The sequence below is a fragment of the Bos taurus genome, chromosome 7, assembly GCF_002263795.3.
Source record: "Bos taurus isolate L1 Dominette 01449 registration number 42190680 breed Hereford chromosome 7, ARS-UCD2.0, whole genome shotgun sequence".
Classification (NCBI taxonomy): domain Eukaryota; kingdom Metazoa; phylum Chordata; class Mammalia; order Artiodactyla; family Bovidae; genus Bos; species Bos taurus.
In genome coordinates this window covers 59,538,705-59,762,348 of record NC_037334.1, presented here as the reverse complement: position 1 = coordinate 59,762,348, position 223,644 = coordinate 59,538,705, and the positions used below count along the sequence as shown (strand labels likewise).

The 223,644-nt window shown below is 38.4% G+C and overlaps 8 protein-coding genes, 1 long non-coding RNA gene and 1 pseudogene across 21 annotated transcripts; 1 reads left to right on the top strand and 9 right to left on the bottom strand.

Annotated features, from left to right (window-relative positions):
* Positions 1-2,178: 2,178 nt before the first annotated feature.
* LOC100138568 (mortality factor 4-like protein 2) lies at positions 2,179-3,393 on the bottom strand (annotated as a pseudogene).
* Positions 3,394-8,917: 5,524 nt separating this feature from the next.
* On the bottom strand, positions 8,918-32,029 carry SPINK9 (serine peptidase inhibitor Kazal type 9). 7 transcript variants are annotated; one of them, XR_003035649.2, is made up of 9 exons: positions 31,883-32,029; positions 23,733-24,008; positions 23,418-23,611; positions 22,641-22,669; positions 18,133-18,408; positions 17,818-18,011; positions 17,041-17,069; positions 10,126-10,250; positions 8,918-9,089 (listed from the first exon to the last, which is right to left on the bottom strand). XR_003035649.2 is itself a non-coding variant. In XM_024995252.2 (8 exons), the coding sequence occupies exons 4-8, from the start codon at positions 22,646-22,648 to the stop codon at positions 9,044-9,046; spliced, it is 402 nt and encodes a 133-aa protein (XP_024851020.1). In that variant the 5' UTR covers positions 22,649-22,669; positions 23,418-23,611; positions 23,733-24,008; positions 31,883-32,029; the 3' UTR covers positions 8,918-9,043. The 7 variants fall into 7 exon arrangements, 4 of the variants coding, with proteins under 4 accessions (XP_024851020.1, XP_059744768.1, XP_059744769.1 ...); XR_009495290.1 differs by having other exon boundaries at positions 23,733-23,810; XR_009495291.1 differs by having other exon boundaries at positions 18,133-18,210; positions 31,883-32,028.
* A 59-nt stretch (positions 32,030-32,088) lies between these two features.
* Positions 32,089-122,282, top strand: LOC777593 (uncharacterized). Of its 3 annotated transcripts, NM_001078140.2 has the most exon segments (6): positions 32,089-32,144; positions 116,589-116,652; positions 117,001-117,077; positions 118,005-118,051; positions 119,038-119,153; positions 120,081-120,355. In NM_001078140.2, coding segments are annotated over 4 exon segments (273 nt in total). In that variant the 5' UTR covers positions 32,089-32,144; positions 116,589-116,652; positions 117,001-117,010; the 3' UTR covers positions 120,124-120,355.
* On the bottom strand, positions 38,585-42,779 carry SPINK7 (serine peptidase inhibitor Kazal type 7). Its single transcript, XM_002689283.6, has 4 exons — positions 42,644-42,779; positions 41,257-41,282; positions 40,359-40,483; positions 38,585-38,905 (listed from the first exon to the last, which is right to left on the bottom strand). Exons 1-4 carry the CDS (start codon positions 42,762-42,764, stop codon positions 38,860-38,862), a joined length of 318 nt encoding a protein of 105 aa, XP_002689329.2. The 5' UTR covers positions 42,765-42,779; the 3' UTR covers positions 38,585-38,859.
* LOC132345766 (uncharacterized) lies at positions 53,573-62,625 on the bottom strand. Its single transcript, XR_009495292.1, has 3 exons — positions 62,062-62,625; positions 56,844-57,100; positions 53,573-53,976 (listed from the first exon to the last, which is right to left on the bottom strand). It is a non-coding gene; the product is annotated as an uncharacterized lncRNA (long non-coding RNA).
* On the bottom strand, positions 68,838-84,605 carry SPINK13 (serine peptidase inhibitor Kazal type 13). The gene is made up of 5 exons (XM_010807504.4): positions 83,993-84,605; positions 82,858-82,959; positions 80,922-80,959; positions 79,949-80,076; positions 68,838-69,626 (listed from the first exon to the last, which is right to left on the bottom strand). The coding sequence occupies exons 2-5, from the start codon at positions 82,925-82,927 to the stop codon at positions 69,578-69,580; spliced, it is 285 nt and encodes a 94-aa protein (XP_010805806.1). The 5' UTR covers positions 82,928-82,959; positions 83,993-84,605; the 3' UTR covers positions 68,838-69,577.
* Positions 122,283-127,883: 5,601 nt separating the features above from the next.
* On the bottom strand, positions 127,884-158,208 carry LOC112447449 (ovomucoid). Of its 2 annotated transcripts, none has more exons than XM_024995250.2 (6): positions 158,122-158,195; positions 156,999-157,135; positions 131,211-131,305; positions 130,209-130,249; positions 129,603-129,715; positions 127,884-127,971 (listed from the first exon to the last, which is right to left on the bottom strand). In XM_024995250.2, exons 3-6 carry the CDS (start codon positions 131,272-131,274, stop codon positions 127,926-127,928), a joined length of 264 nt encoding a protein of 87 aa, XP_024851018.1. In that variant the 5' UTR covers positions 131,275-131,305; positions 156,999-157,135; positions 158,122-158,195; the 3' UTR covers positions 127,884-127,925. The 2 variants fall into 2 exon arrangements, with proteins under 2 accessions (XP_024851018.1, XP_024851017.1); XM_024995249.2 differs by lacking the exon at positions 127,884-127,971 and adding an exon at positions 128,062-128,173 and having other exon boundaries at positions 158,122-158,208.
* A 7,115-nt stretch (positions 158,209-165,323) lies between these two features.
* Positions 165,324-169,021, bottom strand: LOC104972858 (sperm-associated acrosin inhibitor). Of its 2 annotated transcripts, none has more exons than XM_024995248.2 (5): positions 168,588-169,021; positions 168,295-168,432; positions 167,289-167,320; positions 166,880-166,995; positions 165,324-165,868 (listed from the first exon to the last, which is right to left on the bottom strand). In XM_024995248.2, the coding sequence occupies exons 2-5, from the start codon at positions 168,359-168,361 to the stop codon at positions 165,823-165,825; spliced, it is 261 nt and encodes an 86-aa protein (XP_024851016.1). In that variant the 5' UTR covers positions 168,362-168,432; positions 168,588-169,021; the 3' UTR covers positions 165,324-165,822. The 2 variants fall into 2 exon arrangements, with proteins under 2 accessions (XP_024851016.1, XP_024851015.1); XM_024995247.2 differs by having other exon boundaries at positions 167,289-167,323; positions 168,588-169,019.
* An 8,562-nt stretch (positions 169,022-177,583) lies between these two features.
* LOC100295995 (uncharacterized) lies at positions 177,584-184,007 on the bottom strand. Of its 3 annotated transcripts, XM_059888783.1 has the most exons (6): positions 183,944-184,007; positions 181,776-181,902; positions 181,203-181,292; positions 180,230-180,267; positions 179,158-179,269; positions 177,584-177,716 (listed from the first exon to the last, which is right to left on the bottom strand). In XM_059888783.1, coding segments are annotated over exons 2-6 (258 nt in total). In that variant the 5' UTR covers positions 181,792-181,902; positions 183,944-184,007; the 3' UTR covers positions 177,584-177,714. The 3 variants fall into 3 exon arrangements, 2 of the variants coding, with proteins under 2 accessions (XP_059744766.1, XP_059744765.1); XM_059888782.1 differs by lacking the exon at positions 183,944-184,007 and having other exon boundaries at positions 181,776-182,032; XR_009495289.1 differs by lacking the exons at positions 177,584-177,716; positions 179,158-179,269; positions 183,944-184,007 and having other exon boundaries at positions 181,714-181,798.
* Positions 184,008-211,209: 27,202 nt separating this feature from the next.
* LOC101903018 (acrosin inhibitor 1) lies at positions 211,210-216,191 on the bottom strand. The gene is made up of 5 exons (XM_024995238.2): positions 216,131-216,191; positions 215,818-215,894; positions 214,859-214,890; positions 213,040-213,146; positions 211,210-211,510 (listed from the first exon to the last, which is right to left on the bottom strand). The coding sequence occupies exons 2-5, from the start codon at positions 215,882-215,884 to the stop codon at positions 211,459-211,461; spliced, it is 258 nt and encodes an 85-aa protein (XP_024851006.1). The 5' UTR covers positions 215,885-215,894; positions 216,131-216,191; the 3' UTR covers positions 211,210-211,458.
* Positions 216,192-223,644: the final 7,453 nt, after the last annotated feature.

Here is a 223,644-nt window from a genome sequence, read left to right as displayed (position 1 = left end):
GAGCCACAAGGAAAGCCCAAAATTACTGGAGTGGGTAGCCTATCCCTTCTCCAGTGGATCTTCCTGACCCAGGAATCAAACTGGGGTCTCCTGCATTGCAGGAAGGATTCTTTACCAACTGAGCTATCAGGGAACCTGTAAGGGAAAAGAATCTAAAATATATGTGTGTGTGTGTGTGTGTGTGTGTGTATGTGTACACATAACTGAATTGCTGTGCTGTATACCTGAAACTGACACAACATTGTAAGTCAACTGTACTTCAATATAGATAAATAAAAGGCAAATGTATCAGAATTGACGTCAGAGTAGAGGATTCCAAATCACTGGGCCGGCTTTTTCTTTACCGCACTGTTCAGGCCATGCCAGGGACTTCCAAGAGTTCCTTAGAATGATGTTTGAGGACCCTTGGTTTTCATGAGTGGTTCTTAAATGCTAGTACCTGATTCATAGGAGACTTTTGGCCATTCCAAGGCAAAATGAGAAAAAAATAAGAACCAGTAAGTAATAAAAAGAATGCAAAATTACAACTATTATTTGATATTAAGAAACAGTTATGAAAGTACATTGTAATTTTTATCAATGTCTTTATAGAACAAAATTGGCAATGCTACATTAGATTACCCATTTTTTTTCCCAGTTATATATTTTTTTTAAGTTACTGTTTATACTGGTTATTTTAGGAAGTTAGGAAAGAAAAAAGAAACAAGAAAAATTAAAAAAATATTCTTATGATATAACATTAAGCAAAATAGAATACAAACAAAACTGTATTTATGATATTATTACTGATATAGGAAACTCTATATCCAGATAAGTGATAAAAATGATGTTTTCTAAATATTGTGGGTGATTTTTTTGTCTTAGATTTATATTGTGCTTTTTACTTTAATTTGCAATAAATAATTATGAAAAAAAAATTTAACTGGTCTGTGAAACCCAGAAATCTCTGTATCACTGGATCAATATTTGAGGTCCTTTTTTTGACCAACAATTTCTGTCACAAAATGTCCTTAATTCTTTGCTTTGCTTTTCATGGGAACTTTCATAGAGATATTCAGGCCATTGCATAATGTAATGCACTATTACATTAGTGCATTACTAGTGTAATGCACTGTGCCAGTCTGCATCCCTTTCTCCATAAAGTGGGCCTCTGTATTGGGTTAGTTTCCTAGTCTACTTAGGACTATTTTTGGAAAGGAGTAAGTCTCTGTCCTTGAGGAAAAAGGTGTCAAAGAGACCTGTGGATATTGGAGAAGACAGGATGCCTTAAAAGTAAACATACTGATGCTTTGCACTTAGCAAATCCTCTCAAATTCAGGGCCAATTTATACCTGAGAGCATCTACTTTTTTTTCCCACTTTTTCCTCCTTGTCTTTTCTCTATTTCATCATGTATAGTACATGCAAGAGTATATTTATTAATAATACACAGGTACAGTTTAAACAATAATCATAATATCAATAACCACAGCACAAATGCTCATATACCTATCACACAATATAAGAAATAGCACAAGCTGTATCTTTGATATCTTTTATGTCTTATATAAAATCATATAAATTTTATATGCCCCTTCCCTAATTCCCATTCTTTTTTTAATTGCTTTGAAATTTAGAGACAGATTTTGTTTAAAATCTGAAATACAATTCCTAAAATATCAACTTCTCCAGAAAACTGTGGCTATACAATAGTGCATCGCCTCTCTCATGTTAGAACGTGCATTAGACTCAGATGCAAAAACTATGGACCAAACTACCATCCTTCAACAATTTGAATGATATTAGCAGAATGTTCAAGCAACACAAATGAACTTTCAGAGGATGGGCTCTTTTACTTCAAGCACTATTAAAAAAAGCACAAATGCTTGGGTTTTCAGGTATATATATATTAAGTTGAACCTTTGGAACTGGGAATCAGGGCATTTTTTGCACACAGTTTTAACACAGAAAATTGTGTAGTGTCAAAGAGGTAGAACCACAAGCATTCAAGCAATGTTGTCAAGTAGGCAATAAAATGTTCTAGTCAGTGTTTCTTCTTTGTCTAATTACTGCCTGCACTGGTAGGAACTTTGAAATGAGAAAAGGAGCCTGTACTGCTTTTATTTTCTGTTTAGAACAAAACAGAAAACTAACTGAAGCATAAGCCCTGTTATACATTAGCAATTTTAAAGAACATCAGTTATGCAAGAGAAAGACTAAGAACAAAAAGAGTGTTTACAGATACCAGACATAGCAGTGAGTATTCAGTAGACCCTCTCAGGGCTTTGTGGTGGTTCTCAGCAGAAGCCACTTTGTAACCACTGGCAGTAAACAGAGACAGCATCTTTCACCAGGTATTTTAGGAAACCATGCAAACAGCCCAGAGATCATGCAAGACTCTTCTCATCAAAGGGCGTATGTGCCAACATTGCTGCAGTTCTTACAAATAATCTCAGTAGGTGTGGTGCTGCCTAAACCTGGGACACTGGCACATCAGGGTAAGCCAAGAGGATTTTGGCATACTGGAGTCTCTAAAATGTGGAGAGCAGCTGAGTGCCCAGTATCACATTGAAATACTCTTCTATTCCTGTCACAACTTTATTAACCACATACTCCTTATCACCAACATTTCCCAGCAATTTCTTGCAATTTTAATACTCTTTATAGCTTTTGTAAATGCTGTGTAGAATACCATCTACATTTTTCTTAGCAGAGAGTTGAAACAGCTGCTTCTGCCTAGTAACTTTTGGAAGGAATGATGCTAAAGCTGAAACTCCAGTACTTTGGCCACCTCATGCGAAGAGTTGACTCATTGGAAAAGACTCTGATACTGGGAGGGATTGGGGGCAGGAGGAGAAGGGGACGCCAGAGGATGAGATGGCTGGATGGCATCACTGACTCAATGGATGTGAGTCTCAGTGAATTCCGGGAGTTGGTGATGGACACGGAGGCCTGGCGTGCTGCGATTCATGGGGTCACAAAGAGTCGGACACGACTGAGCGACTGAACTGAACTGAACTGAGTCCTCAACAAGCCATGATTTTAATTCTTCTGGAATCTTTATTTTCCGTTCTACTGTTAAATGCCTCCTAACTTTCAACAGTGAGCCCTTTTCTTCCAAGGTGGTTGAAGTGCTTCACTAGTGTTGCCACCATCTCCATTTCCACAAGGCTTCTGTTTGTTCATTCTTGTCTTCTTCATGGATCTTGAAGGGGGGTTCTCTGCAGAGCAACAACGCCCCCACCCCCATCTGCCTGGGAGTGCTTCTTCAGATTCTTCTTCTGGGGACCAGCTGTCTTCTTTCCTGAAAAGACCCCTCTCATCTTCTATGCCTGTTGCTTCTAGTTGATTTTTGAAAGTTATGTTTTGCATATTGTCATCCACAGGTTTAAACACCCTGCTTTCCCAAGCTCATTCCACCCTGTTTTCATTCTATCCAGTAATCCTCTTCCTTCCTTCCCTTCTAAGAACTCCTGGTGTTTTCACAGGTAGAATCTTACAGATCTTCTGGTGTGGTCTGGAGAGATGAGGTGGGAGACACAACCCAAGACACAACCCATCCCTATAATCAGGGATATTCTGCAATTAGGATCAGACCTTCTGATCATCACTGTACAGCTAACTTAGCTTTTCTGGTGGTAGTCTTTTTGTCCTGACCTCCAAGCAGAGTGTTCTTCAGGCAAGTATTCAGTCAGTTAATTTTCTAGAAAGTTGTCTGAGTGAGGTTTTTACCTTTTGAGTTTGCCACTGCTGCTGCTGCTAAGTCGCTTCAGTTGTGTCCAACTCTGTGCGACCCCATAGGTGGCAGCCCACCAGGCCCCGCCATCCCTGGGATTCTCCAGGCAAGAACACTGGAGTGGGCTGCCATTTCCTCCTCCAATGCATGAAAGTGAAAAGTGCAAGTGAAGTTGCTCAGTCGTGTCCGACTCTTAGCAACCCCATGGACCGCAGCCTATCAGGCTCCTCCATCCATGGGATTTTCCAGGCAAGAGTACTAGAAGCCCCTAATTCTCATTCTTTACTGCATCTCCTGCTGCCAGCTCCCACCTAATTCAACCAGTCTTCCTCTCCTCCGGCAAAGACACTTATGCAACCACAGACTCTGGAAATGTTTTTCTGTCTGTGGAGGAATTCAGTTCTCTTGTTCTCTGCCCTTTGCTAAATATTGGTTTCTTTTGTTATTTTCTGGCAATGCAGAATTTAGTGTGGGACCCCTGATGCCATTAGGATGTTGAAAACATGGCCTTGATTATATTCACCCTGTTTATTCTGATGTTTTCTTTTTTGACAGTTAAAAAATTATATATATGATGTTTGTCAGGCATTGCCTACTATTTTTCAGGCAGTGCAGAAACAGATAGACCAATACCCATTTTAGATACAAATATAAACAGGACCAAAGTTCTTGCTCTTGAGCCTCAAAACCAGAAGATATATATACAGATATAGATATATATATATAGGTATAGATATATATAGATATAGATATATATTTTTTAAACCAAACGTGAGGACCATCTTTTCAGAAGTCTTTGTAAAGTTCCTGATAGAAACTGTGTGTTTTTATTTCATTGCAGTCAAACTACTCTGCTGACTTCTGTGGCTCTGCTCTGACAGGAGGTTCATAGTTCTGTCTCTTAGGGTGGGGTCAGACATGGGTAACAGGGTGGGGCTGGAAAGAAGACAGGGAGGGGCCAGAACCTGAAATAGAACCATCCATTGTGTTTAGGATACAAATTTAGGGCAACCACAAGTTTTTGTTCTGTTATTTTTAAATCATTTATTAATTTTTTGGCTAATTATATGCCAGGCACAATAGTATATGCTGTATGTATAGTGGTTCATACCAGTTCATGAGCAGCTGCTTTTGCCCCCATTTTGAAATGCAAGAACTGAAACTCAGAGGTTAAATCACTAACTCAAGGTTTCTCAGAAGTAGCAAATGTAAATTTGACCCCAAAGTTCTCTTTCTTCAAAATCCCTCGTCTTTTTTTTCAGCTTTCTTAGAGTTTTTTAATCTGTGTTTTCTTTAAAATTGAGATGTAATTGATGTATAATATTAGTTAATGTATACAACATAATGATTAGACATGTATATATACCATTTTGCAAAATGACCACCACCTTATCCATTGTATCACAGATAATTTCAGTCTGACTGGGGGACATGTTCATATCTAAAGAGCGGCAGCAAGCAGATGGTAGTCCAGGCAATGTGTAGGCCTCATAGATAAACTGGAGCCCAGACAAGCAGTCTAAAAACAGGCAGACAAGGGAGGTGAGCACCACAGCAGAAGTCTGCCAATATATTGGGGGTGTCAGCCACTGGGCTTCATTTCTAGGAGCAGTAAAGCAGAGAGGAAGAGAGAAACAGGGAGCACAACGTGGAAGGGCAGAGAGCCAAACGGTCTGGCTGCTGGGCCAGTTATAGAGGTGGGGCTTCAGGTGGGATCTCCCACATGAAGAATGAGATTCAGGAACTGGGATTAGGGAGCGTGAAACCCCAAAACTGGGCTTGTTGATGGATGAGCCATGGAGGACTTGGCTGGGCCTGGCCGTAGTTCTTTTAACCTCAGAACCTATTTTTGAGTGTTAAATGCCTTACATCCCAGGAAGGAAGTGCCTAGGAGTCTGGCAACTGGTAAGGATCCAGTAGCTTTCAGATCTCTCCAGAAGCATTTTTCAATACTCTAGTAGTTCGTTTGTAGAGTTTTATTAGGCACTCTTAAAAAGCTTAATTTTCTGTGAACTCAAAGTTTCTTTTCTTCAGAAATTCTGAAAAGTTTTCAGTGTGTGTCCATGTAGATGTTTTGTTGAGGTGTGTTTTTCTGGCTCTGGCTTACATTTCCTTGATCTGTACTATTATTGTTAATTAAAATTCCAAAGTCAAAGTCAGTGCTTCCACTTAGCTTAGTTTTCGGAGAGAGACAGGAGTTACTTGTTCCAGGAGGACAGGTTTATTGGATGTAGTAATACCTGCTTTGCTTAAATATGAGGAAGAAAAAGAAGCAGAATGAGATTTCTTAGAATTTGAATAGGGAACATGTTTTGACAATGTATTTAATTTTTACTTTATTTTATTTGGTAATCTTTAAAATTTGATGGCAGTTTTCACGCTATAAATCATAAAGATTGACTTACAAGACAGTGTTGCAAGATATGAATATAGAGAACAGGAACATAATGGAGAGTTTTAGGCTGTGGGTGCGCAAGGTAACCACCATCTCTGTCTTTATGTGGCAGTCTCTAGGAAAACAGTCATTTGCTATTATTTGTGTGTCTGTGGATTCTGTTTGTAGGTACTTGACTAACCATTCAGAGCTTCGGTTGATATAGAATGCAAACAGATGCAAAAATTTCAGGTGAATCAGGAAGTGACATCTGACTTCAGGGTTATCTGGGATAAGACACCATGGTTTGCTTCCTTACTTGTTGATAGAAGTAAAATTCAATTAATTTTAGTTTAATTAAATTAATTTATAAAGCATTATTTGAACACCTGCAGTGTGCCAGCTGTGAGCTCACAATGTAACAAAAGAGATAGATATTTATTAAGCTAATGAGAATATAATGTGAAACATGCTGATCTAGCAGGACTGAATACATAGGAGGAGATTTTTAGAGAAGATAACCCTGGGGCTGAATCTTTAATGAGTGAAATTGGTATTGGAAATTGAGAAAGAGAAGTACTGGAAGAGGGAGCAGCATGTAGAAAATTGCAGAGTTCACGCAAGGTTCTAAGAGTGGTAAGCAGTTCATATCAAAATGTGGAGTGGAGAGGAATGCAGATGGAGAGCGAGGTGGCCAGTACTAATGGAGGATTAGGCAGTGATACTCACTAAAACAGTTTTTGCAGGAAGATGACAAGATGAGATCGGTGTTTCAGAAATACCACTTTGGAAGTAATTGGAAAATAGATTGTGGGGAGTGGATTATAGAAGGGGCTTGGGAGGAAGAGTGGTTTAAAAATATGAACTCACCAATTGTTGGTGTTAGTTACTTTGTTCTCTCTGCTTGTAGTGATGCTTCTTGCTTCTTAGCACCATGACTATTGCCTCCCACTCTACCCTCAACTCCACTCCTGCACCAGAGATCATTTTCTGCTTAACTAGTCTCAAGATTCGCCATATACTCAAACACACACATATTTGATTGGTATCTTATTAATATTATTATTCCTATGTAATCTTAAAGCTTCAAAAAAAAGAATGAATTTTTATATTTGCTTATTGATGCATTTCTAGCATCTAACAAAATGTGGATATTTAATCAGTATTTGGTGAAAAGATAAATGACATTCAAGTCAGTATTTTCAATTTCTTTAAAGAGTTTCTCTAAGGAGTGTTTTTTTCAAAACACTCAGGAAAACCAGAAAATAACCACTACAACAAACAGTATCCTACTTGAGTTCCTACTTCATGCCATCGTGGTGGACAGTCTCAGTCCCTAAATTTCGGATGGATCTGTGAAATCAGACCACAGTTCAAAAGAGTTTAACTTTTTCTCCCTCTTTGCAGAGATTTCTCCTTTTCCCTCTTTGCAGAGATCACATAGTTAGATTTTCATATGTTATATACTTATATAATGTGACTCTGTTATAATACAATTGAAATGTTGCTTAATTTTGATTCAGTGTTACTAAACATATTTGTATAATATCACTTTTGTACAGGATGCTGTACTAAGCATGGAAAATAATTTTTCCACAGAATGTAAGCTCCAAGAGGATAAGACCAAATCAATTCTATTCACTATTATATGCTACCAAGTCTAACACAGACTCAAAGTATAATAGATAGGCATTAATAGATATGTGTTCATTGAATAGATGTACAGATAGATTTAAAAGTTTTGCAAGGCACACTCTGTTTTGGGGAACAAATAATATGATCTTTGAAATAAATAATAATATAATTTTGGGGATACATAATGTATTAGTAGGATTTCAAGTTTCAGGTCCTGGGCCTGAGATCAGACTTTAAAGAAAGAAAAACATGGGAGACATCAACTAATTCATGGGAACTTGCACAACTTTCCTGGATGTGTTTACTTGAAATGTTTTACAGACATATTCTCTGGGAAGAAGTAGCAGTCTCAACCCAGGGTTGCTTTCAGTGTCTTAAACACAAGAGACATATAGCAAAACAGTATTTCCTGATTGTTGTGCTTGAAGTCTTCCTCTTTATGTGTTAAGGAATTTTTCAGGAATAGGCCAGAACTAAGTTATGCACAGAGAATGTTTTCCTGGCCTGGGCAAGAGAAGGCACCAGCTTTAGCTCCTTTGATTTTTCTGGTTCCTACTTTGTTGTTGTTCAGTCTGACATGACTGAGCAACAGAGCAAAATAACAGCATGCTGATTTTAATTTAATATTGTTGTTATGCTTAGTTGTGGGGGGCAGTGCGGACTGGCATTCTTTATTTTTATTTTATTCTTTAATTTTTATTGGAGTATTTGTTGCCATTCAGTCTCCCAGTCATGTCTGACTCTTTGCGATCCCATGGATTGCAGCATGCCAGACTTCCCTGTCCTTAACCGTCTCCCAGCGTTTGCTCAAACTCATGTCCATCGACTCAGGATGCCATCCAACCATCTCATCCTCTGTCATCCCCTTCTCCTCCTGCCTTCAATCTTTCCCAGCATCAGGGTCTTTTCCAGTGAGTCAGCTCTTCGCATCAGGTGGCCAAAATATCGGAGCTTCACTGCTGCTGTTGCTGCTGCTAAGTTGCTTCAGTCGTGTCTGACTCTGTGCGACCCCATAGACAGTAGCCCACCAGGCTTCCCCGTCCCTGGGATTCTCCAGGCAAGCACACTGGAGTGGGTACTACTAGTCTTAATTGGCCCCTTTCCCCCAGGATGTGGCCCTAAAGTTGTCTTATAGAGATTACACAAAAGTGAAACAAATCTAGAAGATTCAACTCCTAAACAAAAAGTCAGACATATATTTATTTCACTTTCTTTATTTTACAAGCAAATCAAGACATAATAGTGACAAGATGAGGTAATATGGTATAGATTATATGGGAGAAGAAATGTGTCTCTTGTGTTTGTAATCATAAGACTGATTCAACATTTTCCAAAGTGTACAAATTTAAGTTTGTTGTTAGTTTTCCTGTGGAGACAAAAATAGCAACAAATGAGAAATGCTGAGGCCATAGGCATTTCATTAGCATCCGCATTTCACCAGTGAGCCCCTCAAAATGTAGCCAAGTCTCTCCATTTATTGATGCTTTTAAAAGGAGTGACAGCAGTTTAGGGATTTTTTAGCAGCTGGTGCTGATTACATAAGGATGAGGCTCATAATACATCATAGTCAGTTTATGTCCCTAAAAATATATTTTAATGGATTTTTTATTTAAAGAAGATACATGTAAGCCTTTTTTATAAGAGTTCGTAATTTTTTCTTAATAAAACAGAATCAGAACAATATGCCATATATACTAGATGCTAGTTTTCATTCATGTTTGGTTTAAAAGTACTTAAAGGGAACTGTAAGTTTCTAAATACACTCTAGTATATTAGTCATCATTTCGTGCTTTTTGAGCTGATACTAATATATCTTTTGGATGATTACTTTGTAATCTTTAAACTGCTTTTGGTTATGTGATTTTCTAAATTTAAGTTTATTATACTTCCAGCATACAATTTTTTTTTTTTTTTTAGAAATCATACTCAGAACAAGTTCTTTAGGTTTTTCTTGTTAAGGAGCTCTAACATATCCAGACTTAGTTGTTGAAGCTGAACAATAAATACAGCTCATCCTAGCAGTTGTGGACTGGCATGCCTAGATGGAGGGATATTTCTTTTTCCCTGAAAATAAACAAAGCATTGGCTGAGAGCCAAACTGGTGAATTTTTCATGGGAAGAGTTTAAGCAATAGATTAATAGGTGGAAGTTGAACTGGATGACCTTTAAATTTCTTTCCAAGATTCCTTCTGTCTAAGGTTCTCTGCTCTTACTGCCAATATGTAGTGACACAGTAATACCAGTGACGCCCAAATCCTGTAAATTATGAGAATTCTATTCATCAGAGTCAGCATGGATGACTCACATATTCTATACCATAAACAACTCCTTCTGTTTCAAGTACATTGGTCTTAACACGTAATTATTAACCCTTAAATGTAGGAAACTATTTCAATACTTACTCAACTTCATAACAAAAGTAGCAATCATTGTCATAAGTTTTGCCATCAGATCCACAAATTGGTGCATATATTTCATAACAAAATCTTTCTTCTGATGGTAACATTTTATATTTACTACAGTCAATCTGGAAATACATATAAAAAGCCTTGAATTCCTTAAGCAAAATTTTTATTCTCAGGATTTAGGATTTTCCAAGCAAGTTCAGAAAGCTCTCAGTGCATTTGTATCTTATTCCAATTGTCTTTTCTCATCTAACCCCAAGATACAGTAAGTAAAAAAAAAAAAAAATTATATCGTATATATAATCACTCATGATAAACTTCTTTATAATAACTGGTAACTGAATCGTTATTTATTTTAAAATAGAATCTTTTCCACCATACTGGTTGATGCATCTGTTCTCAACACATGTAGCATATTCACAAGTACAACCATTCCCATGGGATCAGTTTTCTACATGTCTCATGTAGTACAGTTTGCTACTTCTTTCTTTCACTTCAAAAGTTCTGCCTGAATGTAAGTATGAGATATATTATGATAACTACTATAGTTATAAGAACTACTGTATCATAGCAACATTTGCCATTAATTATTGGTAGCAAGGTACTTGATATACACTTCACTAGCGCATAGGCAAACAGATGTATTTTAACATTGTAGTTGAGATCCACTAATCTCAGTTTCTGGAGCCAAAGCCAAGGTGATCAGTTGCCTGCAGGAGCAAGTAGGCAATTACCAAGAAAGAATTTTCTAGGTTTTTAATCTTTGAGCAAATTGTGGAGTGTGGACATTAAAGTCAAACATGTTGGAATTCAGATCCTGACTATATAACCCTGGGACAATTATTTTCCCTCTCTAAGCTTTAATTTATTTATCTGCAAAATGAAGGCAATAATAACTGTATTGTAATATTAAAGTAAAACATACATAACTGAGAAGATATATATGAAATACTTAGCAGTACATGGCATGGTAAATAGTGAATACATGATAGCTATTAATTTTGTTCTGTGGCTTTACTTCTAATTCTACACTAACTCCAGTTCTTTACCAAAGACTCTACATTTCCAGCTCCTTCTGTCCCAGAGTTTCAGACATCATATTTTTCTTTTTTTTTTAATTTATTTTTATTGAAGTATAGCTGATTTACAATTTGCAATGTTGTGTTAGTTTCTGGTATACAGCAAACTTTAAGTTATATAGACATTGAATATAGTTCGCTGTAGTGTACAGTAAGACCTTATTGTATACTCATTCTGTATATATTAGTTTGTATCTAGTAATCTGCCCCCCACCCCTGGAAACCTGTCTGTTCTCTATGTCTGTGACTCTTATTTGGTTTCAAAAATAAGTTCACTTGCAGACATGATATTTTTCTAATGTTTGAATATCTCCACTTGGATAACTCAAAATATGCTTAAGTTCATGTTCCCCTTCAGATATGTTTCATTAATTCATCCACTCCTTCAGTTACTATACTTTATGAACCTTCTAAATTTAGAGCTGAGGTGAGAGCTGCCAATACAAAGATTACTAAGCATGACATGATGGGAGAGGACTTCAGGGGCTAGTACAGCTTGGTGGAAAATGGAACTGCAGTGTCCCATGTCAGGTATGGCTGCCCTGTGGTTTGTCCTGGGACAAAAACAAATTTCCTTTTCATTACAAGGGACTGGAATGCAAAAGTAGGAAGTCAAGATATACCTGGAGTAATAGGAAAATTTGGCCTTGGAGTACAAAATTAAGCAGGGAAAGGCTAACAGTTTTGCCAAGAGAACGCACTGGTCATAGCCAACACCCTCTTCCAACAACACAAGAAATGACTCTACACATGGACATCACTAGATTGTCAATACCAAAATCAGATTGATTATATTCTTTGCAGCCAAAGATGGAGAAGTTCTATATAGTCAGCAAAAACAAGAGCAGGAGCTGACTGTGGCTCAGATCCTGAACTCCTTATTGCCAAATTCAGACTTAAATTGAAGAAAGTAGAGAAGACCACTAGAACATTCAGGTATGACCTGAATCAAATCCCTCACACTTATACGGTGGAAGTGACAAATAGATTTAAGGGATTAGATCTGATAAACAGTGCCTGAAAAACTATTGACAGAGGTTCATGACATTGTACAGGAGGCAGGGATCAAGACTATCCCCAAGAAAAAGAAATGCAAAAAGGCAAATGGTTGTCTGAGCACAAACAGCTGAGAAAAGAAGAGACATGAAAGGCAAAGGAGAAAAGGAAAGATATAGCCATTTGAATGCAGAGTTCCAAAGAATGGGAAGGAGAGATAAGAAAGCCTTCCTCAGTGAACAGTACAAAGAAATAGAGGAAAACAATAGAATGGGAAAGACTAGAGATCTCTTCAAGAAAATCAGAGATACCGAGGGAACATTTCATGCAAAGATGGGCACAATAAAAGACAGAAATGGTATGGACCTAAGAGAAGCAGAAGATGTTAAGAAGAGGTGGCAAGAATACACAGAAGAACTGTACAAAAAAGATCTTCATGACCCAGATAATCATGATGGTATGATCACTGACCTAGAGCCAGACATCCTGGAATGCGAAGTCAAATGGGCCTTACGAAGCATCACTATGAACAAAGCTAGTGGAGGTGATAGAATTCCCGTTGAGCTATTTCAAATCCTGAAAGATGATGCTGTGAAAGAGCTGCACTCAATATGCCAGCAAATTTGGAAAACTCAGCAGTGGCCACAGGACTGGAAAAGGTTAGTTTTCATTCCAATCCCAAAGAAAGGCAATGCCAAAGAATGCTCAAACTACCACACAATTGTACTCATCTCACATGCTAGAAAAGCAATGCTCAAAATTCTCCAAGCCAGGCTTCAGCAGTATGTGAGCTGTGAAATTCCAGATGTTCCAGCTGGTTTTAGAAAAGGTAGAGGAACCAGAGATCAAATTGCCAACATCTGCTGGATCATTGAAAAAGCAAGAGAGTTCCAAAAAAATCTACTTCTGCTTTACTGACTATGCCAAAGCCTTTGACTGTGTGGACCACAACAAACTCGAGAAAATTCTTCAAGAGATGGGAATACCTGACCACCTGACCTGCCTCCTGAGAAATCTATGCAGGTCAGGAAACAACAGTTAAAACTGTACATGAAACAACAGACTGGTTCCAAATTGGGAAAGGAGTGAATCAAGGCTGTATATTGTCACCCTGCTTATTTAACTTACATGCAGAGTACATCATGAGAAATGCTGAGCTGGATGAAGCACAAGCTGGAATCAAGATTGCTGGGAGAAATATCAGTACCTTCAGATATGCAGATGACACCACCTTATGACAGAAAGTGAAGAAGAACTAAAGAGCCTCTTGATGAACATGAAAGAGGAGAGTGAAAAAGTTGGCTTAAAGCTCAACATTCAGAAAACTAAGATCGTGGCATTCAATCCCAGCACTTCATGGCAAATAGACGGGGAAACAGTGGAAACAGTGACAGACTTTATTTTTCTGAGCTCCAGAATCACTGCAGATGATGACTGCAGCCATGAAATTAAAAGACACTTGCTCCTTGGAAGAAAAGCTATGACCAACCTAGACAGCATATTAAAAAGGACAGAGATTATTTTGCCGACAAAGGTTCATCTAGTCAACACTATGGTTTTTCCAGTAGTCATGTATGGATGTGAGAGTTGGACTATAAAGAAAGCTGAGTGCCAAAAAATTGATGCTTTTGAACTGTGGTGTTGGAGAAGACTCTTGAGAGTCCATTGGACTGCAAGGTGATCCAACCAGTGTATCCTAAAGGAAATCAGTCCTGAATATTAATTGGAAGAACTGATACTGAAGCTGAAACTCTAATACTTTGGCTACCTGTTGTGAAGAACTGACTCATTTGAAAAGACCCTGATGCTGGGAAAGATTGAAGGCAGGAGGAGAAGAAGGTAACAGAGGATGAGATGGTTGGATTGTATCACTAACTCAATGGACATGAGTTTGCATAAGCTCTGAGAGTTGGTGATGGACAAGGAGGCCTGGCATGCTGCAGTCCATGGGGTCACAAAGAGTTGGACACGACTGAGTGACTGAACTGAACTGAACTGATGTCAAGTATATGCCAGCATGATTTCACTTCTTGCCTGTTCAAACCACAGTGCCAGAATTTATATCATATGTAGTGTAAGCAGGAAACTCCTAAGGTTTAATATTAATTAACCTTTAGTGCCTGATGAACTATGGACTGAGGTTCATGACATTGTAAGGGAGACAGGGATCAAGACCATCCCCATGGAAAAGAAACACAAAAAAGCAAAATGGCTGTCTGAGGAGGTCTTACAAATAGCTGTGAAAAGAAGAGAAGCGAAAAGCAAAGGAGAAAAGGAAAGATATAAGCATCTGAATGCAGAGTTCCAAGGAATAGCGCGGAGAGAAAAGAAAGCCTTCCTCAGCGATCAATGCGAAGAAATAGAGGAAAACAACAGAATGGGAAAGACTAGAGATCTCTTCAAGAAAATTAGAGATACCAAGGGAACATTTCATGCAAAGATGGGCTCAATAAAAGACAGAAATGGTATGGACCTAAGAGAAGCAGAAGATATTAAGAAGAGGTGGGGTGGCAAGAATACACAGAAGAACTGTACAAAAAAGATTTTCACAACTCAGATAATCACAATGGTGTGATCACTCACCTAGAGCCATACATCCTGGAATGTGAAGTCAAGTGGGCCTTAGAAAGCATCACTACGAACAAAGCTAGTGGAGGTGATAGAATTCCAGTTGAGCTATGTCAAATCCTGAAAGATGATGCTGTGAAAGTGCTGCACTCAATATGCCAGCAAATTTGGAAAACTCAGCAGTGGCCACAGGACTGGAAAAGGTCAGTTTTCATTCCAATCCCAAAGAACGGCAATGCCAAAGAATGCTCAAACTACCGCACAATTGCAGTCATCTCACACGCTAGTAAAGTAATGCTCAAAATTCTCCAAGCCAGGCTTCAGCAATACGTGAACCGTGAACTTCCAGATGTTCAAGCTGGTTTTAGAAAAGGCAGAGGAACCAGAGACCAAATTGCCAACATCCGCTGGATCATCAAAAAAGCAAGAGAGTGCCAGAAAAACATCTATTTCTGCTTTAGTGACTATGCCAAAGCCTTTAACTTTATGGATCACAATAAACTGGGAAAATTCTGAAAGAGATGGGAATACCAGAACACCTCATCTGCCTCTTGAGAAACCTATATGCAGGTCAAGAAACAACAGTTAGAACTGGACATGGAACAACAGGCTGGTTCCAAATAGGAAAAGAAGTACGTCAAGGCTGTATATTGTCACCCTGCTTATTTAACTTCTATGCAGAGTACATCATGAGAAACGCTGGGCTGGAAGAAACACAAGCTGGAATCAAGATTGCTGGGAGAAATATCAATAACCTCAGATATGCAGATGACACCACCCTTATGGCAGAAAGTGAAGAGGAACTCAAAAGCCTCTTAATGAAAGTGAAAGAGGAGAGTGAAAAAGTTGGCTTAAAACTCAACATTCAGAAAACGAAGATCAAGGTATCTGGTCCCGTCACTTCATGGGAAATAGATGGGGAAACAGTGGAAACAGTGTCAGACTTTATTTTTGGGGGCTGCAAAATCACTGTAGATGGTGATTTCAGCCATGGAATTAAAAGACACTTACCTCTTGGAAGAAAAGTTGTGACCAACCTAGATAGCACATTAAAAAGCAGAGACATTACTTTGCCAACAAAGGTCCATCTAGTCAAGGCTATGGTTTTTCCAGTGGTCATATATGGATGTGAGAGTTGGACTGTGAAGAAAGCTGAGTGCTGAAGAATTGATGCTTTTGAACTATGGTGTTGGAGGAGACTCTTGAGAGTCCCTTGGACTGCAAGGACATCCAACCAGTCCATTCTAAAGGAGATTAGTCCTGGGTGTTCATTGGAAGGACTGATGCTAAAGCTGAAACTCCAATACTTTGGCCACCTGATGCGAAGAGCTGAGTCATTGGAAAAGACTCTGATGCTGGGACGATTGGGGGCAGGAGGAGAAGGGGACGACAGAGGATGAGATGGCTGGATGGCATCACTGACTCGATGGACATGAGTTTGAGAGAACTCCGGGAGTTGGTGATGGACAGGGAGGCCTGGCATGCTGCAATTCATGGGGTTGCAAAGATTCGGACACGACTGAGCAACTGAACTGAAGTGAACTGAACCTTTTCATTCTCACACATCTAAAAAATCATGAAGGATGGCTTGAACTCAATCCTGACTCCAAAATTTACAGTCTTAATGTCTTATTTTCTTTAACAGGGAAACCAAAATTTTTGACTCAAAGAAGTGGAAGGGACTGCCTGGGCCAAAGGGTCATGCAGCTAGAAAGCAGTAAAGCTAGTCTAAAACCCAAATTGCCTGGTAGCTAGCTTAAGTTTTTACTACCACACCTAGATTTTCTCAACAGTAGTCATTATTTAATGAGTAATGAAAAAAAGGTTAAGTTAAAATCTTCATTCTTTAAGATAGAGAACAAAGATGTATGTGACCCATTTAAACATTTTAAGTCATGACTTGTCCTTCCTGAGCTTTACTATGTGTCAGGTACTGTGCTAAGCCCTTTTTAAATATTACAGCTTTAAATTTCACACTATTGTGAAATATGAGGCAAGTATTGTTTCGCATGGGCACACTATCAAACAGCTAGAATTTAATCAGCACCTATTCATTCTCATGCTAGGTGTCTAACCACTCTGTTCTGCCCCTTCCATTTTAGAAAGGTCTACCTACAGTTTTTAAAAGAAACAATTTTTGAAACTTAAAAAATAAACCTTTAAACATGTAGAAATTTAATTAATATATAGTGTTGAGTATTTCTTTACTGATACTGGCCTTTAAAATTATACAAAAGTAGTACTTTCATGTCAAGATGAGCATACAGACCTGTTCATGGTGTTTGACGCAGTCTACATCTGTAAGATACAGACAAAGAAATTTAAATTCTGGAAGCATTAATCTTATTAGAAAACTAATCTTTGATTTGTTTCAGCTCTCAGACTGTCATCAAAATATAAGATTCACTTCAAAGCTGTATAGCATAATATTAAAGGTTGAAGCTCTTCACACAGAACTTTTCATTTTCTTTTTTGAAGTAGGTTTAGAGTGTAGCCCAAAAGATGATATAACTATTATAATAATGAGTTTGTGCTGTTCTTTCCTACTTCATAATCTGAATTTAGGAAAAAAAATCCACAAGTTTTATATTTTGAAAGTGTCTGCTGTTATGTAACAAGCCTAGAGGCAGAAATTGGACTAGCAGTGGAAAATTCTAGGGAGGCAGATTTCAGCTCAATAATGGAAGAAGAAGTAAAGCAGTTCATGCTGCCAAACTATAGATTGCCAGTCATGGATTGAATTGTTTTATGATTAAATGAGATCCCAATAAAAAGTGATATTAAGTCCAAGGATACATTGGATAGACATTTCCCAAAGAAGTTATACTAAATGTTTATATGGATAGCAATTTGGCCTTGGTTGACCATTTAGGTCCACTTGCACCCTGATGATATAATTTGGTCATTTATTGGTACAAAGAAAAAAGTGCATTTCAGAAATTTTCCTTTATTATGTGTGTTGTATATATTTCAGAATTATATGGATAGAAGATAACATGAACTCTCAATATCAGGGCAGGGGCAGGGTTATGAGGGAGATACTCACTGAGGATGGTTGCAAGCATCAGGGCTGAGAGCAGGACAAAGGCTGTTGTTCTCATACTGCTGAGGTGGTCAAGGGCAGTCCAGTGGAGGAAAAAGAAGTGACTTTCTGGTGTCTGCACAGCCCGAATGGGTTCTGCCTTATATATTGTCAAGAGTTCTGTCTCAGTTGTGAAATAGCTATTTCCAGAAACAAGCCTGGGAAGAGGGCAGAAACATCTGCTAAAGAGGAATGTTTTTTTTGTTGTGAAAGACAGATGATTATATATGACATTTTAATAGATGATAGGACCCAATAAAGTTGGCATTGTTTCCTCACCTCTTTAAGTTTGTGTGCTTTTACACCTGTTACACAGTCTGATCTTCATAACAGATAGTAACTACCGTTTTCTTTGTTCTACAGATAAGGGAATGAAGTCACAAGGAAGTTAAGTAATTTCACTGGGTTTACTACATATTCTTTGGTGTACTGCTTTTTCTAGGAAGAGTCATCAGTATGGCAGCTTTATAGGTTTTAACATTTTCTCAGGTTCCCCTCTTTCCTCTTCTCTCCTCTAGAACCAAAGGGGGAAATGTTGGCAGTTGAGACCCTGGACTGGGAACAGAGAAAAGGTATCAGCATCCAAGTCTTGATTCAGCACAGACAGGCAATAATTCCTGACTTTTAGGAAGAGGGTAATTTCCCCCCAAATCCCATTTTGGGGAGATGGTATAATGGGTGGAGCTGGTGAGCACTCACACTTCATTTACCCATCAGATCTCTGGTGAAAGCTTCTTTATCAAGAGCCCTTAGGAGGAGGATTTCCCCAGAGCCGATAATAAAGAGGTATATAACGATCGTAGCAAAGAACAGAGCTAGTGGATGCAGTAGCTAGACTTTCCCTGAAACTCTGGCCATGATTATCCGGTCCCCAAATGCAGGCTGATGGTTCAAAAATGACATGTTAACTTGCCCTGGCATGTAGTTACACAGTGATGGTGGTTTAGTTGCTAAGTCATGTCCAACTCTTGCGAACTCATGAACTGTAGACTTCCAGATTCCTCTGTCTATGGGATTCTCCAGGCAAGAATACTGAAGTAGGTTGCCATTTCCTTCTCCATGGGATCTTCCTGACCCAGGAATTGAACCTGGGTCTCCTGGTGATTGCAGGCTGATTCTTTACCAATTGAACTGTGAGGGAAGCCCTGCTAATAAAATAACTTTCAATAGATAAGCCACCAGCCATTTAATCATGATTTAAATAAGCTTAATTGTGCTTTCATCAAACCATGCTTCACTTGAAGTCTTTGATAAAGCCTACAAGAACACTTTTTGGAATGTGCCATTTTTGAATAAAGTGCCCCTGTGAGAAGACCTCAGAAGCAATTCTTGCAGTTTTGGTAGATAAGTGTTGGAAGACATGGTCTATACCACTAATGGAGGTAGTGCCAAAGGCTGAGAGACTAAAATTCATATTTGTTTCCCTTCAGAAGGATAAAACAACTGGAAACTGTGCTGAGATGGTTTGGAGGGCAGGCATCATAATGTTATATGAATTCATTGCCACCTCCACCATTCCTGACTTTCCTGGTGGCTCAGACGGTAAAGTGTCTGCCTACAATGCCGGAGACCCGGGTTCTGTCCCTCGGTTGGGAAGATCCCCTGGAGAAGGAAATGGGAACCCACTCCAGTATTCTTGCGCCTGGAAAATCCCATGGACGGAGGAGCCTGGTAGGCTACAGTCCATGGGGTCCCAAAGAGTCGGACACGACTGAGTGACTTCACTTTCACTTTCACTTTCCACCATTCCCTGTGTGACCTTGTGCAAATTATTGAACTCGTAGAAGCCTTAGTTTCTTTATTTTCATTTGCTTACTAAGTGACTATTAATGACGATTCACTCTGTCTTAGAGACTATAATACAACTTGGGTATACCATGAATAATGAGAAACTATTGCCAGTGTCTTCATTGTAGCTTGACAAAGATTCTCTTCTTTATCAATCTTGAGTTAGGCTTCTCTGAGTTCTCTTGTCAAATGGACCTTGACTTCCCTACACCTCCCTTCTCTCGGCCTCCCCTCTACTTCATGTCTTTGGCCTTTCCAGGCATGTCTTAGCATAGAATTCTGCTAAGTCATCTCCCTACTTTTGATATCTGATCACTGTTTATATTTGATCAAGTTTTTCATACCCCACTTTTAATATATAAGTCCTTGGCCTGACTTTAACAAGAATCCCCTTAGTATCTCTTATTAGTAATTTTCCATCTACTGAGTACTTAACCCAGCTCCTTGGCTAAAATATCCATTTGTTGTATTTAGAGTTAAGCCCAATCTTTTCCCCATTGCCATAGGCGTATTACAGTAAGGATATTCAAGACTATACCTTGAATAATGCTTTCCTTACCATTTTGACAAGTGTCAAATAACTTTTCTTTAACAAGCTTTCAGAATACAGTTAATCATGGCACCATAGCACAAGCTGATTATGATTTTCAAATGAGATTGTAAAAGCACGTATATACATCCTGTTAATGAGGGTGAAAGAGAAGAGTGATGTGCATCCAGTTTCTTAAACTTACTCTGCTTCTGATGAAGGCTGTCACCAGTTTGGAGCCTATTAGTGTGCGCATATGTGTTAAGTGTTCACCTCTGAAAAGAATAATGTTGCAGAATCTGGGAACCAGGAAATCCTGGACAGAAAGTCCCTTGAATATCTCAGAAATCTCTTTCAAAGCAATGGCAGTCCTTTCTTCTTATGTAAACAAGATCTTTTAGGCAACTCTGATTTATACTGAAAAACGACTTAAAATGTCACTATGAAATTGAGATTTCTGCACAATTGCACTCATCTCACATGCTAGTAAAGTAATGCTCAAAATTCTCCAAACCAGGCTTCAGCAATACATGAACTGTGAACTTCCAGATGTTCAAGCTGGTTTTAGAAAAGGCAGAGGAACCAGAGACCAAATTGCCAACATCCGCTGGATCATCGAAAAAGCAAGAGAGTTTCAGAAAAACATCTATTTCTGCTTTATTGACTATGCTAAAGCCTTTGACTATGTGGATCACAATAAACTGTGGACAATTCTGAAAGAGATGGGAATACCAGACCACCTGACCTGCCTTTTGAGAAATTTGTATGCAGGTCAGGAAGCAACAGTTAGAACTGGACATGGAACAACGGGCTGGTTCCAAATAGGAAAAGGAGTACATCAAGGCTGTATATTGTCACCCTGCTTATTTAACTTCTATGCAGAGTACATCATGAGAAACGCTGGGCTGGAAGAAACACAAGCTGGAATCAAGATTGCTGGGAGAAATATCAATAACCTCAGATATGCAGATGACACCACCCTTATGGCAGAAAGTGAAGAGGAACTCAAAAGCCTCTTGATGAAAGTGAAAGAGGAGAGTGAAAAAGTTGGCTTAAAACTCAACATTCAGAAAACGAAGATCAAGGTATCTGGTCCCGTCACTTCATGGGAAATAGATGGGGAAACAGTGGAAACAGTGTCAGACTTTATTTTTGGGGGCTGCAAAATCACTGTAGATGGTGATTTCAGCCATGGAATTAAAAGACACTTACCTCTTGGAAGAAAAGTTGTGACCAACCTAGATAGCACATTAAAAAGCAGAGACATTACTTTGCCAACAAAGGTCCATCTAGTCAAGGCTATGGTTTTTCCAGTGGTCATATATGGATGTGAGAGTTGGACTGTGAAGAAAGCTGAGTGCTGAAGAATTGATGCTTTTGAACTATGGTGTTGGAGGAGACTCTTGAGAGTCCCTTGGACTGCAAGGACATCCAACCAGTCCATTCTAAAGGAGATTAGTCCTGGGTGTTCATTGGAAGGACTGATGCTAAAGCTGAAACTCCAATACTTTGGCCACCTGATGCGAAGAGCTGAGTCATTGGAAAAGACTCTGATGCTGGGACGATTGGGGGCAGGAGGAGAAGGGGACGACAGAGGATGAGATGGCTGGATGGCATCACTGACTCGATGGACATGAGTTTGAGAGAACTCCGGGAGTTGGTGATGGACAGGGAGGCCTGGCATGCTGCAATTCATGGGGTTGCAAAGATTCGGACACGACTGAGCAACTGAACTGAAGTGAACTGAACCTTTTCATTCTCACACATCTAAAAAATCATGAAGGATGGCTTGAACTCAATCCTGACTCCAAAATTTACAGTCTTAATGTCTTATTTTCTTTAACAGGGAAACCAAAATTTTTGACTCAAAGAAGTGGAAGGGACTGCCTGGGCCAAAGGGTCATGCAGCTAGAAAGCAGTAAAGCTAGTCTAAAACCCAAATTGCCTGGTAGCTAGCTTAAGTTTTTACTACCACACCTAGATTTTCTCAACAGTAGTCATTATTTAATGAGTAATGAAAAAAAGGTTAAGTTAAAATCTTCATTCTTTAAGATAGAGAACAAAGATGTATGTGACCCATTTAAACATTTTAAGTCATGACTTGTCCTTCCTGAGCTTTACTATGTGTCAGGTACTGTGCTAAGCCCTTTTTAAATATTACAGCTTTAAATTTCACACTATTGTGAAATATGAGGCAAGTATTGTTTCGCATGGGCACACTATCAAACAGCTAGAATTTAATCAGCACCTATTCATTCTCATGCTAGGTGTCTAACCACTCTGTTCTGCCCCTTCCATTTTAGAAAGGTCTACCTACAGTTTTTAAAAGAAACAATTTTTGAAACTTAAAAAATAAACCTTTAAACATGTAGAAATTTAATTAATATATAGTGTTGAGTATTTCTTTACTGATACTGGCCTTTAAAATTATACAAAAGTAGTACTTTCATGTCAAGATGAGCATACAGACCTGTTCATGGTGTTTGACGCAGTCTACATCTGTAAGATACAGACAAAGAAATTTAAATTCTGGAAGCATTAATCTTATTAGAAAACTAATCTTTGATTTGTTTCAGCTCTCAGACTGTCATCAAAATATAAGATTCACTTCAAAGCTGTATAGCATAATATTAAAGGTTGAAGCTCTTCACACAGAACTTTTCATTTTCTTTTTTGAAGCAGGTTTAGAGTGTAGCCCAAAAGATGATATAACTATTATAATAATGAGTTTGTGCTGTTCTTTCCTACTTCATAATCTGAATTTAGGAAAAAAAATCCACAAGTTTTATATTTTGAAAGTGTCTGCTGTTATGTAACAAGCCTAGAGGCAGAAATTGGACTAGCAGTGGAAAATTCTAGGGAGGCAGATTTCAGCTCAATAATGGAAGAAGAAGTAAAGCAGTTCATGCTGCCAAACTATAGATTGCCAGTCATGGATTGAATTGTTTTATGATTAAATGAGATCCCAATAAAAAGTGATATTAAGTCCAAGGATACATTGGATAGACATTTCCCAAAGAAGTTATACTAAATGTTTATATGGATAGCAATTTGGCCTTGGTTGACCATTTAGGTCCACTTGCACCCTGATGATATAATTTGGTCATTTATTGGTACAAAGAAAAAAGTGCATTTCAGAAATTTTCCTTTATTATGTGTGTTGTATATATTTCAGAATTATATGGATAGAAGATAACATGAACTCTCAATATCAGGGCAGGGGCAGGGTTATGAGGGAGATACTCACTGAGGATGGTTGCAAGCGTCAGGGCTGAGAGCAGGACAAAGGCTGTTGTTCTCATACTGCTGAGGTGGCCAAGGGCAGTCCAGTGGAGGAAAAAGAAGTTACTTTCTGGTGTCTGCACAGCCCGAATGGGTTCTGCCTTATATATTGTCAAGAGTTCTGTCTCAGTTGTGAAATAGCTGTTTCCAGAAACAAGCCTGGGAAGAGGGCAGAAACATCTGCTAAAGAGGAATGTTTTTTTTGTTGTGAAAGACAGATGATTATATATGACATTTTAATAGATGATAGGACCCAATAAAGTTGGCATTGTTTCCTCACCTCTTTAAGTTTGTGTGCTTTTACACCTGTTACACAGTCTGATCTTCATAACAGATAGTAACTACCGTTTTCTTTGTTCTACAGATAAGGGAATGAAGTCACAAGGAAGTTAAGTAATTTCACTGGGTTTACTACATATTCTTTGGTGTACTGCTTTTTCTAGGAAGAGTCATCAGTATGGCAGCTTTATAGGTTTTAACATTTTCTCAGGTTCCCCTCTTTCCTCTTCTCTCCTCTAGAACCAAAGGGGGAAATGTTGGCAGTTGAGACCCTGGACTGGGAACAGAGAAAAGGTATCAGCATCCAAGTCTTGATTCAGCACAGACAGGCAATAATTCCTGACTTTTAGGAAGAGGGTAATTTCCCCCCAAATCCCATTTTGGGGAGATGGTATAATGGGTGGAGCTGGTGAGCACTCACACTTCATTTACCCATCAGATCTCTGGTGAAAGCTTCTTTATCAAGAGCCCTTAGGAGGAGGATTTCCCCAGAGCCGATAATAAAGAGGTATATAACGATCGTAGCAAAGAACAGAGCTAGTGGATGCAGTAGCTAGACTTTCCCTGAAACTCTGGCCGTGATTATCCGGTCCCCAAATGCAGGCTGATGGTTCAAAAATGACATGTTAACTTGCCCTGGCATGTAGTTACACAGTGATGGTGGTTTAGTTGCTAAGTCATGTCCAACTCTTGCGAACTCATGAACTGTAGACTTCCAGATTCCTCTGTCTATGGGATTCTCCAGGCAAGAATACTGAAGTAGGTTGCCATTTCCTTCTCCATGGGATCTTCCTGACCCAGGAATTGAACCTGGGTCTCCTGGTGATTGCAGGCTGATTCTTTACCAATTGAACTGTGAGGGAAGCCCTGCTAATAAAATAACTTTCAATAGATAAGCCACCAGCCATTTAATCATGATTTAAATAAGCTTAATTGTGCTTTCATCAAACCATGCTTCACTTGAAGTCTTTGATAAAGCCTACAAGAACACTTTTTGGAATGTGCCATTTTTGAATAAAGTGCCCCTGTGAGAAGACCTCAGAAGCAATTCTTGCAGTTTTGGTAGATAAGTGTTGGAAGACATGGTCTATACCACTAATGGAGGTAGTGCCAAAGGCTGAGAGACTAAAATTCATATTTGTTTCCCTTCAGAAGGATAAAACAACTGGAAACTGTGCTGAGATGGTTTGGAGGGCAGGCATCATAATGTTATATGAATTCATTGCCACCTCCACCATTCCTGACTTTCCTGGTGGCTCAGACGGTAAAGTGTCTGCCTACAATGCCGGAGACCCGGGTTCTGTCCCTCGGTTGGGAAGATCCCCTGGAGAAGGAAATGGGAACCCACTCCAGTATTCTTGCGCCTGGAAAATCCCATGGACGGAGGAGCCTGGTAGGCTACAGTCCATGGGGTCCCAAAGAGTCGGACACGACTGAGTGACTTCACTTTCACTTTCACTTTCCACCATTCCCTGTGTGACCTTGTGCAAATTATTGAACTCGTAGAAGCCTTAGTTTCTTTATTTTCATTTGCTTACTAAGTGACTATTAATGACGATTCACTCTGTCTTAGAGACTATAATACAACTTGGGTATACCATGAATAATGAGAAACTATTGCCAGTGTCTTCATTGTAGCTTGACAAAGATTCTCTTCTTTATCAATCTTGAGTTAGGCTTCTCTGAGTTCTCTTGTCAAATGGACCTTGACTTCCCTACACCTCCCTTCTCTCGGCCTCCCCTCTACTTCATGTCTTTGGCCTTTCCAGGCATGTCTTAGCATAGAATTCTGCTAAGTCATCTCCCTACTTTTGATATCTGATCACTGTTTATATTTGATCAAGTTTTTCATACCCCACTTTTAATATATAAGTCCTTGGCCTGACTTTAACAAGAATCCCCTTAGTATCTCTTATTAGTAATTTTCCATCTACTGAGTACTTAACCCAGCTCCTTGGCTAAAATATCCATTTGTTGTATTTAGAGTTAAGCCCAATCTTTTCCCCATTGCCATAGGCGTATTACAGTAAGGATATTCAAGACTATACCTTGAATAATGCTTTCCTTACCATTTTGACAAGTGTCAAATAACTTTTCTTTAACAAGCTTTCAGAATACAGTTAATCATGGCACCATAGCACAAGCTGATTATGATTTTCAAATGAGATTGTAAAAGCACGTATATACATCCTGTTAATGAGGGTGAAAGAGAAGAGTGATGTGCATCCAGTTTCTTAAACTTACTCTGCTTCTGATGAAGGCTGTCACCAGTTTGGAGCCTATTAGTGTGCGCATATGTGTTAAGTGTTCACCTCTGAAAAGAATAATGTTGCAGAATCTGGGAACCAGGAAATCCTGGACAGAAAGTCCCTTGAATATCTCAGAAATCTCTTTCAAAGCAATGGCAGTCCTTTCTTCTTATGTAAACAAGATCTTTTAGGCAACTCTGATTTATACTGAAAAACGACTTAAAATGTCACTATGAAATTGAGATTTCTGCACAATTGCACTCATCTCACATGCTAGTAAAGTAATGCTCAAAATTCTCCAAACCAGGCTTCAGCAATACATGAACTGTGAACTTCCAGATGTTCAAGCTGGTTTTAGAAAAGGCAGAGGAACCAGAGACCAAATTGCCAACATCCGCTGGATCATCGAAAAAGCAAGAGAGTTTCAGAAAAACATCTATTTCTGCTTTATTGACTATGCTAAAGCCTTTGACTATGTGGATCACAATAAACTGTGGACAATTCTGAAAGAGATGGGAATACCAGACCACCTGACCTGCCTTTTGAGAAATTTGTATGCAGGTCAGGAAGCAACAGTTAGAACTGGACATGGAACAACGGGCTGGTTCCAAATAGGAAAAGGAGTACATCAAGGCTGTATATTGTCACCCTGCTTATTTAACTTCTATGCAGAGTACATCATGAGAATTGCTGGGCTGGAAGAAGCACAAGCTGGAACCAAGATTGCTGGGAGAAATATCAGTACCCTCAGATATGCAGATGACACCACCCTTATGGCAGAAAGTGAAGAGGAACTCAAAAGCCTCTTGATGAAAGTGAAAGTGGAGAGTGAAAAAGTTGGCTTAAAACTCAACATTCAGAAAACGAAGATCATGGCATCTGGTCCCATCACTTCATGGGAAATAGATGGGGAAACAGTGGAAACAGTGTCAGACTTTGGGTTTTTTGGGCTCCAAAATCACTGCAGATGGTGACTGCAGCTGTGAAATTAAAAGACACTTACCCCTTGGAAGAAAAGTTATGACCAACCTAGATAGCATATTCAAAAACAGAGACATTACTTTGCCAACAAAGGTCTGTCTAGTCAAGGCTATGGTTTTTCCAGTGGTCATATATGGATGTGAGAGTTGGACTGTGAATAAAGCTGAGCACCAAAGAATTGATGCTTTTGAACTGTGGTGTTGGAGAAGACTCTTGAGAGTCCCTTGGACTGCAAGGAGATCCAACCAGTCCATCCTGAAGGAGATCAGCCCTGGGATTTCTTTGGAAGGAATGATGCTAAAGCTGAAACTCCAGTACTTTGGCCACCTCATGCGAAGAGTTGACTCATTGGAAAAGACTTTGATGCTGGGAAGGATTGGGGGCAGGAGGAGAAGGGGACGACAGAGGATGAGATGGCTGGATGGCATCACTGACTCGATGGACATGAGTCTGAGTGAACTCCAGGAGTTGGTGATGGACAGGGAGGCCTGGTGTGCTGTGATTCACAAAGAGTCAGACACGACTGAGCGACTGAACTGAACTAAACTGAAGGAATTCTAAAATGTTTTTAGCGTATATTAGAGGTGGAGGAGATAGAATCTTATGATTTATTTGAAAATTTACTTAAAAACTCAGCGTAGATAGCATATCCTTTCCATATTCTCTTGATATTTAACATTTTGAAGTCACTACTGTGCTTTGACTTTTAATTCTTGTAAGAACAATTTTATCAGATTACTAGTACCTGCTTTTCATAGCAGTTAGGAAGCACACATTTTTAAATTTTAACTTTTTATTTTGAAATAATTGTTGCAAGAATAGAACAAGTAACTTATTGTGTGCTCTTCACCTCAAGACTCTAATTTAAATTTTACCATCTGTGCCAACAGTGCCTTTGTTGATGATCCAATCAACAAAGATTGGATGATCCAATCAACAAAATGACCCAATCCAACAAGTTTTTATATTGTTAAGATGGCAGTGCTGTCTATCAAGCTGCCCTTTTTGGAAAATGGATGAGATAATCCTAAAATTCTTATGGGAAATACAAGTTAGCTAAAAGAGTCTTCAAAAAGAAAAAAGGTGGAGGGTTCACACTAAACATTTTAAAATTTTACTGTAAGCTTATAGTAATCAAAACAGTGTTTAATAGAATTGGGAATTCAAAAATAACTTCTAATATGTATGCTTAATTGATTTTTGGACTAGAATGACAAAACAATTCAGTGAAGAAAATAATCTTTTAAAAAACTTTGGGACAACTGGATATTCACATACAAAACAAATGAGATTGGACCCCCACCTCATTTCGTGTTAAAAATCATAACATAAATTAACTTTAAATACATAAATGTGAGAGCTAAAACTATAGAATTCTTAGAAGAAAATATAGGTGTTCATCTTTGTGACCTTTGATTAGGTGATGGTTTTTTAGATATGACACTAAATTATAAGAAACAAAAGAGGAAATAGATAATTTGGATATCATAAAAATTAAAGACTTTTGCATTTAAAAGGAGAGACCACAGAATGGGAGAAAATAGTTGAAAATTATATATCTGATAAGGAAATAGTATCTAGAGTATATTTTAAAAAATTACATTTGCAGCTTACAATGACCAAATAATTTATTTAAAAACAAAGCAGAGGGTTTGAATAGATATTTTCCAAAACAAAACATGAAAATATGCTCATTGTCATTAGTTATTAGGTAAAGACAAATCAAAACCAAAAAGAGATACCATTTCCTATCCATTAAGATGACTAAAATTAAGAAAACAGACAGACAAGTTGTTGGTATGGATGTGAAAATGTTGGAACTCTCATACATTGCTGGTGGGAATATATTATAAAATGTTGTAGCTGCTTTGTGAAATAGTTTGGTAATTCCTCAAAAAGTTAAATGTAGAGTTACCATATGACTTAACAGTTCCATTCCTAGGTATTTGCCCAAGAGAATTAAAAACATATATCCACTAAAGACATTAATGTTCATAGCAGCTTTATACATAAAGGCCCCAAATTGGAAATAATCCAACTAGTCATCAACTGATGGATGATTAAATGCACTACATCTGTAGAATATAATATTATTCAGTAAAAAGGATAAGGTCCTGATACATGCTATAGCATGGAATAATCTTATAGACAAAAGGTCACATACTTTATGATTCTATTTTAGTATAATGTCAAGAATAGTGAATTTATAGAGAAAAGTCAGGTTAATGATTGCCAGGGGCTACAAAGATAGAGCTTCCTTCATAGCACCAACAAGATGGCAGAGTAGAAGGATCGTGCGCTCATCTTCTCCTGTGAGAACTCCAAAACTGCAACTCGCTGCTGAACAGCCGTTGATGGGAGACTGTTGGATCCCACCAAAAAAAGATACCCCGTGTCCAAAGGCAAAGGAGAAGCCGCAACAAGATGATAGGAGGGGCGAAATCACATTTAGAATCAAACCCCATACCCATCAGCGTGTTCAGAAGGCTCAAACAAAACATGTGCACCAGGGCCTAGAGACCCCAGAGAGACTGCCTTTGAGTGTTTGAGTGTCTCCTGTGGCAGCACAGGTCAGCAGTGGCCTGTCGCAGGGATGGGACTCTGTGTGCAGCAGACCTGGGTCACCAAGTGTGTGGCATAAGCTCTCTTGGAGGAGGTCGCCATTAGCCCCACCATAGAGCCACAGAGCAGACGACCCACAAACTGCAGAACAATTATACCAAAGAAATTCTTGGACTGTTAAGAAACTTCTAGGACCCACAACAGATCTCCCAACCTGGGGATCTGGCAAAGGGACTGAGAACCCGCAAGGAATTTGACTTTGGAGGACAGTGGGAGACTGAGCCAGACTTGCCTGTGAGTGTCCAGGAGTCTCCAGTGGAGGTATGGGTTGACAGTTTGGCCTCAGGCCAAACAACAGGGAGGGGACACAGCCCATCAATAGAAAATTGGATTAAAATTTTACTGAGCACCCAGTTTCTCCCACAGTCTCTCCCATCAGAAAGCTTCCATAAGCCTCTTATCCTTATTCATCAGAGGGCAGACAGAATGGAAACCACAATCACAGAAAAACAACCAAACTGATCACATGGATCACAGCCTTGTCTAATTCAGTGAAACTATGAGCCATGCTATATGGGGCCACCCAAGATGGACAGGTCAAAGTGGAGAGTTCTGACAAAACGGGGTCCGCTGGAGAAGAGATTGGCAAACTACTTTAGTATTTTTGCCTTGAGAACACCATGAACAGTATGAAAAGGCAAAAGAATAAGCACTGAAAGAAAAGCTTCCAAGATGGAGAAGCCCTATAAAGTCAGCAAAAACAACTGTGGCTCAGATCATGAACTCCTTATTGCAAAATTCAGACTTAAATTGAAGAAAGAAAGGAAAACCACTAGACTATTAAAGTGAAGTTGCTAAGTCGTGTCCTACTCTTTGCGACCCCATGGACTGTAGCACACCAGGGACTGTAGCACACACACACTCCCTCCATGGGATTCTCCAGGCAAGAGTATTGGAGTGGGTTGCCATTTCCTTCTCCAGGGGATCTTCCCGACCCAGGGATCAAACCCGGGTCTCCCACATTCCAGGCAGACACTTTAACCTCTGAGCTACCAGGGAATCCCTCACAGTTATACAGTGGAAGTGACAAACAGATTCAAGGGATTAGATCTGATAGACAGAGTGCCTGAAGATCTATGGACAGAGATTCCTGACATTGTACAGGAGGCAGTGATCAAGACCATCCCCAAGAAAAAGAAATGCAAAAAGGCAAAATGGTTGTCTGAGGAGGCCTTACAAATAGCTGAGAAAAGAAGAGATATGAAAGGCAAAGGAGAAAAGCAAAGATATACCCATTTGAATGCAGAGTCCCAAAGAATAGCAAGGAGAGAAAAGAAAGCCTTCCTCAGTGATCAATGCAAAGAAATAGAGGAAAACAATAGAATGGGAAACACTAGAGATCTCTTGAAGAAAATTAAAGATACCAAGGGAACATTTCATGCAAAGATGGGCACAATAAAGGACAGAAATGGTATGAACCTAAGAGAAGCAGAAGATATTAAGAAGAGGTGGCACAATACACAGAAAAACTATACAAAAAAGATCTTCATGACCCAGATGACCACAATGGTATGATCACTCACCTAGAGCCAGACATCCTGGAGTCCCAAAGTCAAATGGGCCTTAGGAAGCATCTCTATGAACAAAGCTAGTGGAGGCGATGGAATTCCAGCTGACTATTTCAAATCCTAAAAAATGATGCTCTGAAAGTGCTGCAGTCAATATGCCAGCAAATTTGGAAAACTTGGCAGTGGCCACAGGACTGGAAAAGGTCAATTTTCAGTTGCCTTTCAGAAAGGCAATGCCAAAGAGTGCTCAAACTACTGCACAATTGCACTCACCTCTCACGCTAGCAAAGTAATGCTCAAAATTCTCCTATTGAGGCTTCAACCAGTATGTGAACTGAGAATTTCCAGATGTTCAAACTGGATTTCGAAAAGGCAGAGGAATCAGAGATCAAACTGCCAGCATCTATTGGATCATCAAAAAAACAAGAGAGTTCCAGAAAAACATCTCAGTTCAGTCACTCAGGTGTGTCCGACTCTTTGTGACCCCATGAATTGCAGCACGCCAGGCCTCCCTGTCCATCACCAAATCCTGGAGTTCACACAAACTCATGTCCATTGAGTCGGTGATGCCATCCAACCATTTCATCCTCTGTCGTCCCCTTCTCCTCCTGCCCCCAATCCCTCCCAGCAAAAGAGTCTTTTCCAATGAGTCAACTCTTCGCACGAGGTGGCTAAAGTATTGGAGTTTCAGCATCTACTTCCGCTTTATTGACTATACCAAGGCCTTTGACTGTATGGATCACAACAAACTCTGAAAAATTTAAAGAGATGGGAATACCAGACCACCTTACCTGCCTCCTGAGAAATCTGTATGCAGGTCAAGAAACAACAGTTAGAACTGGACATGGAATAATGCACTGGTTCCAAATCAGGAAAAGAGTACATCAAGGCTGTATTTTGTCACCCTGTTTACTTAACTTCTGGCAACCCACTCCAGTATTCTTGCCTGAGAAATCCTGTGTATAGAGTAGCCTAGGGCTACATTCCATGAGGTCACAAAGAGTCAGACTGAGCGACTAACGAGTGAGCGGCTAACAGTACCCTGGTTTTCAAGTATGTTAACTCATAACTATATCTGCTTGTTTTAGCTTGATAGTCATATAGGTTCAGACACATTCTAAAAGATCTGCATTTTTTTCTCCCATCTTCACATTACGATTTTGATGTTCTATTTTACATGTTCTTGTTTATCCTTTTGCTATTGATTATAGTTTTATAATTTAAAATTGCTTTTATAAAATTTTTGATGGTTTCCTAATCTACTGGCTTATGTAATAATCTTCAATCCTTTCATATATTTGCCTCTCCTGTTGTATTTTTTCCTTTCCTATAATTTTTTGTTTCTTCTCCATTTAGAGAAGACCTTTAAATACTTGCTGTTAGGTTTAGTACTGTTGTATTCTTTTAGTTTTTGCTTCTCTAAGAAATTTTTTATCTCTCTTTTGTTATAAATGATAATTTTACTGAATAGAGTATTCTAGGTTACAGATTTTTCCCTTTCAGCACTTCAATTGGTCATACGTCTCCCTTCTGGCCTACATATTTTCTGCAGAGAAATCAGCTGATAACCTTATGAAGCTTCCCTTGTAACTTACTCTTTGTTTCCCTCTTGGTGCCTTTAGAATTATCTCTCTAAGTTTTCCCACTTCAATTATGTTTTGGTGTGGGTCTGTTCATCTTGTTTGGGACCCTCTGATTCTTGTACCTGGATATCTGTTTTCTTTTAGGTTTGGAAAGTTTTCAACCATAATTTCTCCAAATATATTTTTGATACTCTCTTCTCCTTCTTCTGGAATCTTAATTTTACATAGGTTCACACACCTTTATATTATCCCATACATCTCATATGTTGCTTTTATTTTCTTTTTATTTGTTTTTCTGTCTGGTGCTCTGATGAAGTATTTCCATTATTCTGTCTTCCAGATCACTTATTTATTCTTCTATGTTAGTCTGATATTCATTCCTTTTATTTTGGTTTTTATCTTTGCAACTGACTTGTGTAATTATGATTGGTTCCTTTATAGTTTCTAGTTCCTTGTTACACTGATCTGCATTGTTATTGATAATCTTTCTTATTTTTTCATCATTTTTACTACCTCCTTTTTGAACTTGGGGTCTGGTAGACTTGAGAGGTCTGTTTAACCATTTGTTCTTTCAAGGGATTTCTCTATTCTTTTAATTGGAAATAGTTTCTCTACTTTTTCATGTTATTTAACATTCGTTGTCTCCTTGAGTTTATGGGAAACAGTTATCTACTGTGGTCTTCAAGGGATGTTTTAATGTGGGACTATCCCTGTGTAGACTGTGTGAGTCTGGTGTTTTCAGTGCCAGGGCTGTTTTGGTATGGATGCCACCCCCTTCTTTCCTCAGCATGTGCTGGTTTTTATCTCCTTTATAAAAGGTGTGATGGTACAGTAACCAGAACCTGAACTGGATAATGGAAGGGGTCTCCTCTTTGCTCCATGGCTGTCACAGCCCTGTTGATGGTGATATCTCCTCCCCAGTTTTTAGATTAGAAGCCCTGAGGGTCAGGTTCACTAAGGATCTGTTGCCTTTGTGTGTTCTGTCGCCAAGGAGGTGAACACTGAAGCGAGTGAGGCCCACGTGGTCAAAGTGAACTTATGGACTGCATTTGTGGTTCTGTCCAGATGCAACCAAAGTTTGTGTCCCTTTCTCCATTGTGTTTGTCCCAGACTACTGCTCGGCATTGTAGCTCCAGGAATGAAGATGGTTTTGCTTCTTCTTCGGACCTGGCATGCCTTTGTTTAGAGCTCCCCCAGGATCTCTTCACCCTAGATCTGGCTCCAAAATGTGGTATTAGTTGGGTGGAACTTGAGTGCTCCTGCCTAGAAAGGGACCTCTGAGTACTCCTTCCCAGGTGCTGGACACTGGGACCCACCCCTGATGTGCACATACATGATGTTGATTTGCCTCATCACTAACAATGCTAACTTTAATCACTTGAGTAAGCTGGTAATAACTTCCAGGTTATCCACTACTAAGTTACTCTTTTTAGTTTAAAAATTAATAAATATTTTGTAGTGATATTCCTTGAGATTATGCAAATATCATTTTTATTGCGGTTTTGCTCATGCTATTGTTCTAAGTGAGGCCATGTTCAAATGGAGCAAACTATATAAGTAAATGTGTGCAATCTTACATGTTTAAACTACACATTCTCCTTTTCTCTTCCTAGTATCAATTTCTAATGAACAGAAATGTTACCATTTCTCAAACCAAGAAAAATACATGAGCATTTACTGGTCATGAGTATTTAACATGGCAAGCGTATTCCAAAAGAATGTAGTATATATTTTTATGCCTTTGTAAGTGATGGAGAAGAATGGGGATACACATTATAATCATCCATTTTCACTTCTATAAGACTTTATAATTTACAAAACACGTTCACATGCATATCTCATCTGATTCTCACAATATGTGTTAAACAGTAAAGGAAAAGATACTGCACACCTGGAGTACCTACTCACAGCTACACACCTGGTAAAAGTTCACGTTGGGGTAAACACACAGTCTTCTGTTTAAAGTTTCCTTGTGTTCTCCTGAGTTGCTTGGTGGAGTTTTATAATGAAGACAGTGATGATGAGGATGATAAAGACCTCAGTGATGCAAATGTTGACAAGTACAGAGAAGCGAGTAAAACTAAATAAAATCATGTCTTTGCCAAGGCCTAAACTTGGAAATTTTAAATTTTTTAAATAAATTTAAAATAGGAAAAGCAGTATGTCAAGGCTGTATATTGTCACCCTGCTTACTTAACTTATATGCAGACTACATCATGAGAAATGCTGGGCTGGAGGAAGCACAAGCTGGAATCAAGATTGCCGGGAGAAATATCAAGAACCTCAGATATGCAGATGACACCACCCTTATGGCAGAAAGTGAAGAAGAACTAAAGAGCCTCTTGATGAACGTGAAAGAGGAGAGTGAAAAAGTTGGTTTAAAGTTCAACATTCAGAAAGCTAAGATCATGGTATCTGGTCCCATCACTTCATGGCAAATAGATGGGGAAACAATGGAAACAGTGACAAAGTTTATTTTGGGGGGCTGCAAAATCACTGTAGATGTTGATTGCAGCCATGAAATTAAAAGACGCTTATTCCTTGGAAGGACAGTTATGACCAACCTAGACAGCATATTAAAAAGCAGAGACATTACTTTGTCCGCAAAGGTTCGTCTAGGCAAGGCTGTGGTTTTTCCACTGGTCATGTATGGATGTGAGAGTTGGACTATAAAGAAAGCTGAGCACTGAAGAATTGATCCTTTTGAACTGTGGTGTTGGAGAAGACTCTTGAGAGTCCCTTGGACTGCAAGGAGATCTAACCAGTTCATCCTAAAGTAGATCAATCCTGGGTGTTCATTGGAAGGACTGACGCTAAAGCTGAAACTGCAATAATTTGGCCACCTGATGCAAGAGCTGACTCATTTTAAAAGACCCTGATGCTGGGAGGGATTGAGGGCAGGAGGGGAAGGGGATGACAGAGGATGAGATGGTTGGATGGCATCACCAACTCAATGGACATGGGTTTGGGTAGACTCTGGCAGTTGGTGATGGACAGGGAGGCCTGGCGTGCTGCGGTTCATGGGGTCACAGAGTCGGGCACGACTGAGTGACTGAACTGAACTGATTTGACATTTACATTTATGATTGGATGTCTGGCTTTCCTGAACCAGAGATAATCCAGAGCCCCAAGTATGGGGGCAAGACTGATCCATTCTTCCACAAAGTTTCCAAAGAACAAAGAGGTCCAGGTCATTGGCTTAAGGAAGTCAAGTGCATCGTGTCTTCACTGGTACAGGCAGAATAACTGTGGAACATGAAGAACCCATTCGCTTACCCCACCTCTCAGGCAACTCTGTGAGACTGCTTGTAGACATGGTAGGAAACAAATAAGATTGTTAGAAAGGATACTACTGTCAGCTTTATAGCCACAAACTAATAACCAGAAGGAGATCCAGACTGAGACATGCAGTGAGTTGCTGCTGCTGCTAAGTTGCTTCAGTTGTGTCCAACTCTGTGCTGTCCCATAGACAGCAGCCCATCAGACTCCCCCATCCCTGGGATTCTTCAGGCAAGAACACTGGAGTGGGTTGCCATTTCCTTCTCCAGTGCATGAAAGTGAAAAGTGAAAGTGAAGTCACTCAGTCATGTCTGACTAGTAGTGACCCCTTGGACTACATCCCACGAAGCTCCTCTGTCTATGGGATTTTCCAGGCAAGAGTACTGGAGTGGGGTGCCATTGGGCAAACTCAATTAAGCCTCAATAGAAGCAGCTTGTCACAGAGGCACAGAACTGGTTTGAAATCATTTAACTCAAAGCAACTGGATCAAAACAACAGTTCAGGCTGAAAAATTATTTTGTTATAAATGATTATGACAAAACATTTATAACAAGTGTTATAAATTCCTTAGCCATGTTTTATTTTTTCTGTTAGTTTGTGGTTTAGCTTTTTACTTTAATTCAGTTTTAGCCTTTCATTACTTGGGGAAACCAACAACAGGAACTGATTTGTCATAGTGTAAATAGTCAACAATAAGATACTAAATGAAACAATCTACATGTTTATTAACTGAAAATGAGTTAACTCACTATATTTTTGTACATATTGACTTTCAAACACAGTTCTTAAGGTCAGGTTACTGGGGCCACCAGTCATGACCTGGTCATCTATAAAGAGAGTCACATGTGAACATACACCTATGTAGTTACTAGCATACAGTGAGATTGTAGTTTCCCATGACGTAATCACACATACGCAGAGTGCAACATGCATATAAACATAGGCATTTCAGTTCAATCAATGAATAGAAATAAGACCCAGAGACAGCAAAACATTAGGATTACAGTTTTTAAAGTTTAGGACTGAGTTCGGTGTTGGTTCTCAGATTCATTTATATGAAATGAATTGCATGAAGATTAATGTTAAAGATTTGTTTTGAATTTTGATTTAAATGATAGAATAAAGAGTTGGCCTTTGAAGGGAGTGGTTAAGCCTTATGCTATAGAGCAGTTGTGAAAGGTAAAAATTGGGATTTAGATGTAAGGTGAATTTTGGGTTTATATGAAATTAGAATTTATTTTTAAATGTTGAGGTGTAAGCTATCAATTAAGCTATAAGCCTAGATAAGGATTTGACTGTAGAATAATATACGTGGTAGACATTTTGGAAGTGAGTCCCCAGGTCTCTTCATTTTGAGACAAATGTCTAATAACTTAAAATTTCCCCAAGTGTTTATACGGGCATATGTGCTTATCTGACGATTGCTACAAAGGGATGTACAGTCAGACCTTGAGATATGGAGGCTGGAAGGCTTTGAATAAATAAAAGATGCTTATAGAAACTATAGAAAGTGAGGAAAAGGTAATGAATTTAAGGAAAAGTTTGCAATAAGAGATAACAGGGAAGGACTATATAGAAAAAGAAAAAAATAGTATAGAGAAAAGGAAAACTATTTGAGAGAGAGGAAAAGGGAAATGAAAAGAAAGGAGAAACGATGAGGTTTTGTTTTTATTCACTACTCAGCATTTCTGGACCAGGGTTTCTTCTCTTTTGTGCATTTAGACACTGGTTCTTCATGTTTACAATTTGGTTGAGAAGGTGTGTCACGAAGATCAAAGACTGAGAAATATTAGATTTGAATTAAGCACTATGAACTATCTAGGATTATGGATAAATTAGGCATTTAACATTAGAATTAGGGGATTGAGAATCTAAAATCATGGGTCAGGATTTATTCATATGGAATAGCTGATGTTTGTGGCACAATTAGATTGATAATTAAAATGATAAAGATGGTTCAGAGCTGTGTTAAATTTGAAGTAGGATTTGCAACTGTTCCTTCCTCCCTGAGTAGAATCACACAGCATCCTTGTTAAAACAGACTGGTATGTCAAGTAAAGAAGACTCAATTAGGAATTAGAGTTTCATTAGAACAATTAGGAAATTAATTGCCCAAATAGGGTCCCTATTGCAAATTAAAAATTTTTGTCAATTTATTTTAAACATATACTTTTTAAAAACCTTAGGAATAAGTTAGATTGTTTAAGCTATGTCAGAGAGTTCAGTGGTTTATTTTGATAATTTTTGCTATAAAATGTGTTTATGAAATAAATTTGTAGTTGTGAAGCCATGTCATTCCTGAAAATATTTATGACTGTGCTATAGGCATTACAAAGGGCTTCCTTGGTGGCTCAGTGGTAAAGAATCCACCTGCCAGTGCAAGAGATGTGAGGTTGATCCCTGGTCTGGGAAGATCTCCTGGAGAAGGAAATGGCAGCCCACTCCAGTATTCTCGCCTGGGGAACCCCATGGGCAGAGAAGACTGGTGGGGTGTAGTCCATGGGGACACAAAGATTCGGACTTGACTCAGTGACTGAACAACCACAGTAGGCATTGCACATATTTTGCTCCTTATGTTCCATTTAAAGTAGGTTTTTATCTTTTGATCTATTGAAGTTACTAGGTAGATAGTAGTTCTGCAAAGTTTTTAATAAGTGTAATTATTTTGATGCTTAGAACTCAACAATGAGCTGTTACAATTTCGTTGTACTTTTTAGTTTATTTTGACATGTATTTGTCAGTCAGTGAGACAGAAGTCTGAAGGAGAGCACAACTTTCCCCACCCAACAAAGATGACTCTGGGTCTGTCTCTGCCCCCTCCCTACCAGTTCCCCCCTCCTGGAACCAGGAATGATGATGATGGCAATGATGATATCCTTGCTCTGTATCCACGTCTGTAGGGAAGTTAACATACTCCTTCATGAAGAAACTGAACTTTTCCATAACTCTTCCTATGGGAAGACACAATTAAGAGGATCATTAACACAGGAGGAAAATTTACATTATCTTAGAGCTGAAAGGAACTACAGAGATTGCAGCCATAGCCTAATTTTACACATGAGGAAAATGAGTCCTTAAAAAGGAGTGTCCTTGCTACAGGCAGTTTCTGACAGAGCGAGTAGCAGAATGTCCCTAGTCCAGTGATATTTTCATCCCACCTGCTCCCTCTACCGATCCTAGAGCCCAGACTAATCACCCAGTGTCTTAAACCAGCAAAGAAGGAGAACCTCTGACAAGGGAAGTTGGGGTGGCCGGCCCCTCGGGCTTTCCTGGTCCGCAGGGCCCGTGGTGAGGCTGGGCCCTGCACTAGTAAGGGGAACGTCCACCACGCGTCCTCTTCAGTGTCCTTGGATGCAAGCTGTTTTCTAGGTTGAGGGCCCAGTGTCTGTGCACATTAGAGAATCTTCCCTTCTGTGAAATAAAAGCCCCTGAGTAGGAATCAGTGTGTAGACATATCATTCTGGGCTCAGACCCTAATGTGATATTTTAACTTGTTAAGATAATCACAAAGATGGGAAAAAAAAAAAAAGAAAAACAGAAAAACACAAGAGCTAAGTGGCCAAAACCCAGGGGTCTAAAAGAGAGTTAACAGTGAGCAAAGGGAACTGGTTGTTACCACTCCTGAGTTGCCTATTTTGCATGAAAGAAGTGTCTTCTGCCTGATTATATTGCCTTCCAAAACATTGAGTAAGCCAAACAAAATAGTTAAAGCATGTCCATGAGGATTCTAGCCCAAGTCCTGACAGCTTGGACTTTATTGTATTCCTTATTTCAGATTGAAGAAAAAAAAATCTTTGTGGTAGCCTTATCCTCCCTACTGCCTCAGGCTACAGATATTTACAGCCACCAGGAAATTGAGGAGGATAAAGACCTTCTGGTCACAGTTTATCTAAGAATAATCTATTGGCCATTAAGTCTCTGAGAAGTAGGATAAGAGGCTTCTATTCTACATGATAGGATAGTAGTTTTGAATTATTTTTTAGTGTGGGATTCAGAAACATTTCTTCCAATAAGAAATTATGTGGAGCTCCACTACTTAAAAGAGTCCAAAGCTGGTTCGAACTGGAGACCTCCCCAAATGAACTCTGTAACCTCTTGGGTGACTCCTAACTTCCCTCTACAGAACCTCTGGGCTCTAGAGACAGTAATTTGAAGGCTTCTGGTCTTGTTAGACTTTCAGCTGACAGATGGGAATTAAAGGCTCTGTCATGGAGGGACCAGTCCAAGCTGGCAGAGCAGGTGGCTCATCCTTAATCCGACTGTGAGGCAGCAAGTTTTCTCTCTCCCAGACACTCTTGGTGCGTAAGTACAGTTTTTAGAGAACTGAGCATTCTAGTGGAAAGAGGAGAAGATTGCAGTGAAGGACGGTGCCCTAGCTTTTTTTCCTTCCCATGAGATACTCACAAATTCTCAATACACAAGTGGCATTCATTCCCATAGGTGATGTAGTCAGAACCACAAACAGGCAGGTATGTGATGGGGCAGGGGATGGCCACCACTGGGTACTTCTTGTAAATGCTGCAGTTCACCTGCAACATACGCAAGAGAATGTCCTGCTTTTCTCCTCATCCTTAAGCTAGGCTACCCTGGCCTCTATCTGACAGGAAGCACAGTACCATCCGGAAGTTCCAGCTCTTATACTCTGAAACTGGTGTGCTACTTCTATTGATAATATTGTGACCACACTGACAAAAGCTAGTACCACCAGTATCACTTCTATTACTACTAGTACACACAGTTAACAGCTCCTGCGTATTTCCTTGCCAGGCATTAAACTTAAATCTTACATGGATTTTTTGTTTGTTTGTTTAATCTTCAGAAAACTGAAGTGGATAGGTTCTACTATTACCCCTATTTATAGATGAGAGAGATCTGGGCTTAAAAAAAGAGGGAATTTGTATAATATAAAAGCTAGCTAGGGTAGGGCTGGGATTTGAATCCAGAATCTGTGCTGTTAACCAAGGTAACTGTCTTTTGCCTCTCACATGTTGCCTTTTCCATGGAGACATCACCAGCTTCTCAGCTAGAAGTACCCTCTCTCTTTTTTTAAATTCTGGAACATTTTCTTTACACTTAGATTATTTGCTTATATGTATATCACATTTCTACAGCTGCCTTCTGAAAAGTAGAGGCAACTTACCTACAGCTGCCTTGCCTTTCACCTGTCCACTCACCCCACCACAGGCATACTGAATTAACCTTTCATATGTATTTCTCAAGTGTTTGTTGAGTAAATACAGTAAATATAAAATTAAACTAAGTAGGAAATTAAACAAATTAAATTGTGGTTCAGTATACTCACTGTTTTCAAAGGCAGGCTAGCAGCTTCTGAAAGAGAGATTCAGTTGGAAATGTTAAAAATAAAGCAGAGTTGTGAGGTCTCATTAATTAATGTAAAGTCAGTCTGTCGAATAAGACTCTGTGGTTCCTCTGGTAATTAGTTTCAGCACCTACCCTGTCCCTTCACAAAACCCAACTGTATTCTGAAGAAGCCAGATGGCCACTGTGTTAGGTAATCCTTGGTTCAAGTAAGAGAATTATCCAAATTTCCTCCCTTTATATACCACAGGATGTTTTCTGGAGCTCATTGTGTCTCTGATAATGTTTTAAATCAGATAGCAATAAAAGTATTGCACTCACTGTTTCTAAGAGCCTGAAGCACCATCTTTGATAGTCTTCCCCTCCTAATTGATATGAAGAAAAGTAGTAGAATATCTCTAAGGTATTATAATTTTATTTAAGTAATTTTTCACTATATAAAAGTTTAATTGTTGACTCCTGGGTTTTGGATAATTTTTTTTCCTATTTTCCTGGATTAATTTGGAGAGAGATTCAAGTTTTTCTGCATCTTTGTGATGAGAAGTAGTATCTCATAACACCGGCAGTTTCCAGGTCCTAATAAAATGGGCTTCCCCAGTGGCTCACATGGTAAAGAATCTGCCTGCAATGCAGGAGACTCAGGTTCAATCCCTGGGTTGTGAAGATCCCCTGAAGAAGGGAATGGCAACCCACTCCAGTATTCTTGCCTGGAGAATTACATGGTCAGAGGAATGTGGTGGGATACAGTCCACAGGGTCACAAAGAGTCAGATATGACTAAGCGACTAACACACACAATAAGATGGTAGACTTATGAAAAAAGTAATGAGTGTGTGTTTTTGGTTTTGGTCCCATGAATGGAAATAAAAATCCTTGAAAGGGAATGTTCTAGATTCAAACCCTTCAACTCCAAGTGGGACTTAAGATTCTCCCTTTCCAGGCCAGGGCTGTTTCTATTACAAACTGCTGCTGCTGCTGCTGCTAAATCGCTTCAGTCATGTCCGACTCTGTGCGACCCCATAGACAGCAGCCCACCAGGCTCTGCCATCCTTGGGATTCTCCAGGCAAGAACACTGGAGTGGGTTGCCATTGCCTTCTCCATTGTGTGAAAGTGAAAAGTGAAAGTGAAGTCGCTCAGTCGCGACCGACTCGTAGCCACCCCATGGACTGCAGCCCACCAGGCTCCTCCATCCATGGGATTTTCTAGGCAAGAGTACTGGAGTGGCTTGCCATTGCCTTCTCCGCTATTACAAACTAGTATCCTTTAAATCCACATGACCAGACATTTCTCTGAGATGTTCATATCCTAGGAGGGGCTATGTCAGAGAACAAGCTTATGGCTATTAAGGGCACTATCTACCCTTAACTCACCTGAGCAAGAGCAGAGATGGGCCACTACACAGAGCAGAAGGAGACCCCCAGTAGTCTTCATGATGGAGACTGCTGTGATGCAGAGGTTACTCAGGATGGTCACAACAACTGCATCAGCCATACTCTAGGAAAGGGTCATGTTTATAAGGCAATGTTTGATTTCTCCGCCTTTCCTGTGAGGTCATGCAAAGTCAGGGTTGGCTCTGAGAGGCTCTCAAAGCACAATGTCACACCCTGGGTGGTGTTACAGTCCTTGCCACTTAATTGCTACTTCCTGTTTGATCAACAAATTGATTATTCAAGGTGAGAAGTATTTTTCTGCCTGCTCTAGGGGTGGGGAATGTTGTTCCTTTAAATTCTAAAATTCAGAGTAGAAGAGATTAAGTATAGGCTACTTGACACAGTTATAGAATAAATGAAAATATCAAACTTTCTGTATTTCACCAAAATAGAGACTATTACCCTCAGATCAGTCAGATTACACTTTGTACTTGTGCTGTGTTGCTCAGTCATGTCCAACTCTTTGCAACCCCATGGGCTGTAGCACGCCAGGCTCCTCTGTCCATGGGGATTCACCAGGCAAGAATACTGGAGTGGGTTGCCATGCTCTTCTACAGGGGATCTTCCCAACCTGGGGATCAAACCCAGGTCTCCTGCATTGCAGGTGGAATCTTTACCATTTGAGCCACCAAGGAAGCCCAAGAATACTGGAGTGGGTAGCCTGTCCCTTCTGCAGGGGATCTTCCTGACCTAGTAATCAACAGGTTACACTTAGGTTTATATTTTGGCTCCTGGGAAAATGTTGTTTTACTTTCGAGGCAACAAGTCCATGAATCAAAGAAAAATAATAGTGAAAGGAATAGTGACCTTAGCCCTTTTGAGGCTTGGAGAAAGGCATTGACGTTTTCTGACAGAATGTGGTCCACTGGAGAAGGGAATGGCAAACCACTTCAGTTTTTTTGCCTTGAGAACCCCATGAACAGTATGCAAAGGCAAAATGATAGGATACTGAAAGAGGAACTCCCCAAGTCAGTAGGTGCCCAATATGCTACTGGAGATCACTGGAGAAGTAACTCCAGAAAGAATGAAGGGATGGAGCCAAAGCAAAAACAATACCCAGCTGTGGATGTGACTGGTGATAGAAGCAAGGTCTGATGCTGTAAAGAGCAATACTACATAGGAACCTGGAATGTCAGGTCCATGAATGAAGGCAAATTGGAAGTGGTCAAACAGGAGATGGCAAAAGTGAATGTCAACATTCTAGGAATCAGCGAACTCAAATGGACTGGAATGGGTGAAATTAACTCAGATGACCATTATATCTACTACTGCAGACAGGAATCCCTCAGAAGGAATGGAGTAGCCATCATAGTCAACAAAAGAGTCCATAATGCAGTACTTGGATGCAATCTCAAAAACGACAGAATGATCTTTGTTCATTTCCAAGGCAAACCATTCAATATCACAGTAATCCAAGTCTATGCCCCAACCAGTAATGCTGAAGAAGCTGAAGTTGAATGGTTCTATGAAGACCTACAAGACCTTTTAGAACTAACACCCAAAAAAGATGTCCTTTTCATTTTAGGGGACTGGAATGCAAAAGTAGGAAGTCAAGAAACACCTGGAGTAACAGGCAAATTTGGCCTTGGAATATGAAATGAAGCAGTGCAAAGACTAATAGAGTTTTCCCAAGAAAATGCACTGGTCATAACAAACACCTCTTCCAACAACACAAGAGAAGACTCTACACATGGACATCACCAGGTGGTCAACACTGAAATCAGATTGATTATGTTCTTTGCAGCCAAAGATGGAGAAGCTCTATACAGTCAACAAAAACAAGACCAGGAGCTGAGTGTGGCTTAGATCATGAACTCCTTATTGCCAAATTCAGACTGAAATTGAAAAAGTAGGGAAAACCACTAGACCATTCAGGTATGACCTAAATCAAACCCCTTATGATTATACAGTGGAAGTGAAAAATAGATTTAAGAGCCTAGATCTGATAGATAGAGTACCTGATGACTATGGACTGAGGTTTGTGACATTGTACAGGAGACAGGGATCAAGACCATCCTCATGGAAAAGAAACACAAAAAAGCAAAATGGCTGTCTGGGGAGGCCTTACAAATAGCTGTGAAAAGAAGAGAAGCGAAAAGCAAAGGAGAAAAGGAAAGATATAAGCATCTGAATGCAGAGTTCCAAAGAATAGCAAGATAGAGATAAGAAAGCCTTCCTCAGTGATCAATGCAAAGAAACAGAGAAAACAACAGAATGGGAAAGACTAGAGATCTCTTCAAGAAAATTAGAGATACCAAGGGGACATTTCATGCAAAGATAGGCTTGATAAAGGACACAAATGGTATGGACCTAACAGAAGCAGAAGATATTAAGAAGAGATGGCAAGAATACACAGAAGAACTGTACAAAAAAGATCTTAATGACCAAGATAATCACGATGATGTGATCACTGACCTAGAGCCAGACATCCTGGAATGTGAAGTCAAGTGGGCCTTAGAAAGCATCACTATGAACAAAGCTAACGGAGGTGATGGAATTCCAGTTGAGCTATTTCAAATTCTGAAAGATGATGCTGTGAAAGTGTTGCACTCAACATGCCAGCAAATTTGGAAAACTCAGTCCACTCAGCAGTGGAAGAGGTCAGTTTTCATTCCAATCCCAAAGAAAGGCAATGCCAAAGAGTGCTCAAGCTACCGCACCATTGCACTCATCTCACACGCTAGTAAAGTAATACTCAAAATTCTCCAAGCCGGGCTTCAGCAATACGTGAACCGTGAACTTCCAGATGTTCAAGCTGGTTTTAGAAAAGGCAGAGGAACCAGAGACCAAATTGCTGGCATCTATTGGATCATCGAAAAAACAAGAGAGTTCCAGAAAAGCATCTATTTCTGCTTTATTGACTATGCTAAAGCCTTTGACTGTGTGGATCACAATAAACTGTGGAAAATTCTTCAAGAGATTGGAATACCAGAACACCTGACCTGCCTCTTGAGAAATTTGTATGCAGGTCAGGAAGCAACAGTTAGAACTGGACATGGAACAACAGACTTGTTCCAAATAGGAAAAGAGTATGTGAAGGCTGTATATTGTCACCCTGCTTATTTAATTTCTATGCAGAGTACATCATGAGAAACGCTGGACTGGAAGAAGCACAAGCTGGAATCAGGATTGCTGGGAGAAATATCAATACCCTCAGATATGCAAATGACACCACCCTTATGGCAGAAAGTGAAGAGGAACTCAAAAGCCTCTTGATGAAAGTGAAAGAGGAGAGTGAAAAAGTTGGCTTAACGCTCAACATTCAGAAAACGAAGATCATGGCATCCGGTCCCATCACTTCATGGGAAATAGATGGGGAAACAGTGGAAACAGTGTCAGACTTTATTTTTCTGGGCTCCAAAATCACTGCAGATGTTGACTGCAGCCATGAAATTAAAAGACGCTTACTCCTTGGAATAAAAGTTATGACCAACCTAGATAGCATATTCAAAAACAGAGACATTACTTTGCCAACAAAGGTCTGTCTAGTCAAGGCTATGGTTTTTCCAGTCGTCATGTATGGATGTGAGAGTTGGTTGAGCACCGAAGAATTGATGCTTTTGAACTGTGGTGTTGGAGAAGACTCTTGAGAGTCTCTTGGACTGCAAGGAGATCCAACCAGTCCATTCTGAAGGAGATCAGCCCTGGGATTTCTTTGGAAGGAATGATGCTAAAGCTGAAACTCCAGTACTTTGGCCACCTCATGCGAAGAGTTGACTCATTGGAAAAATTCTGATGCTGGGAGGGATTGGGGGCAGGAGGAGAAGGGATGACAGAGGATGAGATGGCTGGATGGCGTCACTGACTTGTTGGACGTGAGTCTGAGTGAACTCCGGGAGTTGGTGATGGACAGGGACGCCTGGCGTGCTGAGATTCATGGGGTCGCGAAGAGTTGGACACGACTGAGCGATTGAACTGACTAACTGACTGACTGAACATACAACCCCAACATTTCTGTGATTTAAAGCAATACATGTTTATTTTTATTAATACATACAAGCTATACATGAATGGTGGTCAGCTGATGGTGCACCATTGCTTCAGTGGGTTCTAAGTATACAGGATAGTCACCATTTGGAATGTTGTTAACTGTCAAGGTGAAGTGAAGTAAAGATGTATTGCTAAGGATTTGCATTTACAGCAATTGAATATTCCAGCTCAGAATTGGCACCTATGTCACTTTGCCTCGCCATCGTTTACCCGTGTGCAACCATAGGCCTGGCGTGCTGCGATTCATGGGTCGCAAAGTGTCGGACACGACTGAGCGACTGATCTGATCTGAACCATAGAGATTACGGAATACAGTGTTACCTTGTCTATTGAAAACCAGAATGGGGAGAACTAGAAATAATTGGCAAATGATGCAGACCCCCACCCTCCCCGAGCATTAGTTTCATGTCAAGTGGGACCTGTTACTAGCCCCAGTAGAGTTCACATAATTGAAGTCTTTTACATGAAAGTCTGTTCTAAAGTGCAGTGCATGTAATTGTTGCTATGAGTCTTATTATTATTGACAGGCCAAGAGAATCTGCTAGGGTTGCTGATGTTAGATTGTAAACCGTATTGTCCAAGTACAGTTGTCCAAATGACCATTGTTTTTGTCTTTTGGGCCTGGAGACATAGGTATGAAAACCCTGGGGGAAGGCAGTAGACTGTTCCACCAGTGCTTTGCTTTCAGATTTATTGTAGTCCATTCCAAAGCATAGCACTTACAAAAGATAATAATAAATGACATTGCATGCCTCTCCAAATATTGACTCATATTTGTTTGGGAAGCAATATAATCTTAGTTAAGAATATGTGCTTTGGGACTTCCCTGGTGGTCTAGTGGCTAAGGCTCCATACTCCCATTACATGGGACATGGGTTTGATCCCTGGTCAAGGGACTAAGATCCCACATACTGCACAGTGCAGCCTAAAAAAATTTTTCTTTAAATTTTAATACAGAACGTATGCATTGAGTCCCATGGATCTTTTGTTTCTAATAAATATTGGTTGTGTGACTTTGAGTGAGTAGATTAAGTTCTGGATATTTAGTTTCCTCATCTGTAACATAGAAACAATATTTACCTCAGAGTGGTTTTGAGTGTGAAATGCAATTATACATATATATATATATATATATGCATACATATAGTCTATATATATATACATGTAAAATCTCTGGTGTGTGTGTGTGTGTGTGTGTATGTATCAGATATCAGTATCATAATTAGAACTTGATATATAGTAACTAATTATAGGGAATATGATATTAATCACAACTCATTGAGGGAGGAATTTTTATTACCCTAATTTTATCAGTGAGTAAGTCGAGGCTCAGAGGATTTAAATGATCTTCCCAAGATTATAATGCCAATTAATTTAGGAAACTATTAAGTTCAGTCATGGAAAAAAGGGGGAGTGAATGTTCTAATAGAGTTAATTATAAGCTTTATTGTTTGCTATGAAAGTTTGAAGAGAATGAATACTAAGAAAAAGCCATTATATTTCAAGAAAGTGTTTTGTTGCAGTTTAAAATGCAATATTAGCTAAAAGGATTGGGAATGGAATCAAAGAGTGATTAGGATGAAGTGGAAAGATAGGGTTATTTTTTTAGATGTTTGATGGTCAAAGGAGGAGAATGGAAGAAGCGAAGGCAGCAAAGTCTCAGATGGACTAAGCATGTTTTAAAGTGAAAAGGAAGATGAAGAAATTTAAGATTACCTGATGAAAAGGGGCTAATTAGAGGAGTCTAGAAAAATAAGAAATAAGACTAAGAGCACAGGTGTAACACCATTCCCTGTGACAGGAAGGCAGAGGAAAGCAGATGAGTGGAAAGACAGATGTTGTGAAAAGAGAGAAAAAAAGATGAAGGGGAACCTATTGTAAGGTTGACTCTGACTGTTATGTTCTGGGATTGCCTTTTGCAGTGGAAGAATCAAGTTTGTCTGAAAGCTGGAGTAGAATGAAGAAGGCTTGGCATAGAAATTGATGGGAGCAAGTCAGAGAATCAACAAAGGATATGAAATTGGTGGCCACTAGACAAAATTAGTACTATTTTTTAGCAGACCCAATCAGTACCATGCTTAATATTTCTCCCAAAATATGACACTGAATCACTGGAAAAAAATGATGTTATGGATAGGGAGTGTGTACATCAGAGACTTGAGGGTGGCCATAAAGACTATAGTAGATTTGCAAGGGAGTCAACTATTTCACAAGGTATTGATGAACTATGCAAGGTATGAGCAGTGTAGGTTTAGAGGTCAAGGTTCAGGCAAAGTTTGCACTCAGTAGGTGTGGCGAATAGGAACAATTGTTTATGGAAGCTGTAGCTGATAAGCAAAGTGTCCTATTTAATTGCTCAGGGCTGGGGCTGAGATAATGACCTTCAAGCTGTGTACAAAGATAAAGTAGATGAAGATCGGGTGGAGGTAAATGTCTGTAGATTCAAAAAGGTCAGGAAAAAGTAAGTTCAGGGGATCAGTGTAGGGTTGCTTTGACTTTTGGTAACTGTATACATGGAGAAGAAAATTTCAAGCTGCACAGTGAGCCACAGATTATGGAGACTTCTTTGGGGGTGAAAGATGAAGGCTCTGAAGGTTAAAAAAAAAAAAAAAAAAGTAGTCAGTGCATTTTAGGCTGAAGGCAGTTTGCTTATTCATCCCCATAGTCCTGGGAGGAGTGGAAACTTGAAGTCTCACAGAGGATCATGATACCCATCCTTCCATTCTAGGGAAGGCAGGATAGAATTAGTGAAGAAAAATATAAAAATGAAATGAGAGAAAAGATTGAGTATCAGGATTCCTTCCCTAGTGGATTTTAGATGTCATAGGGAGGGGAAAGGCAACCTATTAGTAATTTAGAGAAGGGTGAGAGGATTAAATTGGAACTGGGCCTGAGTGAAGAGTTCCTGGGACAGTTGTTGCTGTCACTAGGTCGTCTGACTCTTCGTGACTCATGCACTATAGTGTGCCAGGCTCCTAGTCCTCCACTATCTCCTCGAGTTTGTTCAGATTCATGTCAACTGAATCGCTGATGCTATCTAACCATCTCATCCTCTGTCTCCTCTTTCTTCTTTTGCCTTCAATCTTGCCCAGCATCAGGGGCTTTTCCAATGAGTTGGCTCTTCGGATCACATGGCCAAAGTACTGGAGCTTCAGCTTCAGCATCAGTCCTTCCAATACATATTCAGGGTTGATTTCCTTTAGAACTGACCGGTTTGATCTCCTTGTAGTCCAAGGGACTCTCAAGAGTCTTCTCCAACACCACAGTTCAAAAACACTCAGCCTTCCTAATGGTCCAACTCTCACATCCATATATGACTACTGGAAAAACCGTAGCTTTGACTATATAGACCTTTGTCAGCACAATGATGTCTCGGCTTTTGAATATGCTGTCTAGGTTTGTCATAGCTTTTCTTCCAAGGAGCAAGTGTCTCTTAATTTAATGGCTGCAGTCACTGTCTGCAGTGATTTTGGAGCCCAAGAAAACAAAATCTGTCTCTGTTTCCAGTTTTTCTCCATCTATTTGCCATGAAGAGATGGGACTGGATGTCATGGTCTTAGTTTTTTGAATGTTGAGTTTTAAGCCAGCTTTTTCACTCTCCTCTTTCACCCTCATCAAGAGGTTCTTTGGTTCCTCTTTACTTTCTGCCATTAGCATGGTGTTATCTGCATATCTGAGGTTGTTGATATTTCTCCTGACAATCTTGATTCCAGCTTGTAATTCATATAGCCTGGCATTTTGCATGATGTACTCTGCCTAGAAGTTAATGAGCAGGGTGACAATATACAGCCTTGATGTACTCCTTTCCCAATTTTGAACCAATCATTTGTTCCATGTCTGATTCTAACTGTTGCTTCTTGTCCTGCATACAGGTTTCTCAGGCAACAGGTAAGCTGGTCTGGTACTCCCATCTCTTTAAGAATTTTCCATAGTTTGCTGTGATCCAGTCAAAGGCTTTAACATAGTCAATGAAGCAGAAGTAGAATTTTTTATGGAATTCATTTGCTTTTACTATGATCCAAGGGATGTTAGTAATTTGATCTCTTGTTCCTCTGCCTTTTTGAAATCCAGCTTGTACATTTGGAAGTTTTCAGTTCATATACTGTTGAAGCCTAGCTTGAAGGATTTGGAGGATAACCTTACTAGCATGTGAAATGAGTACAATTGCATGGTAGTTTGAACATTCTTTGGCATTGACTTTCTTTGGGATTGGAATGAAAACTGAACTTTTCCAGTCCTGTGGCCACTGCTGAGTTTTCCAAATTTGCTGGCATGTTGAGTGCAGCATTTTAATAGCATCATCTTTAAGGATTTGAAGCAGCTCAGCTGAAATTCCATCACCTCCACTAGCTTTGTCTGTAGTAATGCTTATTAAGGCCCACTTGACATCCCACTCCAGGATGTATGGCTCTAGGTGAGTGATCACACCATCATGGTTATCTGGGTCATTAAGACCTTTTGTATAGTTCTTTTGTGTATTTTTTTTTCCCCACCTCTTCTTAATCTCTTTTACTTCTATTAGGTCCTTGCCATTTTTTTTTTTTTTTCCATGCCCATCCTTCCATGAACTGTTCCCTTGGTATCTCTAATTTTCTTGAAGAGATTTCTAGTCTTTCCCATTCTGTTGTTTTCCTCTACTTCTTTGCATTGTTCGTTTAAGAAGGTCTTCCTACCTCTTCTTGCTATTTACGGGAATTCTGCATTCAGTTGGGTATATGTTTCCCTTTCTCCCTTGCCGTTTGCTTTTCTTCTTTCCTCAGCTATTTGTAAAGCCTCCTCAGACAACCATTTTGCCTTCTTGCATTTCTCTTTCTTTGGGATGGTTTTGTTCAGTTAGCTGGAGGGAAAGAGGGAAGCCAGTATCTCAGCTGGGCAGTAATTAGGTGTGGAAGATTGGCTGTAGGAAGGGAACCTTAAAATAAGAAAACCCACCAAACACTAAGCACTTACTTGTGCTGGAACTGTGCTATACCTTCTGTGTGCTTGAAATAGTTTAAGACCATCTCATGAGATGGGTGTTGCTATTTGCCCTGTTACTTAGCTGAGGCAACAGGGACTTAGAGAAGTGAGTTTATGGTTAAGGTTAAGAGTCCATGTTTTTAATCACTGGTATATTGCCTTTAAATCTAAGAGGTAGCCTTGAAGACATGTTGGAAATTGGAGTAATAGGAGTAAAACTGGCCAAATCAGACTAGTCAGGAGGGATAGCTGATGTCTCAAGTGAGCAGGCAGAGGGGGCTGAGCACCAGGTCATGGTGCATGGCATTTTCATGTGTGAGGATCATCTGGAAAGGAAGAGGATTCCAGTGGGAGAGGGGATGATTGAGAACCAGGGGACAAAGCCTCCTTCTCTGTCCCCCACCTTCATCTGTCAAACATGCAATGCTGTGACAGTCCTTTCACCATTTGGTACTTTCTGCTTCGGCCACAACTAGAGAGATTAGACTGGTGCTTCAAGTTTTCAGGTTAAAACCCCTCCAAGGAACCCTAATGTTTTCAAGTGATAAATAAGGCTGTGGATTGGGAGTGGCTGGAAGAAGTCAGAAGTCTACTACTTGATTCTATTTTTCTCTCCTAATTACTTCACCAGCTCGCCCTCAACGCCCAGTGCCTTTCTTACTGGCATCCGTCACTTTCAAGGCCTTCTTGTGGAGTTTGCAATCAGTGACCTAGATCTGGCTGAACTAACTGTAACCTTTCATCTGTCCTCTTTTCCCTTCCCTATGTGGCCCCTGCATGCTTCAGCTTTTGTTGTTGTTGTTGTGGCATGTGGGATCCTAGCTCCCTGACTGGGGGATCAAACCTGCATCCCCTACATGGAAGCATGGAATCCTAACCACTGGACTGACTGGGTATTCTGCTCCAACTCTTTTTCCTTTCCCTTCCTTTTTTCCATTGTGATCATGCCTCCATGCACTGGGCACAGTGACCCAGAGATCTGAATATTTGCATTTTGATCTTGCCTCTGATGGGACCTTATACCCTACTTTTCATGGGAACAGGAAGTTAGTATATCTAGTAATTCTATACTTTGGTTCTATTCAGTTTAATTGCATCACCAAGGCTTAATAGTTTCAATCATGGGACAAGATGATGTTAATTAACAGTAAGGACTATTTTGTCTTGTTGGTTCATGTTTCTTCTAAGTAAGCTGACACTATCTGGATCTAGATTATATACACACACATGCACCTCCTGGCTCCTGTTAGTAAAATCACGTCTACTGTGCTCAGTGCTGAAGGGAATATCTGTAACCCCAGAATTAGCCAACATTAGAGAATGTGTTAGTCTGCTAGAGCTGCCATAACAAAATACCAAAGACTGGATGATTTAAACAACAGGAATTCATTTCTCACAGTTTCAGCGACTAGAACAATATCAATGAGCCAGCATGGCTGGTTTCTCCTGAGGCCTTTCTCTTTGGCTTGTAGACAGCCACCTTTGCACTGTGTCTTCACAGGGACTTCACTCCGGGTATATGAGCCCTGGTGACTCTTACTCTTCTAATAAAGGTACAAGTCCTATTAACTAGGGCCACACCTTTATTATACCAGTCATACCTCAATTACTTCTTTGAAAGCACTTTTCCAAATACAGTTACATTAGGGGTTGGGACTTTATCACATGGATTTTGGAAAGGACACCAATCAATCCATAACATTTACCCCTCTGTACCCCCAGCCCCACCAATTCATGCCCTTCTTCGGTAAAGAGAACCATAGACCTTTGATCTTTAAGACACTGGTATCCCATGAAATGTTATCTAGTATTTCTTGAAAAAGGAGCTCTCTGGTCACTTAGATTTGGGAAACCCGAGATACTATTTCATTTGGAGAGATGGAGAGAGTCATAATGCACTTTATTTTATTAAAGGCTCTATTAAATTTTATACAGTACAGATTTTTTTTTTTACTTTAACTTAATTTCCCCCCAAATTAATTTGCCACAGTCTAACTTATTATGTTATAGAATACTTAATAACATTGGAGAAGGCAATGGCAACCCACTCCAGTACTCTTGCCTGGAAAATCCCATGGATGGAGGGGCCTGGTGGGCTGCAGTCCATGGGGTTGCTAGGAGTCGGACACAACTGAGCGACTTCACTTTCACTTTTCACTTGCATGCATTGGAGAAGGAAACGGCAACCCACTCCAGTGTTCTTGCCTGGAGAATCCCAGGGACGGGGGAGCCTGGTGGGCTGCCGTCTATGGGGTCACACAGAGTTGGACATGACTGAAACAACTTAGCAGCAGCAGCAGCAGCAGTGAGATGTTGGTGTTTTCCTGGACATTAAGAAATAAGGATTTACTCCAATTTCACATAAAGTCATAATGATCAGTATCTGGACTAGTTACCAAGGAAGGTCACTGGATTTCTGGTCTGTTTGGACTGCTCAGAAGTTCTTTACCATATTCAATAGAACTGCACCTCTATCTGGCTTTCATACATTCTGGTTCTTTACAGTGGAGATCAAGAGAATGTGTCTGCTCTCTCATTCCAAATGTGCAAAGGCAGCTAGCTCTAAAGTGCCTAGTCAAGGTCTTTTTTCTCCAGATGATACAGATCAGCTTCTTTAATACTTATTGCAGCATATAATCCTGTAAGTCCTCCCTACCCTGACATATCAACATCACTTTACTATTAAAACACAGGTAATAATCAACCTCACCATTTCCTTTATCTGTCCCAGGTAGTGTTATTGTCACAGAGATAAATAAGACAGATGAGGGCTTTACTTCTTGGACTTTACTTTCTTGTAGAAAAAGAATTGATCAAAAATAACATAATATTGAGATGATTTCAGGTTCTGACAAGTATTTAAAAATATATATATCATGGTATTGGGATAGAGAATAACATGGATGTGGGGGCCAGATTTGACTGTTTGATCAAGTTTTATAATGGAGACTCTAAAGGAAGAAGATGAAAAGTGTTAGCATTGTAAAGAGACCCAATCTGGAAGAGCACTGAGGATGAGAGGAGGTTTAGCAGGGGCTAGGAGTGATCAGTAGCCAAAATTTGAGAAGCTATTGGTTTAGAAGGAAAGAGCTAGAAGATAAAAATTAGAAAGTATCAAGTTATGAAGAGGGAAAGTAGAAGGGATACCACTTATTTTTTCTAAGTGACAGTAACTTGAACAGTGAAAGAATTTAAAAGTTTTTTTTTAGTGTAACCCCTATCAAATTACCCATGGCATTTTTCACAGAATTAGAACAAATAATCCTAAAATTTTTAAGGAACCATAAAAGATTCAGAATTACCAAAGAAATCCTGAAGAAAAAGAACAAAGTAATCAAAACAGCATGGTATTGGCACAAAAACAGAAAATACATCAACAAAACTGAATAGAGGGTACAGAAATAAAACCACACACTTAGAGTTAATTAATCTTCAACAAAGGAGGCAAGAATATACAATGGAGAAAAGATGATCTCTTTGGCAAATGGTGTTGGGCAAGCTGGATAGCCACATGGAAATCAGTGAAGTTAGAACACTCCTTTAAACCACACAAAAATAAACTCAAAATGACTTAAAGACTTAAATATAAGATAGGACACCATAAAATTCCTAGAAGAGAACATGGGCAGAACGTTCTCTGACACAAATTGTAGCAATAGTTTCTTGGGCAGTCTCCCAAGGGAATAGAAATGAAAGCAAATATAAACAAATGGGATCTAATCAAACTTAAAAGCTTTTGCACAGCAAAGGAAACAAAAAGACAATGTGAGAACTGGGAGAAAATATTTGCAAATTATGAAACCCACAACAGGTTAATTTCCAAAATATTCAAACATTTCATCAGCTTAATATCAAAAAAAAAAAAAAAACCCAATCAGAAAATGGACAGAACTAAATAGACATTTCTCCAAAGAAGACATACAGATGGCCAACAGGTGCACAAAAAGATGCTCCACATTGTCAATTATTAGATAAATGCAAGTCAAAACTACAGTGAAGTTATCACCTCATACCAGTCAGAGTGCCCATCATTAAAAAAAATCTACGAGAAATAAATACTGGAGAGAGCATGGAGAAAAGGAGCCCTTCTACACCATTGGTGGGACTGTAAATTGGTGCAGCCACTGTGGAGAACACTTAAGGAGGTTCCTTAAAAAACTGAAAATAGAGTTACCATATGATCCTGTAATCCTGCTCTTGGGCATATATCTGAAGGAAACCATAATTTGAAAGATACATGTACCCCAGTGTTCACTGCAGCACTATATACAATAGCCAAGACAGGGAAGCAACCTAAATGTCCATTGACAAATGAATGGATAAAGAAGATATATATATATATAATTATATATAATATATAAATATTAAGATATAAATATATAAAACATAGAATTGTATATATATCTTCCCTGGTGGCTCAAATGGTAAAAAATCTGCCCACAATGTGGGAAACCCAGGTTTGATCCCTGGGTCAGGACGATCCCCTGGAGAAGGAAATGGCAACCCACTCCAGTATTCTTGCCTGGAAAGTCCCATGAACAGAGGAGCCTGGAGGGCTACAGTCCATGGGGTCACAGAGAATTGGACACGACTGAGTAACTAGCACTTCCACTTTTCATACATATATATGTATATATACATATGTATATTCATATATATATGCATGAAATGGAATATTACTCATAAAAACAAATGAAATTATGCCATTTGCAGCAACATGGATAGACCTAGAGATTATCATGTAAGTGAAGTAAGTCAAAGAAAAACAGGTATCATATGATATCACTTACATGTGGAATCTATGGATCTATGATACAAATATACTTATTTACAAAATAGGAACATACATAAAAAAAGACCTGTGGTTATGAAAGGGGAAATGGTTGAGTGGAAGAATAGATTGGTAGCTTGGGATTAGCAAATACAAGCTACTATATATAAAAAAATAGACAAACAGCAAGATTTGACTGTATAGCATAGGCAGATATATTCAATATCTTATAATGACCTGTAGTGAATAAGAATATGAAAGAGTAATTCTAAAATATGAAAAATTCTGATCTACACAAAATTCTGAAACATTACATTGTCAACAGATGTGATCTTAAACTAAGGTTTTGCCTAGTTGTATTTTCTGATACTAAACCTCTAATGCAGAGAAGGCAATGGCACCCCACTCCAATGCTCCTACCTGGAAAATCCCATGGATGGAGGAGCCTGGTAGGCTGTAGTCCATGGAGTCGCTAAGAGTCGGACATGACTGAGCGACTTCACTTTCACTTTTCACTTTCATGCATTGGAGAAGGAAATGGCAACCCACTCCAGTGTTCTTGCCTGGAGAATCCCAGGGACGGGGGAACCTGGTGCGCTTCCATCTATGGGGTCGCACAGAGTCGGACACGACTGAAGTGACTTAGCAGCAGCAGCAGCAGCAGCAGCAGCAAACCTCTAATGACAAGAAAGCATGCTTAATGATTCTATAGATTAAAGAGGTTGAACTAGAATATAAATCGCTCTACCCTTTATGGAGAAAGTTTCACTATGAAAAATACTCTTAGTAGTTGAACTAAATATTCTTAATGACATCGTAAGAAATGTGAATTATATATGGCTAATGCACTACCACTTGGATATTATTGTCTTTTTTTATATGATAATACGGATGTTGATCTTAACCATGGTTGTTCTCTGTGGTTGTCAGAAAGAAATGATCTGTTGAATATTTTACCACAGAATATACTCCCACTGTTTCTGCAAGACCTGAAACCAGTTTGATCTCAAATTTTAAAGATATGAATAAGCCAGACTTATTTGTCTGATATGTTGAGTATTTTTAATGATTTTAATATATCAATTCAAAGAAGGCGTGTAAATTTTTTTTTTTTAATGAGCAAATGTGAAAAACAAAAGTTAGATGTTTGGATGAAAAGAGTATCTACAAATTATTATGACATATATGATGATTTAACAATTATCAATAGCTAGTAAGGTTGGAGAAAGCAATGGCACCCCACTCTGGTACTCTTGCCTGGAAAATCCCATGGATGGAGGAGCCTGGTGGGCTGCAGTCCATGGGGTCGCTAAGAGTCGGACACGACTGAGCGACTTCACTTTCACTTTTCACTTGCATGCATTGGAGAAGGAAATGGCAACCCACTCCAGTGTTCTTGCCTGGAGAATCCCAGGGATGGGGGAGCCTGGTGGGCTGCCGTCTATGGGGTCACGAAGAGTCAGACACGACTGAAGTGACTTAGCAGCAGCAGCAGCAGTAAGGTAGGCTGCAGTCCATGGGGTTGCTAAGAGTCAGGCACGACAGAGCGACTTCACTTTCACTTTTCACTTTCATGCATTGGAGAAGGAAATGGCAACCCACTCCAGTGCTCTTGCCTGGAGAATCCCAGGGACAGGGGAGCCTGGTGGGCTGCCATCTATGGGATCGCACAGAGTCAGACATGACTGAAGCGACTTAGCAGCAGCAGCAGTGATAAATTTGGTGTTGAATGTCTGTGAAAAGTTAACACCAAAATCTTACATATTTGTATCTAATTTAACTTTTCCTTCAAAAGAATATTCATGCATAGGAAATTTTTAAATTAATTAATTTATTTTAATTGGAGGCTAATTATTTTACAGTATTGTAGTGGGTTTTGCCATACATTGACATGAATCAGTCATAGGTGTATATGCGTCCCCCATCCTGAACCCCCATCACCCTCCCTTCCCATCTCATCCCTCAGGATTGTCCCAGTGCATCAGCTTTGAGTGCTCTGTTTCATGCATCAGACTTGGACTGGTGATCTATTTCACATATGGTAATATACATATTTCAATGCTATTCTCTCAAATCATCCTACCCTTGTCTTCTCCCACAGAGTCCAAAAGTCTGTTCTTTATATCTATGACTCTTTCACTGTCTTGCATAAAGGGTCATTATTACCATCTTTCTAAATTCCATATATATGTGCTAGTATACTGTATTGGTGTTTTTCTTTCTGACTTACTTCACTCTGTATAATAGGCTCCAGTTTCATCCACCTCATTAGAACTGATTCAAATGGGTTATTTTTAATAGCTGAGTAGTATTCCATTGTGTATATTTACCACAGCATTCTTATCCATTTATCTACTGATGGACATCTAGGTTGCTTCCATGTCCTAGCTATGGTAAACTGTGCTGTGATGAACACAGCACAGTACATGTGTCTCTTTAAATTCTGATTTCCTTGGTGTATATGCCCAGCACCAGTAATTGCCCAATTACTTCTTTTACCTTACATTTCTATTAACTCCTCTAATGATATACAGACAAATGAATTAGAAAATACAGATCAAAAACAATCCTTATGGACATCATTGGTATCTGAATATACCTGACCAAATATAAATATCAAAATTAATGGTAAAAGATTTTCTGGTCTCCTAGATACTGGATCTGATATCACTATTATTTCCAAACACTTGTGGCCCAAATCTTGGACTATACAAAAAATTTCTTGCCAAATTACAGGAGTTTCTCAAACCAAAATACAAGAAGCCTATCAAAGTATTCAAATTTATCCTTGTGAGAGACCAAAAGGCCAGCCTACAACATTAGAACCTTATGTGATAGATGTACCCCTTAATCTAATAGGAAGGGATTTACTTATGCAATGGTAAACTCAGATATACATTCCACATTTTTCTTAGAGGCCACTGCTCATTTAACAAACAATGCAATTATTAAAATAACTTGGAAAAATGACGAGCCTATTTGGACAGAGCAGTGGCCCCTTACAAAAGAAAAATTACAAACTGCTAAAGAACTTATAGATACACAATTGAAATGAAAACATATTGAGAAATCTTATTCCCTTTGGAACTCTCCCATTTTTGTTATAAAAAAGAAATCTGGCAAATGGCATCCTTCAGTTCAGTTCAGTCGCTCAGTCATGTCCGACTCTTTGCGACCCCATGAATCGCAGCACACCAGGCCTCCCTGTCCATCACCAACTCCCGGAGTTCACTCAAACTCACGTCCATTGAGTCGGTGATGCCATCCAGCCATCTCATCCTCTGTCGTCCCCTTCTCCTCCTGCCCCCAATCCCTCCCAGCATCAGAGTCTTTTCCAATGAGTCAGCTCTTCGCATGAGGTGGCCACAGTACTGGAGTTTCAGCTTTAGCATCATTGCTTCCAAAGAACACCCAGGACTAATCTCTTTTAGAAGGGACTGGTTGGATCTCCTTGCAGTCCAAGAGACTCTCAAGAGTCTTCTCCATCTCTTACCAGACCTTAAAAAAGTTAATGCATCTATAATACCTATGGGTACATTACAGCCAGAAATCCCATCACCTACCATTATTCCTCAAAACTGGCATATTATTATTATAGATTTACAAGATTGTTTTTTAAATATACCTTTGCACCCTCTAGACCGAGAGAGATTTGCTTTCTCTCTTCTTTATCCTAATCACACCGGGCCTCATAAACGGTACCAATAGACTGTACTACCTCAAAAAATGATAAATTCTCCCACCATGTGCCAATACTATATAGCCAAAGCCCTTAAACCTGTAAGAATACAATTTCTTGACTTTCTTGTTATTCATTACATGGATGATATATTGTTTTCAGCTCCATCTGTTTTAGAAACTCAATACATGTTTAATATAGCTCAACAATGCTTGAAAGACTGGATTAATCATTGCCCCTGAAAATATTCAAACCTCTACACCTTACCATTACTTAAGATTTGTTGTTAATAGACAACATATTACTAACACAGATTCGTACTGATAAATTATCAACCTTAAATGATTTTCAATTTTAGATGATATAAATTGGGTTAGATCTTCTTTAGACATTGCTAATTATCAACTGACTAATCTATTTAATACTTTGAAAGGAGATCTCAATTTAAATAGCTCTCGTTTACTTTCACAAGAAACATGAGAAAAACTCTATTTAATACAAAATAAATTGCAAAAGTGATTTCTTACACATATTAGACTTAATTTACCTCTAAAATTATTTATACTCCCCTCTCTTCATTCTCCCACAGGACTTCTTGTCCAACAAAAACACCCAATAAAATGGATCTATACCCATTTTAGAGGGATAAAATCACTTACATCCTATCTTAATTTAATCATTCTAATCATTATCAATAAAAGAAATAAAACTAAAACTTTAATTGGCTCCAATCCTTATAAAATTGTAATACCTATTAATAAATCTTGAGGACACATTACAAACTTCTACTGATTTCCAAATAACTTTTCTGGAATATTTTGGAGAAATTTCGTTTCATTATCCTTCTAACAAGCTCTGGAATTTCTTCAAAAATACTGAGTTTATTATCTCCCACATCGTCAACTCACAGCCTATACCTCAAGCTGATGTTTTCTATATAGATGAGAGTAAAAACGCCAAAGCATCATTCTGGTCTCTCAAAAAATATGAAGTCTTTTATACTAAATTTCATTCTGCTCAACAAAACAAATTATATGGTCTTATTCAAGTTATTCGCCTACATCCTTAATCTATTAATATAGTCTCTGACTCCTTATATTGTTTTTGTATTATAAAATATAGAAACTTCCACTATAAACTCCAATCAACCTATTATTCAATAACTTTTTTTCAAACTACAATCTATTATTAGAAACCACACTCTTTCCATTTATATTACCCATATTTGAACACATTCCTGCCTTCCTGGCCCTATGACTCATGGAATAAACAAGCTGATAAACTTTTTACTTTTTACTTTTGCTACTCCCAAGAAACAATATGCTTTATTACACAATAGTCCTGGGTCCTTACACCAAATTTGAAAAATTCCATACTGCCATACCAAAAAAAAAAAAAATCATTAAAAATTTCTCTACTTGTAGGCCCCTACATCTTTAACCCATTACACAAGGTATCAATCCTTGAGGACTACAACCCAATGAACTATGACAGATGAATGTAACTCACTGCCCTGAACTTTCTCCCTCTTCCTTCCTACATGTCTCAATTGATACAAATTCTTCTTTTATATGGGCCACACCTCTCCGAGGTGAAACTACACAACATATTATAACCCACCTGTTAACTTGCTTTACAGTAATGAAAACTCCTAGTTCTATAAAAACAGACAATGGCCCTGCCTGTATTTCTAGACACTTCAAACAATTTTTACACTCATTTTCTATTAAACATGTTACAGGTATTCCTTATAATCCACAGACACAAAACATAGTCAAACGGACACATCACACACTGAAACTAAAAATAATAATCAAAATTTAAAAAGGGGGAATACACAGGAACACTACTATCTTCCTTATCTAAAGCAGACTTTACTAGATTCCAACATAAGTTATTTTCCTAAAGCTATAACTATTGTTAATACAGCTTTATTTGTTTTAAATTTTTTAAACTTACCACAAGGAGATATTTTGACAACAGCAGAAAAACATTTTGAGACATTGAAAGATACCTCCCTTCCTCTGCCCATTTGGTATCAAGATGGGTTGACTAAACAATGGAAATCTGAAAAATTAATATTACAGAGAAAAAGATATGCTTATATTTCTCCAGATGGATCCAACGAAGTCAGTTGGCTCCTTCTTCGAAAGATCTGCCCCCAGGGAACTACCGGCATTCAAGATAGGAAAAGGCAAAATCCCCAGAAAGAAGAGGTTCCAATACAAGCCATAGTGGCTTTAGAGATTTCCAAAAAACACCGCACTCAGCGTCATCTACCTCATGATCTCCCTGCTTGGAAACAGATTAAAAACCCTTGCTAATCAAGCTGAAAATCTGGTTTCTCAACAGGAAATGCCTCAGAATCCAGAAAATATTTTTGTCGCTATGCTTGCTTTGCTTGCTTTTGCTCCCCCTGCTCAAGCTGAATTAATTAATCATACTTATTGGGCTTATATACCCAACCCCTTTACTGCAGGTTGTAAAATGAAGACAGAAAGAAGGATGCAGGGGACCCAAGTCTCTAGTGGAACAAGGGTATTTCATTAGCAGAAATGCATGCTTATATATCTTCAGTAAAATAATTATTCAGCCATTACAAAGAATGAAATTCCACCAGTTGCAACAAAATCTAATAAACACAAGGTCGCTGAAGAGAGTCACTGAAGGGAGTGACTAAAAGGAATCCAAGCAGGTGCCCTTTCCCATGGTCTCAGTCCTGAGAACTGCATGCAGCTCTACTCGTTCCTGTATTCCAGGAACTGCTAAGGAACACAGAGTCCTTGAGAAATGGCACACAAAGGACAATGCAACATATTGGATCCCTTAAAGTTGAATGTCCCCTGACAGTATGGCAGTTCTATTTCCAGTTTTTAAAGGAATCTCCACACTGTTCTCCATAGTGGCTATACTAGTTTGCATTCTCACCAATGGTGTAAGAGGGTTCCCTTTTTTTCCACACTCTCTCCAGCATTTATTTTTAGTAGACTTTTTGATAGCAGCCATTCTGACTGGCATGAGATAGTACCTCATTGTGGTTTTGATTTTCATTTCTCTGATAATGAGTGATGTTGAGCATCTTTTCATGTGTTTGTTAGCCATTTATATGTCTTCTTTGGAGAAATGTCTGTTTGATTGGGTCACTTATTTTTCTGGTATTGAGCTGCATGGGCTGCTTGTATACTTTTGAGATAAATCTTTGTCAGTTGCTTTGTTTGCTGTTATTTTCTCCCATTCTGAACTCTGTCTTTTCACCTTGCTTATAGTTCCCTTCATTGTGCAAAAGCTTTTAAATTTAATTAGGTCTGTTTATTTTTGCTTTTATAACTACTCTGGGAGGTGGGTCATAGAGGATCCTGATATGATTTTTGTCAGAGAGTGTTTTTCCTATTTTTCCTCAAAGAGTTTTATAGTTTCTGGTCTTACATTTAGATCTTTAATCTGTTTTGAGTTTATTTTTGTGAATGGTGTTAGAAAGTGTTCTAGTTTCATTCTTTTACAGGTGGTTGACCAGTTATCTAAGCACCACTTGTTAAAGAGATTGTCTTTATTCCATTGTATATTCTTGCCTCCTTTGTCAAAGATAAGGTGTCCATAGGTGCATGGATTTATCTCTGGGCTTTCTATTTTGTTCCATTGATCTATATTTCTGTCTTTGTGCCGGTACCATACTGTCTCGATGACTGTAGCTTTGTTAGTAAAGTCTGAAGTCAGGCAGGTTGATTCCTCCAGTTCCACTCTACTTTCTCAAGATTGCTTTGGCTGTTTGAGGGTTTTTGTATTTCCATACAAATTGTGAAATTATTTTTTCTAGTTCTGTGAAAAATACTGTTGGAAGCTTGATAGGACTTGCATTGAATCTATAGATCGCTTTGGGTAGTATACTCATTTTCACTATATTGATTCTTCTGACCCACGAACAGAGTATATTTCTCCATCTATTTGTGCCATCTTTGATTTATTTCATCAATGTTTTCTAGTTTTCTATATATAGGTCTTTTGTTTCCTTAGGTAGATTTATTCCTAAGTATTTTATTCTTTTCCTTGCAATGGTGAATGAAATTGTTTCCTTAATTTCTCTTTCTGTTTTCTCATTGTTAGTGTATAGGAATGCAAGGGATTTCTGTGTGTTAATTTTATATCCTGCAACTTTACTATATTCATTGATTAACTCTAGTATTTTTCTAGTGGTACCTTTAGGGTTTTATATGCAGAGGATCATATCATCTGCAAACAGTGAGAGTTTTACTTCTTCTTTTCCAATCTGGATTTCTCTTATTTCTTTTTCTTCTCTTATTGCTGTGGCTAAAACTTCCAAAACTATGTTGAATAGTAGTGGTGAGAGTGGGCACCCTTGTCTTGTTCCTGAATTTAGGGGAAATGCTTTCAGTTTTTTTCCATTGAGAATAATGTTTGCTGTTTATCATATATGGCTTTTATTATATTGAGGTATGTTCCTTCTTTGCTTGCTTTCTGGAGGGTTTTTATTATAAATAGCTGTTGAATTTTGTCAAAGGCTTTCTCTGCATCTATTGAGATAATTGTATGGTTTTTAATCTTTCAATTTGTTAATGTGGTATATCACATTGATTGATTTGCAAATATTGAAGAATCCTTGCATCCCTGGGATAAAGCCCACTTGGTCATGATGTATGATGATGTATGATCTTTTTAATATGTTGTTGGATTCTGTTTCATGCATAGAATGGATCCAGATCTATTTCTTTCGTGCATAGGAAACTTATGCATGAAATGGATCCAGATCTGTTTCTTTCATCAGATCTAATTTCAATTTAACTGTAATTTTACACAACTCATTTTAGAACTGGTTACTGATGAAAAATTAAATGTCAGTTTTAAAAATACAACATCACTTTCTTTATATCCTATAAAAGTTAAGAGTGAATATCCTGAGCTTTGTTGAAATTGCTTTAAATAGCTTCTTAAGAAACTTAAGTAAATATTGTTTGGGTTGTTTTTTATTTAAATAAAACAACAGAAAAAGTTTTAAACATACATTATCCTCTGAGGCAGCTTTATCCTCTGGAGACAAGATTAGATGAGTTAACCAGCAAGGGGCATATTAAAACCTATAAAACTACAGGAACACAATTCTTTCAAAATAATCAGGTAGGTGTTTCTTACTGGGAATTGTTATTTTACTCAATTATAATTGCAAAAACAATACCTTGTGAGTGAAAAAATAACAATTAACTATATTAATCACCTATTTGCTCAATTTCAATAAACAAGTACAGTTTTCTAATTTTTTCTTTTTTATGTTGTATTTGCATTTACTTAATTTATTAAAATTAATTTTATGAGAAATTTTTATCATTTAATTTTCTAGTAATGCATTTTTCATTTTATAAAATTATTGATCTTTGAAGGGTTGAACATTAAAAAAATAATTGGTCTTTAGATAAAAGTGGTTAAAGAACTCCACTTGAGAGTTTGGTGACTTTATGGCTAAAGGTGGAGTCACTAGGGAGATAAAGGAAGAATAGCATTGTTGAGCCTCATAACAAAATAAATCTCCTTGGACTAAAACTGGGCCATCGGGAAGAGGAGTTGGCTTGTGTGGAGAGGTGCTTGGTTGAATTTGGACCTTTCGATTGTAAGATGATAGAAAATTCAGATACAGGGTCTAGCAGGAGATTGGAGAGAAGGGACTGAAGCTCAGGTCATGGAAAAGCACAAGAAATCATTTGCACAGATGTTGTAGTTGGGTCATGAAAATGACAAGACATTTAAAAGAACGAATATCCTATGAAAACTGAGCATGCAGATTTTATCACAGAGTGACTTTCAATAAAATTGGTTCACACTTTTCACAAATGTTGTTATTTTCCAAACTGATTTAAAGTTTTCTAAAGAGCTGGGCTTAGAAAAGAAAGGAACTAGAGGTCAAAATGCCAACATTCATTGGATCATAGAGAAAGTAAGGAAATTCCAGAAAAACATCTACTTCTGCTTCATTGACTATGCTAAAGTCTTTGACTATGTGGATCACAACAAACTGGAAAATTCTTAAAGATGGAAGTACCAGAATATCTTACTTGTCTCCTAAGAAACCTGTAGGCAGGTAAAGAAGCAACAGTTAGAATTGGACATGGAACAATGGACTGGTTCAAAATTGAGAAAGGAGTCTGACAAGGCTGTATATTGTCACCCTGCTTATTTAATTTCTATGAAGAGTACATCATGTGAAATGTGGGGCTAAATGAACCACAAGCTGGAATCAAGATTGCCAGGAAAAATATCAGCAACCTTAGATATGCAGATGATACTACTCTAATGGCAGAAAGTAGAGAGAAACTTAAGAGCCTCTTGCTGGAGCTGAAAGAAGAGAGTGAAAAACCTGGCTTGAAACTCAGCATGAAAAAAATGAAGATCATGGCATCCAGTCCCATCATTTCATGGCATATAGAAGGGGGAAAAGTTGAAGCAGTGATAGATTTCATTTTCTTAGTCTCCAAAATCACTATGAACAGTGAGTGCAGTCGTTAAAGTAAAAGACACTTGCTCCTTGGAAGGAAAACTATGAAAAACTTCGACAGTGTATTAAAAAGAAGAGACATCACTTTGCTGCCAAAGATCTGTATAGTCAAAGCTATGGTTTTTCCAGTAGTCACGTATGGATGTGAGAGTTGGACCATAAAGAAGTGCTAAGCACTAAAGAATTGATGTTTTTGGATGGTGGTTCTGAAGTCTCCTGAGAGTCCCTTGGACTGCAAGATCAAATCAGTTGATCCTAAGGAAAATAGCCCTGAATATTTATTGGAAGGACTGATGCTGAAGCTGAAGCTCCAATACTTTGGCCACCTGATGCAAAGAGCTGACTCATTGGAAAAGACCCTGATAATGGGAAAGATTGAAAGTGAAAGGAGGAGGGGGTGGCAGAGGATGAGATGGTTAGATAGCATCACCAGCTCATTGGACATGAATTTGCCCAAACTCCAGGAGATAGCGAAGGACAGGGAAGCCTGGCATGCTGCAGTTCATGGATTCACAAAGAGACATGACTGAGCAACTGAACGACTATTCTCCCTCCAGCTCTGTACTCCTGCACAAGGCCATCTGAATGTGAACTCCTTGAGAATAGAGGCTTTATCTGCCTAGTACCTGGAACGGTGTCTGGCATAGTATGCTGCTGCTATGTCGCTTCGTGTCCGACTCTGTGCGACCCCATAGACGGCAGCCAACCAGGCTTCCCATCCCTGGGATTCTCCAGGCAAGAACACCGGAGTGGGTTGCCATTTCCTTCTCCAATGCATGAAAGTGAAAAGTGAAAGTGAAGTCGCTCAGTCGTGTCCGACTCTAGCAACCCCATGGACTGCAGCCTATCAGGCTCCTCTGCCCATGGGATTTTCTAGGCAAAAGTACAGGAGTGGGGTGCCATTGCCTTCTCCTCTGGCATAGTATAGGCACCCAATAAATGTTTGTTATACAAATCAATAGGTTTTATTTGCCTGTGCTCTGAAAAAAAAAAATCTTACTGTTTTATAGACAATAAGTAGATCTGGAGATCAGAAAACAGAGGAATTGCCAGATTATATCTAAAAGGTTGATACAAAGTGAGTATCAGCTAATTTAAACATCTGAAAAAATAAGCAGGAAAATTGGCTCCCATTTGAGGAATCGTTTTCTAATTTTGCAAATAAAATTTTATTTTGATACATTATTTGTCCATGAATGCTTCTAGGCTCTGTTATTTCTAGTCCCTTCTGGGTTTGTAGACAACATAAGGTTGTGGTTAGGAGCAGGGTCATTGAGTCTAAATTGCAACCCTCCTTTGTAAACTACAAGGTTGCATAGTTTACCTTGTCTAAGTTTAATTACCTCATTTGTAAAATGGTGATGACAATGGTAGCAGGCTCATAGGACTGTGGAGAGGATTCACTGAGACTAAATAAAACACAGTACTTGGCATGGAGCATGTCCTCACTGAACACGGGCTAGTTATTGTCAGTACTTACCTCTGCTTATAAGACTGGGCCAAGGTGTAAGTGTTCCCCTTCCTTTTCTGGAATACTTGTATTCTCATCTAAAGCTTCAGATGGGTATTTCCATTCTCAGTTTACTTTTCATATGAGCTTAGGTACCATGTGTTTTTCATGTCCTAGTCAGCCCAGCATTTTCATACTACAGAGAAGCTACTTATAAGTCAGAGATTTCTAACTATTCCTATTTATTTCCCTACTAAACTAGAATAATTGTGGACTCTCTCTTTTTTGAAGAGGGGGAAAATTAAAGAATTTTTCTGGTTCTCTCTTTTTTATTCTATAGCAGCACAAGTTGTACCTTTCACCTCCTTTTTGGGGAAAAGATTCTGCTTTTGTTATTTTTTGTGAGGTAGAGATGGAAAGATGAAATAATGCAGTAGTCTTCAACTATAAAAGATGATAAAAATTAATAAGAGAAGGTCAGTATTTTAAGAGCCTCTTTACTTTGAGGGGCCCAAGAGAGCTGAAACTTTATCACCCCAGCTCCAGAGAGCCACCCAGATGGACCCTACTGACCAGGGCACTGGAGACAGGAGGGAGAAGGGTATAAGAGGATAAAGGTCTCGCCTATTAGCAGAGACGGACTGTGTATATACTGAAACGGTGATGAAGAGACTTGTGTGCTCTTTTCTGAACTTTGCTGACTCAGTTCCTCAGAGTGAGTTAGAACAGTGAGGCTGGCATCTAGTGGAAGCAACAGGTACTAGGAACAGAGCACAAAAGTCTAAGAAGAGAGCTCCTCATTTTTCATTTCTCCAGATTCAATATAGTGATTTCATCTCTCTGTATTAGTTGAGATCTTTCAGCCATAAGTGAGAGATTATAGACCAGGTTAAGTAAAAAAAGAAAAGAGAATTTATTGACCAGTGTAATATGAATGATGGGATGGAGTGAGAATTAGGCATGCCTGAGTTGAGGGTCAAATGATAAGCACTCTTTCCCTTTCTCTCAAAAACATGCTTGTTCCCCAAAGCTCTTAACTCTTTTTCTTTCCTTCTATTAATATTCCCTTCTTTTCTACACTACTGAAGGTGGGCTTCATTCATGAATTTGAGGTAGAAATTCTTAAACAATTGTATTCAAGTGTAGGGGGAATATTTTCTGTTTTGTTCATGTCTTTAAGTGAGATTAGCAGGACAGGGACTGACCTTGCAGATAAACCAGCAATTTTGGATAAATTGACTCAAGGGAGTGTTCATAAACATATTTGATAACAGACCCAAGCAAAATGAAAGGTGACTTGAAACAATCAGTACCCAGAGTTGAATACCTCCCTTTTCAGTATTGTGTTTATTTGTAATAAATGTGATACTCAGTTCTCCATTAGTTTTCTTTTGTTTCCAATTTTGTTCCAAATTTGGATGAAGCATAGAGTTCTGTTACTTAATTAATATACATCTTCAAATTTCAAAAGAAATAATTTTCAGAAGTCATGAAAAGAATAAGCAAGTATAACATTCGGTTATCCATTAATCACATTTTCCATACTTTTCAAATTTAATATGAGGACCAAATTCCCTAAAGGAAAGAGAAAAAAATAGAGATTAGTATCATAAAGAAAGAGGGCTTTGCTTCACATTCCTTTCTCTTCCAAATGAAGTCCTGAGAAGGAAAGCTGCTTCTATAATTCCCTTTACCCCATCTCTTTTCCATTTCTGTTCATGATCACCACAGTTGGCACATTCCCCACCCATGTCTTAATTATTCAAAAAATGTTCTGAAGTTGACGGAGGAGTAGGTGGATGTGGAGTACATCTCTCCCCACAAATACATCAGCAATGCACCTTCAGACACAGAAGTGTATGCAGAACACAAGCTGAGAGTGGACAGGAGTACCTGACCAGTGGAAACAAATATATAGAACCACGCAAAACTCAAGATCAAGCCCTGAGCTTTTGGAATGAGACCACTGACTCAAAGACCCTAGACTACCAGAGAACTAACCCTAGGGAGGATCAAATAGTGAGAACTCACACAAAGGAAACCACTTGAATAAAAGACCCAGCATCACCCAACCACCAGTAGCACCCTGTGCATAATGCCTCATCTAAACAACAAACAAAACAAAAATACAAATCCAGTCATCAGCAGGCAGGATTACCACCTCCCTCAGCCTTGCCCATCAGAGGAAAAACAAACAAACAAACAAACAAAAACTAGTACAAATCTCACCCTATATGAAGCTTACACAAACCATTGGACCAACCTTAGGAGGGCAGAAACCAAAAGGAAGAAAGACTTCTACCTTGAATCCTGGGAAAAGGAGACCTCAAACACAATCACTTAAAAAAAGTGAAAAGGCAGAGAAATACTACACAAATGAAGGAACAAACTAGAAACACAGAAGTCCAAATAAACGAAGAGGAAATAGGTAAACTACCTGAAAAAGAATTCAGAATAATGATAGTAAAGATGATCAAAAACCTTGAAAACAGAATGGAGAAAATGAGAGAATTAATCAACAAAGACCTAGAAGAATTAAAGAATAAACATACAGAGACAAACAACACAATTACTGGAATTAAAAATACTCTGCTGCTGCTGCTGCTAAGTCGCTTCAGTCATGTCCAACTCTATGCGACCCCATAGATGGCAGCCCATCAGGCTCCCCCATCCCTGGGATTCTCCAGGCAAGAACACTGGAGTGGGTTGCCATTTCCTTCTCCAATGCATGAAAGTGAAAAGTGAAAGTGAAGTCGCTCAGTCGTGTCTGACTCTTAGCAACCCCATGGACTGCAGCCTACCAGGCTCCTCCATCCATGGGATTTTCCAGGCAAGAGTACTCTAGAAGGAGTCAAAAGCAGAATATCTGAAGCAGAAGAACAAATCAGTGAGCTGGAAGATAAAATGGTGGAAATAACTTCTGAAGAGCAGAATAAAGTAAAAAGAATGAAAAGAACTGAGGATAGTCTCAGAGACCTCTGGGACAATATCAAATGCACCAACATTCGAATTATAGGGGTTCCAGAAGAAGGGGAGAAAAAGAAAGGGTATGAGAAAAATTTTGAAGAGGTTATAATTGAAAATTTCCCCAACATGGAAAAAGGAATGGTCAATCAAGTCCAAGAGGTGCAGAGAGTCCCATACAGGGTAAACCAAAGGAGAAGCACACCAAGACACCTACTAATCAAAGTAACAATGACTAAACACAAATAAAGAATATTAAAAGCAGCAAGGGAAAAGCAACAAGTAACATACAAGGGAAACCCCATATGTTTAACAGCTGATCTTTCAGCAGAAACTCTGCAGGCCAGAAGGGAATGGCAGGATATATTTAAAATACTGAAAGGGAAAAATCTACAACCAAGATTACTGTACCTGGCAAGGATCTCATTCAAAATTGATGGAGGAATAGAAAGCTTTTCAGACAAGCAAAAGTTAAGAGAAGTCAGTACCACCAAACCAGCTTTACAGCAAATGTTAAAGGGACTTAAATATTCAAGAAATACAAGAGAAGAAAAAGATCTACAAAATCAACCCCAAACAATTAAGAAAATGACAATAGGAACATATATATCAATAATTACTCTAAATATAAGTGGATTAAATGCCCAACCGAAAGACATAGACTGGCTGAATGGATACAAAAAGAAGACCCATATATATGCTATCTACAGGAAACCCACTACAGACCTAAAGACACATATAGACTGAAAGTGAGAGGATGGAAAAATATATCCCATGCAAATGGGAAGCAAAAGAAAGCTGGAGTAACAATCCTCATATCAGACAAAATAGATCTTAAAGTAAAGATTACAAGAGATAAGGAAGAATACTACATAATGATCAAGGAATCAGTCCAAGAGGAAAACATAACAATTGTATATATCTATTCACCCAATATAGGAGCACCTTAATACATAAGGGAAACATTAACAGACATAAAAGGAGAAATTGACAATAACACAATAATAGTAGGAGATTTTAACACCCCACTCACACCAATGGACAGATCATCAAAACAGAATATTAATAAGGAAACACAAGTCTTAAATGATACATTAGATGAAACACAAGTCTTAAATGATACATTAGATGAGATGGATCTCATTGATATCTTCAAAACATTCCATCCAAATGCAGAAGAATACACCTTCTTCTCAAGTTCACATGGAACATTCTCCAGGATAGACCACATCTTGGGTCACAAATCAAACCTCAGTAAATTTAAGAAAATTGAAATCGTATCAAGCATCTTCTCTGAACACAATGCTATGAGATTAGATATCAATTACAAGGAAAAAAAAAACTGTAAGAAACACAAACACATGGAGATTAAACCATATGTTTCTGAATAACCAACAGATTACTGAAGAAATCAAAAGGGAAATTTAAAAAATTTCTAGAAACAAATGACAATGAAAACATGACAACTTGAAACCTATGGGATGCAGCAAAAGCAGTCCCAGAGGGAAGTTAATAGCAATACAGTCCTACCTCAAGAAACAAGAAAAACATCAAATAGACAACCTAACTTTACACCTAAAACAACTGGAAAAAGAACAACAACAACAAAAACCCAAAAAATTAGTAGGAGGGAAGAATTCATAAAAATCAGAGCAGAAATAAATGAAAAAGAAATGAAAGAAACAATAGTAAAGATTAATAAAACTAAAAGCTGGTTCTTTGAGAAGATAAAATTGACAAACCTTTAACCAGACTCATCCAAAAAAAGAGAGAGAAGAATCAAATCAACAAAATTAGAAATTAAAAAGGAGAGGTTACAACAGACAATGCAGAGCTCTTGCCTATCCTTCTAAAACTCTTTCAAAAAATTGCAGAGGAAGGAATACTTCCAAACTCATCACCCTCATACCAAAACTAGACAAAAACAACACACAAAAAAGAAAAGTACAGGCCAACATCACTGATGAACATAGATACAAAAATCTTCAACAATATTTTAGCAAACGGTATTCAGCAACACGTCAAAAAGCTCATACATCATGATCAAGTTGGGTTTATTCCATGGATGCAAGGATTCTTCAATATATGCAAATCAATCAATGAGATACACCATATTAACAAATTGAAAGATAAATACCATATGATCATCTCAATAGATGCAGAAAAAGCCTTTGACAAAATTCAGCACCCATTTATGATTGAAACTCTTCCAAAAATGGGCATAGAAGGAACCTACCTCAACATAGTAAAGGCCATATAAGATAAGCCTACAGCAAACATTATTCTCAGTGGTGAAAAACTGAAAGCATTCCCCCTAAGATCAGGAACAAGACAAGGGTGTCCACTTTCACCACTGTTATTCAATGTAGTTCTGGAAGTTCTAGCTACAGCAATCAGAGAATAAAAAGAAATAAATGGAATCCAGATTGGAAAATAAGTAAAGCTCTCACTGTTTGCAGATGACATGATACTGTACATAGAAAACCCTAAAGATAGTATCAGAAAATTACTAGAGCTCATCAGTGAATTTAGCAAAGTTGCAGAATACAAAATCAATACAAAGAAATCACTTGCATTTCTATATAATAACAATGAAAAAGCAGAAAGAGAAATTAAGTAATCAACCCCATTCACCATTGCAACAAAAAGAATAAAATATCTAGGAATAAACTTAGCTCAGGAGACAAAAGAACTGTACACAGAAAATTATAAGACAATAATCAAAGAAATCAAAGATGACATAAACAGATGGAGAGATATTCCATGTTCCTGGGTAAGAAGAATCAATACTGTGAAAATGACTGTACTATCAAATGCCATCTACAGATTCAATGCAATCCCTATCAAATTAACATAGGCATTTTTCACAGAACTAGAACAAAAAATTTCACAATTCATATGGAAACACAAAATACCCTGAATAGCCAGAGCAGTCTTGAAAAAGACGAATGGAGCTGGAAGAATCAATCTTCCTGACTTCAAATTATACGGCAAAGCTACAGTCATCAAGACAGTACGGTCCTGGCACAAAAACAGAAATATAGACCTATGGAACAAGATATAAACAAGAAATAAACCCATGCACACATAGGTACCTTAATTTTGACAAAGGAGGCAAGAATATAAGTGGGGCAAAGATAGCCTCTTCAATAAATGGTGCTGGAAAAACTGGACAGCTACATGTAAAAGAATGAAATTAGAACATTCTCTAATAACTATATTCAAAAATGGGTTAAAGACCTAAATGTAAGCCCAGATACCATAAAACTACAAAGCTTCTAGAGCAAAATATAGGTAGGACAGTCAATGACATAAATCGTACCAGTATGTTTTTGGATCTGTCTTATAATGGAAAGAAAAACAAAAACAAACAAATGGGACCTAATTAAACTTAAAAGGTTTTACACAGCAAAAGAAACCATAATGAAAACAAAAAGGCAACCTAAAGGCTGGGAGAAAATATTTGCAAACGTTGAGACCAACAAGGGATTAATTTCCAAAATATAAAAACAGCTCATCAGCTTAATATAAAAACAAACAAGGAACCCAATCTGGGCAGAAAATCTAAATAGATATTTCTCCAAAGAAGACATGCAGATAGTCTATATACAGAAGAAAAAATACTCAACATTCCTAGTTAAAATAGAAATACAAATCAAAACTACGAATTATCACCTTACATCAGATAGAATGGCTATTATTAAAAATCTACAAATAATAAATGCTAGAGAGGCTGTGGAGAAAAAGAAACCATTCTACACCATTGGTGGGAAAGTAAATTGGTAGAGCCTCTATGGAGACTAATATAGAGGTTCCTTAAAAAACTAAAAAATAGAGTTACCATATGATCCTACAATCCCACTCCTGGGCATATATCTGGATATAACTAATTTGAAGAGACCCAAATACCCCAAGTTTCACTGCAGCACTATTTACAGTAGCCAAGACATGGAGGTAACCTAAATGTCTATCAACAGATAAGTGGATAAAGAAGATGTCGTGTGTGTATGTACACACGCACACACACACACACACACACAACGGGACTATTACTCAACCATAGCAAATAATGAAATAATGCCATTTGTAGCAACATGGATGGACCTGGAGATGATCATATTAAGTAAATCGGAAAAAGACAAATATCATATGATATCACTTATATGTGGAATCTTAAAAATGATACAAATAAACTTATTTACAAAACAGAAATAGACTCATAGAAGAATAATTGATGCTTTTGAACTGTGGTGTTGGAGAAGACTCTTGAGAGTCCCTTGGACTGCAAGGAGATACAACCAGTCCATCCTAAAGGAGATCAGATCTGGGTTTTCATTGGAAGGACTGAGCTGACTCACTTTAAAAGACCCTGATGCTGGAAAAGATTGAGGGCAGGAGGAGAAGGGGATGACAGAAGATGAGATGGTTGGATGGCATCATTGACTCGATGGACATGGGTTTGGGTGAACTCTGGGAGTTGGTGATGGACAGGGAGGCCTGGTGTGCTGTGGTTCATGGGGTTGCAAAGAGTCGGACACGACTGAGCGACTGAACTGATATGTGGAATCTTAAAAATAATGCAAGTAAATTTATTTACAAAATAGAAATAGACTCACAGACATAGAAAAAGCTTAAGGTTACCAAAAGGGATAGGAGGTTTGGGGAATAAATTAGGAGTTTAGGATTAACATATACATACTAATATATATATAATTATTATTTTATAATACTTTTAATAATATTTATTATAGTATATAATATAATTATATAATAATAATTATTAATTTTGGATTGGTTCCAAATTGGGAAAGGAGTACATCAAGGCTGTATATGGTCACCCTACTTATTTAACTTATATGCTGAGTACATCATGTGAAATGCTGGGCTGATGAAGCACAAGCTGGAATCAAGATTACCGGGAGAAATACAATAACCTCAGATATGCAGATGACACCATCCTTATGGCAGAAAGTGAAGAGGAGCTAAAGAGCCTCTTGATGAAAGTGAAAGAGGAGAGTGAAAAAGCTGGCTTAAAACTCAAGATTCAAAAAAGTAAGATCATGGTATCCGGTTCCATCACTCCATGGCAAATAGATGGGGAAACAATAAAAACAGTGACAGACTATTTTCTTGATCTCCAAAATAACTGCAGATGATGACTACAGCCATGAAATTAAAAGATGCTTGCTCCTTGGAAGAAGAACTATGACCAATCTAGACAGCATATTGAAAAGCAGAGACGTTACTTTGCCAACAGTGGTTTGTCTAGTCAGAGCTATGGTTTTTCCAGTAGTCATGTATGGATGTGAATTGAACTATATAGAAAGCTGAGCAGTGAAGAATTGATTCTTTTGAACTGTGGTGTTGGAGAAGACTCTTGAGAGTCCCTTGGACTGCAAGGAGATCCAATCAGTCCATCCTAAAGGAAATCAGTCCTGAATATTAATTGGAAGAACTGGTGTTGAAGCTGAAACTCCAATACTTTGGGCACCTGATGTGGAGAACTGACTCACTAGAAAGACCCTGATGCTGGGAAAGATAGAAGGCAGGAGGAGAAGGGTACGGCAGAGGATGAGATGGTTGGATGACATCACCGACTCAATGGACATGATTTTGAACAAGCTCTGAGACTTGGTGATGGACAGGGAAGCCTGGTGTGCTGCAGTCCATGGGATCACAAAGAGTCACACACGACTGAGTGACTGAATTGAACTGATATAGAAAATAGATAAACAAGGACCTACTGTTTAGCACTGGTAACTAAACACAGTATCTGGCCTAGAGAATTCCATGGACTGGTATAGTCCATGGGGTCGCATAGAGTTGGACATGACTGAGTGGCTTTCACTTTCACATAATAGAAAGGAATCTGAAAACACACACACACATACACACACACATATGGGGAGTGGGAGGAAGCTGAGAAAGAAAGGAGGGGAGAAAAATATCTGTGGAAAAAAAAAAGAAATTCTATCCTGTAACTGCCTCTTCCATCAAATGACTCTCCATCCTAATCCCCATATTAGGCTTACATTTGATATATATTTGATTTTATCTCCTGGTTCAGGGGTTGCAAACAATTGTTTGTAGGAGCCAAGCTGGTAATATAAGTAAGTGAGTTGGGCCACCTTCCCACAATAGAGAGAGGTGGGACTGTGGCTTTCTGAAATGCCTGGACTCCATTTGGACGGAGAGTTGCTACTAGATAACTGTTGCTTTTCTTGCAAGTGAAGTCCTAGCTTCACTTTGTATTTTTTAAAATAAATTAGAAATCTGTATTTTTCAGTAAAATCTGATTTTAAAAATACTGTCAACCATAAAAATTTAGTGATACACTGTTCCAGTTAAACAGAAGCAATACTGTTTTCTATTGCCATGAATTTTCTTATGCAATATTTTCTTCTTGGCACATAAGACCACAAATTTATGAAGAGTTGGGGATGTGTTTCATACAATTGTGTTTTCTTGGTAGTTATTATTAGGGCCCTACACTGAGTAGGCTTGTATTCTCCAGTTTTCTTTTTTCTTTTCTTTTTCTGAGGGATTTACATTGTTCTTAAATGGTGGATATCTCTCAGGATTATGATTCCAATTTATCAGAATTTTTCTTCAAAACACTAGCTAAGGGCAAAGACAGCCTTAGTGTTTTGACCTCACTCAAAGAACATCAGGACTGTTCTTTTTGCCCTGAATACAGAAATGGCATAAAGGCCAAGTTTATACATGCAAGTCACAGTGAGAATTAAAACAAATACACAGTCTCCTGTACCATCCCTGCCATTGGCATCAATATTCTCTGGCACACTTATAAAATGGAAAAGAAAGAAAAATGAAAAAGAGAGGGGGAAGGAAAGAATGAAAGAAGGGAGGAAACAAAGAGAGAAAGAGCCAGAATAGATCGGAGGCATGATCTTAGAACTTCTAAAACTTTCTCAAGTCTCCTAGTTGAGGCTGAAGAAAATCTCAAAACCATCTTTGAGAAGTCATTAGGTTGTAGCCCACAACCTAATGTAATGTAGTCATTAGAATCAAGCCCACAATGTAATTCTGTGTCAACCTATTCTAATTTCCAAAAGCCCAGGCCATTCTGGGTAGGTCCTTCTTATGCTGGTCATTGTAGTGGTGTGTACCCAAATACCAGCCAGTATGAAAAAAGCTTATGTGTAAGAACTAAGAAGACACTTCCAAGTTTCTTGCCTAATTAGCCCTGCCTGAGAAAGTGACAACCACCACATTATGTAATTTAATCTTCTACATAGTCCGATAATATTCACGAACTCTCATTCTTCTTTCTTAGAAATCAGTGGTAGATACTTGTTTAATTCACATTTTTCAGTTTCCAATTCTTTCCTTTAAAGTCATCCTCTGAGGCTACTACTTGCTGTGAAGATGAGCCAGTATTACTGTTATTGGACTAATTTCTACACCTTGTTTCCTTCAGTGCTCAGAAATAATTCTCTTGGCATGGTAACATGATGCCAGAAATCCATGAAGTTTCTTCTCAAAGAAAGATAGGGATAAAGAAGTTAGCTCAGCAGACTCAAGATGCTCAAATCAAAGGAAAGTGAAGTCACTCAGTCATGTCCGACTCTTTGTGACCCCACAGACTGTAGCCCACTAGGCTTTTCCGTCCATGGGATTTTCCAAGCAAGAATACTGGAGTGGGTTGCCATTTCCTTCTCCAGAGGATCTTCCTGATACAGGGATTGAACCCAGGTCTCCCACACTATAGGCAGATGCTTTGCTGTCTGAGCCACCAGGAAGTCCTATAAACCCTTGGGATATTCTGCCTAAGAATGACTTTGTAACCTAGGGCCGTAGGCCATGCCAGATAGTTTACCCTCAGGTGAATGTTTTTATTTACCTGTGGTGCTAAGTCACTCTGTATCAGTTTAACTCCTGAGGGGAGGGGGCTGGAGACTAGTAGTTGTCAGTCAGGTAGGTGTTGCCTGTCCCCATTAAAAAGCCTAGACACCAAAGCTTTTGTGGGTTTCCTAGGTTGGCATTACTTTATACAAGTTATGACACATCATAGCTGGGAGAATTTAAGCACTACCTTTGTGACTCCCCTGGTAGAGGACAACTGGAAGATGGTGCTTGATCTCCCAGACTCTACCCAATGAGTTTTCTGCCTTTGCTGATTTTACTCCATATCCTTTCATTGTAATAAACTGTTACCATGCATATAATGGCTTTTCTGACTTCTATAAGTCCTACTAGGGAACCATCAAACTTGAGGGTAGTCTTGGAAACTCCCAACAGAGAGGATCTCGTAGGTTATGAAAGAGTTACTTACAAGACACAACAAGACTGATTTGTAAAAACAATTTCAAATAGAGCTAAAACATATTACAAGGAATATTATTTTTAATCTAAATTTCCCATTGAATTTATTTGAAAGGCAAAAAAAGTTTTAAAAGTTGACTGTCAATTTTTATCCATGTAAGACCACATAACCACTTTGTTACTCATGTGTATATCTACACCTGTGTTTTTGTCTATGTCTGTATCTATGTCTGTATCAGTACCTGTATTTATTTCTTCCAAGCTAAGGTATGGGTGCTATTCATAGGTATGTCACTGTAAGTTGTTAAAGAAAATTTGATTTTTTTTAAAATGAATTTCTATTTATGCAATCTATAGACTATCTACTAATATAATCTCTGTACAATTCTGCCAAAACATTGTGTAAGCTTTTTATCTTTTGTTTTTAAATGAGTCAACTTTGAATGCTAACTACATTTTTTTAAAAAGACTTTTCTCTTTACTATATGTGTAGTCTATCTCCAGTATTCCAGTCTTTTGTGAGCCAATGGAGGCTATTAAAGAAGAAAAAATCCATGAATCAGCAAATCCAGTTCCTTGCTAAAATTATTGGAAATTTCTGTGAAGAAATATAGAGAGAAAATAATGGTATCTTATTTTGAACTTACCACTGATCAACACAAAGGAAACACTCATTCTTGTAAGTGAGGCCATTTGTCCCACAAACATACGCTGTCACTTCAGGACAGTCTGCATCATAAAGAGGATCCAGTGGGTAATATATTTTACACGGGGGCTGCAAACATCATAAAATATCATATGAATAACTGATCGATTTTACCTCATCCATTTCTGGCCTGTCACTTCTGCCCCACATAAAAGTAATATCAGATGTTACTTGTTAATGGATCTTTTTCAAGATTTCATCTCCTTTGGGCTTTAGTTAGGCAAGTTCCTTTTCTGACTACAAAGTCCTCACCCATTCATCATCTGTTGAAGCCATAAACAGTGTAATAACTCAGTTTAAACCCCAAATGAAAAGTTTTTCTTTAAACTTGGAGTCCCCATGCCAATAACTCAGAAGTTTGTAAGTAGAGATAGGTATGTGAACTCCTAGAATACAGGGGTTTAAATGTAGTTCTTAAGAGTGAGGGTTCTGTATTGAGACTGGGATTAAATTCTGAACATGTGCTTAGCTTCTCAGTTGTATCCAACTCTTTGCGACCCTTTGTACTGTAGCCAGCCAGATTCTTTTGTCCATGGGATTTCCCAGACAAGAATATTGGAGAGGGTTACCATTTCATTCTCCCGGGGCTCTTCCCAATTCAAGGATCAAACCGCGTCTCCTTTGTCTCCTGCATTGCAGGTAGATTCTTGACCCCCTGAGCTATTGTACCACTGTTAAACTTTTTGGCCTTGGTTAAGTGACAGGGATTATTTCATTTAATATTCAGAGATGCATTTTATTATTATAATGCTTATGCTACATGGGGGTAAATTTAAGCCTGACGAAGTTAAGATACATGCCCAAAGTCACACAGAAAACTTCCATTCTACTTTACCACTATGCAGTTTGAGATCCCTCCAAGAGAGTGATCAGATTAAAATCAAAATTCAAAACTGATAGGAATTTAAATTTACCGCAGGCCATTCAGAGTAATCATGTGGTTTGAAGAATTCTGCAAATAAAGAACAGACACAATAGGTTAGTAGTTCTCCATGGAATTTGATTTCACTCACTGAAGTTACTGATTGAATAAAGAAATCTAATGTAATTACTTATTTGCACAAAGTGTAGAAAATAATTTATGGCAATAAAATTTGTAGGTGGTCTGCCTTTGTTAATTACTTCATCCATTTATTTATTCTCTAATTCTTTTTCACAGTCCTGACTTCATTTATAAATGTGCTATGTCATTGAAGAAAGAGTAAAAACTATTTGGGGTTATATGATCTGAACATTAAAAATAAATATTCAAAGATCAAAATATAACACAACTGAATTGCTCTTTAATCTTAACATAGGAAAGACTTTCTGGTAATGGTTCATTGATCTCTGTCCAATAACAGAAAGAACTGGTACACTTTATGACATTCAAATAAAAATAATTTTTTCATGACAACATATAAACTAAAAAATTCTGATAAACTGGAAAAATATTTGCAACACCTATCATAAAGGGATCGTATATACACAGAAACCCTGAAGATAGGGAAATGACACTTAAATTTGTAAAAGATATTCAAATGCAGTATGATAAGAAAAATGCTATAAAACTATATTGAAATACCATCTATTACTGGTGGGAATGCAGATTGGCACAACTTTTATGAAGTGAAATTTGGCAATGTTGAACAAAACTACTTTGCATTCATATCTGATCATGATTCAGGGAATTTACCCTGAAGATAACCTTCCAACAATAGAAAAATATATATGCATAAGATTATTTATTGCAGCATTGTTTTTATTGCAAAATATCGGACACACACTAATTCCCGTACACCTAAAGACTGACTGAATAAACCTTGGTATATTCATCCAATAAAGTTTTATGCAATTGCATAAAAGAATGAGGAAATCCCTGTAAACTGATATGCACTGGTTTTCAAGACATTCTTAAACTGGGAAAAGCAGGATGCAAGTAGGTACCTATACTATGCTATCTTTTATGTAAGAAAGTAGGAAGAATTATAAAATATACGTATGTATATTTGAGCAAGAAGAAACAGAAAAAATAAACTAGAGACTAATAAGTTTGGTTACATAAAGAATAAGGATGGAATTTCAGTAGAAGCTGAAGGGTTTGAAGGTAATGACACTCTTTGAATCTAAACTTTTGTTCATTTTGTTTCATTTTTCTCATGTTCAAAATAATTTTAAATTGCATTTCGATTTTTCTTGACCCATGGGTTATATATAGAAATGTGTTATTTATTTGATTTCAAAATAATGGAGGATTTTCCATAGTAACCCCTTTTCTAATGTGTGTGTGTGTGCTCAGTCACTCAGTCATGTCTGACTCTGTGACCACCATGGACTGTAGCCTGTCGGGCTCCTCTGTTCATGGGATCATCCAGGCAAGTTGCCATTTGCTACTTTAGAGGATCTTCCCAACACAGGGATTGAACCTGTGTCTCCTGCATCTCCTGCTTTGGCAGCAGATTCTTTTACTGCTGAGCTACCAGGGAAGCTCTCCCTTTCCATAGTGCTGTGCTAAGTCACTCAATCATGTCTGATTCTGTGTGGCCCCATGGACTTTAGCCTGCCAGGCTCCTCTGTCCATAAGGATTCTCCAAGCAAAAATATTGGAATGGGTTGCCATGCCCTTCTTCAGGGGATCTTCCCAACCTAGGAATCGAACCCAGGTCTCCCATATTGCAGGCGGAGTCTTTACCATCTGAGCCACCAGGGAAGCCCCCCTTTCCGATAGTGATACCCAATTGATACCCAATTTGTATTATCAAGCCTAAAGGCCTGTGTTTCAGCAAAACTTTCCCCATCCAGTCACAAATGACTTTTTCTTTTTTACAATGAAAAGAAAAAAACAGGTGTTTCTCTTCTAATTTTGCTTACCTGAAAAAACAATATGTGCCAAAGTAGAGGATTCCAGGAAAAATATGGTCATACAGGGAAAGGCAGTCATTTGATCTCACCTAATGCCCTGCTTGGAGAGGCCTGTGGAAATGCTCAAGACAGTTTATTCATCATTTCTTGCACAGCTGTCTTTCCAAACCTAAGATAACCCACTACTCTGAATTGAACTTGATCATGGTGGTCTCAAACTGGCCTAGTCTCTAAGGATTCAGACCTAAGAAGGCTCTTCTGCCCTGAAGAGGGAAAGAAAACCATTAAAATAACTTTTTCCCCCCAGCCAGCAAGCATTGTGTTATTATAATCTGTTTTGACTTGGAAGAGAAATTAGCCTCAAGGCTATCACCAGGACTGACCCCAGGCATGTTACATATAAATGAATTTATCCTACAACATAAAGTAAGGTTAATGAATATGGATACTTTAAGAATTCTGAGAAAAGAGGTATGATCTGAGGACTATCTTGTACAATCAGGACTATGTCACTTTATAATGCACATTGTTTAATTCCTTCCAGTTTTTCCCACACTGAAATGCTCCGTTTCCTAGCTAAGTTTCTTCATCCAGGCCATTTACATGTGCTCAAATACAAAGAATAGATTGAAAATGGAATTGTTGGTCTGGGGATCATAAAAATTGTGTATACCTTTCCTGATAGATGAATCAAGATAGTTGATATTATCATTTTTTTTGATTCATATATAGGTACACATGATTTTGATGACATCTGTCTATCAGTGAGATCCAAGTTCAAATTCTAGCTTCAGCAGTTTTTAGAAGTGTGAGCCTCAGAAAAAGTGTGAACATCATAGGATATTGAGAATATCAACTGATACTAGTATCAATATACATGGAGTTTCTTTTGTAAGAATGGACATATGTAGCCCAGAGAGAAGATAATTTCCAAGTTATTTACACTCAACTTCCTTATGCCCTACTCTATTCATTCTGTCTCTTCTCCAAATTGCAGTTAGTGGGCACATAGGGAAGTAAGGGAGGTCTATATTAGCCTTACAGAGGAAACAAAAGCGGATGCTGGAGGAAAACAAACATAATGACAGAGAAGAGAGAGAGATACCATCACTGACTTAGACTAGGAATCTGAAGAGCTGTTTACCTGAATGGGCTTGCTGCAAAAGTCTACTGTAGTTACCCTGAGGTTACAGCTAGCCTTGAGCAAAGTTACTGTTCTGTGAGTCCATGGCCAGGGGCATGTTGAGCAGAGGAGGCTGGCTCCCTGCTCAGTTGAGCGACCAATTGTTTGGCAAGAACCACCTCCTCTGATGTTTCAGGCTCCAGCAGGCAGGAACACACATGGATGTTCTGTACTTGTGGTTTTTGATTGTGGATCATGAGGACAAGATGACATTTGCAAAGCAGATTAATTACCTACCTCATTCCAGACAATCTGGTTTACATTTTACTAGATACAAGTCTGGTTCTTTTTCCTGGTGTCTGCCTCCAGAGGTCGCTTAGCCCATCCTGCTTCTCAGAAGGTTTATCTGTTTTGTTCTTTCTAGGACAAGATTTCTGACATCAGCCAGGGAAAGTCCAGTATCACAATTAATAATCTCTGCAAAACCTTAGTCTTCTGATGTTTTCATTTGTTTCCCTCCACTCCACCTTAATGTTGGCAAGCATGAAAGTTTGCCATTATGTGGAAAATTTCTCTCTCACACACTTTAAGCTCTCCTAGAGTAGTCAGTGTACCTTCTGCTGTTTGTCTTCCCTTCTCAGCCTGAGTCCCATAAACTGACATTTATATTAGCCCCTTGGCATGACCATATTTTCTTGACATCCTACTCTTGATATTTCCCTCCTTCTTCCAAGCTGGGATAAATTTAGCATCCTGTTTTCCTGTCCCAGACCTTGGCTGTGGAGCAAGTAGAAAAAATTCCATACAATGAACTCTACAATCCTGCCATCATTATTACTCATCCAGGCCCTCTAAACTCCTAAAGAGGCCTCTTATTTAATGTCAGATTGCTACCTATGCCACCCATATCCATACGATTTCCTTTTTTTATCTAATTTTTTTTCAGCAAAACACACCTCCACATTACTTTGAATAGTAAATTTCACCTCTTCTTTACAGAATAGGGAAAACGCAGGATGAACTAGCTCCACTTCCCCCTACCCCCACCCCCAGCCCCTGCCTTATAATTCTGGTAATTTATCATCTACATTTCTGTATTTATCCTTCTTCCCACATCAGCTTACCTAGGGACTTACACATTCATCCATTCCTTTCTTTTTGCCAGTACCTGGCTATGTGTTTTACATTTTCCATCATATTTATTCCTCACAGTAATCACATGAGGTTTACATAGTTCTGCAACTTATAAGGGAAAAGGAAACTGAGGCTGAAAGGACTAAATTCATGTGCTGAAACTAACTACTAACAGTTATGAATGGACAGAGATGGGATTCAAGCACAGGTACCTTTGACTCCAAAGTCCATGTTCCACTACTTTTAAGTTTTCTTTCATTTTAGAGAATGAATTTCCCCTTTAATTTACTGAGACCAGTACCATGAACATCTTGTGTGACACCCTGTGCCTTTCTTGGCAGTATCTTTGCTTCTAACTTCCTCTTTCCACAGTCAGTACTCTTAATCTCTCCACAATACTATCCGTCCCCAACACCACCCTCCCCAAGTAATTAGTTTGCATGCTCTGGGATGGAAAAATTCTATCTTTACCCAATTTTTACCTTGTAACTGCAGTATATTGCAGGGTTTTATTTTTTAAATCAATTAATAAATACACAGTAATATGTACAGAAGGAAGGAAGAAAGAAATCCATCCATTTTTTTAAACTGTGTTCTTAGATATTCTTGGGAATATCATCACAGATATATTTTAGACACACTGTATCTAGTCCACAAAGACATAATCTTACTGGAATTTTTATTAATCACTTAAATTTGGTAAAAGTAACATCTTTATAATAGTTTTTTTTACACTAATATGTTTTATTACAAAAGGTTCAAACAGACACAAAAATATAGAAAATAACATAATGAGCTCATATATACCTATCATATAGATTCAGTAATTATCAAGATCGGCACTTTTGTTTACCTATTCCATTTTTTAGAAAAATTCTAAAACATTATAAAGTGTTCCAGGCTTTGTCATTTCTTCCCTACAACTTCAACTGGCATCTCTCATACAGAGAATTATTTTCTCAAATAATCTTACTGAGATTCACACATTTAACAATTTTACATTGAGTAATTCTTTCATATCATCTGAAATAATGCCTTTTTGTAATCAAATTGCCCTATTACCTCAAACTTGTTTAGAGTTTGAGTAAAAATCCAAAGGAGGTCCACTTGACACTTGTCCCTTACAACTCTTAATGCAGAGCAGTTTCCTTCTCTTCTTGTTTCTCTGTGCCCTTGACTTGTTTGAACTGAGTCAGTTATTTTCATAGACACACATTTTGCATTTGCCACTTAGCTTCCCTGTGATATTTTTTAACTCTTCCTCTGTATCAAAATACACTTCTGAATTGTCAGTTTTCTACTTGTAAATGCCTTTCTTGAACAAGATGAATAAGTTAGGGAATTTCTTGGGGTGAACATAAGCTTTATTTTTCTCGGATGAGCAGAACTAAAATTTAAAAAACATTATTGGATTTTAGTTGATTTACAATGTTGTGCTAAGTTTCAGATGCATAACAAAGTGATTCAGTTATACATATACATGTATTTATTCTTTTCCAAATTCTTTTCTTATATAGGCTTTTTACAGACTATTGAGTAGACTTCACTGTGCTATACAGTAAGTCCCTGTTGGTTATCCATCTTATATATAGTAGTCTGTATGTGTTAATCCCAACATCCTAATTTATCCCTGTCCATCCATGTTGCCCCTCTGGTAGATATAAGTCTGTTTTGAAATTTGTGAGTCTGTTTCTGGTTTGTAAAGAAGTTCATTTGTATGATTCTTTAAAAATTAGATTTCACATGTGAGTGATATGTCTTTCAGTTCAGCCACTCAGTTGTGTCCGACTCTTTGCGACACCATGAATCGCAGCATGCCAGGCCTCCCTGTCCATCACCATCTCCTGGAGTTCACTCAAACTCACGTCCATTGAGTTGGTAATACCATCCAGCCATCTCATCCTCTGTCGTCCCCTTCTCCTCCTGCCCCCAATCCTTCCCAGCATCAGAGTCTTTACCAATGAGTCAACTCTTCGCATGAGGTGGCCAGAGTATTGGAGTTTCAGCTTTAGCATCAGTCCTTCCAATGAACACCCAGGACTGATCTCCTTTAGAATGGACTGGTTGGATCTCCTTGCAGTCCAAGGGACTCTCAAGAGTCTTCTCCAACACCACAGTTCAAAAGCATCAATTCTTCAGCACTCAGCTTTCTTCACAGTCCAATTCTCACATCCATACATGATGACTGGAAAAACCATAGCCTTGACTAGACGGATCTTTGTTGGCAAAGTAATGTCTCTGCTTTTTAATATGCTATCTAGGTTGGTTTGGAGAAGGCAATGGCACCCCACTCCAGTACTCTTGCCTGGAAAGTCCCATGGATGGAGAAGCCTGGTGGCTTGTGGTGCATGGAGTCACTAGGAGTCGGACATGACTGAGCAACTTCACTTTCACTTTTCAGCTTCATGCATTGGAGAAGGAAATGACAACCCACTCCAGTGTTCTTGCCTGGAGAATCCCAGGAACGGGGGAGCCTGGTGGGCTGCCGTCTATGGGGTTGCACAGAGTCAGACACGACTGAAGTGACTTAGCTAGGTTGGTTATAACTTTTTCGTCCAAGGAGTAAGCGTCTTTTAATTTCATGGCTGCAATCACCATCTGCAGTGATTTTGGAGCCCAGAAAAATAAAGTCTGACACTGTTTCCACTGTTTCCACATCTATTTCCCATGAAGTGGTGGGACCAGATGCCATGATCTTAGTTTTCTGAATGTTGAGCTTTAAGCCAACTTTTTCACTCTCTTCTTTCACTTTCGTCAAGAGGCTTTTCAGTTCCTCTTCACTTTCTGCCATTCATTTAGCTAATAATATGTTGGTCCATCCATGTTGCTGCAAATGGCATTAGTTCATTCTTTTTTATGACTGAGTAATACTCCATAGTATATTTGTAATAGCTTAGCTTACAGTGAATGGTGCCAGTATCTGTAGTCTCTGAAGGAGAAAATTTCACTCCAGTATCCAAAATATGTGGTCTCAGTAACTCAGAGCTTTGTGTAATAAGCTTTTATTAGAGTGAAAAGTTGGAGAAGGCAGTGGCACCCCACTCCAGTACTCTTGCCTGGAAAATCCCATGGGCGGAGGAGCCTGGTAGGCTGCAGTCCATGGGGTCGATAAGAGTCGAACACGACTGAGCGACTTCATTTTCACTTTTCACTTTCATGCATTGGAGAAGGAAATGGCAGCCCACTCTAGGGTTCTTGCCTGGAGAGTCCCAGGGATGGCAGACCCTGGTGGGCTGCCATCTATGGGGTCACACAAAGTCAGACACGACTGAAGTGACTTAGCAGTAGCAGTAGTAGAGTAAAAAGTATAGAGGAAGCCTCCAGCAAAAGACACTGGCAGTGGGTAAGAGAGTACCTACCTCACTAGTTTAAACAGGGCATTATATGCTTTTCAACTGGCTGCTGAGGACAGATAAAAAGAATGCCTCAAGGTTGTTAAAGTTCCACTAGACCCTTTCCCACGGCATACATCCTGAGATAACTTTGACACATATTAGCCAGGGATAACAGGTTCCAGGCAACTTCTCTGGACAAGATGTACTGTTGCTGTGTAATTAGGGGTACAAGTCTTGAGAAACAGATTCCCAGGCAAGATTTGATACAATTATAATCATTAACATAGAGACATAGAGCCTAAGAAAAGCATTCCCACAAGCAAGATATATTATACTTAAAGAAAGGCCAGTTTTCAAATGAAATATATTGTTACAAAATTTACACAGAGCTTTTTTTTTTTCTTTTAAATAAGCATGTCCTTGAGCAAGAGAGTTCCAGAAAAACATCCATTTCTGTTTTATTGACTATGCCAAAGCCTTTGACTGTGTGGATCACAACAAACTGTGGAAAATTCTGAAAGAGATAGGAATACCAGACCACCTGACCTGCCTCTTAAGAAACCTGTATGCAGGTTAGGAAGCAACAGTTAGAACTGGACATGGAACAACATACTGGTTCCAAATAGAAAAAGAGTATGTTAAAGCTGTATATTGTCAGCCTGCTTATTTAACTTCTATGCAGAGTACATCATGAGAAACGCTGGACTGGAAGAAGCACAAGCTGGAATCATGATTGCCGGGAGAAATATCAATAACCTCAGATACGCAGATGATACCATGATTATGGCAGAAAGTGAAGAAGAACTAAAGAGCCTCTTGATGAAAATGAAAGAGGAGAGTGAAAATGTTGACTTAAAGCTCAACATTCAAAAAACTCAGATCATGGCATTTGGTCCTATCAAACAAAGGTAGTGGAGGTGATGGAATTCCATTTGAGCTTTTTCCAGTCCTGAAAGATGATGCTGTGTTGTGAAAGTGCTGCACTCAATATGCAAGCAAATTTGAAAAACTCAGCAGTGGCCACAGGACTGGAAAAGGTCAGTTTTCATTCCAATTCCAAATAAAGGCAATGCCAAAGAATGCTCAAACTATCGCACAATTGCACTCATCTCACATGCTAGCAAAGTAATGCTTAAAATTCTCCAGGCCAGGCTTCAGCAATACGTGAACCATGAACTTCCAGATGTTCAAGCTGGTTTTAGAAAAGGCAGAGGAACCAGAGATTAAATTGCCAACACTGAATCATCAAAAAAGCAAGAGAATTCCAGAAAAACATCTATTTCTGCTTTATTGACTATCCCAAAGCCTTTGACTGTGTGGATCACAATAAACTGTGGAAAATTCTTCAAAGAGATGGGAGTACCAGACCACCTGATGTGCCTCTTGAGAAACTTGTATGCAGGTCAGGAAGCAACAGTTAGAACTGGACATGGAACAACAGAATGGTTCCAAATAGGAAAAGGAGCACATCAAGGCTTTATATTGTCAGCCTGCTTATTTAACTTCTATGCAGAGTACATCATGAGAATTGCTGGGCTGGAAGAAGCACAAGCTGGAATCAAGATTGCCAGGAGAAATATCAATAACCTCAGATATGCAGATGACACCAAGCTTATGGCAGAAAGTGAAGAACTAAGAGCCTCTTGATGAAAGTGAAAGAGGATTGTGAAAAAGTTGGCTTAAAACTCAACATTCAGAAAACTAAGATCATGGCATCCGGTCCCATCACTTCATGGCAAATAGATGGGAAAACAGTGGAAACAGTGGCTGTTTTATTTTTCTGGGCTCCAAATCACTGCAGATGGTGATGCAGCCATGAAATTAAAAGATGCTTACTCCTTGGAAGGAAAGTTATGACCAACCTAGACAGCATATTCAAAAGCAGAGACATTACTTTGCCAACAAAGGTCCGTCTAGTCAAGGCTATGTTTTTCCAGTGGTCATGCATAGATGTGAGAGTTGGACTATAAAGAAAGCTGAGCGCAGAAGTATTGATGCTTTTGAACTGTGGTGTTGGAGAAGACTCTTGAGAGTCCCTTGGACTGCAAGGAGATCCAACCAGTGCATCCTAAAGGAGATCAGTCCTGGGTGTTCATTGGTAGGAGTGATGTTGAAGCTGAAACTCCCAATTCTTTGGCTACCTGATGCGAAGGGCTGACTCATTTGAAAAGATCCTGATGCTGCGTCAGATTGAGGGCAGGGGGAGAAGGGGATGACAGAGAGAGATGGTTGGATGGCATCACCAACTCAATGGACATGGGTTTGGGTGAACTCCTCAGTTGGTGATGGACAGGGAGGTCTGGCGTGCAGTGGTTCATGGGGTCACAAAGAGTCGGGCATGCCTGAGCGACTGAACTGAACTCCTTGGAAGGAAAGTTATGACTAACCTAGACAACATATTAAAAAGCAGAGGCATTACTTTGTCCACAAAGGTCCATCTAGTCAAGGCTATGGTTTTTCCAGTATTCATGTGTAGATGTGAGAGTTGGACTGTAAAGAAAGCTGAGCACAAAAGAATTGATGTTTCTGAACTGTGGTGTTGGAGAAGACTCTTGAGAATCCCTTGGACAGCAAGGAGATTCAACCAGTCCATCCTAAAGGAGATCTCTCCTGGGTGTCATTGGAAGGACTGATGTTGAAGCTGAAACTCCAATATTTTGGCCACCTGATGAGAAGAGCTGACTCATATGAAAAGACCCTGATGTTGGGAAAGATTGAAGGCAGGAAGAGAGGGGAATGACAGAGGATGAAATGGTTGGATGGCATCACAGACTCAATGGACATGAGTTTGGATGATGATGGAGTTGATGATGGACAGGGAGGCCTGGCGTGCTGAGGTTCATGGGTTCGCAAGGATTTGGACACGACTGAGTGACTGAACTGAACTGAGCAATTACAGGGCCTAGGTGACTAAGACAAAAGAAATGAAGAAAAGTGTTTGCCTCCTCTTCCTTCTTGTGGGTCCCTGGACTCCCTACCAAACTGCCTAACTGTAACTTTCTCATATGTACTGGACTTTATTCATTACTCTGTTGATGGATATTTAGGTTGTTTCCATGTCTTGGCTATTGTAAATAGTGCTGCAATGAACATCTTGAACATCTCAGGGTACATTTATCTTTTCAAATTATGGTTTTCTCCAGATGTATGCCCAGGAGTAAGATTGCTGGAGAATTTGGAGTTCTATTTTTAGGTTTTTAAGCAGCCTCTGTTTGTTCTCCACAGTGATTGTACTGATTCACGTTCCCACCAACCGTGCATTTGTTGTTTTGTAGACTTTTTGATGATGGTCATTCTGATTGGTGTGAAGTGATACCTCATTCTAGTTTTGATTTGCATTTCTCTGATAATTAGTGATGTTGAGCTTTTTTTTTTTTATGTCCTATTTTGGCCATTTATATGTCTTCTTTGGAGAAATGTCTGTTTAGACCTTCTGCCCATTAAAAAAATTTTTTTGGAAGGGGAGATATTGAGCTACATAAGCTGTTTGTATATTTTGGACATTAATCCCTTGTTACTTGTTTCATTTGCAAATATTTTCTCCCATTCTGTGATTGTCTTTGCACTTCTGTATGGTTTCATTTGCTGTGCAGAAGCTTTTAGGTTTAATTTGACCCCCTTTGTTAATTTTTGTTTTTATTTTCATTAATCTAGGAGGTAGATCAAAAAAGATATTGCTAAGATTTATATCAAAGAATACCATATGTAAAATAAATAGCCAATGGGAATTTGCTGTATGGCTCAGGAAACTCAAACAGGGACCCTGTATCAACCTAGAAGGGTGGATAGGGAGGGAGATGGGAGGGAGGTTCAAAAGGGAGGGGATATACGTATACCTATGGCTGATTCATGTTGAGGTTTGTCAGAAAACAGCAAAATTCTGTAAAGCAATTATCCTTCAATAAAAAATAAATAAATTTAAAAATAAGAGTGTTCTGCCTATGTTTTTCTGTAAGAGTTTTATAGCATCTGATCTTACATTTTGGTCTTTCATTCTTTTTGAGTTTATTTTTGTGAATGGTGTTAGAAAATTTTCTAGTTTCATTCTTTTACATGTAGCTGTCCAGTTTTCCCAGCACCCCTTATTGAAGAGACTGTTTTTTATATATTGTATATTCTTGCCTCCTTTGTCATAGATTAATTGACCATAAGTGCATGGATTTGTTTCTGGGCTTCCTATCCTGTCCCACTGATCTATATTTCTGTTTGTGTGCCAGTACCATGCTGTTTTATTACTGTAGCTTTGTAGTATATTCTGAAGCCAGGAAGTCAGAGTCTTGTGTCTCCATACAAATTATAGTTTTTTTGTCTTAGTTCACTGAAAAATGTCATTGGTAATTTGATGGAGATTGCACTGAATCTATAGATTGACTTAGGTAGTATAATCATTTTGACAATATTGATTCTTTTAATCCAGGAACATGGTATATCATTCCATCTGTTGAGTCATCTTAGATTTCTTTCATGAGCATTGTATTGTTTTCAGAGTACCAGTCTTTTGTCTCCTTAAGCAGGTCTATTCCTAGGTATTTTATTCTTTTTACTACAACAGTAAATGGACTTATTTCCTTAATTTCTCTTTCTAGTATTTTGATGGGATTATTTCATTAATTTCTTTTTCTAATATTTTGTTGTTAGTGTATAGGACTATGAAAGATTCTTGTACATTAATTTTGCATAGTGCAACTTGACTGAACTCATTGATGAGCTCTGGTAGTTTTCTGTAGCATCTTTAGGGTTTCCTATGTGTACTATCATGTCATCTACAAACAGGAACATTTTTACTTCTTTTCCAGTTTGGATTCTTTTTATTTCTTTTCTTCTGTGATTGCCATGGTGAGGACTTCCAAAACTGTGTTGAGTAAAATTGATGACAGTGAATATACTTGCCTTTTTCCTGGTCTTAGAATGCTTTCGGCTTTCTTTTCACCTTTGAGAATGATAATAACTGTGGGTTTGTCATATATGGCCTTTATTGTGTTGAGGTAAATTCCCTCTGTTTCCACTTTCTGGAGGGTTTTTTTCATATGTGAATGTCAAATTTTATCAAAAGCTTTTTCTGTATTTATTGAGGTGATCATGTGGTTTTTATTCTTCAATTTGTTAGTGTGTTATATCACACTGGTTGATCTGCAGGTATTAAAAAATTCTTGCACCCCTGGGATAAATTCTACTTGATCCTTTTAATGCATTGTGGCTGCAGTTTGTTAATTTTTTTGTTGAGAATTATTTTGCCTGTGTTCATCAGTGATGTGCTGTGCTTATTTGCTCAGTCATGTCCAACTCTTTGCGACCCCATGGACTGTAGCCCGCCAGGCTCCTCTGTCCATGGAATTCTCCAGGCAAGAATACTGGAGTAGGTTGCCATGCCCTCCTCCAGGGGGATTTTCCCAACCCAGGGATTGAACCCAGATCTCCTACATTGCAGATGGATTCTTTACCATCTGAGCCACCAGGGAAGCCCATATCATTAGTGATATTGGCCTATAATTTTCATTTTTTGTGGTAGCTTTGTTTGATTTTCTTATCAGGGTTATGATGGCCTCATAGAATGAGCTTGGGAGTGTTCATTACTCTGTAATTTTTTGAAGGAGTTTCAGAAGAATATTATTAACTCTTTTCTATGTGTTTGATAGAATTTGCCCATAAAGCCATCTGGTCCTGGACTTTAATTTTTTGGAAGTTTTTAAACACTCTTTAAATTCCAGTACTTGTGATTGGTCTGTTCATATTTTCTATTTATTCATGGTTAAGTCTGGGAAGGTTGTATATTTCTAAGAATTTATCCATTTTTTTCTAGGTTGTCCATTTCATTGGCATATAATTTGTAGTAGTCTTATGATTCTTTATATTTCTGTGGTGCCAGTTTAAACTTTTCCTTTTCTATTTCTAATTTTTTTTAATCCTCTCTCTTTTTCTTCATGTTGAATCTGGCTAAGAGTTTATCAATTTTGTTTATCTTTTCAAAGAATCAGCTTTTACTTTCATTGATTTTTTTCTGTTGTTTTCCTCATCTCTCATTTATTTCTGCCCTGGTTTTTCTGATTTTATTCCTTCTACTAACTTCAGGTTTTGTTTGTTCTTCTTTCTCTAGTTGCTTTAGATGTAAGGTTAGACTATTTATTGAGATTTTGTTTGTATCCTGAGGTAAGTTTGTATTGGTACAATCTTCTCTCTTAAAATTGCTTTTGCTACATCCCATAGGTTTTGGATCAATGTTTTTTGTTGTCATTTGGCCTAGATATTTATTTATTTCCTATTTGATTTCTTCAGTGATTCATTGTTTAGCAGCATAGTTTAGCCTCTGTGTGTTTGCATTTTTTTACAATTTTTTCCTGTAATTGATTTGTAATTTCATAACATTGTAGTTGGAAAAGATGTTTGATATGCTTTCCATTTTGTTAAGTTTACCAAGGCTTGATTTGTGGCCCAAGATGTGATCCATTCTGGAGAATGTTCCATGTGCACTTGAGAAAAAGTGATTTCTGCTCCTTTCAGATGCAAATATCAAATTCATTTGGTCTAATGTGTCATTTAAGGCCTGTTTTACATTACTGATCATCTGGATGATCTATCCACTGATTTAAGTGCCCTAGTATTATTGTGCTAGTGTAGACTTCTCCTTTAATGGGTATTAGCATTTGCCTTATATATTGAGGTGTACCTGTGTTGCATGTGTATTTGTAATTGTTATATCTTCTTGGATTAATTCCTTGATCATTGTGTAGTGCCCTTCTTTCACTCCTGTAACATTATTTTAAAGTCTATTTTGTCTTATATGAGTATTATCAATATGCATGTTTTATTGCCATTTGTCTAATTGTTTTGGACTTTTGGGAAGGTCTTTTATTTTCCCTTACTTTTGTGTTCTCTTGTTATCAATGTCTATTGTTAGTGTTGTGTATGGATTACTTTTCTTTTTTTGTGTATCTGCTGTAGATTTTTGGTTTGTGGTTTCTCATGTGGTTTTGATATAACAGTGTATATATGTACAAGATTGTTTTAAGTTGCTGGTCTCTTAATTTCCAGTGCCTTTTCAATTATCATGTACTAGTACTGTCGTCTTCTTGTGATTGCTGGTTTTTGTATCATATTTGGGTGTAGATGATTTCCTACATTTACTTTATGTTTGCCTTTATCAGTGAGCTTTCCTATTCATAATTTTCTTGATTCTAGTTGTGGCCTTTTCTTTTTCTGCATAGAGAAGTTCCCTTAGGATTTGTTATAAGGCTGGTTTGATGGTGCTGAATTTTCTTAGTTTTTGCTTGTCTGCAAAACTTTTGATTTCACCTTTGAATCTGAATGAGAACCTTGCTGAGCAGAGTATTCTTGTTGCAGGGTTTCCCCTTTCATCACTGTAAATATATTGTGCCACTCTCTTCTGGCCTACAGAATTCTGCTGAAAAATCAGCTGATAACATTACAGGGATTCCTTTGCATGTTGTTTGTTGCTTTCCCTTGTTGCTTTTAATATTTTTATTTGTCTTTAATTCTTGTCACGTTGATTTATATGTGTCTCAGTGTGTTCCTCCTTAGGTTTATCTTGTGTAGGATTTTTGTGCTTCCTCTACTTGAGTGTTTCCTTTCTCATATTAGGGAATTTTTAGCTACGATCTGTTCAAATATTTTTTCAGGCTCTTCCTCTGTTTATTATCCTTTTGGGGCCACTATCATGTGAATGTCCATGCATTGAATTATGCCCCAATGAATTGGACATGACTTAGCAACTGAACAACAGCAACAGAGGTCTCTGAGACCGTCCTCATTTCTTTTCATTCTTTTTTCTTTATTCTGTTCCACATTGGTGATTTCCATGATTTTGTCTTCCAGTTCACGTATTTGTTCTTCTACTTCAGTTATTTTGCTATCAGTTCCTTCTAGTGTATTTTTCATTCCATCTATTGTGTTGTTTATGTCTGCTCTTTTGTTCTTTAAACCTTCTAACTCTTCATTAAACATTTCTTGTAACTTCTTAGTCTGTGCCTCCATTCTTTTTATGAGATCTTGGATCATCTTTACAATCATTACTCTAAAGTCATTTTCAGATGGGTTCCCTATCTTCACTTTACTTAGTTGTTTTTGTGGGTTTTTACTTTTTCCTTCATCCAGAACATTTTTCTCTGCACTTTCATTTTGTCTGCCTTTCTGTGTTTGTGGTCTCTCTTCTGTTGGCTGGAGGATCATAGCTCCTGTTGCTTTTGGTTTTTGTCATCTGGTGGGTAAGTTTGGTCCTAAGCCTTATGCAGTTTTCCCAGTAAGAGGAAGTGATGCCTGCCCAATGGTGGGTAGTGCTGGGTCTTGTCCCACTGATGAGCAGGACCATGTCAAGGTATATGTTTAGGGGTAGCTGTGAGCTCAGTATGGCTTTAGGTACCCTGTCTGCTGATGGATGGGGCTGTAGAGCTGAGTTTTAATGTCAGTTTCCCCACTTAGTTGTATACATTCATATTTGTATACATTTTTAAATTTCTCCTAATTAGTTTCATTATCAATAATTTCATAGGTTTGCAGCCAGTCTTCCTATTTATTTTTCTTCTTAAGTGAAGGAATTTCCCATATCAAGTTCTGGCAAGTTTAAAATAACAGTTGAAAAGGTCGAGCAGAGCCTTTGTACATTGAGTAGCAAAAATTCCCAGAGCAGCCACAGGTTGGATATGCTGATGTACCCCTCTCTAATATAGTCCTTTCATAAATGAATGTGATATGCCTTATTTTTGACTTGCAGGGAAATTTATCTATCCTTTCAGATAGATTTCAAGAATACTGTTTCTAAAATACAAATCTATTCTTATTTCCTTACTGAAGTCTTCCATTGACTCTTCTTTGTTTGTATTATGAGGTTATTATTTATAGTAAAACTTGAATATGAAGAAGTATAAGATTTTATTTTGTGAAACTGAAATAATCTTGTTCATGAATATCCATGAGCCAGTCTACCTGATAAGACAAAAAGTATGTTTGGACCTGTGGCTTCTGGGTCAGGAGATGGAGATTGAATTCAGGTATGGGTCACAAGAAAAAGAGAAAAAAGAAAGGTAGATAAGTTTGAAAGTCTTTAAATATGCTCAGCACTATTGTCCACCTTTTCAGTGTCATTAGAGGCACTTTAGAAATTAAATTTATATAAGAAGAAAGCTGCCTGCACCTTCCAACTAAAAAGAGTTTTGTCTATTAAAGATTCAGAGGTCTTTCCCTTCTAATTGCCTGTTGCTTCTCTTGGGCTCCTTTTCCTTTGTTCTCAAGAACCTAAGTGATACTTTGTGTACTAGCATAGTTTTAGTTTTGCCAGGTGGAAAAAAGGCACTAATATTAAGATTAAGATGATTTCCTGATCCCTATTAGAAAGTGACACCTAGTTAAGTCAGATCTTCTCATCCATCTTTCCCCTACTCCCAAATACAGATTAATTTAGAGACCACATAAAATTGCACATGGCCTATGTATGTCTGGAGCATAACTGACAATATTATTGTCACTTTGCATTCCTAAATTGTGTCCTTCAATCATAATAAGAACCACAAGGGCCTGACCCATACAGCACTGGCTCGCTGGGAAAGATGGGGCTGCCACAGTACTTCAGGCCTCAGGTATTCCTAGTCATTCCTAGCAATAGTCATCTGCATCATTAGATTGAGACTGACATATTAAATACACTTAATATTCAAAGATACGCAGCTCCATACAAAAGGTTGGTTGAAGTTCACTGTATTTCTTAGGATATAGGCTAAACTAATATAACAGCCATAAAAGAGTTAGCATCCTCATTCATGACTGTTTTTCTTTCCATGTAATGGTTCCAAAGTTGATGGGTAGATCTGGACTGGAGGAGACCCTAACATACACAACCAAAGTCTTGCAATTTGGGGTAGATGATGGATGGTGATCCATTTTTATCCACCTCTGGACTGATAAGAGTTATGCATAACTGTAAGGCCACATGCTCATTTAAAATTTATGTTTTCTAATGAACCGTAGAATTAATATTTGAAAACAATAATATACCATCGATATAATGTCAGGGTCATGGTAATGACTTTATAAATATTTTTGCAAATGAAAGGGTGATAGCATAATTACTTTTTACTTAACATCTCAAGTGTCTGTTCTTTATTTTATGTATTCATTAGAATGAAAATTTACTGAACAACATTAAGTGAGCCTCTAATAGACTTGCTTTTGTAGGGAAGCAGAATTTGCCACTTCTAAAGGGATCTCTTTGGCATAAGGATTATTTCAGCTTGATTGTATTTAACACACAAAAGACTCAGGAAGAACCTTTGACCTTCCCCCAGTTGCCTAAAAGAATCTAGATTCAGGACCTGTTCTAGGAAGGGAGTTTCACCAGAGATACCTAGAGTATATAATATAAACTTGGTGTGTTAGACAGCTCAGAACCTAGCAAATATCTCTCTGTGAATTGGTGTGTGTGTGTGTGTGTGTGTGTGTATGTGTGTATCATCTTGTCCATCTTTGGAATTTCTCATGTTTGGATTTCCCATGAGAAATTACATAGTTACATAATTAAATTTGATTTTCTCCTGTGAATGTCTCTTCAGTTCAGTTCATTCAGTCACTCAGTCATGTCCGACTCTTTGCAACCCCATGAATTGCAGCACGCCAGGCCTCCCTGTCCATCACCAACTGCCAGAGTCCACTCAGACCCACGTCCATCGAGTCGGTGATGCCAACCAGCCATCTCATCCTCTGTCGTCCCCTTCTCCTCCTGCCCCCAGTCCTTCCCAGCATCAGAGTCTTTTCCAACGAGTCAACTCTTCACATGAGGTGGCCAAAGTATTGGAGTTTCAGCTTTAGCATCAGTCCTTCCAATGAACACCCAGGACTGATCTCCTTCAGGATGCACTGGTTGGATCTCCTTGCAGTCCAAGGGACTCTCAAGAGTCTCTCCAACACTACAGTTCAAAGGCATCAATTCTTCGGTGCTCAGCTTTCTTCACAGTCCAACTCTCACATCCATACATGACCACTGGAAAAACCATAGTCTTGACTAGATGGACCTTTGTTGGCAAAGTAACGTCTCTGCTTTTTAATATGCTGTCTAGATTGGTCATAACTTTCCTTCCAAGGAGTAAGCATCTTTTAATTTCATGGCTGCAATCACCATCTGCAGTGATTTTGGAGCCCCCCAAAATAAAGTCAGCCACTGTTTCCACTATTTCCCCATCTACTTCCCATGAAGTGATGGGACCAGATGCCATGATCTCACTTTTCTGAATGTTGAGCTTTAAGCCAACCTTTTCACTCTCCTCTTTCACTTTCATCAAGAGGCTTTTTAGCTTCTCTTCACTTTCTGCCATAAGGGTGGTGTCATCTGCATATCTAAGATTATTGATATTTCTCTTGGCAATCTTGATTCCACCTAGTGCTTCTTCCATCCCAGCGTTTCTCATGATGTACTCTGCATATAAGTTAAATAAGCAGGGTGACAATATGCAACCTTGACATACTCCTTTTCCTATTTGGAACCAGTCTGTTGTTCCATGTCCAGTTCTAACTGTTGCTTCCTGACCTGCGTACAGGTTTCTCAAGAGGAAGGTCAGGTGGTCTGGTATTCCCATCTCTTTCAGAATTTTCCACAGTTTGTTGTGATCTACACAGTCAAAGGCTTTGGCATAGTCAATAAAGCAGAAATAGATGTTTTTCTGGAACATCCTGTTTTTTCAATGCTCTAACAGATGTTGGCAACTTAATCTCTGATTCCTCTGCCATTTCTAAATCCATATTAAGCATATGGAAGTTCACAGTTCATGTAATGTCGAAGCCTGGCTTGGAGAATTTGGGGCATTACTTTACTAGCGTGTGAGATGAGTGCAATTGTGTGGTAGTTTAAACATTCTTTGGCATTGCCTTTCTTTGGGATTGGAATTAAAACTGATATTTCCAGTCCTGTGGCCACTGCTGAGTTTTCCAAATTTGCTAGCATATTGAGTGCAGCACTTTCACAGCATCATCTTTTAGGATTTGACATAGCTCAACTGGAATTTCTTCGCCTCCACTAGCTTTGTTTGCAGTGTTGCTTCCTAAGGCCCATTTGAATTTGGGACTCCAGGATGCCTGGCTTTAGGTGAGTGATCATACCATTGTGATTATCTGGGTTGTGATGATCTATTTTATATAGTTATTCTGTGTATTCTTGCACCTGTTCTTAATATCTTGTGTTTCTGTTAGGTCCATACCATTTCTGTCCTTTATTGTACCCATTGCATGAAATGTTCCCTTGGTATCTCTAGTCTTTCCTATTCTGTCGTTTTCTACTATTTCTTTGCACTGATCACTGAGGAAGGCTTTCTTATCTCTCCTTGCTATTCTTTGGAACTCTGCATTCATATGGGTATATCTTCCCTTTTCTCCTTTGCCTTTCACTTGTCTTCTTTTCTCAGCTATTTGTAAGACCTCCTCAGACAACCATTTTGCCTTTTTGCATTTCTTTTTCTTGGGTATGGTCTTGATCCCTGCCTCCTGTACAATTTCACGAACCTCTATCCACAGTTCTACAGGCACTCTGTGTATCAGATCTAATCCTTTGAATCTATTTCTCACTTTCACTGTATAATTGTAAGGGATTTGATTTAGGTCATACCTGAATGGTCTAGTGATTTTCCCTACTTTCTCCAATTTAAGTCTGATTTTGTCAATAAGTTCATGATCTGAGCCACAGTCATCTCCCAGTCTTGTTCTTTGCTGACTCTATAGAGCTTGTCCATCTTTGGCTGCAAAGAATATAATTAATCTGATTTCGGTATTGACCATCTGGTGATGTCCATGTGTAGAGTCTTCTCTTGTGTTGTTGGAAGAGGGTGTTTGCTATGACCAGTGCGTTCTCTTGACAAAACTCTATTAGCCTTTGTCCTGCTCCATTCTGTACTCCAAGGGCAATCTTGCCTGTTACTTCAGGTATTTCTTGACTTCCTACTTTTACATTCCAGTCCCCTATAATGAAAAGGATATCTTTTTGGGGGGTTAGTTATAGAAGATCTTGTAGGTCTTCATAGAACCATTCAACCTCAACTCCTTCAGCATTACTGGTCGGAGCATAGATTTGGATTACTGTGATATTGAATGGTTTGCCTTGGAAATGAACAGAGATCATTCTGTCATTTTGAGATTGCATCCAAGTACTGCATTTTGGACTCTTTTGTTGACTATGATGGCTACTCCATTTCTTCTAAGGGATTCTTCCACACAATAGTAGGTATAATGGTCATCTGAGCTAAATTCACCCATTCCAGTCCATTTTAGTTCGCTGATTCCTAAAATGTCGACATTCACTCTTACCATCTCCTGTTTGACCACTTCTAATTTGCCTTGATTCATGGACCTAACATTCCAGGTTCCTATGCAATATTGCTCTTTACAGCATCAGACTTTGCTTCTATCACCAGTCACATCCACAACTGGGTGTTGTTTTTGCTTTGGCTCCATCTCTTCATTCTTTCTGGAGTTATTTCTCCACTGATCTCCAGTAGCATATTGGGTACCTACTGACCTGGGGAGTTCATCTTTCAGTGTCCTATCTTTTGGGCCTTTCATACTCTTCATGGGGTTCTCAGGGCACGAATACTGAAGTGGCTTACCATTCCCTTCTCCAGTGGACCACGTTTTGTCAGAACTCTCCAACATGACCCATCCGTCTTGGATGGCCCTACATGGCATGGCTCATAGTTTCATTGAATTAGACAAGGCTGTGGTCCATGTGATCAGATTGATCTTAGTTTTCTGTGAGATTAAGCAAATGGGAAGGATTAAAAAGTCCCATGGTAGGGACAGAACAGTGTAAGACAGGAGCAACAGGGGTCCTGCTCCTTATGGAAATAGAACACAGCCTTTCTGTCATGTCTCATAGTTCAAATCTCCTCATTTAGGAACATTTTATGTATTGCCAGAGAGTTTAATTTTCTGAGTTCTTTGATCATTTTCCCCCCTTCCTCTCTGATTCTTTTTATAAAAAAAGTTTTGGCAAATTTATGTTGCTCATTATGGTAAATGTTGAGGTTTTGCTGGAGCTACACATTCCTACATCTTTTACTGTGATTCCATTTTGCAGTGGATTCTACAGACATTTAGAGTTGCACACTCAGTGTCTTCCATTCTTAGATGATCAGGTGAACCCTGCAGAATTCAAGTGGAATGTAGGATATTCCAAGTTCTTTCTAACTTTAAGATCCTTTGGTTTCAGCATTGTTACTGTGTTCAGTTCTTCAATGAGAGTTTGAAAAAGTAGTATCTTAGTCATATGTTTGATAATGTACAACCTCATGCAATTTAAAATATTAAATGTTTGCTCCATAAAATGTTGAATGGTGTTATATATATTTTTTAACATGCCCCTTGTTTATTTGGTTGGCTAATTAGTTAAGACAAACATATTTTTCACACCTATAGTCGGAAAGGTATTTTCCAAAGATGACCAAATATTAGATTGAAAGTGAAAGCGAAGTCACTCAGTCGTGTCCGACTCTTTGCGACCTCATGGGCAGTAGCCTGCTCCAGGCTCCTCCATCCATGGGATTTTCTAGGCAAGAGTACTGGAGTGGGTTGGCCATTTCCTTCTCCAGGGAATCTTCCCAATGCAGGGATCGAACCCAGGTCTCCTGCATTGTAGACAGACGCTTTACCATCTGAGCCACCGGGGAAGTCCTAAGGGTGTTTATAAAAAGTACAGATAACATGGATTCTCTCTGTACTAAAGACTTGGAACTTGTAGGAGAGGTGTCTGAATTGAAATCTAAGAAGCAACCCAGATTAACAATGTGGTCATGGATCTTAGTTAATACTGACTCTAAGACCTACATTATGGCTATAACTGCATGAATTTCAAAATCTATAAAGAGATAATAAAAGATTAATGATGCTTGGGAAAAATTTATCATGTTTTTCATTCTTGGTCCCACAAGTCAGTTGAGAGGTAAGTGGGTGCTCCTGACATGGGAGGTAATATGGCCTTTATTGACTTAGTACTTGCTATATTAGGTCTCAGTCAGATGTTTCTCCATTTGTCTCCATCTTCAGCCACAAGAAGTAGGCTTTAGCTATGTGAGAAAGGATTATTCATACCTCGAGTATAATTCATACCTCGAGAGAAATGTAGATTGACTATTGAATGACAACTAGAAATCTATATATACAAATGACAACTAGAAATCTATATATATACTGCTGCTGCTAAGTCACTTCAGTCGTGGCCAACTCTGTGTGACCCCATAGATGGCAGCCCACCAGGCTCCCCCGTCCCTGGGATTCTCTAGGCAAGAACACTGGAGTGGGTTGCCATTTCCTTCTCCAATGCATGAAAGTGAAAAGTAAAAGTGAAGTCGCTCAGTTGTGTCTGACTCTTAGCGACCCCATGGACTGCAGCCTACCAGGCTCCTCTGTCCATAGGATTTCCAGGCAAGAGTACTGGAGTGGGGTGCTATTGCCTTCTCTGATACATATACTAGTATAGTATAATATGCTATACTAGGCATTTTGGTCTTCTTTCTTCTCAATGGATACTTTTAAATTTCAGAGTAATTACTGTGGGAGCTATTAGATCATTTAAATCTATAATATCCCTCTTAAGGAAAGTATACATTAGAATATTACTTTGTAGAGCAACATTAGAAAAATGTTTTTCAGCCAGTTGCATCACTTTTTCTTTGTAGAAGACTTTGTGAAAAAATTATTTAGGAAACATGTATGTTTCATTTATGTATTTTTTAAATTCCATATATATAAAGTTATGTCAGATGTGAGAAATAAGATAATAAGCAAAAGCACAGATGATTATTATGTAGATATTTAAATATATTGATTAAAGTTATTATAGCTGTGAAAAGAAGAGAAACAAAAAGCAAAGGGGAAAAGGAAAGATATAAGCATCTAAATGCAGAGTTCCAAACAATAGCAAGGAGAGATAAGAAAGCCTTCCTCAGTGATCAGTGCAAAGAAATAGAGGAAAAACAGAATGGGAAAGACTAGAAAGACTAGAGATTTCTTGAAGAGAATTAGATATACCAAGGGAACATTTCATGCAAAGATGGGCTCGATAAAGGACAGAAATGGTATGGACCTAATAGAAGCAGAAGATATTAAGAAGAGGTGGCAAGAATACACAGAAGAACTGTACAAAAAAGATCTTCACAATGCAGATAATCACAATGGTGTGATCACTGACCTAGAGCTAGACATCCTGGAATGTGAAGTCAAGTGGGCCTTAGAAAGCATCACTACGAACAAAGCTAGTGGAGGTGATGGAATTCCAGTTGAGCTCTTTCAAATACTGACAGATGATGCTGTGAAAGTGCTGCACTCAATATGCCAGCCAATTTGGAAAACTCAGCAGTGGCCACAGGATTGGAAAAGGTCAGTTTTCATTGCAATCCCAAAGAAAGGCAATGCCAAAGAATGCTCAAACTACCACACAATTACACTCATCTCACACGCTAATAAAGAAATGCTCAAAATTCTCCAAGCCAGGCTTCAGCAATACGTGAACCATGAACTTCCACATGTTCAAGCTGGTTTTAGAGAAGGCAGAGGAACCAGAGATCAAATTGCCAACATCCGCTGGATCATGGAAAAAGGAAGAGAGTTCCAGAAAAACATTATTTCTGCTTTATTGACTACGCCAAAGCCTTTGACTGTGTGGATCACAATAAACTGTGGGAAATTCTGAAAGAGATGGGAATACCAGACCATCTGACCTCCCTCTTGAGAAACCTGTATGCAGGTCAGGAAGCAACAGTTAGAACTGGACATGGAACAACAGACTGGTTCCAAATAGGAAAAGGAGTACGTCAAGGCTGTATATTGTCACCCTGCTTATTTAACTTCTATTCAGAGTACATCATGAGAAACACTGGGCTGGAAGAAGCACTAGCTGGAATCAAGATTGCCGGGAGAAATAGCAATAACCTCAGATATGCAAATGACACCACCCATATGGCAGAAAGTGAAGAGGAACCAAAGAGCCTCTTGATGAAAGTGAAAGAGGAGATGTGAAAAAGTTGGCTTAAAGCTCAACATTCAGAAAACTAAGATCATCGCATCTGGTCCCATCTCTTCATGGCAAATAGATGGGAAAACAGTGGAAACAGTGTCAGACTTTATTTTTTTGGTCTCCAAAATCACTGCAGATGGTGATTGAAGTATTGAAATTAAAAGATGCTTACTCCTTGGAAAGAAAGTTATGACCAACCTAGATAGCATATTAAAAAGCAGAGACATTACTTTGTCCACAAAGGTCTGTCTAGTCAAGGCTATAGTTTTTCCAGTCGTCATGTATGGATATGAGAGTTGGACTGTGAAGAAAGCTGAGCACTGAAGAATTGATGCTTTTGAACTGTGGTGTTGGAGAAGACTCTTGAGAGTCCCTTGGACTGCAAGGAGATCCAACCAATTCATTCTAAAGGAGATCAGTCCTGGATATGCATTGGAAGGAGTGATGCTAAAGCTGAAACTCCAATACTTTGGCCCCCTCATGCAAAGAGTTGACTCATTGGAAAAGACCCTGTTGCTGGGAGGGATTGGAGGCAGGAGGAGAAGGGGATGACAGATGATGAAATGGCTGGATCACATCACCAATTTGATGGATATGAGTTTGAGTGAACTCTGGAAGTTGGTGATGGACAGGGAGGCCTGACGTGCTGTGATTCATGGGGTCACAAAGAGTCGGACACTACTGAGCGACTGAACTGAACTGAAGGAATGGAAATGCATCTTTTTTGTGTGACTGTTCTCAAAAGTTCTGTGAAGCAGTTTTCCACATTTATCCAATTTAGGTCTTTGAAAAATCATGTTATGTGCATATCAGCTCTATATTTTGCACATAATGAAAATGAGATAGAGGAAAAAAATCCCATGGATGGAGGAGCCTAGTAGGCTGCAGTCCATGGGGTTGCTAAGAGTAGGACACGACTGAGCGACTTCACTTCCACTTTTCCACTTTCATGCATTGGAGAAGGAAATGGCAACCCACTCCAGTGTTCTTGCCTGGAGAATCCCAGGGATGGGGAGCCTGATGGGCTTCCGTCTATGGGGTCGCACAGAGTCGGACACGACTGAAGTGACTTAGCAGTATATTTTAAACCTAATATTTTGAAAATGAAAAAGAGTTTGAATACAAAACTTGAAATTTTATCCTTTTTAATAACCAGTTCTTGTTGCTTTTATATACCCTAAATTAATCATTTTTAGACATGATGGAATAGTTAAAATACTTATATGCATGCATACATGTTAAGTCACTTTAATCATGTCCGACTCTTTGTGGCCCTGTGGATTGTAGCCCACCAGGCACTCTATTAATGGGATTCTCTAAGCAAGAATACTGGAGTGGGTTGCCATGTCCTTCTACAGAAGAAAAAGTATACATATATGTGTGTGTGTGTGTGTGTGTGTGTGTATGTGTGTGTGTATATATATATATGTGTGTGTGTGTGTATATATATGTATATAGAGAGAGACACAGGGACAGAGAAAGAGAAAGATAAGCAACCATCACCACAATTCAACGTTAGAGTGTTTACATCACTCCCACAAAATTCTCTCATCCTTTGGAGGTCATGCCTTCTTACTACCCCCAAACCAAGGCAACTACTCATCTACATTGTATTTCTCTTTTTTGCCTTTTCTAGACATTTTATGTAAAGAGAATGAAACAATATGTGGTTTTATTTATGCTTCTTTCACTTAGCATATTTTTGTGGTTCATTCACACTATAGCAGATACATCAGTAGTTCATTACTTTTTAATGTTTAATGGTCTTCCATTTTGTATTCGTATACCATGCTTTGTTTTGTTAACATGTTTATGGACTCTGGAATTGTTACCATTTTGGGGTTATTAAGAAAAGTGGTGCTGTGACCATTACTGTACAAGTCTTTTTCTTCTTGGTTAAACACCTAATAGTGGAATGAATACCTCCTGTGGTAGTTATCTTGCACTTTTCAAGAACTTAACCCTGTATTTTTCACAGTGGTTGTATTTTCTTACAGTTCCACCAGGAATGAATGAGGATCCATTTCCTCCACACCCTCACCAACAATCGTTATTAAATATCTCTTTTTTCTTTTCTAGTTTCGCTGAGGTATAATTTACATACAGCACTGTGATCTGACTTACATATATCATGAAATATTTACAATAAGTTTACTGAACATCCCTCATCCTATAGAATTCAAAATTAGAGAAACAAAAAAAAGTTTTTCCTTCTGATGAGAACTTCTATAGAATTTACTCTCTGAAAATTTTTCACATCTATGTGTTAATAATATTTAACATGTTGTTCATTACAACCATGGTACAATTATTTACCTTGTAATTTGGAAGTTTTAGCTTTCAACTATGCTCATGCACCCACCTCTCCCTGGTAACTGCAAATCTGATCTCTCTTTCTACGACTTTGTTTTTGAAATATAAATGACTACAACAAACAGTATGTTGGTTCCTGGTGAAACCATAGTGATTGAATATTTCTATATATTTTAAAATGATAACCATGATAAATTTAGCTGTTACCTGTCACCATACAAAGATATTGCATGATTATTGACTATATTCTCCACAGTGTACATTTCATACCTGTGATCGTTTTATTTTGTAACTGATAGTTTATACCTCTTAAGCTCCCTCACCTTATTTCTCTTCAGCCCCTAGCCCACTCCCCTCTGACAACTGACAACTACCTATTTGTTCTCTGTACCTGTGACTCTCTTTCTCTTTATATTGTGTTTATTATCATTTGTTTTTGCTTCTCAGATTCCCCATATGTGAAATAATATAGTATTTCTCTGTCTGTTTGATTTATTTCAATTAGCATAATACCCTCTTAGTTTATCCATGTTGCCACAAAAGGCAAGATTTCATTCTTTGATTTTGCTAAGCAATATTTCATTATGTATGTGTGTATATTTTGTATGTAAATATTTTTATCAATATCACATCTTCTTTATCATTCATCTGTTGATTGGGCACTTAAATTCTTTCTGTATATTGGTTACTGTAAATAATGTTTAGTGAACATAGGAGTGAATATATCTTTTGACTTAGTGGATTTTTTCTTTGATAAATACCCAGATGTAGAATTCATGGATCATATGTTAGTTCTATTTTTAATTTTGAGGAATCTCCATAAAGTTTTCCATTGAGCCTTTACCAATTTACATTCTCAGCAACAGTGCATGAGGGTCCTCATTTGTGCACATCCTTGCTAACATTCGTTATTTGTTGTCTTTTTGATAGTAGCCATTTTGACGGATGAGAAGTAGTTTATTATTGTGGTTTTGATTTGTATTTACCTGATGAATAGCAATGCGAAGCATCTTTTCACATGCCTATTAACCATCTGTATGTCTTCTTTGGAAACATGTCTCTTCAGATCCTCTGCCCCTTTTTTTTTGTTCATATTGAGTTCTATGATTTCTTTGTGTATTTTGGACTTTAATCCCTTGTCATGTGTTTTCCCACATTCAGTACACATCCTTTGAGATGTGTTAATAGTTTCCTTCATTCTCCAAAAGCTTTTTAGTTTGATACAGTCCCATTTGGGGTTTTTTTTAATTGTGTTTTCCTTGCCTGAGAGACATATTTAAAAAAATGCTGACACTGATGTCACAGAGTGTACTGTCTTTTAGTTTTCTTCTGAAAGGTTTATGGTTTCAGGCCTTACATGTAAGTCTATTACATGTAAAAAAATCTATTTTGAATTTATTTTTGTGCCTGGTGTATGAGAACAGTTCCTTATGTGTATAGGTGTCCACCTTTCCTAACATTTATTGAAAAAGCTGTCTTTTCTGCATTGTATATTCTTGCCTCTTTTATTGCAGATTAATTTGCCCATGTAAGTGTAGGTTCATTTCTGGGCATTTATTGTGCTCCACTAATCTACATGTCAGTTTTTGTGTCAGAACCATACTATTTTAATCATGATGGCTTTGTAGTATAGTTTGAAATCATAGTGTGTGATACCTCCAAGCCTGTTCCTTTTTCTCAAGACTGTTTTGTTATTAGAGGTCTTTTGTGTTTCCATACAAAATCTAGGATTATTCTAGTTCTGTGAAAAAATGCCATTGGTATTTTGATATAACATTAATTCTTCCAATCCATGAGCATGGTTAATCTTTCTGTCATGGGAAATCTTTCCATCTGTTTTTGTAATGTTCAACTTTTTTCATCCAGTGCCTTATATTTTCTGAGTACATGTCTTTTTATTCTTGGGTATTTTATTGCTTTTAATGAAAAGTTTTTTTAGTTTCTTAATGATATTCATTTCTTAATTTCCTTTTCTGATAGTTCATTGCTAGTATATAGAAATTTATTGATTTCTGTATATTAATTTTGTATCCTACACCATTTGCTGAATTCATTGATGAGCTCTAGTAGTTTTTTTGGTGGCATCTTTGAAGTATTCTATGTGTAATATCCTGTCATCTACAGTTAGTGACACTTTTACTTCTTCCTTTCCAATTTTGACTCCTATTATTTGTTTTCTGATGGCTGGGGCTAGACTTCCAATAATATGTGGAATAAAAGTGGCAGTGTTACTGAATTACAAGTCTGTGTGCCCAACACACAGTGAGGTCAATCAATACTAAAACATTAGATTTACAACAGAGAAAGGTTTACTACAGGTTCATACATGGAGATGGGTGGCTCATGCCCTAAGAACCCCAAAACGATTGAAAGCTTTCAGCAAGCCCCTTTAAAGGCAAAAGGTGAGGGAGGGGTGTGGTTAGTTGTTGCAAACTTCTTGGTGTCAGATCCTTTGTTCTTGAGGTCAGGTCATAGACAGTTAATGATATTCCTGTAAAACTATCAAATGAATGTTATTCTCTGTCCTGACAAGAAAGGGCAAGGTACTAAGGCGCAACTTTCTCCCTCAGAGGTCCCAGTCCTGGCTAAGAGGAGGCAGATCTCAGTTGGCAGCTCCTTCAGAGCCAGGTTCCTACATCCTGCTCAGCTGTGATCCCTGAGGGAGCCAGGGACCCAACCCAACTGGCCCTCAGTCTCCTCAGGCTGTCCAAATCGGGGAGACCAGGTCTTACAGACGCAACCCAGGCAGATGACTACTGCTGTGAGGTCGCAGAGATGGGGATGGAGGAGAGGCTCACCACTGCCTCAAGGCCTGGGCCAAGGCTAGTAGAGGGCCTTACTAAGGCCTCTGGAGCCTGCAGGATGTAGTCCCCAGTCTGTTCCCTGGGTCCTCAGCTCATCCACTGGATCAAGGCTGGGTAAGTTAGTGGGCCTCTAGGAGAAGCCCTGAATCTGCCTCTTATCTCATTCTCCACCTGACTACCACACCACTCACCCCTGGCTGAATCACTTCCCTAATGGTCCCTCATTGGCAGTTACTACTGGGTAGGGCCCACCACAGCTGAGTAGGATAACTAATGGTCACTCATTGACAGTTGGTTGCTTGTGGTTAGGACCCACTGAGGCAGTGACCAATGGCTGGGCAAGATCCATTGCCTAGTAACAGCATATGGAATAATGAGGCACACCAATGGCTGCCTGCTAAGGGCTATGTTCATCCTGCTCTGTTACAACAAGAGTGGGTATCTTTGACTTTTCCCTCATCTTAGAGAAAATGCTTTTTACTTTTGATCATTGAGTATAGTATTAGCTGTGGACTTGTCATAGTGGGCCTTAGGAAGCATCACTACGAACAAAGCTAGTAGAGGTGATGGAATTCCAGTTGAGCTACTTCAAATCCTAAAAGATGATGCTGTGAAAGAGCTGCACTCAATATGCCAGCAAATTTGGAAAACTCAGCAGTGGCCACAGGAATGGAAAATGTCAGTTTTCATTCCAATCCCTAAGAAGGCAATGCCAAAGAATGCTCAAGCTACCACACAATTGCACTCATCTCACATGCTAGTAAAGTAATGCTCAAAATTCTCCAAGCCAGGCTTCAGCAATACGTGAACCATGAACTTCCAGATGTTCAAGCTGGTTTTAGAAAAGGCGGAGGAACCAGAGATCAAATTGACAACATCCACTGGATCATCAAAAAATCAAGAGAGTTCCAGAAAAACATCTATTTCTGCTTTATTGACTACACCAAAGCCTTTGACTATGTAGATCTGAAAGATATGGGAATACCAGAGCACCTGACCTCCCTCTTGAGAAACCTGTATGCAGGTCAGGAAGCAACAGTTAGAACTGGACATGGAACAACAGACTGGTTCCAAATAGGAAAAGAAGTACGTCAAGGCTGTATATTGTCACCCTGCTTATTTAACTTCTATGCAGAGTACATCATGAGAAACGCTGGGCTGGAGGAAGCATTAGCTGGAATCAAGATTGCCAGGAGAAATATCAATAACCTCAGATATGCATATGACACCACCCTTATGGCAGAAAGTGAAGAAGAACTAAAGAGCCTCTTGATGAAAGTGAAAGAGGAGAGTGAAAAAGTTGGCTTAAAGCTCAACATTCAGAAAACGAAGATCATGGCATCCGGTCCCATCACTTCATGGGAAATAGATGGGGAAACAGTGGAAACAGTGTCAGACTTTATTTTTCTGGGCTCCAAAATCACTGCAGATGATGATTGCAGCCATGAAATTAAAAGACACTTACCCCTTGGAAGGAAAGTTATGACCAACCTAGATAGAATATTAAAAAGCAGAGACATTACTTTTTCAACAAAGGTCCGTCTAGTCAAGGCTATGGTTTTTCCAGTAGTCATGTATGTATGTGAGAGTTGGACTCTAAAGAAAGCTGAGTGCTGAAGAATTAATGCTTTTGAACTGTGGTGTTGGAGAAGACTCTTGAGAGTCTCTTGGACTGCAAGGAGATCCAACCAGTCCATTCTGAAGGAGATCAGCCCTGGGATTTCTTTGGAAGGAATGATGCTAAAGCTGAAACTCCAGTACTTTGGCCACCTGATGCGAAGAGCTGACTCATTGGAAAAGACCCTGATGTTGGGAAAGATTGAGGGCAGGAGGAGAAGGGGACAACAGAGGATGAGATGGTTGGATGGTATCACCAACTCGATGGACATGGGTTGGTGATGGACAGGGAGGCCTGGCGTGCTGCGATTCATGGTGTCGCAAAGAGTGGGATACAACTGAGCGGCTGAACTGAACTGAACTGTCATACATTGATTTTATTATGTTGATTGTGTTCCCTGTATAGTCACTTTTGAGAGTTTTTTTTTTTTAATCATAAATGAATGTTGAATGTTGTCAAAAGCTTTTTCTTCATTTATTGATAAAATCATTTATCACTTTTGTTCCTTGATTTCTTACTGTAGTGTATCATACTGATTGATTTGTGGAAATTGAATATATAGTTCATGGAATTCTCCAGGCCAGAATACTGGAGTGGGTAACCTTTCCCTTCTCCAGGGGATCTTCCCAACCCAGGGATCAAACCCAGGTCTCCCACATTGCAGACAGATTCTTTACCAGCTGAGCCATCAGGGAAGCCAAAGAATACTGGAGTGGGTAGCATATCCCTTCTCCAGTGGCTCTTCCCAGACCAGGAATCAAACTGGGGTCTCCTGCATTGTAGGCGGATTCTTTGCCAACTAAGCTACCAGAGAGGCCCTAGTGTATCACATTGATTGATTTGTAGAAATTGCATCATCCTTGTATCCCTGGGATGAATCTCACTTGATCATGTTGTATGATCCTTTTAACATACTGCTGAATTATGTACACTAATATTTGCTGGGGACTGTTTCATCTATGTTCATTAGTGCTTTGCCAAGCTTTACTTTATTGTACTTTGCAGATACTGTGTTTTTTTGATAATTGAAGGTTTGTTGCAGCCCTGTTTTGTCAGTTGATGGTTAGCATTTTTTAGCAATAAAGTATTTTTAAATTAAGGTATGTACATTGTTTTTAAGACGTAATGCTACCGTATACTTTATAGGTTACATGTATATGTGTGTGCTAAATCCCTTCAGTTGTGTCCAACTCTTTAACTGTTGCCTGCCAGGCTCTGTAAACATAACTTTTACATGCATTGGGAAGCCAGTAAATTTGTGTTACTTACTTCATTGCAATATTTACTTCATGCAATAGTCTGGAACCAAATTCTGCCATATCTCCAAAGTAGTCTATTTTGTCATATTCAATAAACCTGGAATATATGCATATATATATATTTCTTCTAGCAGGAATGGGGGGATCTTATGACCATGTAGACAGACTAAACTATCTTGTATTCAGTGAACATCTAACAGGATCTCTTAAGCACCATAAACTTTGGTATATTAGAGAAGAAGCACGTATTTCAGCATTCTCCAGCTAGAGTTAATTCTAAATACACAAAACAGACAGGTATCCAAAGTTCACGCATCACCATTTCACATAAGCTGATACATTTCTGTGTGTTATATATAACATGATTTCACCAAAGATCTCCCAAATTTCTCATTTTTCAGATCATAGATGTGAATTGTGTTAATTAGAGAGGAATAATTAATTTCTTCACATACTCTGGACTTAAATAAATAGGAAGTTAAACCATGTTTGTAGATGAAAATTCTTAAAAATAAAGAAGTGGAAATTATTACTTCATTAACTTAATTAGTAAACAAATTTAATTTATTCCCAAATGGAGAAATTTTGTTCCTAAACAAAATCTTCCAAATATGAACATTTAATACTTGTATATATGTTTAAATGTGTATGTGAAAACATAAATACTTCAGATGGCACTCATTTAATGAGGTACAGAGAAACAGGCATGCTTGTAGTCTGTCTTTTCCATAGAAAGATGATGTAAGAGTTTTGAAGAGAAAATTGGTCTTATCTTTAAAATTTAATCTGCACAGATTATTTGACTCAACAATGCAACTACTGAAATATAGAATTAGGTGAATGAACATGTGGTGACCTGCACAACTTACAAGATTGCTGGCAAAAGTATTTGACAAGAATAACTTAAAAGGAATTTGTATTTGTATATGGTTATGTGAAGATATACTGTTGATTTACAAATTAAAAACTAGTTACAAGGAAGTATCTTGATTTTATTTTTGTCTCTATTCTTATCTATCATCAATCATATTTAAGGCCAGCATCTTCAAATTTCTCTTAGTTCCATCTTCATTTTGACCTTTTTAGTGAGTCTGCATCAAATTTCCTTCAGTCTCCCTTTTTTAAGAATACTTGTGATGACATTTAGGGCTCACTTAGATAACTTATGTTTATATATGTGTGTGTGTGTATATATGTGTATATTTATATACTATGTGTATATAGATGTCTCTGTATCTAATGATAATGCTATTACATATATGTTTTATTATATATATATATATGTTAGTATATTTGTAAATATATAGATGTATATAGAACTATATATACATTTATGAATATATCCATATATACACATGCATATATTTATGTGTGATTTTAGTATGCTGCTGCTGCTGCTAAGTCGCTTGAGTTGTGTCCGACTCTGTGCGACCCCATAGACGGCAGCCCGCCAGGCTCTCCCGTCCCTGGGATTCTCCAGGCAAGAACACTGGAGTGGGTTGCCATTTCCTTCTCCAGTGCATGAAAGTGAAAAGTGAAAGTGAAGTCGCTCAGTCGTGTCCGACTCTTCGCGACCCCGTGGACTGCAGCCCACCAGGCTCCTCCATCCATGGGATTTTCCAGGCAATAGTACTGGAGTGGGGTGCCACCTGTACCTTTATGCATATAAATACACTTATGTATGTAAGCATTTTCAGAAAAGATATGCATCAAATAACCCACATATCTAACACTCCTTTAGTGGATAATTTAGAAAACTTGTGACCTGTTCTGTTTCACAGGCAGTGTCTCCAGCTCTTAATCTCCAATAACAAATGGACATAGAGAAAAAAAGCCAGTACAAGGCCTTTACATTCACTTCAACTCTAAACTTGTTTAATTTCTCCTCTAATGTCATGTGCCAGGATTATCTGCATAGACGTGTCTGATGGTATCTCTGTAATATTTCAAAAATCTAGTGGAAGCATTGTCATAACTTCACTATAATAAAGGAAAAAATTTGTACTTATCAGATTTTTGTACTTAGAAGATTTTGTTCAAAACCCATTAAGTGGGTTTTGAATAGTGGTATTCAAAGGTTCTTTTCTAAGTCTTAGCTTTCTTCAGTGAAAAAAAGTCAGGTTAGAGTAGGGTAACAAATGTAAGCCTAACAACTTCAAGTTCATCCTGTTTTAATATTTTATCACTAATATTTATGACAAATCTTTGAGACAGAAATTATTATTCTCACATTTAAAATTAGCAAATAGTAAATTATAAAGTCTGAGTATTATCTCGAGGTTGCTGAGTGGTAGACGGCATTTGAATTCTGGACTTTCAGGCTGTGAAGCAGATTTCATAGTTTATACTACATCTTTTCCTACTACTTCAAACTCGGTGTGGTTTCCTACTTGACTAAAGATTGTAAACTATATTCATCATATAGTTTAGGGTGTTGTCCCTTGTGATCTCAATTGTATTCCCACGCCTTCTTGCTCTCCTTGGTATTCACATGCTGTCCTCCAGCTCAACTTCCCAAAGCTGGCTACTCTGGCTGTCACCTGGGAGCTTTTTGAACATTCCTGGTCGTGAATTTGTACTATAATCCTACAAGATGTTCTCATTGGGGAAAATTGATTAAAGGAACACAGTACCTCTCTATGTTAGTGCTTACGGCTTTATGAAAATTTCCATTTAACTACAAAAAAAAAAAAAGTATAATGAAAATCAAATCTCCAATTGGGTCTAATGGGCTTCTAGTGTCCTTCAAAATACTAAGGGTGTAGGTATGTATCTAATTATAGCTCCCGAAACTCATTCTTCTCTTTGTGGTTTGATGAGCCTTTGTTTTCAACTCAGGAGCTTGGAAAGCTCTCCATCTCTTCTATGCCTTAGGGTTTCAAAGCATTGTTGTCACCTTCTCCCTTCCTCATACATGTTCATCCGATTAAAATTGCCCCAAACTCCTGCTGAGAGATGATCTGTGTGAGATCTTTACGAGGAAGAACACAAAAAACCTCAGGGTCTTGTCTGCTCAGGGTCATCTGTGTCCCTGCACCGGGCTCCTCACCTACAGTCCATTAAAGGAGACTCCTCAGCTGGGGGAAATTGAGAGGAGATCCTACGGGCGCAGTCCCTGGAGCTGCAGACCTCACACTCTGCCACCTTCTCTGTGTCAGGTAGGTGAGGTGGGGATGCTCTGGAGGCAGCCCTGGCATGTCACGCTGGAGAAGACTGCTCCAGGTCAGTCCTTTCTGAAACAACTATTTATTTTCTGAGGAAAAACTAAACGTCCAAAGTGCATATTTCTTTAAATGTAGCCAGGCTCCTTGTGGGCTGAGCCAAGGGTTTGGAGAGTGAACTTCTCTTTCTTAAAGTGGGCAAAGAGGACCTGTCCTAGTGTTTCTCTCAAGCCTCTGCGAGGCCTTCTGTTCACCTGTATGTCCTGTGGATTGCCGCAAGATTCCCACCATAAATACAAATCTAGGAGAGTGGGTCAGTTCCTTTAGAAGTAAGAAACTTTCATTTGGAAATGGGTAATTTGTTCCTGTGCCGGTGTGTTATGAGCATTCCTATGCATTTCTTCTACAGACTTGATAAAATGTCTTTCTTCTCATCATGGATCAAAGCTATTTTAATCATTGGCTTGGCATTTCCTCTTTATTGTGGTGAGTAAATTTTTCAATCCTAGATGAAGCCGTTCACACATCATAGAAAATGCAGGAAACAACTACCATCATTTAGGAAGGGAGGCGCTTGATGTCCTGGGTGTGTAATACTTAAACTGGCAAAATGAAACAGGATATGTTACAAATATCTTTTCACAAATTGCGTCAGTTGATTGGTTTCTCATTTTCCTCCTTAGAAAGGTAGAGACAGAAAGGGTGGTTAGAATGAACAGTAGAATTTAGATGTTTGTTCATTTAGGACTAAAGATATTTATCTAATTTTCCCCATTTTTGGAGGTTGGATTTCATGGTTGCTAAATGCAGAGTGTGGGAAGTAATACTGTCCTCTAGATCTGGTATTCCTCAACAATCCTACTCATTGCTTGCCAGCTCTGAGTGCACTAAAGTCAAAATTTGTGTTAGGAGAGAACTGATTGATCCATCTGCTGACCAATTATATTTCATAAAGCACAAGGTGACCCATGAATTTCAGAGTAGAGTAGCTGTGAGGTATTAAAGTGATTCATGATACTCGAGCTGAGTTTGAAGAAATTAAGTAGTAAGTAACTTATTCATATTAAGTGACTTCATACAAGCATATTAAGTTGCACTAAGCAAGGTGTTTTTTCTCTGACTAGAATATCTTATTTATAAAAATGAGGAAAAAAGGTATCTCCATAGGAAGTTTTGGTGATTATTAAACCATACTTAAAGTTATTTTTTCACAGAGAGGTGAATTTAGAATTCTGTTTCCAGGTTCGGAGTTATTTTGTGAAATTATTATTCTGATACTGCCACAGTAGCCTCACCTCATTTCTTGCTGTGTTTGTGTAGGTGATGTGTGTAGCTGTGGGTATATCCTATCAAAGACTGTTTTTCCCTCTTCATCATCTTGTTTTTAATCTTCCTTTTGTATGTTGATTGCAGAAACTTCTTTTGCATCTTCAAGAAAAATGCGTGAAATGCGTGAAGCTGTAAGTTTATATTGATTAATGTGGGAATTGAAAAAGGTAAACTTTTCATTATTTAGTTTAAAAGGTAATTTTACAAAAAAAAATACCACATAATAATTCTTCAGAAAGTAAGATAAAGTGTCCTTATTACACTAAGTTCAAGAAACAGAATCTTGCCAGCCAGTCAAACCATCTGTCATTTCAGACAAGGTAAAAATATCCCTTACTCAAAATTTTATTATTGGGCATAAACTTTGTTATATACCATCATCTGAAAGCAGTTAAGTGGTGTTTAAAGTAGAGTTGTTTACCCTAGAAAAGAGAAAGGCTAAAATTAAAGTAGCTAAAAAAATTTCCACTTATAGGAGGAATATAAAATAATAATTTTCATAAAACCTCAGAGTGAAATATTATACAGAGGTGAAGAAAATCAACTACATTTCTGAGCAACTAAACAGATGAATATATTTAAACATGCCTAAAAGTCAGCTCATATAGCAGTAAGTAAGTGAATGAGCATTCCTATGTTCCAATAAGAATTTAGGTATTATATATTAAAAAAAAAAAAGCAGGTTATGTCAGTATACACACACTTCTATTTATTTATGTAAATTACCAACACTGCCATTACTAACCAAATTATATATATATATATATATATATATATATATGGTTAAGTACACATTTATAAACACTAATATATATGAAAGAATACATATACAGTAGTAATCTGGGAGTATCAGATTATCTAATAGTGAAACTATTGAGAAAAACAGGAGGATTATAACAAATTCACTTTTTTATAGTTGGGATAGTTGCATTCCAGTGTTGTGTTGGTTTCTACTGTACAGCATTTTTTATATGTGAGTAACTTGTGTCTATTTTTAAACTTCAATATAGACTATATTTCATTTTGATATATACCATGATGTATTAAGAACAAAGAACATTTTATTCAAGAAATTCGTTACCTGAAAAATATTATGTTGTCTGTTTATGTTTAACAGCCAGAGTGTAGTATATATATTCGTCAATTACATTTTTGTAGCAGAGAAATGGATCCAGTCTGTGCAACAAATGGCAAAACGTACTCCAATAAATGCGTTTTCTGCAGTGAAAAAATGTAAGAACAAAAAACTCACTATTGCCTCTTCAAAAACAATGAAGACAAAATCAGAAAATAATAGGAACATCCATGTTTCTGATAGCCAAGGCACAGTAAACATGGAAAATAACTGTTCTTTCCTGTAAAAGCCACAGAAACACACTGGTATCTTTGCCTGAAGTCTCATTCATAAAAATAGTTTTTATTTGACCTTGAAGTATATTCCTGCTGGATGTTTCCTACATGTATAAACCAACTACATTTACTTGATTTAATTGCTTGACTTAATACTGGCAATCTGATGGCCAGTATAAGGTAATTCTTAACTCCAGAGGTTGAATAATAACCTCTATGATGTAGCTCCAAGCTACAGGGAGCATAACTGAGCAAGAAACTCTACTGCCTTTAGAAATTTAAATCCATTACAATTTATGTCAGAAAGGAACTCCTCTGATGGTTCACTTTGTCCCCTGAACTCCATGACAAGACTCCAAACTTTCCTCAGAGAACAGGGCAATCTAGGACACTTCAACCTAACCTCCCTTCCTGCCTCCTTCCCTCTGCAGGTGTTCCCAGTCTAAAGGTTCAGCCAGCCATCCTACTTCCTGCCTCAGTTTCTCTCACTGGTGTTTCTACTCACTGAATCCCCAGATGGGCTTCTACTTTTAGAGAACCAGGAATACAATCTCTAATCCTCTTCCTGAGGTCTGGGTGGGTTCCAAGGCTGAGTCAGGAGGGAACATGTAGGAAGAGTCAAGTAGCCCCAGGGGGTCAGGAGGACCTGTGCAGAGTAGGGGCCTGGAAGGGGCCCTGCTGCTTACGGAGCACAGCCCTCCTAGCTCTGTCACAGTCAGAGTCTCCTCATGGAGAAGCACTTAGTGCAATAGTCAAGGCAATTTTAAATACTTTTTAAAATAATTTTTCTTTCTCTTTCTTTCTTTACAGAGAAGATGGAAGATTTGATTTTAGTCATTGGGGTCGTTGCTGACTCTGCCTCAGCCACAAATTCCTATGGCTTTTATTGTAATCCTGTTTTTCTATGGATTCTACAACCAATTAGTCTTCTAAAACAGGGCTTTAAATTCCTAGATGACCAGACTAAGCCTTCAGTAATACACAAGACAGAATGTAGATTGTTGGAGAATTTTTCCAACTCTAAGAACCCACCAATGAAAAAGATTCCTTTTTTCTTTCTTCAATTAAACATTGACAGTTGGAAAACCTACCTTAATTGTGTGTTCGATAATAGAAAACCTAATACGGTTTGTAATCATGAATATTTCAGTCAAAAAAATGTTAAGTAATATTATCTTTATTAAAATACCCTTTCTGTTTTTGGTTGATTAGTGGGTTCAGTCAGTCAGTCAGTTCAGTCGCTCAGTTGTGTCTGACTCTTTGCGACCCCCTGAATCACAGCATGCCAGGCCTCCCTGTCCATCACCAACTCCCGGAGTTCACCCAGACTCACGTCCATCGAGTCAGTGATGCCATCCAGCCATCTCATCCTCTGTCGTCCCTTTCTCCTCCTGCCCCCAATCCCTCCCAGCATCAGAGTCTTTTCCAATGAGTCAACTCTTCGCATGAGGTGGCCAAAGTACTGGAGTTTCAGCTTCAGCATCATTCCTTCCAAAGAAATCCCAGGGCTGATCTCCTTCAGAATGGACTGGTTGGATGTCCTTGCAGTCCAAGGGACTCTCAAGAGTCTTCTCCAACACCACAGTTCAAAAGCATCAATTCTTCGGCGCTCAGCCTTCTTCACAGTCCAAGTCTCACATCCATACATGACCACAGGAAAAACCATAGCCTGGACTAGACGGACCTTTGTTGGCAAAGTAATGTCTCTGCTTTTGATTAGGGTGTTAAAACACCTGAATACTTTTGGTAACTATAATTAAAGAAATAATCTCAAAGGTGAATAATCCATCACTTGGAAGTTTATTAAAAGTGCAAACAGTTGGGCTTCTCTTTATTCTAAAAGGTCAAAACCTCAAGAAGAGGAATATGGGAACTTGAATTCTAACAAATATTACACGTCAATCTTCTGATCATAAATGCTAGCCAAGTGGTTCAGTAGCAGACCAGCCAAATTTGCCTTTATTGATTTAGAATATTCATTTGTGCTCCATGTCTGATGCTTGTCTATTTATCTCCCAACCAGCAAGAAATGGCTTTATTTGAGTGGTCAGTTTTCATTTAAAGCTTGGTCCAGACAGAATTGTAGACTGACTACTAGAAAGCAAGTTTCAAGCTGCTACATATGTGATATCAGACCTGCTCAGCTTTTCAGTAAACATTTTTACCTCTAAAAGATAATCTATATGGGAGTTACTTATTCATTTACATTTTTTAATAGTAATTCCTAATGAAAGTATCCATTAAAATACATAAATTTAGAGTCACATTATTAAAATGCATTCAACCACTTCAGTGGTCCTTTTCATTGTAAAAGACATGTATAAGAAATATTAATCAGTGAATTGCTGGTAAATTTATGTGTGTATTCTTTTCCATTATAAAAAATGTTAAAAATTAATTGAAGAACACTTGATTTACAGTATCATAAAACTTAACATGTCCCATTTAAAAACAAACTTTGTTTTTTAAGTATGTATTCACAATGTTGTGCAACCATCACCACTATCTTCTTACAGAACATCATCTCACCCATTCCAAGAAAAAACCAAACAGATAAACCCAGGTACTTCCCAAGACCCCACCTATAATTCTTGGCAACCACTAAACTGCTTCTGGTCTCTCTGCCTCTTCGGGACATTTCACATCAATGGAATCATATAACATGTGAGATTTTCTTATAAATGGAATATATAGGTCTATATCTACAGTAATTCTTTGTTTTACTGCATTTTGCTTTATTGCACTTCATGGACACTACACTTTTTACTGATTGAAGGTATGTGGCAACCTCATATAAAGCAAGTGTATCAGTGCCATTCTTCCAACAGCATTTGCTCCCTTTGAGTCCCTGTGTCACTTTTTGGTAGTTCTTGTAATGGTTCACACTTTTTCATTATTGTTATATTTGCTATAGTGATTTGTGATAAGTAATCTTTGATATTTACTACCATGACTCATTAAGAATCATTTGATGGTCAGCATTTCTTTTGCAATAAAGCATTTTAAAATCAAGGGACGTGTACATGGTTGCTTTAGACATAGTGCTATTGCATGCTTAATAGACTGCAGTATATTGTAGCATTGCTTTTCTGTGCACTGGGAAAGCAAAAAATTCATGTGACTCACTATTGAAATATTTACTTAATTGGTGGTCTGGAACCAAACCCACAAAATCTCCAAGGTATGCCTATATATCAGTATATATGGAAGGTATCTTGTTTCTAGTTTCTTTTACTTAGCAAAATGTTTTCAAGGTTCATCCATGTTGTAGCTTGCTATCATACTTCTTTGCTTTTTATGACAAAATAATAATCCATCTTATAGATAGAACACATTTTTTTATCCATTTATCAGTGGACTGAATATCCTTGATGTGTATAATGACACTGTAGCTATTAACAGTCCTGTACAGGTTTTTGTGTGACCATATATTTTCATGTCTGTGGATATATACCTAGGAGTAGAATTTCATATATACTGAAAGACAAGTACAATTTGCCATTAAAAAGCCATGCTCATTTTATTGGTAAAAATTTTCACATTTTTACTGAAATTTTGTGATTTCATTTTTGTGATCTACATGGTGGATTTTCTTTGTTTAAATTCTCCAATATTAATTCTTAGTGAAATTGTTTAATGGAGTATACAGTTTTGGGGTCACATTGTTTAAAAAAAAAAAAAAGCATTCAGTTTGTTTCATAACCTTTTCCCAACATAGGTTGTGTAGAAAATAACTCTTCAAAGAGTAAATCAAAATCAAAGTGAGGTACTACCTCACACCCATTAGAAAGTCTGCTATTAAAAAAGCAGAAAAAAACCCCAGATGTTGGCAAAGATGCAGAAAAATTGGAATTCTTGTGCACTGTTGGAAGAGTGTAAAATGGTGCAGCTACTATAGAAAACAGTTTGGCAATTCCTTTAAAATTTAAAAATAGAATTACTGTATAATCCAGTAATTCTACTCCTGGACATATACTCAAAAGACTTGAAACCAAGATCTTGAAGAAATATTTCTATGCCAATATTCCTAACAGCAGAGTAGCCAAGAAATGGAAGTAACACCTATGACCATCATCAAATAAACAGATAAGTAAAATACAGTATATACATACAATAGGATATTATTCAGCATTGAAAGAAAAAATTCTGACATATTTTAACAAAAGGCAAATACTCTATAATTCCACTTATATGAAGTACTACTAGAGTAGTAGCAAAGCCATAGACACATAAAGTAGAATGGTGGTTTCCTGGGCTCAGGGGGAGGGAGAAGGGTAATTGGGTAGTTGTTTAACGTGTAGAGAATTTTAGTTCTGTGAGATGGAAAGAATTTTAAAGATTGATTGTTCAACAGTGTCAATATATTTAATGCTAATAAACTGTATGCTTAGAAATTGTTAAGACAATAAAATTTATATGTATTTTACCACAATTAAAATTCCGAAAGTTATTCCGTTAACCCTGATGTATTCATATATGTATTCTTTTTATTTTTATTAAAAATATTGTATAAAAACCTATTATGTATCAAGCCCTAAGTAATATTATAGGGAAAAGCTGTTAAGCAAAAATAGATATAATACTATTTTCTCAGAACTTTCAGTATACTATTTAAAATTATTGTCCACTAAGAGTGGAAACCATTTCTTATTGAGTCACTATTGTCTACCAAAGCTCTATGAAGCAGCTTCCCATATGTAATCTAACTTAGTTCTTAAAAGAATCTTGTATTTTACTCAATAATGAAAATAAAAAACTTGGGATTTGATAATAGTTAAAACTTGAAACTTTGGTAATAAAAGGCACTTTTAATATGCAACTTGTATTTTATTACTTTTAAACATGTTTATTTTTATATTTATGTACTAAAAACATAGTCATTTTTAGGTATACTGCAATGATTATTGTAAATATACCTAGATATATAACCATCACAACAATTTAAGAACATTTACAGCATCCAGTGACTTCAGTCTGAGCCACGGACGGTAAAGCGTGTGCCTACAATGCGGGAGACCCGGGTTCGATCCCTGGGTCGGCAAGATCCCCTGGAGAAGGAAATGGCAACCCACTCCAGTAGTCTTGCCTGGAAAATCCCATGGACGGAGAAGCGTGGTAGGCTACAGTCCATGGGGTTGCAAAGAGTCGGACACGACTGAGCCACTTCACTTTCCTTTCCTTTCAGATCATCCAGTATAATCTTTCTTATATTTTAGATGTCACTCCCACTTCCAACCCTCAGCACCAGGCAACCACCAATCTCCATCTTATTTGATTGCTTTGCCTTTTCTGGAAGTTTTATATAAATACAATGAAACACTATGTTGTCCCTTGTGTCTACTCCTTTGACTTCTTTTACTTTGTATAATGTATTTACAAAGATGCCCTATCCAACAAAATCATTCAATTGAATAATTAGGTTGAACAAGTGAAGCATGTTTTGTAGTAACAAGAAATACAGTGACCTCTCTTTGCTATGGAATGATGTCACTTGCTTGTTTCAATAATTTTCAGACTGGCATGGAAGTGAAACCCATCAGGTTGAAGACCAACTGGAATATAGTTGATCCTGCTGACAGAGGTACTATCCTGTGGGCAGCCATTGTCATTCATTGGGATTTGTCCCTGGTGAGAGCATGGAAACTCATGGTTAGGCATTTGAGGCTCTGGAAGATCCCTTGGAGAAGAGAAAGGCAATGCACTCCAGTATTTTTTTCCTGGAGAATCCCATGGACAGAGGAGCCTGGTGGGCTATTATAGTTTTTGGGGTCTTAAAGAGTCGAACACGACTGAGCAACTAAGCACACACAAGGCTCAGATATCAAGGCAGGACTTAATATGATTTTTTTTAATGACATCTTTTTTGTTTATAGATTTTTTTTAAAGTTTATTTATTTATTTGGTTGTACTGGGTCTTTGTTGCTTGGCGCAGGCCTTCGGGCAAGCTACGGCATGGGCTTCTTTGCTGTGGTGCATGGGCTTCTCATTGCAGTGGCTTCTCTTCCTGCGGAGCACAGTTTTCAGTAGTTGTAGCACATGGGCTCAGTAGCTGTGGCGCATGGGCTTTGTGGAATCTTCCTGGGCCAGGGATTGAACCCGTGTCTCCTGCATAGGCAGGTGGATTCTCATCCACTGTTCCACCAGGAAAGTCCAATATGGTATCTTAATTTAGGCTTTATACCAGGTATAAATATATAAAAAATCATTTGAAGTAAGAGAAAGGTAGAAAACTGATAATCCTGAATATTAGGATGTTTATCTAGATCTTATTCTGTCGTACCTGTCATTCAGGCAAGTTCTTCTCTGTGGCTTTCATTTAACCTTGCTTATACAATAAGACATTGGATTAAAGCAGGGATTAGTTGTCTGCAAGCATTTTTGATATTATACCCTCACAGGTAAAATGTTTTATAATATATATTTAATTATATATGTCATTACTATAATGTATTTTTTAAAATTATATTAAAGTATAGTTGATTTACACTGTTATATTTCTACTGTACAGAAAGTGACTCAGTTATACATATATATTTATTCTTTTTCATATTCTTACATACATTGACAGGAATGTCTTTTGATCAGTATAGAACATAACCAAAAACAGAAATTAAAAAGAATGTAAAAATTCATATTGGAACATCTCCAGGCATCCAACTTTAGAAACCACACAACATGATCAGTGTTTAAAAAAAAAATGTACAGTGAATTTGTACTAAGGAAGCTTCAGTCTCTCACTTGCCATCCCTGTACACACATACTCAGGTCATCTCTGTAATATTTCTACCATATAAGATAGGAAAAGTAATAGACTAAATATCTATAACTTTTCTTTTCTTTCTGTAACTCTTTAATACAGTAAAATTTTTTGCTATATTACTCCCTAAAAGGTACAGCACAGGAGGATGAAACTCAGGAATCCAACAAGGCCATCTATTGGCCTAAGGAAGGAAGATAAGAACACTTCCTGAAAAGTTAGAGTCAGTATGTGTGACATCTAAAGGCAGGTTTGGTGATTATGCTTCTGGTATGTATGGAACTGTCAGCATTCTGAAGAAAAAAATCCCTTGCCAGGTTAAGATAGGACAGATATAAATGAACCTTGCCATGGCTATGGCTATAAAGAGGAAGAAATCATTGATGCATTTATCCAAATAATGAAAATTCAAAATGATTTCAATAGAACTACTTATTCATGAGACCCTTCAGGGCTATTTCTGATTCTTCTATCCAACTGGACATTGAGGTTGTATGTACACTGATTCATATCTCCCTATTTAGGCAAAGGTATTCAACTCATCATCACAGAAACTCATCTGGGGCAACCTCTTCCTGACTTAATAAAAGAGTAATGCAGTTTAGTAAAATTTATCTTTATTACCATAATAGCATATTTTAGTATATTTTAAATCATACATCTTAGTTCCTTATTGTCAAAAAATGGACTTCGTTACAGCTAACTCACTTTTCCATGAAGACTAAGAAATGTGCAGAGCCTTAACATACTTCTTGAAATACCAAATAAATGGGAAGTTCTCATCTTCTGTTAAAAAAAATCTTTAATGAAATGTCAACAATCCTTTTTCATACTGCCCCAACCTGAAAGCAAAATATATAAGGCTACAACAAAGGTAATGTTTAAATAAGCTGAGGTAAGATGGTTCATGGGCTTTCCTTTCATGATTTAAGACAGAACTTCAAAATCTATAATTTTAGATAATTAATTACACCTATCTCTGGAGAAGGGAATGGCAACCTATTCCAGTATTCTTGCCTGGAGAATTCCATGGACAGAGAAGCCTGACGGGCTACGGTCCATGGGTTCTCAAAGAGTCGGACACGACTGAGCAACTCCCACCACACTTGAACCACGTATCTGTGAGGACTAAAGCAAGTAAGTCTGTGAAGCCTTACCACAGTTTTGATAATAGAACATCTCTATTAGTATCAGATTCCTTCCTTGGTTAAAGAAACACACACACACACACACACACACACACAAACTTTAAGAGCATTTCAAACTATTTTTTTCTATCAACCTTTTTAAAGCAATAGAATAGAATAGAACAAAGGTAAGGCTTCAGTAGATTGAGATAGTGACTCAGTGGCATTTATTTCAATGATTTGGAATAAGATGGAACTTAAATAGTCCACAGGAGTAGATCGATACTACAAACTCAATTATATAACTTTCTGAACCACTGTTATGTTCCTAGAAATATAAATAATTTTCTAATACCAATTTTCTCAAAAGAGATTTACACGGGATTGTTTCTCATTTAATTGTGAATAAATCTTTTAAGTATCCACTGTGTTCTTTCAACCACTTAGGGATATGAGAGTGACAGAGAACAAGAACCCACAAGAGATGTTATATTTTTTGCATGGTTAATCTTTTTTATTTAGGCAATCATGATTGTCATAGGAAATTATGTATGCCTTATGTTTTCTAAAACAGGAAAGTCATTAAATCATATAGAGTCAGAAATACTGAATTCAAGAATTTTCAAACTTTATTATGAAAAAGAATGTATAGATCAATCATATAGAATATGTCCTGAGTTTCCTTACTCTTTGTAAAAACCATGGAAATCCCCTTCAGTAAAACAGAAAGGATAAGAGGAATCATTTCATATAGAAAGTTACATCAAGGAATCAGCATTGAAAATAACTAATAAATTTAAGTTGATCACCACGTTTCCTAAAAAGAAAAAGAAAACATAATTACGTTATAAATTCTGTATGAGACTCACTGTGTTTCCCCTGAGTTAGGACTTTTGACTAAAGGACTCAGCATTGGTTGAATCTATTTTCTGAAGGGCCAGGAGCTGTCTACTGACCATAGCCAAACTCTGTAGCCATCCTTTGTCTTCTCTATGCCAGTGAAACCACGCTTACTTGCTCTATAAAAGTATGCAAAGAGTGTTTTAAGAATGAGAATCAGCCTTCTCTGCTTCAGAATAAATTGACATCATTGCCTGTTTAATTTCTGAAGAGAATGAGAGTTTTCTCTTATGGACTGGCCTGGCTCTCTGTGCAGATTCCAATGGCTTTGTTAATTCCAATTTGCACTGAAAAACTGCACCTTGGGGCAGATCCTATTGAGGCACATCTCAGAGGCTGGCTTATCATCTAACCAGGTTTTGAATGTTTTCTGACCCTCAATTCCCTATGTAGATGTCCCTCTTGCCTCTTCTCCCTCCTGTGGAAAAGGAGGATGGACATACTGCTTGCTAGGCTGACTGTTTATCTACTGATGCTTCTCCAGTTGTGATAATCCTCCTGCTGAACTTAACTTTCCTGAGGCTTCTCTCTAGTGTTGTCTTCCTTCTTACCCATCTCTCCATCCCTGAGCAACAAAAGCATGTTGACCCAACCTCTGAAAGCCACACTATTTTGATCTATCTTCATAGGAAGGAAAATTTGTGTTTTCTTCTATTTCTTCTTCTATTGTTTTCTATTGCTTGATTGTTTAGTAGCTTCTCTCTTTAAGACATAATCAAATACTTACATTGTGATCAAGTAAGTGCATTAAAATCTAGCCTAATTAAAAGTTAAGTGAATAACAGAATTTTGGAAATTTAGTTCAAAGAACAGTATTTAAGATACAGTCCCTTCTTTATACTGTTTCATTCTATAAAGGGTCACTTCATTGTTCCTGCATGGTTTGTAATTATAAATGAACTAAAGTGTAGGGAAAAGCTAAAAAATCTACAATGCAGATAATGAAAATATATCTTTATAATGAATATATTATCTCTATGTCATTAAAGTAAAAGTTAAAAATTGTTTTAGGTGAAGTAATTCATCTATTTCTACTGTTGTTAACATTTTAATTGTTTATATTTCATTCATTTAATTAATTTGGGTGTTGCACTGCAAATGAGAGTAATTATAAAGATAACCCCACAACAAAATTCTTAGAAATGATAAATTCAAAGGTATAGCAATTGTGCCTTAGTGTATTTGAATTAATGCCAGTACTAACTAGAGTTCTTTTTCTTTTATAATTTTATTTATTTATTTATTTTTGTTGCTGCGTGGGCTTTTCTCTAGTTGTGGAGAGTGCACCGGCTTCTCATTTCATGGCTTCCCTTGTTGTGGAGCACGGACTCTGAGCTAATGCTCAGTAGTTATGGCACACAGGCCCAGTTGCTCCGCAGCATGTGGGATCCTCCTAGACCAGGGGTAGAACCTGTATCCCCTGCACTGGCAGCAAACTCTTCATCACTGAGCTACCAGGTAAGTCTCTGTCCTAGAGTTCTTAAAAGAGGCATTAATATTAAAAATAAGTATTAGTATGAAGATAAACATACAAATTTTGTTTCTTACCTAACTTCATTGCAGAAGGCACATGCATTGCTATATGTGTTGCCATCTGATGCACAGACAGGAAAGTATTCATTGGTGCAACCCGTTGTATCTTCAAACTTGTCACAGTCAGGCTATAAAAGATATTAATACTAGCTACAATAACAATATGAATAGCATCTTCCACACACTGTGAGCCTACTGATGTCCTAAACTTAGTTCTTTCTTGACTTAATATTTGAATATTCAATTTGAATTCAAATTTAAATACTGTAATTGTAATATTAGAATATTTCTTGGCACATGGAACAAGCTCTGTGATGGTTTTGAATATGTGAAAATAGGGCACATTCTATTCATGTCTATTTTCTTTTCCACTCTCCTATTCTGAGCTACCATCACCTCCTTCAGGTCAATTGTATTGTCTGTCTGTCTGAATGACTGTAGTTGACTACAGCCACTTTTAAAGTTCCCAAATATTTGTATTGAATCCTTGTATCTTTGCTAAAAACAATGCCCACTTTTCTTAGGATCAACATTCAAATCCTTAATTGCCTATGAAACTAAATATCGATGGTGGTATAACAAACACTAAGTTTTAATTTAAAGATCCAAATGATAGTTTACCAGACGTATTTCAAAACGTGTTGAAATTCCAAAGGGAATACCTGCAACCAGAGCATAGATTAATAATATGTCACTCTTTGATGTTCTTTGACAAGTTATTATCTAAAAACAGAATAAAGAACATTATTCTTTGTAAAAAAAAAACCTTAATATATATTTGTGATGATGTCTTTCTGTTTCTGAGATTAGATACTAGAATACAAGAAAAATCCAAAAATTAAATCTCAGTCAGTATGCATTCATTTATGTCTGCTTTGAATCTGACTACATTGCACATACTCTTCCATAGTAGTTTATATAACTCCAGCTAACAGTAACTCTGTCAAAAATAGGTAGTGCCCACTTTGTAGATGAGAACCTTGAAATACAGTAAGAGCCTGAACTTACATGAAAACATTCCATATTCAAGGATTAGGATCTGCAAACAAATTCATTATATCTCATCTAGCCTGCCAGGCTCCTCTGTCCATGGAATTCTCCAGTCAAGAATACTGCAGTGGGTAGCCATTCCCTTCTGTAGGGGATATTCCTGACCCAGGGATCAAACCTGGATTTCCTGCATTGCGGGCAGACTGTTTACCGCCTGAGCCACCACGGAAGACCAATCTTAGTCTGCTGCTGCTAAGTCGCTTCAGTTGAGTCGGACTCTGTGCGACCCCATAGACAGCAGCCAACCAGGCTCCCCCGTCCCTGGGATTTTCCAGGCAAGAACACTGGAGTGGGTTGCCATTTCCTTCTCCAATGCATGGAAGTGAAAAGTGAAAGTGAAGTCGCTCAGTCATCAACGTGAAGTCGTGTCCGACTCTTAGCGACCCTGTGGACTGTAGCCCACCAGGCTAGTATGCTTTAAAAGCATCTCCTACATCATCCATTGAGCATTGGTATATAAAAAAAAAAAAATTATCATCAGTCTCATCAGTGAGGTCTCCTATCCATAGTTGGCCCAAGTTTTGACAAATACTGAATGATTAAAAGTTTCTCACTAAGAGAAAAATTACTCACCAGAGAAAATGGAAGATGCCAAAATGAAGAATGAAATAGACCTTATCATTTGAAAGTAAGCCATTTTGTCTTTTCAGTGAACTGGCAGTGAGGCTCTGGGAAAAGAAATGAGTTCAAATAGTAGTTTGAAAAGACACATATCTTGATGATTGTATTCAGTTGAAGGAGAATGGCAAAGGTTACTTCCTTGAAGGATCCTCACTTCAAAAGAATACCTCTGCTCTCTATCCATCCCTACACTCCCAATTAGAAAGGTCATTTGGCTCAATCTTCATGAACACTTCAGGAAGAATAAAAATAATTTACTGAAAATTTTTCATACAACATAACCATTTATCAAAAAGCAGGAGTATATATGCAGCTACTTTTAAAAAATGGTATAAAAGGAGGATGGAAAGATACCATCAATCAATCACTGCTCTGCTCTTTGTCATTGTAGATTAGAATATATTCTTCATTCTGACTTCATTCATTTACAATCATTTTTGAGATTCATGTATATTGTTACATGTATGGATAGGAAATTATTTTCTAAATCACAGAATACTATCCCATTCTTTAATGAATATACCATAGCATGCTTATCCAATCACTTACCAAAGTGGGATTAACCCTATTTGAGTTGTTTCCAGTTTGTGGCTATTATAAACCAAGGTGCTATAACATTCTGTACATAGCTGTGTGTGACATTTATATTTTTCCCTCGAGTAATTAACTGGGAATTGGATAGTTGAATCATATAATGGGTCTATGGTTTGTTTTTTAAGAAACTATCAAACTTTTTATAAAGAAGTTTTTATTTTAATGAAGTCCAATAAAACAATTTACTTTCCTGTATCATGCTTTTGATGTCATAGCTAAGACATTTTTTCTTAAGTAAAAATTCATAAAGATTTTTCCTCATTAAAACTTAGTTTTCTGTTTTACATCTAGATCTAAGAAGCTTTTCATGTGAATTTTATATATAGTATGGAGTGTGAATTGAAGTTCACTTTTTTGTATATGAATATCCAGATGTTCAACCATCATATGGTGGGATTTTTTGTACATTTTATTGTATTTTCTATAGATAGTTGTGTTATACTTGAATAATGGCCAAACTGCATTTTCCTTTCAATCTGGATAAACTTTATCTTTTTTTCTTGCTGGATTACTGGCTAGATCTTTCATAACAATGTTGAATAAAAAGTAGAGCTGAACATTTGTTATCTTTTCTCCTTTTTAATATTTTGAGGGAACATTTTGAATTTTACTATTAAATGTAAAGTTGTAGATTTTTTGTAGCTGTTTCTCAGGTTGAGGAAATTCCCTTCTACCCCTAGTTATCTGTTTTTTCTCATTAAAATCAAGAATAGCTTTTGAATTTTGTTCATTTTTTTTCATCTTCTGAGATAATCATACTTTTTTTTTGGTTAGTTTGATGTTTGTTACTATGTTGAATAACTGATTTTCAAATGTTAAATACAATTTGTATTTACAAACTTCACTGTGTCACTTTATATATTCTTAACTTAAGTTTTTCAAAATTTTGTTTAAATTTTGTAATCAATGATCATAAAGCATATCAGCATGTAGTTTTCTGTTCTTGTAATGTCTGTGTGGTTAGATTATTATCTAACTGGCTTCACAGAAAGATATGGAAAACATTCCTCCCATTTCAGTATTCTGCATGATTTTGTTTTGAATTGATACTATTTCTTTGTAATAAGTTAGGTAAAATTTTCTAATAAAGTTTTCTAGGTAACTAATTTTCTTAGAAAAGAAAGTCAATTCATTTAGTAGGTATAGGACTCTTCAGGTTGTCTATTTGTGAAAAAACCTTGGTATTGCATGTTATTTAAGGAATTCATGCATTTCTTCTTTATTTAAAAAAAATTCCAGCTTTTTTGAAATATAATTGACATGTACTATTTTGTAGGTATATGATATGGTGACTCAATACATTTATATATTGTAAAAAACCTATCACCATAGGGTTCATCAATATATTCGCCACTTAATACAATTGCCATTTCATTTTTGTGATGAAAACATTTAAGGTCTACACTCTTAGCAACTTTCAAATATACAAGACAGTACTGTTAACTATGCTTACCATGCTATACATTTGATCTCCGGAACAGATTCATCTTAATAACTAGAAGTTCGTATCCTTTGACGCGTATCTCTTTATTTCCCAAACCTCCCAGTTCCTGGAAACTGCCATTCTATTCTGTTTCTTCCAGTTCAACTTTTTTTGGGATCCACACATAAATGATGTCAAACAGTATTTGTTTTTCTGTGTCTGACTCATTTCACTTAGTGTAATGCCTTCAAAATCCATCCATGTTATATCAAATAGCAAATAACAGAATTTTATTCTTTTTATAGCTGAATAACATTCAAATATATGTATATTCAATGTATTCACATATAATACATTGTTTCCAAATCTTGAATATTGTGACTAATGCTGCAAAGAACAAGGTGGTTCATCTCTCTCTTCATTTCTTTTGGGTTTATACCCAGAAGAGAGACTGCTGGCTCATGTGGTAGTTTGGGGCTTCCCTGGTGGCTCAGATGGTAAAGAATCTGCCTGCAATGCAGGAGATCTGGATTTGAACCCTGAGTTGGGAAGAAGTCCTGATGAAGGGAATGGCTGCCTAGGCCAGTATTCTTGCCTGGAGAATCTCATGGACGGAGGAGCCTGGCAGGCTATAATCCATGGTGTAGCCAAGAGTCAAACACAGCTGTGCAAATAAGCACGCACATACATGGTAATTTTATTTTTAATTTTTTGAGGAATTTCCATCCTGTTTTCCATAGTGGCTGCTCCAATTTACACTCCCACCAACAGTGCACAAGTTTACCCTTTCTTTTACATCCTTACCAACGCTTGTTATCTCTTGTATTTTTATTGATAGCCATTCTGACAGGTGTCAGGTGATATCTAATTGTGGCTTTGATTTGCATTTCTCTGATGATTAGTGATGTTGAGCACCTTTTCATGTACCTGTTGGCCATCGGTATCTTTGGAAAGCTGTCTATTCAGTTCCCCTGCACATTTGTTAATCAAGTTGTTTCATTATTTATTGTTATTAGGTTTATTGATTTTTACATATTTTGGAAATTAACCCCTTATCTGACATATGGTATGCAAATATTTTCTCACATTACACAGATTGCCTTTTCATTCATTTTGTGGATTTTCATTTTGTGTTCCTCAGGTTCCTCCCCCGCAACCTCCCCCGCCCTGCTCCCCGCCTCCCAACTTGAGTTCCCTGGTGTTTGTTGTCTGGGAGCCTGAGACCTCAGAACCATGGGAAATGCCAGGAGCCTGAATTTGCTGGAACCCATCGGGAGCTGACCAGTGTCACATGAGCTAGGCAGTGCTGAGTCAAGCTAGGATGTGGATTCATAGGGGTCCTCTAGAGGTCTGTTCCCATGTGAGAGCCACAGGGTGGGCCGAAAGCCTGGAGTTGCTGGAGCTATCTGAGATTTTGGAAGCCTGAAGTTCCTGGAGTGGATTGAGAACCTGAGTTCATGGGAGCTTCCTGGAGCCAAGAAGCCACCAGTGACCACAGCCATCAGAGTGGGCCAGAAACCTGAGTTCACACAGCCTTCTGCAAGCTGAGGAAGCTGCCTGGACCTTGAGAGCTGTGGGAGGAAGGATGGGGAACTGGAGCCAGCAGGTGGCTGGGTGAACCTGGGGCCTGAATTCAGTGCAGCTTTCCAGGTGCCTGGTGCCAAGGATGCCACCTGCAGTCACTGGAGCCACTGGACACGAGGGTAACTTAGGACCTGTGTTCACAGGAGCCCGTGTGCTTGGAGCTTGGGTGCAACAGGGACCTGTATTCCCAGGAACCTCTAGGGGGCGCAGCCATGGGCGGGGCCTGGGTCGCTGGAAAAGACCGACTTCCCGATGAGTGGGTTTCCAGTTGTGGAGGCTTCTGGGAACTTGGTGCTGAGGAGGACTCCTTGGGCCGCTGGAGGAGGTTGGTAACAGGTGGTGGGTCAGGGGGAGGACCCGGAGTAGGGAAGTGGTGAATCAACTGGCTTTTTTGGTTCACAGGGAGCCCACTGGCAAACTGGTGACAAGGTACGCCTTTGAGGCTGCAGGAGCTGCCTGGGGCGCTGGCATAAGGTTGGAAGGGCTTGAGTTCCTGGCACTAGCAGGGAGACATGTAAGGCTTCAGGAGTGGATCAGATGCTGGGGCGAGCCAGCTCTGGAATCCTTAGTGGATTCCAGTGCTCACTTCTCCCATGAGCTGCATGGGCTTGAGAGAAGAGTATGGGGCTACTACGAATTTGTCTTTCTTACTCTCCTCAGTGCGTCCTTCTTATCACTGTGCTTCACCAAGGTACTGGTCATCCCTCACCTGGAATTCTAAACTCTTGGGAGGGTTATTTTTCATGTGCAGATTGTTGTTAAAATTGACATTTCTTGGCTGAGGCTGCTGAGTGGCAGGGGGCGTAATTCCTAGCTGTCATTTTGCTGAAGTACTGTGCACTGAGTCTTTTTCTGAGGGCCATGCTTCAGTTACTGGGAACTCGTCTGTTAAACTCTCTAGTCCTGTTATTTCTAAATTGATTCCTGCTGTTCTTGAGGGATTAATGAGGTCAAGAAGACTAGGCCTTCCAAATGTGTCAGGTGGAGCTGGAAGTCAATCTGCTGAAGATGGGACTCTCTAAAGAAGGTAATTCCTGGATCTCTGTTGATTCATCTGCTAGGGAATGAATGACCCAAGTGTTATTGGTAGAATTGGATGTCCTTGATATTTTTGTTTTATTTCCCAACAGTCAGTGATGGCATCTCATTAATAATAAATATGTCCTTTTTACTTTTGATTTTCCAGTTTCTCTGGTAAATAGTTTTACTGGACCTTGTGTTAATCCTTTGAGTTACCAGAGGATGTTGAAAACAGTGAAATTAATCACTAGAATTGTTATCGAATGATGAGTGAGGTTGGGCTGCTTGCTGCTCTAAAGCCAATAAACAGGCCAAATTGGTGGAAAAGAAAATTTGCTTTATTTCAGATGCTGGCAACTGCAGGGGAGGGCAGATGTCTGTCCAAAGGCCAACTGCCTCCCTGCGTCCCCCCCGCCACCACCACCCCCATCACTGCAACCAGTGGGCAGAAGCTTTTATAGACAGTTTGGAGGGGGTTACATGCAGAAATAGCACAGTCAGCTCTGACAGTCATCTTCAAATTGGTCACTGATGATCTGACCAACATCATCTTGGGGTTATTTTAGGTACAGTTGATCTTCAGTTCCAGGGTCTGTCTGTGCCCATTTCTTTGAGGCCAGTTCTCAGAATTATGGCTGCTTATGTTGTGGGTACAGTCCAGTCATCATGTAGTTAATTTCTTCACCCTGAAGTTTTAGTGTCTACAAGACAGCTCACAGAGGTGGCTCAGAATGTAATCTATAGCCCTTGAAAAATAACTAATGGTCCTTGACTATGCTTAATGACTACATTATTATTATTTGGTCTCCTTTGACTGTTTCCTTTGTTTCTGCACTTTTCATTTCTCTGATTAAACTTATTCTTTGACTAAAGCTTTCCACAGACACAAGACAGACAGAGGAATGGGGGGGTTGGGGTGGGCAAGGACCATAGGGTCCTGCTCCATTTCAGAATTTTTTTTTTTTTGGTCAACTTTGTGATCCCTGAGTTTGTAACTTTTTTCTAGTTCCTGATTGTAATGACCTTTCTCACCCCAGGATATTTGAGTCTTCCTCATTACTTAGAGCATGAGACTTGAAAACACCATTGTATTTAGAGGCTAGAGATCTGGGTACTCTTGACATTTCTGTAATTAAGCAATTTGACTGACTTTTCTTTCATTTTATGACTTTGAAATTTTTTTTCATATAACTTCATATAAAAGTTTTTTTATAAACTTTTATAGCTAGACTGAGTGATCTTTCTTAGCTCAGTTAAACCCTGATAGTCTGATTTATTGGTTATAAATTCCATGTCATCCAATATCAAGAGTAAATTACATGATGACTCTGATGAAGGATATGACTCTGTAAAAACCCACAGATGTGACAGTTGTCACTAGGAGACAGGCCCAAGTATTCTTGGCTCCTTTGTCATAAATTAATTGACCATGTATGAATGAGTTTATTTCTGACCTCTCTATTCTGTTAGTCTATGTGTCTTTTTTATGCCCATAACCATACTGTTTTGATTACTATAGCTTTGGAATATATTGATAGGTTGAAATCAGGAAGTGTGATGCTTCCAGCTTTGTTCTTTCTCAAGATTGCTCTGACTCGTTGGAGTCTTTTGTGGTTGCATATGAATTTTAGGGTTTTTTTTTTTTTTTTTTTTGTATCTTAAAAATGCCATTGGAATTTTGAGAGGGATTTCATTGAATATGTAGAATATGTAGGGCTTCCTTTGGGTAGTATGGACATTTTAACAATATTAAGTCTTCCTTTCCAAGAACATGAGATATCTTTTCATTTATTTGTGTCTTCAGTTTTTTTTCATCAGTATTTTATTGTGTCTAGTGTACAAGTCTTTCACCTCCTTAGTTACATTTATTCCTAGATTTTTTCTTTTTATGCAATTGTATTGGGATTTCTTTTTTTTTTTTAATTTCTCATTCTGATAGTTTGTTGTTAAGAGTATAGAAATGCAACTGATTTTTGTATATTCGTAGTTTTTCCTGAAATTTTACTAAATAAATTTATTAATTTTAACAGTTTTTGTTTTTGTTTTGGTGTGTTCTTTAAGTTTTTCAATATATAACAACATGCCATCTGCAAATAGAAACAGTTCTACTTCTTCCTTTCTGGTTTGGATGATTTTTATTTCTTTTTCTGGCCTAATTGCTCTGGCTAGGACTGCCAGTACTGTTTTGAGTAAAAGTGGTAAAAGTAGGTAACTTTGTTACCAGTATTAAAGAAAAAATGTCCAGTTTCACCATTGAGCACGATATTAGCTGTGGGCTTGTCGTATATGGCCTTTATTGTGTGGAAGTAAGTAATAAAGTACCTCAGTACCCAGGTTTTTGAGCGTTTTAATTAGGAATGAATGTTGAATTTTGTCGTATGCTCTTTCTGCATCTATTGAGATGACCATCTTATATTTCATCTCTTCAATTTGGATATGTCTCCCATGGATGAAGGAGCCTGGTAGGCTGCAGTCCATGGGGTCGCTAAGAGTCGGACACGACTGAGCGACTTCACTTTCATGCATTGGAGAAGGAAATGGCAACCCACTCCAGTGTTCTTGCCTGGCAAATCCCAGGGACGGGGAAGTCTGGTGGGCTGCCGTCTATGGGGTCACACAGAGTCAGATGCGATTGAAGTGACTTAGCTGCAGCAGCAGCAGTGTTTTTCTAATTACATGGGATTATAAGTTTTTGTGAGGATAGAACACTCTCTCTCTGTCTTTCTGTCTCTCTCTCTCTCTCTCTCTATATATATATATATAACTTGAATATCTGCTAATATCACCAGTTCTCATCCAGTACCATGTGACACTGTATTTTTTTAAGTTTCTCCCCTCGTATGTATGCACCTTAACACTTTATCAATGAGAAACCTGGTTCCCACTGTCCATTATTCATTTCCTTGTTTGTTAAATCCCAGTATTTACAAACAGGGAAGCCACCAGGGAAGCCCATACACCGTGTTTAGAATTGTCTAAATCAAAACTAATACTGTATTATAATTCTTATAATACATACAAGTAAGGTTTCTGACAAGAGCACAAAGAACGACTGGGGTTGGGGGAATCAAAATACACTGTTGTAAAGTTCTCACTTTATAAGTCCTTTGAATTTCTATATAAAATTTAGAATCCATTATGAACACCCAGGAAAAGAAATTCCAGAGATTTTGATTGGGATTGCATTCAGTTCATAGATCTATTTGAAGAGAACTGATGTCTTCATAACAGTGTCTTCCAATCATGAATTTGGAATATTTCTGATCTTATTTAGATTTTCTTTAATTTTGTTTAAAACCATTTTATAGGTTTCAGTAGAGAAATATTTCCTATGTTTTGAGAAACTTATTCATAAATATTTTTGTTTATTGTGTTGTTGGATATGGTTTCATATTAGATTTTTATTTTTATGTATTAGTTTTTTTCCCTATAAAGATAAGTTGAATTTTCTATATATGTTGATCTTGTAACTTAATAATTAATGTATGGGTTGGGTACTTAGAGAAGCAGGCATCAAGACAGAGATTAAAAATGCAAGTTATTTGCTGGTGGGCAGCCTTGAAAGATAAAATAAAGAGTGAGTACAAGTAGCTAAGGAAAGATGCTATGCTCTGATGGACATCTGACATAAATGAAAGGAGATGGCAAAGTGAGAAATATAGGGTAAAGAGACCCTAGACTTCAGTGCACCTCTAAGAAAGCCTCAGTGAACCATGGAAGAGCATTGTTTCAACCCAGCCCCTGTGGTGGATCTGAAGGTCATTGAATCTGATGACCGCCAAGTATGGGCACTCCTCAGCTGATCCAAGTTCTCTCTTAAAGGAAGATCCAAATTGTGTATACAACTTTGGCTGCCATGATTCCCTGTTTCTGTTACATAGGTCAGTGTCACCTTTTTTTATAATCCATATTAATTCCACTTATCTCAGCTATGCTATGACCAGTTTTGATGGTCTCAATGGCTTATTTGCTGGCGTAAGTCAAGCCATTATTCCTAAGGTATTGGAGCTTCTGGTAAACATAGATTTTCCAAGCTAGAGATTCAAACTTACCACTTACAGTCACAATTGGGAGAGGTAGTAGCAAGTGACATCCATGTGAATTAACTGAGATTCATACATATTTCTTGTCCCTGTTTTCTGTAAATTTACACATCTTCCAGTTGATTAGGGTCAATTACTGCAACCAAAATAAATGACTCTTCTTATTGATTACTGTTTCTTGGACACACAGAGTCCTTTGTTTCAAGTGATAATTTTAGTTTTTTGTTCAATGGGACTCTGTGAGAATGTGCTTTGTTTGTAGGCCAGTACCTCTTGTAAGCACAATGTCCAGAGTTACAAGGACTGAGAAGTATAAAGTCCCCAGTGGTTCACTGGGAGAGATGATTTGTGGGACAACTATCAGAAGATTGATGTATTCTTTTTATTGAGGATGCAGTAATGTATAGTGGTCTCTTAATTCAGCGTATGCTATATTCTGAAGGATCCATTGCCTACAACCTGGCGCTTAGGCTGTGCTTTCAGCAGGTTATTCTAGTGCTCAAGAAGGTCAGCAGCTTCTGGTTGGTACTGTTTGTGATGCTGCAATTGTAACCCATAGTCATGAACCCATTCCAGTGACACATTTGCTATGAATGTGAGTGGCTAATATGTTGTGTAGAGTCCCAAGATTGTGAACCTGGTACCCTGTAAGCTCCTGGATAGTAGTTTTGATTGAGGTTTTGCAAGCTGTAATTATAAAACCACATCTGAAGTAAATATCTGTTCCTGTGAGAATTAACCACTAACCTCTCAAGAGTGGGGGACTAGAAGAAATTTAATGTAGTCAAATTGTCATCAAGTTGACAATTGGTTGATAACTGGATCTCAATATGCCTATTCAGGGTTTCCCTTGTGGCTCAGCTGGTAAAGAATCTGCCTGCAATGTGGGAGATGTGGGTTTGATCCCTGGGTTAGGAAGATCCTTGAAGAAGGGAAAGGCTACCCACTCCAGTATTCTGGCCTGGAGAATTCCGTGGAGAAGTCCTTGGGGTCACAAAGAGTTGGACACAACTGAGCGGCTTTCACTTTCACTTTCTTGGAGAAGGAAATGGCAACCCACTCCAATATTCTTGCTGGGAAATCCCATGGACAGAGAAGCCTGGTGGGCTATGGTCCATCGGGTCATAAGAGTTGGACACAACTTTGTGACTAAACCACACCACATGCCTATCCAGGACATGTTACTGATCTTTATTTCTGACTGGATGGACATTTGGAGATAGAAGTCACTAGATAGTCTTTAGTAAATGAGACTCATGTTGAGACCCATGCATAGCCTCCATCTCTGCCACAGAGGCTACTTTATTAATGATCCCATTGTATCTGCACTGCTGTGTCTGAAGACAAAACAGACATCAAATGGATAAGACATTTGGTCAGTGTCTGTCACATGTATGTATTATTCACTGCCTCTTTCATGATGGATACTTTCTGTTTGACATTAATATGTGATTTAAAGATCTTCATACTCATGCATACTCCAATGTGTTCATCCATATGCCTCTACTCCAGTCTTTCCATTCTTTTCCAAGGTCTGCACATATACTTTTTTCCTTCTCATTATAAGCTACTTCTTTCATACAAGGTTGACAGTAGATTCTGTCCACTGAAGGTTTTTACGGCTGCATCTTAGTATGGCTGTAATGCAGCTGTCTTTCACTTCCAACTTGCCCTGACATCTAAAACTAAGTTCAAGCTTTTTGTATTTTCTTTAGGCAATTTAAAGGCCCAGTCATATAGCCATATGTATGGACTGACTCAATCAGAATCTAAGGGAAATTAGTACATTTGTAATATATGTCTTCCCTTTTGTTTCTAATCCTGCCACCAGACCAGCCTCAAATATTTCAGAAAGTTCCTTACACAGAAGTGAAACTCTGCTCTGTCTCATTCTGGGTGACTAATATAGGAATGGGCAAATTTAATTCAGATGACCATTCTATCTAATGTGGGCAAGAATCCCTTAGCCTCAGAGTCAATAATAGAGTCTGAAATGCAGTAGTTGGGTGCAATCTCCAAAATGTCAGAATGATCTCTGTTCATTACCAAGGCAAAGCATTAAGTTATCACAGTAACCCAAATCTATGCCCCAACCAACTAATGCCAAAAAAGCAGAAGTTTAACGGTTCTATGAAGACCTACAAGACCTTCTAGAACTAACACCAAAAGAAGATGTCATTTTCATTATAGGGGACTGGAATGCAAAAGTAGGAAGTCAAGAGACACCTGGAATAATAGGCAAGTTTGGCCTTGGAGTATGGAATGAAGCAGGGCAAAGGCTAATAGAGTTTTGCCAAGAGACTGCACTGGTCATTGCAAACACCCTCTCCAAACAACACAAGAGACGACTCTACACATGGACATCACCAGATGGTCAATACTGAAATCAGATTGATTATATTCTTTGCAGCCGTAGATGGAGAAGCTCTATAAAGTCAGCAAAAACAAGACTGGGAGCTGACTGTGGTTCAGATCATGAACTTCTTATTGACAAATTCAGAGTTAAATTGGAGAAAGAAGGGAAAACCACTAGATAATTCAGATATGACCTAAATCAAATGCCTTACAGTTATACAATGGAAATGACAAATAGATTCAAGGGATTCGATCTGGTAGAGTGCCTGAATAACTATGGACAGTGGTTTGTAACGTTGTACAAGAGATGGTGATCAAAAAAACCATCCCCAAGAAGAAGAAATGCAAAAGGCAAAATGGTTGTCTGAGGAGGCCTTACAAATAGCTGAGAAAAGAAGAGAAGCAAGGCAAAGGAGAAGCAGAAAGATATACTATCTGAATGCAGAGTTCCAAAGAATAGCAAGGAGAGTTAAGAAAGCCTTCCTAAGTGATCAAGGCAAAGAAATAGAGGAAAACAATAGAATGGGAAAGACTAGAGATCTCTTGAAGAAAAGTAGAGATACCAAGGGAACATTTCATGCAAAGATGGGCACAATAAATTACAGAAATGGTATGGACCTAACAGAAGCAGAAGATATTAAGAAGCTGTGGCAAGAATACATAGAAGAACTATACCAAAAATATCTTAATGACCAAGATAACCATGAGAGTGTGATCACTCACCTACAGCCAGACATCCTAGAGTGTGAAGTCAAATGGACCCTAGGAAGCATCACTACGAACAAAGTTAGTGAAGGTGATGGAATTCCAGTTGAGCTATTTCATATCCTAAAAGATAATGCTGTAAAAGTTCTGCACTCAGTATGCCAGCAAATTTGGAAATCTCTGCAATGGCCACAGGTCTGGAAAAGGTAAGTTTTCATTCCAGTCACAAAGAAAGGCAATGACAAAGAGTGTTCAAACTACCACACAATTGCAGTCATCTCACACCTTAGCCAAAGTAATGCTGAAAATTCTCCAAGCTAGGCTTCCGCAGTACATGAACCGAGAACTTCCAGATGTTTCATATGGATTTAGAAAAGGCAGAATAACCAGAGATCAAATTGCCAACATCTTAGGATCATAGAGAAAGCAAGAGAGTCCCAGAAAAACATTTACTTGTGCTTTATTGACTATGCTAAAGCCTTTGACTATGTGGAAAACAACAAACTGTGGAAAATTCTTAAAGAGATGGGAATACCAGACCACCTTACCTGCTTCCTGAGAAATCTGTATGCAGATCAAGAAGCAACAGTTAGAACCGGACATGGAACAAGAGAATGGTTCCAAATTGAGAAAGGAGTATGTCAAGGCTGTATATTTTCACCTTGCTTATTTAACTTATATGCAGAGGACATCATGCGAAATCCCAGGTTGGATGAAACACAACCTGGAATCAAGATTGCCGGGAGAAATATCAATAACCTCAGATATGCAGATGACACCACCCTTATGTCAAAAAGCGAAGAGGAACTGAAGAGCCTTTTGATGAAAGTAAAAGAGGAGAGTGAAAAAGCTGGCTTAAAACTCAACATTCAAAAAACTAAGATCATGGCATCTGGTCCCATCACTTCATGGCAAATAGATGCAGAAACAGTGGAAACAGTGATAAACTTTATTTTGGGGGGCTCTATAATCGCTGCAGATGGTGAATGCAGCCATGAAATTAAAAGATGCTCCTTGAAAGAAAAGCTATGATCAATCTAGATAGCATATTATCAAGCAGAGACATTACTTTGCCAACAACGTTCCATCTAGTCAAAGCTATGGTATTTCCAGTAGTCATGTATGGATGTGAGAGTTGGACCATAAGGTAGCTGAGCACTGAAAAATTGATGCTGTTGAACTGTGGTGTTGAAGACTCTTGAGAGTCCCTTGGACATCACGGAGATCCAACCAGTCCATCTTAAAAGAAATCAGTCCTGAATATTCACTGGAAGGACTGATGCTAAAGCTGAAAGTCCAATACTTTGGCCACCTGATGTGAAGAACTGACTCATTGGAAAAGACCCTGGTGCTGTGAAAGATTGAAGGCAGGAGGAAAAAGGGATGACAGAGGATGAGATGGTTGGATGGCATCCCTGACTCAATGGATATGAGTTTGAGCAAGCTCCGGGAGTTGGTGATGGACAGGGAAGCCTGGTGTGCTGAAGTCCATGGGGTCACAAAGAGTTAGATGCAACTGAGCTCTGAACTGAACTGACTATAGCCAAATAGTCTAGATTTATTAGTTTTTAACTTTAAGAGTCAATATACATCTGGATTGATTTGCCCTAAGGCTCAAACGTTACTTTATTTTTCAAAATATCACAAAATGATCTACACATTTTTGTTTCCCCAAAGTGGGTCTCTTCTAAATGTAATATGAAGAATGTTTATTTGTTTGGACTCCTGCAAGTAGCTATTATACGGACACAAGGATTCTTTCAAATGTACTTGCTCAAAGGGACAAAAACATAGAGAAAAAAATTGGTTGTGCATAAAACCTATCATTCTTTGAACCATCATTATGTTTTATCAAACATAGAAATTTTCATCAAACATCATAAAATAATTCAACTTTCCCCCCAATCAAGCACTTATGTTTATCAGAAACAGTAAGATAATACAGAGTTCTAAACATTCCTGCCCTGGAAAATTGTTTAAAGTATTTGCAGAATAAAAACCAGTCACTATAATGTAAGGTAAGAAAACTAAATGAGCATTTGCTGATTTAAAATTAATATTAATTCAAGATACCTCAATAAGTATTCCAAATTATTAAAAATAATTTTAAATATAGGATTTGGTATGGGTTTGGAAGTGCTCAAATATAAAAACATCATTAAGGACATCATTAAGTCAAAATTGATTAAAGAGTTGAACATAACTGAAAGTATAAAACTGCTAGAATTAAAGTGTTGGTGATGGCTTTTTTGGATTTGACATCAAAAGCAAAAGCAACAAAAGGAAAAATAAATGAGATTACATCAAACTAGTTTCTGCATAGCAAAGGAAACCAACAAATGAAAGGGCAGCTTATGGAAGGGGAGGAAATGTTTGCAAATCATGTATCTGATTAGGAGTTAATATCCTGTGTATGTATATGTATACTCATTCAGCTTCACAACAGAAATAACAAACAACCCAATTAAAAAATGGACAGAGCATCTGAATAGATGTTTTTCCAAGGAAGACATAAAATGACCAATAGGTACTTGAGAAGGTGCTCAACATCATTAATCATCAGGGAACTGCAAATCAAAACCACAGTGAGAGGTCACCTCACACTTGTTACAATGGCTATCAATAGAAAGACAAAAACTAACAGGTGTTGGTCAAGAAGTGGAGAAATGGGAACTCTTGTGCACTGCTGGTGGTAAATTGTCACAGCCACTATGGAAAATATAATGGAGGTATCTTTAAAAATATAACTACCATAGGATCCAGCAGTCCCATTTCTGTATGTATCTAAAGGAAATGAGAGCAACATCTTGAAGACCTCTGCGTTCCCTTGTTCATTGTGGAATTATTCACAGTAGCCAAGATTTGGAAACAGTGTAAGTACTCCTCAATGGGTGAATGGGTAAAGAAGATGTATATATAAGTGGACTGTTATTTAGCTATAAAAAAGAAGGAAATCCTATTGTTTGATGCGACATGGATGGACTTTGATGGCATGACGCTATGTGAAATGTCAGACTCAGAATAACAAATACTTTATGATATCATTTATATATGGAGTCTAAAAACAAACAAAAAGAGCTCAGCTGGGGGTGGGAAAATGGGTGAAAGGGTCAAAAGGTATAAACTTTGAGTTATGAATAAAATAAAATGCAATGCACAGCATGGTGACTGTAGTTAATAATGCTGTATTGCATATTTGAAAGTTACTAAAAGAATGGATCTTAAAAATGCTCATCATGTGAAAATAAAATGATTATGTATGGTGACTGATGTTAACTAGACTTATTGTGGTAATCATTTCTCAATATGTATAAATATTGAGTCTTTATGTTGTACCTCTGGAACTAATATGTCAGTCATATCTCAATTAAAAAAAAATACATAGGACATGATACTACCCTGTTGATAATTAGTGGAGTACTCATTGAAGTGATTCGTATTTGCTCCACAGCTTTTATGTCAGTAGCTATATAAATCAACTGATTTTATTCTGTAATCTCTGATTTTCCATGGCCTACATTTTCTGGGGACCTCTGGTTACAAAACAAAGTACAATATTTAAAATACTGTGAAAAATTTGCTCATTATGAAATCATTGGTGGAAACACAGTTTCTTTGTATTTATATAAGCACTATAGAATTCTTAAGCCTGCCAAACTCTCCCTTCTCTCTAATAAAGGGAATTGTGTGTGAGAGACTTAGCACTTTTCTATGCGCTAGTACACCTGACTGATACAGACTTAAAAAAATCTTTATGTTTTACCGAAATGATTCTTGTCCCATAAAATCTAAGGGATATTTATTCTCTAAGTAGGCTGTGACTGATTCTCATTTCTTTATTGCTTTATAAAAATCTCCCTCTCCTGTGAGGGGAGAGGTATATGCCACATTGTTCTATGTTCAGATAGAATGATATGTTCAGAGCCTATCATTGTTCTATGTACATGTCTGCTAGATATGTAATTGTACTAGACTGAAATTTTACTACTCATTCAAGAAGTTCAACTACCATAAACCTTCTAAATGCTAAGTTGTTATACCAGGACACTATGAAAAAAATGGAAACACAATATTCAGTATTCTAAAAGCTCCAGGAACAACCTGGCAGACCACCATGTATCCTTCCTATGATTTCCCCGCTTTTAATGTTCTTCCCACTGTCCTCTTTCTTGGACACAGTGTTCCCCATCTCTGCCCTCAGGGGCTGTGTTTTCCCTTTGGTCTGTTGCCTGTGGAATTTGCTTTGATGGAGTCAGTGTGATTCATTTTCCAGGGTCACACTGTGCCGATCCTTCTCACAAAGTGCACTTAGAAAAGTGCCTCCACTTGGAGATTTATTATTTCTCTATGCTCACCTTCTTCTGAGGTGATCTTTCATGGGTTATTACTTTCCAGTCTTTAAAAAAATGTGCTTTTTTGATAAGACAGAGCAGAGGACATGTGGTGTGTAAGGCAGTCAGTCAATCCACAGTCCATCAGGAGTGACTGTATATCTAGGAATGTGATAACACCTTAAAAAGTGAATACAAATGTCATGTTCCAGTTTCTCTTCTAGTAATTATGAGAGAAGGTTTTATTTCTTTATTTCCATCAATGTTTTATTTTCCTTGAGTATTTGTGGGGTGGAGGGAGAGAGTTTGAGGTAAATTGACGGCTTCATTGCAGGCTCCTTGAAGAAGTTGACCGATAAAATGAAATCCAATCTTCTCTCTGTCGGGAATATGTGAAAAGTATGAAAAGGATGCACGTCTTTTATCCAGACAGAATGTGCCTGTGTCCTTTTCAGAACTGGCTTTCATGTGGTAAAGCTGAACTCTTTGATCTCCTCAGTTCTGGTCACCATTGACTCTCTAATGCAAACCAACTCCAATCCAGGAAAGACTGTGTTAGAAACTCTGATGTCCCTAGTGACAAACAACCTGAAAGTTGCTCAGTCGTGCCCGACTCTTTGTGACCCCATGAACTATACAGTCCATGGGATTCTCCAGGCCAGAATGCTGGAGTGGGTAGCTGTTGCCTTCTCCAGGGGATCTTCCCAACCCAGGGATTGAACCCAGATCCCCTGCATTGCAGGTAGATTCTTTACATCTGAACCACCAGGGAAACCCAAATCGTTGTCCATGATTGTTAACAGAAATCAAATGTGTAATAGTGCAAAGAGAAGGGGAATTGGATCAAGAAGTTATGAATTTATTTCCTGTTTTTTATGTTCAAAATATTTGGGTCTTGAGCAAGTAATTTCTCCACTCTGCACATAAATTGACATAATGCAGTTTACTCAGCAATACTTTAAATGCCTACTTATGCATTTAGCCTTATTCAAGGGGACTATAATCTATATTTAAGCAATGATTCCTGTCCTTGTAAAACTTACATGTCACTAGAAGAAATACATAGTAGGTAAAGGCCTAATAAGGAAGTAAAATTTTATAGAATATTAGAAAATAATAATTTCTAAAAAAGTAAGCTTAAATGGAGTGTTGAAGCAGGAATGTGTGTAGTAACAAATAAGATAATCAGGATAATCTGAGGACCTTGCATTTGAACAAAGACCTAAAAGAGGTAAGGGATTTAGCCAGACATTTACCTGCTAGAAGAGGATTCTAAGCAAAGGGAAGAGCTAGAGTAAAAGTCCTTAGGCTGGGATCTAGTGCATGGCATGATTAAGTAACAGCAAAGAGACTTGTGTATTAGATTGGCTGAAGGAGAGGCAGCTGTGCGGTTCTGGAGGGGCTGTGAGGAGATGCCCCACGTCCAAGGACAGAGAAGCCCCAGTAGGATGGTAGGCACTTGAGCAGCAGCTGCGTGGAGCTGGAGCGACTTTGAGGAGATAGCCCACGTCCAAGGGCAAAGGAGAAGCCCCAGCAGAACTGTAGAAGGGGCGAATTCACGTTTAGACTCAAACCCTATTCCTACCAGAGATGCTCAGAGGGCTGAAACAAACCTTGTGTGCACCAGGACCCAGAGACCCCACACAGACTGAGATAGAACTGTGTCTGAGTGTCTCCTGTGGAGGTACGGGTGAGCAGTGGACTGCCACAGGGGCAGGGGCTCTAGGTGCAGCAGATTTGGGTATGGCTGGGTGCAGCAGACTTGGGGATGGCATAAGCCCTCTTGGAGGAGGTCACCATTAACCCCACCATAGAGCTGCCAGAACTTACACAGGACTGGGGAAATAGACTCTTGGAGGACACAAACATAACCTTGTGCACACCAGGACCCAGAAGAAAGGATCAGTGACCCCATAAGAGACTGACCCAGACTTGCCCGGGACTGTCCAGGAGTCTGTGGTGGAGGCATGGGTCAGTGGTGGCCTGCTGCAGGGTTGTGAAAGGTTGTTGCTGAGCCACAAAAGACACCAGGATTCTTGACCTCTGGAGGAGAAGAATTAAATCCAGGTCCAAAAATGAGGCTTGATCACTCAGAGCTTTTGTGTAATATAGTATAAAAGAGATAAGAGAAAGCTTCTGACATAGACATCAGAAGGGGGGAGAAAGAGTACCCACTTACTGGTGTTAGCAATGGAGTTATATACCTTTTAATTAGTTATTGCAATGAATCAAAAGAATGTCTCAGGTTTGTGAAAATTTTACCAGACCCACTCTCACAATTTACATTTTAGGATAACAAGGTTAGAATTTAACAATAGAAAGATCCTACCAGACCTACTCCCATAATATACATTCTAAGATATCAGGATTAGTCAGAAGGTTTTCAGGAAGGAGAAACTGTCCTCCAGCAGGATACATTGTTCTTGTATAATCACTAGTACTGAGTTTAAACTGAATTGTGTAATTGACTAAGACTAAGGAATGTAGAGGAAAATAAAAATGTTTGTCCTTTTCTCCTCCTTGAGAATTCCAGACTCCTATCTCCACTTTGAGAGCCCCAGACCCTTCTCTCCTTGGGAACCATGGACTTCTTATCAATCTGCCTAGGAACTGACTCTCTCAATTGGGAACTCTGAGTGTAGCTGTGCATACATGGGACCTTTTGAAGGAGGTTGCCATTATCTTCATTACCTCCACCATAGTTTGGCCCCTGGTAAATAACAATACACTTCCCTGGTGGCTCAGACGGTAAAGTGTCTGTCTATGATGCGGGAGACCCGGATTCGATCCCTGGGTTGGGAAGATCCCTTGGAGAAGGAAATGGCAATCCACTCCAGTACTATTGCCTGGAAAATCCCATGGACAGAGGAGCCTGGTAGGAGGCCATCTATTGGGGTTGCACGGAGTCCAATGTGACATGACTGAGCGACTTCACATTCACGTTCAAATAACAAGAAGGGAACAAAGCTCCACCCATCAATAGAAAATTGTATTAAAGATTTACTGAGCATAGCCCTGCCCATCGGAACAAGACCCAGTTGCTCCCTTGTTCAGTTTCTCCATTCCAGAATTTCCATAAGCCTCTTATCCTTCGGCATTAGAGAGCAGACAGACTGAAAACCACAATCACAGAAATCTAATTAATCTGATCATATGGACCACAGCCTTGTATAATTCAGTGAAACTATGAGCCATGCCATGTAGGGCCACCCAAGATGGATGGGTCATGGTTGAGAGTTCTAACAGAATGTGGTCCACTGGAGAAGAGAATGGCAAACCACTTCAGTATTCTTGCCCTGAGAACCCCATGAAGAGTATGAAAAGGCAAAAATACAGAACACTGAAAGATGACCCCAGGTCAGTAGGTACCCAATATGCTACTGGAGATCAGTGGAGAAATAACTCCAGAAAGAAGGAAGAGACGGAGCCAAAGCAAAAACAACACCCAGCTGTGGATATGACTGATGATAGAAGCAAAGTCCAGTGCTGTAAAGAACAATGTTGCATAAGAACATGGACTGTTAGGTCCATGAATCAAGGCAAATTGGAAGTGGTCAAACAAGAGATGGCAAGAATGAACATCGACATTTTAGGAAGCAGCAAACTAAAATGGACTGGGATGGTTGAATTTAACTCAGATGATCATTATATCTACTACTGAGGGCAAGAATCCTTTAGAAGAAATGGAGTAGCCATCATGGTTAACAAAGGAGTCTGAAATGCAGTACTTGGATGCAATCTCAAAAATGACAGAATGATCTCTGTTCGTTTCCAAGGCAAACCATTCAATATCACAGTAATCCAAATCTGTGACCCGACCAGTAATGCTGAAGGAACTGAAGTTGAACAGTTCTACGAAGACCTACAAGACCTTCTAGAACTAACACCCCCCAAAAATGTCCTTTTCATTATAGGGGACTGGAATGTAAAAGTAGGAAGTCAAGAAACACCTGGAGTAACAGGAAAATTTGGCCTCAGAGTACAGAATGAAGCAGGGCAAAGGCTAATAGAGTTTTGCAAAGAGAACACACTGGTCATAGCAAACACCCTCTTCCAATAACACAAGAGAAGACTCTACACATGGACATCACCAGATGGTCAATACCAGAATCAGATTGTTTGTATTCTTTGCAGCCAAAGATGGACAAGATCTATACAGTCAGCAAAAATAAGACTGGGAGCTGACTGTGGATCAAATCATGACTTCCTTATGAAAATTTAGACTTAAGTTGAAGAAAGTAAGGAAATCACTAGACCATTCAGGTATGACCTAAATCAAATCCCTTACAATTATACAGTGGAAGTGAGAAATAGATTCAAGGGATTAAATCTGATAGAATGCCTGAAGAACTATGGGCTGAGATCTGTGACACTGTACAGAAGACAGGGATCAAGACCATCTACAAGAAAAAGAAATGCAAAAAAATCAAAATGGCTGTCTGAGGAGGCCTTACAAACAGCTATGAAATGAAGAGAAGTGAAAGGCAAAGGAGAAAAGGAAAGATATATCCATTTGAATGCAGAGTTCCAAAGAATAGCAAGGAGAGATAAGAAAGCCTTCCTAAGTGACCAGTGCAAAGAAATAGAGGAAAACAATAGAATGGGAAAGACTAGAGATCTCTTGAAGAAAATTAGAGATACCAAAGGAACATTTCATGCAAAGATGGATACAATAAAGGACAGAAAGGGCGTGGACCTAACAGAAGCAGAAGATAATTGAGAAGAGGTGCAAGAATACACAGAAGATCTATACAAAAAAGTTCTTCACGACTCAAATAGTCATGATGGTATGATCACTCACCTAAAGCCAGAAATCCTGGAATGCAAAGTCACATGGGCCTTAGGAAGCATCACTACAAACAAAGCTAGTGGAGGTGATGGAATCCCAGTTGGGCTATTTCAGTTCTTAAAAGATGATGCTGTGAAGGTGCTGTACTCAATATGCCAGCAAATTTGGAAAACTCAGCAGTGGCCACAGGACTGGAAAAGGTCAGTTTTCATTCCAGTCCCCAAAAAAGGCAATGCCAAAGAATGCTCAAACTATTGCACAATTGCAATCATCTCCCACACTAGTAAAGTAATGCTCAAAATTCTCCAAGTCAGGCTTCGGCAGTACATGAACTGTGAACTTCCAGATGTTCAAGTTGGAATTAGAAAAGGCAGAGGAACCAGAGATCAAATTGCCCACATTTGTTGGATTATTGAAAAAGCAAGAGAGTTCCAGAAAAACATCTACTTCTGCTTTATTGACTATGCCAAAGCCTTTGACTGTGTGGATCACAATAAACTATGGAAAATTCTGAAAGAGATGGGAATACCAGACCACCTGACCTGCCTTTTGAGAAATCCATATGCAGATTACGAAGCAACAGTTAGAACTGGACATGGAACAACAGACTGGTTCCAAATAGGGAAAGGAATACATCAAGCCTGTATATTGTCATCCTGCATATTTCACTTATATGCAGAGTACATCATGAAAATGCTGGGCTGCATGAAACACAAATTGGAATAAAGATTTCTGGGAGAAATATCAATAACCTCAGATATGCAGATGACACCACCCTTATGGCAGAAAGTGAAGAAGAACTACAGAGCTTCTTGATGAAAGTAAAAGAGGAGAGTGAAGAAGTTGGCTTAAAGCTCACCATTCAGAAAACTAAGATCATGGCATCTGGTCCCATCACTTCATGGCAAATAAATGGGGAAACAGTGGAAATAGTAACAGACTTTATTTTCTTGGGCTCCAGAATCACTGCAGATGATGACTGCAGCCATGAAAGTAAAAGACAGTTGCTTCTTAGAAGAAAAGTTCTGACCAACCTAGACATCATATTAAAAAGCAGAGACATTACTTTGCCAACAAAGGTCCATCTAGTCAAGGCTATTGTTTTTCCAGTAGTCATGTGTGGATGTGAGAGTTGGACTATAAAGAAAGGTGAGTGCTGAAGAATTGATGCTTTTGAACTGTGGTGTTGAAGAAGACTCTTAAGAATCCCTTGCACTGCAAGGAGATCCAACCAGTCCGTCCTAACGGAGATCAGTCCTGAATATTCATTTGAAGGGTGATGTTGAAGCTGAAACTCCAGTACTTTGGCCATCTGATGAAAAGAATTTACTCATTTGAAAAGACCCGATACTGGGAAACTGAATGCAGGAGGAGAAGGGGATGACAGAGGATAAGATGGTTGGATGGCATCACCAACTCAATGGACATGAGTTTGGGTAAACTCCGGGATTTGGTGATGGACAGGGAGGCCTGGCGTGCTGCAGTCCATGGGGTCCCAAAGAGTCGGACATGACTGAGCGACTGAACTGGAGTGAACTGAGAATAGTAGTAGAAGTTAGAATGGCCATTGGTGGTCATATCATGTGTATCACTGTAGGGTATTTCAGAATTTCAGCTCTTGCTGGTTTTGAAAGAGAAACTGTGGCAGGTAGTCTTAACTTACAATGGGATAAAAGTAATTCATATCTTTCATCATCCCTTTGTAACTTTGAATTATTTTTTGTTATTATTTAATTCCCCTTTCTCTGCAGTTGTCAAATTCCCACTCATCTTCTCAGTCTCTAGACCCCTTGCCTGTTACATACAGGCTAGTATCTCAAGGATGAAAGTCACATAGAATGCCGGAGTGATTTCAATATATTCTTCCATTATCTAGGATTCTGGCTTCTTTGGTCATTTTCAGATAATATCAGAAATTATACATACACACACATATATGTGTGTATATTATATAATTTTATGTAATAATGATGCTAAAGCTGAAACTCCAGTACTTTGGCCACCTCATGCGAAGAGTTGACTCATTGGAAAAGACTCTGATGCTGGGAGGGATTGGGGGCAAGAGGAGAAGGGGACAACAGAGAATGAGATGGCTGGATGGCATCACTGACTTGATGGACATGAGTCTGAGTGAACTCCGGGAGTTGGTGATGGACAGGGAGGCCTGGCGTGCTGTGATTCATGGGGTCGCAGAGAGTCGGACATGACTGGACGACTGATCTGATCTGATAATATGTATTTTTAAGTCTAATTTTCAGAGAAAGAGTTTGTTTTGATAAAAACCAGTGTGTTAAAGCTGAATGCAAAGTTTTCTCTTTAGAGAAAGTGGAGGGTCTACTTAGATTTGCTCATTATACTGTTTTCAATATTTGTAAGTCTCTTTCTATTTTAGATTAAATTTATTTATTTTAATTAGAGGCTAATTGCTTTACAATATTGTATGGGTTGTAAATAACTTAATTTGTATCATTTTTTAAAGTTACGTTTCATATATGAATGATATGATATTTGTCATTCTCTGTCTGGCTTCACTTAGTATGATAATCTCTTGGTTTATCCATGTTGCTGCAAATGGCGTTATTTCATTCTTTTCTGTGACTAATATTCCATTATATATATAAACACCACATCTTCTATATCCATTCTGTCAGTGGTTATTTAGGTTGCCTCCATGTCTTGGCTGTTGTCAGCAGTGCTGCAGTAAACATTGGGGTACATATAGCTTTTCAAATTGTGGTTTTCTCCAGATATATTCCCAGGAGAGGGATTGTTCAATCATATGGTAGTTCTATGTTTAGTTTTTTAGGGACCCTCCATACTGTTCTCCATAGTGGTTGTACCAATTTATATTCCCACCAACAGTGTAGGAGCATTCCTTTTTCTCCACACCCTCTCCAGCATTTATTGTCTTTAGATTTTTTGATGATAGCCATTCTGACCAGTGTGAGGTGATACCTCATTGTAGTTTTGCTTTGTATTTCTCTGACAATTAGTGATATTGAGCATCTTTTTCATGCGCTTTTTGGCCTTCTGTATGTCTTCTTTGGAGAAATGTCTGTTTAGATCTTCTGCCTGTTTTTTGATTGGACTTATTTTTTTACATAGAGCTGCATGAGCTATTTGTTTATTTTGGAGATTAATCCCTTGTTGGTTGCTTTGTTTGCAGACATTTTCTCTTATTCTGTGGGTTGTCTTTTCATTTTGTTTATGGTTTCCTTTGCTGTGCAGAAACTTTTAAGTTTAATTAGGCTCCATTTGTTTATTTTGTCTTTGTTTTCATTACACTAGGAGGTGGATCCAAAAAGATATTGCTGTGATTTATGTCAGAGTGTTCTGCCTATGTTTTCCTCTAAGAGTTTAAAAGTGTCTGACCTTATGTTTAGGTCTTTGATCCATTTTGAGTTTATTTTTCTGTATGGTATTAGAGAATGTTCTTAGTTTTCATTTTTGAAATGGAAGCCAGGAAGATGCTTAACACAAAAAAAGATTTCACATATGGAAGTGTATTTCAAATACGCACAGTCACAAGAATATTATGGGTGCTTTTACATGATAGATTCCTGGGATCACACCATTAAAGTAGATTAGAATTTCCAGGAAAGGGTCACTAAATTACAGTTGATTAACAAACCTACTGCATAAACCTCGTGATCAAGGAACTTTAGAACATAGTATGTGTGTTTTTATCGGATTAAGTGTGGTATCGAAATAGATATTCTGTGAGACATCTGATATTGGGAAGACAGTTATTAGCAAGATTAGTTATTGAGGTTGTTCAATGAATGTATACATAAATGAAACACAGACATATTGGTATCCTTCTATTCATCTACCCTGTCCTTAAGGTAGGCAGTTCAAAACAGTGTGACCAAAATGTTTCCAGTACTTCTAAAAATTCTACCATTAAGCTGTGCAGTATTTTTTTTTTTTTCTTGCTTTAGGTGTAGATGGGCAAGAACTAATATTTGTTAATGTCTGCATTAAATCTCTTTTTAAAAATTCAGTGTATACAATTAAATGCCTATTATATATTGGCCTAGGTGATAAAAACAGTAAGGATAGAGTGGTAGGCAAAGCAGATAAGATCATTTGCCTCAAGCAACTTGCACTCATTCCATAGATATTATTCCAAAAAGTCTATTTGAACTCATATTGTTTATTTGGACACTGTCTCTATCCTAAAATGTATGTTTTTCCTCATAAGCACACTTTTTTTCCCCCCAGCTTTGGCTATTGGGATCTCTTTCATTTGGCAACAAGGTCTCTGACATAGCATCATTGTTTTGTTATCTGAGCACTTCCTTACTTTCTGGCACCACAAGATGCCCTAGGCTCAACTTGTTTATTCGCTGCCCTGCTCCTAAAATCAGTCATTTCTCCAAGGACTTCTACTTCCTTTTATTAGAGAATATGATTAGAAACCAAAATCTAAGTGTTAGGTACGCTCTTTGTTATAGGAGTATCATTGTTTCTAGAGTCTTTCAGCTGACAGAGCAGAGAAATAGATGTGAATGTACTACATATTTCCAGTGGACAGAATCTGGATCCACTTTTCTAAAGTTCACTACTTGCAGAGGTACTGTTTCAACCACCTAGAACTGTAGTTAAGGCCAACAAATCTCTTTTTCTTACCCAACCCTAAGATCAATAAAACACAGCATATGAACAGAAGGCTTAAATAAGTGAGAGAAAGTGCAGGTAGAACGTCCCTTATGCACACATTAAAAGGAGCTGCTTACTCTTCCAGTGCTTTGGTAAGCCTACAAAAAGTGTTGCTACATTTAAAGAAAACATACTTTTGAATCTCAGTGTTTTCCTCAGGAAAATAGGGACTATTATTTCTGGAAAGAATACTATACACCAGGGCTACCTCCCTAGATTTCCCACATGACCTACCTTACACAAAGGAAGTAGAGAAGACAAAGATTAACAGCACTGGAGATTGATTATCTTGTTTGCCTTTTCTCCTTGGTCACATAGATCAGACTGCATTCTTTAATTTATGAGAAGTTTGATGGGGTAAAACAGATGGCCTAGGGCAAATAAGACACAAAGTCATTCTGTGTTCTACCTAAAGGTTTTAAAGTCATTCATGCGAGGCTGGAGACAGTTTGAGGACAATTTGGTCTAATACACCCCGAAATATGGGGAGGGGAAAAGGTAATATGTGGCTACAGATTTTAAGATGAACAAGTTTTGTAAGCAAGTGGCCTAGGAAGGAGTGAGAAAATTAAAGCAAGAAAAGGAAGAGTTTGGGTAGTGATAATTAGATACAGGCTTGATGCCTTGGAAGTTGTCTGTACTAGAAGCACATCAGACTGTTATTTGGCTTTTACATTTTAACCTTATTTTATCAGATAATTATATATTTAAATGAAGTTTTTAAAGTGTTTATAGATATGTACTCTATAATAATGTAAATCCTACATAGAATCATGCTGTTTCTATGATCAAAACTCTAGGAAATTGTCATATTTTTTATGTCACCTTAGAGCAATTTTGTTTAGTTATAAGATTTATCCATTACTAGTCAAAATACAGTTGTTCAAACAAGTTAATAGATGCACATTTTCTGTCTTTTGTGCTTTTAAGTTTTTCCATCTAAAAATACAGTTGTATCTCTCTATTTCTTTCAAGTTCTCAATATGAAGAAGTTATTGCTGTCTTATTAGATTAATTCATAAGACTTCTGCAAAATGAAAACTTTGGAGTAAAAGGTGATTTACAAAATGTGGTAACATAAAACCTACCTTTTCAAGTTTAATACTATGTGGAACCAAGGAAGAGAGAGAGAAGATGAAAGAGCTTGTTTCAAGAGGTGAAGAGGGAACTCTTCACACCCAGCCTATTACTCCAATTTAGAAGTCTCTAAAACAATGCTGGCTTGAAAACAGTGGAGTAAATGATCATTAAGATAGCATCTCCAATACTCTGAAATCTGTGATGCTTAGGAAAGTGTTTTAGAAATTGAAGACAAAGAGTCAAATTTATGGGGTACAATAAAAGCATAAAAACTGACCATGTTATTCAGTGTAGGCAGGTAATTCCAATGATCTGGAAAATCAAAGAAGCCAAAACCGGACGTAGGCTTGTTATCATATTTCCTGTGTATAACTGGAAGAATGTGGGCCAACAAATGGATCCTATCCCTAAAGAAGTCAAAGACAGACAGGCTTAGAACATCTCATGTTGGAAGATATATGACATTATCTAAATTGCAAATCTGAATACATATCTGAAAATCAGATTCATTTATATTGTAGGCAGTATTTTGTCATTTCAACTAGGCACAAGGCTATACTTGCCTTAAAGCAAGTCATCTTTTCAGATGAAAGATAAATTTCCAAGTGCCATAAAGAAAAATTTTCAAGACCTTCTGGCTAAAAGTCCAAATAATTAACAAGACAGGAAACAGATACTTGTGTGTTTCAAATACCTCAATAGGAACATGCAAAGCAAGATAAATATAGAAAAGCATTGTCAAAAATCTCAAAGAAATATAAGGGAATCCAGAATTCAGATATTATTCTAGGGTAAAGCCAAGAGAAAAAGGGTCTTTAAGTGCAAAATAACTTAAGCTTTACTTGTATTTGTGAGCCCTTCTCGAGCAGTTTTCTAATGGATGGACTTGATTCAACCAAGTGACTAATGGAGAAGTTTGGTAAGGGGCTGATTATGAGCATTTAATGTATTTTAAAACATTTTATACTAAAAGGTTGACATAAAGTGAAAATTTTATGTAAAAATGTTATGCTACATGCTATGACAAAAAAGATAATAAATTTCATAAAGAGGAGAAAGGAAAGAGAAGACTACAGTGAGTTCATTAGAAAAAAGTGAGAATAAATGGTAGCATGAAAACCTTGTAGATCAGATACTAATCAGTTAAATAAGAAATCAAGGAACAGAAAATTTTCTAAGAAAGTATAATATAAAGGTAGTTGTTAGAAGAAAAGATATATCTTAAATGTTAAAAGTATTTTAAAGCATAAAAGCAAAATAAATTATGAATAAAAAGATGAGTAGGAAATATAATAAAAATAATTTTAACCAAAAATTTACTGCATTTTGAGACTAGTATTAGTCATATTGATTTATGGAAATAGACTTAACTCAATAATTAAAAATTTTTAACAAAAATTTAATATGGCTTTCAAGTAAGATTCAACTATATGCTGCATCTAAGAGATACTTACATAACAAAGTGATTCATCATCTGAGAATAAAGAGAAAAGCAAAGATATATAGGAATTAAAAAAGTCCTTAGAAAGCATTGGTTGTATTGCCACTTATGACAAAGCAGAGTTAAAGCCAGATATCATTAAATGTTATAAGTAACTAAGAAAGCAGGTATGCTCAAGAGAAACAATGGAGAGGACAGGAAAAAAGGAATAGAAACTTAATAATGGGAGCATATATGGCATCACTCTCAGTATATGACTAGTCAGGTGGACAAAAAATAATACTGTTTATGAAAATGAAAAAATGAATTAAACCTTCAATTTATAAAGCTAGAAAAAGAACAAAAACCCAATTCAACCTTTAATATTAGGAAGATAATAAGAAAAATAAAAACAGAATAGAAACACAGCAAATGTGGATAATATATGAAAATACAAGGGGGGAAGAACCACTGAAAGAGAAGAAATTAGTATAAATTATAAAGACCACATTACATACCACTTTTCAAATAAATTTGCATTTAAAGAAGTATATTCATCTTTTAGGAAAACAGATGAGTAAGGAAAAGCTTAAAGAGACCATTAAAAGATATAAACATTAATGAAAAATCCCATGGAAAAAAAATAGTTGTTGTTCCATCATTAAGTTGTGTCCACCTCTTTGTGACCCCATGGACTGCAGCACACCAGGCTTCCCTGTCCTTCACTATCTCCCAGAGTTTCATTAAACTCATGTCAATTGAGCCAGTGAAATTACTCAGCTCAAATTGTTTAAAAAAAGAATTCTACTAAATTGACAAAATCAGAAAAGCCCAATGATATAAAAATAGTTCCAGACAGAGAATAATGAAGGAAATCTTCCTATTTTTCTGAAACAACTATAACACTTAAGCTTAAACATAATACTAATATTATAGAACTAATGACTTTGGCATAGTAATCAAATATTTTATTAAATAAAATATTAGAATAATATATATTTTTAAAATGGCTGAGTGAAATTTATTTCTAGAATGTAAAGATAATTATTAAGAAAGTCACATAACACATAAATACTATGAATAGAGTAGTCTGTAAACAACAAGCATTTATTTTTCACAATTCTGGAGGCTGAGAAGTCAAAGATCAAGATAATTGCACATTTGGTTTTGGTTGAAAGCATTTTTTTATAAACTTACATGGCAGAAGGGGCAAGCTAGCTCTCTGGAGTCTCTTTTATAAAGAAGCACTAATTCTAGTCATGAGGGCTCTGCCCTCTAATGCCCTAATCATCTTCTCAAATACCCTCCTCACTGTAACATCATCTTGAGAGTTAGAATTTCAAAGTATACCTTTTGGGGAGGACACAGACATTCAGTCCATAGCAGATGGCATTAATGGTTGTGTGTCCTGGTATCCTGCTGGTTTAAGAGGGTGCCCAAGATTGTCTTTAGTTCTTCCCTGAAAGTGAAATTTGCTCAGTCGTATCCAACTCTTTGTGAACCCGTGGACAATACAGTCCATGGAATTCTCCAGGCCAGAATACTGGAGTGGGCAGCCTTTCTCTTCTCCAAGGGATTTTCCCAAACCAAGGATGGGACCAAGGTCTCCCACATTGCAGGTGAATTCTTTACCAGCTGAGCCACCAGGGAAGCCCAAGAATACTGGAGAGGGTTGCCTATCCCTTCTCCAACAGATCTTCCCAACCTAGGAATTGAACCAGGGTCTCCTGCATTGCAGGTGGATTTTTTTACCAACTGAGGTATCAGGGAGGCCCAGTTCTTCCCTGGAGCCTAATTAAATGAACGGTTACTTGCTTGTTATTATGGAAACTGGAGGAGAAACTTCAGTATCTAATATAACTATTGGGAAACGTTAAGTTGGGTGAACTTTGGTCATATTAGCAGTAAAACACATGGGCATACTTTTTTGGCTTTTTGAAGTTGTTTTCCCCGATGATAGTAAATATATAGTGTGAAAGTGTGTTAGTCGCTCAGTTGTGTCTGACTCTTTGTGACCACGTGGACTGTACCCTGCCAGGCTCTTCTGTCCATGGAATTTTCCAGGCAAGAATACTAGAGTGGGTTGCCCTGCCTTCTCCAGGGGATCTTCGCAACCCAGGACAGAACCCCAAGTCTCCTACATTGCAAGTGGATTCTTTACCATCTGAGCCATCAGGGAAGCCCAGTAAATATATCTTCATTACTAAATAAAGGAAAGGGTGAAGAAAGAAACTATCGCTAAGAAACAACCGAGTTTAGTATTTGGTATGTTATTTTCTATTAAGACTTGACCTTTATTTCTTAATGATGATGACATAGTATATACACAGATTTCATAAACTGATTTAAATGGTTTTAATTAAATAATTGATTAATTTTATTTTTTTTTAACTGAGGTAGAGTTGATTTTCAATGTCGCTTTAATTTGTCGTTTACTACATGGGGCTTCCCTGGTAGCTCAGTTGGTAAAGAATCTACCTGCAATGCAGGAGACCAGGTTTCGATCCCTGGATCAGGAAGATCCCCGCCAGGAGGAAATGGCCACCCACTTCAGTATTCCTGCCTGGGAAATTCCTTGGACAGAGGAGCCTGGTAGGCTACAGTCCATGGGGTTGCAAGAGTTGTAAACAACTTAGCAACTAAACCACCACCACGTGGTTTTACAATTATACAAATGATAAATGCCACAATGAATATAATCAAAACAGAAAAATAATAAAAAGTGTTCATAAGGATGTGGTGAAACTGTAACGTCATGCATTGTTGGTGGAACTATAAGAAGCCACTTTGGATAATGGGCCTCCCTGGTGGCTCAGCGGTAAAGAATCCACCTGCAATGCAGAAGACGCAGGAGATGTGGATTCAGTCCTTGGGTCAGGAAGATCCCCTGGAGAAGGGCACAGCAACCCACTCCAGTATTCTTGCCTGCAGAATCCCCTGGACAGAGGAGTCTGGTGGGCTACAGTCCATAGGGTTGCAAAGAGTTGGACACGACTGAAGCAACTGAGCACGCATGCACACACTTTAGATAACAGGTTCTTACAAAGTGGTTCTTAAAAATACAGCATACACCTAACATATGAATCATCCATTCCATTCCTGCTATTCACTCAAGAGAAAAAGAAACAGAAAAACATTTGTCCACAAAAATACTTGTACCTAGGCAGTTCCTCTTTCAGTATCCTATCATTTTGCCTTTTCATACTGTTCATGGGGTTGTAAAGGCAAGAATACTGAAGTGGTTTGCCATTCCCTTCTCCAGTGGACCACATTCTGTCAGACCTCTCCACCATGACCCGCCCGTCTTGGGTGGCCCCATAGAGCATGGCTTAGTTTCATTGAGTTAGACAAGGCTGTGGTCCCTGTGATTAGATTGACTAGTTTTCTGTGATTATGGTTTCAGTGTGTCTGCCCTCTGATGCCCACTCACAACACTTGCTGTCTTACTTGGGTTTCTCTTACCTTGGACGTAGGGTATTTCTTCAAGGCTGCTCCAGCAAAGCGCAGCTGCTGCTCCTTACCTTGGATGAGGGGTATCTCCTCACTGCCACCCCTCCTGATCTTGAATGTGGAGTGGCTCCTCTTGGCCCTCCTGTGCCCATGCAGCCACATGGACATCACCAGATGGTCAACACCGAAATTAGATTGATTATATTCTTTGCAGCCAAAGATGGAGAAGCTCTATACAGTCAGCAAAAACAAGACCGGGACCTGACTGTGGCTCAGATCATGAACTCCTTATTGCCATATTCAGACTTAAATTAAAGAAAGCGGGGAAAACCACTCGACCATTCAGGTATGACCTAAATCAAATCCCTTATGATTATACAGTGGAAGTGAGAAATAGATTTAAGGCACTAGATCTAATAGACAGAATGCCTGATGAACTATGGACGTAGGTTCGTGACATTGTACAGGAGACAGGGATCAAGACCATCCCCATGGAAAAGAAATGCAAAAAAGCAAAATGGCTGCCTGGGGAGGGCTTACAAATAGCTGTAAAAAGAAGGGAAGTGAAAAGCAAAGGAGAAAAGGAAAGATATAAGCATCTGAATGCAGAGTTCCAAAGAATAGCAAGAAGAGATAAGAAAGCCTTCCTCAGTGATCAGTGCAAAGAAATAGAGGAAAACAACAGAATGGGAAAGACTAGAGATCTCTTCAAGAAAATTAGAGATACCAAGGGAACATTTCATGCAAAGATGGGTCGATAAAGGACAGAAATGGTATGGACCTAACAGAAGCAGAAGATATTAAGAAGACATGGCAAGAATACACAGAATAACTGTACAAAAAAGATCTTCATGATCAAGATAATCACGATGGTGTGATCACTCACCTAGAGCCAGACATCCTGGAATGTGAAGTTAAGTGGGCCTTAGAAAGCATCACTACGAACAAAGCTAGAGGAGGTGATGGAATTTCAGTTGAGCTATTTCAAATCCTGCAAGATGATGCTGTGAAAGTGCTGCACTCGGTATGTCAGCCAATTTGGAAAACTCAGTAGTGGCCACAGGACTGGAAAAGGTCAGTTTTCATTCCAATCCCAAAGAAAGGCAATGCCAAAGAATGCTCAAACTACCACACAATTGCATTCATCTCACATGCTAGTAAAGTAATGTTCAAAATTCTCCAAGCCAGGCTTCAGCAATATGTCAACCATGAACTTCCTGATGTCCAAGCTGGTTTTAGAAAAGGCAGAGGAACCAGAGATCAAATTGCCAACATCCTCTGGATCATGGAAAAAGCAAGAGAGTTCCAGAAAAAATTCTGAAAGAGATGGGAATACCAGAGCACCTGACCTCCCTCTTGAGAAACCTGTATGCAGGTCAGGAAGCAACAGTTAGAACTGGACATGGAACAACAGACTGGTTCCAAATAGGAAAAGAAGTACGTCAAAGCTGTATATTGTCACCCTGCCTATTTAACTTATATGCAGAGTACATCATGAGAAACACTGGACTAGAAGAAGCACAAGCTGAAATCAAGATTTCTGGGAGAAATATCAATAACCTCAGATGTGCAGATGACACCACCCTTATGGCAGAAAGTGAAGAGGAACTAAAAAGCCCTCTTGATGAAAGTGAAAGAGGAGAGTGAAAAAGTTGGCTTAAAGCTCAACATTCAGAGAACGAAGATCATGGCATCTGGTCCCATCACTTCATGGGAAATAGATGGGGAAACAGTGGAAACAGTGTCAGACTTTATTTTTGGGGGGCTCCAAAATCACTGCAGATGGTGATTGCAGCCATGAAATTAAAAGACGCTTATTCCTTGGAAGGAAAGTTATGACCAACCTAGATAGCATGTTCAAAAGCAGAGACATTACTTTGCCAACAAAGGTCCATCTAGTCAAGGCTATGGTTTTTCCAGTGGTCATGTATGGATGTGAGAGTTGGACTGTGAAGAAAGCTGAGCGCTGAAGAATTGATGCTTTTGAACTATTGTGCTGGAGAAGACTCTTGATAGTCCCTTGGACTGTAAGGAGATCCAACCAGTCCATTTCAAAGGAGATCAGTCCTGGGTGTTCTTTGGAAAGAATGATGCTAAAGCTGAAACTCCAGTACTTTGGCCACGTCATGCGAAGAGTTGACTCATTGGAAAAGACTCTGATGCTGGGAGGGATTGGGGGCAGGAGGAGAAGGGGCTGACAGAGGATAAGATGGCTGGATGGCATCACCGACTCGATGGACATGAGTTTGAGTGAACTCTGGGAGTTGGTGATGGACAGGGAGACCTGGCGTGCTGCAGTTCATGGGGTCGCAAAGAGTCGGACATGACTGAGCGACTGAACTGAATCTTGTTAATTTAAGATGTCTGTTGTGGGAGTGGATCTGGTAAAAGCATATAAGACCTTGATAAGACTTGTGAGTAGGGGGCACTCTCTGACCCTCTTCTGATGTCTATGTCAGAATGTTTCTCTGTCCCTTTCGATACTTTAATAAAACTCTGCTACCCAAAAGCTCTTGAGTGAACAAGCTTGGTCCCTGGTTCCAAAGCTAAATCGTCCTCTTCAGAGATCATGAATCCAAACTGACATGGTTCACTGTAAACTCTCAGTAGGCTTTTATATAATTTATTGAATAAAAATTAAAGAACACATGTATCAATATACCATGTTTACTGAAGAATTATTTTAGAAGCATCTGTAAAAAAAAAAGATTGTACAACTAAGTGAATGTATTTCTATATCCTAGTGAGCAATATTCCCTTTATTATAAAGAAGAAAGATTTTTAAAAAGACTAAATCATTAACTTTTTTGAATGAAATATTTAATATTTTAAGTTGTATTAAGTTTTATGATATCAAACATATATTTAAGATATTTTTCAAACTGTCACTAAATAACCAAACATGGAGAATCAAAGTCCTAAAATAAAAAAATCTTTGAACTGGCAATAACTTTGAAATTCTATTTTCCATCTCATGTTCCATAAGAGGATATATCTGATCATCTGTGAATTTAAGGACCCAGTTGAGAGAAATCAAATTCTAATTGTAGAATTGACTGCAAAATTAGATCACATTAGAATTATAAGGGTGTATATCTTCATCAAAATTCAACAAACACCAAAATGAGCAACTTCAAAATTTTTACGAAGAAGCCTATAGAGAAAAGAAAGAGAAAGAAAAACAAATTAGCAAGAGAGTATTTTAAACTTCATGATAAGTGTATCAAGTGTTTCCTAATGAAAAGGAGTCTGAACTTGGGACAGGATGGAGTGGCTGTGCTCCTGTTCTGTAAGGAACTGGGCTGCATCTGGTTCCTGGCCCTGAGTTTCTGCTGTTGTAGAAACTCCTGCATGCTGATTCTGGCTCATACTTTGAATCTGCTGTACCCAAGAAAGTGGGGGATTAGGGAATGTGTTTGTGGTCCTTGAGAAGGAGACGACAAAGTTTGGTAGAAGTGTCATAGACTACCCTGCAGTCTGAGAAAGGTTTGAAAGGTTGTCTTGGGGGTTTAGGGGACCATCAGAAGAATCCCTTTCTAGAAGGAATGGTGCATGGTGATTAATTTCAGACTACAGCCATAGTGTCCTGTGCCAGTTAATAGTTGCTGACGCTGAAGATCTGGTCATGGCAATACCAATATTTACTGTGCAGCCTCAGGGCTTCTGAATTACCATACGTTAGTCTGCTGTTAGTAGACGGAGGAGCCTGGTAGGCTGCAGTCCATGGGGTCACGAAGAGTCGGACACGATTGAGCGGCTTCACTTTCACTTTTCACTTTCATGCATTGGAGAAGGAAGTGGCAACCCACTCCAGTGTTCTTGCCTGGAGAATCCCAGGGATGGGGCAGCCTGGTGGGCTGCCGTCTATGGGGTCACACAGAGTCGGACATGACTGAAGCGACTTAGCAGCAGCAGCAGTAGATAATAATTGATTTTCAGAAAATTCTGCATGGTTATGTAGAGAGCTCTAAAGCAGTACTCCTTTTTAGAAATTAGAACTTTAAGGAAAAGTACAGGTGTGTAAAGGACATCTTTTATGTATGGTTACGACAGTTATTTTGTACATATGCTGTGTTTAGGTTATTGGCACTATGAATTTTCCTATTCTGTTGAAATGACTTCCTGATTACTTTTGAAGAGGAAATATTTACTGTCATATTCTTACATCTTTTCACTGCAGAGAATACATATATTACGGTAAGTATGACCATTGGTTGCACAGACTGGCTCATGTTCTCCAGTACAAGTATGTGGTGAAAGCATGAATGACATACAGTTAGTCTGCAAAATATTAAACAAAAACATGAAACTTATCAAATAACACAGAGTAAGACATGTTCAAATCTAATATGAAATGCCACACATATAAATGGGATAAATATATTCTGTATATAAGTTTAAGAACAAACCTCAATAGAACCACTACCCACTTAAAATGTAAAATATTGTCAATATTTTTTATGTTTATTATACTTTACAAAAAGACCACACAATTTTGTTGTTAAAATTTACAACATTAAAAATGTTATTAATTTATCATTTTTAACTTCCTAAAGACTTCAGTGTTATCTTACCTTATCCATTTTTACTTTATATCGGAGGAAAGCTTCTGGGAAAAAAGAGATAAAAATGATACAGGATGAAAACAGGCATAGTCTCTGGTAGTAAGTGACACATCTTAGTAGCAGAAACAAAAATTGCCTATACTAACAATGCAAATCTGACAGCAAAACACCAAGTTCAGAAAACAGAACAAAATCAAAAACCACTTTTTAATTCCCAGAGTAATCGCACAGTGTGAAAAGTAATGTCCTTTTTCTTTTTTTTGCCATGCCTTGAGGAATACAGAATCTTAGTTCTCCAACCAGTGACTGAACTCATCCCCCCGTGCAGTGGTATCATGGGAGTCCTAACCACTGGAACTGCCAGGGAATTTCCTGTATTATTTTTTAACTCTTCCCTTCACCTTGCTTTAGAGATACCATTGTCTTTTCATCTTTGTAGTTGAGATCCTCATCAAATAAAACAATGCTTTCGAAGTCACTTAATTATGAAGAAATTAATCAGTACTTCATTCATCAGTTATTTGTTCTAAGGTAACCTTACTGTATAAATTCTGAAATTTATTTAGCCACCATAAGCTTTAAGGAAGGTAACACAGTGACAAGGTCAACAATGAGTTCCCTTCTTACACAAGGCCTTGAAAAAGAGGAATCAGCTGGCAAACAGCAAATCCGATTGTCAAGAAATACCAGATCTAGAAGAAATCATTTCTCCTCACACTTTGCATATAACAACAATGGAATTGACCCCTGAAAGGAAGAATTTAAAGTTCTTGAGTTACAGATGAACAAAAATATAAAACCTACTGTTCATTCAAACCCACTACTCTGTATTCACTTGTCTAATATGGGAAATGAAGAAAAGCAGCCATTGCTGCAGTTTAAAATAAGACATTTGTCACATGTTCAGTTTCACTTTACCAGTTTAAGTTTTACAAACCCAATAAAATTGGTTTACAGCAGTTGTTTACTGAATTTTCTAGGGTCTGTTTAACTCAGGGCTGGAAAATTTACTCACCAGAGCAAAGAAGAAATGCAAAGAAAATGATGAAAATAGCTTTGATCCATGACGAGAAGAAAGACATTTTATCAAGTCAGTAGCTGAAAACTTTATAATGGTTGATAACTCATAAACAGAGAAAAATCCTGATTTTTCCTGTAAATAGATAAACAGAATCTATAGTCCACACATATAATCTTCGGTAAAGGAACCATTCCAGTCCCCTAGATTACTAATTTAGGTGAACCATTTCCTTTTTTTCTTCTTCCAACCCTCAGATTCAAGACATAAACTGTAGGCTGCATAGATACCTGAGAAAAGCATGGGACAAAGTCTTGTTTGCATGGAAAAGGGGCCGCTTATCTTCCTTCCCAGCTCTGGACGTCCGCTCATGAGGAACCTGGCTACACGTAGAGAGACATGCGCACTCGCAGCCGCCCTCCCAGCAGCGCTGCTCACCAGGGCTAACGCCCGCGATTCCGCGCCTGAACTACCGGCATAGACGGATCACGGACAGTGAGGCCAGCAGCGTTTGAAACCATCTACTTCACCTTTTCTCCTCAAGTCTCTCCTTAGTCTCCCCAGCTAAGTTGTTCTTCTTGATAGAGAAAGGAGCTCAGTGGGGAAAGACAGAAGCCCCAGGAGAGATAAAACACAGAGATATTCTTTGCCTTCACAGGGGCTGTCAAGTAGTTCTTAAGAGATGCTTTACAAACACCCATCAACAGATCTTCCCTCAGCAGGAGGCGTGGGGACAACTTGATCTGATGAATCCAGATATGGGGAAGAGAGGCAGTAAAAATATAAATATGTATATTATAGATTTTAAGATAGAGAGGATATGTGAAAGGTTTCTAAGCAGTTGAGCTGGAAAGGAACAAAAGGATTCAAGCAAGAAGAGTTTTGTGAACTATAATTACATATATACCTTTGACCCTTCATATCTTTCAATACCAGAATTGAATTATACTCAATTGGAAAATATTTTTTATTTTATTTATTTATTTTTTTTACTTTGAGATAATTGTAGATTTACAATTGTAAGAAATAATAAGAGAAAGCCAGTTTGACCAGTTTCCCCTAATGGTTACATCATGTAAAACTATTACACAATTTTACCACTAGTACTTGACGTTAGCTAGAAACCTTTTTAGGAGTCCATGACCAAGAATGTGGAACAAGCGTGTGTAGGCGAGGCCTGGACAATGGTTTATTTTTAAAGTTCTCAGATACCTCTCAGGACCAGCCAGCTTTGGGCAAGCCTGGGTCAGGGCACAGGATGTGAATTTCTGGGATAGAAGAGAGAGAAGGCTGGGAAGTTAAGCTGAGAACACATGAAGTGATGCCCTGAATTTTTGTTCAATAATTTCATCTTCACAGCATAGGTAATGAAAGACACTGAAGGCATTTCAAGTAAATGAGAGATTTGATCAGAGTTATCTTTTCCTTATGAACTAATCTGCCTCATAGTCTGAGTCATTGGAAAGGGCTTTGGCAGTTCAAAGATCAGGGTACAAATTCAGTCTATACTTAATTAACTTTAACTCAGTATTCAGACTTTCTAGTGCAACTTTTCTTATTTTGGAGAAGGCAATGGCAACCCACTCCAGTACTCTTGCCTGGAAAATCCCATGAACGGAGGGGTCTGGTGGGCTGCAGTGCATGGGGTCGCTAGGAGTCGGACACGACTGAGCGACTTCACTTTATTTTTTCACTTTCATGCATTGAAGAAGGAAATGGCAACCCACACCAGTGTTCTTGCCTGGAGAATCCCAGGGACGGGGGAGCCGTCTCTGGGGTCGCACAGAGTCGGACATGACTGAAGCGACTTAGCAGCAGCAGCAGCAGCAGTGCAACTTTTCTTATTTTAAATGTGAGAGTAATACATCCACATGCCTTTGTTCGTCTTAAATGTTACATGTAAAATACTTAAACTATTTCCATTCAAGTTGTGTAGTTGGGAGATATTTGTCATTCTGTTACTGTGCCTTTTCAGAGTGAAGAGACCCAGGGTTTAGAAAGAAACATTTAAGATTATTAATTTATTAGGCCAATTTAATTGAAGGACCCGCATATAGTAAAGTCTATTATGCTTAGAGTAGCTCTTGGATTTAATTATTTAGACACCATCAGAGATGCCTGCTGCTGCTAAGTTGCATCAGTCCTGTCTGACTCCGTGCAACCCCATAGACGGCAGCCCACCAGGCTCCCCCGTCCCTGGGATTCTCCAGGCAAGAACACTGGTGTGGGTTGCCATTGCCTTCTCCAATGCATGAAAGTGAAAAGTGAAAGTGAAGTCGCTCAGTCGTGTTCGACTCTTCGAGATCCCATGGACTGTAGCCTACCAGGCTCCTCTGTCCATGGGATTTCCCGCAAGAGTACTGGAGCGGGGTGCCATTGCCTTCTCCGTCAGAGATGCCTATGATGGACCAAATCATATACTGCAGGATATTTTAGGGAAAAGTAAACTGAAACTTAAAGGGGAAGTTATAGAGAAACTCTTTATATACCAGGCACTTAAATTTATTCATCAACAGAGATTAAGAGGAGGAGAGACAATCTGTGACTCACAGCAGGCTGTAAAATTTTGAAGTGCACCAGAAAAGGAAATGTTAGACTTGAGGATTTTTTAATATTAACTTCACAACAACAACAAAAAAGTACGTTTTCTTCAAATTGTGGCAGGGATGGTGGTGAGAAAGAAAACACTTGAGTTGAGAAGATAGATATTTTAAGAGAGAGAGAAGAGGAACATAGAGCAGATTCCATCTTTCCCATCATTATTACTGTAAATAGGAGGCAAAGAAACTCACCACTCTAGGCAATACTAGAGATGAGCTACATGGATTTAATTTACATATGTAAAACACTAGCTCTGCCTAATACTGGACCCTCCTCCAGGTAACTATATACTACAGGTTTGTTTTTTTGTTTTTGTTTTTTTTTTTGAGACCACATACATTTAAAAACTGAATTATTCAAAGGCATATATACTAAATGTTCAACAGTGATTGGATTCTTCTAATGAGCTTCATATCTCAGAGCCCAAAGGGATTTTATAACAGTTAAGACCAGTAGACAAAAGAGTTGGATTGGAAATGGGCAGTTCTTCATGAAACATGTGTTTGGAGGTTAGAGAGTTATGCTTTTAAAAAATGTTTATTAAAATATTGTTCATTTACAATGTTGTGTTAGTCTCAGGTATACAGCCAAGTGATTGTTATACATACACATATATGTGTGTGTATATATTAATATATACTTTTTCAGATTTTTTTCCATTATGGGTTATTGTAATGCATGCACACTACTATAGATAAACAACAAGGTCCTATATATAGCACAGGGAACTATATTCAGTTCAGTTCAGTTCAGTTGCTCAGCCGTACCCGACTCTGCAACTCCATAAACACTGCATGTCAGGCCTCCCTGTCCATCACCAACTGCCGGAGTCCACCCAAACCCATGTCCATTGAGTCGGTGATGCCATCCAACCATCTCATCCTCCATCGTCCCCCTCTCCTCCTGCCCTCAACCTTTCCCAGCATCAGGATCTTTTCAAATGAGTCAGCTCTCTGCATCAGGTGGCCGAAGTATTGGAATTTCAGCTTCAACATCAGTCCTTCCAACGAACACCCAGGACTGATCTCCTTTAGGATGGACTGGTTGAATCTCCTTGCAGTCGAAGGGACTCTCAAGAGTTTCTCCAACACCACAGTTCAAAAGCATCAATTCTTCGGCGCTCTGCTTTCTTCACAGTCTAACTCTCACATCCATACATGACCACTGGAAAAACCATAGCCTTGACTAGACAGACCTTTGCGGACAAAGTAATGTCTCTGCTTTTTAATATGCTATCTAGGTTGGTCATAACTTTTCTTCCAAAGAGTAAGAGTCTTTTAATTTCATGACTGCAGTCACCATCTGCAGTGATTTTGGAGCCCAAGAAAATAAAGTCAGCCACTGTTTCCACTGTTTCCTCATCTATTTGCCATGAAGTGATGGGACCAGATGCCATGATCTTAGCTTTCTGAATGTTGAGTTTTAAGCCAATTTTTCACTCTCCTCTTTCACTTTCATCAAGAGGCTTTTTAGTTCCTCTTCACTTTCTGCCATAAGGGTGGTGTCATCTGCATATCTTAGATTATTGATATTTCTCCCAGAAATCTTGATTCCAGCTTATGCTTCCTCCAGCCCAGCGTTCCTCATGATGTTAAATAAGCAGGGTGACAATATACAGCCTTGACGTACTCCTTTTCCTATTTGGAACCAGTCCGTTGTTCCATGTCCTGTTATAACTGTTGCTTCCTGACCTGCATACAGATTTCTCAAGAGGCTGGACAGGTGGTCTGGTATTCCCATCTCTTTCAGAATTTTCCACAGTTTGTTGTGATCCACGCAGTCAAAGGCTTTGGCATAGTCAATAAAGCAGAAGTAGATGTTTTTCTGGAACTCTCTTGCTTTTTTGATGATCCAACAGATATTGGCAATTTGATCTCTGGTTCCTCTGCCTTTTCTAAAACCAACTTGAACATCTGGAAGTTCATGGTTCACATATTGCTGAAGCCTGGCTTGGAGAATTTTGAGCATTACTTTGCTAATGTGTGAGCTGAGTGCAATTGTGCGATAGTTTGAGCGTTCTTTGGCATTGCCTTTCTTAGGGATTGGAATGAACACTGACCTTTTCCAGTCCTGTGGCCATGGCTGAATTTTCCAAGTTTTCTGGCATATTGAGTACAGCAGTTTCACAGCATCTTTCAGGATTTGAAATAGCTCAACTGGAATTCCATCACCTGCACTAGCTTAGATGGTAGTGATACTTCCTAAGGCCCACTTGACTTCACATTCCAGGATGTATGGCTCTCGGTGAGTGATCACACCTTTGTGATTATCTTGGTCTTGAATATCTTTCTTGTACAGTTATTCTGTGTATTCTTGCCACCTCTTCTTAATATCTTCTGCTTCTGTTAGGTCCATACCATTTCTGTCCTTTATTGAGCCCATCTTTGCATGAAATGTTCCCTTGGTATCTCTAATTTTCTTCAAGAGATCTCTGGTCTTTCCAACTCTATTGTTTTCCTCTATTTCTCTGCATTGATCACTGAGGAAGGCTTTCTTATCTCTCCTTGCTATTCTTTGGAACTCTGCATTCAAATGTGTATATCTTTCCTTTTCTCCTTTGCTTTTTGCTTCTCTTCTTTTCAAAGCTATTTGTAAGGTCTCCTCAGACAGCCATTTTGCTGTTTTGCATTTCTTTTTCTTGGGGAATGATCTTGCTCCCTGTCTCCTGCACAATGTCATGAACCTCTGTCCATAGTTCATCAGGCACTCTATCTATCAGATCTAATCCCTTAAATCTATTTCTCACTTCCACTGTATATTTGTTAGGGATTTGATTTAGGTCATACCTGCATGGTATAATGGTTTTCCCTACTTTCTTCAATTTAAGTCTGAATTTGGCAATAAGGAGTTTATGATCTGAGTCACAGTCAGCTCCCAGTCTTATTTTTGCTGATTATATAGAGCTTGTCCATCTGATTGGTCCATAATCAATCTGATTTCAATATTGACCATTTGGTGATGTCCATGCGTAGAGTCTTCTCTTGTGTTGTTGGAAGAGGGTGTTTGCTATGACCAGTGCATTGTCTTGGCAGAACTCTATTAGCCTTTGCCCTGCTTCATTCTGTACTCCAAGGCCAAATTTGCCTATTACTCCAGGTGTTTCTTAACTTCCTACATTTGCAATCCAGTCCTATAATAGGCATCTTTTTTGGTTGTTATTTCTAAAAGTTCTTGTAGATCTTCATAGAACCATTCAACTTCAGCTTCTTCAGTGTTACTGGTTGGGATGTAGACTTGGGTTACTGTGATACTGAATGGTTTGCCTTGGAAATGAACAGAGATCATTCTGTCATTTTTTAGATTGGATCCAAGTACTGCATTTCAGACTCTTTTGTTGACTATGATGGCTACTTCATTTCTTCTCAGGGAATCTTGCCCACAGTAGTAGATATAATGGTCATCTGAGTTAAATTCACCCATTCCAGTCCATTTTAGTTCACTGATTCCTAAAATGTCGACATTCAGTCTTACCATCTCCTGTTTGATCACTTCCAATTTGCCTTGATTCATGGACCTAACATTCCAGGTTCCTATGCAATATTGCTCATTACAGCATTGGACCTTGCTTCCATCACCAGTAACATCCACAACTGGGTGTTGTTTTTGCTTTGGCTCCATCTCTTCTTTCTCTGGAGTTATTTCTCCATTGATCTCCAGTAGCATATTGGGCACCTACTGACCTGGAGAGTTCATCTTTCAGTGTCCTCTTCTTGCCTTTTCATAGTGTTCAGGGCTTCTCAAGGCAGGAATACTGAAGTGGTTTGCAATTCCCTTCTCCAGTGGACCACATTTTGTCAGAACTCTCCACCGTGACCCGTCCGTCTTGGGTGGCCCTACATGGCATGGGCCATAGTTTCATTGAGTTAGACAAGGCTGTGGTCCATGTGGTCAGATTGGTTAGTTTTCTGTGATTGTGGTTTTCAGTCTGTCTTCCCTCTGATGGAGAAGGATGAGAGGCTTATGAAAGCTTCCTGATGAGATAGACTGACTGAGGGGAATACTGGGTCTTGTTCTGATGGGCGGAGCCGTGCTCAGTAAATCTTGAATCCGATTTTCTTGATGGGTGGAGCTGTGTTCCCTCCCTGCTATTTTCCAGGGGCCACACTGTGGTGGAGGTAATGAAGATAATAGTAACCTCCCTCAAAAGATCCCAGGCATGTACTGCTACAGTCCATGCCCCCGACCCTGCAGCAGGCCAGCACTGACCCACTCCTTCACAGGAGACTCCCGGACACCCACAGGAAAGTCTCCTGTGGGGTCATTGTTCCTTTTCCTGGGTCCTGGTGCACAGGTTCTGTTGTGCCCTCCAAGAGTCTATTTCTCAGTCCTAGGTAAGTTCTGGCAGCTCTATTGTGGGGTTAATGGTGACATCCTCCAAGAGGACTTCTGTCATACCCACACCCAGAGCCCCTATCCCTGCAGCAGACCACTGCTGATCTGTACCTCCACGGGAAACACTCAAACACAGTTCTTTCTCAGTCTCTGTGTGGTCCCTGGGTCCTGCTGCACACAAGGTTTGTTTGAGCCCTCTGAGCATCTCTGGCAGGAACAGGGTTTGATTCTAAACATGAATTCGCTGCTCCTACTGTTTTGCTGGGGCTTCTCCTTTGCCCTTGGATGTGGGGTATCTCCTCACAGCCGCTCCAGTGCCTACCATCTTATGGGGGTTTTTCTGACCTTGGAGTGGTGGCCGCACGGCGCTGGAGCAGCAACCGGCTGAGAGGAGATACCCCACGTCCAAGGTCAGGAGCAGTAGCTGCACTTCGCTGGACCAGCTTACGGAGATACCCCATGTCCAAGTAAAAGAATACATACATGAATTTACCAGCATTCATTGAATAATGTTTTTATATATGTATTCTATAATGAAAAAAAAAACCATGAAAGTAGTTGAATTCATTTTTATATTATGGCTCCATATTTGTACATTTTAATGGATATTTTCATTAAGAATTAATACTAAGGAAAGTAAATGAAAGTAACTCCCATATAGATTATCTCTTAGAGGTGAAAATATTTACTGAAAGGAAGAGCAGATCTGATATCACATATGTAGCAGCTTGAAACTTGCTTTCCAGCAGTCTGCATTTCTGCCATTAAAACCAAACTTTAAGTGAGTTTTTGACCAATCAAATTTCACTCAGTTTCTTGTTGCCTCAGAGGTAAAGAGAAATAGAGGAGCATCAAACTTGGACTACAAATGAATATCCTATATCAGTAAAAGCAGAGTTGCCTGGACTGCCAGGATCACTGAACTGTCTCTTGATGCTTTATGAGAGAGAAAATAACATAATTTTTTTTCTCCCAAACTTCAGAAATCATGCAATATTTTGAATAGTCTCTGCAATTCATTAAGTTACAGGTATGTCCTATGTATTAGAATTTAAGTCTGTCTTGGCTAACATTTTTGATCAGAAGATTGACACGGAGTATTTGTGAGAGTTCAAGTTCTCAGATTCTTATTCTAGAGCTTTTGAAGCTTTACCATAGAGAGAAGTGCAGTTGTCTGTACTTTTTAATAAACTTTCAAGTAATGGATTATTTATTGACCTTTGAGACTATTTCTATAATTATAGTTACCAGAAGTATTTGTGTGTCTGGATGAAGCACAAGCTGGAATCAAGATTGCCAAGAGAAATATCAATAACCTCAGATATGCAGATGACACCACCCTTATGGCAGAAAGTGAAGAAGAACTAAAGAGCCTCTTGATGAAAGTGAAAGAGGAGAGTGAGAAAGTTGGCTTAAAGCTCAACATTCAGAAAACTAAGATCATGGCATCTAGTCCCATCACTTCATGGCAAATAGATGGGGAAACAGTGACAAAGTTTATTTTGGGGGGCTGCAAAATCACTGTAGATGGTGATTGCAGCCATGAAATTAAAAGACGCTTACTCCTTGGAAGGAAAGTTATGACCAACCTATATAGCATATTAAAAAGCAGAGACTACTTTGTCCACAAAGGTCCATCTAGTCAAGGCTATGGTTTTTCCAGTGGTCATGTATTGGTGTGAGAGTTGGACTCTGAAGAAAGCTGAGCACCAAAGAATTGATGCTTTTGAACTGTGGTGTTGGAGAAGACTTTTGAGAGTCCCTTGGACTGCAAGGAGATCCAACCAGTCCATCCTAAAGATCAGTCCTGGGTGTTCATTGGAAGGACTGATGTTGAAGCTGAAATTCCAATACTTTGGCCACCTGATGAGAAGAGTTGACTCATTTGAAAAGACCCTGAGGCTGGAAAAGGTTGAGGGCAGGAGGAGAAGGGGACGACAGAGGATGAGATGGTTGGATGGCATCACTGACTCAGTGGACATGAGTTTGGGGTGGACTCCAGCAGTTGGTGATGGACAGAGAGGCCTGGCGTGCTGCAGTCCATGAGGTCATAGAGTCAGACACGACTGAGTGACTGAACTGAACTGAATCCAATCCAACCACAAAAAAGAAAGGGTATTTTAATAGAGATAATGGTATTTAACATTTTATTGACTGGAATATTCATGATTACAAATTGCATTAGGTTTTCTGTTATTGAACGCACAAATAAGATAGGTTTTTCAACCATCATTTTATAATCGAAAATAGAAATCTTTCACTGGCAGGCTCTTAGAGTTGAAAAATTCTCCAACAATCTGTACTACATCTTGTGTACTACTGAAGGGTTAGTCTGCTCATCTAGGAATTTAAAGCCCTGATTGCGATGACTGGTTGTTAAATCCACGGCAAAATAGGATTGCAATAAAAGCCATAGGAATGTGCGGTTGAGGCAGAGTCAGCAACAACGACCCCAATGACTGAAATCAAATTTTCCTCTGTTTTCTCTGTAAAGAAAGAAAAAGAAAAAAAATTTTTTTAAGTATTTAAAATTGTCTGAGTGTTGCACTAAATGCTTCTCCATGAGGATTTTTGACTGTGAGAGAGCCAGGAGGGCTCTGCTCCCTTCCACGAGCAGTGGGCCCCTCCCACCCCCACTACCCTGCACAGGTCCTCCTGATCCCCTAGGGCAACTTGACTCTTCCTACATGCTCCCTCCTGACTCAACCTGGGAACCCTCCCAGACCTCAGGAGGAGGAGTAGAGATTGTTTTCCTGGTTCTCTAGAAGTAGAAGCCCACCTGGGGATTCAGTGAGAGGAAACACCAGTAAGAGAAAATGAGGCAGGAGGTAGGAAGGCTGGCTGAACCCTCAGACTGAAAACTCCATCAGGGGGAAGGAGGCAGGAAGTGACATTGGGTGAAAGTGTCCTAGACTGCCCTGCTCTCTGAAGAAAGTTTGGAGTCCTGCCATGGAGTTCAGGGGACAAAATGGAGCATCCCCTGGATAGTTTTTCCTGACATAATGAGAATTCCTTTCTGACATAAATTGTGATGGATTCAAATTTCTGAAGTCAGTAGAGTTTCTTTTTTTTTTTTTTTTAATCTATTTATTTTTTATTGAAGGATAATTGCTTTAGAGAATATCGCTGTTTTCTGTCAAACCTCAACATGAATCAGCCATAGGTATACATATATACCCTCCCTTTAGAAACTACCTCCCATCTCCCTCCCCACCCCAGCCCTCCTGGTTGATACAGAGCCCCTGCTTGAGTTTCCTGAGCCATACAGCAAATTCCCTGTTGGTTATCTATTTTGCATATGATAATGTAAGTTTCCATATTATTCTTTCCATACATCTCACCCTCTCATCCCCTCTCCCTATGTCCATAAGTCTATTCTCTATGTCTGTTTCTCCATTGTTGCCCTGTAAATAAATTCTTCAGTACCGTTTTTCTAGATTCCGTATATATGTGTTAGAATATGGTATTTATCTTTCTCTTTCTGATTCACTTCACTCTGTATAATTGGTTCTAGGTTCATCCACCTCATTAGAACTGATGAAGTCAGTAGAGTTTCTTGCTCAGTTATACTGCCTGTAGTTTGGAGCTACATTATGAGGTTATCATTCAGCCTCTGGAGTTAAGAATTACATTGTATTGGTAAGCAGACTGCCAGTAGTAAGTCATAGCAATAAAATCCAGTTAATGTAATGATTTATGCATGTGGGTAATATCCAGCAGGGATATACTTTGAGGTCAAATAAAACTACTTTTAGGAATATGACTTCAGGGGAAGGTACCGGCATGTCTCTATGGCTTTCACAGAGAAAAAACAGTTACTTTCCGTGTAGACTGAACCTTGGCTAGCAGAAACATGGATGTTCCTATTATTTTCTGGTTGTTTCTTCATTATGTTGGGAGAACCAATATTTAGTCATGTGTTCTTACAGCTTTTTACTGCAGAAATAGCATTTATTGGAGTATGTTTTGCCATTCGTTGCACAGATTGGATCTTTTTCTTTTGTGCAAAAGTGTAATTGATCCTTATACACGTTACATTCTGGCTGATAAACAAAGAGACAACATCAAATTTTTCAGATAATGAACTTTTTGAATAAAATATTCCTTATTCTTCATACAACATTGTATGCATCAAAATAGAATAAATGTTTTCTATATTGAGATTAAGTATAAACATCAAGTATCAACAACCAGTTTAGACATAAAAATATACTGATATGTTTTTACAACCCCAGTGTTATGTTTTAAAAACATTCAAATAGCTGGATACATTTTAATAATTTAGCCACTCTGCCCCTATTTCTTCTCATACCTGAGTGAGATTTTCCTCATTATCTCATAGCACAAGAAATGATAAAAGTGAATGTATTGTGAGTCTACTGTTTTTCTCAATAGTTTCATTACTAGATCATTTTATAGTTTCAGATTGTCACCCTATATGTATGTATTCATATATATGACTGTTTGTATATGTGTGTTTAACCATATATGTATATATGTAATTTGGTGAGTGATGACTCTGTAGTCAATGTACATAATTAAGCAATAATGTGTGTATTCTTAGATGACATGCTCTTTTAACATCTTTAATTACCTTTATTTATTTAGATGTTTAGAAGTATAATTGATTTTCTTCATCTCTATGTAATATTTGACTCTGTGTAAAAATGATTAGTTTACATTCCTTTCAGTGAACTTATTTTTCTTAAGCTTCTTATTTGTGAGGAAAAAAATCTTACTTTAAACATCCTTTTCAGATGCCTGTCTGCCTAATAATAAAATGTTGAATGATGTGGTAATTTTACCTTGTAAAAAGACAAACGGTTTAATATGTCTGGTAAGGTTCTGTTTTTTGAACTTAGTGTAATAATGACACTTTATGTTACTTTTTGAAGGGTTATTATGTTTTACTTTTTCTGGTGAAATTTTCTATTAAAATTTAAAATATAAAAATAATTTAAAAAATTTCAATTTCCAAATTAAAGTACTATGAACTTGCCCTTTTGCGAATTTCTCCAGAAGGTACAAAAGCAGTTTCTGCAACCAACACACAAAAAAAGAAAATTAAAAAGAAGAAGATGAAGAGAGAAAAACACTGTCTTTGTTGGGAAGTACCCACATCTTTTAATAGCAAAATACTATGCAAGTTGCCTACCCCAAACCCCTCCCATAATGAAGTGAGGCTTTTGTGGCAATATCAAAATAATTTCACAAAATAACTTGAAGTCTGGAAACAATTCTAAATTCATCTCACTCTGTGAAAAATGACGTATGGCTTAATAATCACCAAACCCTTCTGTGGAGATCCCTTTTTCCCTGTATTTATATGTGAGACATTCTTGTCAGAGAAAACAACATCTTGCTTAGTGCCATGTAATATGCTTCTATGAAGTCACTTAATATGAAGAAGTAAATGACTATTTAATTCCTTTGTACTCAGCTTGAGGTTCATGGATCACTTTAATACCTTTAAGCTACTCTACTCTGAAATTGATGGGCTGCCTTTGCTTTAAGAAAGATAAGTTTTCAGCAGAGGGATCAATTACTTCTCTCCTTACACAAAACCTTGTCCTTAATACACTTGGAGCCAGCAAACAAGGAGTTGGATTGTCGAGGGATACTGGGTCTAGAGGACAGTATTACTCCCCACACTCTGCATTTAGCAACCATGAAATCTGACTTCCAAAAGAGGGGAAATTAGATAGATATCTTTAGTCTTAAATGAACAAACCACTAAATTCTACTGCTCATTCTAAACACCCTCTCTGTCGCCACCTTTCTAAAGTAGGAAATCAAAACCAATCTGATGTAATTTTAAAAAAGATATTTGTAACATATCCCATTTCATTTTGCCAGTTTAAGTATTACACACCCAGGACATCAAGCGCCTCCCTTCCTAAATGATGGTAGTTGTTTCCTGCATTTTCTATGATGTGTGAATGGCTTCATCTAGGATTGAAAAATTTACTCACCACAATAAAGAGGAAATGCCAAGCCAATGATTAAAATAGCTTTGATCCATGATGAGAAGAAGGACATGTTATCAAGTCTGTGGAAGATACCTTAAAGAGTGTTTGCAACAATGGTACATGACACATTAGGTAGATAGACTCCAGAACCAGGTTCTAGATAGCTTCTTGTTTCTAAAGCAATGACTCCCACCTCCTAGATAACTATTTATTGTACCTTTCCCTCGAACCTACAATTCAATAAAATAAAGTGTCATTGTTGGAAGGCTTCCCCCAGAGACGTTTAAGAGAGCCCAGGAAAATAACACTGTTGACAAAGTGAAAGAACTGATTACTCTCTCAGCTTTTCTGTCAGCCAGCCTGGTTGCCTGTAGTACCAATGCACGTTTGGGTCTCAGTTCTTTTCCTCAGGAAATAGAAACAGTTATTTCTGGAAAGACTAACCTGGAGCAGTCCTCCTGGAATGGTACACGCCAGGGTACCCACGCCTTCCTAGAGTCCCCACCTGGCCTACCTGACAGTGAGATAATGGGGAGTGATGTCAGCGGCTCTGGAGACTGTGGCTGTCTTGCTCACCTGCCTCCTCAGCCATCTCCTTCCAGCTCAGTCTCTTTTATTGTTCCTCTGGTGAGGAGTTTGATGGGGTAAGATTGATGGCCCAGGACAGATAAGACACAGAGCTATTCTGTGTCCTTACTGGAAGCTGTAAAGTAGGTCAGGAGAGATGCTTCACAAGTAACCCTCCATTAATCTTCCCTCAGTAGGAGGCTTGGGAACAACTTGATCTTATGTACCCAGAAATATGGGGAAGGTTACAGATCCTAAGATAGAGAAGAGAGGCTAAAGCTTTCCAAGCATGAGTTGAACAAAGTAAAGAGAGTCAAGCAGGAAAGAAGAGTCTGGGGATGGTAATTAGATAATTAAGGGCATAAGCTCTCAAACGTGTTCAAAACTGTTGGCATATTACAATTTCCTGGGAAATGGTAAAAATAATGCATTCACCATCTTGCAATCAGAATTGTGAATCAGTTACTAGAAGAGCATACCTGGATAGTGTAAAAGTATTTTAAATTGAGATAACTGACATACAACATGGCATAAATTTAGGATGTACAGTGTGTTGATTTGATTGTTTATCTTTTTTACCATGATTACCAGTGTGGTCTTACGTAATACCTTTGTCATGGTAATTACTTCTATTTTTTTCTTTGTAGTAAGAGCAATGAAGTTCATAACAGAGTACTGTTGACTATAATCACCACACTGTGCATTAGATGTCCAGAACTTACTTTTTGGAGCAGAAGACACTGAAAGGTGGGGAGTGAAGTTGAGACTAAATGAAACAATGCTTTAAATTACATGGTAAAATTTAATTTTACATCAGAGATGTTTGGGGATATTTTTGAGGTATTGGAGGCTTTGTTGTTGTTGTTGTTTTTTTATGCAGAGAATTTTTCATTGTTATGTTTTCTTATCAGCTCCTATAGTCTGACTTAGTGGAAAGAGCATTGGCAGGAGAAGGATCCAAGTACAAACCCCATCTATCAGTGAGTCACCTGGACTCAATATTCAAACTGCATAATCTACAGTTTTCTTATTGTAAATATGAGAATTATAGTATCTATCTTATATATTTGTGATAAATGAAGATAAAACATTTAAACCCTCTGCGCTTGTTTTGTATTGGGTGGATATCCTCACCTCAATTCTTTCTGCTACTTTTTTTCAGTGAAGAAATCTAGGGTTTTTAAAAAGACATTTTGAGACAGGTAATTTTCCTGCCAATTCAATGTGTTGAATTAAAAATTATGCACAATGTAAAAGTTGAGGGTTATGTTTTATTCGGTGGACGTACTGAGGACTTCAAGCCCAGGAGGCAGCATCTCAAGTAGCAATGAGAAAACAACTCCAAGGAGGTGCAGGGGGAGCTAGGATATATAAGAGTTTTGCAACCAAGGGAAGTTAATAGGAACAAAAGTATACTGTTAATAAAAGAAATTTAGATATCTCAGTGTAAGGAATTTAACACTTTTCTATGTATGGGAAGATGCAGAGTCTGGGCTCACTGAAATCCTTCCTTTGGTATACATGCCAGCAGTCCTGCGCTTTCACAGAGTTCTTCAGGACTCACGCATGGGAGTGGCTGTGGTCTAATGGCTGCTAGATGGCAGATTTTCTTTGTTTCCTTCCTGAGTTTCCTCAGGGCTCACCAGCTCACCATCAGTGGTGGCTGTAATCACCAATGACTATGACTTCCTTTGCTTACTGATATGGCAGGGAATATTTTATTTTTCAGTTTGAAGAGCCCACATTTGACATGTACAGAAAGTGTTCCTTTACTATAGTGAAATGGATATTGTGCTTATACTTCCTCTTTGAATTTTGCACAAAGATACCATCAGTGAAGCCTGTGGCAGACCTGTGCTTCCAGGACAGGACATTTTAGAGAAGAGTAAACTGAAGCCTAGAGGTGAAGTCGTGGGGTAGCTCTTTATACCCATTTAATGCATATTTGTTGGCAAAGATTAAGAACAGGAGAGACTGCCTAGGAATCTCAGCAGGCTTCAAGTGTTTTTAAATTAATCAGTGAAGGTAATGTTAGATGGCTATTTAGTATTGCTTCACAAGGAAAAAACAAGGAAATGAAACACCTGTCCAATGTATCCAAAAAAATTGCTGAAAGAAATTACAGAAGACCTAAAGTAATGTAAACAAAGCCCATGTTCATAGTTTGGAAAACTTACCATTGTTCAGAGAGCAGTAACGGCTAAAGCAATCTGTATATTCACTGCAAAAATGTTCAGGGTGTTACAGCAGGCAGGTAGCTAGGTATGACCAGAGAAATGTGGGCAGGGACCGCATAGCAGGAAATTTTGCATCTTGTAAACAGAAGGGGTTCATGGGCAGACAAAGAAAAGAAGGAACCTTCACATTGACAGAAAATCACACATTTTAGGTGGACATGTCCTGAAAGCAGACTAAGAAAGGTAGGCATCTCCTGCTTGAGAATGTAACCTGTTGCTCATTGTGCTGTCATTTCAATAAAATAGCCTTACAGACAAGACGGACTCATCATGCACCAACACTATGACACTTATGATCTAAGCTATAAAAGGACAAAAACCCTATTCCCTGAGGGAAAATGGAGCTCGGATCAAAGTCAGGGACCAAGACTCCAAAACTCCTCCTTCCCAAGTTAATGTTCCACCCATTCATTTGTATGCCTCTCATAACTGGCTTGCTAAAGAAACCCAGGGCAGCAGCGTCTCACCTGCCTGCCTGCTCTCCCTCTGAGAATGTTCTTGTTTAAATAAATTCTCAGTTTCCTAATCTCCCTGTGTCATCTCCAGATTTCTTCACGAGGAAGAAAGAACCTTAAAATTCACTGGAAACAAGAGTTCCCACTGCCCTTTTTGCTGAAATTGACAATCTGATACTAAAATTCACGTTGGCATTCAAGGGACCTTGTGTAGCCAAAAAAATCTTGAAAAAAGTTGGGGATCCACATATGCAGATTTGACGCCTACTATAAAGTTGTACTGATTAGGCAAAAAACAAGAAAACTGTGCTAAAAACATAAGAACAAACATAGAAAAATGGTACAGAATAAGTCATACATGCGTACTGCATTGATTTTTAAAACTGTTTTTTACAGCAATTATAGGTTTACCTTAAAATTGAGGGGGAAGTATAGAGATTTCCCACATACTCCCTGCTCCATACATGCAAAGCTTCCCACTTACTAACATCATTCACCAGATGTTATGTTTTCTTTCTTTTTTTTTAATCAAGGACAAACTTACACTGACTCACCCAAAGTTCATAGTTTACTTTAGGAGTCACTCTTGGTGTTGTACATTCTATGTCTATGTGCAAAAATTTAATGAAATATATCCACCATCTAGTCAAGGCTATGGTTTTTCCAGTAGTCACGTATGGATGTGAGAAGTGGACTATAAAGAAAGCTGAGCCCCAAAGAATTGGTGCTTTTGAACTGTGGTGTTGGAGAAGACTCTTGAGAGTCCCTTGGACTGCAAGGAGATCCAACCAGTCCATCCTAAAGGAGATCAGTCCTGGGTGTTCATTGGAAGGACTGATGTTGAAGCTGAAACTCCCATACTTTGGCCACCTGATGCTAAGAGCTGACTCATTTGAAAAGACCCTGATGCTGGGAAAGATTGATGGCAGTAGGAGAAGGGGACGACGGAGGATGAGATGATTGGATGGCATCACCGACTCAATGGACATGAGTTTGAGTAAACTCCGGGAGTTGGTGATGGACAGGGAGGCCTGGCATGCTGTAGTCCATGGGGTTGCAAAGAGTTGGACATGACTGAGCAACTGAACTGAACTGATCCACCATTGTAGTATTATACAGAATAATTTGACCACCCTAAAAATCCCTGTGTTCTGTCTATTCATGTCTCTCCCTTTGCTCCAACTCAGACTCTGGCAACCACTGATCTTTTTATTGTATAAGTAGTTTTACCTTTTCTGGAAGGCCATGTAGTTAGAATCCTACAATATATAGGCTATTCAGATTGGCTTCTTTCACTGAGTAATATGCATTTATATTTCCTCTATGTTGTCATGGCTTAATAGCTTATTATTTTTATTGTTGAATAGTATTCCTTTGTTTGTATGTACAAAAGTTCATTTATCCAACCATGTACTGAGAGATATCTGGGTTGTTTTCAAGTTTTGACAGTGTTAACTGAAAAAAGAAAAATGCACAAGGTGAGAGTTATGAGTTAAGTTTTATTTGAGGAAAAATGAGAACTATAGACCAGGAGACAGCATTTCAGATAGCTCTGAGAAACTGTTCCAAAGAGGTAGGAGGGAAAGTCAGTATATATGTGATTTGGGTGAAAGGGGAGTACATGCAGTCAAGCACATTTTTTTACAGAAGGTTTCTGCTGTTCTCACGAAGGTTACTGCTAGTCATGAGGAGAAGACTTCCCATGAAGAATTTTAATACTTTTCTAGGTATGAGGAGATGCAAGAATCAGGCTCATAAAATCACCTCCTGAAAATATCTATCTGAAGACCTCTTCTGCTAGTTTTTCCCAGAGCACCGAGTGCTTCATTCCTGATCTCCACCCTGAATTCCTTTCAGAGAGTGTTAGAAGGGCAGCAGCTACAGCAGCTCATAGTTTGATCATTATAGAGGCAGATGGCAAGTGCCAGTTTGTAGGTGACAACAATTATGAACAAAGTGACTGAACTAATAGAGGTTTTTATCTGGTCATGAATTTTCAGTGCCTTAGTAAATACCAAGATCACAATTATTGGATCATATGGTATGCGTATGTTTAGTTTTGTAAGAAACTACCAAGCTGTCTTCCAAAATAGTGCCACACATTTTGGAGCCTTTCCAAATATTGCACATCCTGGACAGCATTTAGTGTTCTCCATGTTCCAGATCTTAGCCATTGTCTTAGATGTGCAGTGGTATCTCATTCTTTATTTTTTTTTTAATTTGAATTTCTTTGATGACATATATGATGTAAAGCATCTTTTCATGTGCTTACTTGCCAATCTGTATATCCTCTTTGATGAAGTGTTAAGGTCTTTGGCCCATTTTTCAATCAGATTGTTCGTTTTCTTTTTTATTGAAGTATAATTGATTTCCACTCTTGTATTAGTTTTAGGTGTATAGCAAAATGATTCAGATATATATATATATATTTTTTTTTTTTTCTTTCTCAGAGGATTCCATTATAGGTTATCACAAGGTACTAAAATGGTTCTCTCTGTGTTATAGAGTAAATGCTGTTGCTTATCTATTTTATATATAGTAATGTGTATCTGTCAACCCCAGTCTTCTAGTTTATCCCTCCCCACTCCTTTCCTCTTTGGTAACCATATGTCTGATTTCTATGTCTGTAAGCCTGTTTCTGTATTGTAAATAAGTTAATTATTATTATTTTATTTCACATATAAATGGTGTCATATAGTATTTATTTCTGTCTGAGTGAACTCAGTGTAATAACCCCAGGTCCATCCGTGTTGCTGCAAATGGCAGTATTTCATTCTTTTTTATGTTTGGTATTCTGTTTGTATATTTGTGTGTGTGTGTGTGTATGTATATATACACGCATGTGTGTATACTTTTCTATGTTCATTCATTTTATGATAGACCCTTAGGTTGCTTGCATGTTTTGCCTATTGTAAACAGCACTACTGTCAACACTGGGGTCTGTGTATCTTTTCAGGTTAGACTTTTCATATTTTCCAAATTTATGCCCAAGAGTGGGATTCCTGGATCATATGGTAGCTGTATTTTTAGAAGGAACCTCCATACTTTTTTCCATAAAGCCTGCACCAGTTTACACACCTACCAACAGTGTATGAAGTTTCCTTATTCTCCATACCCACTCTAACTTTTATTATTGCAGAATTTTTGACGATGGCCATTCTTTCCAGTATGATATGATACCAGTGGCTTTGAATTGCATTTCTCTAATAATTAGTGATGTGAAGCATCTTTTCATGTGCCTGTTAGCCATCTGTATGTCTTCTTTGGATAAATGTCTATTCAAGTCTTCTACCTACTTTTGATTAGGTTTTTCATTTTCTTTTTTAAATATTGAGTTATATAAGCTATTTGCATATTTTGGAAAATAAGCCCTTATCATTTACAAATATCTTCCCCCTTCCCTGATAGCTCAGTTGGTAAAGAATCCACCTGCAATGCAGGAGACCCCAGTTTGACTCCTGGGCTGGGAAAATCCGCTTGAGTAGGGATAGGCTACCCATTCCAGTATTCTTGGGCTTTCTGTGTGGCTCAGCTGGTAAAGAATTTGCCTGCAGTGTGGGATACCTGGGTTTGATCCCTGGGTTGGGAAGATCCCCTGGAGAAGATCCCACTCCAGTATTCTGGCCTGGAGAATTTCATGGGGTCAAAAAGAGTCAGACACAGGTGAGCGACTTTCACTCTTGACTTCCCATTTCATACACACGGCACGTGGGTTTTGCTGATTTGCATCATAGAATGTTTTGCCTATGTTCTCTTCTAGGAGTTTTACCGTGGCATGTCCTAGATTTAGTCTTTAAAGCATTTTGAGTTTATTTTTCCATCTGGTGTGAGGGAGTGTTCTAATTCATTGATTTGTATATGGCCATCCTGCTTTCCTAGGACCACCTGGGGAAGAGACTGTCTTCTTTCCATTGTCTATTCTTGCCTCTTTTGTCATAAAGTGAAAGAAAGTGAAATCGCTCAGTCGTGTCCGACTCTTTGCGACCCCATGGACTGTAGCCTACCAGGCTTCTCTTTCCATGGGATTTTCCAGGCAAGAGTACTGAAGTGGGTTGCCATTTCCTTCTCCAGGGGATTTTCCTGACCCAGGGATCGAACCCAGGTCTCCTGTATTGCGGGCAGACGCTTTACCCTCTGAGTTACCAGGGAAGACCGTAAGTGTTTGAGTTTACTCCTGGGCTCTCTATTCTGCTCCACTGATCTACATGTCTGTGCTTGTGCCAATACCATGCTGTTTTGATTACTCGAACTTTGTAGTATTGTCTGAAGTCTGGGAGGATAACACTTTCATCTTTAGTCTTTTTCCTCAGAATTACTTTAGCAATTCTCTTTCTTTTGTGGTTCCATATAAATTTTTGGATGATTTGTGCTAGTTCTGGGAAAAAAGTCATGGGTAATTTGATAGGGATTACATTAACTATGTAGATTGTTTTGGGTAGTATGGCTGCTTTAGGGTTGTTTGTTTTATTATCACTGAGATTTAAATGTTCTTTGTATATCTTGGATAACAGTCCTTTATCAGATGGATCTTTTGCAAATCTTTCTCCAAGTCTATGGCTTGTGTTTTCATTCTCTTGATATTATCTTTCACAGAACTGAACTTTTAATGAAGTCCAATTTGTCAGTTATTTCTTTCATGGGTCAAGTCTTTGGTATTTTATCTAAAAAGCCATCACCATACCCAGGGTCATTTATGTTTTTTCTTATATTATCTTTTAGAAGTTTTACAGTTTTACATTTTACACTTAGATCTGTGATCCATTTTGAGTTCATTTTTTGAAAGGGTGTAAGGTCTGTGTCTAGATTAATGTTTTTGCACGTAGATGTTCAGTTGTTCCAGCACCATTTGTTGAGAGACCTATCTTTGCCCTATTGGATGGCCTTTGCTTCTCTGGCCAAGACCAGTCAACTTTATTTATGGAGGGCTATTTCTGGGCTCTCCATTATGTTTCATTTCTCTATTTCTTTTCTAGTACTGCACTCTCTTGATTAATCAATTGATTTTTGACAGTTTTTTTTTTCTGATTTCTGACTAATTTTTTTCTCAGAAAATTAAAATGCAAAGCAGTATTCTTTTCAACTTATTGTCCTGTGACAGCTGGATTGTCATATGCAAAAGTAGAACATTGTGCCCATAATTCTCACCATATACAAAAATTAACTCAGAATGGATCAAAGATATAAGTGTAGGTACTAATACTATGATACTCTTAGAAGAAAATGTAGGATAAATCTTCATAATCTTGGATTAGGAAGTAATTTCTTATGTATAATATGAAAAACACAGGCAGCAACAGAAACAAAAGAAGCAAATTGAAATTCACTAAAGTTTTTTAAAAATTGCATCAAAGGATGCTATAAAGAACAAAAGACAACCCAAACATGGAAGAAAATATTTGCAAGTTAAATATCTAAAAAACTAAGATCATGACGTCACTTCATTGCAAATAGAAGGGGAAGAAGTAGAAACAGTTACAGATTTGATTTTCTTGAGCTCCAAAATCACTTCAGATGGTGACTAAAGCCAGGAAATTAAAAGACACTTGATCCTTGGAAGAAAAGCTATGACAAACCTAGAGAGCATATTCAAAAGCAGAGAAATCACTTTGCCTACAAAGGTCTGTAAAGTCAAAGCTATGGTTTTTCCAGTATGGATGTGAGAGTTGGACCATAAAGAAGAGTGAGCTCCAAAGAATTGATGCTTTTGAACTGTGGTGCTGAATAAGACTCTTGAGAGTTCCTTGGACAGCAGGAGATCAAATACCAGTCAATCCTCAGGAAATCAACCCTGAATATCATTGGAAGGACTGATGCTGAAGCTATACTTTGGCCACCTGATGTGAACAGATGACTCATTGGAAAGGACCTTGACATTGGGAAAGACTGAGAGCAAGAGGAGAAGGGGAAAACAGAGGATGAGATGGTTGGATGGCTTCACCAACTCAATGGATGTGAGTTTGAGCAAACTCTGGGAGACAGTGAAGGATAGGGAAGCCTGGCATGCTGCAATCCACAGGGTCTCAAAGAGTTGGACATGACTTAGAGACTAAAGAACAACAACAAAGGACCTAGGTGACTAGGTCCTTATGGTTACTAAGGACCTGAAAAAAATGTTAATAGTTACTCATAAGGGAAATGTAAATCAAGCCACAATGAAATACTAGTTTACACCCACTAGGATAGACGTAGGGCTTCCCTGGTGGCTCAAATGGTAAAGAATCTGCCGGCAACATGAGAGATCTGGGTTTGATCCCTGGGTCAGGAAGATCTCCTGGAGAAGGAAATGGCAACCCACTCCAGTATTCTTGCCTAGAGAATTCCATGGACAGAGGAGCCTGGCAGGCCCCAGTCCATGGGGTTGCAAAGAGTCAGACATGACTGAGCAGCTAACATACTACTAGGATAAATGTAATTTATAAAAACTAAAGCATATTTGTGAATTTGTGTGAGAGTATGGAGAAATTGAACCCTCATACAGCCCTAGTGGGAATGTAAATGATGCATTCACTATGGAAAATTTTGACCATTTCCTCCAAAAACATTAAAGATTGAGTTATTATATGAAATTCTACTCTTATGTATGTATAGAGATGTGAAAACATATGATCACACAAATACTTGTATAAGAATGTTAATAGCTGCATTCTTCATTATAGTCAACAAGGAGATACAATCCACAGATAAGTGGATAAAGTAAATTTGATGTATCTACAAGATGGAATATTTAGTCATAAAAAGCAAAGAAATGTAATAGCATGCTACAACATGGATGAACCTTGAAAATCTTATGCTAATTGAAAGGATGTGTTCACAAAAGACAATCTACCTTATATATGTATAGATATACTGGCATATTTTGAAGATATTGTTGGTTTGATTCCAGACCACCAATGAAAAAAATATTTCAATAAAGTGACTGACATTAATTTTTTGCTTTCCCAGTTCATATAAAAGTTATGTTACATTGTAATGTTGCTAAATGTGGAATAGCATCATGTCTTAAAAAATGTACATTCCTTAATTTACAAATTCTTTATTGCTTAAAAATGCTAGCTATCATCTGATTCTTCAAAAGTCATCATAGTAACATCAAAGACCACTTATCGCAGATCAGTATAGCAAATATAAGCAATAATGAAAAAGTATGAATCATTGCAAGAATTACCGAAATGTGACACAGGGACATAAAGTGAGCAAAGCTGTTAGAAAAATGGCACCGATACACTTGTTCACACGGGGTTGCCACAGACCTTCAATCTGTTAAAAACAGTATCCGTGAAGCACAATAAAGCAAAATGCAATAAAATAAGGTATTGCTATATAGATATAGACCTATACATTCCATTTATATGAAAATCACACATGTTGTGTGATTCCATTGATATGTAATGTCCAAAATAGACAGAGAGACCAGATGTAGTTTAGTGGTTGCCAGAAATTATAGATGGGGTGTTGGGAAATTTCCTCAGTTGATTTGTTTGTTTTTACTTGGAATGAGTGAGATGATGGAAATGTTCTGTAATCATATAGTGGTGATAGTTGCACAAAATTGTGAATAAACATATATTTAGAAAACATATAATTTACTTTAAAATGGGACAGTTAAAATTTTATGAATTTTATCTCAATTTCAAAAGCTCTGTTTTCTTTACCAAATGTCAGATTTTAGATATTGTTAAATTTCTAGTGTCTTACTTACATTATGGATTAACTATGGATCTGATGTCTATCCAACATGATCTTTGAAGACCTCCATATGATGTGGAATGTGAGAAGCTGATTCACAAAGCTCGTGTGGAAAACAGTCATGCAATCTGGTAGAATTTCCATTCACTTATGGATACTAATTTCCATCAATACACTAAACCTTCCTAGAGAACAGTTTCATTATTTGCTTTTGCTTACCACCTTTTCCCTATCATTATACAGGGCATGACACATAGTAGGGTTTCTTGTTAATAATATATTGAATAAAAGCAAAAAGAAAAAAATAATTACAATAATTATAGGGAAATGGGAGGCAAGATGGTAGAGTGGAAACTTGAGTGCAATCCCTGTAATAGGCACACTGAAATCACAACTAACTGTTGAACAACCATCAGTAAAAAAGACTGGAACCTACCAAAACAGATAGCGTCAGTGTTAGTCACTCAATCATCCAACTCTTTGCAACCCCATAGACTATAGCCTGCCAGGTTCCTCTGCCCATGGGATTTTTCAGGCAGGAGTACTGAAGTTGGTTGCCTTTTCCTTCTCCAGGCGTTCTTCCCAACCCAGGGATTGCACCCAGATCTCCCACCTTGCAGGCAAACTCTCCACCATCTGAGCTACCATGGAAGCTCTAGATATATACTACATCTTCTTTATCTATCTATCTTTCAATGGACATTTAGTTGCTTCCATGGCTGTTGTAAATAGTGCTGCATTTACTTTGGATGAACACAGGGTGGCCTGTGTCTTTTCACTTTATAGATAAAACACTTCCCTTGATCTTGGACAAAAGTGTAGTCCAAAAGACTCCGCAATTGTAAAAAAAAAAAAAAAAAGAAGAAGAAGAAGAAGAAGAAGTCAAAGAAAGCTGAGTCATCATTGTTTTCTGCTCTCAAGTAAAAAGAGCCCAGTGTCTGAAATGAGAGGGAAGCTGATGCAGAAGGTTGACTAAATCTGTTTTAGTTCCTCCCCTGTGCCCTCCAATGCCTTGGAACTCCAAGAACAAACATGCTAGCTATGCCTTTTAGGACAAAAAACCACACACATTCTTAGATGATTTGCAGAGTTTCATTTTCCCAAGTATACACTTGCAGGAGGAGATACAAATATCTGCAGATACTCTACATCCAAAGACATAAAGAAGAAACCACCACTAGGTGGTAGAAGGAGCACACTCATGGTATAATCAAATCTCATACCCAGCAGTAGGCCACCTACAAAGTGGAGAAATATTATATCACAGTTCCTCTACAGAGAGAAAGTTCTGAGCCCCACTGCAGATTTCCTAGATGGGGGTCTGACATTGGTAGAAGAAATCTCCAGAGCATTTTCCTTTGAAGTCCTGAATAGCCAAAGCAATAGTGAGAAAGAAAAATAGAGCTGGAAGAATCAGACTCCCTGACTTCAGACTATACTACAAAGCTATGGTAATCAAAACAGTATGGTACTAGAACAAAAACAGAAATACAGCTCAATGAAACAGGATAGAATCCCAGAAATAAATCCACACACCTATGGTTAATTAATCTATAACAAAGGAGGCAAGAACATACAATGGAGAAACGACAGTCTCTTCTATAAGTGATTCTTGGAAAACTGGACAGCAACATGTAAAAGAATAAAATAAGACCATTCTCTAACTCCATATACAAAACTAAAATCAAAATGGATTAAAGACCTAATTGTAAGATCATTTCAGTTCAGTCACTCAGTCGTGTCTGACTCTTTGGGACCCCATGAATCGCAGCCTGCCAGGCCTCCCTGTCCATCACCAACACCTGGAGTTTACCCAAACTCATGTCCATTGAGTCGGTGATGCCATCCAGCCATCCCATCCTCTGTCGTCCCCTTCTCCTCCTGCCCCCAATCCCTCCCAGCATCAGGGTCTTTTCCAATGAGTCAACTCTTCGCATGAGGTGGCCAAAGTACTGGAGTTTCAGCTTCAACATCAGTCCTTCCAATGAACACCCAGGACTGATCTCCTTTAGGATGGACTGGTTGGATCTCCGTGCAGTCCAAGGGACTCTCAAGCGTCTTCTCCAACACCACAGTTCAAAAGCATCAATTCTTCAGCGCTCAGCTTTCTTCACAGTCCAACTCTCACATCCTTACATGACCACTGGAAAAACCATAGCCTTGACTAGAAGGACCTCTGTTGGCAAAGTAATGTCTCTGCTTTTGAATATGCTGTCTAGGTTGGTCATAACTTTCCTTCCAAGGAGTAAGCATCTTTTCATGTAAGATAGGATACTATAAAACTCCTAGAAGGAAAAGTAGGCAGAACACTCTTCAATGTAAATCCCGAAAGTATTTTTTTGGATCCATCTTATAGAGTAATGGAAATAAAAACAAAAATAAACAAATGGAACCTAATTAAACTTAAAAGACTTTGCACAGCAAAGGAAACCATAAATAAAACATAAAACCTACAGAATGACAGAAAATATTGCAAACCACGTGACCAAGAGGCAATTAATTTCCAAAATATAAATAGCTCTTGCAGCTTAATATCAAAAACAACTCAATCAAAAAATTGGCAGATGCCACAGAGAGAAGCCATACAGAGGGCCAACAGGAAATGAAAAGTTACTCAACATCAATAATTATTAGAGAAATATGAATCAGAACTACAATGAGGTACCACCTCATAGCAGTCAAAATGGCAATCATCAAAATGTCTACAAATAATAAATGCTGGAGAGGGTGTGGAAAAAAAGGGGCACTGTTGGTGGGAATGTAAATTGCTACAACCGTTATGGAGAATAGTATGATATTCCTTAGAAAACTAAAAATAGAGATGCCATATGATCCAAGATTCCCTCTCCTGGGCATACATCCATAGAAAACTCTGATTCAAATACATGCACTCAGTGATTCCAGCTGCAGTACTTACAATAGCCAAAAACATGGAACCAACCTAAATGTCTATCAGCAGATGAATGGATAAAGAAGATGTGGTATATATACACATACATAGACATACACAATGGAAAATTATTCAGCCATTAAAAAAGAGTGAAATAAATAACATCTGAAGCAAAATGATGGACTTAAGATTGTCATACCAATTGGAGTAAGCCTGATATTGCTTATATGTAGAATCTAAAACAAAATAATACAAATGAACTCATTTCCAAAACAGAAATATACTGACAGATGTAAAAAACAAACTTATGGTTAGCCAATGGGGAAAGCCAGGAGGGATAAATTAAAGAGTTTGGGATTAACAAATACACAATACTATATAGGGGCTTCCCTGGTGACTCAGACATTAAAGAATCTGCCTGCAATGTGGGAAATCTGAGTCCCATCTCTGGGTTGGGGAGATCCCCTGGAGGAGGACATGGCAATGCACTCCAGTATTCTTGCCTGGAGAATCCCCATGGACAGAGGAGCCTGCCAAGCTACAGTCTTTGGTGTTGCAAAGAGTCAGATACAACTGAGCAACTAAGCACAGCGTAATACTACTTTGTATAAAATAGGTAAACAACAAAGACCTACCATATAGCACAGGGAACTATGCTTAATGTGTAATAGCCTAGAATGGAAAGAATCTGAAAAAGAGTGTGTGTATATGTGTGTGCGTGCACACGTGTGCACACATGCATATATGTATACATACATATATAGCTGAATCACTTTACTGTACACCTGAAGCTAACAGAATATTATAAATCAGTATTCAATTAAATTTTTAAAACATTTTTACAAAGTAGAAGAATGCATGCATGAATTTACCAGCATTCACTGAACAATGTTTTTATAATTTAAAAAAAGGCCATGAAAGTAGTTGAATACATTTTTATAATGTGGCTCCGAATTTGTACATTTTAATGGATACTTTCATTAAGAATTAATACTAAGGAAGGTAAATGAAAGTAACTTCCATTTAGATTATCTTAGAGGTGAAAATGTTTACTGAAAGGGAGAGCAGGTCTGATACCACATATGTAGCAGTTTGAAACTTGCTTTCTAGTAGTCTGCATTTCTGCCATTATAACCAAGCTTTAAATGAGTTTTTGACTGATCAGATTTCACTCAGTTTCTTGTTGGTTGACAGGTAAAGAGAAATAGAGCATCAGACTTGGACTACAAATGAATATCCTAGATCAGTAAAAGCAGAGTTTCCTGGCCTGCCAGGATCACTGAACTGTCTCTTGACGATTTATGAGAGAGAAAATAACATAATTTTTTTTTCTCCCAAGCTTCAGAAATCATACAATATCTTTGAACAGTCTTTGCACTTCATTCAGTTACGTTAATATATATGTCTTTTGTTTTATAATTTAAGTCTATCCTGGTTAATATTTTTGATCAGAAGATTGACGTGGAGTATTTGTGAGAATTCAAGCCCCCACGTTCCTCTTCTGAAGGGTTTGACTTTTTAGAATAAAGAGAAGCCCAGCTGTCTGTACTTTTAATAAACTCCCAAGTAATGGATTATTTATTGACTTTTGAGACTATTTCCTTAATGATAGTTACCAGAAGTATTTGTGTGCTATAATCCAATAATACAACCAAAAAAACAAGAAAGGGTATTTTAATAAAGAGAATGCTATTTAACATTTTATTGATTGAAATATTCAATATTCATGATTACAAATTCCATTAGATTTTCTATTCTCAAACACACAATTAGGATAGGTTTTTAACTACCAATGTATAATTGAAGAAAGGAAATGGAAATCCTTCATTGAGGGGTTCTTAGAGTTGAAAAATTCTCCAACAATGTATATTCTGGCTTGTGTACTACTGAAGGCTTAGTCTGGTCATCTAAGAATTTAAAGCCTTGACTGAAAAGACTAATTGATTGTAGAATCCATAGCACAATAGGATTGCAATAAAAGCCACAGGAATGTGTAGCTGAGGCAGAGTTAACAACAACCCCAATGACTAAAACCAATATTTCCACTATTTTTTCTGTAAAGAAAGAAAAAGAGAGAAAGAAAAATTATTTTTGAAAAATATTTTAAATTGCTGAAGTATTGCACTAAGTGCTTCTCCATGAGAAGAATCTGACTGCGAGAGAACTAGGAGGGCTATGCTCCCTTCCACAAGCAGCGGGGCCCCTCCCGCCCTCCCTACCCTGCACAAGTCCTCCTGATCCCCTGGGGCTATTTGACTCTTCCTACATGCTCCCTCCTGACTCAACCTGGGAAACTACCCAGACCTCAGGAGGAGGATTAGAGACTGTTTTCCTGGTTCTCTAGAAATAGAAGCCCATCTGGGGATTCAGTGAGAGGAAACACCAGTGAGAGAAAAGGAGGCAGGAAGTAGGATGGGCTGGCTGAACCTTCAAACTGGGAATTCCCTCAGGGGGAAGGAGGCAGGCAGGGAGGTTGGGCAGAAGTGTCCTAGACTGCCCTACTCTCTGAGGAAAGTTTGGAGTCTTGTCATGGAGTTCAGAGGACAAAGTAGACCATCAGAGGAGCTCTTTCTTGATATAAATTGCCAATTGTGATGGATTAAAATTTCTGAAGTTGGTAGCATTTCTTGCTCAATTATGCTTGGAGCTTAACTTAGGCCTCTGAAGTTAAGAATTACTTTATATTGGTGACCCAGATTGCCAACAGTAAGTGATAGTAATTAAATCAAATTAATGTTATTGGTTTATGCTTGTGGGTAATATCCAGCAGGGATACACTTCAAGGTCAAATAAAACTACTTTTAGGAATATGACTTCAGGGAAAGGTACCAGTGTGTTTCTGTGGCTTTCACAAGAAAGAACAATTGTTTTCCATGTATGTTGTGCCTTGACTATCAGAGACATGGATGTTCCTATTATTTTCTGATCATTTCTTCATTATTTTGGAAGAGGCAGTATTGAGTCTTGTGCTCTTACAGCTTTTTAGTGCAGAAAATGCATTTATTGGCGTACGTTTGGCCATCGGTTGCACAGACTGGATCTAATTCTTTTGTGCAAATATCTAGTTGATCCACATACTTGTTACAATCTGGCTGTTGAACATAAACAGACAAGATAAAATTTTTCAGATAATGAACTTTTTGAATTAAATATTCTTTACTCTTAATACAACATGATATGCATCAAAATCCAATAAATATTTTCTATATTGAGGCTAAAACTAAACATCAAGTATCAACATCTGATTAGATATAAATATATATATTGATATATATATATATATATATTTTTTTTTTTTTACTAGCCCAGTGTTATGTTTTAAAAACATACAAATAGCTGGATAAACTCATTTTACAACTTAATGAGATCTTCCCAACCCAGGGATTGAACCCAGGTCTCCCACATTGCAGGCAGACGATTTACCATCTGAGCCACCAGGGAAGCTTGCCTCTATTTCTCCTCATACTTGGGTGAGATTTTCCCCATTACCTCATATCACAAAAAATTATAAAAGTGAATGTGTTATGAGTCTCCTTTTTCTCAGTCATTTTGCTACTATATAATCTGATAGCTTAAATTATCACCATATATGTATGTATTCATATATATGAGTGTTTGTATACTTGTATTTAGCCATATACATATATATGTAATTTGGTGAGTAATGGCTCTGTAGGTAATACACATAAATAAACAATAATGTATGTATTCTCACATGGCCTGCTTTCTGAATGTCTTAAACACCTTCATTTTTTTAGATGTTTAGAAGTATAGTTGATTTTCTTCACCTCTATGTAATATTTGACCCTGTGACAACGTAAAAATTAGTTTACATTCCTCTAAGTAGAAAATTAAAAGATGCTTACTCCTTGGAAGGAAAGTTATGACCAACCTAGATAGCATATTCAAAAGCAGAGACATTACTTTGCCAACAAAGGTCCGTCTAGTCAAGGCTATAGTTTTTCCAGTACTCATGTATGGATGTGAGAGTTGGACTGCAAAGAAAGCTGAGTGCCGAAGAATTGATGCTTTTGAACTGTGGTGTTGGAGAAGACTCTTGAGAGTCCCTTGGACTGCAAGGAGATCCAACCAGTCCATCCTAAAGGAGATCAGTCCTGGGTGTTCATTGGAAGGACTGGTGTTGAAGCTGACACTCCAATATTTTGGCCTCCTGACATGAAGAGCTGACTCATTGGAAAAGACCTTGATGCTGGGAAGGATTGAGGGCAGGGGGAGAAGGGGATGACAGAGGATGAGATGGCTGGATGGCATCACCGACTTGATGGACATGGGTTTGGGTGGGCTTGGTTGTCGGGAGTTGGTGATGGACAGGGAAGCCTGGAGTGCTGCAATTCATGGGGTCGCAGAGTCAGACACAACTGAGCGACTGAACTGAAGTAGAAAAAAAAATTTTTGATCTTCTTGTTTGCTAGGATTATCAATTCTACATTAAAACCACTTTTCAGATGTCTGTATATAATAAGGTTTATTCCCAATAATTTTGAATAATGTGATAATTTTACTTTGTATGAAAAGGCAAACAGTTTTATGTGACTGGGAAGATACTATTTCTTGAACTTGGTGGAATAATGACAGTCTGTTAGTTTTTGAAGGAGTATGTTGTACACTTTTTGGTGAAATTTGCTATTAAAATTTTACACATAAAATAATTTTTTTTTTTCATTTCCCAAATTAATTGCTGTGAACTTGCCCTTTTGTGAGTTTCTCCGGAAGGTGCAAAAGCAGTTTCTGCAACCAATAGACAAAAGAAAAATTAAAAAGAGGAAGAAGAGGGAAAACAGTGTCTTTAATGGGAAGTACCCACATCTTTTGGGCTTCCCTGGGGGCTCAGATGGTAAAGAATCCGCCTGCAATGCAGGAGACCTGAGTTCAATCCCTGGGTTGGGAAGATCCCCTGGAGGAGGGCATGACAACTCACTCCAGTATTCTTGCCTGGAGAAGCCCCATGGACCGAGGAGCCTGGTGGGCTACAGTCCATGGGGCTGCAAACAGTCAGGCACGACTGAGTGACTAAGCACACACCCACATCTTTCACTAGCAAAATACTATGTAAGTTGCATACTCAAAATGTCTCACATAATGAGGTGAGGCTTTTGTGGCAGTATCAAAAAAATAATTTCACGAAAGAACTTGAAATCTGGAAACAGAATTCTAAATTCATCGTAATCTGTGAAAATGACTAAGTACAGTTTAATAATCGCCAGATCTCTTGGAGACACTATTTTTTTTCATATTTGTACATGACATATTGTTGTCAGAGAAAACACTGCCTTGCCTCTTGTGCGTCTGTGTGTGTCAGTCACTTAGTTGTGTCCAACTCTCTGTGACCCCATGGACTGCAGTCCACCAGGCTCCTCTGTCCACGGGATTCTCCAAGCAAGAATACTGTAGTGATTGCCTTTTCCTTCTCCAGGGGATCTTCCTGACCCAAGGATCGAACCCAAGTCTCCTGCATTACAGGCAGATTCTTTATCACCTGAGCTATAGGGAAGTCCCTAATATACCTATATGAAGTCACTTAATATGAAGAAGTTAATTACTACTTAATTCTTCCACACTTAACTCGAGTTTCGTGGACAACTTTCATACCTCACAGTTACTCTACTTTGAAATTGATGGGCTGCCTCTGTTTAAAGGAAGATAAGTTGTCAGCAGAGGGATCAATTAGTTCTCTCCTTACACAATGTCTTGACTTTAGTGCACTCAGAGCTGGCAAACAATGAATTGGATTGTCGAGGAATATTGGATCTGAGGACAGTATTACTCCCCACACTCTGCATTTAGAAACCATGAAACCTGACCTCCAAAAAGGGGGAAAATTAGATAAATATCTTTGGTCATAAATTATCAAACACCTAAATTCTATTGCTCATTCTAACCATCCCTTCTGTCTCCATCTTTCTAAAGTGGGAAATGAGAAACCAATATACTGATGCAATTTTTTAAAAGATATTTGTGACATGTCTCATTTCATTTGCCAGTTTAAGTATTACACACCCAGCACAGCAAGTTCCTCCATTCCTGTGTGATAGTAGTTGTTTCCTGCATCTTCTATGATGTTTGAACTGCTTCATCCAGAAGTGAAAAATACACTCACCAGAATAAAGATGAAATGCCAAGCCAATGATGAACATAATGTTGATCCATGATGAGAAGGACATGTTGTTATCAAGTCCGTGGAAGACACCTTTAGGAGTATCTGTAACAGTTGCGCATGCCACTTTAGATAGACTCTTCAGCCAATGTCTACTAAAGACATTGCTCCCACCTAGATGGCTGTTCCTTTTGCTTCCCCACAACCCTACGATTCAATAAAACACGGTGTCATTGTTGGAAGGCTTACCCAGAGACGTTTAAGAGAACCCAGGAAAATAATGCTGTTGACAAAATGGAAAGAACTGATAACTCTCTCAGAAGAAGGGCATGTTATCAAGTCTGTGGAAGATACCTTAAAGAGTGTTTGCAACAATGGTACATGACACATTAGGTAGATAGACTCCAGAACCAGGTTCTAGAAAGCTTCTTGTTTCTAAAGCAATGACTCCCACCTCCTAGATAACTATTCATTTAACCTTTCCCTTGAACCTACAATTCAATAAAATAAAGTGTCATCATTGGAAGGCTTCCCCCAGAGACATTTAAGAGAGCCCAGGAAAATAAGTCTGTTAACAAAGTGGAAAGAACTGATTACTCTCTCAGCTTTTCTGTCAGCCAGCCTGGTTGCCTGTAGTACCAATGCACGTTTGGGTCTCAGTTCTTTTCCTCAGGAAATAGAAACAGTTATTTCTGGAAAGACTAACCTGGAACAGTCCTCCTGGAATGGTACATGCCAGGGTACCCACACCTTCCTAGAGTCCCCACCTGGCCTACCTGACAGTGAGATAATGGGGAGTGATGTCAGCGGCTCTGGAGACTGTGGCTGTCTTGCTCACCTGCCTCCTCAGCCATCTCCTTCCAGCTCAGTCTCTTTTATTGTTCCTCTGGTGAGGAGTTTGATGGGGTAAGATTGATGGCCCAGGACAGATAAGACACAGAGCTATTCTGTGTCCTCACTGGAAGCTATAAAGTAGGTCAGGAGAGATGCTTCACAAGTAACCCTCCATTAATCTTCTCTCAGTAGGAGGCTTGGGGACAACTTGATCTCATGTACCCAGAAATATGGGGAAGGTTAGAGATCCTAAGATAGAGAAGAGAGGCAAAAGCTTTCCAAGCATGAGTTGAACAAAGTAAAGAGAGTCAAGCAGGAAAGAGAAGAGTCTGGGAATGGTAATTAGATAATTAAGGGCATAAGCTCTCAAACGTGTTCAAAACTGTTGGCATATTACAGTTACCTAGGAAATGGTAAAAAATAATGCATTCACCTTCTGGTAATCAGAATTGTGAATCAATTGTTAGAGGAGTAGACCTGTGAAGTAGAAGTGTAAAAGCTCCCAGAGGAGTTTCATGTGTAGCCAGGTTTGGGGGAAGCTTGTCTTGAGGAGAGGGTATAAATATATGGGGTTTTTGTTTGTTTTTAATGGAGATAATGGACATACAACATGACACATATTTAGGGTGTACAATATGTTGATTTGATCATTTATATATTTCATTATGATTACTGCTGTAGTGTTACCTAACACATCTATCATGGTAATTTTTTTTTCTTTGTAATAAGAGCAATGAAGTTTATAACAGAGTACTGTTGACTGTAATCACTACGCTGTGCATTAGATGTCTAAAACTTACTTTCCGGAGCAGGAGAGAGTGAAAGGTGGGGAGTGAAGTTGAGACTGAATGAAGCAATGCCTTAAATTATGGTAAAAATTTGATTTTACATCAGAGATACTTGGGGATATTTTTGAGATATTTTGAGATATCGTAGCCTTTTTTTAAAATGCATAGATTTTTTTCATTGGTTTTTGTCTTAATCATCTCCTTCAGTCTGACTCAGTAGAAAGAGCACTGCAGGTAAAGGATACAAGTACAAACCCCATGTATCACCGAGTCACCTGGACTCAATATTCAAACTGCATAATCCACAGTTTTCTTAGTATAAATACAAGAGTTATAGTATCTATCTTATATGTTTGTGATAAATGGGGATAAAACATTTAAACTCTCTGTGCTTAAGTTGTATGTTGGATGGTCATTTGTCACCCTAATCCTGCCTGCTACTTTTTGCAGGGAAGAAGTCTAGGATATTTACAAAGAAACTTTGAGATCAGTAATATTTCATGCTAATTTAGTTGAAGAGCTCACATATAACAGTACAGAAAATATTCCTTTACTATAGTACAATGAATATTGTATGTATACTTCCTCTTTGAATTTTGTACACAGACACCTCAGGGATGTCTGCGGGAAATCAGTCCTTCTGGGGCAGGACATTTTAGAGAAGAGTAAGCTAAAGTCTAGAGGTGGAGTTGCGGAGAAGCTCTTTATATTCCTTTGATACATATTTGTCAGCAAAGATTAAGAGCAGGAGATAAGGTCTGTGAATCATGGCAGGCTACAAGTATTTGTAATTAACTAGTGAAGATAATGTTAGGTAGCTAAATTATTTGGTGTAGCTTCATGAAGAAAAAAGTAAGCAAGGAAATGAAAATCTTATAGAATGAAAATTTTTTTAATTTATAGGATTTCCCTGGTGGTCCAGTTGTTAAAAGTCCACCTGCCAGTGCAGGGGACATGGTTCGAGCCCTGCTCTGGGAAGATTCCACATGCCAGGAGGCTGCTGAGCTTGTGTGCCACAAGCACTGAGCCTGAGCTCCAGATGGCCTGAATTGAGTTTTGTAAGAAACTACAATTATCATCTTCCAAAATAGTTGTAGCAATTTTGGAGCATTTCCAAATGCTCCACATCTGGCCAACATTTGTTGTTCTCAATGGTGTAGATTGTAGCCATTGTATTAGAAGTGTAATGGTATCTCATTGTTTTTTTATTTGAATTTCTCTGATTACATACATGATTTGAAGTATCTTTTCATGTGGTTATTTGCTACCCATATCTCTTCTTTGGTGAGGTGTTTGTTAAGGTCTTTGGCTTATTTTTTAATCTGGTTGTTTGATTTTTATTTTTTTAGTGGAAGTAGTTGATTTACACTATTGTGTTAGTTTCAGGTGTACAGCAAAGTGATTCTGAGACATATATATATACATATATCAGTTTATTTCCATTATACGTTATTTTAAGAACTTTGGGAAATAGATGGGGAAACAGTGGAAACAGTGTCAGACTTTATTTTTTGGGGCTCCAAAATCACTGCAGATGGTGACTGCAGCCATGAAATTAAAAGACGCTTACTCCTTGGAAGGAAAGTTATGACCAACCTAGATAGCATATTCAAAAGCAGAGACATTACTTTGCCAACAAAGGTTCATCTAGTCAAGGCTATGGTTTTTCCTGTGGTCATGTATGGATGTGAGAGTTGGACTGTGAAGAAGGCTGAGTGCCGAAGAATTGATGCTTTTGAACTGTGGTGTTGGAGAAGACTCTTGAGAGTCCCTTGGACTGCAAGGAGATCCAACCAGTCCATTCTGAAGGAGATCAGCCCTGGGATTTCTTTGGAAGGAATGATGCTAAAGCTGAAACTCCAGTACTTTGGCCACCTCATGCGAAGAGTTGACTCGTTGGAAAAGACTCTGATGCTGGGAGGGATTGGGGGCAGGAGGAGAAGGGGACGGCAGAGGATGAGATGGCTGGATGGCATCACTGACTCGATGGACGTGAGTCTGGGTGAACTCCGGGAGTTGGTGACGGACAGGGAGGCCTGGTGTGCTACAATTCATGGGCTCGCAGAGTCGGACACGACTGAGCGACTAAACTGAACTGAACTGAACTGAACTGAACTGAATATAGTTCTGTGTGTTATAGACTAAATTCTTATTGCTTATGGTAGTGTACATCTATTAGCCCCATACTCCTAATTTTTCCTCCCTACTCCTCTCCCGTTGATAACCTCATATTTAATTTCTATACCTGTAAATCTGTTTGTGTATTGTAAATGAATTTATTCACCTTATTTTTTAGATTGCGTATTTAAATATCATACAGTATCTGTATTTCTCCACCTGACTTAGTTTGATAACACCTAGGTCCATCCCTGTTGCTGAAAGTGGCAGTATTTTATTCTTTACAGCTGTTGTTGTTGTTCAGTTGCCAAGTCGTGTCCAGCTCTTTGCAACCCATGAACTGCAGCATGCCAGCCCTCTCTGTCCCTCATCATCTCCCGAAATTTGCCCAGGTTCATGTCCTTTGCATTGGTGATGTCATCCAGCCACCCCATCTTCTGATGCCCTCTTTTCCTTCTGTCTTCAGTCTTTCCCAGCATCAGGGACTTTTCCAATGAGTCAGCTTTTCACATCCATCAGATGACCAAAATATTAGTGCTTCAGCTTCAGCATCAGTGCTTCCGACAAGTATTCAGAGTTGACTTCCCTTAAGATTGACTGGTTTGTTCTCCTTGCTGTCCAAGAGACTCTCAGGAGTTTTCTCCAGCACCACAGTTTGAAGGCATCAATTCTTCACGGATCTGCCTTCTTTATGGTCCAGCTCTCGTGACCACTGGGAAGACCATAGCCTTGGCTATAAGGACCTTTGTTGGCAGAGTAATCTCTCTGCTTTTCAGCACACCATCTAGGTTTGTTATAGCTTTCCTGTCAAGATGCACATGTCTCCTGATTTCATGGCTGCAGTGGCCATTCGCAGTGATTTTAGAGCGCAAGAGGAGGAAATATGTTACTACTTCTACCTTTCCCCCACCTCTATTTGCCATAACTCCAGTACTTTGGCCACGTCATGCGAAGAGTTGACTCATTGGAAAAGACTCTGATGCTGGGAGGGATTGGGGGCAAGAGGAAAAGGGGACGACAGAGGATGAGATGGCTGGATGGCATCACTGACCCAATGGATGTGAGTTTGAGTGAACTCTGGGAGTTGGTGATGGACAGGGAGGCCTGGCGTGCTGCGATTCATGGGGTCGCAAAGAGTCGGACACGACTGAGCGACTGATCTGATCTGATCTGAATGGGGCCAGATGCCATGGTCTTGGTTTTTTTAATGTTTAGTTTTAAGCCAGCTCTATTACTCTCTTCCTTCACCCTCATCAGTTCAGTTCAGTTCAGTCACTCAATCGTGTCTGACTCTGCAACCCCATGAACTGCAGCACGCCAGGCCTCTCTGTCCATCACCAACTCCTGGAGTCCACCCAAACCCATTTGCATTGAGTTGGTGATGCCATCCAAAAATCCTCTGTCGTCCCCTTCTCCTCCTGCCCTCAATCTTTCCCAGCATCAGGGTCTTTTCAAATGAGTCAGCTCTTTGTATCAGGTGGCCAAATATTGGAGTTTCAGCTTCAAAATCAGTCCTACCAATGAACACCCAGGACTGATCTCCTTTAGAATGGACTGGTTGGATCTCCTTGCAGTCCAAGGGACTCTCAAGAGTCTTCTCCAAGACCACAGTTCAAAAGCATCAATTCTTCAGTGTTCAGCTTTCTTCACAGTCGAACTCTCACATCCATACCTGACCACTGGAAAAACCATAGCCCAGACCTTTGTGGACAGAGTAATGTCTCTGCTTTTTAAAATGCTGGGTTGGTCATAACTGTCCTTCCAAGGAGTAAGCGTCTTTTAATTTCATGGCTGGAATCACCATCTGCAGTGATTTTGGAGCCCAGAAAAATAAAGTCAGGCAGTGTTGCCACTGTTTCCCCATCTATTTCCCGTGAAGTGATGAGACCAGATGCCATGATCTTCGTTTTCTGAATGTTGAGCTTTAAGCCAACTTTTTCACTCTCCTCTTGCACTTTCATCAAGAGGCTCTTTAGTTCTTCTTCACTTTCTGCCAAAAGGGTGGTATCATCTGCATATCTGAGGTTATTGATATTTCTCCCAGAAATCTTGATTCCAGCTTGTCTTCCTCCAGCCCAGCATTTCTCATGATGTACTCTTCATATAAGTTAAATAAGCAGGGTGACAATATACAGCCTTGATGTACTCCTTTTCCTATTTGGAACCAGTCTGTTGTTCCATGTCCAGTTCTAACTGTTGCTTCCTGACCTGCATATAGGTTTCTCAAGAGGCAGGTCAAGAGTCTTCCCATCTCTTGAAGAATTTTCCACAGTTTATTGTGATCAACACAGTCAAAGGCTTTGGCATAGTCAATAAAGTAGAAATAGATGTTTTTCTGGAACTCTCTTGTTTTTTCCATGATCCAGAGGATGTTGGCAATTTGATCTCTGGTTCCTCTGCCTTTTCTAAAACTGGCTTGAACATCTGGAAGTTCATGGTTCACATACTGCTGAAGCCTGGCTTGGAGAATTTTGAGCATTACTTTACTAGCATGTGAGATGAGTGCAATTGTGCAGTAGTTTGAGCATTCTTTGGCATTGCCTTTTTTGGGAATTGGAATGAAAACTGACCTTTTCCAGTACTGTGGCCACTGTTGAGTTTTCCAAATTTGCTGGCATATTGAGTGCAGCAGCAGTTTCACAGCATCATCTTTCAGGATTTGAAATAGCTCATCTGGAATTCCATGACCTCCACTAGCTTTGTTTGTAGTGATGCTTTCTAAGGCCCACTTGACTTCACATTCTCGGAGAGAAGTTGAAGTTCATTAAATTTTGAAATATTTTACTTCAAAGGATGCTGTGAAGAATGTTCAAAAGGCAACTCAAACATGGGAGAAAATATTTGCAAGTTGTATATCTAATAAGGGCCTTTTGTGTTATTGTTCAGTCGCTAAGTCATATCTGACTCTTTGTGACCCTGTAAACTGCAGCACACCAGGCTGTCCTGTTCTTCACTATCTCCCTGAGTTTGTTCAAACTCATGTTCATTGAGTCAGTAGTGCAATCCAACCTTCTCATCCTCTGTTGTTTCCTCCTCCTCTTGCTGTCAATCTTTCCCAGCATCAGAGTCTTTTACAATGAATCAGCTCTTTGCATCAGGTTGCCAAAGTATTGGAATTCCAGCTTTAGCACCAGTCCTTCCAATGAATATTCACGGTTGATTACCTTTGTAAGTGAAAGTTGCTCAGTCATATCTGACTCTTTGCTTCCCCATGGACTGTATAGTCCATAGAATTCTCCAGGCCAGAATACTGGAATGGGTAGCCTTTCCCTTCTCCAGGGGATCTTCCCAACCCAGGGATCAAACCCAGGTCTCCTGCATTACAGGTGGATTCTTTACCATCTGAGCCACAAGGGAAGCCCAAGAATACTGGAGTGGGTAGCCTATCCCTTCTCTAGCAGATCTTCCTGACCCAGGAATTGAACCTAGGTCTCCTGCATCACAGGTGGATTCTTTACCAACTGAGCTATGAGGGAAGCCATGATTTCCTTTAGGATTGACTTATTTGATTTTTGAGCCCAAGAAAATGAAATCTGACACTGTTTCTACTTTTCCCCATCTATTTGTCATGAAGTGATAGGACCAGATACTGTGATCTTTGTTTCTTGAATGTTGAGTTTTAAGCTAGCTTTTTCACTCTCCTCTTTCATCTTCATCAAGAGGCTTTTTAGTTCCTCTTCACTTTCTGTCATTAAAGTAGTATCATCTACATATCTGAGGTTGTTGATTTTCTCCCTGCAATCTTGATTCCAGCTTGTGAGTCATCTAGCCCAGCATTTCATATGATGTATTCTGCATATTCATTAAATTTGCAGGGTAACAATAGAGCCTTGACATACTCCTTTCCCAATTTTGAACCAGTCTGTTGTTCCATGTCCAGTTCTAACTGTTGCTTCTTGTCCTGCATACAGGTTTCTCAGGAGGCAATTAATGTGGTCTGGTATTCCCATCTCTTTAAGAATATTCCACAGTTGGTTGTGATCCACACAGTCAAAGGATTTAGTGTCATCAATGAAGCAGAAGTAAATGTGTTTTTTTTTTTTTTTTTTTGCGGGGGGGTGGGGGTGGGGGGGGATTCTCTTGCTTTTTCTATGGTCTATCAGCCTTTTCTAAATCCAGCTTGTATGTTTGGAAGTTTTCAGTTCACATACTCCTGAAGCCTAGCTTGAAGAATTATCTTGCTAGCGTGTGAAATGAGTGCCATTGTATGGTAATTTGAATATTCTTTGGCATTGCTTTTCTTTGGGATTGGAATTAAAACTAACCTTTTCCAGTCCTGTGGCCACTGCTGAGTTTTCCATATTTGCTGGCATAATGAGTGCAGTACTTTCACAGCATCATCTTTTAGGATTTGAAATAGCTCAGCTGGTTACTAGTGCCTAGAAACCAAGTTATATAAAGAACTCTACCAAATCAAAAAGAGGAATATTAAGAACTTAACTTTTAAAATTCAGCATTCAAAAAACTAAGCTCATGGCATCCAGTTCCAACACTTCATGGTAAATAGATGGGGAAAAAGTAGAAACAGTGACAGGTTTTATTTTCTTGGGCTCCATTGCAGTCACCACTGTGGACAATGACAGCCATGAAATTAAAAGATGTCTGCTTCTTGGAAGGAAAGCTATGACAAACCCAAAAAGCATATTCAGAAGCAGAAATATTGCTATGCTGACAAAGTCTGTATAGTCAGACAATGATTTTTCCAGGAGTCATATATGGATGTAGATTTGTAGCATAAAGAAGGCTGAGCCCTGTAGAATCGATGCTTTCGAATGTGGTGCTGGACAAGACTCTTGCAAGTCCTTTGGATAGCAAGGAGATCAAACCAGTCAATCCTAAAGGAAATCAACCCTGAGTTTTCATTGGAAGGACTGATGCTGAAGCTGAAGCTCCAATACTTTAGGCACCTGATGCAAAGAGCTGACTCATTTGAGAAGACTCTGATGCTGGGAAGGATTGAAGGCAGGAATACAGTGGGTAACAGAGGATGAGACGGTTGGATGGCATCACTGATACAAAGGACGTGAGTTGAGCAAACTCCAGGAGATAGGGAAGGACAGGGTAGCCTCGCGTGCTGCAATTCACGGGGTCTCAAAGATTCAGACATGACTTAGTAACTGAAGAACAATAATTTTTTTAAAAGGCAAAGAATTTAAATAGACATTTCTCTAGAGAAGTTATGCAAGTGGCACATGAAAAAACATTAAACACTTAATCATAAGGGCATGTAAATCCAACCCCAATTGAATATTAATTCACACCCACTGGGATAAATATAATTATTTTAAAATAATAAAATTGTGATTTGGTTTGAAAATATGGAGAAATTGGAACTTTTTTACAACCCTCATGAGGAAGGAAAGGGTCCCCTCTCTGTTGCAAACAGTTTCACTGTTCCCTCAAAAAATATTAAAGATAGCATTATCTCTACATTTCTTTTACTATAATAAAGCTTTAAATGAGCAGTGGGCCTGTTAGTCAATGTCTGCTTCTTGTTAGTGGGAGATGGAAAGTAGTGGAAAGCTATCATCAGACTTAGACTAACTTAGACTAGAAATGGATAGCCTAGGTTGAGGAAAGCAGTCCCATCTAGAATTTGAATATCACTCAACTACCTTTCAGAGAAGGCAGTGGAAACCCACTCCAGTACTCTTGCCTCCATCCCATGGATGGAGGAGCCTGGTAGGCTGCAGTCCAAGGGGTCGCAAAGAGTCGGACACGACTGAGCGACTTCACTTTCACTTTTCACTTTCATGCATTGGAGAAGGAAATGGCAACCCACTCCAGTGTTCTTGCCTGGAGAATCCCAGGGATGGAGGAGCCTGGTGGGCTGCCGTCTATGGGGTCACACAGAATCAAACACTACTGAAGCGACTTAGCAGCAGCAGCAACTACCTTTTGGCTTATTTATGAAAGAGAAAGAAAATAACATGTAAAATTTTTCCCAAGCTTCAGAAATCTTATGCTATCTTTGAATAGATTTTTCAACTAATTCAATTATAGAACTTAAGTTCTAATTAATTATTTAATGAATTAAGGTTCTTATTGTTTAACATTTGTGATCATAACATTAACCTTAAGTGCTTATTAGAATTCAACTTCCTCGTCCCTTTTTCTTGGAGAATTTGATTCAATAGCATAGAAAGGAGCCAAACAGTTTACACTTTTGGTAAATACCAAAGAATTTTGAAATAGTTCAAATTTTCATCTTTGAAAATATTGAAATTATATTTGATTAACCCCTTGTTGAAAGAAAGGGTGTTTTAATAAAGATAACATCATTATTAACATTTTAATGATTGAAATATTTATTATTTTAAATTACACTAGCTTTTATGTTACCAAGCATGCAAGTGACATTAGTTTTTCAAACTACCATTGAATAAATTTAATATAAAGAATGAAAATCCTGAAATCATGAAAAATTAATTTTGGAAAGAATCTGAATGCTCTATATTCTATCAATAGCTCTTGTTTCATAGAATTGACCTGGTTAGCTCTGACTGAGAAGACTCTAATTGCCTGTTGAATGCACCACAGAATGTAATTACAATTTATGAGCTGCTTTATCAATATTCACATTCACCAAAATGTTGAAAATGAATATCGGCATCATTATTCCTATAAAGAAAGAGAGGAAACAATTAGAGTTTTAAGGAAGAAATAAAGTACATTACACTTTAAAAAAATTAAAAAGGATATTAATAGAAAAACTGGTGAAATCCAAACAAATTCTGTAGATTAGTTAATACTGATAAACCAAAGTTAATTTGCTACTTTTGACATGTGTGCCAGGTTTCCATAAGGAGTTAATCTTAGGAGAAACTGGATAAAGGATACAAAAACTGGTACTATCTTTGAAATTTCTCTGTAAATCTAAAATTACTCCACCATAAATTTTTATTTAAAAGGGAATATTTTAAACTCCCAGTGTAGTATCACTGAGAAAATTACACTCAATGCTGTAAGTTCTACCATAGATTGTACAGATTGGAGTCATTTCTGTGATACAGAAATGTAGATAATGTGCATGCAGAATAGAGTTTGGATGTTAAACATAAAAACTCCAAAAATCTTTTCAATAAGGAGGATTTGAAAATGGAACAAGGTAGAGTGGCTGTGTTCCACTTGCAGAAGCAACTGGACTCTGCTTGCTCCTAGAGCCGGTTCCCATCTGGGCCCACTTCACTCTTCCTGTGCACTCAGTCCTGATTCAGGTTTGGGACTCACCCAGATCTGAGAGAGGAGAGACTGGAGACTATCTCAGCAGTCCTCCAGAAACACATGCCTCTTTGGGGATTAAATGTGCAAAGATTTTGTGAGAGGAAATACCCCCTGAGAGGAAATGAGGCAGGAGGTAGAAGGCTGGCTGAACCTTTAGACTGCAGACTGTCTCAGAGGAAGGAGGCAGAAAGGGAGATTAGATAGACGTGCTCTAGAATGCCCCACTCTCCAGGGAAGATTTGGAGGCTGTCATAGTGGCTCAGATGGTAAAGCATCTGCCTGCACTGTAGGAGACCCGAGTTTGATTCCTTGGTCGGAAAGATCCCCTCGAGAAGGGAATGGCAACCACTCCAGTATTCTTGTCTGGAAAATTGCATGGACAGAGGAACCTGGCAGACTACAGTTCATGGGATCACAAAGGGTCGGACATGACTGAGTGACTAACACACACAGAGAGTTTTTGAGACAGTCAACCTTGACAGGAGTCCCTTTCTAACATGAATGGGCTGATTTTGATAAATTTCTGAATTCAGTGGTCTGTTTGGTTCTTGAACAATTATGCTCCCTTCAGCTGGAAATCTGCAAGGGTCAATCACATGGCCACCACACAGAGCTGGGCTTTGGAATTACATTCTATTGGTTGTTAGTCTGCCATTAGTAACTCATAATTAAGTTAAATTAATTGTTTACACATTTGCACAATATCAATCAAAATTATTGATAGCTCAAACACAAAATTACTTTCAGAAACAAGAACTTCAGGGAAAGAAAAAAGAGTGGCCCCTAATATTTTACAATGACCTTACAGTTATTTTCTATATATATATTGTGCCTTGGTACAATCAGCAGATTGTACAGATTTACCATCACCTTGTAATGATTTCTTCATACCTTGGAAGACCAAATATTTACTATCGTGTACTTACATCTTTTCATTGCAGAAAGTACATTCATTGCTGTAGGTTTTTGCGTCACTGGCACAGATTGGATTGTATTCTCTGGTGCAAGCTTCTGTATACACTTTACAGTCTGGCTGTTAAATGCAGAGACAACATAAAATTCATTAGGGAATGAAAGTCTGAGTAAAATTTGTTTAGTCTTGATATAAAGTACCATGCACGAAAATTGGAAATATATTTTATATTTAGGTTTAAAAAAAAATTATTTATTTATTTTTAGCCTTGCCGGGTCTTTGTTGCTATGTGGGCTTTTTCCAGCTGTCGTGAGTGAGGACTACTCTAGCTGCAGTTTGTGGGCTTCTGATTGTGGGGCTTCTCTTGTTGCAGCGCATGGACTCTAGGACATGTGGGCTTCAGTAGCTGTGGTTCCCAGGCCCTAGAGCACAGGCTCAATAGTTATGGCACGCAGGCTTAGTTGCTCTGTGGTATGTGGGATCTTCCCTGTTCAGGGATTGAACCCATGTCTCCTGAATTGGCAGACAGATTCTTTACCACTCGGAGAAGGCAATGACAACCCACTCCAGTCCTCTCACCTGGAAAATCCCATGGACGGAGGAGCCTGGTAGGCTGCAGTCCATGGGGTTGGGAAGAGTCGAATACGACTGAGCGACTTCCCTTTCTTTACCACTGGGTCACCAGGGAAGCAACCTATGTTTAGTTTTAAAAACTACTATCTATAACACTACAACTTATAAAACTAACACACATCCCACTTAAAAGTAAAATATTATTGTCTTCATAAACCTGCTCTAATTTTTTAAAGAGGTCATAAAACTGGCTAAATGTGTTTTTGTAATTTAGTGACCATCATCTTCACTTCCCTTTCAAACTCAAGAAGAAATCATGAAATTAGATTGTTCTTTTTCTTATTCCCATTCTTGATAATTCCAACTAAATCTATGTGTTTGTGCATGTGTGTGTATGTGTGTGTGTGTGTATATCTCTATCTATCTATCTATCTATACAGAAGATACAAATGCAGTTTGTTTACTGTTGACAGTTTTGGTATTTGACATAATAAAAAATACTATATATCTGCTTATATCATCTACTTTTTAAACATGTGATTCTGTTTATTCAGATATTTAGAGCTATAGGTTTTTTTTTTTACCTTTATGTAATATCATACTATGTGGATCTATAGAACTTTTTATCTTAAATATATATTTAGGTTGATTCTTTTTCCTTTGTTATGCTAAGATGAACACTACTACTCTAAACACCTTCAACCTTTCTCAGAAGCTTGTATGAAGCAACATTTATGCCCATTAATTAAATTTTTGTGTAACAGGATATGCACCTTTTTATGTTGTCTAGATAATGACAGATAGCTTTGTATGGCTAAGTTTCTATTTTTTGACCTTGTTGTAATACTGCTGCTGCTGCTGCTGCTAAGTCACCTCAGTCGTGTCCGACTCTGTGCGACCCCATAGACGGCAGCCCACCAGGCTCCCCTGTCCCTGGGATTCTCCAGGCAAGAGTACTGGAGTGGGTTGCCATTTCCTTCTCCAATGCATGAAAGTGAAAAGTGAAAGTGAAGTCGCTCAGTCGTGTCCAACTCTTAGCAACCCCATGGACTGCAGCCCTCCAGGCTCCTCCGTTCATGGGATTCTCCAGGCAAGAATACTGGAGTGGGTTGTCATTTCCTTCTCCGGTTGTAATACTATCTTTTTAGTTTTGGAAAGACCTCTCTGATGCACAATTTTTGATGAATTTTTCTGTTAAAATGTATAATATATGAAAGTTGATTGCTTATCTTTTTCAACCTGCACCTGTATTAACTTACCGGAAATCCGAAATCAGGTTCAAAATAAATTTCTGCAACCAACACATGGGTAAAAAAAGAAAGTTAAAAATGAAGGAGGAGTGGGGGAGGGGCAAGGGAGAGAGGGAGAGGAAGATGGAGAGGGAGGAGAAAGGGAAGGGGAGGAGAAGAAAGAAACAGAAGGAGTAGGGAGGGAGAAAGAGGAAGAGGAGGAGAAAGGGAAGGGGAGGAGAAGAAAGAGATAGAAGGAGAGAAAGGGGAAGAGGAGGAGAAAGGAAAGAGGAGGAGAAGAAAGAAACAGAAGGGGAGAAAGAGGAAGAGGAGGAGAAAGGAAGGGGGAAAGAAGAATCAATTTTAGTAAACAAGGCCCATATTTATTAGTAGCAGAAACATGTGCACATAAAATATTAGAGACTCCACAACTAATGAAGCAAGACTTTCCTGCCATTAACAAAACAAAAAAAATCATAAAACAATACCAAATTTGGAAATATTTTATTATTATTTATTATTCAGTTATTGTAACTCTGTGAAAATTAATGCAACATATTTTTGAATTCCAAACAGCTTTCTTTGAAAGTATCATAAGGGATTCAGATTGAGTGATAATCAGAATATCAAGCAATACTAGATCTAGAAAAGATCATTTCTCCCCCTAGGTTTGCCTTTAACAATCTGACTACCAGAAAGAAAAATAATATAGGTCATGTTCAATAGCTGTAGACAAAGAGCAAAATTCTAGTGCTCACTCTAACCCGCTCTACTCTGTCTCTACTTGTCCAAAACGGGAGATGAGAAAAAGCAACCCGCTGATGCCTTTTTCAAAAGACATTTGTAATATGCCCTTTTTCACTTTATCAGTTTAAGATTTACAAGCCCAGTAAAAAAACAACCTCCTTCATTCCTAGTTTAGAGAAGTTGTTTCCCATATTTTCTAAGATATGTAAAATATTTCACCTTGTACTGGAAAATTCACTCACCAGAATAAAGAGGAAATACCAAGGCAATGATGAAAATAGCTTTGATCCATGATAAGAAGAGAGACATTTTGTCAAGTCTGTGGAAGGAAACTGACATGTTTATAGCACAGAGACAAATTTCTATTTCTAGATGAAAGTGTCTTATGATATAGAAACCCCTCCAGCCCCAGATTCCTAATTATAGTGGGCTATTCCCTTCTCTCTTCCCTTAACCCACAGAAGCAGCATGACACACATGTGAACAGAAGGCCTTGGACAGACTTGCAAGAAATGCTAGAGCAGGTCCTCTTTGTCCACTTCAGAAGGAACCAACCTTTGACTCAGCCCACAAGGAGCCTGGCTGCATTTAAAGAAGTACGTGCTTAGGAAGTTCAGTTTTTCCTCAGAAAATAGAAAGTTATTTCAGGAAGGACTGACCTGGAGCGGTCCTCACTGCAGTGTGACACACCAGGGCTGCCTTCATAGCATCCCCGCCTGACCTACCTGACACAGAGAAGGTGGTAGAAAGCAAGGGCAGCAGCTCCAGGGACTGCGCCTGTTTCTATCTCCTTTTCTTCTCAACCACTTCCCCCAGCCGAGCAGTCTCCCTCATTGGGCCGTTGGTGAGGAGCCTTGTTGGGGGAAACAGATGGTCCCCGGCAGATAAGACTCTGAGGTTTTCTGTATTCTTCCTCACAAAGATCTCACACAGATCATCTCTCTAGAGGAGGTCTGGAGCAGTTTTATCTGATGAACCCAGAACTATGAGGAGAGGAAAAAGAAATACAAAAAATGATAGATCTTAAGATAGAGAAGAGATGTGGAAACTTTTCAGGCTATTGAGTTGCAGAGAACAAGAGAATCAAAGTCAGAAGAGTCTTGTGAACTATAATCAAACACATGCTGAGAGCCTCTATTTCGTGACAGAGCACTGTAGACTTAAGATTTATTGTAAATTCAAACTCTCCTTAAAGTTTAAATTTAAACGTTTTATGTTGATAATTGTAGATTTATTACATAGAGTTGTCAGAAATAAGAGAGATTCTCCTGTATCTTTTAACAAGTTTCTCCCAGTGGGAATGTCTTACAGGATTACAGTACAAAGTCCCCACCAGGAATTGACATCAGCTGGAGACCTTTTATCAGTGTTGGTTATCAACACCAAGACTGTGAATCAATTGTTAAATATATGAGATCTGGGCAATGGTATGTTTGCAAAGCTCCCAGATGAGTATTGGGACAGTTTTGGAACCCCGAACTTACATAATGTTATATGTCAACTATATCTCAATAAAACTAAAGAAAATAAAAGAAGGCTCATTGGAGTGAGGTTGAGTCCACGTGGAGCAATGCCTTAAATTCTATATTAAATAAGGTAAGTGGGTGACATTGGAGGCTTTGAAGTAGGGTAATATTTAATCAGCTATTGTCTCCCTAATTAATGAATCTCCTTCACTGATTTCTAGAAAAAGTTCTGTCAGTTGAAAGACTTGAATTCAAATTCAAATACTACCGCTGAGTAACCATGACACACTATTTAGAATTTCTAATATAAAAATTCTTTATTTTAAATAGGGAACTGACACTTCCTGCCTCTTAGATGTCAGGGATAAAATATTAAGATAATCTGCCTTCAGGTTTGGAATAGACTTACATTTGCCACCCTAATCTAACTTGCCTTTTATAGCTGTGGAGAAAGGTAGGATTTAGAAAGGAAACTTTGAATGTAGCAGTGCTCCGTTCCAACTGAATCGGAGAATACAAACTCTGATGAGTGCAGAAAGTGCTCTATCATTACATGACAGTGAATATTACTCTTGCAGTAGCTCTGAATTATTTACATAACTACAACCAGAGGTGTCTGCAGTGCACCAGTCCTTCTGGTGCAGGACATTTGAGGAAAAGTAAATTGAAGTTTAGAATTGAAATGTCTTCGTGTCGCACACACTAGATCTCTCCTTTTATATATGTGTGTCAGCAGAGATTAAAAGCAGAAGAGACTGCCTATGAATCACAGCAGGCTACAATATTTTCATTTTTTACCTAGCCAGTAAAGGGAATGTTAGATGTGAATTAAAAGTTCCATAAAGATTAAAAAGAACATATTACTCAACTTGAACCAGAGGTAAGAAAAATACTCTGTATTTAACATAATAGGGGTATTAAAAGAGAGAAGAAAAATAGGAAGTAAAAGCAGTCTCTAGTCTTTCTGGTGTCACTGCCCCATATGTTCTGGGCAAAGTAACCCAGCATTTGGGCAATAACAAGAAAGAGCTACTGAATTTACATGTAAAACAGCAACTAAGACCCACGTGTGAACTTCCACTGGTCACTGAACAAAGTGTTTTTTGTTTGGGGGATCTTTTGTTTTTTTGGAAACTTTATTCTGTTAGAGAGGGAATTATAAAAGTCTCCATTTGCCAGTATTTCAAAGGACGCTGAAGTCTTCTAGTCTGCTTGTTGTCCTTTTTTTGATTCAACTTACTGGGTGCCATATAGCATGCTTTAAAAGATACCTCAGGCTGTGATCAATACAAATGTCTGGACAAGAGCAACTCTTACCTCACTTGTCCAGGACAAGAAAACCCAGAATATTATGAGAATATTTGTTCTACATCAAGACATTGCAGTTTCTTCTAAGCAAAGTGAAAGTGCAAGTCGCTCAGTTGTGTCCGACTCTTTGCGACCCCATGCACTGCGCAATCTGTGGAATTCTCCAGGCCAGAAGACTGGAGTGGGTGACCTTTCCCTTCTCCGGGGGGATCTTCCCAACCCAGGGATCGAGCGCAGGTCTCCTTTAAGGAATAGCATTCTAAATGCAAGAATCATTTTACTAAACATAGTATGCCACCATTTTATGTTCAAGATTATACTTAAATTATGTCAGATATGACTTCAATAGCAAGCCAGAACTTTCAAACAGAGGTGACGAAAGTATTTGCCTGATGAACAATTTATACTCAGTTATAGGAATATCTAATCCAATAGCTGAATTATTAATTATCAAAAGACCAAAAAGACCGTAAAATAACATTTTTACTTTAAATAAATTTGGGAGATAATTTTCCTTTAGGGATTCAGAAATGCCTGCATATCTTTTTAATTGTATAGAGTCACAACTCTGGGTTGTTACATCCACTAAAAGTTATTCAGTGAAATTCAGATCTAGAGCTTATCAATCCTATTGTTCTAAATTGAAAAAAAAAACAAAAAACCTGCTTTTTTTTTTTTTAAACCAGGGGTAGATAACAGAACAGAACTGGGTTTAGATAATACAACTATTAAAAAGGGTGACTGAATTTTGAAATTATTTCTTACACTTATTAAATTATCATTTGTATACAGTATAACTCAACTTTCATAGTTGTATAGTTCTATAAATTTAGACAAGCTTATTGTAATTGTGTAAGCACCACCACAATAAAAATATAGGATATCTCTTTAACTCCCCCAATTTCCCTTCTGCTGTTTTGTAATCAATTCGTTCCCCTTCTCCTAGCATTTGGGGACCACTAATCTAATTTCTGTTTACTATATTTGACCAATTTTATGTCAGAATAGATGTAGATTCATAAAAGATGTAGAAGCAATATAGTCAGGTCCTATTTTGTCTTACTGATCTTCCTCAGTGATAAAGTCTTACATACTCACAATACAGAGGAAATGAGCAAATTGACATGGTATACTACTGTTAACTGAATTATGTACCTTATTTGGATTTCAACATTTGATAAAGGAACTCTTAATTATTTGATGCATAGTTCTATGGAAAGTGTTTCATGTACAGATTAATATAACTACTACCATATTCAGGATGTAGAATTCAGTCATCACAAATAAGCTCCCTCTTGCTTCCCCTTGATACTCTCTCACCAACCATAACCACTGCCATTCATTCCTCTTTTCTTCATCATTATAATTTTGCAATTTGTTTAGTAATATATGAATAGAGCCATAAAATAAAAAAGATTTTGAGGTTGAATTTTTAACTCCTGATTATAATGTAGCTGATCATAATGTGTCCACTTGGATTGGTGTATACATCTTTAGTCTGTTCCTCTTTATTTCTGGATAATTTTTTTAACTTTTTATTTTATATTGGAGTATAGTCAATTAACAAACAGTGTTGTGATAGTTTCAGATGAACAGTGAAGGGACTCAACTGTACATATACTTGTAGCCATTCTCCTCCAAACTCCCCTCTCTGGGCAGTATTGTATTGTACAGATGTACCATAATTTATCTGTTCTCCCATTGAAGGACATTTGAGTTGTTTCCCATTTGGGGATATTATTTTTAAAATGCTTTTAGGAAGATTCAGGCTCAGGATTTTGTATAAATCTAAGTTTTGCTTTGTACAGGGTAAATGTCTAGGAGTACCATTCTTGAGTCATATGGCAAGTGTATGCTTAATTTTTTAGAATCTGCCAAGCTGATTTTTGAAGTATGTATACACTGCACCTGGCAATACATGATAAAACAATTCTTCCATATCCTTGACAGGATTACCTACTGCTAGTATTGTTTATTCTTGCCAATCTAATAGGCATGCAGAGGTATCTCACTGTGGCTTTAATTTGCATTTTTCTCATGGTTAATATCTTTTCCATGTGTTTCTTTTCCTTTCAAATGCATGCACATTGACACACACACACAGGGCTGGTTGTGTTCTTACTGTTGAGTTTACAGAGGCCTATATTCTGGGTACACATCTCTTTCAGATACTTGATTTTCACCCTTTCCCTCCAGCTCTGTTACTGGACTTTTCATCTTTGTAACAGAGTCTTTCCCAGAGCAGAGTTTTTAAATTTAATGAAGTCAATTTATGATACGTTTTTTAAAATAAATTATGTTTTTGTTTAACCTCTAAGAACTCTTAATTTAACTGTAGATCAGTAATAGTTTCTTCTATGTTCTCTTATAAAAGGTTTTTATAAGAAAATAATTTCATTTTTACATTTAAACACTTAAATTTGTTTCATTTTGGTTTACTCTTTTAGTAAAGTTGTGGGGTATTTTCAGATTCATTATTTGACTGCTCACGTTTAATACTTCTAACACCATTTGGTGAAAACATGCCTGCTAAGTATGTTCATTAAATTTCCTCAAGACAGTTTGTAAACTAATTAAGATATGCTTCACTAACTGTCATTGACTGAAGATAGAGATCAAAATCCTCAAGTCATAAGATCTTAGAACTGATCAGGACTTTGAATATCTACATTCCTGTTTTCTCTAGAAGGATTCATTCACCTGGTTTAGGAATATAAGAGCCTGAATTATGAAGAGTACTTATAGAATCTGCTGCAAAATGGAGTAAAAATAAAAGACATACTATTATGTAGCTCCATCAAAAATTTCCATCTTCATAGAGTTCTGCACACTTTTCCTTCAGAGAAAGATGAGTTACAGAAAAAGCAAAAGAAATAAAAGAACACAAACTCCCAGGACATCTACAAAGTGTTTCTCAATAAGGAGGATTTGAACTTAGACACAGTGAAGAGGTTGTGCTCCATTTCCTCCAGCAGCTGATCCTTACTGGCTCCCTGTCCCTGCACACATCCTCTCCCCTTTGGGGTGGAGTATCTCTTGATACTTCCTATATGCTCAGTCCTGACTCAGGACTCAGACCTGACCTAAGAAAGGGAAGGCTTTACATACCGTATTATTCTAAGTCCAAGAAACAGATGCAATTTACAGATTAAAAGTGCAAAAATTTTGCAAGAGGAAATCCCTATATAGGATGGAGGGGAGGGGTGGAATGGGGAGAGAGACAGAAAGGGTGTCAGAGTTTGAAATCACAAACTCCTTCAGGGTGAAGGAGTGAGGGATGAGTGGTTGGAGTCCTAGACCACCCTGAATGGTAAGAAAGATTTGGAAAGTTTTCATGGAGCTCATGAGACAAGTTAACCATCCAGAGAGTCCTTTTCTAGTATGGATGGGCCCACTGTGATGGATTTGAGTTCAGCAGTCAGTAGGGTTCTTTGCCTAGGGTCAGTAAGTATAACAGTATGCCATGTAAATAATGAAATGCCAAGGTCAAGAGCAGGAAGGAAAAAAAAAAGACTCATAATAAAAGGTACAGAGGATCAGTAAAGAAGGGCAAAACATACAGAATTTGAAGGCTACGATAAAGATTGTGGTCACAATCCTTCATAGGATTGCCATGGACCCTAGATGTATTAGAAGTACTTTATGAAAGATATGATAAGATTGACCCCTAAAAAATATTCCTCTGGTTATAACAGTAGAATAAAAAAAAATGGCTGGATGGATATAGATAAAATACTTAGGAAATCATTGCAATAGTCTTGAGTAACAGAACACAGTACCTTACACTTATTTGGTTGATACTAAAGATCATTGCATCTGGTCTCATCACTTCATGGCAAATAGATGGGGAAACAGTGGAAACAGTGTCAGACTTGATTTTTGGGGGCTCCAAAATCACTGCAGATGGTGATTACAGCCATGAAATTAAAAGACGCTTACTCCTTGGAAAAAAAGTTATGACCAACCTAGATAGCATATTGAAAAAAAGAGACATTACTTTGCCAACAAAGGTCCATCTAGTAAAGGCTATGGTTTTTCCAGTAGTCATATATGGATGTGAGAGTTGGACTGTGAAGAAAGCTGAGCACCAAAGAATTGATGCTTTTGAACTGTGATGTTGGAGAAGACTCTTGAGAGTCCCTTGGACTGCATAGAGATCCAACCAGTCCATTCTAAAGGAGATCAGTCCTGGGTGTTCTTTGGAAGGAATGATGCTGAAACTGAAACTCCAGTACTTTGGCCACCTCATGCGAAAAGTTGACTCATTGGAAAAGACTCTGATGCTGGGAGGGATTAGGGGCAGGAGGAGAAGGGGACGACAGAGGATGAGATGGCTGGATGGCATCACTGACTCGATGGACGTGAGTTTGAGTGAACTCCGGGAGTTGGTGATGGACAGGGAGGCCTGGTGTGCTGCGATTCATGGGGTCGCAAAGAGTCAGACACGACTGAGCGACTGAACTGAACTGAACTGAAAGAGACATAATAATTGACTTTGAGAGACAACACTGTTGGTGAGGTGGACAAGAGGCTGCATCAAGGAGATTCAGAATTTCTGACTTGTGTAATCAGCTGTGTGGTTGTACCACCCGATGATTTTTAAACCTTGTAAGTGAAGCACATTGCAGTGGAGCAGGAGAAGGATATTAGTTAAGTTTTGACATTCTGAGTTTAAAAGATTCAAAATAATGTTTTGAAGTTGAGACAGCCACGTGCAAATATCATAGGTCAGTGAATATGTGTTTTAAAAATTCTGCTGCTGCTGCTGCTGCTGCTAAGTCGCTTCAGTCGTGTCTGACTCTGTGCGACCCCAGAGACGGCAGCCCACCAGGCTCCCCCGTCCCTGGGATTCTCCAGGCAAGAATACTGGAGTGGGTTGCCATTTCCTTCTCCAATGCATGAAGGTGAAAAGTGAAAGTGAAGTCGCTCAGTCGTGTCCGACTCTTAGCAACCCCATGGACTGCAGCCCACCAGGCTCCTCCATCCATGGGATTTTCCAGGCAAGAATTCTGGACACAGATAAAAATATATGAGTGAAAAAACATTTTTTTTTAGTGTATGAGTATTCTTTATGGATACAAGTTGTAATTGAATTGTCTGCTATTGTTGATGAGATCATTATCAATAGAGTGTAGTGTATGTACATTATATATATATATATATATATATAATTACATGCTAAGACAGAGATCTGTGGAAATTCAGAATCACTGGCTGATAGAGGACATTAAGGCTGGAAAAATAAAGGTTAAAAACAGTTTAAGTATAAGGAAAAAAATTATATGTATATATACA

Excerpts from the sequence above, each read along its gene's own strand:
- LOC112447449 (XM_024995249.2), bottom strand. The coding sequence starts at position 131,274 with ATGGCTTACTTTCAAATGATAAGGTCTATTTCATTCTTCATTTTGGCA. Across the intron at positions 130,250-131,210 it reads GGCATCTTCCATTTTCTCTG|GTATTCCCTTTGGAATTTCA; the intron begins GTGAGTAATTTT and ends CTCTGGTTGCAG. Across the intron at positions 128,174-129,602 it reads GCCTTCTGCAATGAAGTTAG|AGCAAGTAAGCGTGGTTTCA; the intron begins GTAAGAAACAAA and ends ATACTTTTATAG.
- SPINK9 (XM_024995252.2), bottom strand. Across the intron at positions 10,251-17,040 it reads GCGTCAAACACCATGAACAG|ATTGACTGTAGTAAATATAA; the intron begins GTCTGTATGCTC and ends ATGTATTTCCAG. Across the intron at positions 9,090-10,125 it reads TACTTTTGTTATGAAGTTGA|GAAAACTAACAACAAACTTA; the intron begins GTAAGTATTGAA and ends TTGTCTCCACAG.
- SPINK7 (XM_002689283.6), bottom strand. The coding sequence starts at position 42,764 with ATGGCTGATGCAGTTGTTGTGACCATCCTGAGTAACCTCTGCATCACA. Across the intron at positions 41,283-42,643 it reads CCATCTCTGCTCTTGCTCAG|AAGCTGCTAGCCTGCCTTTG; the intron begins GTGAGTTAAGGG and ends TCTCTCTTTCAG. Across the intron at positions 38,906-40,358 it reads CACTTGTGTATTGAGAATTT|GAAGAGTTATGGAAAAGTTC; the intron begins GTGAGTATCTCA and ends GTCTTCCCATAG.
- SPINK13 (XM_010807504.4), bottom strand. The coding sequence starts at position 82,927 with ATGACTGCCTTTCCCTGTATGACCATATTTTTCCTGGAATCCTCTACT. Across the intron at positions 80,960-82,857 it reads GGCACATATTGTTTTTTCAG|AATTCTTCAAACCACATGAT; the intron begins GTAAGCAAAATT and ends CTTTATTTGCAG. Across the intron at positions 69,627-79,948 it reads TTCCTTTGTGTTGATCAGTG|GGAATTTGGTCCTCATATTA; the intron begins GTAAGTTCAAAA and ends TCTTTCCTTTAG.
- LOC777593 (XM_010807484.4), top strand. The coding sequence starts at position 117,011 with ATGTCTTTCTTCTCATCATGGATCAAAGCTATTTTAATCATTGGCTTG. Across the intron at positions 117,078-118,004 it reads GGCATTTCCTCTTTATTGTG|AAACTTCTTTTGCATCTTCA; the intron begins GTGAGTAAATTT and ends TGTTGATTGCAG. Across the intron at positions 119,154-120,080 it reads GTTTTCTGCAGTGAAAAAAT|AGAAGATGGAAGATTTGATT; the intron begins GTAAGAACAAAA and ends CTTTCTTTACAG.
- LOC104972858 (XM_024995247.2), bottom strand. The coding sequence starts at position 168,361 with ATGTCTTTCTTCTCGTCATGGATCAAAGCTATTTTCATCATTTTCTTT. Across the intron at positions 167,324-168,294 it reads TGCATTTCTTCTTTGCTCTG|AAGCTTTCCTCCGATATAAA; the intron begins GTGAGTAAATTT and ends CTTTTTTCCCAG. Across the intron at positions 166,996-167,288 it reads ATAAAGTAAAAATGGATAAG|ACTAACTGTATGTCATTCAT; the intron begins GTAAGATAACAC and ends AATATTTTGCAG.
- LOC101903018 (XM_024995238.2), bottom strand. The coding sequence starts at position 215,884 with ATGTCTCTCTTCTTATCATGGATCAAAGCTATTTTCATCATTGCCTTG. Across the intron at positions 213,147-214,858 it reads AACCTGATTTCGGATTTCCG|CCAGACTGTAAAGTGTATAC; the intron begins GTAAGTTAATAC and ends TGCATTTAACAG. Across the intron at positions 211,511-213,039 it reads ACTTTCTGCAATGAAAAGAT|GAATAATGATGCCGATATTC; the intron begins GTAAGTACACGA and ends CTTTCTTTATAG.
- LOC100295995 (XM_059888783.1), bottom strand. Across the intron at positions 180,268-181,202 it reads GGCATTTCCTCTTTATTGTG|AAACTGCTTTTGTACCTTCT; the intron begins GTGAGTAAATTT and ends TGTTGGTTGCAG. Across the intron at positions 179,270-180,229 it reads CTGGAGAAATTCGCAAAAGG|AATGTAACGTGTATAAGGAT; the intron begins GCAAGTTCATAG and ends TTTATCAGCCAG.